This window comes from Scardinius erythrophthalmus (genome assembly GCF_964197995.2).
Source record: "Scardinius erythrophthalmus genome assembly, chromosome: 2".
In the NCBI taxonomy this organism is placed as follows: Eukaryota; Metazoa; Chordata; class Actinopteri; order Cypriniformes; family Leuciscidae; genus Scardinius; species Scardinius erythrophthalmus.
Genome location: NC_138222.1, coordinates 48,047,518 through 48,322,177, shown reverse-complemented (window position 1 = coordinate 48,322,177; position 274,660 = coordinate 48,047,518). Strand labels below are relative to the sequence as shown.

General features: G+C 37.9%; 18 protein-coding genes across 32 annotated transcripts; 9 read left to right on the top strand and 9 right to left on the bottom strand.

The window, feature by feature from the left end:
• The first annotated feature begins 1,749 nt into the window (after positions 1-1,749).
• On the top strand, positions 1,750-12,518 carry efs (embryonal Fyn-associated substrate). Its single transcript, XM_081392098.1, has 7 exons — positions 1,750-1,902; positions 3,141-4,559; positions 4,665-4,787; positions 7,184-8,107; positions 8,462-8,536; positions 9,575-9,826; positions 10,111-12,518. The coding sequence occupies exons 1-7, from the start codon at positions 1,891-1,893 to the stop codon at positions 10,291-10,293; spliced, it is 2,988 nt and encodes a 995-aa protein (XP_081248224.1). The 5' UTR covers positions 1,750-1,890; the 3' UTR covers positions 10,294-12,518.
• A 90-nt stretch (positions 12,519-12,608) lies between these two features.
• Positions 12,609-32,091, top strand: acin1b (apoptotic chromatin condensation inducer 1b). Its single transcript, XM_081392066.1, has 17 exons — positions 12,609-13,053; positions 14,026-14,091; positions 14,644-14,755; positions 15,212-15,285; positions 16,475-18,001; positions 18,277-18,332; positions 24,070-24,205; positions 26,641-26,686; positions 27,301-27,428; positions 27,672-27,827; positions 28,086-28,242; positions 28,328-28,473; positions 28,687-28,794; positions 29,375-29,482; positions 29,609-29,954; positions 30,056-30,153; positions 30,240-32,091. Exons 1-17 carry the CDS (start codon positions 12,916-12,918, stop codon positions 30,570-30,572), a joined length of 3,735 nt encoding a protein of 1,244 aa, XP_081248192.1. The 5' UTR covers positions 12,609-12,915; the 3' UTR covers positions 30,573-32,091.
• Positions 32,092-32,309: 218 nt separating this feature from the next.
• Positions 32,310-39,245, bottom strand: ajuba (ajuba LIM protein). The gene is made up of 8 exons (XM_081392282.1): positions 36,576-39,245; positions 35,471-35,572; positions 35,268-35,335; positions 34,638-34,700; positions 34,418-34,548; positions 33,257-33,308; positions 33,108-33,176; positions 32,310-32,991 (listed from the first exon to the last, which is right to left on the bottom strand). Exons 1-8 carry the CDS (start codon positions 38,050-38,052, stop codon positions 32,887-32,889), a joined length of 2,067 nt encoding a protein of 688 aa, XP_081248408.1. The 5' UTR covers positions 38,053-39,245; the 3' UTR covers positions 32,310-32,886.
• A 34-nt stretch (positions 39,246-39,279) lies between these two features.
• On the top strand, positions 39,280-41,868 carry mrpl52 (mitochondrial ribosomal protein L52). The gene is made up of 5 exons (XM_081392765.1): positions 39,280-40,721; positions 40,984-41,053; positions 41,316-41,383; positions 41,565-41,629; positions 41,708-41,868. The coding sequence occupies exons 1-5, from the start codon at positions 40,688-40,690 to the stop codon at positions 41,852-41,854; spliced, it is 384 nt and encodes a 127-aa protein (XP_081248891.1). The 5' UTR covers positions 39,280-40,687; the 3' UTR covers positions 41,855-41,868.
• Positions 41,869-46,869: 5,001 nt separating this feature from the next.
• Positions 46,870-62,185, bottom strand: mmp14a (matrix metallopeptidase 14a (membrane-inserted)). Its single transcript, XM_081392434.1, has 10 exons — positions 61,677-62,185; positions 55,367-55,515; positions 54,059-54,181; positions 52,348-52,655; positions 52,074-52,238; positions 51,330-51,472; positions 51,087-51,225; positions 50,392-50,542; positions 50,113-50,228; positions 46,870-48,408 (listed from the first exon to the last, which is right to left on the bottom strand). Exons 1-10 carry the CDS (start codon positions 61,776-61,778, stop codon positions 48,077-48,079), a joined length of 1,728 nt encoding a protein of 575 aa, XP_081248560.1. The 5' UTR covers positions 61,779-62,185; the 3' UTR covers positions 46,870-48,076.
• Positions 62,186-63,549: 1,364 nt separating this feature from the next.
• lrp10 (low density lipoprotein receptor-related protein 10) lies at positions 63,550-70,874 on the top strand. Its single transcript, XM_081392184.1, has 10 exons — positions 63,550-63,685; positions 64,291-64,482; positions 64,738-64,770; positions 65,273-65,411; positions 65,662-65,852; positions 65,946-66,418; positions 66,573-67,003; positions 67,817-68,011; positions 68,189-68,318; positions 68,884-70,874. Exons 2-10 carry the CDS (start codon positions 64,434-64,436, stop codon positions 69,490-69,492), a joined length of 2,250 nt encoding a protein of 749 aa, XP_081248310.1. The 5' UTR covers positions 63,550-63,685; positions 64,291-64,433; the 3' UTR covers positions 69,493-70,874.
• Positions 70,875-71,807: 933 nt separating this feature from the next.
• cirop (ciliated left-right organizer metallopeptidase) lies at positions 71,808-80,404 on the top strand. Of its 2 annotated transcripts, none has more exons than XM_081392446.1 (14): positions 71,808-71,977; positions 74,365-74,458; positions 74,720-74,771; positions 74,847-74,996; positions 75,073-75,198; positions 75,306-75,390; positions 76,845-76,990; positions 78,348-78,531; positions 78,676-78,742; positions 78,943-79,039; positions 79,152-79,256; positions 79,395-79,526; positions 79,672-79,796; positions 79,941-80,404. In XM_081392446.1, the coding sequence occupies exons 1-14, from the start codon at positions 71,845-71,847 to the stop codon at positions 80,167-80,169; spliced, it is 1,725 nt and encodes a 574-aa protein (XP_081248572.1). In that variant the 5' UTR covers positions 71,808-71,844; the 3' UTR covers positions 80,170-80,404. The 2 variants fall into 2 exon arrangements, with proteins under 2 accessions (XP_081248572.1, XP_081248573.1); XM_081392447.1 differs by lacking the exon at positions 71,808-71,977 and adding an exon at positions 73,197-73,258.
• LOC308706749 (uncharacterized protein) lies at positions 77,724-85,924 on the bottom strand. Of its 3 annotated transcripts, XR_014032082.1 has the most exons (10): positions 85,823-85,924; positions 85,047-85,201; positions 84,635-84,883; positions 84,218-84,460; positions 83,964-84,047; positions 83,266-83,729; positions 83,060-83,158; positions 82,834-82,912; positions 78,962-79,159; positions 77,902-78,515 (listed from the first exon to the last, which is right to left on the bottom strand). XR_014032082.1 is itself a non-coding variant. In XM_081392570.1 (9 exons), exons 2-8 carry the CDS (start codon positions 85,111-85,113, stop codon positions 82,835-82,837), a joined length of 1,284 nt encoding a protein of 427 aa, XP_081248696.1. In that variant the 5' UTR covers positions 85,114-85,201; positions 85,823-85,924; the 3' UTR covers positions 77,724-79,159; position 82,834. The 3 variants fall into 3 exon arrangements, 2 of the variants coding, with proteins under 2 accessions (XP_081248696.1, XP_081248697.1); XM_081392570.1 differs by having other exon boundaries at positions 77,724-79,159; XM_081392571.1 differs by lacking the exons at positions 77,902-78,515; positions 78,962-79,159 and adding an exon at positions 82,623-82,725.
• A 1,469-nt stretch (positions 85,925-87,393) lies between these two features.
• Positions 87,394-92,672, bottom strand: LOC308706687 (E3 ubiquitin-protein ligase TRIM21). The gene is made up of 7 exons (XM_081392475.1): positions 92,592-92,672; positions 91,733-92,292; positions 91,561-91,656; positions 89,587-89,820; positions 89,368-89,515; positions 88,464-88,490; positions 87,394-87,995 (listed from the first exon to the last, which is right to left on the bottom strand). Exons 2-7 carry the CDS (start codon positions 92,288-92,290, stop codon positions 87,421-87,423), a joined length of 1,638 nt encoding a protein of 545 aa, XP_081248601.1. The 5' UTR covers positions 92,291-92,292; positions 92,592-92,672; the 3' UTR covers positions 87,394-87,420.
• A 375-nt stretch (positions 92,673-93,047) lies between these two features.
• Positions 93,048-100,602, bottom strand: gmpr2 (guanosine monophosphate reductase 2). 2 transcript variants are annotated; one of them, XM_081392629.1, is made up of 10 exons: positions 100,285-100,602; positions 98,700-98,826; positions 98,409-98,528; positions 97,904-97,987; positions 97,641-97,814; positions 97,464-97,545; positions 97,269-97,375; positions 97,084-97,126; positions 94,640-94,799; positions 93,048-94,444 (listed from the first exon to the last, which is right to left on the bottom strand). In XM_081392629.1, exons 2-10 carry the CDS (start codon positions 98,784-98,786, stop codon positions 94,255-94,257), a joined length of 1,047 nt encoding a protein of 348 aa, XP_081248755.1. In that variant the 5' UTR covers positions 98,787-98,826; positions 100,285-100,602; the 3' UTR covers positions 93,048-94,254. The 2 variants fall into 2 exon arrangements, with proteins under 2 accessions (XP_081248755.1, XP_081248754.1); XM_081392628.1 differs by lacking the exon at positions 100,285-100,602 and adding an exon at positions 99,226-99,668.
• nedd8 (NEDD8 ubiquitin like modifier) lies at positions 99,290-100,494 on the top strand. Its single transcript, XM_081392827.1, has 4 exons — positions 99,290-99,825; positions 100,024-100,071; positions 100,188-100,270; positions 100,354-100,494. The coding sequence occupies exons 1-4, from the start codon at positions 99,808-99,810 to the stop codon at positions 100,472-100,474; spliced, it is 270 nt and encodes an 89-aa protein (XP_081248953.1). The 5' UTR covers positions 99,290-99,807; the 3' UTR covers positions 100,475-100,494.
• A 969-nt stretch (positions 100,603-101,571) lies between the features above and the next one.
• slc7a8a (solute carrier family 7 member 8a) lies at positions 101,572-120,930 on the bottom strand. Its single transcript, XM_081392502.1, has 11 exons — positions 120,062-120,930; positions 114,704-114,908; positions 113,483-113,634; positions 109,421-109,546; positions 108,212-108,365; positions 107,738-107,861; positions 107,304-107,407; positions 106,683-106,779; positions 106,281-106,430; positions 104,565-104,742; positions 101,572-104,214 (listed from the first exon to the last, which is right to left on the bottom strand). Exons 1-11 carry the CDS (start codon positions 120,204-120,206, stop codon positions 104,057-104,059), a joined length of 1,593 nt encoding a protein of 530 aa, XP_081248628.1. The 5' UTR covers positions 120,207-120,930; the 3' UTR covers positions 101,572-104,056.
• An 8,388-nt stretch (positions 120,931-129,318) lies between these two features.
• Positions 129,319-209,786, top strand: svep1 (sushi, von Willebrand factor type A, EGF and pentraxin domain containing 1). 4 transcript variants are annotated; one of them, XM_081392010.1, is made up of 49 exons: positions 129,319-131,705; positions 150,422-150,677; positions 152,323-152,499; positions 164,842-165,000; positions 165,147-165,326; positions 170,053-170,232; positions 171,610-171,804; positions 173,850-173,968; positions 174,064-174,193; positions 174,476-174,583; positions 177,019-177,150; positions 178,320-178,511; positions 178,699-178,820; positions 178,926-179,031; positions 179,963-180,160; positions 183,447-183,680; positions 183,894-184,055; positions 184,198-184,359; positions 184,492-184,653; positions 185,314-185,402; positions 186,125-186,224; positions 186,531-186,644; positions 187,822-187,935; positions 188,053-188,254; positions 188,357-188,514; positions 189,056-189,254; positions 189,461-189,636; positions 189,765-189,889; positions 190,015-190,138; positions 190,337-190,507; positions 190,817-190,990; positions 191,189-191,308; positions 191,562-191,738; positions 193,852-193,936; positions 194,108-194,299; positions 194,465-194,632; positions 195,293-195,965; positions 196,098-198,814; positions 198,908-199,136; positions 199,250-199,405; positions 199,652-199,715; positions 199,881-200,054; positions 200,181-200,357; positions 200,795-200,989; positions 202,672-202,842; positions 204,151-204,246; positions 204,630-204,725; positions 206,608-206,701; positions 209,454-209,786. In XM_081392010.1, exons 1-49 carry the CDS (start codon positions 131,193-131,195, stop codon positions 209,527-209,529), a joined length of 10,893 nt encoding a protein of 3,630 aa, XP_081248136.1. In that variant the 5' UTR covers positions 129,319-131,192; the 3' UTR covers positions 209,530-209,786. The 4 variants fall into 4 exon arrangements, with proteins under 4 accessions (XP_081248136.1, XP_081248138.1, XP_081248137.1 ...); XM_081392012.1 differs by lacking the exon at positions 209,454-209,786 and adding an exon at positions 207,512-207,957 and having other exon boundaries at positions 186,128-186,224; XM_081392011.1 differs by lacking the exon at positions 209,454-209,786 and adding an exon at positions 207,512-207,957.
• Positions 207,804-211,584, bottom strand: txnb (thioredoxin b; the record flags this gene model as incomplete). Of its 2 annotated transcripts, XM_081392794.1 has the most annotated exons (5): positions 211,459-211,584; positions 210,007-210,111; positions 209,395-209,460; positions 208,462-208,527; positions 207,804-208,352 (listed from the first exon to the last, which is right to left on the bottom strand). In XM_081392794.1, exons 1-5 carry the CDS (start codon positions 211,480-211,482, stop codon positions 208,290-208,292), a joined length of 324 nt encoding a protein of 107 aa, XP_081248920.1. In that variant the 5' UTR covers positions 211,483-211,584. The 2 variants fall into 2 exon arrangements, with proteins under 2 accessions (XP_081248920.1, XP_081248919.1); XM_081392793.1 differs by lacking the exon at positions 207,804-208,352 and having other exon boundaries at positions 208,378-208,527; positions 211,459-211,531.
• A 1,912-nt stretch (positions 211,585-213,496) lies between these two features.
• Positions 213,497-221,532, bottom strand: ptgr1.2 (prostaglandin reductase 1, tandem duplicate 2; the record flags this gene model as incomplete). Its single annotated transcript, XM_081392615.1, is given in 8 exon segments — positions 213,497-213,708; positions 213,841-213,959; positions 214,864-214,969; positions 215,444-215,717; positions 215,935-216,117; positions 221,128-221,187; positions 221,307-221,412; positions 221,415-221,532. Coding segments are annotated over 8 exon segments (1,077 nt in total). The 3' UTR covers positions 213,497-213,597.
• Positions 221,533-222,681: 1,149 nt separating this feature from the next.
• Positions 222,682-227,382, bottom strand: ptgr1.1 (prostaglandin reductase 1, tandem duplicate 1). Of its 2 annotated transcripts, none has more exons than XM_081392665.1 (9): positions 227,282-227,382; positions 226,551-226,672; positions 226,431-226,476; positions 226,184-226,243; positions 225,334-225,501; positions 224,461-224,734; positions 224,209-224,314; positions 223,315-223,433; positions 222,682-223,225 (listed from the first exon to the last, which is right to left on the bottom strand). In XM_081392665.1, the coding sequence occupies exons 2-9, from the start codon at positions 226,654-226,656 to the stop codon at positions 223,115-223,117; spliced, it is 990 nt and encodes a 329-aa protein (XP_081248791.1). In that variant the 5' UTR covers positions 226,657-226,672; positions 227,282-227,382; the 3' UTR covers positions 222,682-223,114. The 2 variants fall into 2 exon arrangements, with proteins under 2 accessions (XP_081248791.1, XP_081248792.1); XM_081392666.1 differs by having other exon boundaries at positions 222,824-223,225; positions 226,824-227,330.
• A 31-nt stretch (positions 227,383-227,413) lies between these two features.
• Positions 227,414-233,269, top strand: haus3 (HAUS augmin-like complex, subunit 3). 6 transcript variants are annotated; one of them, XM_081392307.1, is made up of 6 exons: positions 227,417-227,669; positions 227,957-228,039; positions 229,203-230,213; positions 230,949-231,403; positions 231,500-231,737; positions 232,405-233,269. In XM_081392307.1, the coding sequence occupies exons 3-6, from the start codon at positions 229,248-229,250 to the stop codon at positions 232,615-232,617; spliced, it is 1,872 nt and encodes a 623-aa protein (XP_081248433.1). In that variant the 5' UTR covers positions 227,417-227,669; positions 227,957-228,039; positions 229,203-229,247; the 3' UTR covers positions 232,618-233,269. The 6 variants fall into 6 exon arrangements, with proteins under 6 accessions (XP_081248436.1, XP_081248433.1, XP_081248431.1 ...); XM_081392305.1 differs by having other exon boundaries at positions 231,500-231,785; positions 232,405-233,064; XM_081392309.1 differs by having other exon boundaries at positions 231,500-231,861; positions 232,405-232,973.
• Positions 233,270-233,299: 30 nt separating this feature from the next.
• On the top strand, positions 233,300-273,733 carry poln (polymerase (DNA directed) nu; the record flags this gene model as incomplete). The annotated part of the gene is made up of 25 exons (XM_081389905.1): positions 233,300-233,414; positions 233,540-233,621; positions 233,832-234,637; positions 234,969-235,090; positions 237,346-237,867; positions 238,414-238,577; positions 238,799-238,911; positions 241,199-241,344; positions 241,469-241,537; positions 241,644-241,704; positions 242,827-242,891; positions 243,297-243,380; positions 243,570-243,662; positions 244,669-244,779; positions 245,075-245,140; positions 256,766-256,823; positions 257,922-257,999; positions 262,668-262,779; positions 263,833-263,915; positions 266,425-266,556; positions 269,827-269,937; positions 270,017-270,092; positions 272,714-272,781; positions 273,206-273,267; positions 273,641-273,733. The coding sequence occupies 25 exons, from the start codon at positions 233,300-233,302 to the stop codon at positions 273,731-273,733; spliced, it is 3,492 nt and encodes a 1,163-aa protein (XP_081246031.1).
• Positions 273,734-274,660: the final 927 nt, after the last annotated feature.

The following is a 274,660-nucleotide window of genomic DNA, read 5'->3' as shown; positions in this document are numbered from 1 at the left end:
TCAGCCTATTGTTGAATCACAGCATGTATGCTGATGCCCAGCCACTAAAGGCAAACTCAAATACATAATATAACAACAAAAATGTGACTAAAAAAATAAATTGTGGCATCAGTGGCTTATCTTTTTCATGGCTAGTACACATTAATATGAATTTTATAATGCATTTCCTTTACTATTTTTATTTAGAGGTAATGAAATACCAGCTTGTGCAGAACACTTTGTTGGACAGAAGCCTCCTGAGGAATCTATGAGGAAATTCCTAAGATGTCTAGTTAGAAAGAGATTTATACTCGTTTAATATGAATATGGTCGTAAGCTTAGCCTACATTAGAGACGCAGCTGCAACCTTCAGAAGCAACATTTTAAAATGTCCATAAGTGGACAAAAATAACAAGACCATAGATAGATAGATAGATAGATAGATAGATAGATAGATAGATAGATAGATAGATAGATAGATAGATAGATAGATAGATAGATAGATAGATAGATAGATAGATAGATAGATAGATAGATAGATAGATAGATAGATAGATGGTCTTCCACTAGAGGGCGTGACGCACTGTAGCACTCGCTGTCGGGCACAACGAGGGGGGAGCGACCATATGCGCTCAACTGTAATTCAAAACCAAGAAGGCCAGGGTAGGGCGAAGCCTGGCGGAGCGAGACGTGTATCCCTAAAGAAAGAAAAGAAAAACAACAGCCGTGCATTTTAGCCTTGTGAGAAGATATGATTTGCGAGGTTTGACTCTATTTGTGTATTTCCAAATGCTATTTCCAGACATATGAACGGTAAGACGAGCATTGCTCATTAAGTTAACATTTACATTGGGTAAAACGCCGCTTGTTTGCGTCTTTGTGACTGAAATAAACGCATCATGTATTTTGAAAGAACGCTATTCATATGCTTAATGCCTTCGGCACTGGTTTATGCGGGGAATGGGAGCTTTTCCTTGTTTTCTTTATTTTATTTCTCCGTTCTTTTAGACCTCTGTTTGTCTCATTGGGGTTCTACTGCATGAAAGAAACCTTGAGATGTCTTGGATGGAAAACGAAACGTGGCTTAGTTCTGTGATTTTTTTTTTTCTCTGATGCAGCCTAGTGCATTTTAAAAGACTTGAAATAGGGTTGGAAAGCATGAATATAATTCGTCTTTTTTTTATTTCGTTAAAACAATAGGCCAGTGTCTTTGCGTTTAGGCTGTTGTGCCACATCTGCTGAAGTGATTTTATTTATTTATTTCATTCCTTTAAATTGAGAATTAGAAGTATGGTAATCCTAATAAACATATAGTATATGTAAAACTTTAATGAACAAATAGAGAACATATGTCTCATCCTATATTAACCCATGATTACTAATTTATAATGTCATATAGCCTCTTAATCATCCATCTAATTGTGATGGGCATATTTAAATACCAAATTGCAGCTCTACTTAAAAAATGTTAACTACCAAATTCCCATGAAATAAGATCTTTATCTGTCTGAACTCCTCTAGTGGAGCCCCGCAACTGGTCTGACTAGTTTCAACCATTCCAGCTGACTGTTTCTTAAGGGTTTAACAAATTAAATTCTGTATTACTACTATATTATTATGATTTAACAATAAAATGTTTGTTTTGATCCTCCAGGTTCATATGTGCAGCAACTGTCAAGATGTGATGAAAGTCACAGACTGCAAGGGACAACGATCATGGTTTTGAGAAATTGATCTTTCTGGAAATAAAGGCCATCGTATTTACCACCACTGCACAGCTCAGGTTAATGGAAAACCAGATCTGCAAAACATGCAGATGAGTCACACAGTGCACATGTAAATGGGATACATCTTCTGTGGAGAGCCCATGTGGAATTGACATCCAAAAACTGTGGAGAACCAGCTTCAATCATGTCCCTTTCGGTAAGTGTGTAAGTTGCCACTGTAAAGGTCTTTGCTGTCCCATCCGTAATATTCATATCCATGGCTAGTATGGAGGAGGGGGAACCGGAGCTCAGCTTGCCTCAGAGCACCACATCCCCTGGGGGGAATGAAAGAATGAAAGGGAAATTTAGAGGTATAGACTGGGGTGACAAAAGGACCTAAAACGGGGGACAGATGTTGAGCCCCTCCCCCAAGAGTCTTCCTTATTATCATCAACTCAGCGCCTCTTTCCCTTAATCACTAATTCTCTCTCTCCCATAATCACAGACCTCTGCCCTTACTTATGCATTCTCTCTATCAATATTGATTTACCCATGAAGGCAGTAGCGTTGTGTTCTGAATACAAAAGACCTTAAGGCCAACCCATTACATTCATAACGTCACTCTAACTGTACAGCTTATATGTGCTGCCCTTATTCAGATGCTTTTAAAGGAGCAGTTCTTCTGTAGGTTTTATGTATGCCAAGAATTTAGGTCAGCAATTTCATTGCTATGTACTACTTAGTCTAAGCTATATTTGTATAACAGCGTTTTTTTTTAATGTTTGTGTCAACTGTGAGACTCATTTGTTGCCGTGATGATGTGCTAGTTATGTTTAAGTAAATGGGAAAACAAATTGATTTATGCCCACTGGATTCCTGTTACACAAGTGTGGAAGTGGCCAGATTAGATCCTCTATGTGTTGTATCCTTTTTTTTCTTCTTTTTTTTACTTCCCTTACTAACACAATGGGGCTCTAATGCTACAGAAGTAGAGTCAGCTGAAGGCTAAAATAAATTCATTTTAACTGAGTACATCGAATTTAAACAAAAATTGAATTACATTGTTGCTGGCAGTCTAGTGAAATCTAGCGTTTCTACTGCACTATCGCTGTCCTTCCTCATTCCCATCAGAGGACCATGTAAATGCCTTTCTTCTCTCTTTCTCTCTTCTTTTTTTTAAGCAGAATTTTATTATGTTTTGCTGCTTTTGTTGCATTTGCATTTAAGCCTTTAAAAGACACTTTTATTCAAAGCAACTTATAACAGAAGAGCATAAGCAATATTTGTCACAGAGCCAAAAATATTCATAGAGTACAATGTCAGGTTTATTAGAAAGCTAGACTAGGCAACAAGCAAGTGCTCCAGAGGTGATTTATGTCTTGGTATGTTTTATTTAAAGCCTTTGGATCCCCCTCCTCCTCCTAATATTGTCTTGTTTTTTTTATTTTCTTGTAGACGGTGCTCGCAAAGGCTCTTTTTGACAATGCCGCTGAAAGTCCTGAGGAGTTGGCATTCCGCAAAGGTGATATCTTGATGGTTCTGGACCAGGAGCAGGACGGCGGACCAGGGTGGTGGCTTTGCTCTTTACATGGCCGCCAAGGCATTGCCCCTGCCAACCGATTACGCCTCCTCCAAACTGCTCCTACTCCCGCTTTGAGTGCAGGTACAGATCCCCGACGGGCTCCTAGTGTGGACTCTGTCCATCTATCGTCTAGCCAGCAATGCAGGGTAAATGGATTGAGCGCTGAAGATTCAGATGGGGTGTATCTCTCACCACCCAGCTTAGCTGAAGGAGTGTACCAGAGCCCTGGGGCTTCTCCGTCTCCAATCAGGTCTGAAGAGCTACGTCACTCTGATGCAGGAAGACCCCGATCGCATTCTAGCTCTGGAACCAGGCCTCGTCCGGACTGGGGGGATGTGGGTGTGGCGGGACGACCCCGCTCACCCTCACTTAGAGGACGGGGTGGTGAGTCAGGGACCCTCTACCAGACACCCACCTCGCCTGCACCACTGGCGGCACAACACAGATCACAAGGTGCACTGGCATCAGACTCAGTGTACCTGACTCCAAGTGCTGTTCCCAGGTCTGCAGCAGAAACAGCAGAGGAGGCAAGATATTTAAGTCCACGAGACGCAGGGGCTGGGCATTCTGATGGATGCTATTTGGTGCCTAGACCAGCTGTCACTGTGTTGACCAGGGAGAATTTGTATCAGACGCCTACAAGTGGTACCCCAGTGGCAGGACAGTGCGTACCGGGAATGACTTCAAGACTTGCGGATGGGATTGCACCCAAAAGCAGCTTGACTTCTTCCATTAGTCCTTCTCAGAATAAGACTGGCCAGGATGCCCCAGGAATGTACCAAACCCCAACCCCGCCTGGGGGAGCCATATCAAGGACCCCTCAATCTGAGCGCAAACAGCCTGCTGGAACTGTAGGAGTGTCTGGTGCCTCAATACCAGGCCAAAATCTTAAGCAAACACCTCCTTCTGCCCGAGGATCCCAGAAGGGTACTACTTCAACTCCTCCTGCTGGTCGAGGAAAACTGGCCCAGGGTGTCCTCAGAGATTCCCCTCTACTCGCCAGGATGGTAAAGTCCGGAGTACCAGGGTCCCCAAACCTTGGCCGCAAACCCCCTCCTCCAGCACCTCCTGTTAGAAGTGTAACCAGGAAGGATTCGCCACAGTCTAACTCAGTTCCACCCATTAAACCTGTTCTTCAGGCTCAACCTGCACCCCCACTGACAAATATGTTGGAGGCAGAGAGACATGGAAGTAAAAAGGGACACACGCAAGCAGAAGAGATGAAGAAGGTCAGTGAAATGGTGACCAAGAGGGAGAGTGCAAGTTCTCAGGATGAGAAACTCAGTGAGGAGGTGAGATAAATGAGAACTTGTTTTGAAGTAGGAAAGCAATTGTAGTTCTGCAGAAATGGTAGAGGTCGCCAATGAGATTTTGAATGCTTATCCTTGTTTCTTCAGGTATATGATACACCACCCACTAATAGGTGGCAACATCCAGTTTCTGCTATGCCTTCTGAGGAGGAAGATGGGATCTATAACACACCTCGCGCTCTACCCCTACACACTGACCAGGCTTCTGAGGTAAGAAATCAAACACAAAAGGAAATGTTAGGGACTCTCTGGAATCAAGAGTTGATTCTGCTTTTGTCCATACAGTGAAAATGAAGGTGGGTCGAGTTCCAAAAAGAGTCAAGAAGCACCATAAAAGTAGTCCAAACTAGAGATGTGACGGTTATAATATTCTCCCACCGGTTAATCGACTTGTGACAACACCAGTAATATCAGTTTCATGGGGGGTGGGGTGGGGGGTAATTTTCTTTGACTGACCCCATTTGAAAGTTGAGACTTTGTTTGATATTAAATATTACCTGCTCAGTCCTGTCTGTCAGCGTGTTGTCAGTGTCCTCTACTTTTCACTGCTTGAGAACATGGGTTGAATCCGAAAGTTTAAAAATAAAACTAATTCAAAATCAAAATATGAATAAAACTAAATAACACTCTATTGCACCAATCACGTAACTGAAAACTATGAAAGCCATGTGACCGGCCAACCGGTAAAAAAAAATACATTAAAGAAATTATTCCCTCTGATTTTCTGTTTCATTAATAAAGTTTGACTACTCGCAGCAGTCTCGCATGCGTTTAGAGCTCTAATAGGCAGGACTTAAGGCTGCATTTATTTGATAAAAAATACAGTCAAAACATTAATACTATGAAATATTATTACAATTTAAAATAACTGTTTTCTATTTTAATATATTTAAAATTTAAATGTATTTATGTGATGGCAAAGCTGAATTTTCAGTAGCCATTACTCCAGTATTCAGTGTCACATAATCCTTCAGAAATCATTCTAATATGCTGATTTGCTGCTCAAGAAGCCTTTCTTATCATCATCACAGTTGAAATTGGTTGTGCTGCTTAATAATTTTGAGGAATCCTTCATAAAAAAAAATTCTGAATTTTTTGAAGAACAGCATTTATTTGAAATAGAAATTTTCTGTTATGAAATAGCATTATGAATGTATTTACTGTCATTTTCGATCAATTGAATTTAATTGCAGAATAAAAATATTATTATTATTTTTTTTTAATCTTGCTAACCCAAACATTTTGAACGGTATTGTACATTAATGTAAATAAGACTTGAGCTTCAGTGCAGGGGACTATTTTCATTGTAAGGGTGAGTAAATAATGACAGATTATTATTTGCTGAAAATTAATCTACTTTTAAATATAAGAGGTTTTGCACATTTATGTATCTCTATATTTTTGCTGCACATTGCACTTCTTGCACTATAGTCTATTTGTGGCCTCTGTCTGTATGATAAATTGTTGTGAGCTTTGTGTAGCCTATATTTTGAGGTGTGCGGATCTTCGTTTTTTTTTCATTACATTTACACATAATCTCTCCTCTTGCTGTTTTTACCTCACTGTTTTTCTTGTTTCTCATTTCTCTCACTCCTCTCCTATTTCTTTGTTTTTAAAACCACACCTTTATTTCTGCTATGAGCTAATCCCATCTAATACTTTTTGTCTTGTTCACACAAGTCACAGCTGCCTGTTGGCCTAGGCTGATCAGCCAGACCCATGTGGCTCTCTTCAGCCCTCCACCCACAATCTTTCTATCCTCTATCCATTTTTCCTATTAATCCCTACTGAATGCTCAGCAGTGGATTTTTGTGCTTTACACAGAGAATCAACTGTAAATACAAATATAGCAACCATATAATTATGTCTTTTGTTAACGGATTTTTGTTCTTAATAAATAGATGTTGTTAGTCAGTGTCAAAATGGAACCTTTCACATGGCAAATTAGTCTTACAGAGGCTCGAGTTACATATTGATAGCGGCGACACACAAGAGACACTCCAAGGTCATTAAACTGTACACTGTTAGATAACATATATACTAAAGGCTGGAATACACAACACAAATTTTGCCCAGTTTTTTTGTGCTGATTGACGTCTGGAGGAGTCGACATTAGCTGCTGAAAGTCAGAGTCAGTCTACAGATTATGGGCAGCCAGCTGATAGATTTCACAGAAAATCGCGTAGTGTATGAAGGGCACATATACTGTGATTTAACTTCACACTATAATTCGGTCCAGTTGGAGGATACCAGACATGTTTGATATTTTAAGCTGGTTTTGAAACTCGAAATGACTTGATAGTCTGTTAGTGTGTGATCCTCAGTCATTTAGTGAATGATGCCCAGCTATTCTCTGTAATCATTTACAAAGTCTGCAAGTGTATGATGCCTAGTGTTTTAAAATCTGTTAAAAAAATCTGTGTAGTGTATTCCAGCCTTAAGTTGATCAGTAGCCAATACTTTGTGTTCCCACACAACAGTTAAAGAAACGGCATGATTACTGCATTAAGGCACAATGGCATTTATGATCACTATAGTGCTTAAGTGAAGGGAGTTTGTGATCCAAAATCGGTTGTAACAATGTTGTCGTCTCTCAATTCTTTCAGATTTATGATGTTCCCACTCTGGCCCTGAATACCTCTTCTGACCATCAGCAGCAAACCTACAATATTCTGGGATCAGCTGCTGTGGTTGGAGATGCAGAGGATGAGGATGTGTACAGTGTTCCCAGTCTTCCTGGTTTACCCATGGAGGCGAGCGAGGGATTAACTGCAGAAACCGCTGGAAATGGACGTAGCTATTCGATTTCCAGTCCAAGAAAGCAAGACTTAACCTCTGAAGATGTGTCAGAACCTGACGGAGGCATCTACGACATGCCTGCCCTCACTCTGGAAATCCCAACACGGCGTTTGTCTGTATCAAGCACCGGCTCCGGGGACATCCAGTGGAAGGCTTCTCTCTCTGCTCTCGTTCAATCCGCTCTGACCTCCACCTCTCTCACCACCACCCCCTCCCGAGACCTCGCCACGGCATTGGCTGAGATCCTTTCCGTCTGGAAGGCTGGCCATGTTGGTGATGTTCCTCCAGTTCTCCAGCAGCTTTGGTCCCGTCTCTCTGACCTGCTTCCTGCCCTCTCTGTGTGCGGTACGGCCCCTCCAGCTGATGGTCTACTCACGATGGTCCGCTGCGCTCTTGAAGACTCCGGTTCCCTTTTACAGAGTCAAGCGCGACCTCGTCTACCTTCTCAGGAGTCTCTGTCCCGGAGACCTCTACCTGCTTTGCCGGTGGCGGAGGTCAAACCGATCTCAGGGGACATGGGTTCACGGAAGGGCAGCTGGATCCAGGAACGACCACTGCCGCCTCCGCCACCCACAGCTTTCCCATTGCCCTCGGCACCAGTTCCTTTAGCCCCTACTGTGGGAAGGATGGAGGATGAGGAACAAGGGAATGAGTATGCAGGAATCGGTCTAACTCCTACTCCGCTGCCTTCATATCCTGTAGGTGATAGTGTGGGATACGTCAAACTGCAGGTTAGACACCTGTTTTATAGAGAAATTGTAGAGTACGTATGGATATAATGCTGGAGACAAATGTCCAAACACTGATGTTATTGCTCCAAATTTTATTCAACAAGTAAGTATGAGCACAAGTGCTCATCAGGCAGAGGGTTTCAAAAATTGCACTCGTCAAATACAATTTGGAACAATAACATCAGTTAACTTTTTCTCTCAATTTATCTTTCTGTCTTGTTCATTCAGTCAGACATTTACTTCTCTTTCACTCTGTTCATGTGTTGGTGCCTGTAGTCGCCTTTGTTGAAACATTTCTGTGGTCTGCAGTTCTCTTTTTGCAGACATTTAAAAAAAAATGTTGTTCTGAATTAGGGGAAGCCAGAGCCGCAACCAGACATCCTTACAGAGCACAGTTCTTCACAGCTTATCACCACAACTGATAATAAAGTAAGTTTTTGATTTTCTCAGTTCACAGTTATGCCCCCTACACACACACACACACACACACACACACACACACACACACACACACACACACACACACACACACACACACACACACACACACACACACACTAAGGTTCAGTCATACAGAAGGTGTTTTTGCATCCTGGCTATTATTTTGTCAGTGGATTATACATTTCGGAGTGACATCTTTGTCTGTTGCAATACATTTAGCTGTTTTTTGTATCTTTCACCAAGAGGATTGCATTTTAAACACTCAAAGAGCCACTGTAGAGAAATTGTGACACTATAATAATACTTAAAAGTATACCTAAAAACAGAATCTCAATATGCACTTTCATTCAAAAGTTTGTTGTCAGTAAGATATTAATTAGGGTTTTTTTTAAATTGTATTAATTTTATTCACCAAGGATGTGTTCAATTAATCAAAAAGGACAATATTGTTACTAAAAATAATCAAAGAATCCTGAAAAAGTGTATCAGTTTCTTCACAAAAGTATTTGGCAGCACAACTGTGATAATAATTAGAAAAATATTACTTGAGCACCAAATCAGCATTTTAGAATGATTTCTGAAGGATCATGTGACTGAAGACTGAAGATTTTTAACAGCTACTTCTCCAAAGGGATAAATTACATTTGAAAATATATTCAAATAGAAAACTGTTATTTTAAATTGTATTAATGTTTCACAATATTACTGTTTTTACTGTATTTTGTATCAAATAAGCGCTCCCTTGGTGAGCATACATAAGTTCTTTTAAAAATCTTAGACTTAAAAATTCAACACCCAACCGAACCCTTTCATAGATAAGCTACTCTGAATGATTTTCAACTAGGCCTAATGAAACTTTACAGAGTCGAAGAGGACTGTTCTGAGATTAACATACTTGCAACTGTGCTGTAGGCCTCTAAATATGCATTTTTAGATATTTTATAGGGCGCTAGTATCTGTTCTGTATCTTTATATACAGTATATTGTGTGTATAAATGAATGATCTTATTCTCTATTTCTCTACAGTTGACTCCTTCACCTCAAGTCTCTCTGACTCTGGAAGATTCAGAGCTGCTCTCCTTCTATTCCTCCCAAAGTCTCTCTCATCTTTCTTGCCTGGCCGATGCCATCGACTCCCTGTTCACAAGTGTCCAAGGGAACCAACCACCCCGAGTCTTTGTTTCCAGGGGAAAAAGTCTCATCGTGACTGCACACAAACTTGTCTTTATTGGAGACACACTTGCACGGCTTCTCAGCTCTTCAGACCTCAGAGCAAAGGTTAGAACATGGATACTCTGGTTAGAAATGTTATTAGAGCTTTTGTTTATATGTTATTGTACAAATTCTTGATTACAAGTGAATGTACTTAATTATTCATGCCGCGACAAGTCAAATTGTGAGTCATGGTTGATAACCCAAGGGCAATAGTCAACAAGAACAGTCCGGGAAATGAACAAGCTGTTGGTAAACATGTTGACTGGTCAGTTTCCAGCAATGTGCTAATTATAAACAGGTGACATTATTTAAACACATTTACACACAATTGCTATTTGTCTCCTCAGGTCACCACTTCCAGTGGACGCCTCTGCCAAGCTCTAAAGGCCGTTGTCGTGGCGACCAAGGGTGCAGCCCAGAATTATCCTTCAGTCCCTGCTACGCAAGAAATGGTGGACAGAGTAGCTGATCTATCCCAGCATGCAGCTGGGTTCTCTGGGCTTTTGCAGCGATTAGCCGAGATATCTTGATGTTATTTGTGCGGGATTTAACTTTTATTATTTTTCACAGTGGAATGCCTTATTATTTTTGTTATTTTTATAAATATATATTTCACAATTGATTGCGTTTGAGGAGGTATCAAAAGCGTGTCACTGCTTGTATCGGTTCAACTATGAAAAATGGTGATCAGACAGTTTGTGAGTATGTGTTGGAGTGTATCTGCTTGCATGTGGAGATTTTTGACACTTTAGATGGGTGTTTCTTTTTTTCCCCCTTTTTTTTGTGGTGCCAAGCACACTTAAAACGTTTTAATAACTTATTGATGGATGTTTTTGTTTGAAGATGTTTGCAACCTCAGGCACATTTTAATAGCTTTATTTTGTCCCCTTAACCATATTGATATCAATGAGGTAAAAGTGATTTTCGCTATTTAAGGGTGCTCTTGTAAACTGGTTTAATTATTCAGTTTGTGTGTAAATGTGAAGTGGCCTTGGTGTTATAGAGATTGAAGTGACTAATTTGACAGCCCAGGAGGTTTCAGTTGTGTTGCAAATGTAACTAAAACAGATAAAGTTAAACTAGTTTCCGAAGTTGAACAAGAAGGAATGCTTGATTATAAACAGACATGAAGAACAATACTTTTTGGGTGAGAGATTTAATGTTTAATTGAATTTTTGGGAGAGATGTTAGATAGTGTTTTCCCACAATACTGATTCAGAGATAAACCTGTCTGTCAGGTCCACTCAACCTCTTTTTCACACTCTTTGTTTCCCGTAATTCTCACACTCCCACAGTCAGTTTCTGCACATGCTCACAAAGGCAGCTTAAGGGTGAAGCAGTATGAGCAACAGCTCTTGCACAACTAATATTATACAGGGTTTTTGTTTTTTTAAATATGCTATGCAGCATTTCTGAGCAATATTATCTATTCGCTTCCAGAGTGGCAGTCGAAATGCTGGTGCTTACAATAATTCATTTGTGAACAGGCTTAGTTCTAATGAGACTGAGCTTTGTGTATTTTACCCATTTAAGAGTGCTTACACAGGTTGAAACATGCACCTGTTTCCCTCCTGTCTTGAAAAATCAAGTCTGTGTCATAAATGTACTCTCGTGTTTACAAGACGCCCTCATAGTCTGTACCTCAGAGTCCATGCCTCCATCTGTTAATTCATCCTTCTGCTCTCCGCTCCTTCCCCCATCTCTGTCTGTAAATGCCCACGTCTCATCATTTTATATTCAGGATTTACATGTTGGCCACCGGTATAATGCTATCAGTGTTATTCTTGCTGTTTGACTTTAGGTTGACTGATTTATTTGGCTCATTATGACTTCACAGTGATCAACATGGAATAAAACTTGCAATTAAATGAATCAGCCATAAAATGTCGTAATTTAAATCTCAAGTAGCCTTCTATATATTTCTGCCTTTAAAAAAAAGTGGCCTTTTTAGTTTTTACATATTTTGTCAGGCCTATCACAATGGATGCAGTGGACTTGGTGTTAAAAGTGTTGAAAAGTCCAATTGAGTGGATTCAGTTTTGAGGGTTTTTTAGATTGTTTACCCTGGTGTTGGTGTGTTAGTAGTTGACTCAAAGTGCCATCTGGTGGGCTTTATCAGTATTACTATATACAACCTACTTGGAAAAGTAAAAAAAAAGAAAAGGAAAAAAAGAACCTCACCTCAACAGGTACTTCAAAATATACTTTTAAACATTTTCTGGTAGATGGACAAAACTACAGATTTTTTTTTTCTTTTGAAGGAACTCTTCTATCCTTCTGTACAAAATATCTATGTATTATGTATATATAAGCACTGCAATTATCCAGTAGTCCTCAACAAGCAAGCTTTCCTCTGAAAAGGCTCACATATCTTGTTTGTCCTAAGTTCTTAAATTAAGTGCTTATAGTAATGCTTAGATTTGATGGCCCTATATAGTTCTATTTATTTGGTTTTGTTAATCAAATGTCTTCTGCATGGCTTTAAGTTGCTTATTAAAGAAATATATGCACATGTAACCAGGGATGTTTCACGCAACTTTGCATTAATAATTCAAAGTCTGCTTTAAGAATGTGATTTTTCTTTATTTGGTACCAGAATGTATTTTTGACATGCATATTTTGTGCTTCTTTATACTATGTTAATGTTTTGACATTATGTTTGTAAGACACGCTCCACAGGTACTTTGCATAGAGAGAGTCTTTGGTACTTGTCAAATGGTGAGATTCTTCAAAATACATTTTTGTTACTGAACACAGACAGTTGTGGTTATTTCAATTGTTTTGTCCTGTGTCATGGTTTGCTTGTTTAAAATGTGTCACTGATAACCAGCCTTCTGGTCTAGCTAGTCTCGCAGCCTGGTCAAGTGGTTTCCAAGCCAATAAACCCAGACGCTTCTTGTAGTAGCTTTACTTATGAAGGACACAGGGGTCACAACATTAAATGACTACCTTGCAATGTCAAACTGTTGCTGTATTGTAATATTCTGGATGCATATTGCAAGGAACAGCTAAAAGCATCGTTTATGCCCGTTCTTTGAGTGTATGCACGTGTTTTTATATTTGCCCGGCTCTCTCTTCCGGAGATCAGCGAGCGGTGACGCGCAGTATGCTCGTGCACGGCCCCAGAAGTTCGAGCGCTCGGGTGAAGCAAAATGGCGGAAAGCGAGGATGTTACGTTAGACGGCAAACCGCTTCATTCGCTTCGTGTGGCGGATTTAAAAACCGCCTTGGAGCAAAGAGGACTCGCCAAAAGTGGACAGAAAAATGCACTTATTAAAAGGCTGAAAGGGGTGAGTTTGGTTAAAGTGCGGGCTTTTAATACCGTGCGCTTACTGTCAAGTTGAGCTGAAGACGAGACCCGACAGGCAGGCCAAGTATCGGGTGCTTGGCGAGCGGGAATGTTTGTCGAGTGCATATGGAGTTTGGATCGTTTACCGCTTCGCACGGCAGTTTTTTTTCCCTATAATTTTGCAGTTATAACACGTAATTTATATAATACATTCATACGGATGTTTTCTAAACAGTCTGGGTCATGACAAGCCGAGGTCTCAGAGTTGACATCGTGCCCGCGCGTCGGATGTTTGTAGTTGGGGGCGCGCTTGTCAGTCTCATGTGATGGATGTGCGTGGACACTTGCACAACATTTATGAACATGAGTGACCATTTGTTTCTAGTTACTAGGTGAAAACAAAAATGCTAAACACGCTCATTAATTCAGTTTGGGCGATTCCCATGGACTATTTCTATGTAAATGACAACCGTAATTTGGTTTTAAATACGGCGTTTTAGGAGAATATTTCACACTTCTTTCCCTCGTTCAAAATCGCATTAACGTGAGAGACTTTTTCTTTCAGTCCCTGTTTTCCATCGACAATTAGCGTAACGACCGGTAAACTGTCAGATTAACGAAGTCATCCGCTAAGTATGCGCTAACGTAGTGAATAATTTGAAAGGCTAATGCCACTCCCACCCGTAATATAAACACTTCATTCAGCGATCCTAAACACTCACTTGAATCAAGTCGCAAGCGGTCATGTGGTGCTGGTCGGGTGAGTGAGAGATTTATGGGAGCTGTCTGTCGGAGCTTTTCTTTATATGAACACTATTAAATAGGTTTGTATCTCAAGCAACACGCTTGATCAGATTTAAGAACCTAAACAGAGCGTTTGCCATAAAAAAAACCTGTTTATTTGTTTCTTGGGTGTGCTTGAAATATTTTCTATAGCTGTATTTTAAATGTGCAATCTGCTGTGTTTGTGAAGGCTATTATGTTGGAGAATCTCCAACGAACATCAACCCATCACATTGGTCTTCAGCCCAACTCTCAGGTAAGAGATCTTTTTTTACCCTTTTTTTTCTCATTTCCATTATTGATATATTTGTCTGAATTATCAACATGATCAAATCTTTGCTAAAAACACAATATACTACATGCCACCTTCTTTTTGAGTGATAGTTCATACTTTTTAGTAAGTTTTGTTTACATGTGCCTGTTTGCAGTGAAATATTTAATTATTTTTATAAAGTAAACTTTAGAATAACTTTTATACTGTATCTAATATTAATATGATATAATCAATAGGAACATTTTCTGGTCTGAAGCAACTTGGGTTTACTTGATTAGCCATTAAAAAAAGAAAAGAAAAAAGACATTATATTGCGAGATATAGAGTGACCAGTGATCTTTTATATGCATTCTTGAAAGAAATCTGTTATGAAAAATAAAAAAAACTGTTAGAATTTCTTCATAAATAACATACACCAAATTGCATATTTTTTGTTCAGGTTTGGCCTCTTAAAAAAATCTGGAGCTTCTTGGCTCCAGCAGTTGTAAATGAGATGACCTTGATTGGAGTGTGCTTTCTCTTTATGTATTTCAGATTGGGGAGGAGATGAGTCAGAACAGCTTTATAAAGCAGTACCTGGCAAAACAGCAGGAGCTCCTCCGACAGAGACTGGAGAGAGAAGCCCGGGAGGCCACCGAGGCAGATGGTAAGCAGACCCACACGTACATATACACACAGGTTATAACACTGACTTGACTACACCATCTGTGCAGGCATTCTCAACAAACAGTAATGCATAATGTTTAAAGTCTCATACACTCATTTAGTATTTCCTGTGATGAGCCTGCCATGCTAATACTGATGCACCAGTGTTTGTCTGGGTGTACGTGAGTTAACTTGACTTCTCACACTTGCAGTGTGCTCTGAGGAAATACTAGGGGGTTTTCAGTGCCATTAAAACAGTCATACTCTTTGTTTGCTGCTTATTAGATTACGTTTTCTTCACCTGTACGTTATTGTTGCTGTGCACTCATAGCTTTCATAGGGACTTTCACTTAAGCTTATGCTCGCATTTTATTTTCAGACTCTTTAGTTTGTAAGATACTTTTTTCCCCTCCTTCAGTAAGCTAAATTCACGACCTTTGCAATACGCTGCTTTCAGAGAAACAGAGTCCTGCTGGCCCTGAGGAGGATGACCACATGTCGAAGGGTAGCACGTCCTTTCTCCCAGAGAAGGTAAGAAGCTAGTCTTTGTATGAAAGTGCCTTAAAATGCTTGCACAAAGTAAACCTTTATTTGGTGTAGTACATTTGTGCCTGCTATCAGATTTATTTGATCAGCAAATACACAAACTGATTTTTTTGTGGTATATAATTTACTAGGGCCAGATACTGGCTCAGATTTTTCAATTTGATTCGTAAGATCTAGATTTGATTTGATTCTAGTTATATTTTAGTTACAATGTCAAAAGGCCTGTTTGAATTCATTCCAACATTCATTTGAAATCATTATATGACCGCTATAGTGCAATTTATGCTTTTTTGACTGTAACTCATCATTTATGATCACTTTATTCACTATATACACAACCATTTGATTGTTTTTAAGATTTTTTTTTGTGTGTGTGTAAGAAATGTTATAGATTTATTCAGCAAGTATGCATTAAATTGATCAAAAAAGACAGACATAATGTTACAAATGATTTCTATTGTAATAAATGCTGATTCTTTAAGCTTCCTATTCATCAAAAAAAATCAAGAAAAATATGTATCATGTTTTCCACACAAATATATAGTTTTTAAATGCTTCCTGAGCACCACGTCAGAATATTAGAATGATTTGTGAAGGATCATGTGACAATTCATCTTGACCATCACAGGAATAAATAACATTTTAATTTGTACTAATATTTCACAGTGTTACTTTTTTGATATTTTTGATCAAATAAACACAGCCTTGTTAAGCATAAAAGAGAAAAACATCTAAAGATAAAACCTTACCAACCCTAAACCTTTGAACAGCACTGTACATTTGCATATTTTAAAATATTTTCAAGTCATTTCAATAGAGAGAGAAGTGCAGCACAGAGAGCTGTCCATTAAAAAACGTTGCCTGCTATGACAACATTGGTTTTCTATGAGAGCAGTCAGAATTAATAGCCCACACATGCACTCAGGTAAAAGCGGTAGTCTTACATACTCATGTTGTGCTTCCAATGATGAGCCTGCCATGCTAATACTGATGCACCAGAGTTTGACTCTGTCTCTCTGGGTGTAAGTGAGTTCAACTGAATCTCTCACACTTGCAGTGTGCTCTGAGGGAAAAGTAGGCAGCTTTCATTTACTGTCAAGTAATCGTATTCGTTTTGCTTATTGTGTAAATTGTGCCTATGTATGTTTAATATTTAATTTACAATGTTTTCCAGCATCACATCGGAAGCATTCATCTGTCTGTAAATCAGGCGGGTGGAGGAGGGTTGCCGCAGGACCCCGGGTTAATGGGATCACACAGGTTGGATACAGGCCCTGTTCCTGTATCTCAAGAATCACCTGACACTAAAGCTGGGAGGATCTGGCATCCTTCGTTCCTCCCTGGCCATGAAGAGGTCGCAACACCCTCCCCTCCACGAGCAGTTGCCTCCTTGTCTGTGCGCGTGGTTGGACAACCAGAGCGTCAAGGCCTGCCAATCATGATGCCCCGTTCCCAAGAGAGAGAGGGAACAGCGCCAGTTGAAGCAGGTCCTGCCCATTCAGTGTTGCAGCTCAGCCGTTCTGCAGGGGCAGCAGCTTGTTCTCAAGTTGATAGCAATGATGATGATGAGGATGATGATGATGATGACAGTGGCGATGATGATGAATGGGGTCCTTCCTCACATGGGAAAAAGGACCAACGGGCTCCTCCGGTACACCCTCCAGCTGCAGCTGCAGCCCCCCAAAGATCCCGTCGAAAGCTTCAGCCCCCACAACACATCCCTCCCCAGCCTCAACCAGTCCACCAGCCTCCTCTGCAGCTCCGTCAACCCACTCCTCCCCCATCACCACCTCCAGAGTTGTCTTTCCCGCTACCTGACACTCCCAAACAGAGCCCACATGACCAAGATGAGCCAGCCGGCATAGCAGAAGATGCTGCTCCAGGGGCAGGAATGGTCTCTCCTCCATCCCTCAAAAGACAAGAGTCCAGCTCCAGTTCTAGATCCAGCAGCCCAGAACCCCCATCCACACGGAGACCTGGTCCCCTTAGCTTGCTGGTCCGAAAAATGGAGTCTGAGGGTGTGTTTGGTGCACAGAAGGTAGGGATGGAGGGAGAAGGAGAAATGGAAGTTGAAGAGCAGGAGGGTGGTGAACCAGCAGCACAAGACTCAGCTCAGCAGCTTCTCGGGTCAGAGATGTCCATGTCAGTACCCACAATGACCCCTGCTCAACATGATGCCCAAGATCCTGAGTTGGAGAAAGAGAAAGATGAGGAAAAAAGAAGTGAGGAGAAAGAAAATAAGAAAGTAGATGAGACCTCTGCACCATTCCGTTTGACATCACCCACAACTTTCCCACCTAGGAGAAAACCAATTTTCTCAGAGGTCCCACCACCTGAGTCACTTAAGTCACCCTCCAAACCTCAGGTGTCAGTCCTCATCACAGGGCCGAAGTGCTCTGAAGACATTGCCATGGAGATAGAGGCCTCTACAGCAATGGCTGAATCAAAACATAAGGTGGTCAAACAAATGCAGGTTCTGGAGAAAGAGGCTCCTAAACAGTCACTTAAACCAGCTACACACGCTACTAAAGGAGGAGAAATGGATAAAACAAGAGAAAGTTCACTGAGAGAAAAATCTCCTGGACGACGCGCATCAACGTCAAGTCAGTCATCATCATCTGACACAGATTCAGAATCATCATCCTCTCGTTCTTCAAGCTCTCCTTCACAGGAAAAGTCTAGCCCACCCAGCCGAAAGAAGGTGAGTAATTGTCCTATTTACACATCAGACCTATGGTTTTTAATTTTGTTGGTTAATTCTGCCTTTGGTGTGTTTTGATGATGAACCTGCCATGCTAATACTGATGCACCAGTCTGACTTGTGTCTCTGGGTGTACATGAGTTCAGCACAACTTCTCACACTCATAGTGTGATCTGAAGACAAACACAAAGGATATTTGTTCAAACAATCAATAGAAAAGTACATAATGGAATGAATTCACTGTAAGTATGATCTTTGATGATATTGTCTTCTAGGATGAGAAAGAGAAAAGAAGAGATGTTGAAGAAAAAAAGAAGGCTCAGTCTTTCAGGTCAGCAAAGTATTTCATTGACACACTACATTGCCTTGTACAGGTAAAAAAAAAATCATATTATTTATTAATGAGCTTTAAACAATAAAATGAAACCATTAAGATGCATTCTCAGACACAATATAATTTTTTTTTATCTTTCTGACCCTGCTGTATCTCTTTTTTGAAGTACTTACAGAATATAATGTTAAAATTACTCCTTTTTTTGAGGTATGCACAACATATTTATTCTCCATGTAATTTTTATTTTATTTTTTTAATCAATCAAGCTAAAATAACTAAAAAAATGCACAGAAATTCACTGGTCAAACAGTGGGAAGTTCTTGTCATTCAAGTTACAAGCATTCTTTATTGTCTTTCACGTCTTTCAATTATCTCATAACCATTGTCTTCCCTTTGACCTCTTTGGAATCGGAGAGATTTGTCTTAATGCAGGACCACCCACCATGTGTGAGCTCAGAAATGCATGAGCTCAAACTCTTCCGTCTGTTGTCATGCATAGTTTAGTGAGATTGCTACATCCAGCAGATGGGAGTCCCTCATGTCATCATTTACTCACCCTCATGTTGTTTCAAACCCGTAAGATTTTGTTTATCTTCGAAACACAAATAAAGAAATTTTAAATGAAATCTGAGAGATTTCTGTCCCTCAATTGACAGTCTATGCAACTGACACTAAGTTTATAAAGAGATCGTATGTAAAACTATCCAAATGAATTGAGTGGTTTAGTCCAAATTTCCAAAGAGACTCGATCGCTTTATGATGAACAGATTGTTTTTAGGCTTTTACTCGCATATAAACATTGATCAGTGAACCGTACTTGCCTGACGCATGAGAACAAACCTCTTTAAATCTCAAACGTGCTGTGTAACACACAAGAATGAACCTCATTGGTTCTCGCACATCTCTCAGCTTTTGTTTACCATATCTGATATGTGTTTTGTTGAATGTTTATATGTGAATAAAAGCCTAAATTCAATCTGTTCATCATATAATGTGATAGTGTCTCTTCAGAAAATTTGGTCTAAACCGCTCAATTCATGGATTAGTTTTACGACCTCTTTATTAACATTTTCAGAGTGTCAAAGTGGTAGTTGCTTGGACTGTCAATGGAGGGACAGAAAGCTCTCAGATTTAATTAAAATATCTTCATTTGTGTTTCAAACACGAACAAAAGTCTGACTGGTTTGGAATGACATGAGGGTGAGTAAATGATGACAGAACTTTAATTTTTGGGTGGACTAATAACCCTTTAATGCTATATTGAGTAATGTGTTGGATCATTTTAATAATGCAGTGAGGAGAGCTGTGATATTTTATGAAGAAAATACTGAATAATGGTTATTGTTGTGTGTAGTTTTCTAAGGAGGACTACAATAGTTTATTCAGACAAATAATTAATAAAATAAATAAAATCTTTTTTGAAGTACTTACAGAATGTAACGTTAAAATTACTCCATGTTTTTTGAGGTATGCACAACATATTTATTCTCTATGTAATAATAATATTAGGGCTGTCAAACGATTAATCGCGATTAATCGCATCCAAAATAAAAGTTTGTTTTTACATAATACATGTCTGTGTACGGAGTATAATTATTTTCTATATATAAATACACACACATGCATGTATATATTTAAGAAATATTTGCATGTATATACTGTGTATATATATTTATATTATATATAATTTATATTATATATAAATATTTTATATATAAATAACACATTTTCTTAAATATATATGTGCATGTGTGTGTATTTATATATAGAAAATAATTATACTCCGTACACAGACATGTATTATGTAAAAACAAACTTTTATTTTGGATGCGATTAATCGCGATTAATCGTTTGACAGCCCTAAATAATTTTTTTTTTTTTTTTAATCCATCGAGCTCAAATAACTAAAACATTTACAGAAATTTACTGGTCAAACAGTGGGAAATGAAACCAAAAACATCCTAATAAACTTCTCGTTGTATACATACTATAAATGGGGGGGTTGTATTACAAGAGTTCTACAGTGACACTAGAAAGGTAGACATTTCTGTACTTCATCAAAAAGTGCTAGAACTAAATAGAGAGAACCTGATAAAAAACAATGTATTATGTATTAAGCAAAATGATCTGAGAGTGTAAAAGTATGTGAATCTTTGCTTTCAGTATCTAGTGTAACCTCTTTTTTAGCAGCAGAATGGCAACCACACGTTTCCAGTGTGGATCAGTCCTGCACATAATCAGTTTGGAGGAAATTTAGCCAGTTCTTCTATACAACACTGCTTAACTCTGATGTTGTTGGACTTCCATGCATGAATTACTTAAATGTCTTCCTATTTTATCTAAATAGGAAATCTATTTTTACCCAGTATGCTGGACCTAAAACCATTTAGAAATAGCTTTGCAACCTTTTCCAACTAAGCAAGCATCAACTTTTTTTAAACGATACTCTTGGATAATTTTGGTCAATAAAAAAGTTGAAAATGCTAACATTTGTGTATTAATTGTTTAACTGGATTCTCTATTTATCTAGTTGGATGAAGAATAGTATGAAAATTAAAGTAAAATGTATGCATAAATAAATAAATCTTAAAGGGATAGTTCTCAAAAACAATTTAAATTCTGTCATTTTACCTTAATCTCATGTGGTTAAAAATCTATGATTTTCGTTCTTCTGTGGAACATTAAAGAATAAATTTCTGTGTATTTTCGGGTTGGTTACCAGCAGTCTTCAAAATATCATCGTTTGAGCTCTACAGAAGAAAGTAAGTCACACAGGGTTTGGTTTTGAACCAAATGAGCCTGATGACTTTTTTTGTCAACTATCCCTTTAAGGGTTCACAAACGTAATCTTTCTGTTACTTCTAGTCATTGGCTAGAAACGTACTATACAAATATATATTGTTTAAAGCTTGTTCAAGCAGTAGTTAATCTGACTGTTTTAATGTGAAACGTAAGAGCGGTTGCATTTTTAATCAGGCGTTCTATGTGACAGCCTATCAACCGGCGTGGCCTTGGAGGAGGGGTCCTGCTTGTACTCCTCACACTTCCCCCAGCGCTGCTCAATATGGCTGCTCTGTGAGCGCCGCCGTGACTATACCGACGCATTGCACAAGAGAGAGAAAAAAAACACAGCTTTGCAGCGCGTACGCTTCTCACATTTCTTCCTACGCATCCGTGACCGGCAGAACCGGCATAGAATCGGTCGTCGCGGTCCAGGTTACAGCCTGACATTATGCTGTCGGACGGCAACAAAAACGGGTAAGGGTTTAGACGAGAGAGAGAGTGGGAGAGGTGGTTTCTAGAAATACCCTACGGCGCTAGGTTGGTACATCGTTGAGGTGATAGATATTTATATTATGGTCATAATCGATCGAGCGATTGTCTTTGTACGGTGGACCCTGTACTATCTTTAGTTAAATGTGAAACTAAACGTCGTTTTATCTTTAGTGCTGTCTCGAAATGCGGGCTTGGCTGTGTTTTAAAACCCAGTGAGCTGCCTACCAATATAACGTTAGCATTTTTGGCGTCGTCATGATCGAATTGAATTAGATCCCGCATATGATGTCCAAAAATGCTTATATGGTATCTCTTTGGGGTTTTAAACGCAGACGTTTTCGTCATGATGTTGGGGGAAGGGGTTCTTGTTCAGGCACTTGGGTTCTTTAAAGGATGTGGGCAATTCTCTGGCATTTTTAATCACTAGAGATGCATGTAGTGTTTAATTAGTAATGGAGATACCCGTGTCCACGATGGCCTGTATGAAAGGGATTTCAGCATCTCATTTTATGAATAAAACAATGTTAACTCGGCTTGCATTTCACTCAAATCCATTTAACAGCGTAGCTATTTATGTAAGCAATTAGGTGTAGTGTAAGTGTTGCTTGGCGCTTGATATCGTGGGTAGGAAACACGAAGAATGATCCATAGTTAAAATTATTATGCCTAAAGTTAAGTGATCCAAATATTGCCACATATATCTATCTGTGTATTGGGTTTCAACTATTTTGCTTGAAGGACAGCAAATCCTAAGCATGGTGTTCACATGCTAGTTATTGAAAGTCTTCCGGAGGAAAAGGGGATGAGCCCTAGTGACCGATTCTGTAAATGAATATTATTTTTAGTCAGTCTGAATAGATTATTATTCGTTAAATGTTACTAAGTGTCTTACTGCATGGAAAATGAACTCTGGGGCCACTGTAGTTCCGTTTGAGGCGGTCTTTCAGGTTTTCCTCTTGGTCCTTGCCAGCTTTGCATTCATGTGTAAATGCTAAGTATTCTAAGCGCTTGGCTTTTTTGTCTACGGGGGATCTAGCTACCCGTCCCCCTTCCCCTCAGCATGTGTTGACTGCTTTAATACAAAGGCAAAGGGTTGTGCTCAGAGAACCCAGAGGCAGTTTTTCCCTCCTCGGAGCAAATGGCATCAGGGCTCTGTTGTCTCTGGAGACCACGGTGCCAAGGTGTGCTGCACAGGTGTATGTTTGTGTGTGTGAGAGAGGGATTGGTTATCTATAGAACAATGAATGCGATTGAATCCCCTGTAGGAATTAGAATGTCAGGAGCCGGTTAATCTGTTCCCCTGCCAGTGCTTTGTTTGCGAAGGTTTAAATTTGTTATATCAAAAGTGTTGCATATGATAGTCAAATCTGAACACTTTCGCATGTGCTTAAACGGTTTTATTGTTGTGAGAGCTAATGGTGGCTCGTGAATGTCATCAGAAGTACACTATTCAAAAGTTTGAGGCTGGTAAGATTATTATTTTTTTTTAAATGTTATTGAGAGAAGTCTCTTATGCACACCAAGGCTGCATTTATTATATTAAAAATACAGTAAAACAGCAATAATACTGTGGAATATTACCAAAAAAAAAAAACTATTTTCGGCATCGTTACTCCAGTCTTAAGTGTCGCATTATTCTTCTGAAATCATTCTAATATGCTGATTTGCTGCTCAGGAAACATTTCTTATTATTATCAATGTTGAAAACAGTTGTGCTGCTTAATATTGTTGTGGAAACCGTGAGGAACCCTCAGTAATGACTTTGATGAAGCCCTGGGAAGTTTTCACTGGTCGTGCACACTTATGTGGTGGAAAGTTCAAGGGCAACAAAGCAGATTATTTCTAACCTCAAGCAACCGTTCACTTGATTTTTATTAGAACTTGTATTAACAAGGTGAGTGGACTGTGTATGCAAAGCATTACAATTTTAATGCACCAATGAAATGGTTATAAATGTACTGAGATTCGTATGCATTGTATTACATACTAGTGGTTTCATGAATCAGATTTTTTTTTTTTATATATCAGACTCACCGCTGCACGCATGTTACATCAATTTTATACTTGAATTTAATTTATATACTTAAATTTAGCTTCCCTTTAATTAATCTGTTTCCAGTTGTATTTCCTCTCTAGCTGTACAACAATTCAGTAGTACAGATAACTCATAATTCACACCAATTTAATTTGTGTATTTATTTAAATGTGTATACGGGTCTTGGTTAATGACAATATGGAAGTGTTTTATTGGTATTTCCCTCCCATTGTTTGCAAGTTTTCTGACTGTGGTTGAAATGTCTTGTATGTGTGTGTGTAATGCTGGATGTGAGAGTCATTTAGCCAGGCAGTTATTTATAGGTGGAGTGACCCAGATCAAGCAGCCTCAGCCCCCTTACCCCTTACTCTCTTTCTGTCTTTCTGTCTCTCTTTCTCTTGTTCACTGACTCTCTTTCTCTAGGGAGGTGAAGCAGGAAGCTCTCTCTGAGCCTGCAGGCCAAGTTGCTATGGAGCTGGAGGGCCGCTCGCATTCAGAGAGTGCCATGCAACCGTCTGACCAACAGGGGGCAGAATCAAGCGACTCCCACCCCGAGGAGGTAAGAAGGCACACAGAACGAAGACCCAGTGGAAACTATAACCCTGAAATATGACATGGGAATAACTGAAGTTTGTGAGGCAGTTCTAGCTGAGCCTTTTGAAGCCAAAGTGATCTCAAATTGTCATCTTTCTTCAGATTCAGTTCAGGATTGGATATTAGATTACTGTTACCATTGTTTCATTTAACTCAGTAGCAGCAGCTGTAGCAATGTCTGGGGGATGTGGATGGCTAATAATGTGTGAAATTAGAAACAGAGTAGGTCATTGCGTGTGTGAGAGGGAATGAATCAGTGCTAATTTTAGATGGGTGTTTTACATTTTTGTGTTAAATATAAATCTTTTTGTAGCCTAAAAGATTTTTAGATGGGTTGGAGTGGTCAACTAGTTGTCCATTGACCAAATAGTTGATTGAGGTCAGCAATTTTCACTTATTTTACAGTCAGTATTTTTAGAAGTGGTACTTTAGAGAAGTTTAGAGATGCTTTTTGCAATCTCCATCTGATAATCCTCTTTTGAAAAGTTACATCTCTATATTAATCACTTTTTATAAGACAATCCCCTTTTTCATATATTGTGCCATAAGTGTCTATGTAAATAGTGTACAGTGTGTATATTTGAGTTGTAGGGAGCAGATGATAGACCCTGGCAACATGTAGTTAGAGATGTAGGCTCTCTCTGTCTTCTCTCCCTTTTTTTTCCTGCTATTTCTATCTCTCTGCCACTCTGTCTTTTGCTCTTGTTCCCTTTCTCTTTTTATCTCTGGATCTGGTAGTATGACTGTTTTGTGGTTTAAAATCCCATTGATTGCTTTGTTGTGAAGGTGCCCTCCCCTCTTCCATTGCTCATACTGGTACCTGCATACTGCCACCACCTCTTCTCCTCTACCACCTCCATCACCTGCCCCGCTATGCCCAAGCGTCTCGGCTGTACCTGAGCTAGGCCCCCAGAGTCGCCACTGCACACTTAGCCTGACGGAACCGGCCGGTCACACTACCTCGTCATACAAAACTGATGTGGCCTCCTGATGGAACTGCTTAAGAGAAGCCAAAATAGCTGGTGAGATGGAGGCGTCAGTCGTATTTGTGGAAAACAAAGAACGCTGCTCACCAACAAAGACATTTTTCAAAGTGTGAATGCTAACCAAACACAAACATCAGATGGACTTCTGTCATCATGATGGGGACAGTCTTGACGCCTCCTGCTATTTTCGCTCACACTTTAGTACTTGAATGAACTGATATCTGCACAGACTCTACACAAACACCTGCTGCTTCTCACATGCCTGTGGACTGATCTCAGAGAGTCGAGCAGTCTGAGATAATGAAGCGATGCTTATGGACTAATCACTGGATTTACTACCAACTCTTTTTCCTGTCATTATTCAGTTTGTCAACAGCCATGCAGCACTAATACAAATGGACTTGCTGGGATATTTCAAAGAACTTTATGCTCCAGTCTGACAAAAATGACCTTTCCAGAAAATTCTCAGATAAACTTGTGGACAGCATGAGATCCTTTGCAAAACGTTGAAAAAGGAAACCATCTTTACCAATGTGTCACAGGTGTTTTTGTGGCACACCATGTGTACAAAGGACTTTCAGTTTATGCAGATGATAAAATGCTGTGACAGATTGCTACCAGAATTTTGGCTTGTCAAACATCATGTGACTCTCGTTGGTTTGTAATGAGGATGCTATCACCACAGCCAGTGAGGACACCGGGAGTTTTTGCCATGCTTCCGTTGCTTCCTCCTGAACACTCAACAACTTAAAAGACTTTCAAAGACCATTGGGATCACAAATCCCACCACGAGAGAGAAAAAAAACAAAAAAACAGCCATTGAAACAAAAAGTTCAGTTCCTGTCAGCCGGCCAATCAGCACACTCAATTGTGATCGTATCTCGCCCTCACATCTCAGCCTCCTCTGATTGGACCTTTGTTGCCTAGATACAGTGCACACTGCTGTGCGGTTGGGCCATAGCCAAGCCAGAGAGGAATCAGGTGTCAATGGTACCAGGAAAACCCTTTTTCCCAAGATGTATTTGTTTTTAAATAACTTAAAGTGGAAAGAAGGTTTTTTTGCTTTGTTAATGATGAGGTTAGAGGGTGTTGGTAATCCTAAAAATTGTTTACAGCACATATGGGAAAGTAGGGAAATTTAATCAAGCATTTGTTAGCTAAAGTTATGTTAAAGTAAAAACTAAAGCTATAGCAATGTAGGGGACTTTTAAATCCAGAAACAGTTTATAATAATGGTGGGATTCTCAAAGCAACTGTACGTTATTGGTGTAACTGATAGCTGTGCATCTGTTCTTCCCCCTCTCCTTTCTCTCATTCCCCTCCTTTTCCCAATGTCTCTTTTGTCCGTTGTGTCTGTCTCTTCCTCCACACATCCACTGGGATCTTGTTTCTCCTCCTCTCTATTTCATTTCAGAGCTCCACTGCAAAATCGTTTGCTGCCCGAAAGATCTCACTGAGCAGTAAGTGTCTTCAAAATGTTCCTTTCTCTTACCCCTTGTCTACTGACAGGTTGTTGCAGCCCATTCTGTGCATTTCTCTCCTAAGAAAAGTAATAATTGCTTCTGCCCTGCCTATTTAAACCTGCTGATCTAGAACCTTAACCAGTAACAGGGGTGGGATGCTGTCCTCACCAAGTACAGTTTTTAAAACAACAACTCTGGCTAGAGTGATGCAAATTAAATTACGTTGCTCCAAAAATCGTCTGTCCACTTTGAAAGCAGTGCATTGCAACATCATGTGCTGCTGTGCATTGTGTTCAAATAAACCCTGTTCCAATTGTTGAGCTGCAAAGTTAACAATTTTTCTCTTTTTTATCTGAAATGTTTCTATGTTCAAATAACTGAATTGTTTGCCAAATTGATTGCCATAATTGCATCTGTTAAATGTTAATTTAACTTCTATTACATTAAAGCCTGTTCTTACATGCTTAAAGAAGCTAAGTAGTAAATTGCAGTACTATTCAAGTGAAAAGAGGGATTACAGAGTCATTTAGGAATTATGTTTCGGCTATGCTCCTTTACCAGTCATTTACAGCTGGATCTGCAGTTTTGTGATGAATTTTTCTTGGCACTAGGTAAAACGGAGGTTGCATCTTCTGAGTCAGAGCCTGTGGGCGGAGCCAGCAGGAAGAGAAGGTGGGGATCTAGTACAGCAGTCACTGCCAAAAAGCCGTCAATCAGCATCACCACTGAATCGCTGAAGGTAAATCATCCAAGACCACTCCCACATGACCTTAGCAGACCTTTTTGACAGCCTTGCTGCTTGAATAAAGTCAACGTTATAGGGTCAATGTTGCGGTATTCTCAAGTTTTATTTGATGAAAAGCTTAAATGTATAGACCATGTATAGTCTGGACAGAATTTAACTGAATGGTTATCAGTTCTGTGCTTTAATTGTACTGCATAAAAGTATTTTTACATGACTTCAAAATTGTCATCTTTACAGACACTGATTCCAGACATCAAGCCCCTACAGGAGGCGGTGGTCGAACTGCACCCAGATGAGAGCCGTCTCTCTGTGGATGAGGACTCATCCGGGCCTCGTGAGCGAGAGGAGCCAGAAGAGGATCAGGGTCTCAAGATCAGACGCACAGTGACACAGGTGAGCACAGGCTTGTGACGGGTAGCTGACAAAACAAATGTTAAGGTTTCACTTAGTAGGAATAGTATAGGAGGAACACCAGTGCTGAAGACTGCGGCATGATACTGCAGAATTAACTTTAGTAATTTTAAAGCGTTAAGTGACTTAAGGAGTGAATGTTTTTTATAGGAAAGCATTTTGTCATCGTCTTTAAAAGTTCATGTTTTGTCACTGCCATTCAGTGAACTTTTTTTCTTGTCCCTTTAAACTTTGGTTCAGATTGTTCTGTCTGAGGGACATGAGAATGGGCAGAAAGAAATGGAGGAGGATGACGACGAAGAGCCGAAATGGACAGGAGGAGAGAAGGAAATACATAGGAAACAGGAGAGCTCCCCTGATGCTAGCATAGAAGCACAGGAAGCTGATTCCAAGAAAGGTAATTCCTTAATTTTCTACTGTTATTCTCACATATCCTTGTTTTTTTACAAGCAAGATTATAATTGTTTTTATTTTCCTCTCAGTCACTCCCAATGATTCTTTGGTGCGGCGCTCCATCAGTCAGCAGAAATCAGGAGTGTCCATAACTATTGATGATCCCATAAGGACGGGTCGCCAGCTGTCTCCTCCTCGTGGAAAAACCTCCAAAATCATACACGTTTGCAACCTGGTAAGCACCAGATGACGTTGTTCATTTCACTGCTCAGTGTCTCACTGTAATGTAGGGATGTCTCAAAGAAAATATTTTAAGAGTGTGTGAATAGTGCCACTGAACTCGTATGAGGAACATTATACTTCAGGGTCAGATTTCTTTTGTGTTGTGGTGGAGACACTAAAAGTTTTGCTGATCTTTTGACCCCTGCTCTTAACTGTTTCTCTCTAGGTGCGACCTTTCACCTTAGGGCAGCTGAAGGAGTTGTTAAATCGGACTGGTACATTGGTGGAGGAGGGTTTCTGGATCGATAAGATCAAATCTCACTGCTATGTCACAGTAAGATTACTATTTATTATTATTATTAAAGCTTATTATTATTATTATTATTATTACACTACCATTCAAAAGATTTTTTGGGACATCAAAGATTAAATTTTAAAGATTTAAATTATGAAAAATATATTTCAAATAAATGCTTTTTTGAATCAAAGAATCCTAAAAAAATGTCTGTTTCCACAAAAATAATAAGCAGGAAAATGTTTTTAACGTTGATAATAAGAAATATTTCTTGAACACCAAATCAGCATATTATAATAATTTCTGAAGGATCATGTGACACTGAAGACGAGCAAAATTCAGCTTTGCATCACAGGAATAAACTTTTCAATAAAATACATTTTCAAATATATAAAATATAACTATTTTAATTTGTAATATTTCACAATATTATAATTTTTTTTTTTCCCAAATAAATCCTTAGTAAGCATTAGGGACAAAATCATTTAAAAAAATCTTACTGACACCAAACTTTTGAATGGTAGTGGATTTGTTTTATTCTGTATTATTTTTTTATTTTTTTTTTGCCCCCTGATGCATTAGTTTATTTTAACCTTCCTTCTGTCATGTTCTACCTCAGTACTCCACTATAGAGGAAGCAGCGGCCACTCGAGAAGCACTGCACGGTGTGAAATGGCCTGCGAGTAATCCCAAAGTACTACGGGTGGATTTTTGCGAGCAGGATGAGGTCGGAACAGTTTGGCACATCTCTTGCTTTTATTGCTGTCACCATTCTCTTGTCATAATTTATTAATTCTCAAGTTATTAATCAAACTTTGTATGCTTCTCATTTTGTGATTTCTTCGGTGTCTAGTTGGACTTCCATAAAGGTAACGTGTCCAGTGACCGTGTAAGTCATGACCCTCAAGCCTCAGGCCGCCCTGCCGCACATCCGCCACTCCCACCTCCAAACCACGAAAAAGAGAAGGACCGAGAAAGAGAGCGAGATGGAGGGGCTACAGCTGTGAGAGACCAGTGGGCCGAGAGAGAAAGAGCGATGGAGAGGAGAGAGAGGACTCGTTCTGAGCGGGAGTGGGACCGGGATAAAGTGAAGGATTTCGGCAAGGAAGACCGAAACGACAAAACGAGAAGGTCTCGATCACGAGACCGAAGACGCAGAGAGAGAGGCAAGAGCAAAGAGAAGAGAGTGGAAAAGAAAGGTGAGGGAAACTAAATCTGGTCAAATGTTTACTGATCTCATCTCTCTCCCCCCCCCCCCCCCCCCCCCTTGACTTATTTTGATATCTTCTCCATTTTCCAGAGAAACCAGAAGAACCTCCTGTAAAACTTCTTGATGACCTGTTCCACAAAACTAAAGCAGCTCCCTGTATATACTGGTTACCCCTCACAGATGAACAGGTCAGCATGACTTCCTCTAATCACATACAAACCTCAAGATCCACCCCCCACCCCCCTCCTCAATTTAAGTCTTTGCTTATTTCCAGGCAACACAGAGAGCCCTGGAGCGTGCTGAGCGCAAAAAGGAGCGAGAGAAGAGGAGGCAGGAACTCCAGGAGGAAGAGGACAAAAAACGAGAAGAATGGAGGGGGAGAGCAAAAGGCCGTGACAGAGAGGGAGGGAACACAGGAGGAGCAGGTGTTGTGAGACGTTCAACTGAGGGAGAGAGAGACAGAGGGAAGGAAAGAGAGAGAGAAAGAGGCAGAGAGGCAGAACAGAGGAGAGATGGCCACAGAGGCCGCGGTAGCGACTCCAAACCTGCAGGGGGCAGCAGACGCTCACAGAGCCGTAGCAGCACCTCCAGAGACAGACGCCACTGAGTGCACAAGTGTGTTTGAGCGAGTGGATAAGTGTGAGGGGGATTTGTAAGATCAGAGTCATCAGCATGATGACAGGCTCTAAGGACGATAAATGCCGGTCTTTTTCACTCATTAAAGGTATAGTCCTGACAGAAATGAAAGTTTTGTCATTTACTCACCCTCACGCTCTTCCAAGCCTGTATGACTTTCCTCTGCAGAAAAGATATTTTAAATGTTTCAGCTGGTTTTGTCTATCCAATAGAGTCAAAAACATTGAACCAACCCTACTGACTTTTATTGTATGGACAAAACGTCTTTCTTTTTCTTTTTTACTCCAAAATTCAAAGTATTTCTTGTTCTGTTCCACACACAGGTTTGGAACAACACTGATGGTCAGCAAATAACTGAGTTTTCATTTTAAGTGAACTGTTCCACTAACACTTCAGTCACTCAACACTGTTTTAGGTGAAACAACTTTTTTTTTTTTTTGTCTTCCCAAAAATCTCAAATGAATCAGGACTAATACTAATGAAGGGTCTGGTGAATGTTTATTTTTTAAACTAATTAGGCTTGTGTATGTGTTTGTGTATCAGTGTGCTGTTTAAAGCTCACAAACACCAAAGTCAAGAGACGATCAATCATATTTTCCTTCTCTCCACCCCGCAGTCCTCGCTTGTATTTTTATTTATAGTTTAACTAGAGCCACTTTAGGCTAGAAGGTTGTTAAATCAGTGCATAATTATGGGACTTGAAATATGTATCCAGATTCGATTAATATATTTCCAAATGGATGGAAGAAAAAGTCCCCTGTCCAGATGTTTCAGCCACTATTGTGAGTTAACAGAGCCAGTCCTGCTGTCGACGCTGATCTCGTAAGATCTGATTTATTAAAGTAACTACTGATGTCCAATCCTATGAACCACACTGTAGATTCATTTGTTAGATTCTCATCTCCACCTTCGTCTGTTCTCTTCTTTCCCTGGTCTTATGAAGTTGTGTACTGTTCATCTCTGAATCAGACAAGGTAAAAATTTAACCTTTGTAGAGAAAATAGCAAGAGGCCTTTTAATATTATTTTAATGTTTTAGTTTTGAAGATAAATTGCGAAATATTCTCTTTTTGGATTATTTTCTTTATGAATGTGCAGAATGTATAAAGAATAATAAAAAACGGAAGGAAATTTTTTTGGGGGATGTGTATTGAAGTTTTTTTCATTGATGCCAAGAATAATGGTGGCAATAACCAGCAGCAGTTGGAGAGGATACTGCACTATAAATGGCTAAAGTCAGCAGTGACATTTACAGGTCCAGGTGTGGAAAATATATTTTCTAAAAATGATGTTCAGATATTTTCATTACAGCTTGTCAACTGATTTTTCCAGACTTCAGAAATCCATTCTGTAGCAAATTAGGGTTTTTTTTTTCTAGTTTTGCTCTAAAATATTGTTCCTATAGAACATTGTAAATATTGTTGCCTATATATTGTTCTTTTGCTTGTTTTCACAGGCTTAAAATTGAATACAAAACGGTGTGAAACGTCAGTCTTTTGAGTCATTTCTACACTAAACAAATCTAATCATTCAGACCAATAGCATTCAATTGAGAAATTACCCAGAAAGCTTTAGAAAAGAAAGAAAACTCAGTGATGAGTGACTAAAAAAATCATCTATCCATAGCCTTTTCATTAATCCCATTAATAATGGTCATCAGTGTTTTAATTCTCTGATTTTTGGATGTGTGAATTGCACAAGAAAACAACACTCACTCATTCATACACAGATATTTATTAATTAAAACAGATACAGGAATGTTTTTAACCTTTTGCAATCATTTATTAAAAAAAAATTCTCTTAATAGGTAAACATGTTTAAGTGCAAAATCTTTGCTAGTGATATTAAATATAAAAAAAAATGTTAAGCAAAAAAATCCCTTGTTCTTCCCCTACAGCAAACAGTAGATATGGGAGTAAAACAGTGTTCTGTGATATTTCAACTCCCTCTAGTAATGAAGCAGGCGATAATCTTTTAAACTCCGAGAACTTGTATAGAAATATTTTGTTCAGCAGGATTCAGTTGCTGCATTTCCCAGCCACTAGGGGGTGATATAGTTTTTACCAGTGCTGGTATTTGCATTTGAAATGTACTATGACCTCATGTCTCAGCAAGAGTGTTTTCTCCCCTCTCACTATCTTCAAAAATAGAGTTGCCATAGAAGAGACACACATTAGAAAGGCAACGATTTACAGTGGACACTAGTGTGCATATGAGAGTACAAAGTAGTTTATGTTGGTCAGGCACATTAGTTCTCATTTCAGTGTGTGTCGTGAGGGGAAAAGGTTATGTGTGACACACCCTGGTCATGTGGCAAGAGTGGCAGAGGAGGTGGGAATCCAGAGGGAAGCACTGAGATCCAAGCTCATCGGACAGCTGCTTCCCACACTCCTGAAGAAGAGGAAGACAGGATTACAAGCCTGTGCGATAACATGTAGATACGCTCTTATCTGACGCAACAAAATGACGACAATCGGCTTATCCAAACTACTTTCCAAAATACCTACCTCACAGTGATAGCACTCAAAGTGATAATCTTTGTTCATTGACACCACCCTGAGGATCTCCTCACTGCCCTGAAAAACACACACACACAAAATCAAGATCTTGAACATTCTCCTGAAAGCATCTGTGAAACGACTGGGGAATTATTTACCTCAGCAGGTAATATGGGTTGTAAACAGGCAGCGCATTTGGGAGCAAATGTCCTGAGGAACAGAAGAGAGGGAAAAAAAATGTAATCCACATTAACAGCTTGTAAATGCAAATGTCTTGGAGGTGCCCAGTGATGATGGAACATTCAGACACCGCGACACTATGGGAATTAATAGCTGACTAGTGTGACAGTCTTTTGCTTAACTTTTCACAAAATATCTGCTTATTAAAATCAACTGGCAACTGCTATGCTATCTTTTAAATTCAATTTGATTGTTATTATTTCACACACAAAAAAATGATTAACAGATTATTTTTAATCGGAGCAACATTTGTAAAACAAACTTTATTCGACCAAAAATACAGTAAAAACAGGAATATTGTGAAATATTATTACAATTTAAAATAACACTTTTCTGTTTGAAAATATTTTGTAATTTAATTTATTCCTGTGATGTCAAAGCTGAATTTTCAGCATCATGACTTCATCATGACAGTCTTCAGTGTCACATGATCCTTCAGAAATCATTCTAATATGCTGATATCAAGTAACATTTCCTATTTTTATCACAGGAAAAGGTTGTGCTGCTTAAAATTGTAGAAACTGATACATTTTTTAGGATTCTTTGATGAATAGAAAATGTAAAAACGATATTTTTTGTTAAATATTTTTTTGTAACAATTTAAAAGTTACTTTTAATCAATTTAATGTGTCCTTTCTGAATAAAAGTATTAATTTCTTTAAAAGAATGGTACAGGGAATTGGATCAACATGGTCCTTTTCAATTTTTTTTTTCTTCAGTAAATAGAAAAACAATTTATGGTATGTAATGCATTAATCTTCAACACTTAATACACCAATCTTTTAAAAGAGATAAAGGGCATTGTATATATATATATATATATATATATATATATATATATAATTTTATTTATTTTTTTTACTTTGTACATGTTGTATGTGGTTCTGCCACACTTTTAAAAATTTGATTAAAAAATAAAACAAAATAATTAAATATTTTTAAGCAATGTTCATCTCACGACTACACCTCAACAGCAACAAATCTGTAAAAAAAGGGTTTCGGAGCAGTTGTTAATGTTAGACAAAATTGCAAATAGTTTTGTTGTCATGTCATTTGTAACACTGTTCAGCCTAACAGACCTGTTGTAGTCAGAGACGCAGTAGACGTTGTTGAGGTAGTCCACTGTGAATGGCACTCCGTCCAAAGCCTTCGAGCAGACCGTACAGCGGAAACATCCTGGGTGATAAGAGTTCCCTAGAGCCTGCAGAATCTGAGTTACACACACAAACAGAGAGCTGTGAACACACACCCTACACAACCTTCAAACGCTGACACTGACCTCACGCAAAAAACACAAACCTGCTCCAAGATGAGGTGACCACAAACACTGCACTTCTCAGCTGCATCCTGGAAGCCTGAGAACTAATGGACACCAGGGAAAGATTAGGAAAATTATTATTATAACAGAAAAATATTTTTTAAAGCAATACTGAATACAAAAGAGTGTACAACATTTTAAATAACAACAACAATACATGTAAAAAAATATATTCTAAATATCATCATCATCATTATTATTGTTTAAATTATTAAATAAATTAGATATATTTGATATACATTTTAATATATTTTTTTAAACAACCTATCTTTTTAAAGTAAAACATAAATTAAAGACTTAAAAAAGAAGGAAATATTAAATTATAACATTTTAAAATATATTGGTGGATATTTTTTCACAAAAACCAGAGCATACTTCCACATCTCATTAGGAAATACCCATTAATATATTTTTGTATCTTCTTCTCTATCCGGAATACCCATTGTTTTATCTTCTTTTTTTCTTTCTTTTTTTGAGTGGCAGATGTCCTTTTGGATAATATTTTTTTTTTCATATATTATTTTTACACACACAAACACAAAATTTTAGAACAACTTCAACCCCTAAACACTGGCTAAAATGAATATGAGAATTAGCACATGAATTCTTACCATGTAATCCTCTTTACAGTAAACCGAGCCACTGACATTGTAAAAGTCCTTGTTTCGGAGAGTTCGCCCTACAAGTAAAAACAAGATAAGAGAGATGTTCAGACCATAATGAGAGATACTGACCCAAATGAAGAGGTACTGAAATACTGGCCTTGGTTTTGACTCAGTGTTACACTACTGATTCCTGGGGACTGATAACTCACCACAGGAAACGCATATGAAGCAGCGGGTGTGATACAGGCTGTCCAGAGCCTGGCAAGCATTATCTGCACCATATACGCCTTTACCACACTTCACACACGTACCTGAAAGCAAGAATACAACCACAAACACTGTTTGAGTACACTATAAACAGATGCATCACAACACAACTCTATTTAGGACAATGAGGTCATCATCCAATCATAACCAATTACATAAAACACGGTGGCAGAGCTGTCTGGACTCAAAAATACACGTCTCCGCATTCTTCCCCCATAATACCAGCCAGTGGGTTTGTTTCTTGTAGTAACAGTACACACACACACACACACACCGATAAATCTGACCTGAGCTCCACGACCCCTTCATTACTTGGGAAAAAAAGGCTAATAGGCTGTTGGATACAGGAATTAGATATTGTAATGTGTCGGAATGAGGTAATGTCTTAAACTTTATACAGGTGCTTTTCAGACAACAGGGAGGTTTCCTCGTCGCAACAAAGCACTACACACACATAAGGCACAAACACACACCCTACCCTCACAATTAAATGTGTGAGAGAGCCTTCCCTCAGGACTCAAATACCTGAGCTAAACAAGCACACGCCAGCACACGCTAGTGCACGCTAACACACATGAACACACCCTCGCTCAAACTGTGGCTGGTCGAAAGCTGAGAGCGCTTATACACACACACAGCCTCTGTCCTACTGTATTACTCACAGCTCTTTGGTATGACCAGCGTACCACAGGGCCTGTAATTTAGGGTCATGCATAATCACTATGCTCGTTCTAGGCGGATATTTTTGACTTTGGAGTCTGTTCAGAATACTATGTAGCCTTGGGTGGAGGGGTTATACATTCGCTCGGTGACTTGCAAGTTAATTATTATGGTTAGTTAGAGAAACGGGCTGAAAAAGGAGGGCTAGTATGTATTTTTGAAGTTTCATGTCTTGCTTTTTGCTTCAGAGAATGTTTGCAGGTTTTAGCAGGTCTGAAGCAGTTTTCATCTCACCACATCACACACACACTCACACAGTCGATTGCCAGAGAGGTACATCATTAGTCATAAACAAACTAGCCAAATTGGATGAGTAAGTGATCTCACCAAAGTACTCCTGTCTGTCCGCAGATATCGACGATTCCCTTCCAGCTGACTGTTCTTCCAGGGATTTCCCTGGAACTCCGGCCGTGGCTGGGGTAGATGCGGAGCTGGCTAGAATGGTGGTAGACACAGGTTGTTCTTTTAACGTCAGACCCCCAAGTAGCGCTTCTCCCTCCAGGGCAGCATCTCTCAATATCAGGCGGGTGAGCTCCTGCTGGTAGCGGGTTCCTGGCAAGTCGGAGTGTCGTGCCCTCTCGCCCACATCGTCGCCTCTTGATCCCCGCTGGTCAATGGGACCCCATTCTGGTTCTGCTCGGTGGAAGGTTGCAGTGTGTGTGCTCAGTGCAGGCGGATATGAGTGACGGCTGTCGTGCGCACTTCCTCCCGACACTGTTTCCCTCCAAATCTCCACAGGGGGCACTCCAGTTTTCCCTGATGCCAGTACAGAGTACACCTGACCCGAGGTGGCGCCACCGAGTTGGGTCGAGGAGAGCTGCAGCTGCTGGCCGGGCCCAGGTGTATGGCGGGTGTCGTAGCCCAAACTGATGCCACTCGTCCGGTTACTGCTGCACCGACTTCCCATGGGACTCCCGCCGCCGCCGCCGCCCCCTCCGCTTGCGGTACTGCTCGCAAAACTGGACCGAGGGCTCGCCAACACGGACTCCTGCAAGCTGAAAGAAGAGCAGGGGCTCAACGCTGGTGCAGGGGGGAAGTAGAAACCCCCTACGCCACTGTCATGGGTCCTCTGCGGTGGATGAGAGAGGGAAGCCGGGCGTCCGCTGTCCCAGGGTTCGCCACCCGAACTCAAACGCTTGTAGAACAGAGCTTCCTGCAGGGACAAGCGCTTATGACGCTCTAAGTCGTGGAGGAAGCTGGGCTCCATGGCAGACGAACGGGGGTACGGGTACGGAGGTGGTACAGACGACAGCGGAGGCGGCTGAGCGAGAAGCTGTTGGCGGCGAACAAGCTGCTGGAGCTCCAGAGAATAACGGCGCTGCTTCAAGGCCTCACGAGAATTTGGGCTGTACGCCCCCAGCGGGTCACCTTCGCATCTGGGCGAGTCGCCTCGTCTCAGCTGGTCACACATACTGCGGCCCTCGGCCGTTTCAGGCAAGTAGCACGATGCTCGCTGCTGGGGCGACCGGCGCCGGAGAGGGGCGAGAGTAGAAGGGTGATGTTCGATCCCAGGCCCACAGTCCTCAGGTACCGCAGCCGAGGTGGTATTTGAGGGTGTGATTCTCTGAGAAGTGCCCAGTTTGCCAGGTCTTCCGGCTGACTGTCCACACACCTCTACGGAGGCGTGAGGGAACTGAGACGTGCTCACGGGTGCATTGATCTGTGTCGCGGTTCCATTATTGGCATTGTTGCTATTACTGTTGTTATTTGCGTTGGCCAAGTCATTTTTCTTTTTGCTGAATTTGACACTTCCAGAGTCACTCAGTTTGAGCTTTTGCTTCAGTTTGCTGCCAAGTCGATCCATTGTGTTTTAATATAAGCTCAACTACAATATAAAATATGAAGTACGAATTGAACTTCTCTTAGATGCCACCTGAAAACGACTACAGTTTAAATAGTATTCTACATAAATACAGTGAAATACAGTGTGGACACAAGCACAATTCAAGTGATTCAACAGCAGATGAGATAACAGACCAAAAGATATGAGACAACAATAACAACAACAAAAAAACAAATCCACATAAAAACGAAATGTTAAAAACTAATACTTTCTGATGAGCTACAAAAATAAATATTTAACTTTGAAGATAAATAAAAAACACTATGACATTTTCTGCAGGCTACATGTCGTACTAGTTAGACTTGAAAACAAGCAGTTTGTTTCCAAACTGTTTGCTTGTGATGAATTTGCTGGACATGCGTGTGAACAGAAGCATGTTGATCCATTTGATTGCGATCCTTTTTTTGCAGCTACTTGTGGCCTTGTCTTCGGCAGTGAGCAAATGAACGTGTGGGAACTACCGTCAGGCTTCAAAGAGTCTTTAATTCTCGTCCCAGACTCGCGCAGAACTGGTCCATTCAAACGACGAGTCTCACAGTCACATCCGCAATACTGTTGTCGGAACCACTCGCAAGTCTGGTAATTACCACTTGGATTTTGTCTCTGTGGGTTTATCCTAAACGGCACTGCCGGTTGTTTTTAAAAAAAGAACAATAGAGTTTAAATGCTGAATAAATTTCCAGCGCGTTAAACACACAGGTTATGGGATACACCACGGCCCCTTCCTGTCTCAACTAGCGGCTTTAAAAAAGGCAAGTTGAAAACGTTTATCTGTGCGGATAAATGAGTCGTCCGTATCCGCGAACTCAAAAGCGTTTATTCCTCAGCCAAAAAAGTACAAGGCACATCAAAGCCTCTTGTTGTCCCGCAGAATTTGTCCAGTCCAGTTTGAAAGAAAATGACCATTATTCCCCAAAAGTGGAAGTCTTCAAAAGCGCGTAACAATACGGAAAAAAGCTGCAGCGAGTCGAAGAGAAGATCGCGTATCGCTCAACCAAACATATTCGCATAGATAAACACACACTGCGCAGCCTACGCCGGAAAACTGTGCTAAAATGTTCAACGTAGAGTTTCTTTCTTTCCAAATTTTTTTCCTTCCTCCCCCTTTCTTCTTCCTCTGTGGCTTTTTTTCCCGACCGGAACACCTTTCCCCCGGGCAGCGCATGAATAGCATCCCACTATTTCGTCACACAGACCAACTTCTTTAAACAGACTGTGCCCATTGGTTCAGCCTCTGTTTGGACTTACACAAACAACCTTGACATAATCGCACACTTTTTTTTTTAAATCTCTTAAATGAAAAAGACACATAGCCTACATCACGCTAGTCTAAGGGGAAAGAACGCGTGGTTTAATTAGTAGATATAATTAAGTGAACTATCTGTAGGCAAAATTAGACAAACTCAAAAATAAAGGTAAATGCAGCCGTGAGTCAAATTGTTTACTTTTTTGTTTAGAACACCGTAAGATGTTTTTATTACACATAATGTGGCTTCACGTGACGAAAATTCGAATAAGTGGCGTTTATTATATTTAAAACAATGTTTAAATAAACGAAAACCTAAAAACGTGTAAATGGCTCGAAGACCTTACATATTTTCTGTGTCATTTTTCCAACCCTAAGGCCTAATTGGTCGTGTCGTGCCTTTCGTCTGTGGAATGTGCGGAGGGATACCTCGAAGTTCCCTGGGACAGCGTGAGTCGGTTGCGTGTGTGCTTTTCGCGAGCGCAACAATGTAACTGCTTTTCTTTTCTTCCCTCGCGGAAAATGCCTCTCACTGCTCCATAGTTACCGAGAGGCATAAATTCCGGTGACAACTGACCTGCAGTCGTATGGTTACTGTATTCAACCCCACAGAGACCCTAAAAAGACCCAGTGCTGTTCTTTTGTTTAAAACCTCGTTTTTTCCCTACCCCGGAGCTCCCTCCTCCCATTCTGGTCTTGTCTGCAGCTTCTCCTGCGGTTTTGTGGGAGCGCGCACGAGCTCGCGCGCACTGTGGCGAGTGTGGACTTGTCTGGGAGCGCGCGCGGGAATGTTTCAGCGCTTACTCAGCACTGCTCGAGCCAGAGGAATGAAGGGGATCGGCGGTGCTGAAAGACGATTTAATATTTAAGCGGAAGGTGTAAAGGCCGTTCTTCAGAGGCGCCTCTGTGTCGTGTTTTTACAAGATGTTTTGTCACCTTAACTGTATAATGAATGAAAACATACCAGTCACTTATTCAAATCAATGTGTGAATGAGTCAAGCAATTCAATTCTATAGACTATTTAAAATCTATTCTAAACACCACACATGTTCTCGAACATTTGTATTGTATACATGAAAATACACTATAAACTCCTGGTAGCCACAAAATTTCCCAGATTACACGTTGTAACACGTTTTATGTTAGCTTATCTGTTGTTTTGAGATCGAGTTGTGATTAGAAAGGCTGAAAATAAACTGCAGATTATTCAACAGGTGAATCAGGCAAGTCTGTGTTGTATTTAATGAAACCACAGCATCATCTACTGGTAGAAATAAGTCACGCCACCTTACACCATTGCAGAGTCTTTGTTTTGTCCCTCTTGCTCACCGTAGTTGTTATAATCCAAAATGGCAGTATCCTTGAGGACGGTTTGTACCGCAGGTGAGACAGTCTGTTAGTTAAGTTATAGCTTCTTCTTTTTTTTTTACGTGTCATGCCTTTTGCCAAATTTCTGCATTATGTTTTGGGTTCATGAATTATATCTGAACGTTATTCTTTTAAAACCAAGCTTTCAGCCTGTGTGTTAATAAATGTCCATGGTAGTACACTGTGTCACAATGTAACAACTGATGAGTGAACAGTAATATTTTTAAAACTGTAAATTCTTATTAATGGGTCATTTTTATTTTCACATCATTTACAGTGTCGAGGCAGTCAATACGCTCATTTTCATCGACGTGTGTGAGCCATGCAGGAAAGAAGTGGAGACTGGAGTGAGTTTCCTATGAAGTTTGACTATAACAAATTGTATTTAAAAAGGGCAACGACAGATAAGGATATTTAAACTGATATGAAATCCAGTTTAAGCAAACGAACCATTTCTACAAAAACAATGTGACTTAATACCTGCTGAAAAAAAAAAAGATAAAATCACAATGTTTGCATACATTACATTCTATTATGGTTAATCTTGATACCAGTGTTTTGGTTTGTTCAAATACATTCTCCATTGCCCTGCTCCCTTTTTGTCTTCAGAAACGGTTTAGCACGTGGCGGATCAGAGTATGGACCGATAACAGATCTACCTGACTGGTCATTTGCAGGTGAACTTTATTTTATGTTTTCTTGACAGCCAAAAGCAACAATGTGGTGTTAAGCACAGACGTATTGTGCTTGTCAATTCTATTGTATGCATCAGTTGTAAGGTGTTTGTCAAACAGTAAATCTAGGAATGTAAATATGAGCTCTGACAAGGATTTGTATCGTTTGTTATGTGATTTTCAGATGGAAGGCCTGCACCACCACTGAAAGGACAGATCCGCAGACAAAAGCAAAGAGAGGAGTTTGCTGTAAGACTCTTTTTTTATTTCTGTTGATTTTTTATTACAGAAACAAACTTTGATGTTTACATTTGTGTCTCTGTTTAGAGAAGAGCAGTGTATCTCAATGCAGAGGTGGATGAAGGGATGAAGCGATGGTGTGAGAGGAAGGAAGCCGAGAAACAGAAAGAAGAGCATGTGAAATCCTTATTGCTGAAACCTAAGGGAAATTTATTATTAAAAAACAAAAAATAAAGATACATGGGGACAAAAAAAGCTTGTGCGTGATTTCTGTTTCTAAAGCTAAACACACCAACACACTAAAAGAATTCATATTTTCTGTTATAGTGATGGGAAGAAGGAAAAAAAAAACAATCTTTGTTTTGTATTATAAAGGTGGTCATGCATTATTTTGTTGGAGGACAGTACATTGTATAGGCAGGGGTTAAGCAGATGCTTTATTATTTCCAGTACACTTACTGCAGGGATAACATCTGATTGTTTTGCTCAAGGGTGCAGTTATGATAGCTTACAGGTCATAAACCTACAAACATTTGGACTGGATTGGATAAAGCCTACTGAATTTATGTTTTGCATAATCTTTTGATCTGGCCTGTAGTGAATATTCATTGTGCCTTTATTTGAATTTCTTTAAAAAATATATATTTTATGACTTTATTATTATATACTTACAAAGGAGAAGGTATTCAAACTTTTTTTTACAGATACTGAACATTCAAATATTTTTACTCACATGCACAACTAAAAGGCAATTAATGCAGTTTATCCCTGTTTGATTTAAGCTGAAAGTGTTTGAGATGGCTGTGAAATAGGGAAAGTTATCCCTAATATGAGTTGTGAAAGTCTGTTCCCACTGATCTTTATTCTGTGAAGTACAAAACTGGAAAAACAATACTTAGACACTGCATTGCATATAATACATTGATGCTATATTTTGTTATAACATTTCTATTTTATTATATATTTAAAATGCATTTTTTTTTCTGTCATGGCAATCATGATCCTTCAGAAAACATTGCTTATTATTATCAGTATTGAAAACAGTTGTGAGCTTAATTATTTGTGGGAATATGGATATTTTTAAGGATTATTTGATGAATAGGTTCAAAAGAACAGAATTTATTTGAGATGTAAAACTTTTGTAACAGTATACATTTCAAAACTATCACTTTTGATCATCCTTGCTGATTTTTTTTTTTTATTCACATTTCACAAAAGTTTTTTTTTACTTTTTTACTTTTTTTTTTACCCCAAAAACCTTAGATTGGTAGTGTATTTTATTTTGAAAAAAAGCTTTTACATTATACTAAAACTAAATCTGCATAACATCTTACAGTTAAAAACAGACTTTTTTAAAAAAAATATGCCATATAGACATAATCTCTCGCTCCACTAGGCTGCAGTGTTTCTCCATGCCTCTCTGATGATCTTCTGGCAGCCATTTTTCTCTAACCTTGTCTCTAAAAGTTTCTGCACATAATGCAGGCTGTAATATTCTCTTTTTCAGCTTCCTGCTTTTTAGTATATATATATATATATATATATATATATATATATATATATATATATATATATATATATATATATATATATATATATATATATATATATATATATATAATATTCCTAATCTTTTGTGGTTATCTGTTTTTTTTTTTTTTCACAGACTAACATCGAGATGAGACCATTGCCATTCCATCTCCTGCCTGAGAAAGTAATTAAGGGTGTTGCTATAGTGACTCTATTTTATATTAGCCGCAAAATGCCATTTCGCTTTTCAGAGAACCTCTGAATCTTGAAAATCGATTAGTACGGCTGTGAAATATATTGTAATCATTCTCTGTACAGTAGCTTTTGTCTTAAACATTAATTTGTACTTCTATCTATTTTTAATACTTAGGTCTTCGGAAGGAATCTATATGGAACTCCAAAATGACTGTTGACTCTCTCTCTCTCTCTCTCTCTCTCTCTCTCTCTCTCTCTCTCTCTCTCTCTCTCTCTCTCTCTCTCTCTCTCTCTCTCTCTCTCTCTCTCTCTCTCTCTCTCTCTCTTCCAGAGACATACACACACACACACACACACACACACATACACCGGTCTTCCTGCTGATTTCAGCAGCCTCTCTCCATAATTATGGCTCCAGTTGCTGAACTGCAGATTTTTTCCTCTGGAGTTTTACTGGACCCTGGATCAGATTCAACCATTTTTGTCAGCACTATGAAACCATTTTGTTTAAGCTGATAAAAACAACAGAAACCCAAGGTTTCTCTCACTCAGCTGAATACTTCTGAACCACAGTTATGATTACATATATTTTATGTACATAGCTTTAAGTTTTATGGAACCAATATCCTCCTGTCTCCTGGTCTGTTTAATTTATTCCTTGAACAATAATAAATATTATTGTTCAAGGCATTGAGACAAATAAAGATGTGTTTTTATGTACTTATCTTTCACATATTGTTTGATTTCCACCAACAGATTTTTTTTTTCCTTTGTTCATTTCCCCGCCTTTCTCTCTCTCTCTCTGTTGCTCTCTCATGTTGTTTTGGTTTTCCACAGAATGAGATCCAGATGTTTTATGAAGTGCAGGAGGAGAGAGAGCAGAGGACAGGAAGGGTAGGAAAGGGACGAAAGATGAGGTGAATGTGCAGTCCTTTAACATACATACAGGAAAAGACAAAAAAATGACTGTGGACTGTGAAAGCAGACAAGAAACATTAGAGTATGGAGCAAAAGTGTGTGATGATGGCAGATTGAGGGGCTCGAGGTATATGTATGTATGTTGGAGGGCTTCCTGACAGGATATGACACAGCTAAGGTTACAGTATGTGTTTGGCCAAGGGTTTTGGATATAGCAATACACTTCCTACTCGTATAAGGGAGCGATAAAAAGATTTTTACCTTGATATTGCTTTATTTTCTTCACACAACATATCTCATATTTCATAGCAAGCATAACCCAACACTCTTTTCTTCTTGGTAAATAAGTTACTAACTTTTTGGGGAAAAAATTGTCAACTATTTTCAGACAGCAAATAGTGAAATCGTTTATTATTTCACTATTTGTCTACATCATATTTTTAAACATCATGTAATTCATATTTTTATACTGAATTTTCAAATTAAAAGTTTGGGACTGGGTAAAACAATCTACGGAGCCTCTAAAGGGATGTGGTGGTGAAAAAATTTGGGATGGGAGAAAAAATATTTTTCTAATCTTTTGCGTTCCCTAAACATGCAGTGTATATATATATATATAAGAAAAAAAAAATTAAGTTTTAATAAAAATGAAAAGTGCTCAGAGCTGAAGACACCCAATGGGGAAAATCTACAAAATTCTTCATGGTGGATTTTAATATACAAAGAAGTAATAGTTTCTATTAATAGAATACCACCCTCTTATTACCCTCTTATGAAACTTCCCAAAATATTTATTAAACAAACATGCGAGGGGTAGGGGATAGTGCAACCGAACTGTCTGTGTAATTCTTTTTTTTTCTTCCTTTTTTCTGTGGCTGCTGATTCAGGCCTATTTAGGACTTATTTCGTGTTATGGTTGGTTGCTTTTCCAGTATATGCAACTTTGAACTATAGCAATGGGGTTCTATAAGCCACCTGCTTTCCTGCTCCTCTCCCGCAGGAACACATTTACACAGTCTAAATTGCAAGCAACTGTCCAGGCCACGTCCTGTTCGCCAGCTCAGCGTGTATGTGGGCGTTTGTGTACTTTTTCCCTGGCCATCCGAGCACCAAGCTCACCAAACATGACTAGAGCTCTTCCACACCACCATAACGAGAGCCAGACTTCCTGTCCTCAGCTCATTTGTCCATCCAATAAACAGATGATAGTTTCAGTAAAAATTATAGGCCTATAAGTAATATAAAGAAAAATTACAGGCTTATGCATGTTTTAAAAATCTACTTGTGGAACATTAATAATAATATTAATAATGGCAGCCACAATTTCTAGAAAATCTAAACCGGATGTTTTTTTTTTGTACTTTTCACCAGTAGTGGATAGTGTGCCAGAGAGAGAGAAGAAATAGAAGAGTAATTTAACAAGTCAGTTCATGTAATTTATATCATGCTGAACTGGCATTTTTAGTCATCTGACTAATTTACCTATTCAAAAAGAATGCAAAAAGTAACACAGAGCGAAGAGGGATTAAAAGATGAGGGGAGAAATAGATTTGAAAGGGAGGGGACAGGAAAAACAGCACAGAGATGTTTGTGGTGGGCCGTTCATTAAAAAACGCCTCATAAAAGAGAACAATTTTGCTGTGTGGAGAAACGGGGAGGGAGGGAAGCAGGAGGGGGAGAACCGGAAATGGCAGAGCGCTGTTTTTTCTGACTTTGTCAGCTGGAACAGTTTTAAAACACTTTGAAGAAAAGCATACACTCCTCCTTCACTACAAAGTACAGTCATATGTCTCTCTAGTCTGGTCCCTTGTTCTCTCAGATATGAGGATATGTGCAAACACTCATCAGTTTTCTGTCCAAAACAAAGATAGATAGATGATGATAGATAGATAGATAGATAGATAGATAGATAGATAGATAGATAGATAGATAGATAGATAGATAGATAGATAGATAGATAGATAGATAGATAGATAGATAGATAGATAGATAGATAGATAGATAGATAGGTGGATAGATAGATACATAGATAGATAGATAGACAGACAGACAGACAGTTAAGATAGATAGATAGACAGTTAAGATAGATAGATAGACAGTTAAGATAGACAGACAGACAGACAGACAGTTAAGATAGATAGATAGACAGTTAAGATAGATAGATAGACAGATAGACAGACAGACAGACAGTTAAGATAGACAGACAGACAGTTAAGATAGATAGATAGACAGTTAAGATAGACAGACAGACAGACAGACAGACAGTTAAGATAGATAGATAGACAGTTAAGATAGATAGATAGACAGATAGATAGATAGATAGATAGATAGATAGACAGACAGACAGACAGACAGACAGACAGACAGACAGATAGATAGATAGATAGATAGATAGATAGATAGATAGATAGATAGATAGATAGATAGATAGATAGATAGATAGATAGATAGATAGATAGATAGATAGATAGATAGATAGATAGATAGATAGATAGATAGATAGATAGATAGATAGATAGATAGATAGATAATCCATGGAACTTTTCAGTACATTTGGAACTCACTCATGAGAGAATTGTATTTCTTAAGGTCCAGGAAAGAGAGAATAACGTTAAAAAAAGGAACTTTATTTAATTTTCATTTCCAAGTACAAAAAGTATGAAACAGGCAAAAATGTCATTCCTTTACATTTACACTATATCACTATCATTATAAATATCATTACCATTATCATTGTTAAAACTAATTCAGAAATGTCTAATAAATGATGTATTCAGCCCTGTTACAGAAAACCCATAGCACCATTACTGTTCATAAATAATTATTTATTTGCTTCTGGAAGGTGGAGAGCGGGAAAAATGTCTCTCCTCCAGCCTCTTCTATTATAGAAACCTGACTAATTTGAAATAAGTCACATTCTGCCTGTGTCCAGCAGGACTTGAAATGACAATTTAAAATAGGCAAGACTACACTAGGAGAACAATAATAACAATAACCATAGTCATAATAACAATGCCAATCATTAATGACGTACTTAAACATAGTAAATACCAAATGCATTGCAATAACAATAGCATTTTGAGTTGAAACAGATGGACAGCTCTGCTCTAGAAGTGTATTTAAAACTGGCCTACTGCAGAAGCTGCTGGGCTTCTCTCTCCCTGAACTTTGACCTTTAACCTTTGACCTTTCACGTACAGCAGGTCTCTACAGTCGAGCCATACTTTGTGCAAATATCTTTGTGGTGAATAAAAGGTGCAAGGAAGGTCAATTATGATAGTCCTTCCATTCTATTAATTCAATGGCAAAGGCACTTCATGGGGATGCAGGAGGTTTTCACTGGATTAGCAATGTAAAAAGCAAAATCTGAATTAATGAAGCATGTCAAAGTGAGATCAATTAGTGTAAAGAACATGTCAATCAAACAGCCGGCCGGCTGGAGTCAAGTTCGGATCTGGAGAGGGAGATTTTCAGAGAGGATAAAGGAGGGATTATATACTGAAGAGAAGACTGAAGGAACAAAAGTGCATTTCACTGAGTGATAAACCGTAACCATGTAAGAGATGGAGGAGGGCTTGTGTCTGTCTCTCTTATCTCCCACTCCATTTCGGATTTCTTATTAATGGCAGAGAAGTACATGTAAATAGAAAAACATACAATACACATCCCTTTTCATCTCTCCCTGCCTGCAGACCTGTAAACCAAACTTTACTGTCTGACATTCATTTTCACTCCATCCTAATACAATCTTTCCAAATGTCATCTACTTGTATCCCTCTTACACTTCTCTTCCCATGCCTTTCATGTTCATCTCTAAACCTTATCGAGCAGAGAGCGGTGACAGTAGAGGAGGCGTCGAGGGGTGCCATAGTGGTGGAAGAACAGCAGAGCCCCCAAAGTGACAAGCACACAGGCCAAAAGAAAGAGCGGGATGACGATGGTCGCGGCTCTTCCCATGCCTCCGCCTTCTGACTCGTCCACCTCAATGATAAGCACTTCCTCGTCTGTGCCGACCCTATTCATGGGATCCTCCCCTTCACAGCCCATCCAGTTAGTCAGGACAGATTTGGGGAAGCCTGGCTCCACCTTCAGTTGATGATTGTTAAACTTCCAGTACTTATTGGCTTTGTAGAAGTAGGTGTGGGCTGAAAAATTGTGGAAAAAGCTGATTCAGTAAAAGTGGCTCTTAAATTCTAAATCTCTATCTCTATTGCATTTTTGTATTGCGATATATTGTGACACAACATATTGTTACACCCCTAATATATATATAAATTAAAAAATTAACACGATTTATATATATATTAGGGGTGTAACAATATGTCGTGTCACAATATATTGCAATATAAAAATGCAACAATATGTATCGTGGATAGTTCACCCAAAATAAAAATTAAGTTTTTAGAGTTTTAGTGTCAGTACTACATTAATCTACTATGTATATTGTTGAATATAATGTATAATAATGCAATGGGGGAATATTTGTGGGTCCTAATGATGCCAAATGTTTTATGTTACCAGTAAAAAGTGGCCTACATTATTTTAAATATATCTAGTCAGTCATAGAGTGCAAGCCTATTCATTTACACCCACAATGTAATATAAAATTACCATTTTAATCAACAGCACATTTTTTGTTAACCTTTTATCATATGTCGTGGAGTATCGCAATAATATCGTATTGTTAGTTCAGTATTGTGATATGTATCGAAAAACAGTTATTTTAAATTGCAAAAATATTTCAGAATATTGCTGTTTTTACTAGGGTTGTCGGTACTGAAATAAAAAAAATTTGAAAAAAAAAATGTGGCTATACCAGCAGTTCTGCTGTACCAGTAGTAAACGAGTACCGGGCATATTTGGTACCCACTGATAGGCGGTTGCTTTCAAACGCTCCCGTGTGTATCTGTGTAAGCACTCTGTGAAGAGTGTCAAAGGTTTCTATTTACAACTGTTTTTGAAGGACTGATCATTGTAGCCAATCACAGACATATCTGTTGAGTGTGTGAACGCAATGGCCAATCAGAGGTGATTAAGTTAGTCAGAATCCACTCAAAACACTGAAGTTTTCGCAGGAGCGGTGTTCTCAGTGAGCAGGCGCTGAAGTGATTGATGGCTTCAGCTCTTTGCTCGCTTTCTGTTTATAACTCATATACACTTGAATAGAAGTTTTGTTTTTCATGCTGCTCAGTACACTGCAAAATTTCCGGATTTACAACTGTATTTAAATGCGTGATTGAATCCGAAACAGCAATGATTGACAGTGATATAACCACAGCAACAGACGGGATAAAAATATGATACTGTATGCCAAAATAGATGCTCTTAAGAGTGTAAGTGCAAACAGACCTGCTACTTGCTCTATGTGTATTTGTTTCTTTGTCCTTCATTTTATTACTAATTATTCACTTGACCTTTTTATATACAATGTTCACATTTGAAGGCTACATGTTTACTTATAATTATTATCATAATAAATAATAATAAATTCATTAATTTAATTAATATTTTTATTTCAAAATAGATAAATAAAATAGTAAAAGAGTTCGAACTGTTTTTGCTACGGTACCAAAATTTGGTACAGACAACCATGAAATTTGACTGGTATTGGTATCTACTACTGCAATATTGGTACCGTGACAACCATAGTTTTTACTGCAATTTTGATCAAATAAATGCATCCTTTGTTGGCATAGTCTTTTTTCAAAAATATAAAACAATCTTGACCCCAAACTTTTGCATTATATATATATTATTATTATTTTTTTTTTTTGAAGGATAGTGAATATATACGATATATACAATATGAATATATAGTGAACGATAGTGGAGAACTAAAGCTTCTGTACCTCCATCCTCGCTCATGAAGGCCCCTTTGATATTATCTGGTACTCCTTGCCAAACAGTGATGGGTTTGGGGTAGTCTGAATCCACAGATCTGCTTTCCTCATTGAAACGGTAATATCTGAGAAAACAGAAAAGGCATGAATGGGGAAGAAAAACAATAAAAGAAAGGGAGAAGTTCACAAAAAAAAGAAGAGGAAATATTTTTCTCCATATGACATGAAATCACATGGTTTTACAATCAGACACTGAGTAAGATATGGTGAGTGACACTGGAAACTTACTTGGTTCCTCTGAAGAAGTAAGTGTTGCCAGTGGGTGTGTAGAAAACAGCTGCGTCCAGCTTGTCTCTTGGTAGGCCAGTGCCAAGTTCCTTGAAAGTTTTTGGATAACCTTCCTCCATTTTAGCCTCATTGAAAACCCAGTACTTATCACCTAGTGAGAGGATAATTTGAGACACCTATTAGAACCAGAGATGCAATGTCTAGATACCTTTATTTATATAGCGCTTTATACAATACAAATTATTTCAGTGATAACAGGAAATGATGCATTTAGGCTGAAGTAGTTTCAGTTTCGATGTGAAGATCATCAGATATTAAATTAGCTCATTTCATCTATAAAGCAGTTCTGCAAAACATGATATCATTGTTCAGCCCAGTTCAGTTCTCATTCAACAGCACCAGTACATTCAGATCAATAATATTGTTGAGTATTAAGTGTCCTCAACTATGTAAGCCAGAGGTGACATTGGCAAGGAACCCAAACTCCATCAGGTGACAGAATGGAGAAAAAAAATCTTGTGAGAAACCAGGCTCAGTCGGGGCCGGGGGGCCAGTTCTCCTCTGGCCAACGAACGAACACGGTGTCATTATGATTCAGGCTGCATCACAAGTCAGAATTCAGATCGGGATCGGTAGCATTAAAATACTTTGTCTACAACGAAAGGCAAAATGATAAAGAAGACAGACAGACGCACCTTTGAAGAAAACGAATTTTCCATCAGAACGTTCGTAGGCTGCGTTGATAGAGGGAGGCAGTCCCTTCCAGAAGTGTCCAATGGGCATGGGATACCCCTGCTGAGGTTTACCATCACGCATTCTCCAGAACCACTTTTCCTGTGAAGTAGAGGGGGTGTAAATATAAAAATAAAAAATAAAAAAGTACTCACAAAATACATGCAATGTCCACACAAAACAGTTTCATTTGCATTCTGTTGTACCTTGAACACGAACATCTCTCCCCTGAGGAAAGCAATGGTGTCAAAGTGTCCCTCACATATGTTGGGGCCAAAGGATGGGCGATCTGGCCTGGGAGTGGGGGGCCGGGGTGCCGGGGGGTGGGGCTTTTCACCAGACCGAGCACCTGCCGAAAGACACATGTCATGTCTGTTTTTAATTTGGTTTTACATTCATGTTTCCTGTCATGTCATGTGATTCCCTGCTCCCCTCATGTGATCTGGTCATGTGGTTCCTTTGTTTCATGTATTATGTTTTCTTTAGGTTTGTTTGACTTGAAGCGGCACTGCACAGACTGATCAGTGTATGATATCAAAGTATGGCGAGAGTGATTAGAGAGCAGATGCTCTATATGCTTTTGATTCGCTCTCACGGTACTTTGATGTCATACACCGATCGGTCTGCGCAGCGCCGCTTCATGTCAAACACACTTACTGATTACTCTCAGGTGTATCTTTTTAGTCATTAGTCTTTGTGTATTTATAGCCCTCAAGTTTCCATTTTCTCTTGACTAGTTTTTTTCTATGTAACCTGTGGTTGATGAGTTTGGTCAAGCCTGTTTATGCCACGCTCTAGTCTGTTCAAGTCAAATGCTCATGTTTATGTCATGTCTTAGTTCTGCTTGTTTTGTATCCGGTTTTTCGTTTGTCAATAAAACTGCACATGTAAAATCCTTATAAAAATTTTAAGTAAATAAAAATAAATATATGCATGCAATGCAAACTGACTGCCATATATCTGCTGGATCCCCCGTCTGTCATCATCGGGCAGCACAAAGTTCTCAGTGTCCATCCACTGGTAAAACGGAGCCATGATGGCAGAGGGATCGCCTGAGTGTTCCAAACCAAGAGCATGACCTAATTCATGCACTGCCACCAGAAACACATCATTACCTGAAAGAGAGGCAGAACAATGATACTCTAAATGTAAAATAACACGGACTTCACATGCACACATTACGCATGACAGAAACATTTTCACATTCTCTCATCCTTTGCTCACCTCCCTGGTCAACATTGCCTGTCGTCCAAGGCTCTGCTGCGTCAAAATGGGTATCACCTCCGATACCTTGACCAGGGAAGTACGCGTGGGCCAGGAAACCTCCCTCGCCGTCGAATGGGGTGCTGTCTCCGTGATAGCCTTCCGCGAAGGAAAGCATGATATCTGCAAACTTGTCCACCTTGCCACTGATTTGACTGTATGGGATTTCACGGAACTTGAGTGGTATCACGGCCTCCCAGACCTTGAAGGCCTTCCTGATGGCCTCATGTGTGGCAGTCTCACCAACTTTAGGAGTGTAGTTCTGGATACTGGGTGAAGAAAACATTTGTGCTTAAAGGAGAACTCCGGTCAATTTTAACATTGAGCTAATTTTTTTGTAAATTTGGAGTGCTGTCAATACAGAGAACAACGACAAAAATCGGTGTTGCCTACACTGTGTTATCCTCTTTTTAAAATTTGCACCCTGATGACTTAAATGGGGCAAGTTTTAAACCTGCTTTTAGCCTCTTAACATCCTTGATGTGTCATTACAAGTGCCAAGCCATGTGAGTGATTCCTTCAGAGTGAACACGGTGAATCTGACTGCAGTAGATGTGAAAGATATTAATAAAAATGATGTTAATTCAGCCAGCGCACATACCTGTATTTACTTCCTGTTTTTGGTCGAAGTCCACAGTAGTCGATTGTCGAGTTCACGCGTGTGATCATAGGTAACTAAGCAACTCGACAATCGACTACTGTGGACTTCGACCGAAAACAGGATGTAAATACAGGTATGTGCGCTGGCTGAATTAACATCACTTTTATACATATCTTTCACATCTACTGCAGTCAGATTCACCCGTGTTCACTTTGAAGGAATCACTCACATGGCTGGGCACTTGTAATGACACATCAAGGATGTTAAGAGGCTAAAAGCAGGTTTAAAACTTGCCCCATTTAAGTCATCAGGGTGCAAATTTTAAAAAGAGGATAACACGGTGTAGGCAACACCGATTTTTGTCGTTGTTCTCTGTACTGACAGCACTCCAAATTTACAAAAAAATAGCTCAATGTTAAAACTGACCGGAGTTCTCCTTTAATTGCTAAATCTGAGTGTTCCTTTAAGGAAGGAAGGAATGAAACTGGTCATTTTTAAATAAATACGTAAAGTCTGGTAACTATTTCCACTTCTGAAAAAGAAGAAGTAGACTAATAATGTTTTGAAGAAGTTAGTCATCATTTACGTGTTCTGAATGTTTATTCTTGCATTGGAATGCAAAATCTAAATGCAATCCAGCTTGCTCCATCCAGAATACTATCTGAATACAAAAATGCATGTTAATGGCAGGTGTATCCACCTTATTTAGCAATTTTGAGAGCTATTTTCTGTAAATGCATGAGACTTCAGATACATTACCTGCTATAGGTAAATAACTAGAAGAATAACTAAGTGCAGTATATGGTAAAACTATCTGAGCTACAAACCAGTGTTTATGATTATGATTAGAAATTAAAATAATATGATAACAAATATCAGTTTGCAATATCAAGCAGCACAACGGACTGTTTTTGTACAGCTAAAATAGCTGGAAGAGGGTGACACCGGAAGCCTCGCACATTCAAGTTACAAATGGCTGCGTCTGCTCTTACATTAAAATGAAGGTGGATAGAGTGCCATTAAATATTACTATTATTAATTTTCCTTAGGCTGTCAATTACAGTTCCATACCTGAATGTGACCTCTCTTTTGTCCCATTTTAGGCCCTGGATGACATAGCGCTTCTTTCGTAGGTTGCTCTTCAGTTCAGAGCCGAATTTATCTGGAACACCGCACCTCGGCCGCTGCATCGCCCTAACAACATCATGTTAATGCAAGACATAAAGTCACTCAATCAAGAAAACTGACAGCAAATCAGATGTTTAATTCTCTTTCAGGTCATCCTTTTGTGGACAAAGATTGTCAGTCATTAGCATAAATAATTTAACTACTGAGTAACATATTGCACATTATCTTTAAATGGTCACAATTAACCAGTGGTGGACAGTAATGAGGTTAAATTTTAGAGTACTTTTATTTTGGTAAACTTTTTCGAACTGAAGAAATCACCACCCGATATCCAAACCAAGATGCGATAACGATTCATGAATGAGACGATTCTTTCCAGTGAAACTGCTGAATTTGTTCACAAATCGCATTCTTGAATTGGACTAATCAAATTGCAGCTGTGCTTGAGTTAACAACTTGAACAGTGCAAAAAGCAAGCTACTAATAGTTAATACATTTAGTATGTCACTGTAAATTAAAATACTTCTTAGGTCATGACTGTCAGTTATTTGTGAACTAAATGTGCTATGAAAGTGTATTGGTATAATAATAGGTATAATAAGCTTTGGTTATAAAATAAAAAGTTAGCTTATTCTCAGATCAACATACACGTTAAATGTCTGAACTGATTTTTCTTATTATTGCTGACAAATGACTAGTGCTGGCTAAAATAAATAATCAATGTGGTTCATTGATCAGTGCTTTTTGTTTTTAATAATTAAGTTAAGTATTAAAGGGATAGTTCACCCAAAAATGAAAATTCTGTCATCATTTACTCTCCCTCAAGTTGTTCCAAACCTGTATGACTTTCTTTCTTCTGCTGAACACAAAATAAGATATTTTGAAGAAGGTTGGTAATTAAACAGTTGCTGGTCCCCATTGACTTCCATAGTAGGAAAAAAAAAATACTATGGATGTCAATGGGGACCAGCAACTGTTTAATTACCAACCTTCTTTAAAATATCTTATTTTGTGTTTAGCAGAAGAAAGAAAGTCATACAGGTTTGGAACAACTTGAGGGAGAGTAAATGATGACAGAATTTTCATTTTTGGGTGAACTATCCCTTTAAATGACTTTTGTACTTTTCAGGTAATACTGAAAATGAGTACTTATACTAGTAATATTTTATTAGGGTATATACTTTTATAAGTACTTCATCTGTACCACTGTAATTAACAAAATAGAGATGTACGAGACTGGGCATGACTTACGATAGTGTAGCTGGATCCATAGTGCCGCTGACAGTGAGGCCATAGAATTTCTGCATGGCGGATATGGCGGAGGTGATGGATTTAGGAGAGCGGATTGCCTGAGCCCGAACATCGCCAGGAGGAAGATACCCATACTGCTGGAGCCATGCCTGAGAGAGAATGAATGTCACATTAACACACAACACACATAACTACTCTTCTTAATTATAATAAACCAAATTCAACGTGAATAAAAGACACACACACACGCACAAAAAAGTTTCTCTGGAAAACATCACAACTTCTGTCAGAGCATGAAATAGCACAGGTGTCATGGCTGTGACCTCAGTGAATTAAAGGTTGGGCTGAATGTTTTTGAAGTGTCCTCACTGTTCCAAATGTCTCAGTGCAGCACCACATCCACATGACATGCTGTCTGAATTTAAAAAATCTAATTGTACATAAACCTGCCAAAGTCCACAAACATCAGTGATGAACCGCAGTGCAAGCACAAAGATGTGTGTGTGCTTATGACCTGGTTAAACTTTTGTGAGTAAAAGAGTGTGTATGGATGCTCAACCATTTTAAAGGCTTTAACTATGTGTTGTAACTGTAAGTAGCAGTGTGTCAGAGACTTTATGACCACAATATAACTTGTCCAAAATATCCAATAAATATCCAACCTAGTTATACTTTGGGGGATATATTTGCTGAAGAAAAGCAAATAACTTTTATTATTTAAAAATGCTAAATGTTTTCTTTTAGGGGTGGGATTAGGGCTAGCCACACTTGGGTAAAGACAGACTGACTTTGAATTAAAACTGTTCTTTTGTTTTCTGGCTTACTGAAATTAACACTGAGAACACGAAAAGAGAGAAAAAGGAAAACTACCAATAAAATCTAAATATATCTTATAATGTACAGCTAAACAAACGACAATGGTAATGTAATTATGTAGCTTCAAAGAACAGAGCTTCATGTGCTTATGACTTGCGCTCAAAGGAAAAAATGTTGGTATATGTTCACTGTAAAAAAGCAAAAACCCACATGATAAACTGGTATTCTGAATACTGAAGGGACGTGTCCCCCTCATGTCTAGTAGTTATGGCTCTGATTATAGCTGTGCAGGTGGTTGTAGACTAATGCGCTGATCTGGGCTGTTAACAAAGGTTACAGGTTTAGGAGTGACTGTCTGTTAGACTAACTGGGTAAATGTCTCATTTTAAGGATCAGACAGCCAGTGTCTCCAGTCCAACCACAAAGAGTGTCAGCAAAAATTACAAGCATTTTTCAGTAATCCTTGTGACCTCAGACTGCCTCCCTTTCTTATTTTCTTTCTTTCTTTCTTTCTTTTCTAAGTATAAGCAGTATCTGTATCGGCTACAAAAAGAATTGAGAAAAAGGAAGACGAGCATGATGGCATAGAGACCGTTCAGATTTACTATGGTTGAAATTAAGGCATAATTATGTTCATAAAGCTAATTATACTGTAAAAAACAACAACAACATATTTTCCAGTTCTGGGGCCTTTTGATTCACATACACTTACGAAATGTGAATTACTTGGAACTAAATATTAACTTATGTTGGTCTATGTGCAACGTTCTAAAACTATATCCCAAATGTCTTTGCATTTTAGGGTTATTGTGACTTTAGAATAGCCTGGCAAGCCAAACCTACATCAAGATGTTAGGTCTGGCAACTCACCATAGACACGGCTCAATCCGAGGGGCGGGATAAACGGCTGTCTTTCAAATTCCCTCTGCACACAATAGGACAGCGCTTCAACCAACCAGAGCGTTTTCCCAACAGCGGAGCTGACGTTAGTTGATACATTCAACTTTTGCCATATCTGGCCGGCAAAACTACGAACACATCTTCCTTTTTCTAAGAATGACTTAAGTGCCGTTCTTTGCTCTTTTCTCAAAGAAAAACTTAACTCCAGAGTCGCGGACAAAGCCGATTCGAAAGATGTTCACCAGCAGCAGCCGTCATTCTTTGTTTTCAAGTAGCAGGGAACTGTCGCAACTCTGTCGTCATTATGTTAAGCCCGCCCCGCCTACTCTATACACGACGTGATTGGCCTGACCCAATTTAGGTTTTTGCAGCTCGAAAGTCAATGGAGAGTTGCTAGACTGCCCTGGCTGCAAAATACATTTTGCTGCCGCTAGGGTGCGTCTAGATTTCTAGGCTACCTTTAGAAAGCATAGTTCACTTCACATACAATATTAAACTGAAAATTAGTTGAGCAAGAAATCTGTAGTCGTCTCAATGAATTTATTGGCTTAGTGAATAAACCAGTTCAAATTGACTAAACAAAGTATCGTAACAATTTTAAGACAAAAGCTTGGATAAAAATCTGTGTATGTTGTTCAATTCTATGGCACTTACTCCATTAGACTCTTTAAAATGGCCGAAACACCTCAACAAACCTGTATGTTAGCATATAACACTACAGTGATTAAGAAACCACATCCAGAGAGCAACTTCACTAAATCAGTGATTGCTTTCACACGAGTTCCTTCACATTGTAGATTTTCCAATGGGACTGGTCTACACTGACCATTTTGGTCGAGGAAGTGTATAAGTGGATAGGGCACTATAGTGTAGTGTTAACCTGGTCACTCTTTCTCCATTTTTCTTTCTCAGTCCGTCATTCAATTCCTCCTTCTTTATGAGTGCTTTCTGTGTGTGGTGCCTCCGCTGTGGTGACGCGCCCCGTTTTTGTAAAAACACTAACTCACGAGGATGAAAATGTTTCCCTTTCTCTCTTACTCCCTCTGAAGGCCACTCTTCTCCCTCCTGAAAAGCCTCAGGTCTCCTCTTAATGCAGCCAGCAATCCCAGCATGCTCCGCTGCCCTGGAACTCCCAGTGGTGGGTGTCAAAGCTTCTATTTAGAACACCTCTGCCGTTCCCGACTGAGGAAGAGCGAGTCACTGTGTGGCCATGCGTCAGGTATTACCATGCAGACAGCTAGCCTTTATTGAGTTTACTGAGTCTCGGGCTGTCTGGGTAAGCTTTATGTACTAATTACGCTGCCATTATACACAGATCTGGGAACAGAGTTCAACAGTAACCATTAACTCACACATGATAGTGACTGGCATATACAGAAGACATGAGGTTATGTGTAATCACATGCTATGACATCACTGCCAGACATGCTACAGCAAAAATTAAATCTATTGTGCTTTTTCAACTTTCTTTAGTGTGTAATGTTGACATTTGAGCATGAAAAAGGTCTGCAAAGTTACGAAGCACAAAGTCATTCCAAAGGGAGTTATTCTCTATATCAGTACGCACTGTTTCTGAACTCCCTGAAACGCCTCCATTGTAGTCTTGGGTTTTCTTCCGGGAACGATCACATCACATAATTCCTCATTTAAATAATTCCCATCCAAGGCATGGGCAAAAAAACACGCTCAAAGCGGTTGACCAATCACAACACAGTGGTTCAGCCGTCCAATCAGAGTAGAGTACATTGCGCTTTCCGGAAGAAGGGGCTTAGAGAAATGAACTAAACTGAGCATTACTGACACACTGGGAAGATGGTGCTGTAAAAATAATAATTCAATAAACATTCAAGCATTAAAAACTATTCTCGTACAGCCCAAAAACAAAATCAAGACTTCGTAAACATGGCCTCTTTAAAACTCTGAAATGGAGCCAGTGTGAGAAGTGCTTTCTAAGACGGCACTTTCTGGAAAACAATTTCATCAGTTTTAGTGTTGCGACATTCCAAATGTTGTTTTGCTAGAATGTGTGCACAGATTTAACCCTAATCTCTGATTTTTATAGTTTCTCTGCAGAAAATATTGCTGTCAGACTTTCCAGGCTCAGAGGGGGGAAAAAAGCAGCATTTATGATTTTAACAGCTGATCTGCTGCTCCTAAGGCATTAAAGAGCGAGAAAAACAAGTTGGAGAGAAAAAAACAAAACCTAAGTGAGGTCCTAGAGATTTTTTTAAAAATTAGAAATATAAAAACAAAGGGTAGAAGAAAAAGAAAGGAGAAGAAAAAAAGGAGGCCAGAGGTGAGTCTGAATGCACGACAGAAGGACTGAGTCAGTCGTTCCTCCTTGTCTGTGCCAATGGAAAAAACTGAAAGTTTTTCAGGCATTAGTGCCTGTGTCTCACTCCGCATCTTCACGTGGAGGATCAGATCACTGACCCATTTACTGAGCAGCTGAACTAATTCTGACACAGGATATTAATCACAATCCAAAAAAGAATCCAAACTCAAAAATATCTTTCAGTTCCTATTAATTTGAGTTCACAGAAAAAAAATTACAACCAATGTCTAATTCCAGCAGTTACAGATTCATGACATTATCATCCATAATACACATATATATTTATATACTGCAGAACTACATTGTTTTTCCATGTAAACAAAACAAGAATCAAAAAGAGAAATTGTGGTCTTACTGAATGAAATCTCAACATATGATTTGTTTTCTTCTAAACACTTTTTCAAGCCTCTTTAAGTGATGAAGGTCTGAAAGATTCAGCTGAGTTTCAACAGATGCTTTGCATCTGTAATACTACTTAAACAAATACATCATCCCTCGTCTATGGTCTGGAGGGGGGGGGGGCAATACCCAGCTGTTTTCCATAAGGAATATGGCTGAATTTCTTCCCTTTTTCGCCGTTTTAGTACAGTATTCAAAACAAAAGCACCTGTAACAACAGAAAAAGTGCAGCGCAAAGTCATAATAACCTAATGTAAAGCATTTAGTTCATTAGAAGTAAAGTTCAGAATTCTTAGGGAAAAAACTGCATATATTAAGGAAAAATGGCTGTACAACTTAGGAAAACCAAAAAACTTATAACTTAAGAAATATTGTAAACGTCAACCAAAAGTCTAAAGAATGATGGCAGTTTCACAAGCAATGGGCATCTGGGATTTGACCTTCTGCGTGACCTTACTCTCTGATCACGTGACTCTCACATGAGGAGACTGTTATTGTCTTTGAAAACCTTCGAAGGCTTTCGGTGGAATCTGGAGTGCTGAATGTTTTTCACACTAGCCTTGAGTACATCTCTCAACCATCTCAGAAATGTAAAGGAGTGCGAGAGAAAGGAATGAAGGGATGGAAATAGACAGTTATTAAAATGTCTTTAAGTGTTAGTTCACCCAAAAATTTAAATTCTGTAATTAATTACTCTCATATCGTTCCAAAGTTTTCGTTCATCTTATTACTATCTTTTTAATAAAATCTGAGTGAATTCTGTCCCTCCGTTGACAGTCTATATGCAACTACCACTTTGATGCTTCAAAATGTTCATAAAGACATCGTAATCCATATGAATTAAGTAGTTTAGTCCAAATTTTCTGAAAAGACACAATCGCTTTATATGATGAACGGATTAAATTTAGGCTTTTATTCATATAAACATTCATTAACACACACATCCGTTAAGATAAAAGCCTAAAATTAATCTGTTCATCATATAAAGCGATTGTGTCTCTTCTGAAAATGGTAGTTGCTAAAACTGTCAATGGAGAGTAGCTACAGACCTGGCTCAGATTTATTTAAAAATATCTTCATTATAGTGTTCCGATGATGAACGAAAGTCGGAACAACATGAGGGTGAGTAAATGATGGCAGAATGAAAAATTTTGGGTGAACTAACCCTTCAAATCCTCTCTCTGATCTTGTTTTCTTTATTTTAGACCGTTCAGATTTCCTGGCCTGCATCTGTGACAGAGATGCCAAAACGTCCTGAAAAACAGTCATTCGTTCTCTTCCCCCTCACAGTTATGTGTCTACCAGACATAGGCCTATTTCTGAAACAAACATTAGGATGGCTCTGGGGTGTATAAACAAATTGATATATCTAATGATATATCTACCTGTTAGCGTTATTTTTTCTGTCAAAGCAAATAGAAAGAAGAAATGTGAATTTATAGATGCAGTAGGCTACAGAAACCACAGAATTGCGACACTTTAATAACTAACCCTCTCTAGGAGCCCTGGAGCCTCTGACTCACTCCTGTTTTTGTTCTACCTTGATATTTGGTGATCCGAAAAGACAGAGTTTTTCATCTGAAACAGATGAACCAAGCTTCATCTGACTCCTCATTTGTATTCAACTGTGAATTATGAGGTACATGAATACACTTCATGAAGGAAATATCTGAGTGTATCTGTGTCCAACAATACAGGCTTAATAGAGAGATAGTGGAAAGACACACAAACAGACCGCTGGCAGCTCCCCACAATGCAGTTTTATATCATTTTGGGGGCATTGGGTCCCCACAATGTTGGTTAATTCTGCACACACACACACAATACACAATAATAGAACAACACTGGTTGTGCATTTACCTCTGGTCTGACTTCTTTGTCACTGGTCCCGCTTTGCACCAGAAATACGCTTGCGAGAGCGAGCGGCAGTAGCCGCGGTAACGTCTGGAGTTTCGGTAACATTCCTCAGTGCGCGAGAGAGAGTACTGGGCTCGGGACACAAAAATGCTTTAGGCTCCGTTCTTAAAGTTTTCTCCTCTAAGTTTTCCCCAGTAGATTTCCCTAAATCAGACCATTCCAACAGTGAAAACGTTTCCTTAAAACTCTGCCTGGTAGTTTTTCCGAAGTAGCTACAAAAAATAATAAAAACCGACTTATGCCTAGCCTATAAAGTATGTAGGCTAATCATAATTATTGAAAACTTTTCCAAAAGTAAAGCTGGACCATACGCTTTCCAGTCGAAGAGAGAAGACTATCTTCAGATGTGATTTTTTTTTTTTTTTAAATCTTAGATCTGCGCTACATTCTCATCTTGCACTGGAGTTTTCTTTTGTCCTCCGCTGATCTCTCTCTCCACAGGCGGCTTCACTGTCAGATTGGAGGAGATGGTCCTCGCTGCAGAACACAAAATCCAGGGGGAGGAGTTAGATCCAGATCCAACTCCTCCTACCTTACATATACCTAAACCTACCCATCTCCACCCCCTGATCCCTAAACCCACCCCTAAACCTACCCATCTCCAACCCTTTATTCCCTAAACCCACCCCAAAACCTACCAATCTCCACCCCCTATATCTGGATCCAACTCCGCCCCCTGGATCTCGTGTGCTGCATTACGGTAGGCCTACTACTGGAGAGGAGACGTGGTTGTTTCTTACGTCCCCTGCGGTAATCTGCCTGCACTACAGACTCAGAGCTTCTAACTGGGAGGGGTTAAAAGAGAATCGACGCTGCAGATGTGCATTTTTCCCAGTGTGCTAATTATTCAATGACTTTCCGGGGGTTGAATTTTTAAAGGAATTCTCTCCGAATTTCAACCGTCTTTTGCCGCCTCTAGAACAGATAGCAAAAGTTAAAATAAGTTTTTAACAAAACACGTATTGTGCTATTTGTGATAGTGATAGGCTAAATGTAATAGAGTAAAGTATGAAAAAAAAAACCAAGCCCAACAATGTCTGAGCTGATGGATCTGTAGGCTACCACATTCTCCCCCCATAAATTGTTTTATGAGACATCGACAGTCTCTTTTAAAGTTTTAGATACACTAGCCTACTGGGCTACAAGACAAACTAGTGGATCTTAAAAACCTTTAAATGCTTGAAATTAGTTTTGTGGACACCAGGCCTACGTTGTGCCCAAGCCTATTCGTTTTCCTATTCTACAAAACAAAAAAAGATTTGTTTATACTAAAAATATTTGTATACTTAAAAATATTAATACTGTTATTAGATTAAATAAAAATGATATTTGAACATTTCTTTATTGAGTGTGTTGAATCAAATATTGAAGAAAAAACGCTCGGATAAAACTACACGGATTAAAAAAAATGAGGAAAAAATACAAAAACTTAAAATGCTTTTTTACTCATAGAGGACAATTTAAGATCTTACAGACGTTACTGGCAAACTGGGACACCTAGTTTTTAAATAAAACAATAACATTTAATTGTAAATAATAAAAATATGATTTATAATACTAATAATATTAACAATATTAGATTGACAAGATTCCACTGGATGCAGAAATACATGGTTTATTATAATTATTATTATAGTGAATACTTTAATATTATAAAATGATGAAAACAGTATGAGTAGGTGTGTTCAAACTTTCAACAGGTAGTGTGTGGCCTACTTAAAAAACAGTACCAATGTGGAGACTAGCAGTGTATTACAACAATCCATGGCAATGCTGAAAATAAAGCGCTAAATTATGACATCTAGTGTTGAAAGGCGAACATTACAAGCAGAAAGCAGCGTGCACATAGCGTCACTGAAACGTAGTTGGGTGGTGTATCGTCTCTCCCACCTACGAAACAGAACTTACGGAAGTGACTGAGAACGAATGTCAACAAGAGAGAAGAAGAAAAGGTACGGTAAAGATAAAGTCACAAAACAATACTATACGAAAGAACGCATAGAATCTAATTTCGAATAGTTTATAGTGAGGTATCAGGTCTTAATAGTGTCCTAATGTAAAGTAAAGTAAGTAGCAGGAAGCCAGCTAGCGTTAGCAAAAATCAGACGAGAAAAGCTGGTTAGAAGTCGGAAACGAAACTTTCGGAACAATCAGTCAGTTTAGACGCTGGTCGTCTTACTTTTTTACGGGCGAAATGTAAGCAAATGCCCTGAATTATATGTTCTGACTATATGTATGAAGTGTCACTGAATAGTTTGAATGTTTCGTTTATGAACATTAAACGGCTACTCTGCCCAACGCCGAGTTGCGTCACTGCTGGGAAGAGAGCGAGACAGGAAGTCTGTGCGAAAGACATTCTGTGCGATTTTTTGTTGTTGTCAATTACCGATTATTTTAATTCGACTTTTGACTTTTGTCGAGGTTATGCCATCGAGTTGAGTTTCTGATTGAAGCGGTTGTTTTTGAACGCTAATGCTGGTCAGGCACTGAGCTTCAGTTGACAGTGTTGTCTTTGTCTGAAATGGTTAGTTTATGGTGTTTATTTTTGTCTTTACAGCTAAACACTTCCAACAGGACGCATTGGTGATGGTGCCGCTTTTAAGTGTGGCGAGCTGATGGATCTACCGACCACATTTTTGCCATAAATAGTTATTTTTTATTTATTTTTTATTAACGTCAACGAGTCATTGGCTTTTTAGAATGTCTATTTCTCACAGCCTTTGCGTCTTAGGTCTTTTGTTTTTATCAGGTAAGATATCATGATTTTGTCCTTGACTGTGTATCATGCAGATATGATACAAACTCTTATTATATAAATCTGAAGCAGACTTTTCATGTTGATTGAAATACTGACCTTGACTTAACCAAAGGTTACTATGGTGACTTTACGGTCAAGCAAGGTAACATAAACATAAGATTGATTGTATTTACAACATGATAAATGGCAATAAACCACATTTAGTATTCTTTGTCTTATATGTGATTTGTATTTTTTCTCCCACAGTTCCTTGCACTCTGGAGCTGGTCTTGAGTGCCGGTAAGGAAGAGCTTGACATCTCTTTGTTTGTTTCTCAGCCTGAATGCTTATTTTAATTCACACCCAGGCAACATTCCTGACTAAAATAGTCATCGAGAAGGGGAAGTCAAAAACTAAAACATTAGAGAATAAAGGGATAGTTCACCTAAAAATAAAAATTCTGTCATCATTTACTCCCCATCAAGTTGTTCCAAAGCTGTGTGAATTTCTTTCTTCTGCTGAACACAAAAGAAGATATTTTGAAGAATGTCGGTAACCAAATGGGGTCCCCTTATTATTATTTGTCCGTACTATGGAAGTCAGTGGGGTCCATCAACGGTTTGGTTACGCACATTCTTCAAAATGTCTTCTTTTGTGTTCAGCAGAAGAAAGAAATTTGCAAAGAAATGGTTCTCAGATAACTCCAGTAAATCACAGATCGGCTATCGTGATTTCACATAGAAATTTAGGGCTAGAGCACAATAAAATGTAAAGATATTTTTGCTTTAACTGTCTGTTTCAGCTCGTTGTGATCATTCACCCAAAATACTACAACAAAGACAAGGAGAGATTCATAACTCTGCCCACCATTCCTGGTCTTCCCGTCCACTCAACTGCAGTTGGTTGATAACCTCAAAAGTTGGGGAGCGTGTCATCATCAGGTACTAATAATATTTTATTGAACCTTTTTTTTTGGATCGTTGGAAATAAATATTAAAGCTTCTATGCATATATGAACAATATGAATGTGAAAAGTGAAAGTCAGCCTAATGATGAGCATATCTAAGTTTACAAATATGTTAACAAATGGCTTTTGTTGTTAACAAGGTGAGAGATTGCTTTGATCCTTACACAGTAAATGGTACATTTTTTAATTACCTGCCATTTCATTTGTGTCCATCTCTTTTGAAGTTTTTCCCAGTTTAATATGAGATGTGGACGGGAATGGGTGTCTGTGGTTCCACTCACTGGCAGCCCTTTCAAACTCTGCGGTTACCAACTTCCAGCACCATTTGAGATGACAGGGGGAAACATTACAGTGACGCACCACTTCCTCTCTCATTTCTACCCAGTAACAGGGTTCCGTCTTTCATATATTAAAGGTAGGGAACACATTGAAGGGAAATTTTCACAGTTCCTGCCCTGTCACTGAACCTGTTTAACAGGGTTCATTTGTCTTTCTCCCACCTCTGCAGACTCAGGTCCCTGTTTTAAAGGCGAGTTTGAATGTTACAGTGAACGTTGTCTCCCGGCATCGTGGCGCTGTAACGGACGAGTTGAATGCCTTGGTGTGGGTGATGAACTTGGCTCTGACGAGGATGGATGTGACGATGTTAGCCCTGAACCACCCATAGATGACGTAAATCACCTCCTTCCAGCTGAAACCAGCACCTTGGTGATCCCATTATCCAGCACAGATGTACCGCCACCGAAAATCCCTGATTTTGCCTTGCTGCCCCAAGGAGGGCCATGTGGGGGATATTTGAGTGCATTTTATGGGTCGTTTACTCCCCCTTTACAAACGGGACAACCGTTGCTGTGTGTCTGGACAGTTGATCCTCAGGATTCACGACCACTCAAATTAGAGCTTCAACAACTGGAACTGGGTCCCCGAGACATCATCAAAATCACAGACCAGCGCCACGGCTCAGGCAACGTCATTAAAACAGTGAGTTTTACTCTTTGTCTGTGAGTTGATGTTGCTTGTGATTGATCAATGCAGATTAATCTATTTCAATCTTGTTTCTTTAAACTGTTATACCACTTCAAACTTTGATGATATGGATAATAAGTCTTACATCCCCTCTCATTGACAATTACAGATCAACTCCGTGTCCAATAGCAAAGCAGTAGAGGTTGAATCCCACACCGGCTTGCTTTCCCTGATATACCGTATGGAGCCTTCATTTGAAGGGCGTGGCTTTAATGCGACCTATCGCATCTCGGATTACTGCCTTCCTTGGGAGGAGCTTTGTGGGGGATCACTGGGAGGCTGTTACAACCCAAAGCAGCGTTGTGATGGGCACTGGGACTGTCCTGAAACAGGCCTGGATGAGGAAGGATGCTGGGGCTGTCAAGCTGGGCACTTCCTCTGTGGGATGGGAGGACTTAAGAAAGCAAGCCGCTCGCAGGACCGACCGGTCTGTTACTCGATTCATGAGCGCTGCAACTACCAGCTCAACTGTGCAGATGGAACTGATGAAAGAGAATGTACCATCTGCCAACCTGGGACCTTTCACTGCGACAGTGACAGGTTTGTATGTGTTCATAAACGAGTATACGCCACTGTTTAAATGTTTGAGGTCAGTAAGATTTTAGAAGTATTTTTAGTGAAGACTCTTACGATCAAGGCTGCATTTTTTATATAAAAATACAGTACAAAAAACAGCAATTTGAAACGTCATTACAAAAAAAAAAAAAAAAACGTATCTATTTGAATATATTTTAAAATGTAGTTTATTCCTGTCATGGAAAAGCTAAATTTTAAGCAGCCATTCTTAAATCTCATATGACCCTTCAGAAATCATTCTAATATGCTGATTTGATGTTCAAGAAATATTTCTTATTATTATCATTGCTGAAAACAGCATTTATTTGAAATAGTGATAACACTTTACAATAAGGTTCATTAGTTAAATACATTAGTTTGCATGAAGTAATAATAAACTGCACTTATACAGCATTTATTAATCGTTGTTAATCACTACATTTACTAATACTTTATTAAAATCTTGTTAACATTAGTTAATGCACTGTGAACTAACATAAACAAACAATGAACAGCTGTATTTTTATGAACTAATGTTAACAAAGATGAACAAATACAGTATGCTCATGGTTAGTTCATGTTAGTTAATACATTAACTAGTGTTACCAAAATAGTTTTTTTGTAACAAAGTAAAACTCTTTACTCTCACTTTGGAACAGTTAATTTAATTCGTCCTTTCTGAATGGAAATATTAATTTCTCACTGACCCCAAATGTTTTAATGGTGGTGTATATATTTTGCCCACCACATGATTGGCTCTTGCGTTTAAAATCTGCCAATGTTTAATTGTTTGAGCAGGTGTGTGTTTGAGAGCTGGCGTTGTGACGGACAGGTGGACTGCAAGGATGGCACCGATGAGCTTAACTGCACTGTGACCCTGCCCCGAAAGGTCATAACCGCAGCTACCGTTGGAAGCCTAGTTTGCGGACTTCTGCTAGTCATTGCAATGGGCTGCACCTGCAAGCTGTACTCACTACGGACTCGAGAGTACAGGTAAAACCATCTAAACCAGATAATAACTACAAAAATGAACATAATTTTCCAAATATAATAATTTTACAATGTCATTGATTTTCTTTTGTTTTCTGAGAAAGATCAGGACATCATTATGTGAAATATTATGTTATAATAGTGACAATATTTCTGTATACTCTTCTCTTGCCTTCTCAGCATGTTCGCACCAATCAGTCGTCAGGAGGCTGAAATGATCCAGCAGCAGGCCCCGCCCTCTTATGGTCAGCTGATTGCTCAGGGAATCATTCCACCAGTGGAAGACTTCCCTACTGAGAACCCCAATGAGGTTAGAGCTCTTGTTACTGTTTTAATACATCAATTTTATGAGAAATACGCAGTGCATCAATAATGAAAATTAAGAAATGATTAATGTAACAAAAGATGGCAATTACATGCTGTTATTTCGAACTTTCTATTCATTAGAGTCCTGGAAAAAATGTATCACGGGTTCCACAAAAATATTAAGCAGCACAACTGTTTTCAACATTGTGAATAAAAAAGTGTTACTTGAGCACCAAATCAGCATATTACAATCATTTCTGAAGGATCATGTGACACTGAAGACTGGCTGCTAAAATACATCTTTGCCATCACAGGAATAAATTATATTTTAAAATACATTAAAATAGAGAACAGATATTTTAAATTGTAATAATATTTCACAATATTACCGTTTTACTGTATTTCTGATCAAATAAATGCAGCCTGGGTGAGCATAAGAGACACAAAAACGTTTTTAAAACCTTACCGATCCCAAACTTTGGAATGGTAGTGTATTTAGTCTAGTGTAGAAAAAAATTTGGTTTGGTTTTTCAATTTTGCATGTTTTTGTTTCCACAATCTTTTTTCAGACGGTCTCACTCTCTCTGAGAGGAATACTACAGCTCCTCAGGCAAGACAATGCTTCCTCTCTACGGCGAAGACGCAGGCCCCGGTTCGTCCGCAGAGCTGTGCGACGCCTACGAAGATGGGGCTTACTTCCCCGGCCCGCACCCAGGCCAACACAGACCACAGCCTCTTCCTCCCAACAGACAGAAGCCGCTAATACTAGCACTGAGCCCAATCAGTCAAGTCCTGGAGTCTCCTCAGTGGCTACAGAGGCTGCCAGTCAGTCCTTGCCTCAAAAACTGTGTTTATCCCAACAGACAGAAACACAGCTGCAAGCGGAGGCTCCTCCACCTCCTTCTCCCCCACCTCCATTTTCTGTCCATCCAATTGAAGACCCTGAAACACAACAGACCGCACCCATCATCACTATCCCCCCGAGCAGCCCTTCCCTAGCATCTCTCTTCCACTCGCTGGGGCGGAGCATTTCCCGTTTCAGATCCTCCCCGTCCCCTACTTCTCTTCCTCTTTCCGCATCCCCCTCTTTTTCCTGTTCTTCTTCAGAAGATGAAGTGCTGCTGATCCCTCTCTCTGATGACACAATCTCTGATGATGATATCCCCATGCTGACATGAGCGACTCGTACTTTCTTTTCCCTTCCTGATCTGTCTCTCAGTTCACCATGTTCTCGCTCTCCCTGCCTTCCTCCTTTCAGCACGTAAGCGTCACCATGTTTGCTTCTTGTGCTGGCTTGGTGCCTTAACTTGTATTTGAGCATCTGTTTTCCTGACTTAAAAGAAAAAGTATTGAATTAATGTGTGTCAAAAATATTTTGACAAGCGACTGCGTGTGTACAGATGTGTGTTGGTTGTGCACTTATCTAAATGTTTGAGTATGATGGAAGAGCATTTGCACAAAGAATCTCCCCCATCTGGCTTATGATAATGTTCCTCTGTGTGATCCTTTGCCGCAATGTTGGTTAAAAAGATTGATTTTAGTTAGAATTGCTTTTTTTTTAATCTGCAGACATGGTTGTGTGATGTACATACATGTGAGTTTACCTCATAATGCTACAGGCCACATTTTATTGTGTGTTCCTCAGAAGTGCCTTTGATTGAGCTTCCTGTACATCACTAGACAGTATGTGACTGCGTATGTGCTTGCACGTAGGGCCAAACACACTTGCACAAAAGTTTACACATAGATATAGAAATCACCCTCGCTATGTATATGGTAGTGCATGGCAACTGTGGCAATAACTTAATAATAAAGACTTGTGTGTTGTGAGTGAGTGATAGTGTGTCTGTGTGTGTGTGTGTATGAAAGAGAGTGAACTAGCTGAAAGTGGGAAGCCACTCAGTAGAGACAATCCTTCTTGGAGGTTTCACTTGCACCTCCACATGCACCACCAACCTGAATGACATCACCATATCACAATAACTTGAATATGTCTTTCAAAGTGAAAAGTTTAGATTTCATACTTTTCTGGCTCAGTGGACAATAAATGGGTGACCAGTCGTAGTGCCATATCTATAGTCACTTGATTTCAGCTGCTGTTAAGATCTGTCAGTTCACTCCTTCTTTTACCCTGTCAATGTTGTTTTTACTCTGTATTTTTAATGCCGAGATGTTGAACTCTCATCTGCTGAATGGTGACTAGAAAGACGTGGGTGGGAATTATCTTTGATGAACTGATGATATTAGGATGAATTTCACTGTATATATTTGCTAAACCAGCTGGAAAATCTACAAAGAATAAAATTATTTGCACTTTTATTCTTCCTTGTGTGATTTGATTTGCCAACTCTAATGTTGCGGTTTAGTTTCTTGTGTGTTTGTGAAAATTGCTGGGAATGTAAAAGACTTTATTTGCACAATTTAAAGCTGAATGGATATTGCAAGGTAAAAAGACAGTTCATGCTGTCAACATAGATCTAAAAAAAATCTAGAATGCAAGTGTTACAGTTGAGGAATGTGACTTTCCCTTTTAAGGGAATATAAAGCATTAGTTCTACTGAAACTATGAGAGGTGATTGTCTTATTTGCACTTCAAAGCCTGCATTGCCTCAGTTTCTTTACATCCTGAGGAGGAGGAGGATCTTTCTGCTCAGAAGAGAAGGAAACAAACAGATATGCAAGTTTCCTTGCTCACCATCTCCAAATACAAGCTAAAGGACTGATGCTGGTAAGAAATCTATTGATTCAATATGTTTCTGTGCGAAGGAAAACGTTTCTATTTGTTTTAATGTTAAAAATTTGGGGTCAGTAATAATAATAATGAAAAATAAAAAAATCTAATAAATGCTATTCTTGTATTTTCATCATAAAGTCATGTTTCCACGTTCCATGTTTCCAACTGTTTCCAACAGGATCAGGTGACACTGAAGTCTGGAGTAATGGCTGCTGAAAATTCAGCTTTGCCATCACAGGATTAAATAAAATTTTTAAATGTATTAAAATAGAAATTAGTTATTTTAATTGTAATATTTCAATTTCTCTTCTTGGTGATCATAAGAGACTTCATCCAGAAACCATTCAAAATCTTACAGACCCCAAAATTTTGAACGGTAAATTACTTTCTGAAGATAATTTGTGTTCTTGTTTGTGTTAAGAATTATTGCAGTACTTATTTTATAAAAAAATACCACGGAAAATCACGGTGAAATTTAAGAAAGTCAGTCCAACTTTTTATAATTTTTCTGTTTTTTTTTTCTTTTTCTTTGTCTTTTATGATAAACTACTAGATAATGCGTTTTGCGCCTTGTGTTCATATTGGCATATTACTGTTGCCATGGTTTCCATGTACTTGGGGGAAGTGCATCTTTGACCAAGTTCAGAGATCAATCAAAGTCGTGTCCCCGCCCACTGGTCAAAACGCCTCTGCTCATTGGCCCTTGCGTGAAACCGCAATCAACATACCAGTCACTGCATCAGAGGAGAATCTAGCGCCCCAGAGACCTAAAAGAGCAGAGAAACAATCCGAATCCATGGCGGTTCCACAACCAATCAGGATCAAGGTCTGGATCCCCTCAGAAAGCCCCGCCCTCTCAGACTGGGAGAGAGAGAGAATAATGACCGCAGTCGATGAGGCTGTGAGCGAAGTTTCCAGTTTACTGTCAGGTGAGCAGTGTTGGGAGTAACTCATCACGTACGTAATCAGATTACTTTTTCAAGTAACTAGTAAAGTAACGCATTATTTTTTTAACTTACTATGGCAAAATATATTATGATAGTATAAATTGTAGCCATAATATACTGCCAGTTAGTGTAGCAGGTTGATTCACATTTGAATGCGAATCCGCAAACTTTCATGTCCAAACGTTTGGACATGAGAGGTTGCGGATTCGCATTCAAATTAGGCTACATTAAAATGCAATGGTCTCGTTTCAAAAGCATTGGTCAATATGCTTGCGTCGACTTCACTGTAGCCTATATGTGCCCTGCTTCCTTTCCGTGAGTTCTGACCATAGACTGTAAAAAAAGATGGACGACGCCCCTTCGCTCTCTTCCATTGATGAGAACTGAAGCCGCCAGAGTCCCGATATGGCGCTGACATATTGGAACTTGAGTCTGCGCAGTAGCGATTTCGGGACCAGACCTGCGCAGTAGTGAGCAGGAAGTAAAGCCGCAAAAACAACGCTCCGCCCTCACTCTCGCAGGGAAAGTGCATTCTGCACACTTTTTAAAAAATTGATTGCAGTACGACAAGAGGCTTGTTAAAATAAAGTAAATACAATCTCCTCAGTCCTCCGAAGATCACGAAAAAAATGTCCGTTGGTGCTTCAGTGACTACTTCGCTCAGAGAACCTGTCAATCACAGCTGTCAATCATGACGTTACACCCCCGCATCACGTAACTAACTAAAAACCAACTTATTTTTGAAACAGACACTTGAACTTACATCAGCGTGATAAAAACGACAGCAAATGAAAGAAACCACCTTTGGAAAAAAGATATTTCAAGTGTAATTTAATTGTTTAGTTGGTCTCGCGTCCCATTGAATAACACGGGGAGGCGGGGCTTATGACCTATACTAGGACCAGCCACCGGGGGGCGATCGAGACGTTTTGGCTTCACTTTTCAGGGCTTGTGCGGCACGCTGGTTCTGACCGAAAAATGGAAAATATCAAGCGCTTCCGTTTCAGAGTCCCTGTTTCATGTTTGTTAGCCCAGGACATTTTACAAATCCAGACCAAACGATGTTCTACGGCCATGTCCGGAATAAAAAGTAGCCTATCCATGTCACACAGTAAGATTTAGGATTTTGACCATATAGGCTACCTCGCAGTCACAGACCGTATCAACGTCAGTGAGCTATACTTATTGTATTTCGCCACAGGGTGTCACTGTGGCCTCAACCCTTCGCCTTCGCTTACTCTGAGCTCGATTGCTATGTCTGAGGTAAGCCACGCCCTCCTCATTACCCTACGCAGGAAGAAATGTAGGAAGAAATAAATGAAGAAATAAATAAATGTAGAAATACATAAATGTATAAATAAATAAATGTAAAAATAAATAAATGTATAAATAAATAAATGTAGAAATGAATAAATGTATAAATAAATAAAAGAATAAATAAATAAATATGGAAAAAATATATATACATAAATAAGGAAATAAATGTATAAATAATTATTTATTTTCGTTTTTTTGCTTTTCTATGTATATTTATTTATATATTTATTTATTTATTTATTCTTTTTTACATTTATTTGTATATTTATTTATGTATTTTTTTTTTTTTATATTGGCAGCTTTGGAATTCCATACTCCTGTCCCCATGTTGAGAGAAATAAAGTGAGGTGTTATGTGCGCTGTTCAGACATGATGGTTGTTTTAGTTCTAGACTAAACGTGAACATGCATTTACTCATCTCACTTGCACGAAAACATTCAGTATTCCTCAAAATGAATAAAAACAGTAAAATGCAATTTCAGAATTTTACGCAAAACTTTTATAATTAACTATAGGCCTATTAAATTACACAAATATACTTTATGTATTTATGTATTAGCCAATATCTTTGCTGCTGACCTTCAATTATCTAATTCAACCATACTTTCCTTCTCCTGTATCCTATTGTTCTTTAATCTAGAATGGAAAAACAGCTGAAAGGTTTGTTTGAGCTGCCGCCTTCTACTGTACAGCCATAAATATGCATTTCCTTCTGCCTGAGGCTTATTCATTTCACTTTTGGTGTGAAAGGGCCTTAACATTTGCCAAAAATATAACTTTTCTTGTTGTTATCAAAAAACAAACAAGCAAGCCCAGCCCAGGTTAACGCAAAAGTAATGTAACGCATTACTTTTCATAAAAAGTAACTAATGCAATTAGTTCGTTTTTTTGGGAGTAATGCAGCATTGTAATGCATTACTTTTAAAAGGAACTTTCCCCAACACTGCAGGTGAGTAGTTGTTTTATGTCAAGTACTGAAAAGTCAAATATTGAGAGATTTTCTTCCCAATCCTTTCCTCTTTTGCAACATTTTTGTGGATGTTTGTTCATAGTGAGACGAGTTCCAGATAGTCTGTTGCTGAACAGAGACATAAACAAATACTGCAAATTCATCTGGAGAAACAGTAGCACTGTTAACCACATGAAGTATGTTTCATTCATTCATTCATTCATTCATTCATTCATTTTAGACCCTTAGGTCCATATCACAAAGTAAAAGAAAAGAAAGAAAAGAATAACATACAGACACACTTTTTACTCTTCTTCTCTGACTCTCTTACTGAACTGCTCTGTCATTGTTTTTTTCTGTGCTAGTAGTGTTTGTAGAAGCACTTGCTCAATTGACTTTTCATCTTTACTGATTTTCAAAATGTATTTTAATAAGTCAACCAGTGTCATTCTCCTCAGATGTGGCAGAGCCAAAGAGAACTACAGATTCGAGAGCTGCTTCTGCGTGAATGTGAGTCTCGTTTCATACATACTACTACTACTCAAAATATTGCACTTATTATTATTCAGTCTTGCCTGCTTACAGATCCCAGATGAGCACCTAAATGGCTGTGCTGTTTATCCACATCCTGAGCATCCCGTCCCGACAGTGCTGAGGCCAGAGGGGGCGGGAGTTCCTGACACTGACTTCCTGCTCTATGTGTTCACTCACAGCACAGATAAATGCAGAGCAGAGGTAGACACTATGACTCTACTGAGATTAATGCAGGTTGTCATAAAGTGACTGTAACATTTTTACCTGCCTGTCTCAGTCTAGTATACTGGCTTACGCTGCTCACTGTCAGGCAGATTCAGAGGGGCGTCCTCTGGCTGGGACTATGGTCATCTGTAGAGAGCCGCTCAGTACGGAAAGATACACACATGAGCGCTATGTGCAGGTGACAGTGAGTGTGTGTTTGAGAAGAGAAGGTGAACTGCAGTTATAGTACAGTAGGAAACATTGAGAGTACAACACTCATTATTTGTAATCTTTGTTTTGGTCCAGACTGTGATCCATGAGCTTTTCCACGTGTTGGGATTCAGCAAAGAGCTCTTCAGCCGATGGAAGGATTGTTCTCTCTCCTCTCAGGGTAACTATGGAAGCTTGTTTCCGCCTCAGAATAAAAAAATAATTGTAAAAAGTCACAATTTACATCTCGCAATTCTGACTTTATTTCTTGCAATTGCGTGATAAAAACTTGCAACTGCGAGTTATAAACTCGCAATTCTGAGAAAAAAGTCTTTATATCTCGCAATTCTGACTTCTTTTCTCAGAATTGTTAGGCCTAAACTCACAATAGTAAGTTATAAAGTTTTATACCATGGGCTGTTTAAATACTCGATTCTGATTGGCTGGAAGGTGTGCAGTAAAACCGTTTAATGCACAGGTAGTTCCAGTCAGTTTGATTACAGTTCAAAATTAATCCGCTACATTGGTAACCATAGTAACGTTAACCCAGTTACACTTGCAAGCAGAGCGAGAGATGCATATGAAAACATTTATTTAGGTAGGCTAAATGGATGATTGTTGCATATCGTTTAATTTGTATGGTGAATATGGCAATTTTGAGAAATGGGCCCAGGCACAAGATGAAATAGAAGACCTGGAGAAGACGTTGAATGACAAAAAGCGGCACAAAGAATTAACAATAAATGACATGATTAGTTCAAATAAAGATTGCCTTGTCACTGTCAGTGTTGCCTTTCATTCATAAATAATTTTAATAAATCCATTAAAGAATCATTAAGTTAGCTATATGCTTAAGCATCGAGGGGACGTTAGCTGCTAGACTTCAAAGAAGAGACGCACACAGGTAACTCGCGCACGCATCTCTCTCTCTCTCTCTCTCTCTCTCTCTCTCTCTCTCTCTCTCTCTCTGTTCCTTCTCTTTCAGTTCTCTGTCTCTCTCTTTTAATAATGAATTTAAATAAATGTGATAATTCATTCAAATAAAAGCAATCCGATGGCTCTACTTTATTTAAAGCGGACAGAGTGCTGGAACTAACGAGCCGTAACTTAAGAAAATAACCGTCATTTTTACACGTCTGTTAAAAAATGACACTGTAAACATCAGTTACAGCTTTACCTTGTTTTAAATTGGCAAATAACCAAGGTATAAGCGGGATAATCCACGGCTAGCCATGCATTAAAGGATTTTAATGCACTTCGTAGAGGCAACCACCCTCCGCTTCGCCTCTACGTCGTGCATTAAAATCCTTTAATGCATGGCTAGCCGTGGATTATCCCTTACATAAACTAGCTATTGCAAGAAAAGAAGTTAGAATTGCGAGTTATTAAGTCAGAATTGCAAGTTTATATCTCGCAATTGTGAGGGAAAAAATCTAAATTGTGAGATAAAAAGTAGCAATTATCTTTTAAAATGTTTTTTTTTTTTTTTTTTTTTTTTCATTTAACAGAGTAACATAGCTTAATTTTTCTAAATTGTCTTTATGTAACTGAATAAATATCTTTTAGAGTTATGGTGTTTATTGTAGCCCTGTTGTGCAGTTGCTGGTAATTTTTGTCATTGTGTGTATTATGAAGCTGGCATAGACTGCTGGCCTTATGGTCAGGTGATCAGCACAGATGAGACGGGGCAGGTTAGACTCTATTCTCCTACTGTGATCAGAGCAATGCAGACACATCTCAACTCTACCCACGCTGACCTTGGAGCTCCATTAGAGAACAAGGTACCCACCACGTACAAAACGCTACTGTGGCAGTGACATGATACCGTGATGTTATCACCTTGATACCACAATTACCACATACTTTCAAAAGTTTGAGGTCAGTCATTTTTTGTATTAAGCAAAATTAATTAATAATTTAGCAAGGATGCATTAAATTAATAAAAAGTGGCATTAAAGACTTACATTGTTACAAAAACACTATATTTCAAATAAATAATGTTCTTTTGTGCTTTCTATTCATCATAGCATAACAATTATTGATAAAAAAAAACAATTAACAACATTGATAAAAATAAGAAATGTTTCTTGAGCACCAAATTAGCTTCTTAGGATGATTTCACATGTGACACTGAAGACTGGAGTAATGCCAATGGAAGTTTTTTACATCACTGAATACATTTTTTAATAATTTTGACTTTTTCCCCCTCAGAATTGCAAGATATAAAGTTGCAATTGCAAGACAATTTCAAAATTGTGAGCTGACTTTTTCCCCTCAGAATTGGACTTTATAACTCAAAAATTGCAGTTTATATCTCACAATTCTGAGAAAAAAGTCTGGACTGCAGGGTATATAATTGAAATTTTGACTTGTTCCTTGCAATTGCGAGTTTATATCTCACAGCTCTGACATTTCTCGCAATTGATTGCGAGTTAATATCTCACAATTGCAAGTTTATATCTCACAATTCTGAGGAAAAAAAGTCGCAATTACCTTTTGAATTTTTTTTTTATTCCATGGTGAAAACAAGCTCCCCTAAATGGCTGCTAAAAGATCAATTTAAAATATATTGAAATAGAAAACAATTATTTTAAATATATTTCACAATATTACTGTTCTTACTGTATTTTGTTCAAATAAATGTAGCCTTGGTGAGCATCAAAAGACTCCTTTCAAAAACATTAACAAATTACACAGCCATCATTTTTAATAATAGTATAAATCATGGCACTACAATAATACTGTAGTAATGGTACAGTCTTAAAACAATGGAAGTGCTATGTTTCCATTTCCAAAAATCCATGGTAGTAACACAATACATTTGGTGATTTGATACACAGTGATTTGATTACATTTTTGTTAGTGACTTCAAACATTAACCTAGAAACTTTGTTAAATTTGAGGGTACTGAAATTGAAGTACAAACAAAATGATGTAATGTCAATGTAAAGACAGTGTCTATTTTTCTTTTTTACTGAGTGCAAATTGCTAAACTGGTTGGCTATTTACACTTTGAATAGTATCTATTACTGTTTGCACTTAGTGTAATAGCATCTAACTCTCTTAAAGTAAATAGCTGCTGCCTAATGTAAAACACAGATGATACACTCAGTCACTTCCTCTGTCTCTTCCTCTCAGGATGTTGGTTCAGACGGTCTCTCATCACACTGGGAGGCCCGTGTGCTTCAGGGCTCCATCATGGCAGCTTCACTGGTGGAGCCGTCTCTGATTCGCATCGATCCCATCACACTCGCTGCCCTCCAGGATACAGGCTGGTATTCAGTGAACTTTAGCCGAGCTCAGAGCCTGGTGTGGGGAGAGGGTAAGACATCCGCTATTAAAACTAGTTTGGTGGTTTACATACATAAAGAGACATATCATGCACTTGTCGATGCTGGAGTCAAACCTCAAACTTGCCTGTTCACTGTTTTACCACTCTTGATGTGTGTTTCTGTGTGTGTTTTAGGTGAAGGCAGTCAGTTCGGGTCCCTCTCTACCTGTCACAATTCTTCAACTTTCTTTTGCACAGACAAGTAATCAAACAAATAAAGCCTCTTTGAATAATCAGTTATTTTGACACTGATTTAAAGGAAGAGTACTATATTTTGCATGTTTGAATGGTGAGCTTATTAAAAAGTAAAGAGGTTGAAATGGCTTTTCTGAAGTTGGTAAAACTAATTATTTAAAAGAGTATTGAATGTGATGCATAAACTGTCCACTGTCTTCCTCCCAGTGCATTGGGTTGTCATTACCTTCACTTCCACAAGGGGGAGTGTCTCACTGATCCGTACCTGGATGGCTGCTACATTTTCAAACCCCTGGCAAATGCTGTGAGTCTTTGTTAAGAGTTCTTTTTCTCTTTTACCGGTCCCTCACATTGTTGTCTCCTTAACAAAACTTCCCACATGATTATCACTCTGTAATGCCACTTTTCTTCATCAGAGTGAATGCTGGAACAAGGAGAATGAGAGGAGTGGAATGAATGAAGAAAGTGGAGAGATATATGGCTCAGACAGCCGCTGTTTCATATCCAACCTCACCAGACTGGTACCACATGTTCTCACATTTATGTATAAACATATTTATGAATGTTTAAATATGGCAAAGCTACAGTTTTCAGATATTTAGACCCACTAGTAAAGACTGTTTTAACTTTTAAATATTATTTTCCCCTTGCTTTTTTAGAATCATTCATCCTCATCCCGTGCGTCAGTGGCAGGCCACTGTTACAGACACAGATGCACTGGAGGAAACAATTATCAAATTCAAGTAAAGGATTCTGATTGGTTGGATTGTCCAGCAGGCAAGAGTGTTGAGGTTTGTGAGAAACTCATTGGTTATCTCTGAAAACATTAAGTAAAACTAATTTGAATCCTGCAGGTTAGCTAATGACTGAATCATTTAACACTTGTTTCACATCACTGGGCTATTTGTTATAATTTTCTGTCTCTAAATTTTATAGGTATCTGGTTATCAGGGATTCATTTTCTGCCCAGACAACAGATTATGTAAATATTCTGATTTAGCTCCTCCTACATCAAGGCAAACGGCAGATAACCTTCTTAACATTAGCGCATCCATTGAGAGGTTAGTCTAATCCTTTTTTTTTTTTTGATTTTCTAATGTGATTTACCTTCATCACAATATGCTAGCTGTTACATAATTCAAAGTATAGTGTATTCTATGTCAGTTGAGTCTCTCTTGGAGTAATATATCTTTTCTGTATCGTAGTGATCATGACGTGAAGGAGAAAGACGCCACTCCTCATCCCAACCTCGTGCCTCTCTCCTCAGTCACAGTGTCTAAGCCAGAGATCATCGTGGACGCAGTGCTGAGCATCATGGCTGCTTTCTCTCTACTGTCTGCTGCAGCGCTCATCTACAGGAAGTGTTCATCAGCCAGGGTCAGAGTACATGATGCCAATGAGCCTCCATACAGGTCACAGTTTCCTCTCACATAATGCATCAGAAGGAACTGATGGTAGAACCAAACATGGACAATAAACCAACAATGGCGACTAAACGTTTTTTTAATGGCAGCAACAGGAATTCAGAAAACGAAAAACTGAAACATGTATATGGTTAAATCTCTTGCTTTAAATGTTTGTTAAATTTATTAAAACATTTTATGCAGATAATTAACATACATAAACCTATTTTGTAATATATTCATATAATAAAATATTTTTTATGGCGAAGATGGAGTTGTGACGTGATAAGTGGATTTTAAAATGGTCAAACTTTCCTTACATCAGGGAAAGGTTCTTTATTTAAAATGTACAATGTTTTCTGGACTAAAGTAGCTTTTCTACATGTCTATTCAATGTATGTCATTATTATTTTTAGGTGTACTTACAAAAGTCACTGAACAGTAACATGTTTCTTAGAATTTATTTAGTCAACAAGATTACAATAGTTTTCAAATTATGCAGTTAAAATATTAAGTAAATAGAGAGCAAAATAAAAAAGCTAAATTCAAAAAGTGATTTAAATGGTGTGAAACATCTGTGCAAAAAAATTATAATTTCCAAACCAGTTTCTCAAACATTCCTTCTGTCTGCCGACTCTACCTGCTTCGACCATTATTTGGAAACATTTATTCTATAATAATAATATATTATTTTTTCCACTAACAAACAGCAATGCGTGTAAAATGTCACAGAGCCAGGGCTTTCAGATAACATACAGATGTTTAACAAAATAGTTTATGCATATTAAGATGGAATACAAGAAAATTATATAAGATGGACATTTTTTTTATCTTTAGGCAGGGTTGCTGCACACTCCTTAAAGTAAAATTTAAGGATATTTTAAGACCTCTTTAAGGCCTGAAGAAATAAAAATGTATACTGTACATTAGGGGTGTGCAATATTGACAAAAAATATATATCGATTTTTTTCGACACAACTGTGTTGTGGTGCTGGTACCATGGCTGGTTTAGGAATGTTGTTGACAGCAGATTCACAAAGATATTCATATTATTCATATTCTATGCGATGGTAAGTTCACAGCAGTGACAGAAAGTAAAAAAAATGTATTAAGGGGCAATATTTTCCACCTTAAATTGATTTCCAGGGGCATTTTTTCTAAACTTATTAGACATATGCATCACCTTTTATATCAAATTCAAACATTCAAATTAAATTATATTAGAATAATAACACAGTATATTAACAATCGCATAAATAAAGCTATGATATTGTTTTTTTTTAAATTCAATATTTAAATATGAATTTAAAATTTTTATTTAAAGGGTACTTTAAATATGAAACTAAAACCGCCAGTAGGTGGCAGCAAGTCACTGTCTTAAGTGAGTTGAGGGAGTAATTCATTCAACCGATTTGTTCAAACGGCTGATTCATTCAGGAAAGAAGCAATTGATTGAATCTTTAACTACACCTATTAGTTAAAAACGTGGATTCATTCAGTAAAATATAAAAAATTATCGCTGTCAGTTGCATGGAGACTCAGTTCAGCAACGGGTTCATTTTGAAATGTTCGTCGGTGAAATAAAGGGAAAACAAATAATATTGATAATATTATGTCTAAAATGTAACAACATTAACGTATTGTTTATTTAACTGTGTAAAAAACTTGCACATCGTTAAAACAATAATTACAATATCATCATAGACAATTATACATATCGCACACCCCTACGCACATAAAAAATGAACTTACAATTGAACTAACATTAACCCATTTTCTTCTCCTTCTCTCCTCCTTTCGCGAGACTGACATAATATGGGGGCGCGGACGGGTATAGATATATACACTAGACGTCGCCTTGGCTACTGCAGTTCATTGGAACGCAACCGTAGCCAAGAGACATCTAGTGTATATATCTATACCCGTCCGCGCCCTCAGATCATTTGGACGCGGCTGTGTTCAAGAGATAACAACGATATAAATACTGTTTGTTTTCTCACACAAACCGCTCGTTTCGTGTCTTAGGCCATCAATGTGTACTTACGATGGGGAATTGTTTAATTTGGACGATGGGGAATTGTTTTAATTTGGACTTTGTGAATGCTTTTTGAGACAGTATCCATAGACCTGCATGAAATGACTGACAGACAAGAACGGTTTGACCTAAAAATATCAAAATTGAAACTACTGCGGAAAAAAAGACACCTGAGGTAAGCTAAAACATACCAAAATTTATGTTCAAAGTGAACTATCCCTTTAAGACCTCTCGTAAGTAAAAATAAGACTTTCAATTAAAAATTAAATTTTAAATTGAACAAAAAAAATCGAATTTAAGACTTTTTAAGGATCCACAGGAACCCTGTTAGGATTATGATACTAGTTACAGCTACTAAACTGTACTTCTGTGATTATATATATATAAAAAAACTTAATATATTGATGAGATTATTGGTTGAAAAGAAAGATTAATGATTTGTTCTTTAAGCTTGAAAGAACTTGCAAAGCAGTGCTTTTATCCTTTTTTGTAAAGGGTACATCCTGTAGATCCAAGAGGATGAAAGGATTAAAGCAGCTCAGGAAGTGTCATCTGTGAAAGATCAGATGATTAACATAATATTTAGAACATGTATAGATATCAAGTAAACTGGTATCAACATTGTGATATCAGATAAATGTATTAAAATGTGTTGTTTACATCAGCGATGACTCTCAGCGGAGTAATTCAGATCAGTGCAGAGCTCAGTCTTGTCTGCTTCCTCTTTCTCTTTATTTTTCTAATTAAAAAGGTAATAAGATCAAAAACATGCATCAATATAATATAATATAAATGTTTTTACCCTGCAACCCTACATAAGATAATTGGTTTGGGAGATGGATGGATAACAGTTGTTTTATAATTAATAATATATTTTAAGACTCACTTTGCACATTTTCATTTTAGAGCATTTGATTTCTTCATTTTTCTTCATTGTGTTCTGGGTCACCTGCTGCACAAGCTTGTGCATCATCACCTTCTTTGCCTGTGATGAGAGAGAAAAGACAGATGCGATACGTCATCCAGTATGCTTTAAGATTTATAATTGGCTTTTGCTGTTGATCTGAATAAAAGATAACTTATTTTCATTACCTTTTTCTTTTCCCTCTTATCTTCAACAGGAACAGTGTTGTGAGTCTTGTGGTCTTCATCATTACAGGACAGACACACAGACGAATGATCATCTCTACAGAACAACTCCTCCAGAGGTCTGTCATGTTTCTGGATTATTTTAGGATTAATATTCACCACAAGGTCAATCATCACGACCTGCTTTATCTTTAGGACTCTCCCATGAGGCTCCACTTTAGGCTCACAGTAAAAGCTCTGACACATCAGGATTTCAGACTGCTGCTCAAAATCTCTAAGATCTGCTCTATTTTTGAAATTTTCTTTACAGCATGGACATCTGTTATCGTGACTGCTTTCCCAGCATTCCTTCAGACAGGCCTTACAGAAGCTGTGTCCACATGGTGTTGTCACAGGATCAGTGGACAGCTCCAGACAAATGAAGCACTGAAGGTTTTCATTCAGGGCACTGCTTGAGAAAGCCATTTCTGAAAAAGAAAAAACAATACTTCAAAAAAAAAAAAAAAAAATCCCAAAATATGCCACTTTATATAAACAAAAAGGTTACAGTTCAAAGTTTTAAAAAGGTGCAAATTTATCCATAATTGCTCAAATATGTATTGAAAATAACAATATACATTATTTATGCTAAATATTAGCATCTTTGTATTTAAAATAGATATTTATGAGGGGGATAGAAGATCCTGCTATTACTAACTCACTTGAAGGTTTGTACAGAGTCTCTTCTGGGACGTCTGTTTTTAAAGGTTGTGAATATGCTGTCATTATCGGTTCCCTCTTGTAACCTTTAAAAAAAAAAATACAAAACAGAATTTTAAAGGCTTAATAAATAGACACATCTCATGGACATTAAAATATCACATATACTTTACTTTTGTTACTCGTCAAACTAAGCATGTTGCTAGCTTAAATTTCATATTATGAAAATGCATTGGAAAAACAAATATATGTATACCTGTGTTTTTCTCAAAGAGTTGCACAATCTCTCCAAGAGCTGTGTTGCATTTTAGATCAGGACATTTGTTGAATGTTTCTTTACAATATGGGCAGGTGCAGACCTGACTGTTGTCCCAGCACTTCTCAAGGCAGGTCTTACAGAAGTTGTGTCCACATGGAGTGGTGACTGGATCATTGAATACATCCAGACAGATGCAACACTGAAGCTCTTCAGATAACAGACCACTGGCGCATAACTGGGCTGAAAGCAGAATAAATATATTAACTTCAGGAAGTCCTCACTTTTGAAGTGCACATCATTGGTTCTGATTTTAGTAAATATTTTGTACAATAAGTTTTGTGCAAATGCAATTTTGTGAACATTTCTGAAACACGATTTCTAATAAATGATTTTAGCTTTAAAATATACCCCTACCTGTGGTGTATTTCTCAAAGAGATGCACAATTTCTCTAAGAACTGTGTTGTTCTTTAGATCAGGTCTTTTGTTGAATGTTTCTTTACAATATGGGCATTTGTAATCCTGACTGTTGTCCCAGCATGCTTTCAGACAGGTCTTGCAAAAGTTGTGTCCACATGGAGTGGTGACTGGATCATTGAGCACATCCAGACACACTGGACACTTACGCTCCTCTGTCAGAAAACACCCGCTGCAGAGACCCATAACTGGAAAAAATGGGGAAATTACTTGAATGTTTATAATCCTAACATTCATTAAAATAGTCAACAAAACACTAAGTAATACTTAACATATCAGTCCTGTGCATTCAAACACCATTTCATTACTGAGTGATTGCATAATGTATACGTTCAGACCAGGAAGACTTACATGGAGGCAAATCGATACTTTCTCTTCTATGATGTCTGCAATATGGTGGTGTTAAGTGTTCTGCCATTTCTTATAGGCCTGCAATCCACCAGCTTTTCCAACCGGGTGTCACAGCAAAATTCACCTTATTTCATAATATATGTCATCAGGCCTTCCTGTAATGATTGAAGTTATATCTCTTTTACAAACGTCATACGGCCCAATAACACATCAACAAGTAATAATATATAAACATATAAATGACAAATCGATTTCAAATTAGATTTAGACATAAATAAACAAGAAATAAATAGGCCTAAACAAACCGTAAGATGGCTGCCCTTCAAACTGCGCCAATTAAGCATAAAAATAGTGAGTAAAAAAACGTTACAAGTATCCATGCAGTCGGCTATTTTCTTTCATTTTGTTCTCGATAAAATTTGGCAACTGTGCTATAAAAAGTATTGGGTGTTAAGCTACCGTGCGAGTGCAACTAAGTTACAGAAGAAGTTTCTGAACTCTCAACCTTGAATTACAGCTGATTAACAGAATACCCAAATACTCCTGGTTCCGTTTTGCTGAATTAAAAATGTATCTGGAAGGAATCTGTGAAAAATCATGGCTATTTGGCGTAGGCTTCTGGTTTGAGTTCGCACATACACATCTGAAAAATCAAACGCAGGTAAATTATTGGTTACGCCACTGTTAAATGTCGTAATACATTGTAGGCTATTGTAAATTAAAGCATTTTAATTAACATTAAATCACTGTTCAGGTAAATCGCTTTCATCACATACCTCTGATTATCTGTCTTTAGTAAACTTTAGCCCTCTGAAAAATAAAATAAGCGAAGAAATATGTCCTCCTCGTTTGTATGAATAGTTTCACTTTCTCCATGTAAAGTGTAATTGTACGCCCTAGCGGAGGGATACCACAATGCTGAAAACAAAGCTCACTAATGAAAAAAAAAAAAAAAAAAAGACTGTTACAAACACAATAATTAGAGCAAATCACATACCAATATAGAACTGTCATTTGTATCCTTAGATATTATATTAACACAAATTTTCTATTTCACACTTTTTCTATTTATTTATTTTTTCATTTGAAATGTAAATTGTTCATTCATTTTAATTGCCAGTTGTGATGATCAGAGGAGCTAAGTTTTTACCTTTTCTATTAAAACATGGGATGAAGAGTTTCTTAGTGAAAGAGTAGATCTGAGACCTGGATTCCACACCATAAAAGGAGGCCATAATCCACAAACACACCCACCTTCCAGGGCTTAACTGTCAGAGACAGAAAAACAAGATAATCATTCATTGACAATCATTCATAGTCTTTATGGTTCCTCAGCCACACAATTCAGAAACCAGTCTCAGGAAATGGTGTGACGATCCCCATTTAAGCAGATGCTATGACCACTCCTAAATCCCACTCAGTTTTCCCCTTTACCAACACCTCACAGTAAAATCTCCCAGAGGAGAAACCCTCTTTTGTCAGGACAAGGATAGAAATCAAACCTCTTGTCATTGTGTGTGGGATGTCTTGCTTTTAGTCTCCATGTCTCGTCTCAGACAGGATGAGGTTTGGATGAGCTGTATCAGGACCCAGAATCACATCCAATTGAAAGAGAATCCAGAATATATGAATCACAGCTTCAGAATTAAAAAATGTTGATGAGTTAAATATTCAAAACAAAGTTGCTTGACAGAGTTCAGCATTTGAATTTAATCACATTGTTGTTAAGATTTTTTTTATATTTCTATATTGTCCTATTAATCTAATATTTTACTTCCATTCTTGGAAAGCGAAAATGCATGTTACATTTGAACATTAAAGTGCTTTGCTTTAAATGTTAAATCATCTGGTCATTTTTAACAACAAGAATACATTTCTGAGGAAAAGTGTTTAGCTGCTGCACAAATCTTTATTATAAACATGAGCTGACACAGCGTTAAGATACTTACATTGATTTACCTTTAATCCAGCACCGACTGTGAACTAATCAAAGTGTTTAAGTGTCTTCAGTTTGAAAAAAGTGTCAGTATCAAAAGTAAATGTTGCTCAAAAAGACGTTTCCTGGTTGTTTTAATACCCTGACGTGATTGGACAAACAATAGGGTCCTGAAATGGTGGTGTTATCTATTCAGTCTCAGTATCAGACAAAACATCAAAATAATAGAGATAATGGTGTGATTTGTGTGTGTGTGTGTGTGTGTGTGTGTGAATTACTGTCATGATTCAATACGATTCATCAATAAAACAATTTTAAAATTCATCTTTATTTGAGTTGTTACTGTAATGTTAGAAACATGATTGTGAAAAGAAATGTTCTGCAAGCAAAAAATACTTTAATTATTTTATTACAAATGACAATTGTTGTAATTGTTTTCTACAAATGGTTATCATTGACTAAAATCCACTTATTGTTGCTGACAGGTGAGATGATCAGTGGGGCGGAATTTGTATCTCCATTATTAAAGCCTGGGCTGAAGTAAGGATAGAGTTTCTCTGTAAAAGACTGCTTGGTGAAAGAGTAGATATGAGATCTGGACTCCACATCATAAAAGGAGACCAGACCCTCCTCATAATCCACAAACACACCCACCTTATGGGGCTTCACTCTCAGGGAGAGAGACACAGACAGACAGTCACAGGCCTTGTACTCGCTTCCATTCCTCAACCATAGAGTCCAGAGTCCATTCTTTGGACTCAGAGTGATTATTCCCTTCCTGATAACAGACTCCCTCGCCACACCTAAGTCCCACTCAGTTTTTCCTTCTACTTGCACCTCAAAATAAAATTTCCCAGAGGAGAATCCCTCCTTCCCCAGGACACTGGGACATTTATCAAACCTCCATGGATTGTCTGGGACAATCTGTCGTGTTTCTCCATATCCAACTTGTTTGTCATCTTCAGACAAGAGGAGTTTTGGGTGTGCAGTGTCAGGATCCATAGTCACATTCACTGAGAGAGAGATCAGAACATGTACTTAGCAGACTTTTAACATACTTGTGTAGTACGGGATAAACAATACAACCATAGTATATGGGTATTGCATTAACTTTTTCTTTTTGTTATTGTCCCATTAAAACTTCCTGGAAATGTTTTACAATGTGTGTTCATCACTTATATTAGCTACTTTTCAAATGCCCTTTATGTATAGATTGTATTGTTTTACACTTGTCCCAGACTTTCAATCTCAAAATATTATTTATTACTTTTAGTAAAAAAAAAAATCACGTGATGTATGTATATCAAATGCTGGACATTGTTTGTAGACACATTAAACTAGTGAGAAAAGTGAGATTCTTTTTCAAAAAGTTCACACAGTCCAAAGTACACATAGTTGAGGAAACACCCATACATCTATAAATGTGTAAATGTTTGTGTATGAATGTTTAAACGTAGGGAAATGGCACAGATGACTTGTACCTGTAAACTTCTCAATCCTCCTCAGCTCTGTGGAAACAATTTATACATTTGATTAGTATTCTTTTTTTTATTTTATTTTTTATTATACATAAGGTGAACACAGAACACAACAACAGAACACAAAAACAACAATAAAACAGCAGTAATAATAACAGCAAGAAAAAAAAGAGAGAAAAAAAAAGCAGCAACGTCAAAAAATAATAGTCATAGTAGAAGTATTTAAATAGTGATAGCATGTATAATAATAATGATAATAATATTTTGTGGTGACGGTAACAGTAATATCAGTGATAACAATAACAGTAATAATACAATAATGAGGATACTAAGGATGGTGATAAGTTGTGTTGACGCCAATAGTAATATCAATAATAATAATAATAATAATAATATATACCATTGATAATAGTGATAATAACAGTATTGGTACTCATACTAACACACAAAAAAGAGATGATGATATTGATAAAATCAATAATAATAATAATAACAACAACATTTATATCAATAATAATAGCAACAGTAATAACAGTAATAATAGTAATACTAAATATGGCGATGATGATAATATTTTGTATTGACAGTACAATTGCAATAGTTATATCAATAATAATATAATAACAATAATAACAACAACAACAATAGTAATAATAAAAAAAACAATAATAATAATAGTAATGCTAATGATAGTAATGCCAAAGATGGCGATGATGATAACACTTTGCGATTGGCGACAGTGATATCAATAATAGTTAAAGTAGTAGTATTCTTTAAAGAACGTTAATAAGTTGTAGAACTGTTGCCAGTCTTAGCTTTTAAGCATAATTAAATGAAAATCATTCAAAATAAAAATGCTAGAAAAACCAAGCAGTTTTTATTCTAATCATCACAGAGAGAAGCTCACCAGCTCCTGTAATCTTCACCATTGCACCATTGAGAAATTCTTGATGCTTTGATAGAGCTCTCCTCAGAGCGTCCTCCCTCAGATTAGTGTCAGTACTGATCCCAGACCAGATCTTGGTGTCTAACGGGCTGCACAGGGATGGATAAGTCTACAGCAGGAGAGAAGCATGTTGAGTGTTGTGTCCTGTGATGTGCTGTGAGCAGAGAGACAGACACTGACCTGTAGGAGGTGCAGGTGATCTTCAGTGTGTGAGAGCTGCTCCAGCTCAGAGTCTCTTCTCTTCAGCTCAGTGATCTCCTGCTCCAGCTCTTTAATGAGCTCTTCAGCCTGCTTCTCTTCTGCTTTCTGCTTCTGCTCCATCACCTCCAGCAGCTCAGACTGACAGCTCTCAATGGAGCGGAGCAGATCCGCAAACAGCTCAACACAGTCCGCTTTCTCTTTTTCAGAGCTTTGCTAAATAAAGGGCAATGTACAGTCAAGTCTTATGACGTGGATACCAAGCAGATAAATAATGATGTGGATGTGACATGAATTATTGATTTGAATTAAAAGGTAATTCTCACAGGTAATTTTTGTTGCAACTGATAAATGAGATGCAAGAGAATACACTAGACAGACAGACAGATATAGATAGATGTTGTAACTATTCTTATCTCTATGTTTATTTACAACAAACATTTTTTATCACAGCTCTTATTTTCACTTTTAATAAAATGCTACCGTTTTCACTTTTCTACTGTCCAGTGACAATTCGGAAAACGCCTATACAGTAACAATCATAACTTGAACAGAAATTTTTTCCATCATGCATTTTTCCTTTCCACTGCACTGCTTTTTCATGGTTTAAACACGCGCTAGGGTAGACGGACGTGTTTGACAGTTGCCCAAAGCTGATCTTAAGGTAAACAGCGTATTCTTATTTCAGGGTTGTTATTTAAGCAGACAGTTTGCCTTGTGCATTCAGTATAACAGCAAGGTTTCAACTGAACTATGCATATGCATTTTATACACTTACATTACATTCTTGGTCCGTTCATGCAATAAATGCACGTTCTTAAAAGAGCGAGGTTAGCATATTTCAACCGCTCATGGTATGACCTATTTTAGTAGTGATGGCCAAATGACACTTTAAAATCAGTCAGAGATACAAGTAAATATGAAGATACATAGGCTATTCATTCATGAAGATTAATTAAACTCATAGCACGCAAATATTTCTGTTCGTTTTTGCTTGTGTGACAGTTAGTAAAAGAAAGATACTGCAATTTTCTGTGGTTACCCCCTAGGCCTTACTCTACAGCAATAAACAGACTGGGACAATACTATTCAGAGTTTTGAGGGCAGTCCTAATTCTCATTTTATTATTTCTTGCAGAGGAAAAAGCTAAATACACCACTCTATGCCAGCTAAGCTGGAAGCTTCGTGGGCCAGAATACACAATTACATTTTAAGGCTTACCCTGTCTTAGTTCAATATATGAGCTGTCTCTAAGAAAATCAGTTGTCTTTTTCTGAGAGTAGTGGTCTGTGGCTGGCTTCCGCTTGCTGCTGTCTCTCTATCTACTATCTACAACTCTGCTAGAGAGCTCAAAAAGGCCCCATTTTATAATCACTAATGATTCAAAATATCTCTACATTTGCGAACATGTTGCCTCTACTTGCATCCACATATTTCCTGCGTGCGTTAATTGTTACATTACTTGCTTCAATGCTTGGTTTTACCTGCCTCAGTGCTTTCCTGTTTGCGTCAATGGCATTAACAATTCACACATTTTTTATTGTACATTTGATCAGTTTTCTACCTTTCTAGACATTTAACTCCTAACTGTTGTTACACACAACAATGCTCCGGTTCCCCAGACCCAATTTTCACCCACACACATAATGCAATACACGTCATTTTTACAGGATGTGGTCTATACATGTGTGCACACTCACATTATGTTTTTGTCCCCTTATGAAAACTTCATGGCCCCTAGAAATTTTCCAAGATCTGTAATTATCTTCTTTTTATTATATCTTTTCTTATCATTTAGATCTTTATATATGTTTAGAAGAGAGCACTCCATTTCTCTTGAAAATGAACTGCTAAAATGTATACTTTGAATGCAGTTTATGTACATAATTAAATAGATCAATCAATGTTGTGTTTCGATCACATTAAAACTTTGCATGACCATGCAACAAGACTTACCTTGCTGAGCTGTACCAAGCATTTGATATCTTCAATTTTCTTCATTCTGCTCTGAATCATCAAATGAACCTCAGCCTGCCTCCTCCCAAACTGAGACTGTGGACAGAAATGAAGCGGGTTTTTTAGGCAAAGTCATTAAAGTACAAATTAATATAGATTAAGCGTCTCTCACCTTCCGTTCTTCACTCTCCTCCTCTACAGTAACAGTGTTGTGGGTTTTGTGGTCTTTTATCGTACACGACTTGCACACACACATCTGATCATCTCTGCAGAACAGCTCCAAGGGACTCTCATGCTTTGGGCAAATATAATTATCCAGATTCTCCACAGGGTTGATAAGTTTGTGTTTCTTCAGTTTTGCTACGGTGTTATGAGGCTCTAGGTGTGTTTTACAGAAAGATCCTTCGCAATGCAGGCAAGACTTTAAAGCTCCTCTCTTTATTTTTGTGCAGGCATCACATGGTATTACTCCAGGTTGGACGGGACTTTCTACCCTTTTCAGTTGTTCAATGAGATCTCTGAACTCTCTGTTGATGTCAAGATCTGGTCTCAAGTGAAAGTCCTTCTTGCAAAGAGGGCACCGAGTCTCCAAACTGCTGTTCCAGTGTTGAGTGATACATTCCATGCAGAAGTTGTGTCCACACGGAATGGTTGCAGGGTCGGTGAAGAAATCCTGACATATTGAACACAGGCACTGCTCTGCAGCCTGGGAACTGCTGGAAGAAGCCATCACTGGAGGGAGACGAAAATAATGATTGTACAAAGGATATAAATACACACTTAGGATATAACATAACTCTGCCTGCCCCTCCCTTTTAAGCAAATTTAACCTGTCAAACCGGTTTTGAGACAGGATGTGAGATGCAGCATATAGTTTAATTGACATTACACAAAAGATTTGCATTACAAACAAATTAAATTTGAAAATGCAACATTTGCACCATCATTCATACATTAAAATAAATCATCAAAAGCATCAATTAACAAGCACAAAAAATACATTTCACTGGCAAATTAGAAGCTTTGCTTACCTCTGAGTTGGTGTGCCCTCGGTGCAGCTGTGGTGTACTGCAAATGGAAGGAGTGTACATTGCCACCTGTTCCTCCTTGTGGAGAACATTGTACGTCACCTTCTTTTATAATCATAACTCCTCCCATGCAATTATGTTGTAACTTACTTTACTCTGGTGTATTGTGCAGTAGCATACTATCATTTTAAGGCTGACTGATGTTCTCAGTAAGATGCACACTGAGAGAGTAAATCACAGGGAAATCTTTTAAATAATCTGTATGTAATATGTTCTGCATGAGTTTTAAATGTAATAAAAGAAGGGCGGCAGCATGTTTACATTCAGCTTGAAAAACAGATCAAGGGCTTTACAGACACAAACACAATTATGTGTATTCAAACTGTAAACAAATATTTTCTTATGCTCAAGATATTTAACATACTGTACCTACAAAGCAAAGAACACATAACAAGATACGATTATCCAATTTATTTATTTTCACAATACAATACAGGAATGTTAACTCCCGAACATCTGAAATAATTTGATCTGGAGTTATTTTAAGTGAAATATATAAGAAAAAAAGATCAATATCAATATGGATTAAATTAAACCGTCCACTTATCAGCCAAATGGGACCATCTAGCTCTAGTTAAGTGGGGAAATGGGTTTCATTTCTTTCACATTCATTCTAATCTGCTCCATCAGCAAATTTACTGTAATGGAATATCAATAAAATAAACAGTAAAACAAAAAGACAAAAATTAAATTATTAAGCTCAATTAACTGTTATGTAGAAAAGATTTGAGTCTGTAGTATATCTAACGATCAAACCAGGTTAAAATGCATAAAATCACGCCAATACTATGACAAAAACTGATTAAGACTTTGAAAGATTATGTAATACCGCTGTATTTGCAACATACAAACACAGGAGAACTGTTAAAAGGGTAAAAAAATATTTGGTCTTCAAATATATGCTATATAATAGAATGGAAGTACATAACGGATGTCTTTAGCATATTGTATAACAGACCGCTAATACTGTAATAATCTATTAAAGGATTTGAGTTGGTCCAGGGAGAATAGAATATCAAATCAGAAAATCCCAGAATTATAAGACATTAGGCATAGACAGTTAGATTCACAAAGCCTGAATTATTTGGATAAAATATAAGGCTCTAATAGAGTATCTTGTCTAAGATTATTTAGACAAATTACTTGAAAATGAACTCAAGATTTCGGATTATGACCTAAAACACTAACTGCACAAAACATACACTATCATTACAGTGTCCTTGAATACTTCAAAAATTCTAAACTTCTAATTTCAAACTTAGAAGTTTCCAAAGACTGATTAATCAAAAAAAAAAAATGAAAGGCAATGTTGTGGCCAATACAGCATCTGGTGAATTCAAAAGCTGACGTGTGAACCCAAAAATACACATTAAATGCTAAATGACAATGTAAGGTATATGTGTGTATGTGTGTGTGTGTGTGTGTGTGTGTGTGTGTGTGTGTGTGTGTGTGTGTGTGTGTGTGTGTGTGTGTGTGTGTGTGTGTGTGTGTGTGTGAGAGAGAGAACAAGCATATGTGTGCATGACTGTGGAGAGAATAAAATGACCTTTGCATGGATTTGGCATACTTTGGCCCAATATGGACCTGGTTAAACCTTAGAACCGGCTTAATTATCATTACCAAACACTGTGTTGAGTTGTTGGGTCACCCTAATGAAGGTGGTACGGCGACTCAGCTCTTTCAGCTTAGCAGCACCCACGTACGTGCAGGTGGAACGAACTCCACCCAGCACATCTCTCACCGTCACCTCCACGGGCCCTTTGTAAGGCACTTCAACCGTTTTACCCTCCGATGCCCTGAAAACACAATAATGACAGCCAATCTTAATCAACTCAAGAGTTGTGTAGATGGTCTGAAAATCTTTTTAAACCAGAATACATGGTTTTAAATCTTCGCTTTCATACATGATAATTATTTACCAAGTAACATGAGTGTACCGCAATGTACAAACCACTAGATAAATTAATCAACAAGCTCCAGCATGTGCTTACCTATACTCTGCTACACCTCCTGCATGCCTCTTCATGGCCGTGTCTGAGCTCATGCCATAGAACAGTTTGTACTTTGTGCCGTTTTTCTCTATGGTTTCGCCCCCGCTCTCAGAATGGCCAGCAAGCATTCCTCCCAGCATCACAAAGTCAGCCCCCGCCCCTGTCACACATTTTAGCCAAACAAACACAGGCCTAAAATGACACTGGTTGAAACTGGAAGAGAAACATTATTTTCCTATGTGTATTCAGTCAATACCATTGCTTATACACGATTAAATTAGTTCATTTAGCATGAGGTACAGAGATTACCTTGCATAACTTTGTGAAAGATACATTTTGTTTTGCTTTTGAAAACAGTCTGCAGTTTTTGTCCCTTGAAGGGAGGATGTGTTGAAAGGAAGGATATTTTTTATCATTCACAGTATACAGTATGTTCTTTATGTTTAGGTTTTAGCTTTTGTTTTTATATACAGTTTTTTTTATGTGTATACATAACTGTGAAAATCAATATTTTTGGAAATTGTATGAAAACTGTGAAAATCAATATTTTGGGAAATTGTATGAAATCTTATTGTATGTTGTTTTCTTTCTCTCTCTCACATATTTCAATTCTAATCTGCTTTCTATAGCCATATACTGTGAAAAAAGAAGTACTGAAAAAATGGACCTCAATGGAGTCAGATAAAATGTTTCCAATTAAAAAACCTTTACATGCATAAGGTAGCATATTATGGGATGTTGAGAAAGACCAAGGTGGAAAAAGATGAAATGGGTGTGGTAAAAAAAAAAGTAGGAGGTCTTATTGGTAATCTGTTCATTTGCTTATGAAATACATTTTTGATGTCTTTGTTCAATGATAAATGAATATGTATGATTGTGCTGAATAAATACTCTATATTTTAGAGCTCACATTTGTAGCTCTCTGAAATACACTCTGGTAGTAAGAGAGACTGTCCTAGATCACGTTCACAGACAAATAAATCTTGTTTGATTTTTACCACTGAGAGACCTGACTTTATTTAACGGATGAATTTCCACCACTTCACCAACAGCTGAAAACGTGGCCTTCACAGGTACTAAGGCAACAAGGAATGTCCGAGTCCAATGTTCAAACTAGAAGTATTCCACTGGTGATTGTTTTCGGGCGACACAGTTGACCCTCAGGTTTTGAATGGTCGTATATACAAATTATTTTAATGCACACCAGAAATGTGTATTATAGTTGAATTGAGTTCATGTCATAAATAATACATTTGTAACATTCACATTGTTATTGAACTAAACTGAATCAACAGTGAACAAAATTGAGGTGAATGATGATACTACTGTCTTTTTTGAGCTGCTTTACAGCTGATGTTGTATTAGTTTCATAATTGAAGAACTATGAAACATTTATACTGTTATTTTCTTGTTTAATACTGTTAAGTTGCTTTGCAACAATCTGCATACTGTAGAATCTGTAAAACGTACTATATAAATAAAGGTGACTTGACCTGATGTGATTATCCTGCTTACACCATGATTACTAGCCAGCATGGATAAGATAAAGCTGTCATAAATGTTTGCAGCACAAAATTTGAATGAACAGATTAAAAATAACACTATTCTTTGTTAGTTATTTTATCAATGGGTCATTTAGATTTAGAATTCTGAAGTGAAATAATGTAGATTACATTTATTTGAATGAAGTCGAGAAAGAGATTTTGCGTGTGAATTACTTGCGTCTCTATATACTGTGAGCTTTATCACTATGATGGTCAATTTAAATCATTCTGTTGACTAAAAGTAACACTGCACCTACATGTCTACTTACTCTCAGAGTGTCAGTACAGTATTAGTAGAGTCACTGGTAGGGTTAGAATAAGTTGACATGTACTTACAAAGCTACTTTAGTCAGTAGAATGTCTGTTGGAGGACCATCACAATAAAGAGTTAGCAGATATTAAGCAGACAGTCTACTAATAGTCTAATGAGAGCGTTACTTACAGTCAACAGAATGTTCAGAAGGGACCATCAAACTAAAGTATTACCAAATATCAATATAAAATATAATGTAACTTTTTATATATTTTTTAGATAAAATATAGTGTATAGAGAAATAATAGTGTCTGTGCTCCTGAATGTTTCATTGTGTACACAATCTCTTTCCTAAATATAAAGTCTCTGCCTCAATAAAAAAATGCTGTTAGTTTTTCTGTGACTGAGTACAGGCAATTTGGCTTATCGTTGTGGGAAAATGTGCTTCTCTTGGTTTGTGGTGGCTTTGAATTCCATGGGGAATCGGATGTTTTTAGATGCAAGTCAGATGTCCAGATATTGGATATGTATCTGATTTAAAACCACATTTGGAAGTGGCCCAGAAGAGATACAAAAAAATCTGATATTGTGCGGATTTTTGTCTTGTGTGCAACAATATCTGATCTGTGTTAAAGCCCAAGACTCACCAAATGCCTTGGAGACGTCACCTGGGCAGGTACATCCTCCATCCTACAGAAAGACAAAAACAGATGAGTCCCACATATATACATGATCAAAGACTCTTTTTACACAAAGCATGCAAGTAGCATGGTGGGACTGTTACTATTCATTTCTACTGAGAGAAGTTTGCTCTCTAACACAAGAGTCTCACAGATATGATGTGTCCACTCAGGCCGTGTGCAGCGTCAGCGCACTCAATGACTGCACTCAGCTGAGGATAACCCACGCCGGTCTTCTTACGAGTGGTGCACACAGAACCTAAACACATGAAAATATTTGTGAAATTGGTGTAATGTGAGTTGGAACACCATCTGACACTTTGTCAATGATTGATTGATGACGTCACCTGGTCCAATGCCCACTTTGATGATGTCAGCACCAGCAAGAATCAGCTCTTCAACCATCTCTCCTGTGACCACATTGCCAGCCTACAAAACACACATGGATTTCAAAATATTAAGATGATTGCTAATGAGATAATGCAAACAAAATGTTTAAATGTTGACGTTGAAAGGTAACCGACCATGATCGTGTGCGTAGGGAACATCTGCCTCACGTCTTTCACAAAGTTGACAAAGTGTTCGGAGTAGCCATTGGCTACATCCACACAAATGTACTGAATTTGAGGTACAGCAGCCATAATGGCCCCCAATCTCTCAAAATCCCCCTCACTCGTCCCTGTGCTGACGGCTACACTCTGGAGACAGAAAGAAAGAGGAAGTGTGTCTGAGCCAGATCATCTAAATATCAACAATCTAGATCAAATCTAGCAAAGATGCTGCTCACCTGTAAGCATTCTGGGTGCTTGGCAGCAAACTCCTTCCAGTCATCCACAGAGTAATGCTTATGTATGGCTGTAAAGAGAGTAAACTGCAACAAAAACAAAAAGAAAAAAGAATGATTTCAACTATTAATATATAATGTATATAATATATAAAACACCTTCTGTCTGTTAAATGGACAAAAGGGTATAAAAATAATAAAAACCTAAATTATAGCTATCAACACTTCACGAAAATATTCTTTGTCCTCTTAGAAAACTAATAATTCATTTCAAACATCTGTTTTTCTTGCATCTAACCAAAACTAGGTGCAGGATACATGAAAAAAAATTGTCCACATGGTCACATAATTGCTCTATTTTGACCACTGGACTCCACATCAAGTCATGCTGACATAAAATATAGACCAGTGATATTGCGTTTGTGATCATTTTTCTGTTCTGTAACATTTTTTATATTATGAAAGTATTTGTTTAGGCTGTTCAGCTGTGTGAAGAGTTCATTCATACTTGATGTAAGGCTAAAGCCATTTCAAAAGTCCCCACGGTGTCCATGTTGGCGGCGATGATGGGAATCCCACGATAACTGCCCTTCGAGTTTCTGAAGGTAAAACTGCGCATGAGATCCACCTGGAACAGAAGAGAGTGTGGAAAAAAGTATTGAAAGAGAACCCAAAATGTAGTTAACATTGCACTGCATGTGTGATTGCAATGAAACTTTAAATAAACTGAGGCCAGACTAAACCTAATACTCAAAATGTCTCCTTTAATGCAAATGAAAATGTGTCAAGAATGACTAACCTCACTGCGAGATTTGAGAGTGCTTCTTTTGGGTCGAAGCAGCACGTCCTTGAAGTCGAGCTTGATATCATTTTCAATTCGTGGCATGGCTGCTGAAGAGGATGGCCTTGAGACTGTATCTCACTGTCTGTAACAACACAAGAGAAGAGAAAGAAAAACATTCCCACTACAGTTATGGGAGTTGCAGGGGTTGAGAAGGGAAGGGGGAGGGTGATGCACTGTGAGACAGAAAATATCCTTTTTTATATAAATATCTTAAACTCTTTGTAATATCAAATAGTTATTCCATTTGAGACAGGAGAGTTAACCAATGCATCATAAACTAATCTAATTAAATGACCCTTAAATGTATCACATCTGGTTATGTGTTCTGCACATGTCTAGTCTAACTGTCAGGCAACCAGTCCTAGGCCATAAGAGCATAACTTCTATGTCACCTTGACACTATGTTTTGCTGTTTATTACAAACAAATATAAATGCGTCCTAATTCATATACTTTATTTGCCAAATAAATTATTATCCTACCTATAATTGGAGACGTGCACCTCTTGTAGTAACGTTATAAATGAGAGAATGAAACCGGTTTCCGGGTTGGAGACGGTTATGTTAGGAGGACGGATATTTACGGCTGTCAGCGCGTGTAGTCTCTGTGCTGACGGCTCCCGCGTGAATTCAAGTTCAAACCTTCCGCAAAAAACTACAAGAAACGTTTGCTTCGCAGCTTACCGTCGCAATAAATGTCGCACTCTCTATAAAATTTTCCGGATACGCAGTTTAGATTCAACTAAAATATTGTGTTATTTAGTGTTAGTTCAGTAAGCTGTGTGATAAATGTAAATAAGCTAAATTTAAGTAATAAAATCTAAAACAATTAGTTAATTTTATAAATTCTAAATCGTCTTTATTCTCATCATAGCGCCTCGGAACTGTTCGTACATACACTAGAGTGGTAGGAAGTATTTTTCAGTAACACAGGAACTTCGAGTACGGTGGTGGAGAGAAATTGTGGGAATAACTGATTGTAGAAATCTGAACTTCATCTACCGTCAGTTAATTATATTTGCATCCATTTTCCCTGCATGAATTTCTAGAACAAGAGAAGCCACAATGCTAATTAAAGTCAAGGTAAGAATTTATGATATAGATGCATTTCTTTCAGCACAGTAATTGTCCAGTTCGCTAGTAGCTAATTGATTTATTCCATTAAATATAGTAAGGCGCTGTGAATCCGACAAACGGCCATTTATTAAAAAGTGCATCAGACCAATCAGAGGGAAATCTAATGTCTAAATAAATAACTAATCGTATGCATTGTTTTTAAAGACGCTCACTGGCAAAGAAATCGAGATTGACATCGAGCCCACAGACAAGGTAACGTTACAATATAAAACACTTGAACGATGAACGCTTAGCTGTGTGTTAACACGCAGTCATTTATAGTTTAAACTGTAAACGACCATTTGATTTGATGTGTCCATCCTGTTCAGGTGGAGAGAATAAAAGAGAGAGTAGAGGAGAAAGAGGGAATCCCACCCCAGCAACAGAGACTCATCTACAGTGGAAAACAGATGTAAGGCATTTTACTCGCACGCTCATCCTGCTCCGGTACATTTCTTTCTCATTATTCTAAACCCTCCATCTTTTCCACCTCAGGAATGATGAGAAAACGGCAGCGGATTACAAGATCCAGGGTGGCTCTGTGCTGCATCTGGTTCTTGCTCTACGAGGTGGCCATCTCCACCAGCATCCCAGCAGCCTCCTTCTAACTATGTAACCGCCAATCCAGCCTTGACCACCTTAGATATCCAGTGTACTCGCACATGTCACTAGAAACCATCTGGACTGACGAGTGGTAGCCACTATAATCTTTGTTTGTTGGAACATTCATCAGCTTCTCCTGTTAATGCCACTCCCCCTTAATTTGTTAAGAGCATGACTGTGCTCTTGTTAAGTTTACAAGTGTTAGAAATCAAGGTAAAACTGATGTATCAGTTTGTCAATAAAAATTGATGCAACCATTTAAGCATGTTGTAAGAATGTTTGTTTATTCTTTCATCGTTCAAAGGTTTTACAGTTTTTCCTTAATCACTTAAGCTCAATTCTTGAATTCGAATTTCAGATCTTTAAGCAAATTGCGTAAGTGTGCTCATTTCTTGCTATTAGTAAAATAACTAATTGCACATGGCTTTTCAGTGAAATTGTCAAATTCTTCATAACTAATAAACATCACATGTGAGCCATCACATGCAAAATTATCCATTCAGTTCTCAAAATCCTTTAGACGTACATGTATATTCCATAAATATCTATGACATGGAATGTTTTCTGTATACATGAATCAATTTGCTACAAAAAAAAGTACTGTATACATAAAAATTGCCATATTTTTTTTCTGTGTATTTCGGTATTGGCCTTTTCTAATAAATTTTTACCTGTTGTTGAAATCTATGTAAAAAGTGCCGTTTGGCAAACATTTCCAGGGTTGACTGCCAAGAAACATCTAAACATTTTGACTAGTACGGCTAATATGAAATGTATGAAATAAAAAATGTTTCATTTTGGCCAATTTACTCACACAATTACTAGGTTTTTGAAGCATAAATGAAATGTTTTGGGTGAGTTACTCCATTTTTCAGACTTGGAATAAAGTTGTGACAATTGCACAGTTTAGATAATAATTAGCCAAAGTGATTGAGAAAAACTGTAATATGAACCCATGTGCTGAATCAATACATCACCAGCAAACGGAGTTGAAAATCCTTTTAAATTCTTACAGATGTGACAGCGTTGAATCATAATCTGCCTACAGGTGGCAGTGCTGCACGGTTTTTTTTTTTTTTTTTTTAGCCAAGAAAAGCACAAGTCTTCCTTGGTTCAGCATATAGATTTATTCATCTTGTAATACACACTTTTCAAACAAATACAAAACCTACAGTAAACAAGAAGACTCTGGTACAAACCGTTCACCCCCAGTTATGTGTAAGCGGCAATTTGAACGTGATGATTTATTTATTTTAAATCGTTTTAGACTGTACATATCTTAATATAATCTATAAAAGTCATTGTCTTGTTGATTTATATAGTTGTGACAAGGACATTCAAAATATTGACATCAATCATTTGTTACTGATGGTGACAATCAAATACCTACGTGAAAATGAACAGAAATCATTTTGCATGGCTTTTGGTATCGCATGTATGATTTGAATGTGTGTGTGTGGATACGAAATATTTCTATTTCAGCACAATCAAAGTCGCATGTTCCATATAAAATATACATTGTGTTTATCACACAGCAGGCAGTGCTGGATACTGAGGCACAGCTCAGGAGCAGCATTACTAGAACCAAAGACGCTCGATACATACAATGATCAAAGTTTGCGCAGTCAGTCTTTGATTCATTGATGATAATGACAGGTATCGCCGCCGCTTGACTAGGACAGTGGAACCAAAGGCAGTGTTTATTGTGTAAGTGCGAAGGTTATAGATTTGATACTATAGTCTCTAAGGAATGTGGGGGGTTAAGCTCATGCAAAATGGATGTGCTATGACTTACACTGTGATCTATATATTATATTGCTTTTTATACAGCACCTATACATTACAGATCTGCAAAAAAAATCTAAAAAACTAAAACAAAAATACAACAAAGAACAACTGGCACTTTCCATAGTCTTCACAAGTGGGTATAGGTGTGACATCAACACAGAGGCACAATGAACAGACCCTGTGACCACTAAAAAGCCTTGTATGTTTGTATGGACAAGTGGCATACATACATACTGAACACTTTAATCATGTATTCTTGAACTGAGCATGTCATTTACTTACACATTTTAATGTTTAATTTATTTTTAAAAGAAAATGAATTATCTTTAAGGCTTGTTTCATTTTGGTGTGTAGTTTAATTATTTAGTATATTAATGTAATCATTCAGACTATATAATAAATCATAGGTTTATTATCATATATAGCTTGATTGATTGATTCTAGTCCCTCGTATTGCACCTACATTAACATCTACACAATTATGATATATTGTGCATTACATCACTGATTTAACAAGCTCTTCTGACATAACTGATTTCAAGTTTTTGAATATTCACATAATAAATGACAGAACCAAAACTATAGAACTAGTACATTCTCACAGGCTTTCAGCTACGTCACAAACACTAGATATGCGCCACTTTTTTTTTCTCTCCATATAACCAACCCTCTCTGTCATTTTGAATCTGCATCTGTGTATAAACTTTTGTAATAATTAAACTGTGGGAAAGTGAATTTATGACTGTGGCTGTAAATCCAATGTCATTGTGAGCCGTATTATCTAAAGTCCACACGGAATGAATATACTGCTGCAACACTTGGGCCTCTTTAAGTTTCATAAAACACCTTTTATCTTCAAAAATATCAGAAAGCAAAATACTCTTTAACAGCGATAATAACTTTATACAGTTTACATAAAAGTTAAGGTAAATTAAAGAGCTTGAATTGTATCAGGACCAGAGTAACCTGGAAGAAAACTACTCTGAACCACAACAATTGGTTCTTAAATATATGCCTTAAAAATATGATGATTAAAAAAAAAAGGTCCCAGAGCTTTCCTTTAGGAAAGAGAAAAGAATACTAATAATTGTATAATAACAACGGAATATGATTAGAATAAGACAATCAAAAATATCAATATATAAAAAAAGAAATGCTTCTGAGTGTTTTGGTTTGATGAAATACACTTAAAAATGAGAAAATGTCAAATTAAAATACAGCTTTGGCTTATAAAAAAACTATTTTCTGTTATGACAGAGACCTGAACTGAAAAAAAGAAAAATAAAGAGGGGGTAAGAATTAGAACATTAGAATGTACTCAGTAATAAATAAATAAATACAATTAACCCTGCCCTATCAGGGTAAGCCGTGATGTAGTTTGGCATTTTTATCATAAACTGTAATTTACAGAATGGAATTCTGATTCCCTGTGTTTCCCATAGAAAAGAATGTTTTGAAAAGTTCTTTAAAAATGCAGACCCTTTAGGGCTTTATGTAATCTCTCATTTTAGTGTTTTAATTCTTTTGCACAGTCGATGGAGTAGAAAGCGGCTGCTGAGAGACTAGCAACTAGAGAGAATGTAGAACATTTTCTAAGACCACTACAGCAGAACCACATGACCTGTGGAGCAGCTAGTCTTTGTTCATTTCTCTCTCCTGAGCTTAGCCACTTGCACTCCAGTGCAACCCCCTCTTTATGAAAAGGCAAAATATAGTGGTATGTGAAAAAAATCTGAGTTTGATTTCCAGTGTCTATCTGAATAAGTCTCACGTATGTGAGAGAATGAGTGTGTCTCCATGTGTCTGTTTAGCAGTCAGCTGATTTCGGTGTCTCCTCATCTCCTGCTGACAGTGGAACCGACTGTTCCTTCATTTCGATCTCATCTCCAGGCTCTTCGTTTTTCTTCTCTTCCTCCATTGGGTAGACCACTACACAAAACTTCTGACCTAGGTATGTCATCTTGTCTGAGAACATAAAGAGAATAATTCTTTCTTACTAAAAGCGTAACTGTGAATCCTGTCCAGACTCTTGCAATCAATATCCCACATTGAGTAATGTGTCGATTTGTACTGTTAAAATTTATATACCATATGCCATATTATGCCATATGCCATAGTAAGTATTAATTTCTTTACCAAACTTTTGATTAGTAGTGTAAATATATAATATAATATAATATAATATAATATAATATAATATAATATAATATAATATAATATAATATAATATAATATAATATAATATAATATAATATAATATAATATAATATAATCATCATTAAGCCCCACATATCTGTGAACTTTATTCCACTTACCAACAAATGTATTGAAACACTGGGGCTTGTTTTCCCAGTACACGCCCAAGAAATAGACAGGGACACCAGTAAGCATGATGGCCAAGCCAATGCCACACACCACAGGCTCCGAGTACAGAGAGAAGATCAGCAGGAAGGCCCAGAACAGCAGGTAGATGACAGGCCACACCAGACTGATCTGTGAGTTGGAGAAGTAAGGTTAGCAGCCAGAAGTAAAAATGTATCTTAAGTTTTCAGCTTCTATGGGAGGTATGTAGGGAGTACTTAGGACCGGACAAGCACATCTAGTCCAGGCGTTTTAAGCCAAAATGGGGGTCAACCGTGAACAAATTGCAACAGAATCAAACTCAACTGATTTTGTATCCTCCATATGTCCCGAGTAAGGAAAAAAAAGCCCCGAAGAATCCCATTAGGGGAAAGTTCCGAAAAAGACCCAAATATATCCTATCTCACGTGAATAGGGTAAAAGATTTAACCTTTAGATATCACCATGAAAATTACTGAGTTGATTACTTGCATCAAGACAAACAAAAAATGTATTCCAAGTTTTTTTAAATTGTTTGTTAACATGGACAAACGGTGCATAATCTAATTACAGATGTGCTAATTTGCATAAATACCACAACAGGTCTAAACATTGGGTATAGCCAGGTGAAAATGTCTTGTTGAATCTTGTTGACAAATAACAGTAAAATACTTAATATTAAGGTCTGAATGGAACCCATTTAGGCTAACCATGAGCATTAATACATAGAGGCAGGAAGAAGTACTTTAAACCAGGCTTTATTAATTATTATTGCAGATATGGGGTTTGTGGATGGGTCCGTGGGACTGTTTCTGGGGATTTACTTATTATTTAACTTACCTTTTGTCTTCTGCATTCTCCTTACCATTGTCTCCTGTTCTTCCCTCAGACTCGTCCCCCAGAAACAGTCCCACGGACTCAGACCCAAACCACCTCTCTTAATAATGAATAAAGGCTGGTTTCTAAAGTACTTCTTCCTGCCTCTATGTATTAATGTTCATGGTTAGCCTAAATGGGTTCCTTTCAGACCTTAACATTAAGTATTTTACTGTTATTTGTCAACAAGATTCAACAAGACATTTTCATCTGGCTATACCCAATGTTTAGATCTGTAGTGGTATTTATACAAATTAGCACATCTGTAATTAGATTATGCACCGTTTGTCCATGTTAACAAACAATTTAAAAAAACTTGTAATACATTTTTTGTTTGTCTTGATTTAAGTAATCAACTCAGTCATTTTCATGGTGATATCTAAAGGTTAAATCTTTTACCCTATTCACGTAAGAAAAAGAATGAATAGGCGTATGAATAGGATATATTTGGGTCTTTTTCTGAACTTTCCCCTAATGGGATTCTTCGGGGCTTTTTTTTTCCTTACTCAGGACATATGGAGGATACAAAATCAGTTGAGTTTGATTCTGTTGCAATTTGTTCAACCTTTTTTCCTAAAACGCCTGGACTAATCATGATTCAAAGGTTATAGCAAAATATAAATACATTTGCTGAACAGAATACTGGATATATAACAGATGGCAAATTACCAGTAAAAAGTCAACTACTACCGAGATCATTGATTTTTTTTTCATACTGTAAGGTAATGTTTTTTAATAATTTAATTAGCATAAAATACTTCTGTTCAACATAACATAAAATTTAACACTGGGTTTCAGTAATTCTTGGGACTTACTTTAATTGGCCGGTGCATATCTGGTTGTTTAATCCGAAGCACAATCTGCCCGGCAACAGTGACACCATAGAAGAGGTAGTTTATGAAACCCACATAGTTTATGAGTGTGTACATGTCACTGGTGCACAGCATCAGAATTGTTGAGATGCACTGCGGGAAAGCAAGAGAGAGATTTTTGGTATATGTATAAGAACTGTCTGATATCATATCACATTATCATAAAGACCATTCATACTGGGACTACAGAAGAATGCAGGCCATAAAATCAACAAAAGAACAAGTCAGTTTTAAATTCAGCAACTGTCCAGCAGAATTAAATGATGTGCAACAAATATAAGAGTGAGTTATAAAGATGCACTTAAAGAGAGAGAGAGGTATATATACTGTATATATGATACTCACAGTGAAGAGCAGAGCTGGAATTGGGGTGCAGCGCTTCACATGAATCATAGCTAACAGACTAGGGAGATGGCCTTCACGTGCACCCGCGAAGAACAACCTAAACAACATGAGGACAATCCAGGAATACTGTTTTTTACAATGCCATTATATTCAGTAGAGGGGAATATGTGAAGACACAGACAGACAGAACGATAGACAGAACGATACAATGAACAAACGATAGATAGATAGATAGATAGATAGATAGATAGATAGATAGATAGATAGATAGATAGATAGATAGATAGATAGATAGATAGATAGATAGATAGATAGATAGATAGATAGATAGATAGATAGATAGATAGATAGATAGATAGATAGATACAAAGATACATGGATAGATAGATAGATAGATAGATAGATAGATAGATAGATAGATAGATAGATAGATAGATAGATAGATAGATAGATAGATAGATAGATAGATAGATAGATAGATAGATAGATAGATAGATAGATAGATAGATAGATAGATAGATAGATAGATAGACAGATAGATAGACAGATAGATGAGTCTTGTGTATAAATGATGGATGGATGGATGGATGGATGGATGGATGGATGGAGGGAGGGACTGACCGAGAGGAGGTGAAGAGGGAGCCGTTGACCCCCCCAAATGTGGACAAGGCCACAGAGATGGGCATGATCCATGACATCACTCCTAACAGCTTCTCACCAAACGTCTGGGAGAGAGCAACAGAGTGGTGAAGGAGAGAAAGGAGAGACAAGCAGAGGAAAAGAGGACGTTGATCGAAAACATGCATTATCATGTCCATAAAATCTGTGCTGTTTCATTAAAGAAAGTCTTTAGAACTGAATGCAGAAGATTCTGGAGTCTGATATATCTATTTGAATGGTACACAGGCAGGCATCAAGAGCTCAATCCAAGTATCATTTAAAGAACTTTAAATATTGATACTTGGTTAGATATGTCAAAGAATCTCCTCCATAAAGCAAAACAATCAGTCTGTTTGCAGTCCTGAAATGTCGGACGGCTATGAATGAACACTCACCACAGCTACAGCATTAGAAGCCAGCAGCTCCTGAGGGCTCATGGCAGTGACGTAGGCAATGTTAGCAAAAACATACACAAAAGTCACGAGGGGAATGGAGATGAAGATAGCACGGGGGAGGTTTCTGTGTGGAAAAATATAAAAACAAGAAAGAGGGAAAGAAGTGTTCAGTCAGAAGTAGTACATTGCATTATTTTAGCCAACCAACTACATATACTACTTTTCAGTCAGTCTGAGGCAGATTCCAGTTGCCTCCTCAGAGCATTGTGTAAAATTATGCAGTGATTCTTTTGGCTCTTTATACTTGTGCAGTTTGACATATTGCAGACCATTCGGACTATTGATCCTTTATGTGGTTGTTTGCTGGATATTATAAATGTACATTTAATTTACACTAATAACAATTAATACTAATTAAATACTGAGAACACAGTATTGAATTACTGTGAGCTCTTTAGATGAAAACTGGCTTACACATAGGGGTCGACGAGTTCCTCTGTGACATAATTGAGGAAATTCCAGCCACCGTAGGCGAAGGACCCCTGTAGAAATGCCAGAGCAATCAGACCAACATCATAGTCTTGAAACGGCTCGAAAGCATTGGCCGGCTCCAACCAGTAATATTCGCCTGGAGAAGGGAAAAAAGTGTACAATAGTTATCAAACATCAAAGGGAAAATTGTTATGAAATGCCTCTTGTTTATTAGCTAGTTAGTTAACCTTTAGCAAATGCTTTCACTCAAAGCAGCTTAAAGTACAGTAATCGCAAACACAGCTTCTTTTGAGCAACTGATGGTAAAGTTCCCTGGTCAAGGACCAAAATGGCATTGTGATCTTAATAACAAACAGTAGTAAGTTTATGAAAATCCAGCTAAACCCAGCTGGATTGAGTTGGTAGAACCCTTGTGAAACTGGTAGACCATCTTGGACAAAAATAATATGATTTTTCCAGCAAGGGGCATTAGATCCAATTGGCTACAATCTTTGGCAGATTCCCACCAGCTAGTAATCCACCAAAGACAGCCTGAACCAGTTAGAGACCAGCTACCATGTTCCAAAATACAACTACCACCGTAAACTGGTTTTGACTGGATTTCCTGAACCTACAGTCTTTTTGCTCCCTAAGCCATAGTATTAATACCACAATTCTAGGGTCAGGTCTTTGGGTCACATGTTCTCTCTAAACTCTCTTTGAGAGCATACATGACCCTGAAGACCTCACATTAAAGAGCAGCCAATGCCAACAAACCCAAATCCAGTCTTTTTTAAATCTTCTGCATGATGGAATCACATCTGTCACTCTCATATTATCAGGTCAGTGTCTGAGCTAACAGGCCGTCGGCAGTGTGATCATTATTTAATCCTCTCTGACTCAGCAGCTGTGAAAACTGCATTATCTGTGTTATTCTTTATTAGAGGGTCTGAACCCAGTGACTTCTGCTGAGACAACAAGGCAAAGAGAGGAAGTGCTGTGCTTTCAGTTTTTCTGAAGATTTTACGTAGCTACTAGAGAAGCGCACAGGAGGACGGGGAGTCACGCATGCAGACTTCTACAAATGCATGGACAAGAACAAACACTGCACGTAGCCCCACACACACACACACAGCTTTATTTAGCACAGACCTCCTTGAATAACCAATAATACATAGCATGCACACACATACATAGACATATGGTACTCACCCTTGCAGATTTGCACAAAACCCATGATGATGATGAGAATGAGGGCCAGAAGTTTCCCTGCAGTGAAGACATCCTGTACCCGTGTTGCCCAGCGCACGCTGGCACAATTCACCCAAGTCAGCAGCACTGAAACACACAGACATTGAGGTTACAGGGCTGGTTACACACAATACACACACTATGAGCCGTTAGTGAGATTAATGGCTCCCTGCTGTTTGAACAGTCTAGTATGCCAAAGGATTATAAAATAATGCTTTCAGATATGAGGAATTAATCAGACACACAAATGACAAGCTCTAAATAGGCCTTCAGGTGAACCTATTCTATACATATAAACATTTGAATGTGCTGCAACATCTGAAACAGATAGGCAGGTGAAATTAGGTTTAAAAAGTCAGCACAGACGAATTATAATAGGATATGATATTTTGCCTTTATATTTGTTGATCTGTCAGATGTTTTTATTCAAAGCAACTCAGTATGGATATTCTCTATTCGAATCTAATGTGGCATTGCCAGCAAAATGCTACAGGAAAATTTCAAGCATTGACAGGCCGTGATATTTTTTTTTTTGACCTCATATGATTTGAAAGATTACATGGGATATTTGTACTTTTAAGCAATCATTTGACAGACTGGAGAATTATTTAAATGAACAACAAAAAGCTACAAGATTTTTAAAAAAAATAACACTGTAACCAGTTAGAGCATGTGAAACAAATTTTTTTATACATTCATATACATTTTAACTTAGAAAACCAATGTTGAAAAAGTCAATGTGCTAAATAACGCTCATAGTCACATGCACACAGTTGTCTGATGGCATGTGACAGACATATTTGGTCATAAAATCAGAGGGACATGCAAGTAAACTTTGAGTCTTGACTCATGCACTTTTGAGAACTTGCAAGACATGCAAAAATGCCGCCTCGTGATGTGCACTTCGGGGCTCAGCTTTATCCCGTTTCATTCAAATACTATGTGTACTTGTAGACAAGCAGCAAATCAAATCACTCACCTCAACAGACGGTTAAATTAAAGAGCAATTACATATAAAACTAGTGTGAACTGGGTGTGATTTGAGAATGTCGATGTGCAGTGGCCAAACTCAGCAAGAGTTCTTGGCACTCATTTAGAATGAAACTACTTAGAGGTGCAGCAGCATAGTCACAACAATAAAATGCAAGTCAAGTGATATTAGGCGGGGTAAGGTATTTTGTTACACAAAATCCATGGTAATTACTATTTGGGGCGAAATCAAATAGTCCGACAGTGCAAGCTGACATCCTGTCAAATAATTTGAAGAGAAAGCAGTAAAAACCAAACACAACATGTCTTAAAATGTCTTATCTCTGTGTAGAAAAGGGAACTGCCTCGCTGTACAGAGCAATGACATGTTTCTAACTCAGCCCAGTCGTTTCTAAGGACGTCTTAGAGGGTGGTGTTTGTGAAACTACTTTGGAATGGAAAAATAAGCAGGTAGTGAAATCTACATAGTACACCATGCTAATGCAAGAATGCAGAAAACATTACTATGACAACAGGAATCTTACTACAATAAGCTGATTACAGTGGCGGTCACGCACACAGAGGTCAGTTACTCATTTAACATTCCATTTTATCTCCTTGATATCTTAAGACTTTATGCAAGTAGAATCATGTGCTAAACTATTTTTTTTTCTAACATTCAACAGTCTGTTAAACATGGGATCTGTTCTAAAACGTGGTGGATTCTGTTTTGCGCTTTACTGCTTGCATAGGCAGCATAATTAATTAAAATGGAGCAAATGCAATTTTAGTTTTTTCTGATTTAACCTATTCAGTAATTTACAAAATTGTATAAATTATATTAATAAATCAACAATTTTCTCACGTATCACTTTTTTTCTTTAAAGTCCCCGTGAACCGGAAGTTGCAAACGACTTTTCTCCAGTGTTATGACGTATTTCCCAGTGAAAAGGAATATTGAACAGAGGGCAGGGTTTTACTCTAGCGCTCCTCCTCTCCATCTCTGCTCATAGCAGACTAACGGTTTGAGGGGAGTGGTTAAGCGTTGCCCAAACCAATTCCTCAAACCTACGTCATCAGAGAAGGTCCTCCAATGCAGAGGGGAGGGGCATTTTCAGATTTTGATTAAAGATTACCATGGTAAAAAAAATTTTTTTTAAATATTTTCTTGCACGGATTAATTGTTCACCACAAGACTAGTAATATGCGCTAACAAAGTAAATAGGGTCAATTTTGATTTCATGGGGACTTTAAGTTTTCACAATACAGTAAGTCCCAATTTGCATACTTTCAATGCATGCACTATTCTATGCAATTTTATAGTATAAATGGTGTTAGTGTGTTTACACAGAAAAGTGCAGAAAAGAAAAAGTGCGCTTAAAATAACCCGATGATCACCGAAAAAAAACAAATGTTTGAAATGTTGGTCACTTAATACAATCAACTGTCGTAACTTTCCTAAATTAGCAGAAGGCTATCAGACTCTGATGCTGGATGACCAAATAACAGTAGATGGTAGAGTACATAGTGCACAGAGTAAGTGCATAGTGTATAGTACGCAACTTGGGACATAACTAATACCTTATGAGATTGTCTTTTCTGAAAAATGTACATGCAATGCTGCCAGTATTTGGCCATGAGAAGGTATCTTAAATGGCAGCAGTTATTCTGACAACCGTTTGGCAACAAATTAGGTTCTGAAACAGAGCCATGCACACTCTTACAAACAAACTTTTCTCAGAATTGCTGTAGTGGTTTTAGAAGAAAAGACATAAAGGGTACAAAAGAGTTGAGTACAAGAACAGGGACATCATTTAAAACTGTGCCATAGTGTCCACTTTTGCCCTTTCACTTACTTCCTGCAGATCTCTAAACAAAACAAAAGCAAAGCTAAAGAAGAAGCAAAAAAAAGCTTTAGAGCTGCTTGAGAACATCTGTTTAGTTAAAAAAACAACCCTCAACTTCAGCTAATCAGAACATTTTGGTCTTGATACAGTCAAATTTTAGAGTATTAAAAGCACACAATGAATGCTGGCTCAGCTCTGTAACCCTGCGAAATGTTCAAAGAGCTAGTACTGGTTACAGTTAAGTAGCTAATTCTGGGTCAGATTTTTTCCATAAAAAGAAAAAAAATTATCTAATTATTAAACTAAATCACTATTAAGGTTGCATTTAAACTGAAACTTTACAGTTGCAATATCAAAACAAGTTGAGATATCACCTAATATCTTCTCTTCTTGACCTCTCTCTTTTTTCTTAGGGTCTCTGTTGTTTGCCTGTCTACATACAGCTTGCAGTATTTGTAGCTCCAGCGTGAAGTTTGCAGAAAGCCCACGCTCAAGGCTTCTTGACGCCATGAAAAATATCATTCCATCCATCTTCACATATCCCTCTCTTTTTTACTCTCATCCTTTTCTGTCTTCCACACATTTTCCCACAACCTTTTTGTTCTTTCTCCCAGGGTATGACCCCTTGGTCTTCTTCAATCACACATCAGTCCCAAAACACTGTCTCTCTAGATCTGGCCTTCAAGGTTCTTTCACTTGAGCGTGATTTGCCCTTACGGTCAAACATAAAAGGCTGTAATGAAGTATCCATTCCCAGCAACAATTTGTGCATGCTCAGAGAAAAATGTCTAAAATATACAAGTGTTCAGAAGTGAATCACAAGCAGATGTGGAAACAGTGATTGTGTAAGTTGTTATAGCATCTGTGAGGTAAACAGCATAAAACAGTCTACAATGTATGTAAAATATATACAGTTTTTTTTTTTCATCTTATGAGGAGTGTTCAAAACATTCAGATAACCTTAAAATAGTTTTGTGCCTGTCTGCTGGAGGAGACTTTACAACTCAACTCTTGCATTGTCAATACAAGATCTTGTCATCCTGGAATATGGCCATGATATGTCTGCAACTTTTTTTTTTTTGGTTGGGCATATATATGGGGAGGACTTGTAACAATATCAATGGTCATCTAAATATGCATGATGACAGTAGCAAAAATCCCTAAACGATAAGACAATGATATCTCTGTTTTTCCTTCTGGTACTCACACAAGCAGATGGCAGCAAGCAGACGCAGACCACTCTCTGGGGGGAAGCAGGTGGGGAACAGAGGCTGCAGGACGTAGTTGGAGAAGGTAAGAGCGATAACTGCCTGGTTAGTAGGATAGATCACCAACACAGCAATCCACAACCGCAGAAACCTGTAGCATACAAACGTTCAAAAAAGTTATAATGCTTCCAACAAAAAGTGCTCAATAGATGGTAATACCGTGGTATTTTGATAACTATATTTCATCTCCAAAAACACAAAGTATCATGTCAATACCATAGTTCCTTTTAGCTAGTGATACGCATTGTGTTATTTGCATATAACAGTCTTTATTCTAAGGATGGACTCAATTTGTGTATACAAGATCATTTATTGCCATCATTTGTTTGGAGTGAGATAGAGGCATGAGGGAATGACCAGCTAATGGTTGTTCTCTGGCAGTATTATTCATTAGAGCAGTCACTGTGCTAAGCAAAGGTTGTTAAAATGCAAGCAAAGCCAGTGCTAAAAGATTTGATTGACTGCTGCTGAGTACCTATTGGTGGATTAAGAAATGTTAAATCACAGCTACAACTACTTCACCAGACAGCAGCAATGTGTTATTATAACTTTAACTGAATACTAAACATTTTACTGTTTAATGTTATTTTTTAGTATTATTTTTCTTTATTCATTTTCATAATAATTTCATAATGTATTTTGTGAGGTCAGAGTATGTTGTACGTGTGCTGACGTGCAATGCAACATTCACTGAGCAGAGATGTACCACTGATGATGATACTTCAAATGTGTACAATTGGCATGTTCTTTACAAGGAAAGGAATGTTTCAACTGATGCAAATGTACCACAAATGTATACACAGAAGGATAGTTTCTTAATATGGAAAGTGGATTGTACCATGTGACCACACAATCAAGGGTAATGGTGTTTACTGTCACAGTAGACTGTTGACATGAGATTACAGGTGTTTTGACAGAAAAAAAAAAATAGGATTCCTGTGGAGCGAGAAATGTTGTTATTCCATTATTTTCTTCTGGTTTGTTGAATTGCTGACTTACAGGGACACCGAGATACATTCATGTTAAAACATCCCACCACACTAAGTTCTGCATTACCAATAATTAAGTCATCTACTTTTAGAAATAATATGGATTTTCATTGATAAGCAGTCTATTCTCTGGAAGTATTTTTAAAACCAATGTGTGGCTGAAAACCTCACCCTGCCAGTCCTCCGAAGATGTCCTTGACATAAGAGTAGTCGCCTCCAGATTTGGGGATTGTGACGCCCAGCTCAGCGTAGCAGAGTGCTCCAATCGCTGTTATAACGCCTGTGACGATCCATACGATGAGAGCCAGGCCCACTGAACTGGCATTTTCCAACACTCCCTTTGGACTGACAAAGATTCCAGAGCCGATGATGTTACCTGCAAAAGAGAAAACAGAGAGGTTGGGTATTAGAATTGTGAATTAATGTAGAAAGCAGAACAGAAAAAGAGAAGGATTGTGTGTGAAAAAGGAGGTGGAGCTGTCACAACAATGCATCATATAAGCCTTCAATCAATGTCTGAATGAATCTACTAAAGTGCTCCAATTTAAAATGAAATTAAGGAAACAGACTTTATCCTGAGTAAAGGATTTAAAGAGATTTTAGATTTAATTAAGAAAAAGCAGGACAGATTCAAACGGAAATTAAAATGTCAGTGTGGCAGAAAAAGAAGAACCGAGAGAGAGAAAGCAGGTGGTGAGAGCAATTCACATTTGCTAAGTTAGTATTCAGCATGACTAATGGAGTGAGTACACACAGCAAATATATGGGGGAGTGTGTATTTGCCATTTGCCATCCATGCAGTATAGTGCACCACTGTGTGATACAGGTCTATGTGTGTTTGTGATTCACATATTGGCCCAAAAAAAGTATTTGGACATTTATGTTACACATGTAAAATGTCTGAATTTCGTTGTATTCAATACAAAAATATCAAACCAGGTGTGAATTTTTCTCAAATCTAATTTTACTTATCTAAGCCATTGTTGCAATTATTTGTAACCATGGTTGATTTTAGCACACGTATTAGGTCATGTCCCCATTAATTCAGACAATACCAACGAACCCATCCATAACTCGTAAACCACCATTTTTACAACAAAGATGTTAAGATCTCAAAAACCCAGAGGGATGTCAAATCTAACCAAGCTGGATCAAGGCTCCTCCATGGAGGAAGACACTTGTGTGATTTAGGCAAACTGGACAAAGGTTAAAGGCTTTCTGAAGCAGAAAATGCTGAACTAGTATGTGATCTTGTACAAGTGGGAGGCAGATTGTGGAGTGACTACCAGTTCTGCACATGTAAATGTGGTTTATTCTTTTATCTTCTCTGATTGTGCTTCATATCTGGACTTTTGACACAAACTGATGCATATGCAAATTCAGGTAAACAATGCTTGAGCCGGAGTTTCTGCCCAATTACATCTGTTCCCATCAGTAAGTCAACTAGTCCAGATTTTCCTGTCAGATTGTCACTGCAATTATGTTCTGTGAATAACTTTGGATACAAATGTCTGTACAACATTGCCACTGTAAACACTGTTCTCCCACTTCACTCCTCTCCCTAAATCTCTGCTTTGAAAAAGTCCTGTCAAGATATGATTATCACAAACTTCAGCATGTCCCATGACCTCAAAGTACAAGTTACACAACTTCATACAATCAAAGGTATCTTTTAGTATTGCCAAAGCATGTAGGGATTGATCTGGTTTCAGCCAGCTTGTGTATGAATTGACTATAAGGAAACCAGCAGGGAATTATGAACATCAACAGGTTTTACGCTGTAAGATACTGATAGATTATTGCGCACAGACTGAGAGGTCTTGCTGACTACAGAGGAAAAAATCCAGATGGATTTCCTTTTCATACTGCATCCTCTTGCTTCCCTTTTGTGTGTTCACAGCACAAACATCACAGACAACACAGCAGCAATCCCTGATTTAACATTCTAGTTTGTCAATCTACACACATTTATCTAATCTGTGCTAATCTTTGTCAAACACATAGATGGAAAGGCTACAGAAAAGTCCCGCCTTTCAATTCAAAGCCAGTTAGCTTTTAGATAAGGCATTGTCTGTTTTTTTTTTACTGCATTGCACATTAGCTGTACAACATTTGTAGAGTGATTAAAAAAAAGAGGGAAATTTTTGATAGGATTGTTGTCAGAATTGACACATTAAGATGCAACCACATTTACTTTTGTTTGACTAATTTTTGCTGGCAAAATACAGTGGTTTCAATAGGAACCCACGCAATCTGCACAATTTCGCATGGGGCTGAAATATTTCCCCACACAGATTTGCGAATGGTTTCACGTTGGTCACGCGAGTTTGTTCATTCGTTGCAAACAGAACGTTTAAAAGTGACTTCTTTGTGAGCTGTGCTTATTGCTACACTATTCACAATAGACAATGGACTTTTTTTGCCCATTACATTTTGTTAATGTGACCACACCTTTATTCAGGATTTAGGTCTAACACCATTTAAGTAGATAGATAGCACCTATTGCCAACATCGAATACAGCTGCACAGGGTGGTGCCAAAGTGGCCGCAGTGAACTGACTTACCTCAAAGTCAGTTCACTCTTTGCTATCAGCCTATCATGTCAGTCATTGTGCAAAGACATGACTCATTTATTGCTCAGTGATATTAAATTCACTTGTACTTCTATTTATTACTGCTATATGTTTGCTGAGGCGAATCTCTTTAAACTGTCCTATTGATTTTCTTTCATGCCTCCATTGATCAAATGGTTTCTGTGGGTCTGTAGCCTTGATAACCAGATGTTTCCCTTTTACAAATTCACATAAATAAATCAGAGTTTGGGTTAATGAAGCATGCCATGTACACAAAACAATGTCTCCTTTCATCAAATAAAATGGGTTCAACTGTTATGCAGCCCAGACTTTTTGTACAATCAAAGTGGATAGATTTACAAAAAGTTTCTAAAATTAGGCTAAATGTTTAACATGTTTCTTTTTTTATGACCATTAAAAAACCATACTAAAAACACAGGTTTAGCTTTCAGCTAATGAAGGTCTATGGATATTTACCTCTTGCAGTTTTCAGTTCTACATCAATACATACATCATACATTTTCACTTGAATTTTAATCATCTTACTGGAGTATTAACCAATCACTAAATTTTAATACATGACTGTATCAGATCAAAAACCTGTCTGAGAAAGAATAATGGAATGCAATTAAATATTGAGCTGCTAACTGGTTACATCTATTTTGGCTCACATCAAACTTTGAAATACTTTGTAGCCAGCTTAATATATGATGTTCTTCAATCAATCCATGAGCATCTCTTGATAACATCTGAGGCCAGTTTTTGCTTTTTATCTGCATCATCTTACTATCTCCTTCTATTGTAAATGCACATTCAGATGATCTGTCAGCCTTTACTCTACTAAAACTAGGTTCCTGGCACCCGTTTCCATTCTAACAATCCCTACTGATTACCAGAGACCATAATCCAAAAATTCAACATAAAAAAAATGGAGCTACGCAAGTCAAAACCACAGAAAGTTCACTTTCAGGTCCATGCTTCATTTCCAGCTCACAAAGGGTTCCAGAAAAGGGGTTGATAAAGATGAGAGTGGCAGAAGTTATAAAGTATTCTGATAAATCTAATGAAGTTCAAAGGCTTGAGGAAAGCTTTGAGCGATCCGAAGCGACAATCACCTGATAATAATGTTCACGTGAGGCAACTGAGAGCATGTGAATGTGTGACCTGACCTGATCAAGGTTGCTGAAGAGGATTATCATATAGCTGCAGTTAAAATGTGGGCTGGGATTATCTTGGGTGTGTTTTACTTTTCCTTAACTCTCATTATTACATTAAATATAATTTTAAAGCTTAATGCTGCCTAAAGCAATAAATGAAAACCACCCTGTGAAATATTCAATAAACTGACAAAGGTTAAGTCACGTTTCCTCTCTTCACTTCCTCTTATATTTGCTGTGTCTCTGCTATCTACTCGAAGTCCTTTTGCCCTGATTTCTTTCTTTATAAAACCAGAAGTGAAAATAATAGACAAAAAAGACCAAAACACCAGTTTAACTTGGTCAAGGCACGTGCATTTTTTATTCTTGCTTAGCTTATGTATTTTAAACTATTGTGAAAAAAACCACGAGCGCATGGCTGCTTTGCAGTTTGCTAGACGGATACATTTTTGTTTGCTAGACCAAAATAATCGACTGATACAGTTTCCAAATCTGCTGACAGCCTTGTTAATAGATAATGCACATTTTCTATTTTCCAATAGTTATTATTTAGTAGTAAATATTTAGGTAAAATAATTGCTGTAAAATTGATTATTTTACAGATCATTATCATCACAACGATAACTAAATAATCTTTAGACAACAACAATTAAAACATAATGTGAATGAATATTTTATAACAACAACAACATTGTTTATAAACCATTACTCATCTTAAATAGGCCTATAGGCCAAAACGATATTGGTTTATCTCTAAAATCAACATTATATCATATCGACCATTAGAAAAACCCTTTACGGACCACTAATCAACAGAACAACAGACATAAGCGTATATAACCAGGGGCGTTTCCTCCGAGGAGGCAAGGGAAGCAGTGCCTCCTCAAAAAATTAGATGAAAAATAAAACAACACAAATATTACAAAATGTTACATTAAAAAGTGCATAAATCACTAGTTTTTCGAAAGCAACACTGTCAAACAGCAACACCCACAGGTAAAGTTACAGCAGGAGTCCGAGTCTCTCTTGCCTCCCCTGAGCCCATTGAGTTTTAACAGACCCCCAAAGCATGCTGTGGGTTTGGTGAGAGGTAATTGAGAATGAATTGTGGTGAGAGGAGGCACTGCCAGGCCTTCACCATGCTGATTGGATATGGTTGGATATGATTGGTTTGTGCGATAAATCTTGCTCTTGTTTTCGTGCGCGTTCACGAAACGGTTTGATTGATTGAAAAAAATGATGTCGTTTAATGGGAATTAAAAAGTAAGTAGCCTAAACAACTCAGCCATTTAGATACACCGCTTTATGTCATGTCAAAATCAAACTTGAAATGGACTGAAAACATGAAGACTGTAGGTATATTTTAGTGAGCAATCAGCTTTGGTGAAATGAAAGGTAAGCTGTCTGTGATCAGTGTTTACCGAGCTTGATAAGTGATGAAAATAAGTTGACTATTAAATAGAACAGCTGAACATCAGTTCACAAATAAAATATATTGTTTTAATTGTGCCTTTAGTTATCATTCTGGAAAAAATGCAAACATAAAAAAAGACTTTGTCTCCTCATTTCAGAACACCACCACACGCCACTGTAATCATATATTTTCATATATAGTAGGCACACATATTTTTAACTATTTTTGTTTTTCCAGATTTAAATGACCTCTTTTTCCATTTCATAGGACTGAGACTCTCATTCAGCATTATCCAATCAAGCTGTGCACCGTGCACGACTGACCATGCATCCGTTTAAAACACATCCACCCACATGACAATACATAGAAACATATTAACACTCACCGACAATAATGCCACAGGCACTGACGAGACCAATCTCCTTTTTCAACGCCACCGATGACTCTCCCGCTGCTTTGCCGGCGTCTGCTGCTCCATCCTCACCGGTGCTCGGCGCTGCGCTCCCTCTTTGTCTCGGTCCATCCGTCATGTTGGTAATGATCAGTCCTCGATGTTGAGCGGTGATGCTAGAGCAGCGCTTGACGTGTACCGCTGGTCAGATCTCAGATAGCGAATATAGACATAAACAGCCTGAATACTATCTCGAGCAAAATATGCTACTATGATCACTTTATCTATATTTTCTTATCTACCTGAGATTGCTCTAAATCATGTGTCAGGATTTATTGCGTAGTGGCAAAGTAACAAGGAGCAAGATGGGCTACTGCAGTAAAGGTCAATCAAATAACGTTACAATCAAAAAGAAGGCACTGTCAGTGTCATTAAAACGGTAAAACGTCCTTTCCGAGCGTCAAAAATGAACACAATATCGGGCGTGACAAAAACTACAGTAATCCTCCACTCGCAACTATCATGTGTCCGTTCGTTGAGTCCGTGATGAAGCTTATCCAGGGTGTAATCTGTCGTTTTAAAAACACCGCGCCAAAGAGGCCGAAAAACAATTCACAGTTTTCTCCTTTTATTTCCTGTAAGTTACCTATAAAATGCCGGTTGCTTCCTCGTTCTTAATACAAGAAGTACATCGGACTAAACGGCTTTGGATAGATGAGTGTCGGCGCGCTGGCAAGCCAATTCGCGTCTCCAGCGATGTCCAAAGCACCAGCGGTCCAAGCGCCTCCTCAGCCTGTAGTATTTACTCCATATGTCAAACCGCCTCCATAAGTACCGTCTCGCCTTCTCCCCTCCCCTCCCCTTCCCTTCCTCCCACGTCGCGTCACAGCTCTTGTTTTTTAAGTCTACTGCACGCCTCCCTCATGAACCCCTGACAAGCTGTTGAATATCACGGTAAGAAATATGAACTTCCTGAACCTACCAATATATGATTTCATTGTTACCCTATCGCTTCATTGTAAACCTCTCAGTGTTTAAAAAAAGCCTGCTGAAAATATTGCACAATTATATTTATAGGCTAGGCTACTGCTTTCTCACGTTATTTTTTTTGTACAAATGCTATTTTAGTGTATTTACACGTTTCAACAAGATTTTCAAACGTTTTAGTACAGAAGTTAGAAAGTGCCCGTAGCCTACTTTCACCACCTGCCACAAAACAGACCCGGCCTACAGATCAAGTCGCGTTTGCCTGGATATGTAACCATAGCAACGGCAAGAGCGCAGTGCATAATATGTCTGCAAAACATTCCACGTATTGACACAAAAACAAAAAGTAACAAAAAAATAAATAAAAAAAGAATTATATTTATGTGTGTGTGTGTGTGTGTGTGTGTGTGTGTGTGTGTGTGTGTGTGTGTGTGTGTGTATCCTGGCAAACCCTAAATTATGGGGACAAAATTTCCCCACAAAGATGGCAATATCCAGAATTTTGGTCTCCATGAGGGAAACAGCTTAAAAATAATAGCTAAGTAATGATTTTTGAAAATGAAGAAATGCAGAACGTTTTAGATAGATTTTAGATAGAATATACAGTTCATCAAAATCATTATGTCTATAGAAAGTTCCCATTAAACATGAAAACACACACAAATTACGTGTGTATTAATAGATTAATAACATGAATAATATAATATAAAACCCCCTAATAATATATAATATAACCTATAGGCCTATAAAACCCCAGTGGATAAGCAGTTTGGAGAATGGATGGATAATTAATAAAAAGATTCCATTTAAACAGTCAGTCAACCCCAAAAATCACTTTATAATTCACACACTGCATATAATTATATAAATGCCTAGTGCCTGCCAGGGTGCATGTATGTATGAATGATTAATCAAGCCAACACTATACCACATAGTTATCTTCATGTCCTCTTTTCAATGAAAGGACTGCATTCATTGTCACAAACTAAGGGTTGGTACTGAATGAACTGTACCTTCTCACCAGTTTTAGACAGGCCTCAATGTCATGTCTAATGATCATCTAGAGCAAATTCATGCCAGCTTAATACATAACCAAGCAAATATTTATTAGTGATTACAATGCTTATTTCTCAACAGAAAACGAGTCATAAGATCAAAACACTAAAACGTGCAGCGAATCTGTGCTGCCTTCAAAATCGACCAGACACCTTAATAGACAGGATGTCTCTTGTTGCCTGATTATCTCCATTTACTGCCAATGAAGGCAATGTTTTCAGCATCCATAAAGAAACGAACATTTTAGTCCTGTATATGAATTGTCTTAGTTGGTCAAAGTGCATTTCTTTGAGATATATACAGAGTGTAACAGTGGTCATAAATTTTGTTCACTCTCAAGCAATCAAGAGATATTGACAGAAAAACAAGAGCAGTTGAGATAAATGGGACGTTTTTGCCAATGTAACTCATCATTCATTATTGTGTGAATCAAAGTGGACAAGAAGACGCTAGGACTGTGTTGGCACAGCTGTGCTGGCATAGATAAATGGGCTATAGCTTGATATCTTAATGGCTCTCATACGCGCACACACTCACAGCTTCACACACACGTGTACACAGAGCCACACGCGGCCCTCATGATGGTCTCTTTTTTCATTCATTTGCTCAGTGAGAGGAAGCAGGGCATTGGGTCAAACTCAACCGTTAAATAACATCTTACAAACACCGGTCAGCTGTGTCGTACAAGGGTGCAGCTATCAAAGCAGCTTTCACAGACCAGCTCAATATGACATTTGTTTTGATAATGAGATGAAATTCATTTGGCCATGTTCAGCATTCATTCTTTAAGTTTGACACAGACTGTTTACTCCTATCTCTTCATCTCTAACTCATGCAATGAAGCTCACTGAATGTGACGAGGAGAGTTGTTTTCACAACAGTACATCACAGTAGTTTCTAACTGACATTATATCATGTTTTCCTTCTTGTTTTAAGCTGAAACCTGTTTAAAGAAAAAATGTTTTTAAACTATTTGCAAATGAGGTGACAAATACTGAAGACAAATGAAATAGACATACAAATATTCTGAATGTCATGCATGACTTTAATGCTTTTGCTTCTTTTGTCCCCATAAATTATACCTGCCATAAAAAACAAAGAAAATATTTTATTAACCATCTGAAAGTAGTTAATGGTGTTGTCTAAAAGAATTCAGAAATGTCCTTCAATCTACACTTGTGTGAACTGGTCTGTACATACTGTGTGAATGTATGTTTGAATGCACTAATCTCATCTGGACTGACCCAATCTCCTCCTTTAAATCAGCGAGACAGTGGACAGATAACCATGTCAAATCCACATGAGTGATTGGCACGTTCAGCACAAGGCCTGAGGAAGAAACACACAGCCATTTCGATTGAGACTTTCCTGTCTTATCAGTTTGCTATATGATATGTGAATGAAGAGTGCAAAATGCTCAAGGGCACACAACTACAAGTTATAATGTGTGGAGGGAGAAGAGGGCTGGGGAATTATGCGACACATTTCAGACTGAAACATACAAACTAAAGAGACTAAGAAGAAAAAGCAGAGGAAGATCACTGCTGGACAGAACAGAGTTTAAACTCCAGTTGATTGTCAAATGTCAGCAACTTTTAGCCTTCAACACACTGATACAGGGGCTTATATTGATATGGCCACTATTACCCTTTGTCTCTCCGTCTCCGTCTTGTCAAATACTGCACACAAATTCTTTCTCAGTGATAAGGAGGCACTAGAAACCACTGTGATTTGCAGCGAGATTAGGTTAATTAATACCCAGAGATTATAGTTCTGTTAATTCAGAGATAATTCAAAACACCATGCAGGATATTGATATTGCCCAAGACTGACATCTTTAGATCAATAGATATGGCAAGTGACATCTCATTTTCCTGGCTTATATTAAACTAGTAAATCACTAAAGTGAAGACCCAAAAGTGAAGTGTTTCTATTTTACATTTTTCTAATGCAAAAAAAAAGTTTTTATTATAAAATATATAACCGTGTTATATTAGTATTATTAATATAGGATTATAGAATTTTTAATAAATCGCATTAAACTTACTGTATTTCAGTTAATTGCCCAGGCAACATTTCTAATTTTCATTTAGCCTAAGTTTTTCATCTAATATTTACATTTTATTTTATTTAAGCTTTATTTTTAATAGTTTTAGCTTTACTTAAGAATAACATCACTAATATATATGAATGAAATATAATAAAAAATATAATCTGAATTTCATATTTGAGAATTTTCAAAAGAGCAGGCAACACCTTCTGTACAAAGCAGTTTACATGCTCAATGTCACACAGTTACTTATTAGACTGGCGACCTAGAAGTATATTTCTGATTAATTTGAACTAATAATTAACTTTTTAAAACCCTAAAACGTTATTTATTTTGAGGTCAAAATCCAATAAAACCCACTTTCAAAATGGTCTCAGATATCTGGGTCCTACTTCAGGAATGAAATAACAGCTGCTAAAGTACTTCAGAAATTAAGCTAAATTATGATTGACAGCAAAGACCAGTCTTTCCTGTATATTGTTTCTGAGCCTAAACTGATGGCAGGCAAGACAGAGTTGTTGACCTCAGGGCAGCAGGCCTTGCTGTTGAGTCATGCTCTGCCACACATACCACATTTGGACACCTTATTTACCACAACACAAAAAGGAGTGTTACGCAACATGGATGAAGTTCCCTGTGATAGAGTGAGGGAATAGAGGAAATGAAAACAGGACAGATGGTACTGCATGTCTGCACTTGCATAAGGTACATGTGCACATGGCCATGTATGTTTGTTTACGTGTACATGTGTCATATATGTTTGTGGGAGTACTGAGAATTATGAACTTCATTATGGATTTACATTTGTTAACTGCAATTTCTGAAATGAAATCAAATGGGGAATGTGCTTTTTATTATAAGTGAGAGAAAGAGAAGAAAAAAAGAAAGAGAGAGGCATGTAGTGAGGGGACTCCAGTATTTCTAGGAAGCGCAATTTGATACGTCTGTTTACCAAATACAGAGAGCACATGTGACCCGGAGTAGTATATCCAAGAACATGGATATTTATCCAATAACGGAACACATACTCTGAGGAATAAAACTATACAGTACATAAAAATATGTTTGTGTCACATTCAGTTTTACATCATACATGCTTTGTCTGTCTTATTGCCATAAGTGAAAATGTTCTTTTTATTGTGTCTTTAATTCATTTGCAAATGTTTGTGTGCAAACACATTTTATTTGAATGAACACAATTAAAGATATTTCGCCCTAATGTCGTTCCAAACTATTCCTCTATGTTTTTTTTTCTTTTGTTCTTACGGTCAGTGGAGTTCAGTGTTCTTTCTACATGCTTCAAAATAAATTATTTTGTGTCACACAGAAAAATAGAAATATACAGGATTGAAACAACATGACCCTGGTGAAAAAAATAATAAAAAATGCTATACTAGTATAATACTTAGCTATACTTTGTACAAAATACTATTGTATACTATAATGTATTTTCAAAGTATACTTTCCATGCATTGTTACAATAATCATTTCCAGCACACAGTTAAAATAAACCTAAAATATATTTTTAATAAAGTGCAAATGAATACAATTTTCACTCCAAGTATATTTTTCTAAAATATATTTTTAGATCTTATCTGCACACATGTATTTTGGATTTGTGTGTTTCAACACACTGGCTTTGCATCCTTCCCACTATGTTTCTTTGTGATAGACAGTGTATTAACATATTTGTGGAGTAATAGGCTGCCTTTTGTTAATAATCAAAGGTAGGCATTTCGGTGATCAATCAAAGTGGTTTGGCATCTGTGTTTTCATCATCAGCACAATAGCAGAGTGTTAATTACATTTAACCATCATTGTGGAACTGATCGTCACACTCTTTCATCATCTGATAATGATATTATGAAAGCTTTTGCCATGCTTGTCACGTCTTACTTTTGAGTTTTTAATACAACTTTTTTAGTTTGTATTTAATCCACCCAAATGTGAAAATTCTGTCATCATTTACTCACCTCCATCTTGTTCCAAACCTGTATGACTTTCTTTCTTCTGTCGAATATAAAAGAAGATTATTTGAGAAATGTATCAGCGTTTTTTTTCTCCCCATAGTGCAAGTCAATGTTTGGTTAAAAAATGTTTTCAGAATATCTTCTTTTGTCTTTTGCATAATAAAGAAAGTTACACGTTTTGAACAACATGAGGTTGAGTAAATGATGACAGAACTTTAATTATTAAATGAACTATCACTTTAAATTCTGCTTTCCTGTCATATTTGTTTGCTTTTCTGGAATACTGCTTTTCTCTTTCTCCCTATTTGCCAGTTCGGTCTCTCCCCCTCTATACAGTGCTCTCTGTTTTCACTCATCTCCTCACGCTCTCCTCAGCGTGATCATGTTTTTGGAACTCTGGTTCAATCCAGTCTCCTGTTTCCCCCCTTTTTCTCTCCTCTAAGGCTCTGTTTTTCATTCCTACACTGTTGTCCCATCTGAGACATCCACTTTTGCTCCCCTGTGGTCTTTTGGTTTTTGCACGTATGTGAGATTTTTTTAGTCTGGAAATGAACAAATTACTCTGTCATGGAACAAGACAGAGCTGTGTTGTGGTGGGTATGCTGTATAGTGTACGTGTTTAGTAAATTTGTGTCAGCTTGTCTTTAAAACGCTAGAGCAAGGGAAAATAGCTTTCATTTCTCCTCTCTCTTCATAAGTGTGGGGGAGGAACAACATGTTTCCCTATACCATATTTCTTGGAATGACCAAATCCTTTCCTCAGAATTGCAGCTGTAAAGAGCTTCACATTTCTCACATGTAGCATGGTTTGCTTCCCTGCATGCAATATTATTTTATGTTAACATAGCCTAACTGGATAAATGCAGCTTTTTCTTTTGCATATGTTACAATCTCACGTCATGATTGTATTATGATGTCACAGCATGGCGTGGTCCATCATTCAGCCGCAGAGCTCATGAATTATTCATATTCACGTCAGAGACTGTGCTAAAAATATCTCTGAGAACCTGCACTACCACACCGACCGTTACATCTTTATGGTGGGCACGGCTGCTTGTGGACAGACACACAATGGGTACAAGTCCTTTTTAACCCCCTAAATGCCATTTTTACAATAATCACAACAAAAATACTTCATTTGAAAAGAAACATGTCTGAAAACACTGATTTCAGAATGTCAAGAGTTGTTGTGTTCTGGGCTAATGCTGGCCGCTGTACTTCCTGTGCACTGTAAAAAAAAAAAAAAAATCCTATTTAGTTTAAGCAGGCAGAAAATTATTAAAAATAAGGAAACACAAATAAAGTTTCCTTAAGTTATAGGCCCTAATGTGTTATTTAAAAAAAAGCCTTTAAACACAGTCATGAATTGCTAACGGCTTGCTGGCTGCACGAGGGGAGGGATATTATCATTCTAGAGAGCATCTGTGTAGTGCTAGTGGTGCTCACTGCAGAGCCAAATGATGTCCGGCTCCCCCTCTCTGGATGTAATGTGTGGAACTTGACCTAGTTCAGCTCCACCTCTGTGAATGGCTGGAGCTTGACCTAATTAGGTTCAGGAATAGGATTATGGTAGGGCTGGACCTTCAAGCTCCACCCCTACACAGAGGGGGAGCTGGATGTCAAGCTTCATCCATTGGCTCTGCAGTGAGTAAACTCTTGGTTAGCAGCATGGCCCCATCATCAGCCTCTGCTGGTGAAAGCTGTAACTACAACATTTGAGTTTAAACAGCATTTTTCCCAATTGAGCATGTAAAACTTAAATAAAATTGTTTGCATGAAACATTTTAATGGAAAATATTTTATTTTGGGGGTTCTTAAAAGCATGAAATAAAATAAAAAAATAAAAAAACGTGTGTTTTGTCATTATTTAGATGCACATTGGGATAAACATGGCCTTAAAGCTAACAAACATGACAAAAGGCTACACAACTTCAATTTTAATTCCATGGGGTCAGAATATCAGATAATGGCACATGCATCTTTTCACCAATAGATGGAGCCAGTAGGCTAAATAGAAACTCTATTGGAGTTGCTATGATACCTTTACATTTTGTGGGCATCACAACAGGGACAGAAATTATTATAGCAACCATTTTAAGTTCTGCCAATTATGTCTCTAACTCACATACCCAGCAATTACTCTGTATAGTCTGGCTCCAATAACTGTTGATGCCAGGCATCTCTGGCTAGCATGGCAACAAAAAGTCTAAAAGGTGTCCATTTTCAGTGAAACAACTAATGCATAAATAACCTAACCTAAAGCATGTATAGCTCTGGGGTAACAAAACACTGCAACATTAGCAATTTCTCTTGGATTACTACTTGTATGTATGTGTTTGAGTAAATTAAAGTCATTAGTCATTTAGAGCATTTGTTTGCAGAAAATGACAACTGCTCAAAATAAAAAAAGATGCCATGTTTTTAGACCTCAAATAATGCAAAGAAAACAAATGTATATTCATTTTTAAACAACACATACTAATGTTTTAACTTCAGAAGAGTTAACAAATCAATATTCGGTGGGTTAACCCTGATTTCCAATCACAGCTTTCATGCGTCTTGGCATGTTCTCTATCAGTCTTTCACATTGCTGTAGCCTGTTGGGGGACTTTATTCCACTCCTGGCACAAAAATCAAGCAGCTTTGCTTGGTTTGATGGCTTGTGACCTTCCATTTCATTTCACATTTCAGAGGTTTTCAATGGGGTTCAGGTTTAAAGTTTGGGCTGGCTATGTCAGTCTTGATCAGGTAGTCCTCCATCCACACACCTTTATTGGCCTAACTGTGTGGCATGGATCATTGTCCTGCAGGAAAAAACAATCCTTTGAGTTGGGGAACAGAGAAGAAGTAAGTAAGTTTTCTAACAGGATAACCTTGTACGTGGCTTGAGTCACGCGTCCTTTACAAAGACATATCTGCCTGATTCTGATCTTCTCTGATGAGTCCAGATTTCTGCGTTTGCCCAACACCTGATCCTGTAATGGTTAAACTGAGACATGGAGAGGCCTACATCCCACAGTGTCTCATTCTCACTGTGAAATTTGTTGGAGGATTGGTGATGATCTGGGGGTTCAGTAAGGAATCAGGCAGATCCATTTTGTGAGCCACGTCCAAGGTTATCCTGGAAGAAAAATAGTTTCCAAATTCTGCTCTGAATTTTTTTTTTTTTTTTTATTATTATTCTGCTCTGACAGTGTTCCCCAACTAGAAAGATTGGTTTTGCAAAATAGTTTCACTGGCTATTATGACAAACACTGGATTTCTCAACAGTCCACAACTGGATAACAAGTAGCCTACCATTTATTAACCTGTAGAGGGCCCTATTCTACAATTTTTAAGTTTTTTACATAAGACACTTTGCTTTGCCAAGTAGTTAATAAGAAAAAGGGCTTTTTGCAACTCTTCAACTCTGTTCAAATTAGATTAATCAAAACAAGCATATAGATATCATTCTTGGGATCTGTATATTTAAATATGGACCAACAAAGTGCTTAACACTAATGTTATAAGTAATGAAGTGTTTGTCTCATCTTGACATATCCCCCTCTGGTTTGGATAAATGTCAAGAATGTGTCACCACCACATCACTTTTGCCAAACAGATGAAAGACAGAAGGAAAAGGACACTAATTACCAACCAGGGGGGATTTACGGTGCATGATAACTAGCAATGTGTGTGTGTACAGTATATCATGCTGGCATACAGGAAGAATACAATAATAAAAATAAAAAAATGAATAAGTATATAATGTATGTGTCCCTTTAAGCCCGAAGCACCAGTTGCTTGGACACAAGCAAGCCAAACACCACTATCCTCTTTTGCTCTCAGGCACAAAGTTCACAGTTGACTTTATAGACTACACTTAATACTCAGCATGTTGTTTCAGTCAAGAATCAGTAGCTGTCTGTGCTATAATCCCACAATTCTGCAAATCCATGTATGTTTTGTCCTGTAATATCAATGACAGCTGGGATTCTTCACACATGGTCATTTGTATTAATTTAACAAGTTTTAGCCTGGCTCAAAATGCTCTCTTATACAGCAAGACTGTGGCCGGTCCACCTAAAACTGCGATAAGCATTGAGTCTTTGTTTTGGTTACAGATAAAAATCACAAAAGAGAGTAGGAATGAATAAAAGAGACAGAGAGGGGGGGTTAGATCCTATACTTGATATTTCTCTCCCCTCAAGACCACCAAGAGAAAACAAGAGGAAGTAATAAAGTCTGGAGGCTCTGCTTACAAAACACTTGCATGACATGCGGACTCTTAATATAATGTTACTTGAATTTAAAACCTGTTAACAGCTTTTCTGTTTGTCAAATGAATTGCATTGCTTTTGTATCCATTACATACTTGTTTTGTCTACAGCTCCCATCATTTATTCTCATTAGCAGATGCTCTTGGTATCTGCCTGGTGTTAGGTGAGAGTTGTTCGTCCTAGAGCAGATGAGTGCCAGACATATGGATTTGATCAACAGGCCCCGTGCTAATGTTTTCTTTGGGCATGTTGACAGGCCGATAGACAAACGTCTCTCTCTCTCTCTCTCCCTCACACACACTTATTCCCTCACAAAGGCATTGGCTGACGGACAGTCTAGAGCGCTCCAATGACACACAACCAAACCCAAGCACTCCAGGACAAGCAGAGGGAAAAAAGGAAGAGAGAAGGGGAGAACAAGTAAGGAACAAGAAAGAGAACGGGACGAGAAGAAAAAGAGAGAGACACTCACGCCTCTGACTGCCCATTTTTTCCTCCGCCGCTGCTCTCTCCCTCTTCCTTCTCACTCCTTCTCTTAGTCTCACACCAGCACACACACACCCTCTCTCGTTCTCACCAAACTTTTTTTCACTGTCTCGCTCTTCTTAAATGATTTTGAGAGAGAGGGGAGACACATTTGGAGGTTGTCTGAAATTCAGGAGCTCCACAGATGCCTGAGACCCACGGAGAATTAGGAGACTTACTCTGCTTGGAAAAGATACAAAAGAAGAGAAACAACAGGAGGACTGCAACAAACTTGCACCACTTAACCACTACTGGACACTGGTGTTTGTGGCGTTATCATGGTGACGCTAAAACTTACATTGACTTTAAGATTCACCTTACTGCTCCTGTTCTGGTTAAGCTGTACCAGTTGGCTAAGCCAGGCTCAGCAGCCGTCCCTACAGGCTTTACGTCAAGCGGCCAAACCCCGGCAAAATCTCTCTGAGAGTGCAGAGAGCAAAGTAGAACGTCTCGGCCAGGTTTTCCGAAGGAACGTGCGTCTTCTTCGGGAGCGGGGAGGTTGTCTGGATCTGGTCTTCCTCGTGGACGAGTCGTCCAGCGTGGGAGCTTCCAACTTTGGGAGCGAGCTGCGATTTGTGCGGAAGCTGCTGTCAGATTTTCCAGTGGCGCCTGAGGCAACACGTGTAGCGCTGGTGACATTTAGCTCTAAGAGCCATGTGGTTACAAGAGTGGACTATGTGTCTGCACCCAAAGCCCACCAGCACAAATGCTCGCTCTTCAGCAAAGAGATCCCCTCCATCACCTACAGAGGAGGTGGCACATACACCAGGGGGGCTTTCCAGCGTGCAGCGGTAAGATCAGCTGTGTAATCACATTGTTTGAGTCTATGGATGTGAATATATAAAAGAGGAAATAAAGTAATTGGGGGGGGGGGGGGGGGGGTTGAGCTGAAAGAATCATTAACAGTAAATGTACCATCCAGATTGAGTTGAATGTTCAGGCTTTGATTTATGCTGAATATATTCCATATTCTTCCATTGCTCTTTAATGTTCTTCAACAAATGGATGATTATAGATAGCTATTGAATCTAAATCACTGAAGCACGTTTAGCAGAAAAAGAACTGCAAAGTCTAAATGATAAATGGACAACACAAAAGTCTTCATTCCTGATAAGGTACCTCCAGATGTCATCTCTAAGTTAACACCACATGGTTTCCTGTGCACTCTAATCTGGGAAAGATAACCACAGTGAGCATCTATCTATTCAGGTCTGTCTAGAACAGTAGGTCACACATTTTCATTCAGTTAAAAAAAACAAAAAAACAAAAACAAACAAACAATGAAAATGCCAGGTTGATTTGTCCCCTGTAAACTTTCCCTGAAGACTTTGGGATATAGTGAAAGACAGGTTTAATGGTTTTAAGATGGAACCATTTGAGAACTTCAGGATCCAAGTGAAAGGAAAAGATAGTAGCAATGGTGACTCATATCAAACAAATTATTTTTTATTTTAACTCAGTCTCACTTAAAGGAGAACTCCGGTCAATTTTAACATTGAGCTCATTTTTTTGTAAATTTGGAGTGCTGTCAGTACAGAGAACAACGACAAAAATCGGTGTTGCCTACACCATTTTATCCTCTTTTTAAAATTTGCACCCTGTTGACTTCAATGGGGCAAGTTTTAAACTAGCTTTTAGCCTCTTAACATCCTTGATGTGTCATTACAAGTGCCAGAGCCGGTTCTAGACATTAGGAGGCCCTAGGCATAATTCATGTTGGAGGCCCCCCACCCCCAATAAAAAAACACTTGAAACAAATATGATTCCTAACCTTTTTATTTATACAACATTTAATTTTAAAAGCAGTATATTTTTACTTACACAGTACATAAGTTTGGACACATTACTATTTTTAATGTTTTTGAAAGAAGTCTCTTATGCTCATCAAGCCTGGATTTATTTGATCAAAAATACAGAAAAATAATATAGTGAAATATTATTAAAATTTAAAATAATGATTTTCTATTTTACTATACTTTATATTTCTGTGATGCAAAGCTGAATTTAGTGCCACGTGATCATTCTGATTTATTATCAAATGTTAGAAATGGTGCTTAATATTTATTTTATAACCTGTCTGTGATACTTTTTTTCAGGATTTTTGATTATTAAAGAGTTGTTTTAAAAAAGTCTTCACTATCACTTTTTATATATTTAACACATCCTTGCTGAATATTCCTGTTTTTTTTTTTCTTCTGTATTTTTGATCAAATAAATGCAGGCTTGTAGAGCATAATAATAAACTTCTTTCAAAAACATTAAAAATAGTAATGGGTCCAGACTTTTACCGGTACTGTACATATTGATCAAACTTTATCTACGGTAATCTCTTTTTTGTTTAATGAAGATGTTATTGTTGTTGTTGTTATTTTGCTGTTTTATTCAATTTATTCACAGTTCCAGAATCCCACTTCAGTAGATGAGCATAAGTGCTTTTATATTGCATTGCTACCTTAAATATGCTATACACAAATCAAGTGGAAGAGAAAGACACGATCGCTACTGAGCAGAAAAAAATATATAAAGTGAAATTATTGGCGTAATGTCAGGAATCTAATCATCAGCAGAATTTAGAAGATAGACCCATAGATATGAGATCCTTTAGACTATTTGAAACATTTAAAAATGTTGTAGTGTGTTGGCTTTTTAACTTAGAATACAGACGTCTTGTCTTTTAATTTTGTAGCTTTTTTACTAGTCAGCTCCCGACGCGATGTTATTCATTGTACGCGCAAATTCAAAGCGTCGCGTCTGGGCACGTTAATGACGCTCGCGCTCTTTTAAACTTGTAGTAAAGCGGTGAATGATTTTTCCAGAAATGACGCTGATCTACAGTACAAGTTTATATTTAGAATACATTGCAATCACTCCAAAATAGATGACGACAACTCTCACACCTGCATTATTAGCTGTGCTTCTTTGTGTGCTTATTAGGCTTTAGCCTCGCAGCATCTGATGGATGAAGCCGGCACACATTAATTGGTTTAACTGCAGTAATGTAACAGTCTATGGTTAAGATAAACATCGTCACTATTTTTAGTGAATTAATAAATATTGAAATAAATTGTAGATAGGACATTTGTACTTTTTTTTTTTTTTTTTTGTCCCTCTGTCTGGGCCCCATCCCGCCAATCGGGCCCTAGGCACGTGCCTAGTTTGCCTTTGCGTTAATCCGGCTCTGACAAGTGCCAAGCCATGTGAGTGATTCCTTCAGAGTGAACACGGTGAATCTGACTGCAGTAGATGTGAAAGATATTAATAAAAATGATGTTATTTCAGCCAGCGCACATGTATTTTCTTCCTGTTTTCGGTCGAAGTCCAAAGTAGTCGATTGTCGAGTTCACGCGCGTGATCATAGGTAACTAAACCTATGCGTGTGAACCCGACAATCGATTACTATGGACTTCGACCGAAAACAGGATGTAAATACAGGTATGTGCGCTGGCTGAAATAACATCATTTTTATTAATATCTTTCACATCTACTGCAGTCAGATTCACCCGTGATCACTTTGAAGGAATCACTCACATGGCTGGGCACTTGTAATGACACATCAAGGATGTTAAGAGGCTAAAAGTAGGTTTAGTACTTGCCCCATTGAAGTCAACAGGGTGCAAATTTTAAAAAGAGGATAACACGGTGTAGGCAACACCGATTTTTGTCGTTGTTCTCTGTATTGACAGCACTCCAAATTTAAAAAAAAATGAGCTCAATGTTAAAATTGACCGGAGTTCTCCTTTAACAGCAATGCTATAAATTGCAGCAAAATGATTTATTGCCTCATCTTGCAGCCTACTGTGGCTTCTACTCCCTTTTTCCGTTACAAATGATTATGACGTCCGTGTTTTCAGACATTTTTCTTGTCCTGAATGACATTTGTGGTTTGAAAAATGGTTTCGCTAACCCAGATCTGCAAATGTATTAAGTTGTTATGGAAGCACAGCAGGAAAGTCCTTTTGTTCATATGCAATTAATTTACATTGCAGTCAAATCCATTCAGTCTAAATGGTGTGGAGGTCTGGAAGCTTTTACCAGACACATTTTCAATCTTTCAGAGGTGAGGTCAAAGGCCTTATCCACAGTTCTACTGCCCAGCCGAAGAGCACAGAAAGGCCATCTCTCTCTGATCAGATTTGCCTTTAAGCAAGAACATCCTCAATTGCCAAGCCTCTAATTCATTTACTCTACTTGATTTGGAGAATGAAATGTTGGGTTTGCTCTTAATGCATTTTAATTTGCTATGGCTGATGATGGATAAAGGCTGCATTGTGTAGTCTAACAAACCCAACATGCTAATAAACAGCAGGTTGGGTAACCAATTAGCCTGATAAACTGAGGAAGCAAACAGGATGAAACTTTAAGAAATGGAATTTTTAACATTTAACAATGAAGGTACACAATAAAATTTGCCAAAACACACTTTGAATGTTGGTTTGACAAAACATTTAGACAGATAGAGAAAGAGAGAGCGCAACAGTAGCTAGCTAGATAGAACCAACAATTCCACAATACAATATGGCAATCTTTCTGTCCTTATATCATTTCTCTTAGGTTCCCCTCACACTCCTGCTGCTTCTCCCTCTAACCTCAGTGTTTGTTTGCACTTAGTGGGCATTCTGGGTTGCCAGATCCCCAACTCCTTTCCATTTGCCAAACCAGAGCAGAACTAGCTCCCTATAAAACATATTTCTCTCTTTCTACTGTCCTTTTGAATGTTTGCAAATGCTTTTAGTGCTTTCCAAATTCTTTGCCTGCTTTTCTGATCAGCCTCCATAGGGAGTCATTACATCGAAGTCCTTGACCAAATGGATTCGAAATTTCCTATTTCTGATGAATGCTTGACTCCAGTAGGATTCTTCCCTTTCCCAGCATGGATTCTATTTAGAAGGGGAAGTCTATGGGAATTCTACAAGCACATTGTACATACATAGTAATTTTTCTCATTCTGACTATTCATGACAATTTATCTAGTAGTATGAAGGTGAGAAGGGGGGTGCTATTTTTGTGTTATTGTTAGCATACGTCCATCCCATTTCATCACTACAGGACTCTTCCTCCTTCAATCCCTCATCAGAAATTCCAGAGAATGTTTCTTTAAAGTGCCATTGACCCCTCTGACCTGGTTTTTGAAGCACATGGTAGCAGGAGTGTTTCTGTCATCGAGTCTAGACAGATCAGCGTATCAAAATATCTCATATTGTGTCTGCAAAAACATCTGTCAGCAAGCCTCAGAATGTGTTGTGCAAAAATCAGGGACATAAAAGCAAAGAAACACGAAAGAGCTGGGACAGATGTCAAAGGACACAAATGTAATATTTGGTGTTGAAACAAATGACTGGAAATTCAATATAAATGCATTGCAGGTACAATCATTTTTCTCTATATTAATTTAAGGTGAATATCTACTTGCATGGAGAAGATCAGTTTTTTTCCCTTTTTTTTCTCAGAGATGGAGAGAGGGAGACGAGAGCCTCTTTTTGGCCTTGCTTGCAGTAAAGAAAGTCTGGCACTTCCTAAGGCTGTATTTGTGTTATTAATTAAGACTGATTAGGGAGATCCTTATGAGAGACAGCCTGTACTCCACGAACCCTGATAAAACTGCCAGGAATGCCTTTAAACCAGCCTGAGAGCCACAGATTTGTCTGCAGACAACCAGATAAGAGCCATTCGGTCTTTAACTGTCTGAAGAGGCAACATGTTTTACAATGAATCAGTCCTAGTTAAGGGCTGAACGGCAACTCTGAGTTGTGTTGAAGGAAAAGATTGCTTGTAATAGCTTTGCATTCTTTACAGTACCTTAAAGGGGATATATGTCCAATTTAGAAACCCTTGTTATTAGCAACACTGGTGGTGTTAAGTGAACTGGAGCAAGCAACTTGTGCTCCAAATCGTGCTCACGCTCATGAACATGCAACATGCTGAACATAATTCGATGCCCTGATATATTCACAGCAAAGTTCTTTTTATTTTTTTTTTGCTTAGAAGTAAAACAGCAACAGAACAGCAATATACTGTCAAAGAACATCTAGATGCCGTCCACGCTGCTGAGAATGACGTTTAGATGAATATGTTAATATGTGCTGCGCACGTTCCTCTCGATAACAAAATAAACACAACAAAAATGACAGCAGTGAGAAAGCAGCAGTTAAGAAAGCATCTGATCACAGTGATGTGGATATGTTTGCACCAGCTCTGTAATTCACCGGCATCATGGCAACAGAGGAGGAAGGCTAATTAAAATGACACAGTTATGATAGTTTGATTATAAAGTATAGTTGAGACTATAGACTACATAGATCTGGCTATGTTGGACTATAGTTTGAATTAATCACTTTTCTTTGAATGTGTGGGGTTCATAATAACATTCCCTGTAATGTTAATGTTTAAAGAGAGAGAGTACACCGCATATGTCTTCCATAGGTCTTTATTTTATTTCATGATGGGGTTAATGCATGAAACATCTTTAAATCAGTGTTGGTGCAAATGCATAAGACCCTGCTTAATTTATAGTGAGTAATGCTCAAACAGGCATGTTGTTTTAGCGATCCTACAGGAGGGGGCGCCCACGGAAGACAGGTGAGGGCGTGGAGTAGAAGGAGAAGAACAGTGTTTTGTAGTGTTGTGAGCAAACGCAGAGTTTTTGTGTACCTCTAATAAATGCCCTCGTAATGTAGGCAGTGAACAAGATTAAACGAACCCATAAAATGATGCACGTCTGAAAATTCATTCTTTTCGACATGCAACACATGACATATTGACATTATAGTACACAGAATAGCACTTTAGGCATTAACCTGAACATTTTATTAAGATTCATTTCATGTGTCATAGAACAGAAGAGAGTGCACGTAAACGTCACATCCTTTTGATTTTCCCAGCAAAAATGTCCCTGTAGTGTTTGTGTTCCCTGAAATTTTCCTGTCTGTAATTTTAATTAAAAAACTGTTTCCTTTTGAGTTATTCTTGTTATGCACTTCATTATATACAGCCAGCCATGACAGAACACCAAAACGAAAACAGTAGAAGTTTTTTTGCGCCGTTTTTTCTTTTTTTCCCTTTCTCTCTCTGTCACCATGGACTTACCTACAGTTCTGTTGGTGTGCCTGGATCAGAAGGACCGCTTCCCTGGAGTCTCACACCGGGGAGTTTTTGGAATTGACGTGCCAAACGCACTAACCTGACCGCTCGCTCTGCATCTTCTACATCTCCAGCCTCAGCGAGTGGCCCAGGTCACGCCTCCCAGGGAGCCGTCCTTGTGAGGACTTTGCCGCATTCATAGAGTGGGTGCTGGTGAACGAAGAGTAGGCCTTCACTATCGGCCATGCGGAGGATGACACCAGCCCCACTCTATACTCAGAACCCAGTCAGCCGGACTGAGCGGATGCCTGTGCCCACCACAGACACAGAGCTAGAGCCTACCGCAGACAACAAGCCAGAGGGCCCATCTGAGCCATTCCCTGCCCCCGAGCCTAAGCCCAAAGACATGTCTGAGGTAAGCGAGCCGGCAACAATACCCGCCCCCGAGGGAGTTCTGGTAGAATTCGAGGGCATGAAATGGAGCCCCGCCCACACTCTGCTGCCACTGGCCTCTGTTGACTTTGCTCTAGACTTGGTAGAAATGATTCCCCTGAATCTGCCTTCCCTGCTGGTTCCCCCCAGCCCTGTTTCTCCTGTTCTCCCCACTGGTCCTGCCCCGCTCATAGTTTCCTACTGTATGCCCCTGCTGGTTCCGACCAGCTTGAATTCTACAGAGATGCCACCGTTGGCTTCTGTCAGTCCCTCAGCTCATCTCTGCAGTGTTGCGGATCCACCTCAGTTCTTTCGGTCCCCAGATCCATCTAGGTATGTGGATTCCCTGTCTCCACCTCTAGTCACAGAGTCCCGGACTCCACCTTGGTCCTCTGACCCATCACCTTCACCTTGCCTCCATGCTCCCTCATCTCCACTGTGGCCCGTCATCCCACCAGTTCCTGCCGGGCTCCCTAATCCCCCGTCTCCGCCTTGGTCAGGCATCACCCTGTTCCACCATGGGAATCCTGGCTTCCAGTTACACCTCTGCCCTTCATCCCTTCAGCTCCACTGGGTTCTGCCTTCCCTCCGGCTCCACCATTGTCCCGTCACAACGGCACCACAGCGGTATTCTGGATCCCTGCCTCTGCCTTGGTCCCATGAACAGTCAGCTCCACCTTGGCACGCTAAACCTGCGGTGCCACCCTGGCTCAGTGTCTCCTCAGCTCCGTCTGGAACTTTACCGTAGCCAGCTCCATCGCAGGAGATTGCATCCCTGGTCCCTCATCCCAGGTCTTCACCATGGCTCATCCCTCCTGTGACTCTGCCATGGAACATCTCGCTGGCTGTGGTCTGGGTCCCGGACTGGCTACTCCTGCTTCTGGCTCCCCCCATTTTCCACTCCCCCATGGACTGTTTAGCCTGCCCCTGACTGTTTTTGGCCCTCTTCTGTTCCTCGTCCTCTTCAGGAACCTCCGTCCTCCCTCTTCAGTTAGACTTCCTGTTATTTGTTTCCTTTTGAGTCATGTGCTTTATTATATATTACATTACATTACATTATATACAGCCACCTGTGACAGTCTCGAGTCCTTCACATAAAATTAGTCGAATACAGGCTTATATAGACAACCTAGGAAGTCGGGGACTTTCCTACTATGGAAGTCAATGGGGTCCATCAGTCGTTTGGTTACAGACTTTCTTCAAAATATCTTCTTTTGTGTTCAGCAGAAGAAAGAAAGTCATACAGGTTTGGAACAACTTGAGGGAGAGTAAATGATGACAGAATTTTCAGTTTTGGGTGAACTATCCCTTTAAGTCACAAATTCTATATGTTGTATATGTATATTGATTTTTGACACCAATTATATCAGACACATGATAAACAAGTATTTAAACAAAAAAAAAATCTTAAAAAAGGGATGGACCTACAAAGAGAGACAGCATGAGAAAAGAGAGAAAGAGTCTTATTGTCTGGGACACATATGTGATGGTAAAAATGTAATGAATGCAACATGATGGCATGTGAAAACCTTCATCTGTTATTCATTCATCAGTTGTCCAGCATTTTGGATTACTGCAGGGAAGCAGGAACACTTATAGCTGGGTAAAATCACATCTCGTGTTATTGTTTCTTTGTCCACAGAAGGCAAAAATAACCAAAAAAAATTATATCACCAACTAATAAATTTTAAAAAATAAAATAATAATCCATCACTTCTATATGGGTTTATAACCATTTATATGGATGGACCTCCTCTGGTTCTTGAGTTGTTCTCATCCAGGGGTCTGGGGCCCACAAATAACTTATGAGCGGGCCTTAAGATGACTTAGAATTATTTAAAATCAGACAAAACAAGCATTAAAATAAGCTAAATCAAAAATAAATCTAAATATTATTTATTAATTTATACATATTTGGAATGACTGACTGGATATGTCGTATATTTAGTCATTTGTTCGTTTAGTTTAATTTTCAAAGTTTATTTTGTTTTTCATTATTTCCTGCTGTCTTTGTTCACTTTTCCCACCCCCAACAGTTACCATGGCATTTCATTTGATCATCACACCTTTTAGTTTTTTAGTTCATTATCACTGCATTCTTAAGTTCCTGTGTTTCCTTGGTTCATCGTCGGCTTTTGTTTGTGTGTTGAACACACTGTTACGTTGTGTTGGATATTCTTTTATTAAATACCATTGGATTGGAACCTGTGACTCATCTTTGTCTTTGGACTCTTTAAACTGTGACAATATATGAAGTAAAAAAAAAAAGTGTAATTTCTGGACATGGAAAAGTCATAAAGTATGCCAAGTTCTAAAATATTTGAATCGGGTAGAAAATGTAAAACATATTTTTAAAAATGTTTACCCTTAACATTTATCCAGTATATCACAAGCAACTGGAAAAGTCATGGGACCTGTATATTTTTGTGAACAATGGGGAGCCTTGGAGTCAAAAAGGTCAAGAACTACTGCTATAGAGACCTGATAATGTCCCTGCTCATTTGGTAACCAAACACTCTGTAGCTACTGAGACATTAAGACAGAACATAAATTATTTCACAGTAATACAACTTTTGGGACTATAACTGTCTTGCCTGCAGTTTTCACCTCACGGCAAACTTTTAGTCTGCCCTCAGATTATTCCCGCTATTAACCACAACTTTCAACTCTAGAAGTGCCCAATTCCACACCCTGAGATCTACACACGCAAATGCATTTTGGAACATTTATACACTGCAAAATGCTTCAACACAGTGATTAGTGGTAACTGGATGCTTGAGGAAGTCAAATATAGAGCAGTGGGGGTGTTCTCAGTCTGACTGCACCACCAGGAACACCAGCACAGTCTACAGCACTGCCAAGAAATGCATGATATTATTGAGAGAAAAAGAAAAGAAAATAATAGACTAAAGACAGAGTTGCTGTTTGTTTTAGCACTATTATTGGCCCCATGAGGTATTTTCTGTCACAATGCAAGAGGTCACATTTCTGCTCTGCAGCATGTGAAGATAAAAGCATGCTTTTTTCCACCAGCTGCATACATGCACCACCAAGGGAGCATAACATATGTGGAGGCCCACTTCATCAACCAGAATCACCTGCAACTCCCAGATGTTATTTTTATTTAAGGAGACCACTGTGGCTTTGGGAGTCATAAATGTCAACAGGTGATGTCTGACAATGTTTCAAATTAAGAGTGTGGATCCAGGAATTTTGCTTTCACAACATATAACATTCATAGGGTAGGGCCAGTGGTACATTTGTTGGCACAGGGTTCTGATTGAAATTTTTTTTTTAGATTGTTTTTGTTTTTAAATGCAGCCTTGGTGAGCAGAAGAGACTTCTTTTAAAAACATTAAAAATCTTACCGATCTAAAACTTTTGACCGGTAGTGTGTGTATATCTATCTATCTATCTATCTATCTATCTATCTATCTATCTATCTATCTATCTATCTATCTATCTATCTATCTATCTATCTATCTATCTATCTATCTATCTATCTATCTATCTATCTATCTATCTATCTATCTATCTATATATATATATATATATATATAATATATATATATATATATATAAATAGGACAAAGGACAAGGAGCTGATATTCTAAAAGACTGAAGTTTCATAAGCACTATTATAATTATTACTAAGACTATAAAGATTTTTTTAGCTCAGCTGTCCCGGAATGGAACGCAACAGGATTGTGGGATAGCAAACTATGAGATAGTGGGATAGCAAGAATGATACGTCTATGCTGTCTTCAAAAATCGATCAGATGAAGGTATCTCAGGAGACAGGATGTGACACGACCATTAGATTCTGAGTTTCAGGATGTGCCTTGTTGCCTTCCTACCTCCGTATGCTGCCTGCGTAGGCAGCATTTTTCAGCTTTCAGATGCAGCCTTAAATTGTAAAGGCAATATTACTCTTAAAGAATGCAAAAGTTTCAGAAACACTTTTATCTAAATTCCAGAGGCAGAACTTCTTAAAGGCACCTGTGGCCGGTTGCCGGTTGAAGTTAGTCATCAATTTGATTTGTTTACAATGGTTCATAACTTTTTTTAGTCAGTTACATTAAAACGTAGATTGGCCTAATTTGATATCATGAGGTACGATTGACTGCCCCTTGACTAACTGCTAGTGGGTCATACTAGATCTTAAGACACTGTCTTAACATAATGGCTATATTTATGCAACTGGCCCCTGATCCATGTTTGTGACCACACTGTGATATGAGGGATAGTAATTGGCAACTCTGTACAGGCTTTCCAGGAGTCTCACTTAAAATACCTTACAGCTAAGGCCACAGTTATGCCCTTTAGAGTTCAAAGCAAAAAAGAAAAAGATGAAAAAAATGGGGTTTTACCCAAAACACTCTAGGTAGCACTTAGTGTGTATTGTGTGTCTGCGACTGTGAACATTCACGCATGTGATTGTGTACATGTGTGTTAAGGGGGAGGGGAAGGACATACCACAGAGGAGAAGCCAAGGAAATGTTGAAATGGAAAACAGTTCATCCTGTCAACAGCAGCACACGGTCTGTTTTCTGAAAATAGATTTCTCCCTCTACCCACTGTGCTATTACTGCCTCGCTCACATTATTGACCTGTGCGCTTCCTAGACACGGGTGTGGAAGACATCTTACCTAGGTGCTGTTGTGAATTTCTAGATATTTCAGTGACTACATTCACAATGCTTTTGAAGATGAGACCCAATGCGAATGGTTTTAGGATGCATTACAACGTGCTGTATTTGGCATTGGTTGTTGCTAAAATTATGTAAAATTAGTTTGGCTCAGAAGTGTGAGTTTATGATTTGATTAATACTCTCTCGTGCAGTTTCTTTGGCACTTTGTTTCTTTTTTGATTTCAATAGTTAACATGCTTTTTTTTTATCAAAGATTCAACAACAACAAAAATTCTCTTTGTAGCTTCAGGTCTTCCCCATGTGCAGTAATGATCTAGCCTGGGTTTCCCCATGCTGCCTTGTGCTCAGCGCGATTTTATTCTCGCTGCTAGGCAGCCTGGATTCCATGGACCAGATTTTCGCCTCAGCGAGGGGACCAATCACAGAACGGGGAGGGAGCAGCAAGACGATGACGACGTCTATGCGACACACCGAAGCAGTTTGTTTATATCTTTGGATCCAATATGGCAGCAGACGCGAAGTTACCTTTCGATGCAGCCTTAGATAGTGTTCTAAGTAGTTTAGAACGCAAGTTTATTTCATCTTCTTCCTCGTCGAATTTCTGTCGCTCTACATACGTCATCTGGTATAATTGAAACGATTGGCTATGAGCTACGTACAGACGCATTTGATAGACATTTGTAGCGCCCAATAAACGGCTCTGGGCATTTGTAAACCACGCCTCAAATACGAGAAAATGAACATGTGGTTCCCAGACCACGTCTCAATGAGAAGAGGTCTGACGTTAGCCAGGCTAGTAATGATCATGAAGGGAAGGCAATTTTTATGAAGAAAACCTTTCACAATTATGCACAGTGGAGTTACATAATATCAAAATATGCACTGTTGTTATTCACAGGCAACTAATTGTAGTTATTGGTGATCTAAATTATAACATAAGCATTTTCTTCATCTAACCTCTTCTCTGGCAAGGCATTGGCAGCGTTTTTTTGATGGATGGATGGGTTACACTACTGGATGACTTCCATCAAAAACCATGAAGAACATTTTATGGACATTTTATTTTAGATAAAATTAATAATTTAAATATTTTGTTTTCTAAAAAGATTCTTCCTATTATGTTTATGTCAGTATACAGCATCTATTCAAAACTACATCAGTTCCACATCTTCTATAACTCAATCCACATATCAAAATGAACCAGATAAGTCTCAATCAAGATAAGTGATATCACTACTTCTCAACCAGGTGTTTTTAAATCAGATCCAGCTGGGGTGGATTGAGGAATGCTGACACTCTTCAGCTCTGGGCCCTCAAGGCTTTTTTTTTTTTTTTACTAAACCAAACGTTGGGGAAGCCCAGAACAGAGACAGGATCACTGTAATAGACAGAACAGATTAGAGTTTAACTGTCAGAGAACTCTCCTGCTCAGCCTCAGAGCAGAGAACGTCTGCAGCTCAAACCACAGCTCTGGTTTAGCAGAGAAAGGGACGCAGGAATGACAGTAGGTGAGGTAAACGGAAGACGGGGTTCAAAAGGATTTGAGGCAAGATATAGTCTACATGCACTTACACTTATACATTTGGTGGATATTTTTGTTTAAAGCAACTTAAAATGTCAAACATTTTTTAATGATTATCTGCATTCTCTGGGAATCAAACCCATGACCTTGCTGTTGCTAGCGACATGCTCATTTAGTGCATTTTTACATCTTAAATAAATGTGGTTCATAACTTGGCATCTAGGATAAGCACAAGGCATATAAAAATAAAAAATAATATCAACTGACAATGTCTGCGGTACTCCACAATAAAGCCAAGGCTTGTTTATTGGCTATCTTGTTAATTTAGCTGTTATTTCACCCCCTTGTGTTGGTCTCAAAAAACAAATTTAATCACACTGTGGTTTGATTAAGCAAATTACTCAAGTAAATAAGGCTAGATGAAATAGGTTTCCTTTAAACCACATTATTTAGTCCACTCCAAAGTAAAAACAAAAAAATGAAAGTAAAAAAAAAATCTACACATATCCTGGATCTCCTGTCACCAATTTTTGTTTTAGAATCATTTTGTCCAAATTGTTTTTATTTCACAGAGTTTTTCTCTTCTCCATAGACATCTATTTGGTGGCTTGTGGATATTGTGTCATTTATCTCTTTGTCATCTGGCAGACTAAGAGTCTGGTTATATTGATGAGGCTTGTTTGGTTTCACAAGCATTTACCCCCATCATTCAAATTTGCTTTCGATTACACGGAATGTCACAATACACTTCATAAAAAGCACTTCAAGATATTTTTTTGTCTCCATTTAAGGCACGAAGATCCAAAATAACAGAAATCTAATTTAACAGACCAACTCCAGACTCTTTTTGCTCTTGCCTAACTTTTTTCCTGCATGGACCAGAAAGACCAAATTTGCCATTGCATTATATGAAATATTGTCAAGGCCATCTTTCTTTTAAAAATTATTTCCTCTCTGTCTCAATGTCTTTAGCTTAATAAATTGTGTTTTGACAGGAACCAACTAACCATACTACAAAAACCCTGTGTCCCATTGTTTTATCCAGACCAATTATGCCCCCTTCATTCAAACTCCATCCATCCACGCACACTTACACATTTTATTCAATTCACTTCACAGACAGAGAGAACTGTAATAAGGACCTAGGGACTTCTGGCAGTCAGTAAATGTATCAGCCTACCCCATCCATTAGTTTAACACTCTCTGTTCCTGTCCTTCTAAATGAGGTGTAGCTGGCCAAGTGTGTCTGACATGTTGAGGAAATGAAATCAATTGTAATCACTCAAGGAGAACTAAAGGAGAACATACTAGTGCACAGTGGGAGGCATATAAATTTCAGGCATGCATTGGCAGTCTCCCATGTGCAAAATCAAACTGTGGTTTATATCTAGGGTTTCAACAGCTCAGATTTGCAGAGCAAAATGTTTACCCTCAAATGTTTTTTTACAGGATTTATTGCAGACTTGTGGAAAAATATCTAGTAATTGCACAGTGAGCGGTTTCTTCTGTTTAGGACTATGGCTTGAAATGGTTGGGTCCATCTAGTGGGCTTGTTTTTGCTTTGTAGGTTCATGTTGCTGGTATTCTCTTTGCCACTGGAACCATAACATGTCAAAACACCTCAGACCTCCAACCAAGCAAATAAATGCACTCAGGTCACATGTTTACTCTATTCTGGAATGCTTCAAATGGAGATATACCTCCTCAACAACCCTATTCAAAATAAAGAGACATTTTTATTTTTATTTTCTGCAGTATTACACTGATTTCAGCGATCTGCAGTAACACTCACAGCTATGGGAAACATCCCTGCATTTAGTTATTAACATTGTGTCTTTTTAGAGATTACAGACCTAAGATCAGCTTTATAACATGGTAAGGTATCTGCAAGGTTTTGAAATAGAATACCCTGTGTGATGATCATGGTCCACTAAGCATGCCCATTAACCAAATACAGGAACTGGACAGAGGATTATGTCTACATTAGCAGTTGTAAAAGACTCACTGATCAAAGAAAGTGAGATCCTGTGCAGACATGTCGACCCCAACATGGAAATTAATGACCAGGTGCACTATATACTATATTATATAAAAATGTCTGACAGTGACACCTGAAATAGTGCACTATTTCAGACACAGCTCAGGATTCTGTAGGTCACAAGATAAATTCATAGATCTACAAATATATTTAATATCTTGCTGATCTAGTGGTCACATAGTGATGTACACTACTGTTCAAAAGTTTGGGGCTGGTTTTTAAAAAGATTTTTTTAATGTTGTTGAAAGAAGTATCTTGTGCTTATTTGATCAAAAATGCAGTAATATTGTGAGGGACAAAATAGTGATATTGACCAAAAACAATAATATTGTGAAATATTATTACAATACATTTCAATTTTAATATATTTATAATGTAGCTTATTCCTGTATTTGATCATTTACTGTACGCATCCTTGCTGAATAAAGTATTAGCCTAATTTCTTTCAAAACATAGGCTATATCAAAAGTAAAAAGTCTCACAGAAAGTCTCTGGACTTTCTCTTATCACTGACAGCAGAGACTCATAGGCTGCTGGGGTTCCTCTTCTAAAACATATACACATGTTTGTACTTAGATCACGCTAAGTAAGCCAACATTATACAGTGTGCCATTTTTAAAGATATCCATATGACAAAGCAGGATTAATGTTGTATATTAATCATACTTGCTAAAAAAAACACATATTCAGACATGCATTCAAACACACAGCTGAGGCTTGATCTTTGACTATACATTTAGTAGTAAAATTATTATTATTAATTATATAATCAATAATTATTAATATTATTATTATTATACATACAGCATAATGTCTGGTCCACACTGCAGCTTTTTCTACCCGAGGACTGTTTGTCTAGACAAGAAAAGCTGTCTGACTGACATGTTAAGTACGTTTTATGTTCACATGCTATTTAAGGCGAGATATAGAATATACTACAAATTAGACCGGTATGAAAAAAAGACCGTAATCGCAGAAAACAATTGTAGAGAACTAGCCTAGAAATCTAGACGCAACCTAGCGGCAGCAAAATTTATTTTGCAGCCAGGGCAGTCTAGCAACTCTCCATTGACTTTCGGAGCTGTAAAAACCTAAATTGGGTCAGGCCAATCACGTCGTGTATAGAGTAGGCGGGGCGGCCTTAACATAATGACGACAGAGTTGCGACGGTTCCCTGGCTGCTACTTGAAAACAAAGAATGTCTTCTGCTGTTGGAGAACAGTCTTTCGAATCGGCTTTGGCCGCGACTCTGGAGGACTTGGAGTTAAGTTTTTCTTTGAGAAAAGAGCAAAGAACGGCACTTAAGTCATTCTTAAAAAAAGGAAGATGTGTTCGTAGTTTTGCCGGCCAGATTCAAAAGTTGAATCTATCAACTAACGTTAGCTCCGCTGTTGGGAAAACGCTCTGGTTGGTTGAAGTGCTGTCCTATTGCGTGCAGAGGGAATTTGAAAGACAGCCGTTTATCCCGCCCCTCAGATTGAGCCGTGTCTAAGGTGAGTTGCCAGACCTAACATCTTGATGTAGGTTTGGCTTGCCAGGCTAGTAGAGAACACCAAAAATAGCTGAATATGATTTTGCCTGTTCAAAGTGCTTGTTGTATCAACCTGGTACCCTGTAAACACAACTTTGTGCCCAGATGGTCTGATAAAAAACCTAAAAAAACCTGTGTTCTTACTCCCAGAAGTTGTGTAAAGTCAACCTTAACATCAAAGCTTAACAGACTGAGCAAATACTTTCCAGCAACATGCGTGAGACGGTCAGCAACAGACTGTGTAATATCTGAGGCTAAGACTACTTTACACGTGACCCTCAGTTCTTACAAAGTGTCTTAGGATGCCATTCGGCCTAAACTCAAATGAATAGCATTTGTAAGCTATTAAAAAAAATTGAGTAGAGAAAATTTGTCACTAGGAGTGAAACAAACAGCTGTTTATATACTCAAAATGCTGTGATTGCCAAAATAACTTGTAAACATTGTTTTGTCACAAACTACCTTTTAACTGAGCTAATGAGATTAGCCACTAATGTAAGCGGTTAACAACTACTGCTTTGATGAGGGACAAGATGTGTCGGTGTGTTTGTGTATAAAAATCACGTGGGTTTATAATGTAGGAGTGACTAAAGTAGTGTGTAATTCTGTGGGTGCAAACACAGTATATGTGGTTGCTAATAAGTTTGTCAAATTACACATCTCTGTGCGCCAGTAGCTGTTTTCTTTCTCCTATTTCTGTGATCTCCGACAGTTCTGTCTATCCTCCTCTAATGATGTGCAGACATGTTTGTGTACCATGACCACCTCTGACTCATATCTAAAACCCCTTATGCCTTCAGCTTCTTTGAGCTGCCACCCCATAAACGGCCACAATCACACCCTGTTTTAGACCATGGACCTACACCCTTGGGGCCTGACCACAGTGACATCACTGTGGTGACAATCGGCAGCATCTGTATATTTGTGTCTGGGTCTGTGTGTGTTAGAGAGAGAGAAAGACAGTCAAAAAAAGCACTGATGCATGGGGATTCCAGATTTGAGGTGTGTGCTCGTATCCTTTCCCTATGTGTGTGTAATTGGATGTAAGTCAGGCTCCAGGCTTTGTAATTGTTGCTGTCTGAAATGCTTGAACTGCAGCCAATTAGACAATAAAGAGCAAAGCTGCTCCGTTTTCAAGCAGTCTTTGAATTGGCCTTGTCTATTGACTTTCACAAGCCCCTCTTCGCTCTCTGTCTGAAGCAACATGACAGTAAATTGCGCTCCACTTAGAGCACCCGTGGAGAAAATGAAGAGATTTTCTCTCTTGAGAAAAGAGCTTCACTTTTGTTACATAAACTGACCAGTTTGAGTCGTAATTCTGCACAAGTTTGCAGGTAGTTCGGTATATGAAATGTCCTCATTCCTTTACTGTATATCCACGGGACTCGCATGTGGCACTGATATCTGTCTCTCATTAGCAATTGTGACCTATACTTCATACCACAGTCATGTTAAAAAACATGAATGTATTCACTCATCCATAAACATTATTGCCCATAAACATTATTAGATCCATCGGCATGACGAAAAGTTCCATTCCGCTTATTCACTGCGTCATCAATCTACGACTTTGTTATTGTAAGAGGTTAGCGCGGCGGGAAAAAAAGTACATATTGTAGCTTTAAGGAAAAGTTGAACAAAAAAAGAGTAACACATTTTGATGCCTGCAATCGCATGAGTCACATAGACAGTTAGAATGACAAATGAAATGTATCATAAAAGTACCATAAAGTATACTATACACCTTATGTATTATGTTCTTATGAAGCCATACAGCGCGCAGCTTTGCATGAGGAAAGAACTGAAAGTCGTTTTATGCTAAAAATCTTTATATTCACACAAGTTCTCTTTGGGCCGTTCATGCCGAGTATGCCATTCAACTCACTGAGAATATCGGTCTGTTCTCATATCATAAGTCATATTCCTTCAATATTTTGACCATTTGTAACTCAATCATGAAATTAAAGTGTGTTTGAATAAATGACGTGTCTATATGTCATCTATAATTTTTTATCAAAATAAAGTGAAAATTATAAATCATAGGTATCATGATTATGATACCTATGATCATAGGTATCAAGCTATGATTTATCATATAAATCATAGCTTGGAATAATTTGTATTAATGTGTGTTTTAATATAATTGAGAATATGCTACACTGGGAACCACTTTGAGACATTTCAAAATGAATTTAGACACAGAGGTTTAACTCAGTCAGTTAATACTTATTTCACTTTCTGTCTTTTCACTCACAGCAAATCCTGAGGCAGTCACGGGATAACGCCACGAAGGTGATCTTCCTCATCACTGACGGTTACTCAAACGGCGGAGACCCGCGGCCTGTGGCGACAGCGTTGAGGGAGAGAGGCGTGGAGATTTTCACACTGGGCATTTGGCAGGGAAACATCCGCGAGCTGCACGACATGGCCTCACATCCCAAAGATCAGCACTGCTACTTAGTGCACAACTTTGCTGAATTTGAAGCGTTGGCTCGACGCGCACTTCATGAAGGTGAGTATTCAGAATGGATTGGACCCTTTTCACAGACTGTGACGACGCGTTTTAACGGTTATCAGCATCGTAACCTGCAAAGTTTTAATATTATTATTATTTTTTAAATGTATGTACATTCATAACTCTATACTTAGTATTATATTAGCCTACCTTACCTTTGCATAGAATTACAAAAAAAAAAAAAAAATATATATATATATATATATATATATATATATATATATATATATATATATATATATATATATATAATACAGCGGATGTGAGAGTGACGTAAATTTGACGTATTTCTCACTTATGAAAACACTATCGTTGAGTTTTTCTTTTACTATTTGAGCTAAAAATGTTGACACATCGTCATTATTAACCTTGGGTAAACAAAGTTTTATAGGTTATCTTGTTTCACAATAGATGGGTTTCTCAGAAGCGGAAGTAGTCATGGGTAAACATCTAACGTATAGCGGTGAATTAGAGAATTACATTATTTGTCTGTGTTCCCATTTGCTCAAATATTTACACTAAAGGAGTGTACAGGTTTCTGCAACTTTGTATTAATATTTAATGAGGTAAACATTTTATTTTATTAACGGTTTTGTTGTTACACAACATTTTAGCACCTCTGGCACAACTATCAAAAGTGGAGCTGAAACACCTGCCAAAATTAAAAATGTACATCATAAAGAAGAGCTTTAACAGGAGTTTTAAAAGGTGTTAACCAACTATAAAGTAGCCTACTCTGTTGTGATATTTTATATACAATCTTTAAATAAATCTAATCTTTAATAATATTTACCATATTAACCATAGTTTTCACTAAATACTAGTCATCATGGCATGACAAATCAGTATGGCGTCATATTCAAAACTTTCTTTGGATGTCAGTGGTGACTAATACCAATCTGTTGTAGTAATATAGTAGCTGTGATATTTAAACAGAAACTATGGTTACCATGGCAAATGTTTGTAAAGTCAAATTGAAGGCCAATTTATCACATTTTTCCTGAGCCTGACAAATATGAGCCCTTGTTAATCACAGTGTAAAAGAAAACTGGTACGAAAATAATTCTGTGTTATTATTTCCTTTGGCTGTCTGGCTATAGCAGATTCTTCTTATCACAGAGCTCTGAGCTCAGTCAGCCACATGAACTCAAAAGACCCCTTTCTTCACAATGATATCACCCACCTACGCTGAACCCAGAGAGATATAAAACAAAGAGCCCTTCTGGATCACAAAAGATCACTCGTTAGCTTTGGGCAAGGGAAGGCCCGACTAAAGCTGGCGCATCGTTTGTTCTCACCTCCCGTTGAGATATCATGTCTGTCGTATCCTTTGTCCAAGATTGTGCAGACTCCTCCAGCTGCATAGCCTGTCTGTCTATGCCAACATCTGGAGCAGTGCATTTGTTTGTATTTAGGGAGACAAAATGCGCCTGCCAAAGTGAAGGTTTTTATAGTTAGTAATGCAGAAGATGCCAATACTGAAACACAAGCTCACTTTTCCAGAGCAGCTTGGACTTCAGTTAGACTGGTAGGATTGGATGAATTGTGAGGCCAAAATGATTTTTTTGAGCTAATAAATTATTATTTTTTTGCTTCAGAGAACAGTCCAAAGTCTGATATTCAATGCCATTTTCTCTTCCAGATCTACCAACTGGAAGTTATATTCAGGAAGATCCAGCCCAGTGTTCATCATTGTGTGAAGAGGAAAAGAACTGTTGTGACATAATGGCCAGCTGTAAATGCGGTACACACACAGGACAGTACGACTGTGTGTGTGAGAGGGGATACTACGGAAAAGGACTTCAACATGAGTGCACAGGTAAGGGTTGTGAGTGTAACCTGTATGCAAAGTTTGGGTTTTCCATTTCAGTTTAAAAGCTTTGAAGAAATGGATTGAGTTCCTAGAGACAAGTCCAGTTTATTACTCAATAAATTTGCTTAGGGATGTATAAGGCTGAAAATTGAATTGAATGCCAATTCCTCTCCTGAAATGAAGTAAAAGAAACACTTCCACCAAATATCCATAGTGACAGAGAAAACAGCATACAAATAGATGGGACAATGAAGCGTGATGCCAAAGTGGTGCTTTAGCTCCCTTTTTGCTTTCATAACAAAACCATAAACATGATTTAAAACATTCACAATCACCTCTTTGTGCACTGCAGTATACCACATAATATGCTATGTCAACACTTTTTTGCAGTTTACCTAACTTCATCTTAATCTGGCATTCCTACTTTTTGCCCACCTCATAAAATTGCTTGAAGAAAAAGCAATGCTTCATTTAAATTAAGATCTATTTTTGTTTACGCTCATGAAGTGCGGTCCTATTAAAGCTATCTTTCATGCTGTGGTAAAAATGAGCTCATATTGAGACAGTTCTAAAATAATCAAACTGACTAATTAAACTGAGGAATGAGGTGGCAGGAGAGTGTTAGATGTACAAACACGGGGTGAACTGCAGATTTTATGTGATGAAGGGCTGACCTTTCAACAGATGTTTCTATTGCTCGTTTGCTTTCCCACTTTGTCACTTTGTAGCGGTATTTCATTCTCTGTCTCAGCAGAGACACTCAATCCCCATGAGATGTCATGTGTAAATGCCTTGAAGTCTATTATAAATCTTATTTTTAAGTCTTTATATTAAACAGGCATAACTCAATGAATCTGGTCTTTTGAGAAATAGTTTTGGAATAGTGAGAATTTTTGCTCATAAATGTCTTTGACTAAAAGTGTTCTTACTGTAGTTGATTAGGTTTATCAAAGCTATTATAGCTTAATCAACCCATCTCACCACAAACTAGTTTTGCAATGCTGTAAATAATAATTACAAAAAAATTATTGTCTGCCAGACTGCACAGAATAATGCTGCCAACTCTTTAATCTGCGGTGCTGTTAGAGTAATTGGGGCCAGATTCATTAAACATTCTTAAGAATAAAATTCTGTGTAACTGCTATTTTCTTATTATTTTCTTAAATTAGGGGAAAAAAATTAAGAATACTTGAATTTCCAAAACTTCTTAACAGATTTCTTAAATGTTGTTATTTTTTTTTTCTTTTATCTTTTTTCTGAATTCAACTTCTTGAAAAGGATCTTCTGAAAAGAGCAAACAGATGTAACGCAAATGAATGCAACAGACCACTCCATATCGAGAGAGACTTTTTAAAGAGTTGGTTCATCCAAAAATGAAAATTCTGTCATTAATTACTCACCCTAATGTCGTTCCAAACCCGTAAGACTTTCGTTCATCTTCGGGAACACAAATGAAGATCTTTTTAATGAAATTTGAGAGCTTTCTGTACCTCTATTGACAGCCTAGAAGCATAATTTACCACTTTATTTACAAAATATTAATCTCCAACACCTGTTCGCGAGAGCACCACGGCACATGCATGTTGTGCTGACGTGAGAGTTGACGGTGATGTGTGAACGCACATAAGTCCTTATTCTGCTATATTGCCCACTGCACTTTCTCCCATTAATTTAAATGAATAAAAATTCATTCATAGAATTTTTATTACCATGTTTCTTGTTGTATTTGTATTTGTGCACTGGAAGCTTCAGTACCAAGAAAAATTCCTTGTGTGCGCAAGCACACTTGGCAATAAAGCGCTTTCTGATTCTGATTCATAGTAATATGAGTGCACCGTCTTTGTATATCTAAAGTCTTTGGTACTGACCAAAGCAGACCTGAAGATCAGCTATACTTCTCCTTTGTCCTATTATTTTGGATGTGATAACAATAGCCATAAACTCAATTGTGAATTGCAATCACATGTTGTCAGGGCAATAGCATTTCTCACAATTAACTTCTGTCTGGCTGTTGATTAGCAGCAGAATGCTTTAATTAATGACTGAATACAAACTCATAGCAGGCCAGAAAGGGTTGGCTCTCTCTATGGAAGCCACCGGAAAAACAAAATGAAGGCCAGGGTTTTTTTGTGTTGGATCTGGGTGCTGTTTAATAATGAATGCAATATATCATACCACAAAAAGCTGAAGGACAAAAAGCTGACCCTGGAAAGGTCATGTTTTTGAGTCACAGATATTAGCAGTATTTTTCCGGACGTGTTGTTTTGCTTCTGTGCAGAGAAAAGTTATTGCCTGGATCAAATTTGTTCCCACAGGTCAAGTTTTTAATCTTTAGTTGATCCGTAGGGATTTTAAGAAGAAAGATGCTCTGAGTATCATTAGAATTTACTGGAAAGCCTGCATTGTCTTGATAAACAGTGCTTAATAACAAGACTAAAGGCCATTTTATCTGAACTGACCTCTTGTCACTATTTCTTGAAAGTAAAACAGGATGAACGGATACAGAGAAAAGATGAATGACACCATTTGTAGAGATGTGTTGGGTTTTGTTTGACTCTAGCATTCCAGTAGTGCTATAATGACCTGACATTTTATCCAGTGTCACATTAAGGGTTAACCTAGCCCATGTAATTCATCACCAGACACCATAATGCATCTCAGCTGGTGTGTGACAAGGACCGGTTGTCAGATGTCAAAGGTCAAGGCTAGTTGAAGAAGAGACACTGTTTTATTTCCTTAAATAGGGGGCTCGTAAATATTTACCTTCAGCAGAACGCCCCAGATTCCACATGCAAGCCCCTAGATAAACATAAATCTATCCCGGTGGGAAAAAAAACTTTCAGAAAAGAGGAAAGTAGAAGGAATCTGGGAAATGTTGGCTAGGTACTGTGTAAGGAAATTTTGCAATCGTGTTTTTTGTGTTTGACCTCCTCCTGCTCCCTCTGTCTATTTCCTCCTCCCTTTTACCCCCCTGCAGCCTGTGACCAATAACACCCCCATATGGTCTCTAGAGTCAATAAAAATGTACTCTCGCTAGATTTAGTTTCTGTAAAGCTGAATGTGTTGTTTTTTCTGTTCATATGTATGCATATAATTGTGCATGCTTTTGTGCACACGTCACAGTCTTGCTCGCAATAACATGCATTTGGTTTTAAATCAAGAGACGCGTCGGTAGTTATGATATATTACATGGGGACATTGGAGGGCCGCAGTGAGACTGAAAACATTCATCAGACAAGGGGACAGGCAGACTTCCAGTAAACAACTCTACAGTCTATTACCTCTCCAAGTCTGAAATCGAATACGTCTCCAACTCTTGATTCTAGTATTTTCCAAGCACGAATCATGATCCTTCCAGCTCAACAGTCTTACACATCTCCAGGCTGAACATGGGCACAGGGGGGCTACTATATAGTTTTATAAATATATGATATTTTCAACTTGAAAGTACTTATGCATATAATGTAGATATTTTAATAAATTTATAATTGTTATATTTGTAAATAAATTAATAAAGCCAAATAAACTTAACTTCTCCCCAATCTTATTTGCGTAAGAAGTTGTCACGTGATGATGAATCTGCAGTAATTTCTCAATCCTTTATTTATTTTTTATTAATTCTTTTTTTTTTTTTGGCGGGCGGGGGGGGGGGGGGGTGCAATACAGCAATGCAGGTTTGAGAGGTAGCGCCTTGACAAATCTCGTGAGAATCACAAATTGCTTTATGGCACGATGTCACGTACATAAACAACACATGAAGCAGCCTCTGTGGAAGACACTAGCACGCATTTCAGACGTGAATCATGGCAGAGTCGACGAAGAAAACGCGGTTGGAAGAGTGCAGAGACGGCTCTGCGTGAGTGATATTTATGACAGTAACGTTAAATACAAGTACTCCACAGTGACTCTAGAGGTCGTTGTTTGAGAAAAATGTAAAGCATAGTGTGCCTTTAAAATTATACTAAACAAAACGACAAATGTTTACTTTAATGAGTCGTCACGGTTTAAGCTTACAGACCTCCGTACACTGTTCGCCCACAATGAATTCTGGAATTTCTAATGGTTTGATTCTCTCATGTCTGCACTCGATGCATGCTCGATATAAAGAACTGAGAAGCACAGTTTCATCCCTTTGTTGTAAATGTAGTGGCCATTGAGCTAGTCTGCACTGTGCACTGATGTTGTACTAATACTGTGTGCCCCTTCTTCTTCTTCTTCTTCTTCTTCCACTTTGTATCTCCTCCTTCTTTCCTCTTTCTCCATTTGTATCTCTGATCTCTTCCATACCACACACCAGACACAAGGAGAACATCCCATCTCACGAATGGATCAGTGCTCTCCCAGGCCTCATAATTTTCTTATTTCTCATTTTTCATGCCTCATCACTCTCTCACTATCCAAACCTCCATGCCACATGGCCATGTCTCTTCTTTTGTTTCATATCTTCTCCTCTCACCCCTCTGTCCATTTGTTATAATTTTTTCCTTCTTCCTTTCACAATAAAACTTTGTGCTGGTTTCCTACCTGTCTCGATATCTTAGAGCCAGCAATGAAGTCAGAAGAGATGCTGTAATGCATGTTTGGCTTCAGGGACTTTTTATTTCTGCTGTATTGCAGAGCCAACCTGGGCAAACAATCAGCAAACAATCTGGAAAAAGGTTTTAGTGTGGTTTTATCATTCCAAGCACTCTGTGTTCTATGAAGTGTGAAACTAATGACTTTGTCTTAAACCCCAACCACTTTTCTGCTCTTGAGTGTTTGTTCTAGATATATTAGTTATACTTGTCAGCCCTTTTCATTTCTTTCACAGTTTGATTTTGTCAATCCTTCTTTGTCAAGAAGTCATCCTTCTTAATCCTAGCTGGACTGGACTGTTTCATCAGCGTAGTTCGTATATCGTGCTAGACTTGGACTGCTGAGATCATGGCATCATCCAATTGGTAAATGCAAACTGCAACTACATTTTTAAATTTTCTGCGAGCGTTTGAAGCGAAATAGACAGGTATTCAGAGCTATGACTCCACTATGACTCTACTACCCCCTGTTTGAGCAGTAACGGTGTATTGCATTTCACGCATCGCCAGTGACGCTTGCATATGAAAGGTAGCGAGTCGATCGTTGCTCGCGTTGACTATGTAAAGGCCCTAACAGTTACAAGGACATTTTACTTGGGAATGTAGTAACAAGAAGAAATGTTTAAATTATGAGCCATTTTCCCTTTTCTTTTGGCAGTTTGTAATGTAACTGATTGTTACTGCTGGTTGCCAAGGTAACATAGAGTCTTAGACCTAAGTTAGCCTGGGGGTAAGGTGTCTAATTTTTTTGGTCTAAATTAAGTCAGTCTTTATTTTTGTGAAACAGTCTAACTTGCATTAGACTAGTCTATGAGCAAATTTTAGACTTGTCTAACACTATAGACCGGTCTAAAATAGCTTTGTGAAACCGGCCCCAAGAGGCAGGGTTTATTTAAATTTTAGGTTGGTGATGTCACTAACCTGGGAGGAATGTTGTGTAGTCCCTACCAGTCCTTAAAAAGCAATTTCTTTAAAATAAAAGATCTCCCTTTGCTTTGAACTTTGAGCGTCGTAACTTTGCAAATGTTGTTTATGCTCAAACAGCAACATTACACACTAACTAAAGCTAGAAAAGTGAAATCATAATCAACCACCCTTTTAACAATTTGAAATATGACACGTCCATAGCACAGGTGGTTTGGGACAGGTTATGTGCCTAAGTTTAATACTTAGAGGTTAGAGGTTTATTCAAATCAAACCTTAGTACTGAATGAGAAATAATGACGCTAATGTAATGCTAGAAGGATGCTAGATACTAGTGTGCCTGTCATTCATACAATGTTATAATTTGGTTTATTGTCAAATTATATTTCAGTTCTTTCTGGGATTTTGTCAAAAACTATAAATGGATGTTATTTTGCTAAGTGTGTGTTTGTGCTAGTCCTTGACTGATTAATTTATTATATAATTTAATTTAATTCTTAATGAGTGAGTCATTGAGTCATTCATTCAACCGAATTGTTTAAATGGCTGATTCATTCTGGAACAAAACAAGTGAACAAGACACACAACGGCTTTGTTTGGAACTATTTTTATTGGCAAAATAGAGCAAAAACAGACAATATTGGCAATATAGGCCCTGTTTCACAGACAGGGCTTAGATTAAGCCAGGGTTAGACCTTAGTTCAATTCAAGGCATATTTTATTTTATAAACCTGCCTTAGAAAAAAAACATTACTGGTGTGCATTGAGGTAAAACAATGGCAGTATGGCACTGACATGTTTTAAGATATGTCATTGCAAGTTGTTTACAGTTAAAACAGCTCAAACATGCATTTTAGTGCAGGACTAGCTTTAGCCTTGTCTGTGAAACCGGGGGATTGTGATCAATTACAATATTATCTTAGACAATATCGCACACCACTATATTATAAGCCTGAAATACAACAACTGTGTTCATAAAATTGACAGGTTTTACATTACTGTATATCTTTAAATGCATGACAAAAATGCACAATTACAAAAAATGCATGATTAATCTTCTAAAGTACTCCTGAAAAAATCATTTGAACCCAGTTACTTTTGAATTCCTTTTTCGGATAAAGGAGGATGGTTGCTCAACTCCTGGTGTGCTTTGCTCCAGGATGTCTTGGCCAAAAAGAGCAGATGCCTCTGGATCTCAAAGGACAAAGGTTCAGAGTCAATTGGGTTCACCTCAGTTTTTCAAACTAGATCAGATTAAAGTGAAGATTTTAATTTGTTCCTGAAGGTTTCTAAATGGGGTCTCTTGGTTATTGAGACATTGTGTTGTTATGCTAACCTCACGTCCGTTTTTCACTTTCAGTGGAAATGAGTAATGGTTAGATATTTGAAGTGACTGCCGGTCTGAGGTCAGTGGCTCCTATCTGGAGCAACTTAATGCCTCAGTGACAAATTAAGAATTCCTCAGCCTGCCACTGTGTGGTAAACTGTGTTGATTAATACCTTTGGAAAAAGGAGGCAAGTTTATAGGTTGTAGAAACTGTGTGATCTTGTAAAGTAACTTTTACTTTGGGTCATAAATAGACACTTGTGCATACAGGAGGCATGTGCATGACCATAAATTTGCTTGTTAGGAGCTGTGTGTGTGTGTGTGTTGACTGTAAACTGGCTGCAATTAGGGCCAACAGCAGGTGGGGGTGACATGGGATTTTGTGAAAAGAGTCAGTAGCTGAACCTAACGAACCTTGCAAGTGTTCTTCCCCCATCTTTCTATTTTTCTTCCTTTACTTCTTATTTCCCCCTTTACCCATGCCAATTACAGAGTAGCTCCAGTTATAAAAGTATCCAGTTATAAAAAGAGATTTACAGTATGGCCAAACAGTCCTATTTAATTCCGCTCTGATTCCATTCTTGAGAATGACCTGCGAGCGTCACACCGGACTGGGATGCTGTAATGGTTATTCTGCCCTCTATTTCGCCTTCACTGCCATTATAAATGTTTTATGATACCTGCTCTGGTTTTAAAGGCTTACTATGAAAGTACAACCCTATTTTCTCTCCTATTTCTTTCTTTATTTTTCTGTCAGTTTCCCCTCTTCACCTCTCCCAATGTCATGTCATTATTTCTTGCCTTTCTCCATAGGAGTGGCCTTTTAATTTGCCAATTGTGCCTTCTATGTTTGTAAATGTGTGTCTGTGAGCATGTGTAAGGTAGACAAAAAGAGTACAAAAGAGATCAGTAGTGAGTGTGTGTTGCATCCTTTTCCCCCTTCATCTCTGTCCATCAAAGCATGTGCTTTTAGGAGGCCCCTCTCAAGACCATGCTATAACTCTCTGTAGATAAGGGTCTTTGCTACTGAACCTCATACCCTTTGCCACAAGTTGAACTACACCAGAGAGAAGTTTTTCGGGAAGAGATTTACAGAAATGGGATTTAAAATGATATGAGAGTGAGTAAATGATGATGGAAGTTTCATTATTAGGTGAACTAATTTGTTAAAAGTTGACAAGAGTGACAACACATAAATACATAAAGATTACTGCTTTCCAGAATCCAGATCTGAGCACAGATGGTAACAGGAAGTCTTTTGTCACGACACAAAGCATAACATTGCATTTGAGGTTGACCTCATGTTCAAACCCTGAACAAAGGGGAAAGGATGAGATCCATATAAACATGCAGAGTGACATTTTTGTGGCTGAAAACAGGAGAATGTGGTGAACCGATGGTAGCATGAATGGTGACGTCATTAAGAACACTTACTTACTTACAATAGTTTATAAGGTGCATCTGTTGCATCCTGTGGTTTGCAGATGTGGATTATTGTTTATTACCGTAATCTTATGCCATACACACAGTCAATCAGGTAAAGACAGATCATTGTGTCCAATTTTTGCTGCTTATGAGAAGTGTAAGTTGTATATTCTGTATTGTTTTTACATCTGCACTGCATCTACGACCTGCTTTTAGAATACTGATGGACGTTTAGAATACATGATGCAGTTGTTTATTCTCTGTGCCACTAAGAGCAGACATGATTGAAGTTGTTCGGAATAATTCTAGTGTGGCCTGTAATATGGTTGAACTCTAAAATTACCCTGTGTCCACATTTTCTTTGATTCCCAAACATCTTTGTCCATGTTTTGGACATGTTGAATCATGACAAATGTCAGCCATATGGGCTACATCCATTTGGCTGTAGTTTTATTGTGCAAAATTCTATGTTTTATGCTACATAAAGCATTGCCATTGTCAGGAATGACATGTTGTTTCAGTTGGGTTTGACTTTTACAACATCACCAGAAACTCAAAATAAACCAAACTTCCTTGGCCACTCAACCCTCTGACATACTAAAGACACTAAACCTCCACCTTCCCCCTTCCTAGTTCACTCTCTCTTCTTACTCGCATCCTTTCTTTGGACTGTAAGTTCTTGTCCATCTGTTGGGTTGACATCCTCTTTCTCTCTTTCATTTTGGGTTTCTGGAAGGACGAGGGTTTTGATCTGATTGCCTCAGAGTTATGAGACATGCAGCCAGGAAAGAGCAGTCCAAATTACCACCAATACAGGACTTTGCCGCTGCACTTGTGAAGTTCTTATTTTAAACCTGTAAAACCTCATTAAAAAATATAGCTAAAGGTTCCAGGTCGCAACAAGTTTCTACCACATCATTATCAAAGACTAGCTTATCCTGACATAACCTGATATACAACAGAGCTACACATTCACTATTATACACATGCTAATGTTAGCTGTTGACTTTGGAATATTTTAAAAGGGACTAGTCATGGCCATTAGAGGATATTATAACATTTACACATATCATTTACATTACATTTATGAATTTAGCTTTTATCCAGAGTGACAGAGTGACCAGAGTGACAAAAGAGTAACACAAGCGATTTGTCACAGAGCCAACAATATTCAATGTGGACAATGCTAGGTTTATTAGAAAGTTAGATTAGGAAACAAGCTAGAGCAGAGGTGAAGTGTGTGTGTGTGTGTGTGTGTGTGTGTGTGTGTGTGTGTGTGTGTGTGTGTGTGTGTGTGTGTGTGTGTGTGTGTGTGTGTGTGTGTGTGTGTGTGTGTGCGTGCCAAGTGCCTTGGATTAAGGTTGTAGTGGTTAAGTTTCTGCAGAAAAGGTGCCTCTTCAGTTGCTTCATATCACAGAAATGATAGGCTAAGGTTTCATCAGGTAATTGTATAGGTGCATGTGTTTTAAACAATTGTGCTAACGGTTCAGACAGTAGCTTAATCTTTTATGAAAAGAGTTGCTTTTACTATAGGCCTTTATCACAGTCCGTGTGTCATCACATCTGGCTCCGATTAGGAGTGTAATAGAATTTCCGCCTGCATTATTGTCAATGGACGGACGCCAGTTTTGAGAAGAAAATTAAATGAATTGTCAGCTCTGCCAGTGTTGCCAGTCATAAGATTAACGAGCAGCACACAGCTTAATTTATTGCCAGAGGAATAATCAGACTGATTTAATTTTATTTTTAATGTTATTTTGTTTATTTTTGCATTATATTACAACCCATTATTGTCTACAGTATAATGTTATCCAGTCATTGCACTCAAACAAGGAGGATATGACTCGTTTACGATGATCAATCCAGTTATTTTTTAATAATGGAAATATTCCTTTATTTAAACAACTTCAATTTGATCTAATTATTCGTAAAGTAAGTGCCTGAAAAAATGTACCACATACAGGATGGCCTGCGCGCTACCATTTAAATCACGAAATATGTATATAACATATCAAATAACTGAGGTTGGTGTTTTTAAAAGTATTTGTGATGAATTTTACATAAAATCCCAACAACAGTCCCGTGCTACGGGCACAGCCATTGATACAGGCTGCAGCGGAAGTGTGATGTCAGACTGGATTTCAGTTTGGTTTGATTGGTGTAATTTAACAGACAATGTATAAATACTTTTGTCACTTTAGTGTATTTCATTTGACAAAATACAGCGTTACTTAGCTAGCTATTTGTAACATAAGCATAATGTCTATGAACACTTTCATTAAACCAGGTCAGTGTAAAATGTCTGGAAGAATGTATTCGTAAGCAATTCGACTTTCCAATGAAGATGTTTCTCCGCCCATCTCAATGACTTCATCAGCTGTTGGATTCTGGGGAATTCCAGCCATCAGACAGCTCTTAAAAGCAATCTGGATGAGTGACCAAATGTCTTAAATAGACGCATTAAAACATCAGGGCACGTGTGTAAAGGTGGTGAAATTTAATAACCAGTTGCTTAACATTTTTCTCAGCACTTTTTGAGAAAGGAAACCAATTATCTTTCCAGCTTTCTGATTTCCCCTTCTTATTCCATCCATCCATCTGTATGTCTGTTTCTCTCACTTAAGCACAGATGCACATTTTTTGATTGGTTTTGGTTGTATTCCTGTATTCCTGTCTTGCATTCTTTTTCGCCATCTGTCTGTTTACTTCTCTCTTCCTGTCTCAGTTTCACTGTCAATCTCTCAGTTCTTACATAAATTCCACCATCTGCTTGCCTGTTTGTGTCTTTGTGTTTGCTAGCTTTTCTTTCTCTCTGTCTTTTTGCCCTGTACCCAACTGCCTGTCCTTTGGGCCCAGTGTTTCAGAGCGGATGGCCACCCATCAACACCAGTTTATAGAACCCGTCTTCCCTCATCAAAACTCAGAATAGCACAGCATTGCAACTGTTTCAAAAGCAGCTGGGTGTTATTTGCATGAAAAATGACCAAAGTGAAATATTAGAAATGATGCCAAGGATACTGGGAGGAAACCTTATTTACTTTGCATATTGCATGTTATGTAACCAGTGAAACAAAACGGTGGTTGTCTGACTAGCCGCTCGAGCTGTCAGCTCAGTGATTGACGGGAGTCCGTTACTAATATCAACAACACCTGCAACGGGAAATTTGTTAAGCTAGATGTGGGTTTTGTTGCTTAATTGACCAGATAGTCTGTCAAGATGACTTCTGACAGTAGGTACCATTGGATGGAAGGAGACTGAGAGAGGAGAAAGAATGTGACTGATTTTTAAATGATGACCCATTACCTGAATTTAATCTCCAACTGGGGTCCAAACAAAGTGTTTTTTCTCCAACTTTGACTAATTTGAGATGTCTGGCTGACTGAACAGAGCAGCTATTGATAAAGAGTGTCTGGGTTGTTCCTCCCTCCACAAGTGAAATGTCTTTGATATTTTACATGTGCTTATGTGGGGAGGTTTTAGGTATTTCAGCCAAAATTGTTCCAGTGAAAAACACATCATTTACTTTTCTAAATAGTCTGAAAAATACTCTTGGAATTTAATGAATCCTGTCTTAACCTCCAAAACATACTGTATGTGTCATTTAAGAAATGGAAAGTTAGTGCTCGGGAGTCTTTCATTTCAGTAACATGTTATTCGACACCACATCTTATCACAAGGGTTTGTGTCTATTGTTTGACGAATCCATTGGGATGATTTAATTTGCTTGTGGCATGTATACCAAAAAAGGTCTATATAATGTGCCATAAATTAATTTCCAGAGGGATCACAGTTGCGGGAACAGTTTATTGCATCATTAAATATTTCAAACATTTTAAGTTACATTTTTAACATTGTCTTTTTGATCAGGGACTTGGTTCTATCCATTGGTTATTGATTTGGATGGTGGCAGATCTAAACATTTTGGTTAAACATTATGAGGTTAAAAAAAAGAAAAGAAAGATAAACATGGATGAATTGTTCACAATAAGATCAATAACATGCATTTAGAAAATGTGAATTTAGAAAGATGAATTTTCTTTTCATACCGACTTTAAGTCGTGTCTACCATTTTTTATTTCACTTTTTTTATTTCTCAGCTTGTCCTTCTGGCACATATAAACCTGAATCAGTTTCTGGAGGTGCGAGTACCTGCCTGCCCTGCCCAGACCCTCATCACACATCCAGACCTGGGAGTACAGATGTATCAGACTGTGTGTGTACGGAAGGCTACAGACCTCACAACAACACATGCCAAGGTGCTGATCTATCTGCATTATTATTTTTTTAACCATACATCTGCTATCATTGGTTTATAGATATGTCTGTATGTGTGCCCTTTCAAACACAAAATATAATCTTATTACTCTCCTACTCTCTTGTTCTCTATTCTTCCTTACTGCAGTGGTGGTCTGTCCAGTTCTCTCTCCTCCAGAGAATGGCTTCTTCATCCAGAATGTGTGTAATAATCAGTTTAACTCTGCATGTGGGGTGCGCTGTCTCACGGGCTTTGACCTGCAGGGAGATGGAATCAGACTTTGCCAGCCAGACGGGAGCTGGTCAGGAGTTCAGCCAAACTGCAGAGGTGAGAGAGGAGGGGTGGGCACACCTGAGACCAGTTGCATGAAACCTAGTAAGTTGTTTGATTGAAGGTATCCCTGAGGGAGAAAAAATCCCTGAGGGAAGGAATTTCTTTAAGAGCGTTGCAACAAAAGTCTTAACCGTTACCCTTAACTAAGTGTTTATACTAAGCATTTTGCGATAGTTTCTGGCAAAACATGGCAATGCAGAAGCGGTTGCTATAGTTATGAAATCTCAGACAATAAACAGAACATAACGGACCACTGACTTTTAGACAAGTTAAACATTTACTAAACTGTACAGCAGTACTTCAATATTTGAGTTATGGGGATTATTAAAGGGGGTCTGATGGATGACACAGAGCGTCCTAAAATTTGAGCACATTGTTTCTATGAGTGTACACACACTGACGGTGTCCAGCTACGACACATGAGGATGCTCAGAATCCTGCTGCGCCACTCACATAGTTTTCCAATAAATTACATTATATTTGTCCAACTCGTTGTTATTGTACTCAATCTTCAACGCCACTTTGCCTGTATGGTGATTTGATTCACTGATTTTGCTCTCTTGAACTTAAGCACGAAAAGTACAGAATGATGCATCCGGTGTTCGTGGTCCTAGCTGCGACTCGGCTAATCACCTAGGGCCTCATGTATCAATCTTGCGTACGCACAAAAACTTTGCGTACGCCAGGTTTCACGCTCACGATCGGATGTACTAACAGTGAAATTAACGCGAGAATGTGCGTTCCTCCATGCCAATTTCATGTCTGGCGTACGTACATTTCTCATTGTTTTTGTCCGTTGGCGACTCTTACAGCCAATGAAGTGAAGTTGCAAACATTACACAACGAATTGTTCTACAAGTCTATTGCACCACCAACCGTGGGAAGCATTGCTATTAATTTGCAATTTATTAAATAATTGACATATATTGTCACACAAGCCTTATGGGAATATTCTATCAATTATGCAATTAAGTAAGAACATATAAAAGCATATGCAAATTGATACAACCCTTAGTCTATAAATAAAATAAAATAAAATAAAATAAAATAAAATAAAATAAAATAAAATAAAATAAAATAAAATAAAATAAAATAAAATAAAATAAAATAAAATAAAATAAAATAAAATAAAATATATTATATATAAATAAAATTATATATAAAATAATATCACATATAATATAATATAATATTAATAAAAATATTAAATATTAATTAATATATATATAAAATATATAATATAATATATATAATATAATGTATAATAATATATTTAATATATAATAATATAATATATATATAAAATAATAATAATAATAATACCGCATTGACGGCATCAGCCAAACTCTCCCGCTCATATTTTTTCCTTTTGTTATTAATTACAAATTTCCAAATAAAATATATTTTCTCGTTTCTACCTCCGATAGTAGCACCTCCAATTCACTTTTGTGTAAAGTTTTGTTTCTTGCCGCATGCTTTAGCCATTTTCTTACTGCTTTCTTTTGTGGACTCATTACCATATTTAAATTGACTTAATTAAGGGAGGAGACTGGGTGAGGCGTTGTGCTCGTGCATGTGCGCTCAATTTTACGTAAATTGGGATGTACAAAGAGAATATGCGTGGGATCCTTCGTACACAGAGATTCATACATCTGTTTTTTTTTTGTGCGTACGCACATTTACAGCTTTGTCCGTACGCAATGTTTTAGTATGAATTCAACGCAAGTCTTTGTACATGAGGCCCCTGGTCCTGTGTGCTAATGAGCTTTACACAAAAACCAAACTGGACCAAGGACAAAAAAAAGCTGTTCTTTTAGAAGACGAGGGGAAACACCCAACCCAAGCCAGCCTCACATTGGAAGTGATGAAAAATATGAAAATGTTGTTGTTCCGTCAATTTTGTTTCTGACAATACACATTTCATGTTTGTTAAGTGCTTTGTAAGTTAAAAGTAAAATTTTAAAATTTACACGGAATTTAACTGAGAGCCAATGCAAATTTTGTAAAACAGGAGAAATATGTTCAGAGATGGAAGTTTTGGTAATGACTCGAGCTGCGGCATTTTGTACCAACTGTAATTTATGAAGAGATTTGGAAGGAAGCCCATAAAACAAAGCATTACAATAGTCGATTCATGATGTTACAAGAGCATGCACAAGCGTAGCAGTACTCTTGAGTGAAAGGACAGGACGAGCTTCAAAAGACTCAGTTCAAAGGAACAAAGCAAATATCTATTACCACAGAAGAAATATTTGACTTAGTTATTGTATTTTTTGATTTAAACTGTTTAAGTTGAACAAATTGAATGCTGTCCGTGAGATAGGAACGAAACCAGCTTAAAGACATACCAGTAATTCCAATAGATTCCAGCCTGCTCAAAAGTATAGGATGTGAAATGGTATCAAATGCTGCACTAAGATCAAGAAGTATAAGTATTGATAAAAGACCAGCATCAGCAGCTAGTAATAGATCATTAGAAATCTTTACAAGTGCAGTTTCAACACTGTGATGAGAACAAAACCCTGATTGAAACTACTCATATAAACTATTACAATAAAGATGTTCACGGAGCTGGAGAGCAACAATTTTTTCTAGGATTTTTGACAAAAACGTTAGATTCGAAATGGGATGAAAATTATCAAAATTCTTTGAGTCTGTCCCAGGTTTCTTAAGAATAGGTGTTATAACCGCAGTTTTAAGTAGTTAAGGGAAAATACTTAATGACAGCCTTGAGGTTCCTTAAGTGGACCTATAGGTTTTTTCTAGCAACCCATGTTTCACTAAAGCCAGGTGCACACTGTACAATTTTTAACATTCCTTTACAACTGTTGATTATCAGACTATGATCCTCCATGATCCCTGCTATAAGCCATGTCACACTGTGGGATCTCAGTTGTCATTAATGTCAGACTATCAAAACGCGTTAAAAACGGATGCACGCAAGAAGACTCGTCCGCCGTTTTACATCATCAATCCGTGACACGTGGTCATTAAAGGGATAGTTCACTTTGAAATTAAATTTTGGTATGTTTTAGCTTACCTCAAGGGCATCCAAGATGTAGGTGTCTTTTTTTCCACAGTAGTTTCAATTTTGATATTTTTAGGTCAAACCGTTCTTGTCTGTGAGTCGTATAATGCAGGTCTGTGGTCACTGTCTCAAAGAGCATGCACAGAGTCCAAATTAAACAATTCCCCATCGTAAGTACACACTGATAGCCTAAGACACGAAACGAGCGGTTTGTGTGAGAAAACGAACAGTATTTATATCGTTTTTACCTCTTGTACACTTTCCGGCGCTTGCGCAGACTAAGCCAGAACGCGCGTACACGTCACACACCAGGAAGCGCGCACACCCTCAGATCACTTGGAGAGGTAAAAACTATATAAATACTGTTCGTTTTCTCACACAAACCGCTCGTTTCGTGTCTTAGGCTATCAGTGTGTACTTACGATGGGGAATTGTTTATTTTGGACTCTGTGCATGCTCTTTGAGATAGTGACCATAGACCTGCATTATATGACTGACAGACAAGAACGGTTTGAACTAAAAATATCAAAATTGAAACTACTGCGGAAAAAAAGACACCTACATCTTGGATGCCCGTGAGGTAAGCTAAAACATACCAAAATTTTATTTCAAAGTGAACTATCCCTTTAATTGGCTGTGTGTGAACATATCAAACTAGAGATCAAAGACTATATTTTTGCCTAGGATCCGAGGAATCTTTTAGGATTCACAAAATTAATCTCAGATGGCCATATTGTGGCCACAAATCGTACAGTGTGAAACCGGCTTAAGGGTTCCCTTAACCTTTTAACTTAGGGTTTTCTTAATTTTAGGTCTTTCATGCAACCGAGCCCTGGATTTTATGACATCACCAGTGCTGTAAAGTGAAAATAAACTGATTTATTAATTGTTTTTCTTTTCTCTTCCTTTTCTTTCACTCATTCTTTTGTTCACTTACCCTTCCCCCACTCTTTAGTGCTATATTTGCCTCTAATTCCATCTAAGTGGAAAACATTGGTTTTATTGTCAGTTTATGTGTTACACAATTGATAGCTCAAAGGGCTTTGAGTCACCCCATATGTTTCAGCACCCCCAGAAACGGTAATATACTGCAGCCTGTGAGTATGTATGCGTGTGTGCAATGGGGCTCATAAAGCTATTTCTCTGCAGGTCTGCCTGCAGAGCTCTGAGTTCATGTGTGTTTAGATAGCTGGAAAGTAAACTCGAATGCTTTGCCAACTATGTTGAGTGCTTACACACTTCAACACACCGACAAATGAATACAATATGAATATGCACCTACACACACACACACACACACACACACACACACACACACACACAATCACATGCTCAGACAGATGTATGTATGCAAGTTGACCTGTCAAGAGTTCCCTCTATTGTGACCTCAGCCCTGAAATAACATTTGGGATGTTCTTTGTTTGGAAATAAATTACAGGCCTCAAAGTTCTAACCACAGACTTAGCTACCAGCCACCCTCTTCTTTTTCTTTCTTTTCTTCCTGTTTTCTCTTAAAATCTCTCTTCTTCTCTAGCCTGTCCATCTTTTCCATTTTTGTTTCTCCCTGGCTGTTCATTTTAGCTGTATTGTTCCATGGAATCATTTAAAGTTTGTTCACAGCAAAGTTTTAATAACATAGGACCAGACTTTCTGTGCGATGCTCTAACCCCTGTGTGTGGTATTTTCCCATAGTTCGCTCTTGCCCAGATCTCTCTCCTCCGCATCACGGGGTACTGAACTGCAGTGAGCGGACTGCCCCCTACAGGCTGGAGTGTTCGGTGCGCTGTGAACAGGGCTACAGGCTGCAGGGCAGAGCCAGACTCACCTGCCTGGCCAACTCACAGTGGAGTGGACCACAGCCCCGGTGTGCCGGTAAGATAGTAGATCTATGGGTGTAAAGACTTTTACATTGTTGCAATTTTTTTTTATTAATTTGTACTTCAAATAAAGTAGTGCTCTTTTGAACTCTCTATTCAAGAATCTTGGCGAAAAAAAGTATCACATTTTCCACAAAAATAATGAAAAAAGTTATAAACATTGATAGCAATAAAAAATGTTTCTTGAGCACCAAATTAGCATATCAGAATGATGAAGGAACACGTGGCACTGAAGACTGGAGTAATGACAGTTGAAAATTCATTTATTCCATCAGAGAGTAAATTACATTTTGTATTTTGATCAAATAAATGTAGCCTTAAAGCATAAGATACTTCTTACAAAAACAAAACAAAATCTTACTGACCACAAACTTTTGAATGATAGTGTAAATTACATACATTCATACATCAATTGTACATTGAAGCTGCTGTGTTTTATAAGTTAGTAAGTTCCAAAAATCAGGAGTTTGTGAGCATTTGGATGTTACAAATCTGTTTAACCTGTTTAAATTTTAGCTTGTGTAGAAATGATTTTGAAAACATGATATGAGCTGCGACCATACAAGCATTAACAAGAAAAAAAGGGTTGGGAGCTCGCAAAGCGCTAAAATTGCACCGTGTTCGACCCCCTACGCACGGCATAGGCATCAGTCCTACAAGAAGGCTCAAGCTTTGTTTTTATAACTATGGCTTTGATCTCTACAAGAAAGTCAATCAGTCTGATGTAACTGAATACATACTGTAATTGTGCCTTTTTGTGGGTGTTTCTTTGTCTCTCTCTCTCTGTCTCAGTGCTTTATCAGACATAAACGTACACACAGCTAAGCTATGGCAGCAACTTTGCTTGGTTTCCCATATAAAAGCTAATTACATTTGTAAGCATGGCCGGCCAAAATAATCTTTTATATATTTTATTTTAACTTCCATCCTGAGTAACTGTTTATGTATTTTGATCTGTCCCACATTCTACTGACTGTCAATCAGCATCACTTGGCTCTTCTCAGTTTCATCAATCTTTTGTAGATCGTTTGAACTGATACTCCAGCCTTTTGCCCATTTGAGTTGTTTTCCTGTTTTCACTGTAATTGTTTTACTCTGTTTCTCTCTGTGCTTATAAATCTCTCTTGCTTTGGCAGTACAGGGTGATCCTGATGTCAGATTGAAAATAATTTTTTTGTGCGAGTATGCGTGTGTTGAGTTTTTTTCCAAGAATGTCAAGCAGTGTGGTCAACAACCGCTCTTACATTTCCCTTTCTGGAGATATTTTTGCATGCTCTCTCTCATTCTCTTGCTCTCTCATTCTTTTGATTTATCTTTGTGGAAAATGTTTGTTCTTGTTTTACTGTGTCCCTCTTCTTTCTCTCTTTCTAAGAGGTGCGCTGTCCTCCGATTGTCACTTTGAAGCATATTCATCTGTCGCCCCCTACTTGTGGGGAGAATGAGGTCAGGACCGGAACATCGTGTCAGTTAACCTGTCCCCGTAGTTATCGTCTCCTTGGTGACTCTGAAGTCAAATGTCTGCCATCTGGAATCTGGAGTGACAATCTACATAAAGCAACCTGTACAGGTGATTTGTTTTCTGTTTGTGTTTATAAGGATGTGTATTGCATGACCCTGTCCATATACATGTATACATGTGTCTGAAAAAACCCTCTTTTATCCTAAATTAGTTCTGTAATTTGATATTTTGCAATGGGACAGATGTGCTGCCAGTGAAGCCAGGTGCAATAAATTTGTTGCTGCAAAATCTTTAAGATGATGAACAACAGAATAAGTGGACGATCATCAAAGAAAGTACACCAGTGTGTAAAACTAAAGGATTCCAAGATCATAAAACTCAAAAACTGCCCCTCCAAGCTGGAACTGAACAAAGCGTCAATTAGTTTTGGCTTTCACCCCTGAACCTCTATGATTTACTGATGAGAGGAGAGATTATGTTTGTGTATTTTTGTGAGCTTGTGGCTCATCAGTGTCTATAGAGATTAGTGCAGAACGGAAAAGACTGGGTGTTTTCGTCTGATCTAGGTTCTTTCTAGCGCTGACAAAAGATGAAGTATTTGTTTAGCTTGGAGGGTCAGCAGAGGCTGTGTGATTAATAAGCTCTTCTCCAACCTGGATGTGATAATAATTGACAGTTCAGTCAATAGCTCTCAACAGAGCAACACCAACAACTGCTCTTTGCTCATAGCCTCTACATGAATAGAGTCTAATTTGGAACGATGTTATGGTGAGGAAATTGTGACAGAACTTTCATTTTTTGTTCTTTTTTGGCCCAGTTACTGTAACAATGAAGTATTTGTTTTGCTTGGAGTGACAAAACACAGATAATGTGATTTAGTAAGTTCTACTCTTGAGCTGCATGTGATAATGAAACACCTCTATATAAGTCGTGTCACTTCAACACCACCAACTTGTCAACATGAATCTAGAGTCACATTATCATCAAATGGATAGTTCACTCCAAAAATATATCTAAACACCCTTAAAGATCTTTCATTTTACTTAAAGGGGGAATTCTCCGCTGGCAAGATGGGCTTTTAATAAAACTTGGTTGTCTATGCAATAGAAACGTGAATTTTTTTATAATATAATACAAAAATGTGAAAGTTTGATCAGTGGCTGGTTTCATAAACTGCTTAGATTAGTATTAAAAGTTAGTCATCTAAATTTTTTCTTCAAAACTGGTTCTAACTTTTTAAAATCAGTTACATAAAAAGGTAGATCAGTCTAAGTACAACTCATGCCCCTTGGTAACTGCTAGTTAGTCAAACTTCTTAAGACACAGTCTTAACAAAGTGGCTAAGTTTACGCAACTGGCCCCTGTAGTTTTAACCAAAGCCCTGGAGCTGTCAGAAGTCATGCCAAAGTACTTTTCATGCCAAAGTAACATGTTTTGTGTTATCCGACAGACTTTGGCTGACAAATAAACAAGGATATCTAGATGCAGATAACACGAAGAAAGAGTACACTTTGTTCATTTACATATACTTCCAACATTGTATCAAAAGCTGGTTCAAACTCAGCAAACTTATCCTTTTAAGAAGAAAAATTGTTTAAATGGATAGTTCACATTTCCAAACCTGTATGACCGACTTTCTTCTGCTGAACACAAAACAAGATACGTAGTTATGTAGACAAATGTTGGAAACCAAAACCTTTTGGTTACCATTGACTTTCATTCTATGGATGAACAAACAGAGGCATTTCTCAGAATATCTTCTTTTATGTTCCACAGAAGAAATTAAGTCACACAGGTTTGGAACAACATGAGGGTGAGTAAATGACAACAGACAGTCTGAACTATCCCTTTAAGATATCTAGACTTGTTTAAAACAATAAAGAAAAAAGTTTGTATTTCAATAACTAATGAAGAAAAAAATATCTTGCCGTTTACAAGGACATATAGTAAGCGGAGGCTGTCAAGCTCCAAAAGGGATGAAATCTTTTTACATTACAGATGTTTTACATAGAGCATAAGATTAAATATGAGATGGCTGGAGGTAATGAGTCACATCATTGTCATGTTTACATCAGTAATTGAATCAGTAATTGGTAATGGAGTTGACGCTATGGAGACTTTTGAGCCTGAACTGATTTTCTCCTCTTTTGTAGATATAGAGCCTCCATGGATTCAGTGCCCTGGTGATGTCATCACAGAGACAGATGAACATCAAAGGTCAGCTAACATCAGTTTGAGTGCACCCATGCTGAGAGACAATTCTGGAGATGAGGTGAGTTTTGCATTAGATTTATTTTCCCCCTTTCAAATTAAAAACACAGGTTTGTGCCTGTCGTTTTAAAATGAGGTCTTGCCTTTCTTCCTCAGGTTGTGGTGCAGGTGACCCCTGTTCTAAACCCTATGCAGCCTTTCCCTATAGGAACTGAGTTCATTACATACACAGCAACCGACCGCACAGGAAACAAGGCCAACTGCTCTTTCACTGTTACTGTAGTTGGTGAGGTTGGATTCCTTGTACAACAAATTTTTATTGACATGGTCATATTAAAAAGTATTATTATTTTGTAAAAACAAAACTACAACATAATTAATATATGATTTACTATATTCAATTTATTATTCTGACTATTATTCAATATTTACTATAAATATCTTGTTTTGTACAGTTCCTGTCTTGTAAAAAAAATTGTATACATAGTAGAATTTACAGAATAGAAGCAAAAAACAAGACATTTGTTTTTGCTATATTTAGGTCTATAAAAAATCTTTGTTTCCTTAGATACGGAACCACCTTTGATTGACAGGTGTCGATCTCCACCCACTGTTAAGGCCTCTGGGAGAAAAACTGCAGTATACTGGGAAGAACCTCAGTTTTCAGACAACTCAGGTACATATAAATTAATTTATAAGAGAGTGGGAAAAGAGAGAAAAAGTGTTTAAGTAGGAGAAAGGGTACTCTTGAATATTAAGTCATATGTTAAGTATTACTATTAGGTCACACTAAAATAATTTAACATGATCTTTTACTGTTTTAACAAATATAGACAGCAAAAAGAGGAACAATGTCAATTGTTAGGCCACACTTATCATGTATACAGTTTATTTTTGTGTTCAAATTAAATAGCAAACGGGTCCAGGGAAAAAATGTAGGCCTTTTTGGAAAGACCTTGAATCTGAGCGTTTGTGCGTGAGAAAATGAATCTTCAGGGATTGATGTGTGGTAAAATCATCACAGAGAGGATTCTCTTCAGAACACCTGTGGAGGTTGAACAGGGTTGAATTAACTTTTACAGTAGCTACAGAGAATGGAAATGGTTTGATCTATGAACATTTTGAGAACTCTGGAAGGAAATGTTTTCCTGCAAAAAGTATTTATTGATTTGGCTACATAAGCAGCGATAAGGATTGGAATCAGTCTTTTGGTCTCAGACAGGTGAAATGGCTTTAGTTTTATACTCTTACTGCAAATCCAGTGAACAAAGAAAGAAATGAGGTATATGATATGGTGATTATGATGTATGGAGATTATTGGGATAAAACAAGATAAGAAAACATAAGAGAAATAATTCATACACACAAAGGCATTTGTACAAATGCACAAGCCCTCCAAATACTGCAAGATAATTCATTTTGTTCTTAACCAGTTCAGACATGAATGCACACACACACACTTTTCCAGAGAGAAGTTCCAGGGCTATTCCAAACTGTCTGACAAATGTCTGGGTCTGGCGGGTTTTGGAGGGAGTTTTGTCTGCACTAAATATAAACCAGCGTCAGGGTGTGGGCATGGAAAAACAAAACATGCTGACGTTGGGGCAGCGTGGTGTGACGTCGACAAGCAGCCTCAGTGTGGTCACAAAACCTTATTTTAGTGGATAAATGTATGAAGGTTTCATTATAGTTATGGGTACTGATATGTGCATGCAAATAAGTGTGAGTGTATGTTTGTTTCTTTGAGTGTTTGAAGTATATGATCCTTGAAAGACTCTATTGTCTGACCGCAGTGTAGCACCCTTAGTTCTATGTCATTAAACATTCTAGCAATTACTCTCCTCTGGCACCAAGGCCTGTTATTCCAAGGCCTCATGAGGAGCTGTACAGTAGCGTATCACCCTTTGTAGGACTTTGTGGTTGACCAAAGCGAGTCCTTGTGGAGCTCCACATTGCTCCCTGTGGTAAATGTCTGTGAAAGTACCTGTTACATCATTGGCTATTGCCAGATTGCACAACTAAGGCAATGTCTGCGATATTGCAAACAGATTCAGACATACAGTATATACACTACATTGCCAAAAGTATGTGGACACCCACTTCTAATTAACAGGTTTAGCTGTTCTAATTCCAGTGAAGATAAATCTTAATGTTAAACATTATTGTGACTTTCTAAAGAATTGTGTGCTTCCAAATATGTTGCAATGGTTTGGGAAAGGCATTTTTCTGCTCCAGCATGATGATGCCCCAGTACACAAAGCAAAGTTCACAGAGAAACTGATTACTGAGTCTGGTGTTTAAGAACTTGTCTGGCCTGCACAAAGCCCAGAGCTGACCTCCACTGAACACCTTTGGGATGATTTGGACACCCTTGTGTCTGAATGGGAACAAACCCTGCTTCCATGTTCCAGCATCTAGCGGAAAGCCTTCCCAGAGGTCTGTAAGCTGTTATAGCTTCAAAGAGAGATACAGATGGTTTTGATATTAAATATACAAGGGCATGTTGATGTCCACTTACTTTTATATTAAAGGATATGTATTGTACACTACCATTCCAAACGTCTTGGGGTCAGTAAGATTTTTTAAAGAAGTCTCTTATGCTCACTAAGGCTGCATTTATTTGATCAAAAAGTACAGTGATATTGTGAAATATTATTACAATTTAAAATAACTTTTTTTCTATTTTAATATATTTTAAAATGCAATTTATCCCTGTGATGATTTTCAGCATCATTACTTCAATCGTCAGTGTCACATGACCCTTCAATAATTATTCTAATATGCTGATTTTGTGGTTAAAAAACATTTATTATTATCAATGTTGCTTAATATTTTTTGTGGAAACCATGATACATGTTTTTCAGATATATCATTATATTCTTTGATTATTAGAAAGTTCAAAAGAACGGCATTTATTTGAAATATATTTTTTGTACACCTTGACAGTATTTACTGTCACCTTTGATCAATTCAGCATCCTTGCTAAATAAAAGTATTAATTTCTTTTAAAAAAATCTTACTCACTCCAAACTTTTGAACTGTAGTGTATATTATAATGTGCTGCCTCCTTGTCTGTATTAAATTATTCATTTGTTTATTTTTCTTTCTCAGGAGCCTATCTGAATATCTCCAGTACTCACTCATCTGGTGATGTATTTCCTGTGGGAGAAACTTCAGTTTACTACATAGCCACTGACCCTTCCGGCAACAATCGAACTTGTGAGCTCATCATTACTGTACAAGGTATGTACAGGAAGGACTTTACATAAACTTTCTCATTGTTGACTAAGAAGTTCATTCCTCACAGCATGCTACAGTCTATTATTCTAGTTTGTTTTTCCCATACACAAAAGAAATATATTTGAAATATATTTTCAGAATATATTTTTGGAATATATGCAAATATTTGAAATTGGCCCAATAAATATATTTTAGTTAAATATATGTAAATATATTTTTTATTTTTTTGAAAATATATTTTAGTTAAATATGTGAATATATTTATATGTCAATATATTTACTAACAACATATATGTTCATATATGTTTTAACTTTTGCAAATTGTTTCATTCGAAGCTAAAGGATGAAATAAATAAAAATGTAAAAAATTAATTGAAAATGTGTTGTTTGTTTGTGAAAATGTTAACTTTTTAAATTTCAAAATATATTTTAAATGAAATACTTCAGGAAAAATGTCAATAAAACACAACAATAAATCTAATAATAATAATAATACATTTTATTTATTTGGCGCCTTTCTGGACACTCAAGGTCGCCTACAATAATTATAATAATTGCACTTAGTGTTAGGTACGTGCCACCTAATATGGCCTAATAGTCCTAGGAAAGCAACTATCTGTCATTTTACATTGCAGTCATTTAAATGCAAGTACAGTATTTATTATAGCTGTGTGTCATAATACAGTAGTGAAATATGGTAGCCTAATGTTGTGTATAGGGGAAAAGGTAGAGGAATTACTATGATCAAAATACATTTTCGACCCTTCTTTAGCAAGCTAAAAAAAATGTGACCATATATTTTGTCATATATTTTACATTACATGTTATAAATGTAAATATATTTCACACCTAACATCATATATTTTTGTTATATTTCAGAATAAATTTCAAAATGATAAATATAAGTGAACAACAATGCAAATATATTTCAATGTATTTGGAATATATGCCACATATATTTTTGACACTTTAAAATATATTTCAATATATTTTTTTTCTGTATGGGTTCATGCCAAGAGTTTTTTTTTAAAAGAAAGTGTACTCTGCTATAATCTGTCTTTGGATCTGTCTAGCCAGTTAAGCTAAGTGCTGTGAAGTTTTCCAGATTACACTGTTCCTTATTTAAATAAACTAGTTAATTCACTGGCACTGAAGGATGTTTCTAACCTCAGGTTCAACCTGTGAGAAGCCATTTGTGCCAGTGAATGCAGATTTCTCTTGTGCCAAGACGGAGGAAGGGATGAACTGCACTCTGATATGCAGACAGGGTTACAGTCTTGCCCAGGATGCTGTGCGCAGCTACTTTTGCGCCAATAATGGAATCTGGGAGCCGCCCCGCTCACCAGACAGACCTGATTGCTCTCGTGAGGATTGCTTCACTGTTACTCAACATTTGTCTTTCATTTTTGCTCTACTGTTCATAATTTCCTCTTTCCACACACAGATTCACACACATACTATCTTACACAGAGCACAAACAAAACTCTTGATTTCTATGCTTTGCTTTGAGTTTATTGTAAGCATTTTGCTCTATGTATCTCCTGTGTACAGTGAACAGAATTGCAAACAATGGCTTTAAGCCCTTTGAGATGCTGTTTAAAGCATCCCGCTGTGATGATATTGACTTGCTAAAGTCCTTCACGGGAGAGTTTTCAACTGTTCTTAAAGATATGGTGAGATCTGACTCATAGACATGCACATATACTTTAGCCACATGACATTTTATCTTGTTTACCCTCATTGTTTTTTTTTTTTTTACAATAATCATAATCCCACAGGTCCCTAACATCTGCGGTGGAGATGAGGTCTCCTGCAAACTGGAAATGGATTTACCTGGACAGTGCCTAGAGTATAACTACGACTATCCAAATGGATTTGCTATTGGTAAATAATGGCATGCTAATGTCAAATGATTTGATTCTTTTCGCCAGGCAATGTTGTTATTGTTAACTAAAACTATCAAAAATCCGTAATTTTGATAATTGAAATAAAGCTAAAATAAAATATAATATTAGATGAAAAACTTTAAACTTTAAAAACTTAAATGAAAATTAGAAATGTTGATTTGGAAACTACCTGAAATAAGTTCAAGTTGAAGAGTACTAAATAAATGGCTAAAACTAAAACAAAAGCTAAATAAAAAATGTACACAAAAAAAGCTAAGAAAATTGACAGAAGCATGTAACAAAATTACTACAATTTAAACTAGAATGAAAACTGAAAATGTAAAAATAAAACCTAAATCTAAATATTTATAAACACTACTAATAGTATGAACCAAGTTTTGACTGATTGTTAAAGTGCTTCTTTATCCTCAAAAAGAACCTCAACGGGGGCAATTTCTACTACCTGGTGATAAATTGATCCATTGGTGAGCCAAAGAGCTGAGCCTGCAAGCCTTACAAGCTGAAATGGACACAATATTGCTTTGGTAATTTCTCAAAAGCTGTTAATTTAAAGTGAGTTCATCATTATAACTAAACCAAAAATTTTCTGCTCGATGAAACAAAATTTTATTTCATATTTTGGGAATTGTCTGTAATGGTCACATGTTAGCAAGAAGTTATTTTAATATCTCTGATCCATGGAGCTTTAGTGTTTACATGCACAATCTTATGCTGATTATGCACCGATTAGCAAAAAAATATGTAGAACGGTTTAATGAAGATGATTTTAAACTGTTATCAGTATTTTGTTCCACATAATGTATAAACACTCTGTAGATTTATTTTTGTTAAGATTAAACTCTAAATCTTTCTTACATTTTTATATTATTTTGTTATAGATTAAATTTGCCATTTTTTCTTCTCCTCAGGTCCTGGAGGGTGGGGCAGTAATTGGGGCTCTCAGAATGGTCAGGACTATGCATATTTTGACACTGGTTTTGCTCCAGAGCACCACTTACAGCAAGATGGCTCATCACAGCATGGCTATCACATGAGGACCAAACGGCATCGGAAAATCACTGGCCCTACCAGAGAGCAGAAGATACAAATCTATTTCAACATCACAGGTAGAGAAATACCAACTTTTGGGCTAGTTAGGCCCTGTGTTGTTATTGCACCTGTTGATAATTAGGCTGCGTTTACACTGGCACAAAAAAAGCAGTTTTTTTTTTACTCGCATCTGACACAGATTAGAATTTGTTGCACACGTGTAAACACAAAAATCTGCACGAGATCCGGGTTTTTTTGCATGCGTTCTGAGCCACTTCCAAATGTGGTTTTAAATCACATACATATCCAATATCTGAACATCTGACCTATGTCTAAACATGACATGGGGCGACACGTTTGCCCACAAAGATAATAATGTCGCACTAAAACTCACACCTTTTTTGAGGTGGAAACTTTATACAGTTGTGATCGAAATTATTCAACCCCCATTGCAAAATCAGGTTAATTGGCAAAATGCACAGACTTTCAACTGTTTGAAATGAACAAATCAAACAAAAGTAATTGAACTAGCTTAACAAAACAAATGTTTTAAGTGGTTTCACCAAATTCAACTGAAAATGCAACTTTTAATGACTTCTGCAGTCTCAAAATTATGCAACCCCTTCATGGCAATTATTTTTAGTACTTAGTAGAACACCCTTTTGCTGCTATGACCTGCTGCAAACAAGATGTATTACCAGACACCAGCTTCTGGCAGCGTTTCTAAGGAATCTAAGCCCATTCTTCATGAGCAATGGCCTCCAGTTCAGTAATATTTTTGGGTTTGCATGCTGCAACCACCACCTTCAAATTCCACCAGAGATTTTCTGTGGCGTTCAAGTCAGGCCACTGTGATGGCCACTGTAGAATCTTCCAGGACTTATTTTGCAACCAAGCCTTGATGGAATTTGAGGTATACTTAAGGATCTGCAGGTTTCCAATGCCAGAGGATGCAAAGCAGCCCCAGAGCATCACAGAGTCACCGCCATGCTTAACTGTAGGCAGAGTGTTCTTTTCAGCATATGCTTCATGGTTCTTTAATTATTGTTCAGTAATTAAATATTCTACTCAAGTAAAAGTACTACTACTTCAAGATAAAGTAAAATTACCAGTCTAAAAATCTACTCAAGTAAAAAGTAACTAATTTAAAATGTAGTTACTTAAGTTACTGAGTTACTTTTTTAACAGCAGGGGTGGGGTGGGGGAGTCACCTGTGAAGGGCTGTGATGGTATGAGATTTTCATAGTATGCTAACGTCTCAGAAAATATTACGGTTTACGGTATTAATCTTTTTTTTTATTAAATAAATAAACGGTATTATTAAATTATGGTTATTACTATTATCATCAGTTAAAATGAAAACAGGTTTTCTTTTATTATAACAAACTTAAAACCATTTGTTTTTGTTTATTAAAATTTCAATAAAACATGTCTAATCAATTAAATTCAGTAACTGATAATGAATTAGATTAACAACTTATTTTTAACATTAATAATGTATTAATAAATAATGTAGTCCTATGAAATGTATTTTATTCATATAATGTTTCTTTTTATGATTTAATAAAAATATATTATCAAAAACACCGGGTATTATATACAGCAGTATTATTTTTTTAGCGGCGCAGCTCATTCACACAGTATGTAAATGTAAATTCCATTTTAATGACTGGATTCCGGGATTCCCTCTGCATCACGGCCTTAAGTTATAAAAGGGACACACCTTTATCTGCACGGAGGTATACTGTAATGTTCTATGTTTCCTCCTTTTGCAGCCACTTTGTGTCCACATTTTTCTGCAAATTGGATATCTATCATCGAGGACAACCACACGTTTTTCTACATCCAAAGTATTCCCATACTGGCCATGGTTCATAAGAATTCGACGGCGTTTCGCTTTCAGCTGGGTCTGCATCACCTTTTTTGCACATTTGTTCTCCCGCCCTTCAATCAATGCAGTAGTTTCTGGAGCGTGATTTCTTCCCCCTTGTATTATTATTTATTTTTTTATTTTTTTACTCAGTTACAGATATGATTTAAAATGTAGCGAAGTACAATACTTCAAACAAAACGTACTTAAGTAAAATTACAGATTTTAAAAACTACTTAAAGTAGAAGTACACAAAAAAACACTAGTAAATAAAAAAAAACCTAGTAAAAATGTACGTAACACTAGTAAATGTAATTCGTTACTTTCCACCTCTGCATACCGCTGATCCATAGGGACGAAAAACTCTAGTTTTGTTTCATCGCTCCAAAGAACAGAATTCCAAAACTTCTGTGGCTTATTTACATGATTTTGAGCACTTTTCTTGTTTATTTTTGGACCATTCTTTTGACTTAGCCATATTTCTAACATGCAGTCAAACGGGACACTCAACAAACCTAGCGAGTTCAGTTATTTAATGTGTTCTAGCGCAAGCATACCTGGTGCAACTAATGAAGCCCTTGATTAGTTGCATCAGGTGTGCTTGAGACAACACCTGTTTTGCAGATTTTTGCTGTTGTGAGGGATTTTATTCAGGGGGTTGAATGATTTTGAGACTGCAGAAGTCATTAAAAGTTGCATTTTCAGTTGAATGTGAGGAAACCACTTGAAACATTTGTTGTGTTGAGCTATTTCAATTACTTTTGTTTGTGTTCATTCCAAACAGCTGAAAGTCTGTACATTTTGCCAATAAACCTGATTTGTAATGGGGGTTGAATAATTTAGATTACAACTGTATATAGGTAAGAAACTGTGCACACATAGAAACATTCAGGAGCATAGAAACTGGTTTTCAACCTCTGCCCAGTGAATTTTACAAATAAAACAACTTCGCTACTGAAAGCTACATTGTTTCTCAGCAGCAACAGTGATAACTTTGCTAAATTGTAATTAAACACACATGCTTCATTATTACATAGAGACACTGTACAGACGCATACAGGTAATACACACTATCTCTTTCTCTCTCTCTCTCTCTCTCTCTCTGTCTCTCTCTCTCTCTCTCTCTCTCTCTCTCTCTCGTTAATTCATTTGAATAGATGTAATCTTACTCACTTAAGAATTCTAGATCTAACAAGCCATAGATAAAATAACAACTGAAAATTACCATTATTTTCCGGTCTATATCCGTTCAGTCAGATTTTGCACTGCTAACATCCATGACAGCTTTTAACTTCTCCATGTTGGCAAATAATCATGGTTCCACCCGATGAGAATTATATAAATAATTTTAGTACGACCATTCAGAACCCAAGGGATAAAACCATATGGTCAAAAGATCAGATCCTTGCATTAGGACTTGCAGTGTAAACGGAGCCTTAGTTTTACACCCAAATCCAGTTGCAACTTCTCCCAACACCATTCCTTTTTCCCAGCAAGCATCCCACTGCCCTTGTCGAGGAACGACTCGGCGGAAATGGTCAATCAAAAACGTTTACTGAGGGCTCTTGAGCTGCTGACCAATCGTCTTAAGCGGACACTGAGCAAGCAACCATTCTCTACCTTCCATGTGTCGTCAGAGATGATCGTAGCGGACCCCAAATCATTGGAAAGTAAAAAGGCTACACTGTACTGCCAGCCAGGGTCTGTTCTCAAAGGCAGGGTGTGTGGTGAGTTTGAAAATGAAATACACATTCAGCAGGGCACATCTGATATAGATTCAGTAGTGAAAAATATGACAAGCATTTAAAGCATTTTTGAAGATCTGTGAACGTCTGGAAAACATTTGCGGCAAACTGTTGCATTTTTTGTAAATTTGCCACAAATTAGCTGCAGTTTTACCACAACATTTTTTTGACCTTCCTGTTTGTTTTGACCCATAGTGCAATGCCCAGTAGGGACGTATTTCTCCCTGGAGTATGCTGAGTGTGAGAGCTGCTGGAGAGGGTCATATCAGGATGAGGAGGGGCAGATGGAGTGTAAGTCATGCCCAGATGGCTTCTCCACTCCTTACCTCCATTCACGCAGCCTGGCAGAGTGCAAAGGTAATCAGTCAGCAGTCTATATGTTTGTTCATAAATCTAATCACTATTCCATTGAAGGCTGAAGGCTGCTTATAAACAGGATCTCTAAGTGTGTCTCCATCTTTGTATGTGTGCATACCTGCATGTGTGTGCATGTTTCCAGCGCAGTGCCAGCCTGGCAGCTCGTCATTTACCGGGTTGGAGACGTGTGAGTCATGTCCTCTTGGCGAATTCCAGCCAGGTTTCGGTTCTCAGGTCTGTCTGTCCTGCCCTCCTGCCACGACCACTGTCAATAGAGGGGCTCTGGATGTCAATGAGTGTGGTGGTGAGATGTAACAATTGAATAAATACCTATGAATTACTTTAACATACAAGACTAAAAAAAAAATACTTATTTAGGGGAATAGTTCCATTTGCTTTCTGAATACATGGTTTCTCTTTCTCTCTGTCTTCCCAGTACCCTGTTCTGGGGGTCATTTCTCTCGTACGGGTCTGGTTCCATGTTACCCATGTCCCAGAGATTATTATCAGCCTGAGGAGGGCCGTTCCTATTGCCTCTCCTGCCCCTTTTACGGTACTACCACGATAACAGGAGCCAAAGCCATCCAACAGTGCTCCAGTATGTATCTTTTCCTTATTTCCCTACACTAATGTTTATAGTCGGTGATTGACATGTGTGGTCGGTCTCTTATGCTCACTAAGTCTGCATTTATTTGATCAAAGCAGTGCTCGAAGTGGGTACTGTAGCGTACCCTCACTTTTTCTTGCGTACCGACACTTCTCACATGTTGCCGGTACTTTGGCCACCCCTGCCCCCGGAAAACGATGTAAACCGAGGTGGAACAAAGAGATTATTATAGGTAGACTTGGTTGGTTAAAAGTTTTTTTTTTTTTTTTTTATCATAAAAAATGACACGCTTCACCTTTAATGTGTTGTAAGGTGTTGCTTGTGTAAGACAATGGTGTGCAGAGGGTTTCTTCATTCACCAGTGGAATATATGGCTCATTTTCAGGCTTTTGGGTAGGTGTGTGAACGATTTGCAATGAGAATCCAATGCACATAATGGAATCTGATTCTCTACACGCAGGGAAAAAGTGCATCAATGTGGAAAAGATGAGGATGATGAATGCCTTTGGAAAATGTTTTCCAGTTTTGACAGCAGAAATTCTCCTCTTTCACATCTTTTTTTTATGTCTGTGTTGTGCTTATTCTGTCTGTTTCATTTTCTCATTTCTGTCTCCTTGTACTTTTTCCCTCTTTTCTCTTGGTCTGACTCAGGCTTTGGCTCTAGTTTCCTGCCTAAAGAGGAAAGTGCAACTACAGCGCCAGAAGTGGTCGTGAGAAAGGATTATCAAGCCAGTAGCCAGGTGAGTCGTCTTTAGAGATGCGCGGATGGGCTATTGTTTCATCAGCAACCGCATCACAAAACTCATCATCCATCCGCCATCCATCCACACCAACGTTTTTGACCAATTTTCAAAACCGCACCCGCCCGCCATCCGCTGATTGGTGTATATTTTTCATTTGATTGGTTCAACTACCCGCCCGAATTTAATTAAAATATTATTTTTCGTCACGTCATCCGCCCGATCCGCGGTTTATCCGTGGAGTCCGCGGCTGTAACCGCCAACCGTGCATCTCTAGTCGTCTTCTCACTTTCACCCGTTAGTACCTGAATCTGGAAATCTTTTGAACTTTGAAATTAGTTCCTGCTGTGTTTGGATCACATGTAGTAAGCCTAAAATATATTTGGACACTTAATTCACACAAATAAATGTATGAATGCCATTGTTATGAATTCCAAATAACAAGTGTTTTATTTTAAAGAAAGATATCACAGACAAAACATTAAACAAAATCACTGGCTCATTTTTTAGAAGAACTGACATCATACAGCCATTATATAGTAGATGCTTTACTTAAAATAGTTAGTACTGAAGAAAGTTTTTGCATCATCTGTTTGATTTGCTATTTTATTATTTAATGCCGTGACATTCAGATGGATAGTGTTTATAACTTTTGGTTGATGTCACAGTACCCTCTGGGGGCTGGAGTAAAATAGCTGAAAATTTAGCTCTACTCTCTCCAGCAGAAGTTCCATGAATGTCTCCTCAATCCGTGTCAAAACCAAGGCACTTGTGAGGAAGTCGGGGTCGGATATGTATGCACCTGTCTTCCGGGATTCACAGGTTTGGCATGTTCTATAACCATAACTCACAAGTAAAAAACAGACATTGACAGTTGGCTTAAGGAAAACAACTTTTAATGTTTCCTTATGTACTATTTTCTCAAACTATCTGTTGTGCTATGTATGGCAATGTGTGTATTTAAGACAACTCAGTTGAGACTACAATCTTTTTTTTTTTTTTATAATTCAGCTGGTCTGGTATTACACTATTTAATTTTGATAGATTTACCTCAGCCTCTGTGGTTGATTTAATCACTGCCAATCACTGCCTACTTTTTTCCCATTTTCCTCATTCATTGCCTTATAGGAGCCAAGTGTGAGAGCGACATTGATGAATGTGATTCTGCTCCTTGTCAAAATGGCGGCTTGTGCAGAGATGGCATGGGAGAGTTCCAATGTCAGTGTCAGCCTGGGTTTGTAGGTATGAGAAAGCCCACTCACATAATCTGACAGCGCAGCTTCACACTGGGGAATCCCAAAAGAACCGCAAAAAACAAGTTCTACAAGTGAAATGTTTGAGGCAATTAAATCCCAAACCCAAAATTCCTCTCTGTTAAAGGTCCTGAAAGTTTCCTTTAGTCTCACTATTGTGATTGATTTAGCTGTCTCTGAATCTCTTGAGTCTGGCAGTGAAACTACACAAGCTCTCATTCTCAGAACCTTACAGCACTTTTCCATTCAGGCCATTGTCTCTCCTCTTTAAGACGTGGCCATGATTAAGCCTGTGGCTGCCCTAGATATGGAGAATTTGAATTGAAGTATTTTTGTTCTTTTCCGAATCTATGTATGTGTCTCGGGTGTTTGTCCAAGGTGGCAAAAGAATTGGGGAAAAAAAAGTACAAGGTTGAATCAAAACAAATATTATGAAATATGAGCTCAAACAGTGTGTAAGAAAAGTAACATTATTTAACATTAGCCAAGTTTCCATCCACATTTTGCACTGTTCTGTTATCTACAAAGTGGGGGGGGGAGTTTGCAAAATTTGCTGTCTCAAGCCTGTTTGCGTCCAATTGGCCTTTTACAGATAAAATAGTGTGCGTAATGATGTCATCCTTAAAAAAAATGATTTGTCATACAAGTTTTGGTGTATCGCAAATTAAATATGGTGTATCGCAAATTATCTACCTTTTGCGTCCTACATGTTCTCAAAAAATGGAGAGAGTATCATGTAATGTGACCATTAAAAATACTGATACAGTGAAAAATTATTTGAAGCATCAACATAGAATTTATGCACTGAATTCAAATAAACAAAGATTATGTCTGCACTGTCTCAATTTTATCGATAATTAGCATTTCTATCAGCCATATCTGTAAACGTTTTGATGCGTTAAAAATCCTTGGATGGAAACTTGGCTTGTGACAACAGCTGATAAAGACATCTCTTTTGTCTCCCTTGAGCTCATTGAGTTCTCAAAGTGGCCCAGCATGAATGTGAGGGTGTAACAGCAGAATACAGGAGAGGATGACCTGCCACATTAGCACAAAATAGTAATATAGATAATAGAAATAATAACGTATTGGTTGCTTGTTGATTGTCCCAAGTATCAGGTAAAATGGTGTTCCACATGTCTTTGTGTGTGTTTTGTCTCTGGAAGGCTTGCTGTGTGAGGCTGAGGTGAACGAATGCAGCTCTTCTCCATGTCAGAATGAAGGAGTCTGTGTGGATGAAGTGAATCACTTCACATGTAGCTGTCCAGATGGATTCACAGGTCAGCACTTCACCTCTGCCACACCCCTTCACTTGAATATCATTTCAAATATAATACATTAAATTGAATGCTCTTAAATTGTAGTGCAGTAATGGCTTTTTTGTCATTTACATCTAGGTCCACGTTGTGAGTTGGAAGTAAATGAGTGTGCTTCCAGCCCGTGCCAAAACGGAGGTGTTTGTAAAGACTTGGAGGGTGGGTATATCTGCACATGTCCTCATGGCTTCACTGGCGACAATTGTGAGGTTGACGTTGATGAGTGCTACAGCGCCCCCTGTCTGAATGGAGGTACATGTGTGGATGCTGTCAGTGATTTCAGGTTCGTGAGGAAACCTTTGTGGAAACTGTTCATGCATGTTTATAATGCAATCAACAACAGACATATGATAGATAACAGACTTTGTCTCGCATTTGCGATCAGGTGTGAATGTGTGAATGGATACAGAGGCAGACTGTGCCAGGTGGACGTAGACGACTGTGAACCGAATTTGTGTTTGAATGGTGCAACCTGCGTGGATGGAGTGGCTACTTTCACCTGCCGATGCCCTCCTGGGTTCAATGGAACCAGGTGTGAGACAGGTATTGAGGGAAAGAGATGAAAAAATCATGGAAATCATCATCATCATAGAGATAAGTTTTACAAAGGCTTGTTAGAGACAGAATAGTGTCACTTTAATTTAGATGCGTTCCCAGAAAAGTTTGGAAAATTCCCAGCAGCACTTAAAATGATCCAATAGGCTGTTCATTTTCACACCCTGTTATACAGAATAAATTTTTCATTTATGTTTTCAGATAAAGTTTGATGTACTGTGACAACAAACCATAACTCTCAGAACCAGACTTCCTCCCCAGTCTAAAAAGACTATTTATTAGAATTAAGCTGCAGAAACATTTGCTTTGAACTTCTGCATCTTTCCGACATCCCACAAATGAATACATTCATATATAATATATAATTTATAATTATATACGTTTATATACATTTGTTATATAATAGTTGGGGGTAAAACCTAATTGACATGAGTTAACCTCAGACACAAAAATTATATATACTTATTAAAAATGAATGTATAATACTGTATATCATCTGTTGTTGTTGTTGTTGTTATTGTCTAAACAGAACTGCCCTATTCCTTTGATCTGGAGTTTGAAGTTTCTGGTATCCATGGTTATGTGATGATGGACGGTCAGATGCCATCTCTTACACAGATCACATGTACATTCTGGATGAGGTCATCAGACACTGTTAATTATGGAACTCCCATCTCCTACGCTGTAGAGGGAAGTGACAATGCCTTCCTCCTCATCGACTATAATGGGTGAGAGCTGTGTTTTCTTTTGCATACCTCATTTGAATATGCGTATATGCTATGACCTGTTTAACATGTTTAAATTATGTAAGTTGGTCGTACCAACACCCAAACAAATATAAAAGCCAAACAAGGGTTTGGTTTTACTCTTGTTTAATCCTCACTCTCTTTCTTGCATTCTCATGTCTGTCTTCCCTTGTTTTTCTTACTTTCAGGTGGGTGTTGTATGTTAACGGAAAGGAGCGGATCACTGACTGCCCAGCAGTAAATGATGGCCTCTGGCACCACATTGGTGTATCATGGCGCAGCAAGGATGGTGATTGGAGAGTCTATATTGATGGGAGCCCATCAGATGGAGGGAAAGGATTATCAGTCGGCACTACCATACCAGGTTGACCTTAATACCTGATAAACATTTTAAACACACTGCCAGTTTATTAAAACACCTTTATTGCATTATGGTGCTTCAAAGAGTGTGTGCGTCCAGAAGATGAAATGTTTGCTCTATACATCAAACAGGAGGGGGCGCTCTGGTACTTGGACAGGATCAGGACCAGAGGGGGGATGGCTTCAACCCAGTAGAGTCCTTTGTGGGCACTGTTAGCCAACTTAATATATGGAACTATGTTTTAACACCACAGCAGGTAACACTTTATACACATTCCTTACTCTTCATGTTAACAGTGTACTGAGTTCACCAAGACCGAAAAAAAGTATTTTTCTGAACTGCTCTTAGATTAGAAACTAAGCATATTTCCACTATTCTCAGATCAGGTCTCTGGCCAGCAGCTGTCCACGTGATCTGCAGAAAGGGAATGTGTTTGCCTGGCCTGACTTCTTAGGAGGGGTCACAGGCCGAGTAAAGACAAGCAGCAAGAGCATTTTCTGCGCTGGTAAGAATGAAGTATTTTTCTGTTATTGTCGATCAACCTCTGCAGGTCTTGGTTGGTTTTCATACTACTACACAACAACAGGACTCACATTTTGTCTGATTTTTATCAAATGTATCCTGATGTGTAACTACCAAACACATATTAACCTAACCATGTGCCATTGTAACATTTGGTGTCATCTGTTTTGGTCTTTGTTAGACTGCCCCCTGGTGGAATCTTCTGTTTCTCAACTGCGCTCATCCAGTAAAGCTGTGAATCCAGGCTCTAAGGTGCAGTTCTCTTGCAGTCCCGGGTTCTATCTGGTGGGGGAGCCAGTGCAGCAGTGCTTAAACAGAGGCCAGTGGAGCCATGCAGAGCCAATATGTGAACGTGAGTGATGTGAATGCACAGATAAACAACAAAATACACAAAAGCTGTAGTTTTGAACATGTGTCACAGTTTAAACAGTCAATCACAGCCATGTTTACAACAATATACTTACACTGTACTGAGATACAATCGTACAACTTTTGTTTAAATTTTTTAAATGCAAATAAACACATGCCATAACACAAATAGACGCGTTTGTGTGCATACTCACATGTACTGCATACAAACACAATGTAGTATTAACGTTACTCATTACCCAGTACCAGAACTGTCATTAATCTGCACCAGGGCCTTTCTCTATATATGCAGGTGTGGAATGTGGTCCTCCCCCTGATCTGGAGCATGGCCAGTATCATGGAGAAGATTTCTATGCTGGGAGCTCAGTGCTTTATCAATGTAAACCAGGGTTCTATCTACTCGGAGAGAGTAAAATGCTGTGTACCAATAATGGAAAATGGATTAGCAACCCACCTGCCTGTCTGGGTAAGAGATACACAGCAAATATTTGAAAGAAGCAGATGGGCAGTGAATAGACAATAGGTCTATATCAGAGTTATCAAGAACTACTATGCACAGGTGCACATGGAACCTGAAATATCGTTTTACATACATACAGTCTTTCATTTATCATTTACACATTGCATTCCTTTGTTCTAATGTTGGTTTGTGCTTGTATTACAGATGTGGACGAATGTTCTCTGGGCTCTGAATGTGATGAACATGCTAGTTGCCAGAACACTGATGGCTCTCATATATGCACCTGCATACCTCCTTACAGTGGAGATGGAAGAAACTGCACAGGTAATACAATTTCATTATAAGTTGAACAATTTATATGGCCAAATTATTTTCCACTGGTAGCAGTCTCTTGATGAGTGCACTGCCAGTCCACTCATTTGATTCATTATTATTGCATTTTTGCATTTTGGACCTGTCTGCCAAATCGGACAACATATTGTCCACAACAAGTTTCTAAAATCACTAATGTATTTTTCTTAACAAATACATTCATAAACTGAAGACAATTATTTTTGTTTTTGTTTGTTTTCACAAGAGCCTGTAAAATGTAAAGATCCAGGTATTCCGGAGTTTGGGCACCGCGAGGGCAGTAATTTCATCATGGGCAGTGAGGTGGTCTTTTCCTGTAAGGAAGGCTATGAGTTGATTGGCTCATCCCGTCTTTCCTGCACAGAGGAAGGAATATGGAAGGAAGATGTCCCATACTGCAAAGGTAGGCCTATCTTTCAGATTTGTACACTGGTGCTACTGTTTGCCTATATACACTACCGTTCAAAAGTTTGGGGTCAATATGATTTTTTTTAAAGAAATTAATCATTTTATTCAGCAAAGTAGCATATAAATGAAAAAAAGTATCACAGTTTACACAAAAATATTAAACAGCACAACTGTTTTCAACACTGATAATAAAAGAAATGTTTCTTGAGCACCAAATCATCAGCATATAATGATTTTGGAGGATCATGTGACACTGAAGCCTGGAGTAAGGACTGCCAAAAATTCGGCTCTGCCATCACAGGAATGAATTAAATTTTAAATTATATTAAAATAGAAAAGAGTTATTTTAATTTGTAATAATATTTCACAACATTACTGTTTTTACTGTCATTTTTTACTGTACTTTAATCAATTAAATTCAGCCTTGGTGAGCATAAGCTTTTTTCAAAAACAAAACAAAAATCTTACAAAAATTTAAACAGTAGTGTAGCAAATAAGAAAACAAAGCTAGTACACAACACAATGATTTGAACATAATTCATGTTTTATTCTTTACTAGAATTAGAAGAGGCAAGCCATTGCAAATATTCCATTAATGTACTAATGTAATAGTAGTTAGATAATAGTATCTAATTAGAGCTTGTATTTGGATCCAAATGGTTGGAGCCTCCAATTTATATGTAAATGTTTGTGTAATCGTACCACGTACAATGCAGAGATACATTGTTTCTTAATCTTATTGCTGGGTTTGGGGTTGGGAAACTGACCTGATAGAAACATCCTGTGTATATATACAGTGCTGGCCAGAATTATTTGCACCCTTGGTAAATATGATCAAAGATGGTTGTAAAACATAAATCTGCATTGTTAATCCTTTTGATATTTTATTAAAAAAAATTAGCAAAAATCTAACCTCTCATTGAAGTAAAAGAATTGAAAGTGGGGTTTTTTTTCTCCAAAATATGTTTGGAACAATTATTTGCCCCCTTTTATTAAATACTTTTTGCAACCTCCTTTTTCCAAGATTACAGCTCTGAGTCTTCTCCTATAATGCCTGATGAGTTTGTAGAACACCTGACAAGAGCTCAGAGACCATTCCTCCATACAGAATCTCTCCAGATCCTTCAGATTCCCAGATCCATGTTGGTGCTTCTTCTCTTCAGTTCAGTCCACTCATTTTCTATAGGGTTCAGGTCAGGGACTGGGATGGCCATTGCAGATGCTTGGTTTTTTGCTCAGTGACCCATTTTTGTTTTGATTTTGTTTGTTTGTTTTTGGATCACAGTCCTGTTGGAGGATCCGAACATGGCCCGTTATATGATTTCTAGCACAGGCTGTCAGGTTTTGATTTTTTATCTGTTGGTATTTGATCGAATCCATAATGCCATGTATCTGAACAAGATGTCCAGGACCTCTGGCAGAAAATTAGGCCCACAGCATTAAGGATACAGCAGAGTATTTCATTTTACACATGGGGTACTTTTTATCCCTGTGTGCACCAAACCCATCTTAAGTGTTTGCTGCCAAAAAAGCTATTTTTTTGTTTCATCTTTTAATAAAAGGGGGCAAATAATTGTTCCCAATGTGTTTTGTAGAATTTTTTTTATTTCATAATGTGATTTTCCCCCCTCTTTCAATTATTTTACTTTAATAAAAAGGTTAGATTTTTGCATTTTTTTAGAATAAAATATCAAAAGGATAAACAATGCAGATTTATTTTTACAGCCATCTTTGATCATATTTACCAAGGGGGCACATAATTCTGACCAGCACTGTAGGTACCTTATCATATAAACAATTGTTCAGCTTTGTTCAGTCCATGTTACTGGAACAATTCAGTATTTTTGCATTGCCAGCACACTGAACGTTATTCTGAACCTTAGCCAGCAGCTTTTATGAGGCTTTTATGCCTGGTAACCTCAGATTACTGTATGTCACTCAAAGTTACATGCATTTTGCTTTGGCGGATTCCCGGTACTCTCCAGATGCATTGATTTTTTTCTTGACATAACGGAATTTAATGCAATGATGAAGACAATTTCTGTCTGAAGTCTGAAGTGCGTTTAAAACACTTAACATAATCTGCTTCTAATGACCTCCTCCCACAGCCCTTTCCTGTGCTCAACCCACTCTCCCAGAAAATGGAATCCTAAAAGGGGCAAACTTCACATACGGAAGCAAGGTGACTTTCAGGTATCACTGTCAGTGTTAGATGTAGAGTCGGTTTCTAGAGGTATTGTATAGCCACTTTTAAGAGACCTGTTTAAATATGAAAAAAATAAAAAATAAATTTTTAATAACATACTGGGAAAGGATGATATATTTGTGTGTAGCTAATCTTCGTATTTTTTTGCTCTGCTGCAGTTGTGAGAAGGGCTATGTCCCCCAAGAGCCAATAGAAAGCCAGTGTCAATCGGATATGAAGTGGAGCAGAGAGGCCCATGTTTGTAAGCCTGTAACCTGTGGTGATCCCCCAGTGGTGGATTATGCTGAGTATACCCTCAATGGGAAAGTCTTCCTCTCCACGCTAACCTACACCTGCATAGAGGGATACAGGTAAAGTCTGATACATTTTACACTGACTGCATGATAATTGTAGCAGGGACCATTCTGGAAAACGTTTTAGATGATATGGTTGGTTTATACACAATCTAGATAAAGAATGAATAGAGAATACACAGCCAGAGAATGTGTTGACTCACCATTTTTTTTTGTGTAAAGATTGCTGGGTGCCATGGAACTGAAGTGTGAGTCATCAGGAAAGTGGGCATTTCCTCCCCCCCTCTGTGCCAGAGTGGACTGTGGCAAACCTCCTCCTTTAAGGGACGCTGTGATTAAGGGAGACAACTTTACGCTGGGTAGCAGAATCATCTATATTTGCAAAGAGGGGTAACTTCATTCGTGTATACTTGTGTGCCAAAAGCTCTTAGTCGATTATATTTGTCTTAGGGGTTAAACGACTTCAGTTTTTTTTTAAGTCAACATTTATGTGATGAAAGTCGAGTTGACGTCTACTATTTGCCGATGACGAAATTAATGAACAAATAACCTGAACCTCAAGCTGAGACTCGAACGCGTGTTGCCTTGTGCACAGCTATGACACAGCGCTGCCCTTGTGGCTATTGCTCCTACATGACAGCTTATTTTTATCAGTTCTTTTGTCTTTGGGCCATTATATTTCTCACAGATTTCTGCTCATTCTAAATGAGATACAGATAAAGTAGAAAAGTAAAGATTACTTTTATATGAATACATTAGTGATAGAGCGATTGCATGCAAGTTAATTCTACCTGCCAGCTTCTCTAAAAAGAAGTAAATCACAGTGTTGACAATACATTTCTGTGCTACTGAATGTCTGTGTGTGCGATCTGCACGAGTTGATGTCAAACTTAAAGCGACATGGCAGAGCATTAAAGTCGACTAATCTGTGCAACCCCTAATTTGTCTGCGTTCAGCAAAAACAGATGTTTGATGCCCTGTAAAATACCATTTTCAATTACTGTAGGAATGATTTGATAACAATGATTTGTAAAATTTGTCTTATTGTAGTTACACCCTGCTTGGCATAGAAACTCAAGAATGCCTCCCAAGTGGCAACTGGACTCGTAATTCTGCCCAGTGTGTGCCTCTGTCTTGTGGGCCACCACCCCAAGTTGACCATGCCCTACCTGACACTGGACACCAGCTTTTTGGGGACACTGCTATCTATTTCTGCGATGATGGCTACACTGCTGGTAACAATACAAAACTGTTCTGCAATTCCCAAGGTGTTTGGGCACCCCCGGATGGCTTTGGCATTCCTCATTGCATTGCCAACTTCTGCCAGCGTCCCCCAGATTTACCTCATGCCATTCTGGACTCCATAAACAAACTGAAGTATGCTAGCAACACAGAGGTCAACTACAAGTGTGAGGAGGGCTTTGTTCTCAACACAACAGGAACCCTGAAGTGCTTGATAGGGGGAGAGTGGACACCCTCACCTTTGGACATTGGCTGTATGCCTGTCAGATGCTCAAAGCCAGACAGTATTGAGAAGGGCTATGTAAGTGGGAGCAATTACAGTTTTGGAGCGGTAATTGCTTACAGCTGTGACAAGGGGTATTTCATTCGAGGAGAGAAAAGGAGAATTTGTAAAGCCAATGGTGAGTGGGGAGGTGTCTTGCCCACATGCCAGCCTATTTCCTGTCCCAGCCCTACTCGCTTGGCAAATGGTTTTATCCAGGTAAATTCAATACTGTCTGGGATGCATGATATATATTTATTTAAACAAAACAAGAGAGAATTCTTATGTTAATGTAATTCTTGATTATTTCATATCCATTAATACACATATTTGATTTTTTTCTCTATGTAGGGCCAACTAAGAAAGAACGGCTATGTATACACCAGTAGAGTGACCTATGCTTGCAACGATGGTTATCGCCTAACTGGAAAAGCTGAACGTATATGCATGGCCAATAAGCAGTGGTCGAACAACAACCCTCCTGCTGTTTGTGTTCCTCTCACCTGCCCTACTCCACCTGATATAAAAAATGGCTATTATCACGGCTCCACCTTTGAAGTCGGCAGCAAGGTGGAATTTTTCTGCAACGAGGGATATGAACTCATTGGAGATTCAGTATGGACTTGTTTAAAGTCCGAAAATTGGGAAAAGAGCGTAACCCCAAGTTGTTCCCCAGTACGGTGCCCCGAACCACCTTTAGAGGAGAATCACCTTGTACTGCGTGGATTGGATTCTGACTCAGGCACTGTGGAGCTTTCTTGTGAGGAAGGTTATGTTCTCCATGGAGCACGAACTCTTCGTTGTACCCCATCCCAAGAGTGGAATGACTCTTTCCCTGTCTGCAAACAGGTGTTTTGTGGACCTCCCCCTGAGGTTGCCTTTGGTGACCCATCTGACACACTGTCCTACTTTGCTAGTGTGGTGACCTACTCTTGCATGGATGGCTTTACACTCCGGAAGGAAGCTTCTGTCCGTTGCCAGGCAGATGGGAACTGGAGTAAACCTTATCCTGAGTGCATTCCTATTGAATGCCCACAGCCTGAGGACATACCAAATGGAATTGTGGATGTTCAAGGACTAATGTATCTTAGTACTGCCATCTATAGCTGTAAGGCAGGGTATGACTTAGTAGGTAACAGCACTGTGCTTTGTGGTCAAAGTGGACTTTGGATAGGAGGTGTACCTGTATGTCACCCTGTTAAGTGTGCTGCACCCAAGGAGATTCCCAATGGTTCTGTTAGATACTCCAGGCTTCAGTTTAGCCAATCAGTTACATATTCCTGCCAAAGGGGGTACCGCTTACAAGGCCCAGAAACCCTCACCTGTCTAGAGAATGGACAGTGGCACCAGGAGGCTCCTACCTGTGTGCAGATTTACTGTTCTCCTCCAAAACCAATTGACAATGGCTTTGTAGAAGGACGGGACCGCAAGTTTGGGGTTACTATCTTCTATAGCTGCTTCCCAGGTTTTCTGCTAGTGGGTAATAATCATCTCACTTGTGAAGAACATGGCTGGTCAAGCTCTGAGCCAAAATGTACTCCTGCTGACTGCGGCCTGCCTCCGCATATTGATTTTGGTGACTACTTGAAGGTCAAAGAAGATGACGATGACACACTTACAAGCCAACATTTACCAGTAGACAACAGCTTTTTACATGGTTCGCTAGTTCGATATCACTGTCATGCTGGCTATGAAATTAATGGTGGTGTCATGTTGATGTGCCAAGAAGATGGCACGTGGAATGGAACCGCACCTGTGTGTGCTCCGGCACAGTGTGAGACTCCACCCAGCCCTGAATATGGATCAGTTATGGTATCAAATAGCCCACATGGCAGCCTCGCAGAGTACAGTTGCGAGGAGGGTTACGAGCTCAGTGGACAGACAATTCGACAGTGTATCTCTGGGCAGCAGTGGAGTGATGATGCTCCTCGCTGTTTGCCTATCTCATGTGGTAATCCTGGAGGCATTGCGAATGGTGAGGTGATTGGAAAATCCTTTCACGTCAGGATGCTTATTCATTATGAATGCCATAAAGGGTTTGTTCTTGAGGGTGTTAAAACTAGAACTTGTCGGGTTGATGGGAAATGGGACAACAAAGCTCCAACGTGTAGAGCAGTCTACTGTGGGCGCCCTGCTGTATCAAAGGAAGTTTTAGTAAGAGGAGACGACTATACGTTTGGTAAGAGGTTGTTGTTCAGCTGCAATCTTGGCTTCATCCTACAGGGGGCGCCGACAAGTGTTTGTTCGGCCAATGGCAGTTGGAGTGAGGCTCCTCCAAAGTGCCTTCCAGCCAACTGTGGTCAACCACCGGTAATTGAAAATGGCAGAGTAACAGGCACGGATTATGGCTTCAACGGTATGGTTAGGTATGCGTGTGACATTGGCTACGTCTTGACGGGAAATCCTACGCTAATATGCAGAGCTGATGGACTATGGGATGACCCTCCTCCGCGGTGCGACATAGTCACATGCGACCCACCTGAGGACATTAGCCATGGTTATCTGAATGGATCAAGCTTTAATTTTGAGGATGTCGTGGAGTATATTTGCTTTCCAGGCTATGAGGTATTTGGCAATCCGGTTTTACGATGTGCTGCCGAGGGTGTCTGGCTGGGGCAAGTTCCAGAATGCCGACCATGTGTCTGCAGTACCCCGGTTCTGAAGTACGGCACCATTCTCGGCCGAGACCACACCTGTGGTGCAAGCATCTGGTTCCGATGTGATGATGGCTATAAAATTCTTGGCCCCCCAGAGGCCATATGTGACAAGGGCGGAGTGTGGAGTCCAGGAGTACCCATCTGCACCCGAGGGAGATGTTCCAGCCCTCCCCCAGCTGTGCCTAATGCTGTCGTACAAGGCAGTGCTGCATACTCTATTGATACAGTCACCTACCGCTGCAGGCCAGGATATAATTTGAAAGGTTTTCCCCATCTTTCCTGTGGAAGGTTGGGTAGATGGGGAGAGCCTAACCTGAACTGTGAACCAGTTTCTTGTGGAGTGCCCCCTCTCATCCCAAATGCAGAGACTGCAGGAGTGGTGTTAACCTATGGCAGCAAAGCTCAGTACAGGTACTTTGACATAACATAAACATCCAATAAAAGCTAAATTGTACAAATAAAAATGCTAAGATGCATTCAACTTCATGTTTCCACTTTACACAGGTGTAAAGAAGGCTTTGAGTTAGCAACAAAGACAGACTCAATTACCTGTGAAAGTGATGGCACCTGGTCCAAACACAGCGTCAGATGTCGACTTTCACCCTGCAGGCTGCCTGCTAACCTCACCAATGTAGTTGTCACAGGCAAGCAGCTCACACCTGTAGGGGGCGCAATCATAATCTCCTGTAGACCAGGGTACTTTCTTGAGGGACCTGGATTATCTGAGTGTACAGTAAGTGATATGTTAAGATTATCATTCTGTGTAGACACTCCTTGCATCATTTGCTGATAAATTTGTCATTTTCAAATAATGTCTCAATGTTATTTTCCTTTTATTTCATCCAGATCTCTGGCAAATGGTCTCCATCTTTCTCTTCCAAGTCTTGTGTGCCTGTTATTTGTGAGAAGCCTCTCGCCATTCTTAATGGTTTGGTTGAGGGCAAGAGCTACAATTATGGAGATATTATCAGCCATACTTGTCTACCGGGATTTGAAATACAGGTACGTATTTATTTATTTATCAATCCATTTCTAAACTGCTTGACCTATGCAGGAGCCTATCCCATTGTCTCAGGCCGTAGGCAGAGAAACACCCTGGAAAGGGGATTAGTCCTTACTCCTTATATTATCGAATGCCATATTTCCCCCCAAAACATTGTCCCAATAAATGTGTTTATAATAGTGGTGAATAAGATTTAATAAGCCAAAAGCATGTATATATTTATATTCTTATTTCACATCATCCAGGGTGATTCTATTCAGATATGTCAAGGTGATAAAACCTGGAGTGGAATTCAGCCAGTGTGTGCTGGTAAGACGTTATCTTTAATAATTAACAAGATTTGGTAAGTTTTTCTTACCCGTTTATGCTTAAGAAAAAAAGTTGTTAATTAATAACAAGTTGTTAATAGTTATATTGTTATTGTTATTATTACACATTCATTCTACTTGATCTCTAAACTCATCTTTTGTCTAGCTGTATCATGTGGTCCTCCACCAGTGGTTCCCCATGCTGTTACTTTGTCCAGTGGTCAGACATACCAGAGTATTGTGAGTTACATGTGTCATTCAGGAATGACTTTGGTTGGTTCACAGAACCTCACTTGCCAAGCCAACAGAACATGGAGCTTACCTATACCAGTGTGTGAAGGTAAGAATAGATAAACAGTCACTCTTTAGCTTTAAGTGTTTAAAACACTTTCCGTGTTTCTCTATCTAACCTTTTTCCATTCTTTACTCTTCTTTTTTTCACAAATGCACATACATAAACTCACAGTTTCAGGAGGCTGTGAGAAGATAACAGATTTGTTGAATGGAAAAGTGCATGAGCACAACCTGTCAAACGGGCGTGCTCTTGAGTTCCACTGTGACAAAGGCTACACGCTGCAGGGAGAGTTTCTCGTCATGTGTGTGGGAAACGGCTCCTGGAGTTCACCCTTCCCAGTCTGTATACGTATGTCAAGTAATATGGTTTCAAATTCTCTGGCAATATTTAAAGGGAAGCTTTCTGGATGAGGGACTTGCATTTTTAAAAAGTACTCACAACCCCATTTATCCAGGTGTTAAATACACTGTTGTGAGTAGTATTTTCTGCTCACATAACTTCCATTGTAAGAAATTAAGGCTCAGTATAGATTGAATACAATGTCAGACATTTTTGGGAAAGTAATTTAACAACCAAGCCAGTATAAGACTTCTGTTAGACCTTCGTCAATGAGAGAATTGCAAAACACCTTACTTTCCACCAAGAAACATACAAACTAAATTTACATTTCTAAGAAGTTAAGATGTTACTTGCTGCATTATAGGTCTGCTTTTTTGTTTATCCAGCAAGGCTTTACAGTAATATATGACTCAAATCTTATCCCCCCCCCACACACATACACACAGCCAAACCCTGCCCCCCTCCTCCTGGCTGGACTGGAGCCAATGTCAACATTGCTCAGCCGGCTTTCCTGGTAGGCCAGACAATACCAGTCAGTTGTCCTAAAGGTCAGCGGTTCAAAGGTTACCAGAGAAAAGGTAACGGCACTTTAACTTGCAGGAGTGATCAGACCTGGACCCCCATCTCTGCAGTATGCGAGAGTGAGTACAAGCATTCATTATTTCCATCTTTACTGTATTTATTAGTTGCTTTGAATGAAAAAAAATGGCTTTATTATATGAATTTATTTTAATGTCCAAAAGCATTTTGCACCAAATGTTAGGGGAATTATTCAGCACAGGCAGAATATCTAAAATACTTTTCCAAGATATTTGGGCAATATTAAAATATATTTAAGCTTCTCTTTGGTGCACCTCACTATCCCATGATAAATCTGAATATGTTCAGCACGAAAATTTCTAAATCACATACTCTACTCACAATTTGCATATTAACAAAATCGATGGCAAATAGACTTCCGGATTTCATGAGCTGGAGATTTGTTATATTGTGATGGGTTAAGAAACTACGAACTTTGTCCCTAAGTACTTCCACTTCATGTAATCGTGCTGACTCAAGCACAGCTGCTGATTACATCAGATTGAGGAGTAAGATTTGACCAATAACCAATAACTCCTCATTCAGTTCCTCATTCAGGCTGCAGCATCACAATTAGTGCAAATTCATTTGTAATGAAAGAAAGAAAGAAAGAAAGAAAGAATTGTGGAAAGTTTTATTAGAGACATACAGTATATGGGTGCCAATTCTAATGGTGTTGAAGACAAATGATCTGTTCCAAACCCTAGTGAGCTGCTACAGAGGCAGCATTTTAAGGCATTTCAGGCATGCTCCTGATGCAAAAGCAGGTATCCTAATTATTCCTGAGATTCTTGTTTTGCCCAAACTCTAAGTCTCAGAATACATTATATTCAGTTCAGTGAAAAATAAATAAATCCAAGATGGCAGATGAGATGAGAGAAAAGTTGATTAAAAATAAATTGAATTAATCAACACTTTTCAGTATTGAGTGGAATATGTGTAGTTAAAAAAATATTCGTTTACCCAATATTTGTGTGGCTGTGTATTTTTATGATTATTACTAGAATGTTTTTCCATTAGCATACCAACATGCTCTATTAAAATCAATTTCAATAGCTCACTAGGTTTTGGAACATGGCTTACGTGTCACATTGATTGTAAGCTCTGCTTTTCTCATTGCATGGAATCTCTATCGTACTGTCTGTGTGTTTTTGGAAACTTTCACCTCTATTTTCCTCTATCCATGCTTCTGCATGCTATCATACAAAATAATACTAGTCAGTTTTCTCTCATAGTTAGTTAATGTTCCTTTGTTGTTTTGTATTATTTGTGTTATTTTGATCCTTGGGCAATTTGCATGCTAGCTCTGTAATATGACATGCATATATATGTGGTGGATTGTGTGCACATTTATAGTTGGTTATTGCCTGAATCTGAACATTATGTGTGTATATTCACTTTTCTCTCTGTGAGACACCTGTTGAACTTCACTTACTGCCTGTAGCATTACTATTATCAGATGTGAGAGGATACTATGATGTCATCTCTCAAATGTGCATTTCTCGTGCACCATCTTCTGTTTTGTGGATTTGTTTGTATGTCCCCCACACTAATTAACAACGCAAATACTCTCAAATACAACTACCTAAAAAGATTGAAATTAGAGAGCTCAAGAAAATGCCATTTCTTAACCATCCTTTAAAGACCCAGAAAGCTCTCTCTTTAGTTCTTCAATGGACTGCTCAGCCTGGCTGAGAATCTTCCTTTCTAACCTACTGGTCCGGTCCATTTTAATCACACACAGGGGTGTCCTGCGGCCCACCACTGTACGTGGCAAATGGGATAGTCCGTGGGGCAGTGTTCCAGTTTGGAGATGTGGTGGTGTACTCATGTTACGCAGGCTACACCATGGAGGGTTCTAGCAGGAGTGTGTGCTTGGAGAATGGCACTTGGACCCCACCTCCTACCTGCAAAGGTAGCACAAGGACTTGCCCTTAAATCCCACTTGGAGTTCTGCCTTCAGCCTTTTTCTGTATCTTTGCAAAATCCTGCCATTCCCTTTGATTGGTCTTGCACATTTACACATATAAACACGAGCACTGGGCAATTTGGACATCTTTATAGCTAATGACTATTAAGCAACACTGCTAGTCAATGGCTTGAGATTTACTAGCGCTATTTGTGCATTTTTGGTGTCAAAAGTCTCACTTATTTATTCAATTATTCTCACTCAATTATTCAAAAGAAACTCCAAAGTTCCATTCCCTTTCTGTACATTATTGCAAATAGCAATTATTTAGCAAATATTTAACTTGTTGATCTACACTACCATTTGAGGTTTGGGGGTGGTAAGATCATGTTCACCAAGGCAGCATTTATTTGATCAAAATACAGTAAAAAACAGGTATATTGTAAATATATTGTTACAATATAACTATTTAGAAGTCTTCCGTGTCACATGATCCGTCAGAAATCATTCTAATATGCTGATCTGGTGCTCAAGAAACATTTCTTATTATTATCAATGTTGAAAACGGTTGTACTGCTTAATTTTTGTGTGGAAACTGTGATACACAATAGAAAGTTCAAAAGAACAGCATTTGAAAAAAAAAATGTTGACCCCAAACATTTTAACGCTTCTTTTTAACGCCTTTCGATATAGTATAACCTCAAGCTCCTTATAAAATATTATTTTATAATAATTTTAATTGTCATTAAGTTATAGTACCTGACATCTATAATAACAATGTTCTCAATAGGTGCTGTGCAATGATATACAAGTATAGCTAACTGTTACTTTGTGTCATAGATGTTACTGTATTTTAGCATAGCTAGAATGCTAAATTGACAAATGCAGGGCCAGAATTTATTTTATAATAGCCATTGAACAACAGCGTTGTCTCACAGAGATTATAGAGATGGGCTTTGGTATGGATGTCACTCTTTTCAATAAGGCATGAATGATTCGGTGTATAAAGCTTTAATTTTTTTGCATGTTAATGTTTTAACCTTGTACTTTGCTGTAAGCCCTTCTGAGCCTCTCTTTTGTGAGCCTCTCTTTTGGTCTTGGAGTCTTTGGCTCGGATGGTTTGAGTACTTGCAGAAATGAACTCAGATCAGTGCAATTTCACACCGGTCTGAACATCTAACATCTAGTTCTTTGAATACTGCATGTCTTTTCGTAGCATTTTGGAATTCTGTAGGAAAGTGGCACTGTGTACAGTTTCTGCTTTTAAGATTGTGTCAGTTTCATCACTGTACCTATCATGTTGTGTTTGTGCAGCTGTGTGTTGGCTCCAGTGTCAGAATGGAGGTGTGTGCCAAAGACCAAACACTTGCTCCTGTCCAGAGGGATGGATGGGACGATTTTGTGAGGAGCGTAAGTACACACTCAAACATCCACAATAACAACAACTGCATACACAAACAGAGATGATTATTTCTACATGACAGTCCATTCATTTTGGCAACAGTTCATGAAACAGTAACATCGTGCATTACAGCAGCTTCTTAAAAAGCCTTGCTCATTACCAGTCATCCCACAAAACCAAGCTGCATTTCTCTCTGTGGCTTCACTACTTCTTTATCGGAAAGCCAGAATTGTTGGGTGTGGTGTGAATGTCAGTACATGCATGAATATATGGGAAGTAGAAAGTGAAAGAGAGGTTGGTTTTAAATAGTTAACTGAACTAATTCTGATCATTCCTGCCTTATCAACCCAGATGTCACACAATTTCATAAAGCATGTGCATTTTTTTGCAGCGATCTGCATCCTACCGTGTCTCAATGGAGGACGCTGTGTCGCTCCATACCAGTGTGAATGTCCAGCAGGATGGACGGGCACACGCTGCCACAGTGGTAAGAGTTTGTGTTTGTATGTGATGACTCATGATGGTCGTCGAGAAAACTAGTTAATTTATCACATAAATAATGATTAGTCGCAGAACTAGTTGACTAGTCAGTGCAATCATTTAGCAGACGCTTTCATCTGAAGTGACTTACAAATGAGTAGAACAAAAGAAGCAATCAAACAATAATAAAACAAAATCTACAAAACTGCGGAAGTAGAAATATCAATATTTTAGTCCTGACAATTTGAGACAAATTAAACAATGAGTGATAACCTCACAGTATTTAATTACAGCCAATTAATGGAGTCTAGAGAACATCTGCACATTTACCTCAAGCTACCTGTGATCTTGCCTGTTAGCATAAGTCTTAAGGCCAAATCACACAGCACAGAGAACAAACAAGTTGGCCGTTGAATTTAGAATTTTATGAAAAAATAATTGTCACACATATGTTCACACTGCCCCCCCTAACAGACACAGAAAAACGCTGATTGAACATGTCTAGTGGGGTGAAAACAAACCCGACCAACACCAACAGACAGTGACACTGATCCAATAAAACCCAACAAACCTGTTTGTCTGTGCGGTGTGAATTGGCATTTAGTTCAACTGTAAAAGAGGCTATTTAGGGAAATATCTCTTGCTGTTAACAAAAGACATTATGATAAACCGATTAAACGTAAGAGTTTAAATGTAGGGTGGAGTGCACTGATTATAGACAGAAGGACCTCATGGTGGGATGGGGCCGTGGCTCATTCTCCTGGGGTCATCCAGTGTCATGCTCATGTTGTTGCCAGGCAACACCAGTGACAACAGGTCCCTAATAGTGATATCCAGTAGATCCCAGGAGCTCAAGCAGTAAAACAAAACACAATTATTGAAAACGATTTGGGGCAGTTGACATGACATGTCGAGCAGTGACACTGGTGATATGCTATACTTAATTATTTTAAATAACAATTATTATAGTTGTTTTTATTAAACTTGTTATATGAACTCCCATTAATTGAGAGACTTCATTGAATATTTATATTTTTTATTAATAATGGTTCTCACCACATGACTATTTAAGTTAACTGCAAAAATCTAATTGGTCAATGAAAATTATTTAAAAAAGCATCTAAAAACATAAACTTTCTCTTTATATATACATTAAAAAACATTATATACATTACTGTCACATTAACGTCAAAGATGTTAATTTAAATGAAATAATCATGTTAATTCATGCTTATTCATCACATGAATGTAAATTAAGTTTAATGTATTATTTTAAATATTTAAACAGATTTTATTCGTCACCATTTAAGTCAGTATCTTTGTTTGTATAGTGAACTTTGAACTGTCTAATTGCTAAAACTGCTTCTTTTCTCTTATCATATTGATGTGTATTGATGCTTTTGCTTTCACAATACCATGAACATCTCCATAGTGAATGAACTCTAGAACTTTACAATGAAACTGCATCAGATTTATTGAGAACACCACCAGCAGAACTGTAATTGTGTGTTTTTAAGCTCCATTACCAAGATCAACAAACCTACTCGCTGAGCTGTTGATATGCATTAAAGCCAGCTGGGTCTTGCAGACTCGCCTGGAGAGCTTGCTTGCTCTCATTCTGCAGTTGTTGCTGGTCTGTCTCTTTGTGTTCTATCCGTGTTGATTTACATGATGTGGGTTTACAGTAAATGTCTGTCAGGACAATGGTCTCTAGGGCGAATAGGAATTCTGGGAACTCAATTTATACAAGTTCTATAAAGCCATGCATAATCCATTTTTGAACTGCACTACTTTGATGTTGTAGCAACACAGTTATAAAGTATAAATATATATATACTGGATTAGTGATGAATTATTGGTTAATAGGAGTATTTTGTCTGTGTTTTTAGCGGTGTGTTCCATGCCCTGTTTGAATGGAGGAAGGTGTATCCGACCCAACAGGTGTCATTGCAGTCAAGGATGGGGAGGATATGACTGCTCTAGGTAGGCCAAATATAAATAATATATGTGACATAAGCACATTGCATAGAGATTTTGACATTTACTGACCTACATTACATAAACCTAGACACATTGTAATGTAATGCATTTCCACTAACTGTACAAGGAACACGGAAACACTCGTCTGGGAGGTTCCCGTTGATTGTAAAAGACAAGTAAAGAAACGAGTAGGGAAATACAGATAAGAACCATCTTTGTCTATGTGTGTCTGTATGTGAATTTATGCCTCTGACACACCTAGTTTCATGATAGCCTATCTCTTACAATAAACGTACATTTCCCAAGGCACTGCAGTTGGTTTCAATCCATTCACTGAGTTGGCAAAGGAACCATTTCTTTTTTGATTTATTCTTTTAAGTAATTGCTCCTTTCCGATCTTTATTTCACTGATTCAGTGCCAATGTCAAGATTTTATTGAGCAAATACAGCCTCTGACTAGAGGACTGTTGATCTGACGGTTTTACTGTAAGTGTTTCCAGCCAATCGACAATACCCGCATCCCTCAGCTAATTAGATGCTGCAGTCGTCATAGCTGGTTAGAGTGCTTCCCAATTAGATGTATGTGACATTTGGTTAATCTAAGTAAAAAACTGAGCTTTTAAGACATTTTCAAGGTCCATCTGTTTGATATTTAAAAGCAGAATGCCTCAAACAAATATTATATACCCACGCTTAAGGAAGGTATCATAAATGTTTTAATTATTGATTTGGAGATTATGGTTATAATATTTAGGTCAAAACAGGGTTTAACGTTCTTCAGCTGATCTTTGATTATTAATTATTGTCTTTCAGAAAAAGAAAATCTGGATACTTTCATTTTTAATGTGCCACGCTACAAGAGTTAGAGTCTGAATGTGTTGGAACAAGATGGCTTAATGTCAGAAACTTGTACACAACTCATTATCTCTTTCCCTCCAAGAGTCCTAAGTGGTTTTGTAAATTAAAGCTGTATTTTTTCATGTAGAAAATGAAACAGTATTAAATATATGCTGCTGCTATATACATGAACTTGTATGATGTGTAAAAATGTTGATGTGATTGTCCAATGTACATGTATATAAACTATTCTTTTCATGTTTTTATTAAAACAGAAAACACAACTATATGAAAACCAACTGTAATTCTCATTACCACAGTTAATGATGAAGAAATCTCAATTAAACTTTCAGTTTGTTTTACTTGCCTGTCTCAAATCACTAAATAAACGTTTGACTTGGAAAATTTGACAATCCCAGCACAACACAAGAACTTTTAATTTCTTTTTATAGTTTTAATTTCATACAAAGCCAACATAAAATAAATTAGAGGCAACCATTGTAGAAGGCCAAAATATTTAACAAAAAAGTCTTTGTGGAAAGTATTACCACAGTTTTGGTATATCAAAAAAATAAAACACGATATAAATTTAACTGTCGTAGAATTAGAGGATGAGAATGTTGTTGTACTTGATTTAAACTTCTGAAATCAAGATCAGAAAACCTATTGTGTATTTAGCTTCAAATACACCTATTGTGTGTATTTAGTTAGTAACGGTTGGTTTGAGTTTTTGTTTATGCGTGGTCATTTTTCTTCATTTATGTATATTGATCTTCTCTTCCAGCTTAGATTGGTTTGATCCAGAAAAGTCATCAACCTGCAAAACAATTGTTGAATCCCAGTTAGGGGGAACAAACTGCCAAAATCTTATAAAAACAGATCCCCAAAAGAGACCTGGAAGAAAACCTCCAGAAATGATGTTTTACCTTCTGTCCATTCTTGTAGAAATGGAATGTTGGCATACATTTAATGTCACAGTAAGCGGCCACATCCTAGAACAGAGAAAAAAGGAGCGGAGGTCAGGTCTGAATAGGTTTATTTATTTATTGATGATAGCCATCTTTAATAGTGTCTTTTAATTTTGCTTTGCTAGTCTGGGCAGATCTTTAGGGATGAAATTACGTCCATGACTGTTGAAATTTAAAATCCTTGCAATGCTTAGGAAAATGCTTTGTTTCATATTCAAATCATCTTATTTGATATTTTCCGCCAATGGTAAATTCAGTCACAAAGAGGTCCACTGGATTGTGGGATGTGTGGATTGTTATCAGGATCTTCAAACACTCTGCTTGCATTTGCCACCCGTACCTTGCGATTTAAATGTCAGTCAGAAAGCATGACATTTTAACAAATCGCAAACATGTATAAAGGATTCAGCTTTATACACACACATCCTGTAATCTGCTTTGCAACACAGCATTGTAATAATAGCTAGTGTTTGTAACCATAACAACATGGGCAAACATAAGAATTGTTCCATTCTGGCAGTGTCTCAATCTACCTCTGATAAAACTGAATGACAGCCAATATCCTTTCTCAGCACTATCATGTGAATCAAATAACACACTATCAGCAAGTTGATCTGGAGAACAGCAACCAGCTGACGTGTGTGCTGGGATCTTCTAATGTGTTTGGGCCCTTTTATAAGGTCTGGCTGTATGTGAGTATCCAAATACACTAATACTACACCAGACATGCGTGTCAACTCGAGGAGGATAGTGAGTCAAGTATTCAAATGAAAGTAACACAGTAAAACCCAGATGGTGAATCTATGTAAAAGGGTGTTTTGCTCATTTGCCTCAACAGTCTGTAGGCTTTTGAGTGTATTCATCAGAGAAAAAAGACAGCAGGTGACTAACCTGTGCATCATCCACATCCACCTTTAGAAACACCACATTTTTGTTTTCTTCTTTTTCAGACAGCGCCTGTGGAGAAAAAAAAAGGCGGTAGTAAAAAGCAAACCACAAAGCTCTCAATCAAAGCACTTCCTTTGAGCTATAAAATGTTGTTGCTCCTGTTTCATCTGTGACATTTGCATATGCTTTCTTTTATTTCCTAAACCAGGTACAAATTAATGTGGATTGAATGAAAGTAAAAGTGAACAGCCGGTTAATGTTGTTGTGTAGTTTAACCATGCGGCTGAGGTTAGTTTTTTCTTGTGGTTGGTTCTCAAGTCCACCAGAATATCAAAATGAACTATGTATTGTCTTTAAAGAATAAATCGGCTCTTTTAAGGCTCTTTTTGTCTTTTATCCCTCTCTTCTTCCTTTATCAGGACTACCTCTCATTTGCATTCTGTGAATGATTCACACATTAATTCTTAAGGAAGCTTCCCCAGCGGTTGCCCCGACAACACAGCACAACAACAGAGCCACTCCTGATGTTTCCGGAAGCCTCTGTAGAATAAACATTAGAATCATGACAGCTCCAGATGTCACTCTGAATCTCGGATGCGGTGTATGAATGCTCACTTTAAAGAATGGAGCGATGTTCTGGCAGGGCCCACACCATGTGGCTGTGAAGTCCACCACCACCAACTTGTTCCCGGCATTTTTCAGAGCGTTGTCAAAAGCAGGCTGCAAAAAAGAGAGAGGGAGGAAAAGTTCATTTAATTTCTAAACAAACATGACACATTCCTTCCTGCTGAAGTTAATTAGAATGGAAGTTGAGTCAAAATGCTGTGGCTTAAGCAGGGTTATTGAGATTTTTACAAAAGAACCATAATTATGGGCTATGAGGAAACAGGAAGCATTTTACATTGCATCAGCTCATATCCTTTTCAATGAAATTACACTTAAGCAAAACAAGCAATTATCACTTTATGGTCAATTAATATTTAATCGAACCATTTATGTACACATGCAGCATGTGTATTGCATTACATTAATTCAAAATTCTTAACGGCTTTGTAAGATGCATCATAGAGCAATTTAAAGTAAATCATGTTTGAATTGCATCGTTCTTTTTAGTTGGATTTTCAATTAACCGGATAACAAAAAGTTCTGGATGATTCGTTCACGAATCTGACCGAATTGATTCGAGTTCTCATCCCAGTTCTGGAGTGAGTCAACTCACTGGCTGACTCACTACTCGATGAACCGAGAACATAGCTGTCTTATTCTCAACGAGTTAAGAACTGATAACAGAAATTAAACAAACGTGACAGTTGCGAAACCGAGCTGGTTCAACCTTAAACCAATGCACTTTCACTGTTTACGACGTCAGACCGCGTTCAATTCACTTTCGTCGGAGCAAGATGGCGGTGCACATTCTCAACTACAGAAAAGTACAGCAATGATTAACTTCTAGAAAATGAAGAACAAAATGTAGGCTTAGGTGTGTTGGCTTTTTTATGTTTTTTATTAATTTAGAAAGAAACTGTAAACTTTTCCGAATTGTTATATTACAATGCTATCGTATTTTTTGCAGGCAATTAGCTTATTTTGTTGTAAATAAAAATGTCTGATTATGTCACTGTTAAATAGGCTACCTTATAAGTATTGTGGTATTTTCTTACTGAAAGCCCCCAAAATCTCGAGTTTCCCACTGGTATTTGCGACTTGTGGTGGCATTATTGTGCGTTCAACTCGTAAATACGATCTTTCCGACAAACCGAAATAAAAGAGACTAACGTTACACCATGACGTAATTACGTGACTAATTCCGCTCTTTGAAACGAACCGTTCTGTTGCCACCCATCGGTTCCGCAAGCACAGTTTCGTAAAAAAAAAAACTAAAAAAAATGCGCTCGTCTGTTTTTTAGATAAATACTTAAAAATAAAAATAAAAGTTATTAATAACTTATTCGAATATATATATTTTTCCCCCATAGAAATCAAAAAGTAAAACATAAAGAACATACAGTCAAAATAATTACATTCAAAGTTAAGGAAACAGCTAAAACACTGGTATTATGTTCCTACCTTATCCTCAATGATGACAATCATTTTGATGTCTGTCTTCTAACGGACTACTGTACGCTCTGAAAGAAAGTCCTGCTTCGTTGACAACCAGAGTGGCAGCAGCGCCGTATAAAAACACTGTCAAGTAGCTCCACCTTCAAAGAGGACACCGATCCAATCATGGAATTCTGCGCTCCTACTACATCCCCGCCTACCGCTACACGCCCTACAAATGTATAATCAGTTGAAATAGTTCAGTAAATGCGATATATATGTGTAGGTTTTGCGCAGTTTGTGACATAAATATTTACATCACCTCTATAACGAGTAAAACTATTTATTTATTTTGAAGGAGAATCATTGATCCCGGTTTTTGTTATGAGCAAGTCAGAATGACTTGACAGATTCCGGGATTAGGCTACTGTACGCGCCATGATGTCACCGAGAGTAGTGGTGGACTGCTAAACTGTACAAAAACTGAACATCCAATACCTTTCACAACAGGTTTTATCACTGAGGAAATCATCATAAAGACAGTCGGACAGAACGCTGTTTAATCTTACTTCATGAGCAAATAGGTTAGGTAATAAAAACAGATCATGAGATTAGTCATGGGAGTAGTATTGTTCTTTGGAATTTTTTGTCACACTTCCTATGTTTCATTTGACAGAATCACTGTGACTATATGTGTAGGCGTACCCTCAAATCTTCTGCTTCTCTATAGCCTGTTAATAAGATGAACCTTAAGACAACATGTGCTTTATCTTGAAAGCACACATATGTGAGTAACACTATTTAATTTACTTCAGTCCTTAATAAATATTCCTTGAATTCATGTCCTGTTGATGTTCAACGTCCTCTAGTGGGTGTAACAGGCAATCAGCCTTTTATTATATTTTACTCAAAGTACTTTTCTGTGGAAAAAGGTAGCATTTGATGTCAGCCTATTATTGTGAACCATCAGTCCAATGCAAGACACTTTTGGATGTATCTAATAATGAGCAAACATGTTTTACTGTGGTTTTGTGTACTGATACACCTAAAATCATTAAATGTTTCTAAAGTCAACATGCAGTTTCGGGATGAGCCTCAACAAATGGGACATGTAAATGTATTGTCAAACTTTTTGGTTACACAGTTTAGTTATAACTAACCGTAACCAAAATATCTGTATGTTGGAGCTGTGGCCTGTAGCAGTTGACATGTTTTGAATCTGGCTTGCAACATTAAACCCAGAAATAATGGACATTATTAATCAGACAGTCAGACAGAGTATTTGTAAGAATACGCAAATATAAAGATGAAATCTGAGGCTTCACATGTAAACATATTGCAGTTATAGGCAGTTAATAGAACTTCTTGTAACATAATTTCTACTACAAAAAGCACTTAGTGGACAAGTTTAATTTGTAGGAAACTCAGAAGTGAAGACCAAGAGACTCGTTGTATCTTTAGCAGGATCCTTTATTGAGAACACGAGCTGTTGGTAGCTGCAGTCATCAAGTCTAACTAAGGCAGTGTATAGATTTTAGGAGGCAGTACTTAGAAATGGAGACAATAATCTGGCTAACGACCTTAAACAAAGCATGCAAATAAAGTATCCAGGTACAGGAACCCGCCCAAGACTCTAGAGAGTGTTATCAGTCCTAATCCAATCATCATAACTATTCAAAGAATGGGACGGGGGGTCTAAGAGCCATTAAAGACAAAGGGTGCGAGTCTCAGTAATCTGACTATCAAGAGCTTCTTGTAACATGAAGTGTACATAACATCACATGAAAGGGAAAGTACATTGTATTTAGCAGTTAAGGTAAAGATGATGACATCAGATGAATGATTTGGTTAAGCAAAGATTAGCAAGAAGTTCTTGATAGTCAGATTACTGAGACTCGCACCCTTTGTCTTTAATGGCTCTTAGACCCTCCCGTCCCATTCTTTGAATAGTTCATGTGATGTTATGTAAGGATGTATGATCAGCAGATCTTAAACAGATTCTTAAATGTGTAATTCCACAGTACCTTTTAGACACTATAGGTGTTAGATATGTGTCCACATATTTTCAAGATAGAGGCCTACAAATGTGTCACTGTATTTCATGTGTATATTAATAGGCAATTTTGTTCATTTGAAAAAGACAACCGATGCATGTCTAAGCATGCCTCAGACTTTAACAATAGCCTTCCCAAGTCCATCGCCCTTCAGCATCTTTATGAAGGCAGTCGGCATGTTTTCAAAGCCAACAGTGACCACTTCCTTCGTCTTCAGCTTGCCCTGCAATGAAACAGTTGAATGCGTCTACATTCCAATTCACTTTCTCATTAACAGGCTGGTACTAACTGTTATGTGCTGCGTATTAATGGCAATATTCAATGAACTTCAGGTCATGAGCTATAACCGATTTACCTCTTTCTTCCATTTAAGCATTCTCTTCACAGATTCTTCATCTTTGTGTCTCCAACTTCTGACCATAAAACCTTCTATTTTCAGTTGCCGTGTAATTATTTCATGGTGAGGATAAGGACCTATGAGAAAGAAATTCAATATTCTAATATTGCAAGGCATCCTGCATAGCTTGCATTTTTCATATTCTCTACTGTCCTCTAGTGGTTGTAATGTGTATAACTATTTAATACATTTTCTCTAGTTTGTTTTTTATTCTAATATTAAAATGTGACATTGAGCACTATGACTTAAGAGCCGGGGGGGGGGGGGGGGGGTGAACATTTTTGAACGAGATAAAAATGTCAAAAAATGTTTTATTTTGTTTAAAGTACCACCCTTCGGAAGCAACAGAAGATACTTATTTGTCTCCCGGAAGACAAATTAAGTACAATTTACCTTGATCTCCAAATTCAAAAAGTTGTAACCCCCCTGGCTCTAAATGCATTGTGTTTCCTTCTGGATTCTCAGTGAATGTTTGAACTTTTTTAATAGTTGTGTTTGAGTCCCTCAATTGTACTCCGTGTGAAAAGATGGACTTCAAACATGCAAAAGATGCTAGAAAAACTGAAAAATTTGCAGGATCTGAAGGATTTTTCTGTGGAACATTGGGCAGTTTAACTGCTCAGGACAAACAAGGGACTCAAGAACAACCATCACAAAAAAAGAAAAGAAACAAAAGTTGTGGAATCAAACTTTTGAACGGGGTCATTTTTATAAATTGAGCTATTTTTTTGCCTTGTGGACTACATGTAAACATCTTTTATGTAAAATATATTATTCATGTATACGTATATATACTGTATATGTGTGTGTGTGTGTGTAACTGTAACATAAAGCATTAAACACATTTCTTAGGCTATATTGAACTTTTTAAAACTTAATATGAAATGCGTGCCGAAAATGTGTTTAACAACTTGAATTTTCTGTTCATGCGTTAACTCCATCACCATGTCCCTTTAGTTTCTCCGTAAAAATGAGACTTACACATCTGAGGTTCTGTGTCATTGTACGTGGATATTGCGCCGCAGACAGCGATACGACCACCTGGCTTCATGTTTTTCAGTGCTGCAGTAAAGAAGGGCCCTCCCACCTGGAGAACATTACACACACAAACAGATCTCCTTCATTTAAAATGTGACCAGTTATGTTATTTATCTGAGAGCTTATAACATCTTAAGAATACTTGTTAATACACTGAACAAAATTATAAACGCAACACTTTTGTTTTTGCCCCCATTTTTCATGAGCTGAACTCAAAGATCTATGTACACAAAAGGCCTATTTCTCTCAAATACTGTTCACAAATCTGTCTAAATCTGTTAGTGAGCACTTCTCCTTTGCCGAGATAATCCATCCACCTCACAGGTGTGGCATATCAAGATGCTGATTAGGACAAGTGCTCACTAACAGAGATTTAGACAGATTTGTGAACAGTATTTGAGAGAAATAGGCCTTTTGTGTACATAGATCTTTGAGTTCAGCTCATGAAAAATGGGGGCAAAAACAAAAGTGTTGCGTTTTTAATTTTGTTCAGTGGCAAAAATACACATATAATGTTAATTACATTCTCAAAATAGCAGTCGTATCCTTCAGGTGAAGCTTTCTTCAGTGCTTCTTCCAGTGATGAGACAGTCTTGTAGTTGAAGGCCTGGTCAAAGCCCAGTTCCTTCAGGTATGCCACCTTGTCATCACCTCCTGCTGATCCCACAACCGTGCAGCCTTTGATCTTGCAGATTTGACCCACCATTGCACCCACAGCGCCTGCTGCTGCACTCACCACAACCGTCTCACCTGGCTGTAACTTACACACCTCTTCCAGGCCATACAGAGCAGTTAAACTAGAGGAAAAAGGGATGGGATTTAGACAAATAACTGATATTTTCATTCAAAGAACAAAAGAATTGCCTAATGATTGTGAAGGAAGTGTTGGTTTTGTGTATGTGTGCTTATTGCTATTGAGAATCAAAGAATTAAAAAAGAGAGCATGATTATGAAACCTTATTTTCTTTCAGTCTATATGTGTTACTGTCTTCATTTAAGTCACGATTAAATTACCCAGGCATCCCTAAGGAACCGAGGGCTAGGGACATTGGAATGTCACTGGGCCATTCGGATACCATCCGGGTCAAGATGGGCCCGGCTGGACCATTCGCTTTTGTTACAGTGTGTGTCCTCCACCCACAATCAGCAACCACGTAACATCCCTCAGGAAATGCTGGGTCCTTGCTCTTCAGTACCCTGAAAACCAAACAATGAGTTAAGATATTTATTCAATGATATGAATTGTTGTTTTTGTTCGTGAACAGACCTGTTTCCTCACTTGAATGCTTACTAGCATACTTGAACTTACTAATGCAGTATAACCCTAATATGCAAATTGAAGTCTAGTCTTATATGTAAACTGTGGGTTTCTTTGTTGCTCAAGATGTTTTTCCACTCGTCTAAGCGGAAGTGTCTTTAGCGGTTGATGCAACTGAAACCATATTGATGAGCGCTCTGAACAGCTTGAGGAACAGATCTAGATTCTGAACAATATTATATTATTGAACATTTTACGATTACTTTTCGTAATCAATTTTCTTTCCCTTTTCACAATGAACATGCTTTATTTTCTGAAAACATTCTGTATAACTGGACTGAATCTATGGTGTATCACTAACAAAAAGTGTAAATAAAATGTAACAATAGATTACAATACAAATGGTAAGATTTGTTGTTTTCCTTAAGTTGTATTACAAATTTATTAAATGTTTCATTTAGGTTACTGATTTTAGCATGTGAGGCATAGATGATGATATTTCAAAGAAGATTAAGCCAAGCAACCCAGGTGTCGGACATTAACTTTTGTATCCCGAACAGTGTCATGATCATGTGAAGGTATGGGTGATACTGTCAGGCTGATTGGATCATTTGAATGATAGTGTTATGCTGATTCTTGATTGAATCAAATCATCCCCTGGTGAAAAAAAAATATGTTAAGTATACTTGAAGCCAGACTAATTATTAGTATACTTCAAGTGTGTTAATGATTAGTTAACTTAAAGTGTGCTATTTTGAAACAACTAATTTTGTACTAAGTATATTTTAGTAGTAATTAAGTTGTAGTAAAGCATAACTTTAAATGTATTTAGTGTACTTTTGTGTACTAAATTGGAACAACTTTAAGTATATTTAGTATATTTTAAGTATATGCCTGTGTAGGGACTAGTTACATACTTGATTAGTGTATTAAAGTGTACTTTATTTGTGTTACAAGTACATTACAAATTAATTACAAGTGTCTTCGAAACATACAAGAAATATACCGTAAATTTATTAAAAATATATACTAAGTATACTTGCAGCCACACTAATTATAAGTATACTTCAAGTGTGTTAAGGATTAGTTAACTTTAAGTGTGCTATTTTGAAACAACTAATTTTGTACTAAGTATATTTTAGTTGTATTTAAATTGTAGTAAAGCATAACTTTAAGTCTATTTAGTGTACTTTTGTGTGCTAAATTGGAACAACTTTAAGTATATTTAGTATATTTTAAGTATATGCCTGTGTAGGGACTAGTTACATACTTGATTAGTGTATTAAAGTGTACTTTATTTGTGTTACAAGTACATTACAAATTAATTACAAGTGTCTTCGAAACATACAAGAAATATACCGTAAATTTATTAAAAATATATACTAAGTATACTTGCAGCCACACTAATTATAAGTATACTTCAAGTGTGTTAAGGATTAGTTAACTTTAAGTGTGCTATTTTGAAACAACTAATTTTGTACTAAGTATATTTTAGTTGTATTTAAATTGTAGTAAAGCATAACTTTAAGTCTATTTAGTGTACTTTTGTGTGCTAAATTGGAACAGCTTCAAGTATACTTAGTATACTTTAAGTATATGCCTGTGTAGGGACTATTTACATACTTGATAAGTGATAATAAAGTGTACTTTATCTGTGTTACAAGTACATTACAAAATCATTACGAGCAATATACAAGTCTATTATTTTTGAGTAAAAATGATTATTCTCCGTAATACCTTTGGCTTAATCCAAATACTACAAATAGCACACTTTGTCTTCAATAACAAATGCACATTAATAAACAAATATTACTTAGCTATACTTTGTACAATATACTTTAAAGCTATAGTAGGTAATGTTGGAGAGCTAGCAAGATTTGAAAGCGGCACCTCTTCTAAGCTCCACCCCCTCCCGTCAGTACTCCGTCCAAAGCTACGCCCCCACAAACATGAACGCGCATCCACAGTTGGAGTCAGCTGCAGGTCACAGAAAAGCAGAGTATTTTTGTCATGTTGGAATAAATATTTTGAAACGATAAATGCCTTTCCTTTACCATTTCAGCATAAACAAGCTATTACTTTTCTTACCTCCTTACATGCTAAATGAATAATGACAATGAATGTGGTATAACACTTTGTTTTATTTTTTTAAAAAACGAACAAGAGAGACCTAAGAGAAATACTTTTTTACAAAAGTATCTGTACTTTCGCTGCTTTTGATTGTCATAAACAATCTGTATTTACATATAATAAATAATAAATAAATATATCTAAGAAAAGGAGTGTCCAGGGATGGCTGACAGGTCAGGCTTTGCATGAGGCGTCGTCTGCTGTGGTGATCTACTCCTTTGGCAGTGATTTACCTTTAGGAAGAATATCACAATTACACATCTGACAATAATTACTGCATCTCAAAGACACACAAAGAATGACAACAAAACTTTGTTTCCATTTCACACAGTAACAAACATTTCTTCTCGTAGCTAACAAAACACATATGCCACATCACCACAGTTGTCCCGTTTATAAGCAATATTAACGTCATTTTATCACAATTATAATGCAGACACTTGCGACTATGGCTGTGCAATATGTTCAAAATGGCATGTCCTAAAAGTCAGATAAGCAGACCTGTAACGCAACTGGCTTACACCGACAGAGAAGCTAATGTTAGCATTGCTAGTTAGCACTAGCTACGTGGCCTAACGTAACATATATCATGGAAATAACAAATCCCCCCGAAGCAAAACAAATAATTACCTGTTCAGCAGAAAGAACGCAACCTCGGCATCGCTTTTCATCACTTTTGCTCCCTCAGTTGTCTCCACCATTCAAATGCTGCAATGTTGACGCAAGTTTGTTCTCTGGCTTTATCCAGTGCCTGTTTCGTTGCAGCCTTTTCTGCCTCCGATTTTCTTTTTTTTAGGCTTTTTATCAGGTCGAGCAGTTACCAGCAAAGCTGGCATTGGTAGATTTTGCTGCATTTTCTCTTCCATTGTGCCGCAAACTCCTGCTTACTCGGTGTAGTGAGCTGAATGTTTCCGAGAACGGTGACATGTGATGAGTGCACGCAGGGCAGCGCACGCAGTGGGGCTCGGGCACGAGACATGAAGGCATCTGATTGGTTCTTTACACTCGGACCGAGTGGCAGTGATTGGTCAGAGTTTTTACTGTCCTGCACCTGCTACAGAGGTCTGATTTTTTTTCATTCCTTTTTCTGAACACATAATGTTGACTACTCTCAGGATGGAAGGACCATTTCACCCAGTATAAAAAAAAGTGTTTCTGAACAGGATACCCTAGTGAGTGAACTTCCATTTTTGGCCATGCAATATAGCCAGTGTTTACTTGGCTGCATATTAAACGGCCACTTGTGACATCACAATCCAGTAGCTGCCACTTTCTGTACAGTAGAAAACACATTTTCTTGTGTGTTCCAATGGTGTGATTGTTGATGTAAAATTTGTAATGGATTTGTGTTTATTGTACATTGTGCCTATCTTTAACATTGTATAAACTTAAATTAAAAATCCTTAAATCACAATTACAAAAGTAGCCATTTGTACACTGCATACTCAAATCTATTTTAAGTAGATCAACAAAAGTATGTTTTCTTTAAATACACAAAAACTTAAAAGAACTTGTAGTGTACTTTTTAGAAATATGTTAAAAGTGTGCTTGTTTTTAGCATATTTCTTAAAAGTGTAATTAAGCATATATTTATTACCAATGTACTTATAGTGCACTTGTTAGAAATATATTGAAAGTATGCTTGATTTTAGCATATTTCTTAAAAATGTAATTAAGCATATATTTATTACCAATGTACTTATAGTGCACTTGTTAGAAATATATTGAAAGTATGCTTGATTTTAGCATATTTCTTAAAAATTTAATTAAGCATATATTTATTACCAATGTACTTATAGTGAACTTGTTAGAAATATATTAAAAGTATGCTTGTTTTTAGCATATTTCTTAAAAGTGTAATTAAGCATATATTTATTACCAATGTACTTATAGTGCACTTGTTAGAAATATGTTAAAAGTATGCTTGTTTTTAGCATATTTCTTAAAAGTGTAATTAAGCATATATTTATTACCAATGTACTTATAGTGCACTTGTTAGAAATATGTTAAAAGTATGCTTGCTTTTAAATATATTTTTAGAAAATATACTAAAGTACTATTATTTTAAAGTGTGTTAAAAGTTGTATTATAAAAATAGATAAAAAGCATGATGCTAATATACTTTTAAGATATTTAAAGATAGTATATTTTTTTTAAATATATTTGCAATGTACTATTGAAAAAGGGAATATATTTCAAATATAATAAAGTATACTTTTTTTTCACCAGGGTCCCTATGCTTTGTTTTGATTTATCTCCACCTCCAAAAGTCCCTCCTCCTTGTAATTAAGGCCCTGTTTACACGAGAACGTTCGCGGGTGAAAACGTAAAAATATTTTATCAGATGTGCTTTTCGTTTAGACGGCGACGGCGTTTTTGGGGCTTAAAAACGCAAAAAAGTGAAACCACCCTCCAGAGTGAAAATCTTAAAAACGCTCCACTGTCGCGTTTCCGTCTAAACGGTAAAACGCAAAAGTCTGCTAAACAGTGAAGGCACCGATCAGTGCTTCACATTGCCACCTAGCCGCCTTGAGTGCATACTACATTGAATTTCACACACTTTTGCGTCACCATATGCACGCAGATTCCCCCCCCCCCATAGCGCTCGTCTAAACGCAGAATAAAAAGTGAACACTTTTGCGTTTTCTCTTCAGATCGTTTCCGTGTAAACGTAGCCTAAATGTATAAAAACTATACTGTATAGAACTCAGTTAGACTTTGGTGACTGCAGCTACCGACAGCTCGTGTTCTCAATAAAGAATCCTGCTGAAGAAAGAACCAAGTCTCTTGGTCTTCGATTCTGAGTTTCCAACACTTACTTTGCCAGCTGAGTTCCAAACTGTACTTCCCCTTCTTTTTGCCACATTTTACTCAGAAATCTACAGAAACAGCAGGAGACATTTAGAAACATGAGCTAGACACATCACATACAGTAAGTAGCTAATTAAATAAAGAGGTGTTATATGTTCTAATAAGAAAGACTTTAGTGCACCTTTACCTCATATACGGATCAACACTTAAATAAATCGCCTCCACAAGCACATCTGAAGCAAAAGGATTATGATAAATCAGTGAGGCATCGAACAGGCAAAAAGACAAATATATGAATTATCTATACCTTCATCTTGAAGCTCTGGCAGAACTTCTTCTCTCAGTTCAAAGTTACTTTCCTTAGGAGAGCCCTCAAAGTGTTTTTTGAGGATCCATGTCTTTGCTTTAACCATGATTGTATGTCAAAAGCTGCACAGGGCACAGTCTTCAAACTGGAAGTTGCTCTAAGGGAGAACAGCACCTTCTTGTATTGCAGTGATGACAATGAACACTCTTATATACGAAATTAATACATTGACATGACATTGCAAATTCTTGTAACCTTTATACTGATATTAATGGGTGGGGTGCGTCTCACCTAAGTAGGCTACACCCAATATCGTTTACCATAAGCTTTCAATATTTAAAAAAACAAAATGTGTCCTTAAAATTGTAAACAATATTTCAGGAGAAAAGGTATCACCTCAGGTACCCCAGCACTGCAGATTTTCGACGTAATCAGGTGTGTTAGATAAAGGCAAGATGACCTCAACTGAGCATGTCATAAAATGTGTAGCCTATAGTGCTGAGGGGCCTTATGCAGATTAATTCTTGGTTTTAAATGTTCCAACTTCCAGGAGGATTGTAGTAAATTTCATTCAACAGACATTCAAACATTATGAATATTACTGAGTGTGTGGTAAACTTCAATGTTGGTTTGCGGATGAAAAGTTGTTTCATTTTCTGATTTGTTATCAGAAATATCAAATACAACTTTTTAATGCACAGTCTGCATGACTTTGAAATTACCTGATAACCATGATACTGTACATATCTACTATAACAAAGGCGTCGACGTCTGAATCAAATCAGTGTTGTTATTCCATATATACCATTAGGTCTGTCATTCTAAAATATATTTAAATGAATTCTTAATCAAACACATGCAACACAAAAGCTACTACAATTTTGCCATGATGAAATACTGTACATGAATCTTTCCTTTGACTCTTCTTTATGAACATTTACTAAGAACAACGATTCTTTCATCAATAGCCACAAGATGTCAGTGTTCACTAAAGTTTTAAAGGAGACGTACACATTTGTGTTGCATCATTGTACGTCAACTCCCAGTGGACGTAGTAAAAATACGCACTTATTTTAAATTAGAATTTTTAAGCTCATGTAGATCCTCTGCTTTTATATCAAAATAACGTTCTTATAAAACTTGTCTTTTTTAAAAACTTCCTTTAGAAAACTAAAAAGTTAGTAGTTGTCTCTGTTGTTGGAAACCTCGCCCCTTATAAACAGTTCAAAGGGAAGCCTGATCAGATTCTAAAGATAATGGTTAGTTGGACATATTGCCTTTATTGCAAAAAAAAAACGTGTAACCTAGTTTATCGAATTGCATGAGTGTCATTTAAAAAAAACAACTCACTCACTCACTCACTGTCCATCAGTTCATCTTGAATACTGGTAGATCATGATGACTCTGCACTTTTTTTTTGTGGCATAAAAATCTTTTATTTCTGCTTTGTGCATATCTGTCCTGGATGAAAATGTGACACTAATTTACAAAAATCAACTTTATTTGTAAAACAAAATAAAGGACACAACATTATTTATTTGAAAAGGGACAATGTACACTAATCAATATTCAGAACAAATGTAAGCGTACCCGAGTTAGCCACAGGCTAGTTTTCATCGGCAATGCAGAATCTATGCCTAAAATAACATGATTGTTGTTATATGAGCAAACCACTGAAGCACTTGACATCAGACTTTAATGACGGCTTTCCCAATGTTTTCCCCCTGCAGCATCCCCATGAATGCAGCAGGCATGTTTTCAAACCCAACAGTGACATGTTCCTTACACTTCAGCTTTCCCTGTAAACCGCCAAATCAAGAGAAGCTGCATCATTATCCAAATATGAATATTGAGATAAAGTTAGTATGAACCAAGCATGCGGATGTACCTCTTGCATCCAGGTCAACATTCGCTTTAGAGACTCCTCATTTTTATTTTCCCACCTGCTCACCAAGAATCCTTCCATTTTCAGCTGCTTAAAAATCATGTGCATGTGTGGATAAGGACCTAAAAAGGACATACACATTATCACAGCTGTAAATGAACAGGAGTCTATGTTTACCCAATTCTTCATGTCTAATTGTATGCTTCAGTAATGGTGACTAAACGTTTTATGCATTGCTAATAGGTACTGACTAGGTATAGTGTAAAGGTCATTCAAAGCACCCTCTTCTGAGCTGTGTTTGAAATCGTCCCCTATAACCTCATTCACTATTCCCTACATCACTCCACTAATATAGTTATATACTTGAAGGAGTGAATAAAAACGAGTGTGCTAATTCGGACACTGATTGCGCAAGAGGTTTAATAATCATTTGAAACTTATCAAACTGGCAACTCCAGTAGTATTGCACAGATTTATCTTGAAGAAACTAGCATGTATAAACCTTATTGATATAATTTAATAATCAATTAAAAATTTGATTTGTACCTGTATGAAATTAAGCTGTACCCACATTGGACCAGAGGTTTGGAAAATGGATGGATGGATGATTCACCTGTGAGCGGCATCTTCTGACGAGACGCGGGAATTCATTCAGAATGGCCTTCACAGTGCATTATGGGTATTCTCTGGCCGTTAAGTGTACATCAGTTGTACACTCGTTATTGCAGTGCATTGTGGGATTGAATTAGTGCACTCGATAACGTCCACTATGGTTTCGGACACCACTACAAATGGCTGTTCTCCAAATAGTGCCCTATTTAAAGGTATAAGGGTTGATTTCGTACACAGCCCAGGTTAACAGCACCATGAGAATCACACACATAAAGAGAATCAAACCTGTTTGTGGGGTGGTGTCATTGTACATCGATATTCCTCCACAAACAGCAATACGCCCAAAAGCCTTCATCTGCGGAATAGCAACACTCGAAAAAGGGCCGCCCACCTGGAAACCAAACCAAATCACTGAATAATCATGATTACGAAGATGTCTAAAAAGAAAATAATTGAAAAGGCCCACAAAAAGGTAGAGTTATTTGACAGTTAGTATTAGAAAATATATTAACCCTTTTAGAATCAGTCAGTTCTTACATTCTCAAAATAGCAGTCGTATCCTTCAGGTGAAGCTTTCTTCAGTGCTTCTTCCAGTGATGGGACAGTCTTGTAGTTAAAGGCCTGGTCAAAGCCCAGTTCCTTCAGGTATGCCACCTTATTATCACTTCCTGCAGATCCCACAACCTTGCAACCTTTAAGTTTGGCAATTTGACCGACTACAGAGCCCACCGCCCCTGCGGCTGCATTCACCAGTAAGGTTTCTCCTGGTTTAATGGCACAGACCTCCTCCAAACCGTAGAGTGCAGTCAGCCTGTGGCACACAGTTAATGTTATTTATTTATTATTGGTGCCATTCAGACCAGGAATGACAACTATATTAGCACCCACACCAGCCCAAACAGTATGCTTTTTACAAGGGTGGTCTGCCTCTTTAAATGCTTGAGCATTTTGATGTTGGTTAGGTTCTGATTGGCTGATGTTTCTTTCGTTCATAAACTGAAAAAAAAAGGTCTGAAAGTGATTTCTAAAACATCGTTCCTCTATGTCGTTATCTTTATAGCTGCGGTGTAGACTTCCCTATTCTCATACGCCTTCTTTTTGTGAGCAGCCAGAAAAGAACACAAATCATTTGCTATCGGCCAAAAAAACTTCTGAGAACATATGTTTAAAAGCGATCCAAAACGAATGACAGAGAACATGTGGGAAACAAATGTTTGTCGCATAAAGCCAGAAGTGAGTTACAAAAAACACATCTACTTTTCCCAGAACTCGGTAATGTCTACTCTTTGATGTGCTCAAATGAAACATCAGATAATGATTTTATCAATGTGGATTAAGCCTTTGACCTACCTTTCCAAGACCATTTGTAAAAGAAGCAATTGTGGGTTTGAAAGAAGCAGTGGTTCTTACCCTGGCATGCCAATGGCTCCAATGGCATGGGAGAGGGGGACATCTTGAGGCCAGTCAACTAAGATTTTGCTGAGATCACTCCCATCTGACACAGTATGTGTTCTCCAACCACATCGACCAACCACATGGCAGCCCACGGGAAATGAAGGATTATTACTTTGAATCACCCTATGGTCAAAATAGAAGAAAGAAGAGACTTTGATTGGAAAATTTATCTATCACATTAAGTAAATATTTTTTTGAAAGTGGTTTATAAATCACCAACTCCAATAAGTTTATAGTGAGCATGAAATGGAAGTTGCGATAAACGTATTGTGAAATAACTTGCAGAACAAGAAAAACTGTAAGGTGGGACTTGATTTTGTCTTTGTGACTCATGTGAGTGAGAGATTGTCCTGATATCGTTGCAAGAGAGAGGGGAAGTTACTTTCATTAAAGATTACGAGGGCACATTATTTAAAAAATAATGAGGTGCACAGATAAATTATTTATAAAAAACATTTCAATATTCCATAAAAATAAGAATGGTCTATTTTGAGTCTGTGACTTTAAAAAGGAGAGGCATTGCCCCATTTAAAAGAAACATTGTATAAACACAAACTGGTTTTAAATGGTCTCTTAAAAGTATGCAGTTTAAACAGTTATTACTTTAAACATCGTGCCAGTTCTTGATCTAACTATCTAATGGTCAGTGATGGTAAATGAGTTGCAGATGCATTTCTTTTCGAATGATAACCAGACGGTTGGAAAGATCCCATTTTACACTGACTTTACACTTTTGTAATCTCGATGAGAGGGATTGAACAGGATGAAGCCAACTGTTATTGAACTGAATAACTATTTCTCTTACTTGGCAACTTGAGTTCCGATCATCACATCTCCTGCTTGCATTCGAACACGACTGTATGGTCTAGAAGAAATTAAAAACATAAAATTGTATATTTAGGGTACATACATTTCACAAACATTTCACAGAAATCAAACAAGGAATGGTTTTCAAACAAGCAGGATCAGTATAACATTATTGCATGTATTCAGGCCCTTAAATGCAGATATTGGTGCACCTGCTTAAAGTATATTACAGCTTTCTAACTTACCGCATGTAAGGGTCCACACTAAGGAACAGTGCCTCCAGAAGAACCTCTGAAGTGCAAGAATAAATTATATTTAATAGAGCAAATATGAAAAATATAATGTGAAATTTAAAGAGCACAAACCTCCATCTCTGGGCTCAGAGAGCTTCTCTAGTTTCAGCTCAAAGTCGGTGTCTTTGGGAAAGCCCTCAAAGTGCTGCTTCAGAACCCAGGTTTTGGCTTGAGTCATGGCTCTTTGTTTGGAACTGTAAAAGCAAACAAAAATAATATTGCATACATAAGTTAACACATGCAAAGTGTAAAAAGAAAGTATGATATAAGTAACCGTAATAAAAGAAGTAATATAAGTGAACGACGCCTCGTGGTGCCATCCCAAACAGGCACAAAATCACTCACACTGAAATTTTCCTGGACTGTTCCCAGCTGGTGGAATGATCTGTCTATCTCAATTCGAGCCATTTTCAAAAAATGTCTAATGACACATTTTTTTCGTCAGCACCTGACCAATTAATACTAGCACTTACCGTTTCTATTATATTTGTTTTGTTTTTCTGATTAAAACAAAAAACCTTCTTTGTGTACTAGACTAACTGAGACTTGTTACAGCACTTGTACACTGTTGCCATCTTGCTGGTCTTATTCCTTCTATTGTTCTCCTCATTTGTAAGTCGCTTTTGATTGATTAAATGTAAATGTAAGTAACCATTCTTTTTATTTTCAAATAATTTACAATTGCATAATAGACTATACTGTGCTGAAGCATTCTTTAGTATTGGCTTAAGTGTTTTTAAAATTGTGTTACATTTTCAATATTCAGAAAACTTTCTTCTTGAAATAACCATAAGTATACATACCCGTTAATGTACACAAAGCTCTCTATTCTTCTACACTTCCTAGTGTTGCGCAGAGAACTTGTTTAAGGCCCTCCCACAGCCCAATCTCAATCATGTGACCTTGTGTATTAATCTGATTGGCCGATTAGATTTGTCAATCATCTTCAATGAAGATGCTTCTGATTTTTTCCTCTCAGTGAGTCAACATGTATATATTTTTAATACAGGTTTAAGCAGCATTGTAATATTATTCCAACATCAGTGGAAATAAATAAGCTTTTGAAATAATATAATGCGAGAAACCACTCACCCCCACGTGATGTGACGAAAGCAAGCGCGGGCATTTCGGAAGTGTGGCACGCCAGAAAGACTGCTGTACATCAAAACGCAAACTGTGCTGTTTTAAAAGGTAGGGATATTTTTAATTATATACTGCTTTGTGACATACATGTCAAAGTCCGTTTTAACTGATTTGTGGCAAATGTATTAGCGGTTGTACTCAGATAATTAGCAAGCAAGATAAAGAGCTCGGTTTAACGGCTCTTGATATTCAAAATATTGTTTGATATTCTGAAGCAACTTTGACTTTAGCTGTCTTTGAGGTATTGGTCATGACTCATGACCATAAACTGTAGGAAGAAAAAGAAAACGAAAACGTTTTGTGGAAACTGCTTTTTCAAAATCTGTTTTTCACAGAAGAACATTTCAGGCTAAGTTACCACAGCGACGTTACTGTTTATCAGTCACTTTCATCACGTCCCGCTGCAGCAGGCGTAACGGTATGTGGGTTTACTTGTCTATGCTGAAAGGCTCTAGATGAGAAACTAAAAATAAGTGCACTTTGGCTGATGAAACTTTGATTAAAAGCTGAGCAAAGCAACATGTTTGTTTATAACCTATAACCTGTTCACCTGAAATTGTTAAAGGAGTAGTTCACTTTAAAATGAAAATTCTGTCATCATTTACTCACCCTCATGTTGTTTCAAACCTGTATAAATTTCTTTCTTCTGTTGAGCACAAAGGAAGATATTTAGAAGAATATCAGTAACCAGGCAGTTTCTGGGTCCCATTGACTTCCATAGTAGGAAAAAAATATACTATGGAAGTCAATGGGACCCAGAAACTGTCTGGCTACTGATATTCTTCTAAATATCTTCCTTTGTGTTCAGCAGAAGAAAGAAATTCCTACAGGTTTGAAACAACATGAGGGTGAGTATATGATGACAGAATTTTCATTTTAAAGTGAACTATTCCTTTAAATTGAATTGTAACTTAGTTGTTTGGTCTTTGAATATAGCTTACACAGGTTGTTACAAGCGGTGTGAGACTATACAAATTCTGTTTCAGCAGTACTGGTAATTTTTTGTTTTGACTGTAAAAATTGTTTCAACTCAAAATATTTTTGTAACGTTACAGTTAGTTCTAAATAGCCTTAGGAATCCTTATTTGGATGGGTAGGTATATTAATGTGTGTGTGTGTGTGTGTGTGTGTGTGTGTAATAAATAAATTACTCCTTGATGTTAAATAATAAGAAATGTTTCTTGAGCACCAAATCATCATATTAAAATGATTTCTGAAGGATCAAGCTACACTGGAGACTGAAGTAATGATGCTAAAAATTAAGCTTTACCACTTTTTATTTATTAAAAAAAAAATATATATATATATAATTTTTTTTTTTAATTGTAATAATGTTTCCACAACATTACTGTTTTTACTATATTTCGATTAAAAAAAATACATAAGACAATTCTTTCAAAAACATTTGTAAAAATTGTACCGACCCCAAACTTTTGAACGGTAGGTTGTGTGTGTGTGTGTATGTTTTCCAGTTTGCACACCGTACAGTATTTTGCAGCACTCAACCCGGTCGGACCTCCTTTTGTGAATGCGTATAATAAGTCAGGCTTGCCATAAATGTCCTTTGACTATCTGCCTTAGGTTAACTGAATATCTGACGTGTGAGCCGAGTTCACATAAGCAGACATGCTGGATGGGGCTCAGTTCGTTGAGGCATTGTCACGGTTGGGTTACCCACGGGCGTCTGTGCTGAAAGGTTCTGAATTTGACTGGTTATTTGACACCGCACCAGAAAACCTGCACCTTTTACGTGTCGTCTGCAACCGCCTAAACCGCAGCAATGTTCTAACGCCAGAGGAATTGCAAGCATACAAGGCACTCCGGGAGTCTGGTAAGCCCATCTTGGATGAGGCGACTCTGGCTGAGCTGCTTAAAACCTGCTTGCCCGTGGATGGAGGTGTAGGGTCACAGGGCTGTTCTGCACTGGGTGGAGAGGGAAATGTAACCATTGAGGACCTCGAGACAGAACTTCAAGCTCTCCGTGAGGAAAAGCAGCTAAAACAACGCAGGCTCAACAAGCTGCAGATGCTAGCTACCAACTGGGGTGCGAACTCCTCTGCATCCCAAGCACTGCTGCAGGAAGGAGGCAATGTGGTAAAAGATGCCAACTCTGCCTTGGCAGCTGAAAACGCATGCACCAACTCAGCAGTAGAGAACTTGTCAAAGGAGACCACCAAACTGGCTGGCTTTTTCCAAACAAGCCCTCATTTCCTTAGGAGTAAAGATGGAGCCGTTCCTCAATCAGGAACCCCAGTACTCCCCTCTCAGTTGTCTCTAGAGCCGTTCCTCCAGCAACAGGAGCAATTCACCAAAGTGTTGGCTGCCTACACTCAGCGTCAGTTCTTTCAGGGCATCTCGGACATGATGGAGAGCTCCACATTCAATCGCTGCCAGCTGACAAATCTGAGCTGCTGCAGTGAGAATGAGGAAGAAGAGAATGACGGACTAGTGGAGCTCAGGAGGAAAGAGATGGCAGAACTCCAGTGGGCATATATAGTGGCACAGTACCAGCTGGTGAAAGAGAGGGCAGAGGAGCGTGGTGACAAAGCAGCAAAAGAGTGGCTCATCCAGCAAATGAACAGCAGCACAGAGGTAAACACGTTTTACTGCTGATATTTTTTTTTATGGCAAACTGTGTATTTCCTTTGGTCCTTTATTTTTCAAGACTAGTAAAGTTGAACAGAAGCAAAGACTTCATATACACCATGCAAAAGTTTGGGTCAGTAATTTTTTTTTTTTTTACTTTTAAGAAATTCAAGGATTGATGAAAAGTGACAGTAGAGACATTCATAATGTTACTAAAGATTTCTAATTCAAGTAAATGCTGTTCTTTTGAACTTTCTATTCATCAAAGAATCCTGAAAAAAATTAATCACTGTTTTAACAAAAATATAACAATAACAATGTTTTTAACATTGAACATATTAATAAATGTTTCGTTAGGACCAAATCAGCATATTAGATAATATTTCACAATATTACTGTTTTTACTGTATTTTTGGTCAAATAAATGCAGCCTTGATAGCATAAGAAACTTCTTTCAAAAACGTAAAACAAATCTTACCAACCTCAATCTTTTGAAAGGTAGTACATTGAGATTTAGTATTAGATCATAGCTGACATCCATTTTGTAGATGTGTGAAACAGCTTTTTAACCAACATGTTACCAAGCAAATTTGGTTGTAGATAAACGCACTGTGCTAGGAGAAGAAACTTGTGCATGTGACTTTTAAATAATGATACAGTTGAGGCATTATTTTCTGTCTCTTCTTGGAATGGGTATACCCATAAATGTTTCTAATTTTCATTCTTCCCTCCCTCTCGTAGTCTCTGTGCTACTCACGTGTGAGCAGGCTTGAGCCTGATCTACGCTCTGAGATCCTCTCAATTCAGTCTGAAATTCAGTCTCTAATGTTAGACCCAGTCCGCTCCGCATTACGAGACTGTGCCCGCCTCCTTAACATCCCCGTGGTGCGTGGTGACCTCACTCTTCAAGTAGCCAGGCAAAATTACTACAGCTCCAGACAGAGCGAAGTTCGCAACCAGCTTCTCAGTCAGAAGGCCTTCTTTGAACTTGTGCGTCTGGCCCAGGATGCTGAGCTCCTTAGGGGGAAGAGGGTGATGGAGCAGCTTGATGAAATGGTGAAGAGGCTGAAGGGGGCAGCAGAAGCTGCTAGTCAGAGAGAAAACACTCTGACACAACCTCACTTGACTCAAGTCCCCTACCTTGGTCCTAATGCTAAACAACAGATCATAAGCTCCAAAGACACAGCCTTTAGCAGGTAGTCAACCATGTGTGGAGAGAAGTTTAATTTACAGTTTTTTACAGTGTAATGCAGGTTGAGACTGTAAGACTATTTCCCGTGTTCTTCCTTCAGGTTGCTGCAGATGCTCGAGATGGGTAAGGCCTCCACGGAAAGAGAGGATCCATTCCAAACATACGGTAGGCTGGAAACAGCAGCCTCCAACCTACAGGAGAATCAGGTCAATGTACAAGAAGCTTTGGATGGGGCCAGACGAGAGCAAGCCTTTACTGGAGCTCGGTTAGAAAGTGACCAAGATGCGCTCGACCAAGTGGCTTACTCTGACATTGTGCAGCCTCTCCTGAGGCCGCAGGTATGTGCTACAGCCACATCTGCACTGGAGCTCTGCCCTCATGCACAGGTATGTCTTTCTTGTCTTTCCTTTTTCTCAACCTTACCGCCATTTTCTACATCATCCCTTGTGAATCCCAAGAAACGTGAGCAGATTCATTTGTCAACATTCATGACTTGTAAAAAGCATGCACCTCTCATCATTGTTTGGTGGTGGATTTTTCTCCATAGTCATTTTGTTTTGTTGCTGTTTTAAGACTTGGTGTTGGCTTCTGTATTCTTTCCTGTCACTGCGACACCTCACTGTCTGTGAAACACATTTTATTGGACTGTGATATTTGTTTTGTCCTCTGAGGACAGTTTTGTTCTGCTGACACCCTTAAAGCTTTTTAACAAAGTTAGTCCAGAATCACTTTTAGAGTTTTAAATGGACCTTAAATTTTAGTTTGTTTTATCTATTTTTATATTTTAACCTGGATTGGCCATGACATTTAATACAATTCAAAATCATTTTCAAAATTCAAAATACTATATTCAACACATATAATATTTAATTTCTCCTCTTCACTTCTCATTTTAATGATTACCTTATTAGCAGTGAATTAGATCAGTTTGTAGTTATGATCACGGTTCATTAGAAGTTTAAATCCTCTCCGTCTGACTTGTTCCAACCTACTCTCTCTGTTTAGGAGCTCACAATTGTTCTAGATGAGCTGGAGGTCAAGCAGAAGACCTTGTACACACTTCTTCAGGACATAGTTGGAGACTTGAAGGCCAAACGAGGGAGACTTGAACGCAGTGCCTCCCTGAGGAGAGAGAGGGAACTGTATGTCTATTTCCATCTGGACCCAAGACTGCTCAGTAGAGCAGTGAAAGATATAGAGGCTCGAGCAGGAATGTAGAATCAGATCTCCTTTGTCTTCACCAGCCAACATATACAGAGCAAAAATATGGCTGACTGAGAAAATAATGTTAGATGCAGATTAGGACATGGACTATTGTTTCTTCTATGTTGTCGAGCTCCATAGATCTTATGTTCTCATGTATTATTCTTTATTAATCTGCTAAAAGTTAATGTTCTTTAGGTATGTCAAATTTGTGTTCAATGCCTACATTTTCACATTAATTTGCTTTTGTACTTTTACAAATGAGCCACACCTTGTATAAATAATGGTGCTTGTATATGTTTGGTGATTAAACAGTTCTATCTCTGTGAATAAACATGTAATTTCAGTGTTCGAGCAAATATTTATTTTGTGTGTGTTTCAAACTTGAAAAAAATGCAGGTTTTTTTTTTTTGCTTCAACGCAGTTAAGAATTTGATATTAAAAAGACCACAAGAAAACACCAGTCGACTATGTATGTGTATTATCTTGTGATAGATATGAGTTGACTGACAGACATTGGAACAATGGATTTACACTCATATATTGTGTAGTGGAAGAGTATGACAGCAGTGTTGCTTCTGCACATTTGATCCCTTTACTGTCAGATTTCAATCCAGCACTCCTTCTTAAATTGCACTGCTATTTTTCTGCATATGTGACTACAGGGTTAAGACAGACTAGGAGAGCAGGAAATGAGATGGAGAACTACCTCTGCAGCAGTCTGAACGCAGCTCCTCTCTCTGCAGCTGCACAGAGCATCATAGCAGCCCTTCAGTTCCAGTATGTGCACAGAGCAGACAGAAGCAGAGCTAGTGAGTTAGAAACATTCCAACAATATTATTAACTTGAGACTAGTTATGGCCAATAGAAGTTTGTATTTTATTGGTTTGTTCACACTCAACTGTCTGTCTGAGGGAATCTTAATTCAAAATTACAGCCTTGAGTAGTAGAGGCTTCAGACTGTCTCAGCATCAGGGCAGAGATGACAGAAATCAAGAGATCTGCACAGGGAAAATCAGGTGAGTAGTAAGGGTTTTAGATGAGTTTTGTACATATATTGAGCCAACAATATTTTATATATTATTTTCATTACTGCAAATATAATGATTGTTCATTTGATTGTTTTGAACTTAAAATGCTGGTTGTCTTTGCCTTGAACAAATTAACATTGATAGTATTTATTCTCTGATCTTGTTGTCTATTGATTCATGTGTTCTTTGTCTCTTTAGAGACTTGGACTTAAACAATCTGGCAGAAGATTCAAACCGCTTCATGCTAAGGGATGAGACCAGTAATGAGAGGTTTGCACTCTACAATGCTGGTGATATTGTAAAGCCCAACACCCAGCCTCATATACCGGTAGCACAGGGAGAAAACAGTTTATGCTTGTTCCGAATTAATAGCATGGGGAGCCCTCAGGCTAGACCAGACATTATGACAGAAGCAGAGATCCAAAAACTGACCTTGGGTAAAAGGCCGTGGATTCAACCAGCAAGCCCCACTGAAAACGGCCCAGTAGGTTGTAATCAACATGAGGCTACCCCATTGAAGAAGATCAGCTTTAGCCAGCTTACATTGCCTACTAACAACTGTCATCCAGCATCCGAAGAAGAGTGCCAAAGGATTGATAATGTGAACAAGCAGAGTAAGAATGGACAGATAGACCAATTTTGGAGCTGTCGGTCAGGGTTGACAGAGAAAGATAACTGTGATTCTGTTTGTGAGGAAATCTCAAAAGAGGCCAGAGCTGACAAAGCTGTGTTCATACAAGTGCAGCATAATAGTTTTATATCTAATGCAGAGAAACCAATATATAAGTTTCAGGATCTGGAGATCAGCCATTGCCAGCAAGATAATCGAAACTCTGAATTGTCAGCTCCAGTGGAAAGTTGTGCATATGCTAAAAGATGTGGGAGCATCTCTGTCTTTGAATGTGAGCAAGACGCACCTGTTAGGCCAGGTGAAATACTGGACTCATTGAGGGAGAAAGAAGACAGCGACTCAGAAAGAAGAGAGATTACCAAGAGCAGAACTAGTAAGTACAGCGCTTGATGGACTTCTAGACAATACAAATTCATATTAAAAAAATACTTATTCTTTGTATTGTATATTCTCCCAGTGTTCCTGTTTTAACTAGGCTGAAAATATCTTCATTTGCAAACAAATTGTGAACCAGTTCTTGATCAAACCGATTTCAGAGTGTTATCAAGATAATTATAAATAATTTGTGGATTGATGGTTAAAATTGTTTTAGATGGTGTATAGCTCATTGCAGGACATCAACCTTCCATAAATACAAGCTAATGATACAACAAACAGACACTACCCACTGGACAGAAATTAGCTTCTTTTTATCGTACATGCAGGTTCTCCCAAGCCAGATGAGAATACAATCCTGATGCCTGTTGAAGAGAGAACTGGAAAGATGGAGTCCACAGTACACCCCACCAGTGGTGGTGTGCAGCAGAGCATCCAGCCCCACTCTCAGGTAATGCACATACTCACTCCAGAGTAGAGAGAAGAGACCCCCCCCCCCCACACACACACACACACACACAATATCAGTTCATATTTTTTTTGTCCTGACCTTTCTAAGCTGCAAAGAACTTTTCATCTACGAGGTGTATTCTGTGTGAGACTCTAAAGTGATAAGAAAATGCAGCACAGGTAAAAAGTGCTCTTTTAGGGATCAGTTAACATGTAAATGTTTGAGCATGAGGATCTCTCTCTACTCAGAAGGCTCAGAGTGGCCCATTAGCAGTGCTGCAATGAGGGAATGAAGATAAAGCATCAATATTGTAAGTTTCCTTTGTACAGAGCAGAAAAAACGAAAACTTCACTGGAGTTATAAACAGTGTTGGGTAAGTTACTTTAAAAAAGTAATTAGTTATAGTTACTAGTTACTTCTCACAAAAACTGAGTTAGTAACTGATTTACATCATTACAAAAGTAATTAATTACCAGGGAAAGTAACTATTGCGTTACTTAAAAAAAAAAAAAAAAAAAAAAAGTTTAAATATGTGAAATAACTTGGATACCCCCAATATTAAATATGTTAAATGAATGAAATGGACACTAAATAGAATAAGTTATTATTATAAAACAATGTATACTAATCTACACTATTTTAATGTTGCTGTGGGACAATATGAGAGACACCTATTATCTTAAATATTAAAATATTATAATTACTATAGTGGAACAACAAAACACAATAGATGGTTTAGAACTTTTAATATTTATTGCACAGACCACAACTGGCCAACAAATAAGTCTAAAAATAAATAATGTACCAAAAATAAATAAATAGTAATAAAAATATACATATTTAAAATGATAAAACACACACCTTTACAACTGGTAAACATACATAGCCTACTTGAAGGATTTTCTTCCTCACAAAAGTAAACAGTTTAACAAAAAGTGCTCTCAATGTAATACTGAACAATGTACCAACATAAATAATAATAATAAAATATAATATTTTGGGGTTTTATTTTTATAACCTACAGAGAACGTCATCATCAGAGGTTATTTAAGCCAAATTATAGTCGTGTTTGCTGCACGTGTTCACAACCAGTCAAACAAAGATGTTTTCTTTGAACGTTCCCGGCAGGTTATTTTGGAGTCTTATTTTATTTCCATGTAAACTAATTAAAACGTTGCAAATTATACCAATATGCTACAGAGATTATTCTAATGATGAAATGTGTAATTTATTTATAAACAAACTATATTATGCTCTGACACATTCGGTCTCTCGCGCTCTGTTGAGCGTGTTCGCAGCTTTCGCCTCGCTTTTATCCAGTCCGGCGCCTCATAACACACACACACACACACACACACACACACACACACACACACACACACACACACACACACACACACTCACCAGAGAAAAAACTTTGCAGGTCCAATGGCTGAGAGAGAGCCTACTCGGATGAAAACCACTTCAGTGAGCTCAATTATAGTAACGCCACATTTTATCGTCAGTAACGGAGGAAACAGTAATTAGTTTACTGGAAAAAAAGAACGCTGTTAGTAACGCCGTTTATTTATAACGCAGTTATTCTCATCACTGGTTATAAAGTACAAAGCATCAGAGTGATGAACTGACAATAAACTAGCATACACGCACATACAATGTTGTATTACAATCCAAAGGACAGCATTCTTTCACCTGCTCACAGACTTATCTAGACAGAGATATGTTCTATAAAGGATAAACATTAAAAAGCCCCTATTATCTGCGGATCAATTATCAAGTGTGCAAGAATGTTTTGATCCTGAGTGCTTGTAGCTTTTTTTAAACTTCTTTCAAGGTGAAACAGCCTACTAATGAATAATGGAAATATCTTACTGCAGATGTCTGTTACATAAAGAATCACAGGGGTCGTTTAGAGGTTGAGAAGTGCCAAACAAAGACTTGTCCTTGCAGTGATACAAGTGTGGGGGAATCAGCCTGAAAACTGCTTTAGAGAGCTTTACTAGTGACAGCCTGGGAACTGTGTGTGCATATTCTCTTTTTGAAGATTTTTTTAAGCTGATTTGTCTGGCACTGACATCCACACTCTGAAATAGAGGGTTGCGTGTGGATGGCTGTCTGCTGCAGATTTAAGCTTTTTGGTGTTATGAAATTGACTTTATTTGCATTGCTTTTGTTACATATTCTCTTCACATGTGAATAAGAGAGTGTGAACTCAAATGTCCTCCTCTGCCTGCATTTGTTTTCTTGACATACAGGCTGGTGAGGGAAAATCTTTTCCAAAGCATATTAGAAAATGGGAAACCCCTGGACCCTTACAGGAAGCTCCTAAGATCACTTCATCCCAGGAGTTGTGTGATAAGACACTTAGAAACCCAACATTCTGCCATGCAAAAGTAAAGGGCTCAGTGCAGCCCTTAAAACCAAAAGCTCCACAGTCTGGTGTCAAGAGGCAGAGACGTCCCCTCAGACCCCAGAAAGAATCTAAGAGGCAAGGATGCAATAAACCGAATAACTTCAAACTCCCCAAGCCCTCCGATCCAAGTCTGTCAGGATCCAAAATAAGCTATCAAATGTCTTCAGAAACAGATATAAAAGAAGATGGAATCACAGCAACGTCTAGAGGGGCTTTTAGTTTGATTTCTGATCCCAGGGTGTGTGACACAGGCCGTCTCTCACAAGAGGATAGAGAATGTATGTTAGAGGAGGTTGGAAAAGCGAAAGAATTAGTTGTCACCATGGTATACCAAGATGGCACCATACAACTGGACCCAGAACAGGTGTGTTTACAGATTTATTCGATGATATTCATCTAAATAAGTTTGGAGAAGGAAAGCATTGATTGTGGGCTTTAGTCATTTTTAAAAAGAAATGAATGCTTAATTTCAGCAAGGATGTATTAAATTGATCAAAAGTTACAGTAAACACATTTATAATGTTGCAAAACATTACTAATTTCAAATCTTTTTTTTTTTTAATCTTTAAAAATATGTATCACCATTTCCATGGAAATATTAAGCATTACAACTGTTTTCAACATTTATAATAAGAAATATTTCTTCAGCACCAATTCAGGAGTAATGGCTGCTGAAAATTCAGCTTTGCCATCACAGAAATAAATTATAATATCAGTCATTTTAAATTGTAATAATATTTAAAAATATTACTTTTCAATCAATGTATTTGTCAAAAACATGCAGCCTTAGTTTCAGAACTCATAAAAAAAAATCGACTCATACAAGGCACATTGAAATTCTTTCAAATTTGTACGAGTGGTAATGTATGTGAGCATTAATGGCTTGGTGTTTTCAATGTCTCTTCTAAAGAGGCTGTGCCCTGCAGTGTGTGGCCTGCTGGTTTTGCTGAAGACTGATTTGGACTCAGAGGGACTACAGGACAGGCCACCAGAGAGGGTGCTATACCTCAGACTAGAGCAGACACCAGCCTGGGCCCAACAAGACTTTATACAAAAGCAGGATGCCTTCACCAGGTGTGCTTGTATTTTTTGGAGAGGAAATGAGAAAAAGACAGAGAGTGTTAGTCTAATCTCCTTACTATCCCTGCTTTTTTCTGTCAGAGATTTCTGTATACTGTTACATGTGTAATGTGGTCACTGTGTAGGGGAGCACATGTGGATATGATATATAGAGATGCTGTAGAATGGTAGGTGGTGTTCAGTGTGTGTTTCTCTTTATTTGTTTGTGTCCATAGAGAGCTGCTGCTGCGAATGATGTGTGGCTCAAAGCTGTTTGTGTGCTTTAAAGCTAAAGACCTGCTTCGCACAGCATTGAGACACTTTAGCAGAGACCTGAGCTGGAAACAAGGTGACACATATGAAGGTCCTTTATCTCTGACTAAACAGTTACGATGTTATTTAGAGTAGGATTCAAATTCTGAGACAAAATTTTAATCAATAAATAAAAAACTAGAAGTAAACAGTGGGTACTTAAGACATCAAAAAGTTTAGTGAAAATTTTAAATATTGTTCTATTATGTTCTATAATTCTGTATTATATTCTAACATAACCTTTTTAGAAGGTTAGATTTTCTTGAAACACACAAGATGCTCTTAAAATCATTCTGTGTCAGCTTGAGTGCTGCTGTCATTAAGGCAACAGGCATACATTCCAGATACTAGAAAATTCTGAAATTCATACTTTTATAATAATAATAACAATAATCTTTATTTTCTATAGAGCCTTTAAAAGTTAAATCTCTAAGTGCTTCACAAAAATAAGAAAAAATAAGAGAAATACAACAATATAAAAGAAAAGCATTCATAAAAGAGAAGTACATTCAAAATATACAACACAAATATAAAATGTTATCAAAAAAGTTTCATAAGTAAATTGTATAGAAAAAAGATATAGTTAAAGTAATCAAATAAAAGCTACCCTAAAAAAGTACGTTTTGAAACACTCCGCTTGCCTAATCTCAGAGGGCAGAGTTCCATAGTTTTGGAGCAAATGAAGAGAAAGCCCTATCACCCATAGATCTTAAACAAGTTGGCGGGACAGTTAAAAGACCAGCTTCGTTATTTTCTTTATTAATTATTATTATTATTATTATTATTATTATTTTATTATTGTTTATTTTTATTTTTTTTATTGGTAAAGAGGCATCTGTAAGATTGTAAAAAATTGTAAAAAATTATCTTGCAATAAAACTTACTTGACAAAAAAAAAAAAAAGACCAGCTTCGAAAGAGCGGAGATGTTCTGACAAATATTGAGGAGCCAGACCATGCAAAGCCTTATAAGTAAGCATGAGAATTTTTAAATCAACATGAAACCTGACAGGGAGCCAGTGTAAGTACTCGAAAATAGGAGTGATGTGATTCCTATTCCTGGTCCTAGTCAGGATTCTGGTAGCAGAATTTTGAATAATCTCTAATTTGTTTAGAGTAGCTTTTGAAACTTTTAGCGTAGCTTTTTATGCTGATATGATAATGATCATATGCTGATATGATTTTAAAGGGGACCTATTATGCAAAATCGCTTTAAGATGTTTGAACACAATTTTTGAGATGTGTGTACACAACCAGCCTATAATGGTAAAAATCCTCCCAGTCCTTTTTTTATAATCCCCATAAATCATAAACTGTCTCTCCAAGCAAGGTGTTCCAGATTTACGTAAGAGTAGGGGGAAGCCTTAGCCTTGACTAGTGATGATCTGTTATCACCAGTTAATGTTTTATATATTTGAGCAAATCATTTTACGCCAGACTGCTTCACAAATGAGGGTCAGCTGTTGCATTTAAAGGGACACACACAAACATGTTTTTGCTCACACTCAAACAGTTTCAAAAAGTTGTACTAAATTAACTCTGTTCTGCACCGATGGCTCTAGCCGGACGTCTTTTTCTTTTTTTTATTGCCGATTCTGTGTGTTGAAGCGCCGTTGGCCCATCAGTGAGAGAGAGAACTCTGATTTGCTGTTCAGCGTAGTGAATGAGTCGGTGCACGAGAATAAAAGCTAAAGTGATGAAAGCGTGTAAAGTCAAGACGGCACAGACATTTTATAATGTTTTATAATTTTAGGTCATCTTACTTGAGCATTCCAATGCAGGAATATTTTCATAGTAACATAAGCCGAGTGGAATGAAGAAAGTGAACAACATGATTGATATTCAAAATTGCAAGCAAAGCAAGCGCAGCTTTGTATATCTGCAGCCCTAGTTTCGGTTTACACTTTTGAATGACGAAAATCGACTATTGATACCTGCTGATATAGACAGTTATTTCCTTACACACAGGTGCAGAACGCACATGCTAGTTGACAGTCGCCAGTTGTCCTTTTGGTGTGTTCAAGCGCAGCTTTTTGGCCAAGATGCAGCCGACGCAAAGTGACAACACAGTCTGCTTTTGTCGCCACTAGTTCTTTGACGTCGACTTGGTGTGTCCTGAAATATTTTCAATAGTGCTCTCACTAATTAATGGAATTTTGAACCCCACTGTATATTCACAAAAGTTGGAAATACTGTTTAAATTGAGATATTACCATTAGATAAAGACTTTTAATACATCTAATAATGTTTTAAAAGAATTTGGGAACAGTGGTATTGTGGGTAATATTTGAGTAAGTTGTGACTTTGATTTCTGATTCTGTGCAGTGTTGCGGTGTCAAGTCATGGATCCTCAGATTGCTGCGTGGTTGTTAGATCCCGGCAACTCTGCTACCTGCTTTCAGACCCTGCTTTCCAAACACTACACACATCCTGTTCCGCCCACACTGCAACCTGTGCTTGGGCAAGCCAAGGTCAGGATATACACTTGATTCAATAAATGGTGGTCAGGAAAGGCCCCAGCAGGTGTATTTGAATTTTGACTTGGTAACGACACTTTTACTGGTGACATTGCCCCTCTTCTTACTGATTCATCAGGTGACTCAAGCGATTTCAAATTTGTCTCTTCTACACAAGCTAATGGTGGAACTACATAACAAGCTTCAGGTAATTGAACCTGAATCTTTTCTAAATAAAGCAAACTGTACTCTGTTTCTCAGTTTTTTTCTCTTACTCACAATTTTCCGCCCCCTATCTGTCTGTTTCTCTATAGACTCAGGGGCTGTGGCAGCTCTATTCTGGCGTAGAACAAAAGATGATTCCAGTTCTGGCAGGTCAGAGCAAACCGATTCTAGAGATAAAAAGTGAATGATTTAACTTGCAGAATCTCATTATACTGCATATCTGTGATCTATTCATTTTATGATATAATGAGTTTGTTTCCATTTTTATGGAATATCACTGTATATGGCTGCTTTAAAGTCCCCCTGTTGTCAATAATTTTATCCCTTAAAATCGTCATGAAATTTAAATTTATCCTATTTACTTTGTTAGCGCACATTACTAGTCTTGTGGTGAGTAAAAACCTGCAACTTCCATTTACGGGGACTTGTGAAAATTTCTTCATGCCTTAAAATAGCTTGAATGTTACTCCACACCCTTGCTTCATTTATTTTACGGGACCATAAAGATGCAAATTAGTCTCTGCCTCCACTCAATCATACCAGATCGGACTACCTGATCCACTCGCTCAGCTTGACTGTAGTAAACGCTGCATAATGGCAAGTGGAAATTCTGGTTTAATTCAGCAATACATGTTTGAACCAGAAACTGATTCAGAAGTGGAAGAGTGAATTACACAGGGTCGTCTACAAGTCAATGTATCAGAATAGTAATGCGTTTGTTTTATGCATCACTCTACAACATCTGACACATAACGGTAACTGATATGATTAGTCTTTGGCTTGACTATATTATCAAACAGCTAATAATGTTTTGTTAATGTTACACAAACCATGTTCCCGTTCGCCATCTCAGAGTTAGACAGCTGCCTTCTAAAAGCATCCTTAGAAATGCTTTGAACATTATATAAAGTCAGTGGAGAAAAGCCCCACATGTTGACGGGATTTGTGATGGTAGGAAACAAGACCGGTGTTGTGCCAAATTTCAACTGCCTGCCAAATTATTGCTCGCCTCGTTGAAGTCACTACCTGATATCCTGAACCTCTCCCCCACAACTAATCCTACACCTACCAGTACCAATACTAGGGGGGTAATAATTTGGCGTGGGTCAGAATTCGGCACAACACTGGTTTCAAACGCAGTTTTTGAGACAATGAATTTGCACATGGATAAGAAAAGAAAAACTTGATTTTCACCACAGTGGGTATTTTGCATTTACAATGGAGCCCATCATTTTAAGGTGCTGCTTTAACACTATTCTTGCTCCCTCTCAGCAATGGAGAGCTATAAAATGCATGTGGACAAGGAGGCCTTGAAAAAGACTTCAGAGATGTTGGGGGTAAGAGTTTGTGTATGTGATTCTTTGAAACAACTGTAAACTGATTTTCTCAGGCCTATCTGCCCTGAGGGGCAATGGAAGGTCTGTTATATGTAGTTAATATTAATGAGTAGATGTCTCACTGCTCAAAAAGAAAATTATCAATTAACTTCTCACATATATTGTTTTCTCTAGTGCTTTGTCTATATTAATTTCATACACTTCTACACTTTTTACAATTCCTATTCTATCATTCTTCTTCATTCCTCTCTCATCCTTCCCCAGTTTTCTCAGAAGAAAAAAAGGGATGAATAAAACACTACTGAGTTATTCTTTGTTAGGGGTTTTACTTTATCTTCTGTTTTTGAAAGTGTCAGAATGTAAAGCTTCTCACTTCTAATTAGGGTCTTTTGTGCTCTCTCTCAGTCTAAGCTGAAGCAGTTAGAGCAGGAGGCCCACCATGCTGCAGGTCAAAAGTTCTTGGTGTCCAGCAGTGCTCAGCTCAGACTGGTCAGTGTTTTTGAATGGCTTTGCTAAACTTGAATATGTCTATGTGTCCCAAAATATCTGTTAAGTAGGTCACTAGGTTTTGAAATAAGGTCTTGAGCCCGGTCAGTTCATCTTGTTCTGTCTTTGGTCTGTTGATACAGTAGATGAGTGTATAGTATAAATGTGTAAACAAACCTCTCCTCCTTTCAGATCCTCTTCGAGAAGCTGCGTTTACATGAACTTTGTGAGAATAAGAAGCTTCCCAAAACAATCAAACAACAGCAGTCAACATCAGAAATAGCTGTGAGCACACATTTAATGTCCTTATAAATGCACATAAACATGAGTCATGGTCTCATAGATGTTATTGTTTATATTTAATTATTTTCTGCACCAATTTTAATGCTTAGGTCCAGATTTACTAAATGCTGGGGACACACTTAATGACTAGCTGAAACATTCTAAGACTGAACTGAACACACTTAAAGACTGTTTCCAATGACGAGTCGTAAGCATCAAATTACATTCATAATCGGCCTTACACTCGTTAAGTGTGTCCCCGGCTAAACAGGGCAAATTAGTGTGAGAGCGCAATTCCAAAAAGGTGCCAATGGGAAAGCGAACAAAGTTATGTGCGTGATCTACTGACTACGCGCAAATTAAAGAATACAGATGCATCCAGATCATTTCCACAATGACCAACGCAATCTACCAGTTAGCGTCTGGTTTAAGACGCTTTTTGGGCGGTAAATAATGGCGCAAACATAAGTAAATTGGCGAGCGGAAACCTTAGTAAATCACCTTGCATGATTAATTTAAATGCTCTCCTCCCAAAAATGTTGCGTCTGAAATGGAAACTCCTACAAATGCATATGCAATAAGGTCAGCCACAAAAACAACTCTGTCCACGCCTTTTCAGCGCAAACTTTTCACTGCGTGTCTTTAGTAAATCCTGACAGTAGTTTTTTAACGGCAATAGAGGGTTTGTGCTGGCGCAAGCTGTTAGTAAATCTGGCTATTAGTTTGCAGGTTTTAATGATTAACAGCACATATAAAATTCTCGGATTACATTTTAGATTAAATTAAATTAAATTTTAGATGCGTAGCATAAGTCAAATGGCTCATAGGCTACAGAAGATTTTTTCTTCTAACGTTTTAGATGTTTTTTTTCCTCTAGGTCTCCTCAGGTCTCTGCCAATGCACACGATGTCTGATTCTTTGGCTAAAATTAAAAGAGGAGTCTTATCTATTTTGTATAATTTAGCATAATTGCCCCTTTTTTAATGTTTTTTTCTGCACTCTATTATAGTTATTACAACTACAGAAGCTGCATCCACTGCCCAAAATCATACTGGAATACAGGCAGATTCACAAAATCAAGACTGCATTTGTGGATGGCATTTTGTCTTGTACGAGGAAGGTGAGACATTTCACATGTAGACTAGAAATCAAACCATATCAGATTTGATTTTAAAACAGTGTGCTGTTGTTTTTCTTATGTCCAACCGACAGTATAAATGTTTATTATTAATTTAATATTTAATATTTTCTTTTATTTTATTTTATCCAATGTTTTCCATGTTTCTATCTGTATAGTATTTATATGTTCTCTATAAATAAATGACTTGACCTGACACAGCTAATAGATTGTCATTGTTTACAAAACAATTCGTTTTTCTTTCAATTTCAAATTATTTTATTTCTCTGCTTCTCAGACATTCATTTCTTCCACATGGAATCAGACCAGTACAGTGAGTGGCAGATTGTCTGCCAAACATCCTGTGAGTGCTTCTCTTTTATCCTTTTAACTCTCTATACTATTGAGCATCCTCCCTTTTTCTCTCCTTCACTTTCCTATTAATTATTAAAAATATTCCTGGGCCTGGGTAACAATAGCCGCGTTTCCACTGTCGGGCCAGGGCCGGGCCGTGCTAGTGCGTGCCAGGGCCAGTCGCGTTTCCACTGTCACTTCCGGGGCTTGATCGGGGCTTACTCTGGGCCAACAGCCAGGATTTCTGGCCCGTCGAATACCTTGGGCCAAAGCGGGCCAGCTCGGGCTAGAGGAGTGGTTACCAACAGAGGAGGAGTTTACCGTTGGGAGACGGCAGCGCCGGATGATTCTGTCAGCATTAAAGACTTAAAAATAAAATAATTTAAATCGCGTTCATGTTTGAATGCCTTCTGTTTGGGATGCAAAAGACTATGCGCGCTAGCCGTTACCATAGTAAACATAGTAAACGCTTGAAGATACGCATAGTAAAAAAACAGTGAACGCTTGAAGAAATCAGACCAATCATAAAGGCTATCATGTTTTTATTTGATCTGTCAGTAGCCTACGTCTCGTCTCTTTAAACCGGACTATCAAAAAATGAAGTAACTTTTTTTTTCGGGAGCTTCCTCTGTTTCTCTGACTGAAAATATCTGTATGGGAGTCGAGAGAGTGCTAAAGCTCCTCAGGTCGTATGGCATATATTTGTAGAAATTATAATTTTTTCTAAATGTGATGTAAATATGTCCTGTAGCCTAACTAAGTTACCAGATAAAGAAACAGACGCGACTGAAAAAGTAAGTGTGTCGTCTTTCTTTTGTGAAATAGACCTACATAATTTATTTACATAAATTAATTCATTATGATCAATGTATCACTTTTTTATTGTAAACCTGTGGTAAAACATCGATGCTTGGGTTTTAAATATTCAAGTAACTGTTAACTGCTAAACAAACAAACAAACAAAAAAAGCCAGCAAACGGCCGCTTTTATCGTGTTTGTTTTCAGCGCTGTTTCCAGTGATTTCTGATTAGTTTTCTGATAAAACTTCCATTTGTTGGTGAAATGATGGGTTAGTGTGACGTTGTCCCAGAGAGGCGTGTTACGGGCGTGTTTTAGTGAAGCGCTGTGGAGCTTCTGGCCCGACAGTGGAAACGCATGCCCGAGGCTATTAGCCCGGCACGGCCCGTTTAAAGCCCTGGCCCGGCCCTAGCCCGACAGTGGAAACGCGGCTAAAATAAGATCTGACACAACCCTTTGCTGCCCTATTATATTGTACTATTCTGTCTCTCTCTCCTCTCTTTCTCTGTTGTGACAGTTCGATAGCTATCTCTAGATTTGTCTCAGGGTCCAGCGTACACTTGATGTGGAATTTACACTGTTGCAACACTACACACGCAGAGAGAACATTGTCCTCTAACAATATCTGCTTCCTCTAGGCACATTTTTAATCCATCAATCAAGCCATTCATTCTTTCTTTAGAATAATTGAACTTGTCATTATTTTTGACTTCAAGAAATCCCTCACACCATACGCTTGTCACGTATGTTTATAAATGATCTGTGTCTCCTTCACACTGAATTCAGTCAAGTCACCTCTGGAGGTTTGTTCATCTGAGTATTATACTGTAACCTGTGCATTTAATTTCTGTTGATGAGCTAGCATATAAATGGACTAGCTTCATTAGCTGTTAGGACGACTTGAGAAAAAACATCAGCCATAAATTGCAGTCTAGGGAAGATTGAGAGCATCCTAAGAAAGTACCAGTTCATACAGTATGATGCTGATGATGTCCACCACCCTGAATACCCTTTTTGAGACACTTTTGCCTTTCATACTTTTCATGCAATCTGGATTTAAGGATTAGAATCAAATTTTTTCAATGCTGATTTTTGAGTCCATGTCTGTGTATTTTCTGAGAGCTTCAAATGTTACATTTTAGTAAAGCTTTGTATGTTTTTCAATTTCACATAAATGCTGTTCTTTTGAACTTTTCTATTCATCAAAGAAGAAAAAAAATAATCATGGCTTCCACAAAAATATTATGCAGCACAACTGTTTTCAACGTAATATAAGAATAATAATGAATAAGAATAAAAAATTTGACCGACCATGTGATGCTAAAGACTGGAGTAATGACTGCTGAATGACTGCTGCTTTGCCATCACTGGAATACATTGCATTTTAAAATGTATTGAAATAGAATAGCCATTGAAACTTGGACTGTTAGGGATTGACAAAGTCATGTCCAATCAATAAGGTTGTGCATTTTTTCTAATGTTTGTGTGTAACTTTCTAACTTCTAATGTAAGTGATGCATGGTTTTCCTCTAGTCATTTGAAGTTGGCTACACCAAAGCATCACAGGGATGTGTAATATGTGTTCCATGCCCCCCCCCCCCACACACACACACACACACACACACACGCACTCTCTCTCTCTCTCTCTCTCTCTCTCTCTCTCTCTCTCTCTCTCTCTCTCACACACACACACACACACACACGCCTTGAGAATATTCTTGTACTCAGCACAGTACTGTCATCTCTCTTCACTGACTGCATTATGCATCAGGGAGATCTTTCTGAAGTGCCCTGCCAGCATTAGGCCTACATCAACACTTGGCATCAAGTTTGATGAACGTCATGTCTACATTAATTCATGGAAAACCAAACCACTGAGTCCATGGCCTTTAAATGATGGAGATAGAGAGTTTGTAATATACAGTATCTCTCTGTTAAAAATTCACCCTATCTATTTTCTAAATGCATGTTATTGATCTTATTGTAAATGATTCATCCATGGATGTTTTCTTTTTCTTTCTTTTGTTTTTTTTTTAACTTGTAATTATCAAATCAAAATATAACTTGATCTTCCGGTGAAATGACAACATTTTCACCTTAAATGTTCACATTTTTGATAATCTGTTATACTCTGATGTATGTCACAATACAGAATTAAACAGAGGTCTTCAATACTGCTCCTGGGAACCCAGCAAAGTTCCTGCAAAGTTTATTTCCAATCTGCTTCAGCATACCTGCCTGTGTATTATCTTGATTAGCTGCTTTAGGAATGTTTGATAAGGGTTAGAAATAAACTATGCTGGACTGTAGGTCCCCAGGAGCAGGGTTGATAATCTCTGGAATAAAATAATAAATAAATGTTTAATTAAATGAAAGTAAGGACAGATACATGTTGGTGCATCACATGCGTGGAATAGAAAAAAATATTGTTACAGAATTTTAGCTATATTAACTATAATGACAATGTACGTGGGTCTAATCTTAATTTTTCCTTTTTATCATTATTATTATTATTATTATTATTCCGGCGATCCACTGACCTTGTGTTAATGTGTTTGTACAGTTAGGTCCTGTTAATTGTTACTGGACTTTGATATAGCTAAAGATCAATGAACTACTAATTAACATTACATATTTATTTAGTACTCAAACATCTCCAGTTGGTAAATGATTATACATATATACATCTTTTTCCTTCCCCAACTAATTAATCTTTTCATTTGTGTAGGTGTAAGACCAAATACCAATTGCATATGAAGCAGCTGCTAAGTTGCATAATAATTTTTTTAGCTTTAAAAACTTAAGCTGAAAAATCCACCCACTTGGTTTTGACAGACTTTAAGGTCCCCTGTATAGTGATCTTCACACTCGGAAATGTGCAACCTCAACTGTCTACTGTATGTACTGTATTTGATGAGTCACAGAAAAAAACATCAGAAAAATGGGTCACACGTCACAGGTGTGTTTATGCATGTGTGTGTAATATTTACTTGAACAGCAATGCATTTGATTCTTTCCACATTTGTTTTCCAGGGGAGCGTGCAAAAGGGATTCTCAACAAAGCCTAACTGACTGCCCTAACAAAGCACTTATACTGTTTATTCACTTCAAACAAGTGCTCAATCACTGAGCATCGAGCTGAAACAAAAACATCGTACAGCAAACCAGACTCTACAAACCAAAGTAACCCATTAAGAGTCAATGAGATGCACATCTATGTTATTATTTTCACAGTGCCTGGTTTGATGAGCTCTAAAACAACAACCGGCACTGTTAATTGCGTTTCTGCATGGAGCTCAGTTTCTGTGTTTATTAAGCTTTTGCCACACAACACAAACAGTAGCAGATGAGTAACGGCAGTGCATTCGGCATGTGCTAATGAGAGATAGAGAGCGTGAGGGACATCTTACTGTGGTGTCTGTTGTCTCACAGGCTTTAGAAACATCTGTGCCTCAAAGCATCAACACATTAGTCGTGCTGCGGTTTTTCTAAAGATGGGCCACAGGGAGGAATAGTTATATTTCAGTAATTTGCCAAAGACTGCGGCAAATCACTTTGAAGACCTCAAAATGATGACTCACATGTGTAAGACTTTGAGGATAATTTAGTCCCTGTCTATGGTGTTTCAAGGCTATTAGCAGGTTATTGAGTTAGTTTCCACTATAAGCAAGCCATTGCAAAATATTTGCAGTAGCTTATGGTGTGTGTATATTGTACAGTGCATGAGTGTGTGTTCGAGGCCTCTACTGTATCAGAAACAGCAGAGGCAGCATGTTTCGGCGTTGTCATGCCGACAGGGTGCCATTGTGGGATGGCAATGGATCTCGTCCATTGTCTGGGTGATTGAAGGGTTTGTTACCACGGAAACTGCTTGGAAACATAGTACAGTAGGGGGTAATTTCACTTGAAATGTGACTGAAATAAAATGGTGTTACTCAGACAAATCCCTAACCTAAAATAATTTATATCCTTGTGAAAGGATGTGAGATATAGTGTTTTATACTCTGTGAAGGTCTGGTTGGTGAATTCTGTGCTTACATTGCTCAATTAATTAATTTATCATCTTTAACCTCTGAATCAATATAGCAGATTCTCCAGCCATTACTGGCCAGCTGTTAACACCCCACCTCATGCCTCCAACAGCAAATGTGTGCACGCACAGACTCTCACTGCATAGCTTTTCTTTCAGCTTCAACCCCCTGTTGTGTCAGTTAATGAGCATCCAACACCCCTGTGTGTAATAATGATGTTTTGTGTGGGCGTTGGTGTGTACTGCGGTAAAGATGAGGTAGATGCAATGATGCAAAGCCTCCAGCAGATGGCAGCAGCCTTGAGCTATAGAACCATTGAACCTTGTGCTTGCTAGCTGAGAAATATTCTTTCCAACTATTCTATTCTTCAGCAGATGTCTTTACAGTGCAAGCAGCTGAAATAGCTTAGATGTAGAAATTCTATTCTTTCACTTGTGTCATTGTTTCTAACTTTCATCTTTGCTCATTTCTGAGCAGTTTTGGGGCCTTATATTGCAGAACTTCTCGTTATTGCCTTGTTGGGATGAATTGCTGACGTTTTATTCTTCATTCATTCAAATCACTTTCGATAAAAGCATCTGTGAAATGTGGCATGCTCATCATGTTTTTGGATTGGGATGCTGTGAGACTGACAGCCTTTGTCTTGTGCTTTTATAATAAATACTGTACGATAATGTTAATTTTGGTTAATGCAACAGCAAATATGAAATTTAATTTTTGATGAGAAATACTTTTACAGCATTTGTTCATCTCGGGTTGATAACAATAGGTTAATAAGTTAATTATTCAATTGATAGTATGCACATCTACATAGTCCAAAAGTACTATTCATTAAAGATTCCTGAAAAAATGTATCATAATATCCACAACAATAATAAGCAGCACAACCGTTTTCATCATTGATGATAATAATGTTTCTTAATCATCGCAGCATATTAGAAGGATTTCTAAAGGATCATGTGACACTGGTACCTGGAGTAAATATATTAAAATAGATAAGTTCATTTCAGTTCTATTAATATTTACCAATATTACTGTTTTTACTGTATTTTTGATCAAATAAAGACAGCCCCAACTGTACAGAATATTTGTAAAATAACCTAAATACTTTAAAAATGTTAGCTAATGATACATAATACATGGACTAATTTTAATATTTGAGAGGTGTTAACGCATTTTAAAACTTACTGCAACATTTTGCATTTAAACCAATCAACTGTCCCTGGGAAAATTACTGTTTTGACTGAACATTGCATCAGGGAAGAGGTGTGAGACTGTTTCTTCCACTCAGCAAACACGTTCACAGGACAGTTACAAATTTTCATGGACGCTCAACATACATAAATTCAGGCCTCCCCATCTGATAGTTACACTCAAACACACACTTTCTCTCCTGCTTCCTCAACCATTCTCATAATTAAAGAGACCCTGACTCAACTGCTGCAGGGAACTGAAGGGCGACGTCTGTGTGAGTGATGCATATTGATTGTGTGTGTGTGTGTGTGTGTGTGTGTGTGTGTGTGTGTGTGTGTGTGTGTGTGTGTGTGTGTGTGTGTGTGTGTGTGTGTGTGTGTGTGTCAGCAGTAACAGAAGGAGCTGACCCAAGCTGCATGTTGTTGTTTTTTTTGTTTGTTTTTTGCCTTGTCATCTGTCTTTGTAACCAGGGTGATGCCAACAGTGTTACCCAACCCCACATTGGAAATGGACTCAGTATGTCGCCCTGTAATTCAAAACCACTGTGATGATTGACAGAGAGAGAGAGAGAGAGAGTGAAAATCTGAGGATGGATGTAAAATCTGTCTAATCAGGCAGATGCGACAGACAGTGAGTGTACATGCATGTGTTTGCAGTGAGCGATAGACTATTACCACCTCTGCATACCGTGAGAGAGCGAGAGTCCTTGTCTTATTGACTATCGCTGTATGTGTGTGTTAACACTGGTGCAGCATATGTTGAGGAGGGGAGAGGCCTGCAGGGTGGAGACCAGCCTTCTGTCACCCTGGCAACGCTCTTGCAGTGCCAGCACTCTGTGTGTGTGAGAGATGAGGGTTTAAATAAGGGAAGTCCTATGCTGGGGGTGATATTGAAACAGAGAAGAGCAGTGGGTGGGTTTGTTGCACCACTGAGGCTGTGCGTATTGCAGCACGCTCTGCAGGTTGCTCGTATCGTGTAGTGTATCAACTCTGAGGGTTGGGCCGATTGCTCCCTGCTGTCAGAACTATTAGTATCACGCCCCCAGTGATGCTTGTTCGTCAAGCTGAGCAGGCAGAACTGACAGATCAGCCAACCCTTCGCTCATACTTTCTCAGAGATAGACCCTACTCGAACATAGTGTATTTTGAAAGATTTTCTGCACGTAATCTATTGTATCTTGTATATTTGTTTATTCTTTTTTCTTTTTCGTTATTTGATCATGCTTTCAGCTATCAAGAGTGTAGCTCTCAGCTTACTTTTAGCCAATTTTGATGCTTTAAAGCTTGACATTTAAATCATAGTCAGAAAAATATATTTTTTAAATGGAAACGTTTATTGAACATGTTTTAAGTATAATATTTGATGTGATTGATAATTTGAAGGTTTTCTTGGCTCAGATAGTATGATATAGAAGAATACTCGAGCAGAAAAAAAACACCTTGATCTTGTAATGTATAGCAGACTACTTGAATATAATGCATATAACTTTTTAGTTGTCACTCCAAATCTCTAAACAATGTCTTAAGATTATGTATTATGATCAAAGCTCTTTAGTTTTTATTGTGGGTTGCAAAACAAAGCAATGCAATATAATGATGATTGAGAGTACAAAATAGTGTTCCTTAAAAGCCTGACGAAGCTTAATACTCACATTCTGAAAAAAAAACATTATATATGGATTATCAAGTAAACCTGAGTTGCTTCAGTCCAGTAAGTGTTTTATCTTGAAATATTACTAACAATATATATTTGCTTCATAAAAACGGTAAATATTTCACAGCAAAAAGACACATGAACCATGGCCTGAAATATTTTTTTATTGAATATTCTAAAAGGCTTTTACTTGATAAAGTCTAAACTCTCAATCAGATGACAGAGGGTATGTACAGTAGTAGATTTTGTACAGCAATTTTTGATCATGTTGATAATTTAGAGGGCTTAGAAATCTGTGCATATGATACAGTTGGCATTATAGGGTTAAAAAATTAAAATCCTTTCCATGGAATTCCTCAAATTTTTCCCACAAACTATTTCAGTCCATTTATACACAGAAACGCATAAATGCACATAAATATTCTGAAGGACATAAAGGACTTCCTTAAAGTTGTCATGAAACAGAAATTGTGATTGTCTTTTCCTCTGTATTGTGACGTATATCCGACTGAAGCGGCTTATTGAACAAGAAAAAATTTAAGACTGGACTTGATTTTGTCCATCGGGAATTGATCGAATCGTTGTCGCTTGCTAATTGCTAATTCCATGTGAGTGACAGGTTACTGGGAGGGAGTGAATGGTTGTCCTGCTCACGTGCTGGTGCGCACATCATTAGAAAAGAGATGAGAGGGCGGATGAGAGATGAAAAGAGGGAGGGGAATGTTTTTGATAAGAGAATGAGGGTAATTTTAAGAAAATAATCATTTGCCCGGATAAATCTCATAATAAACACTACTAGTCTGGGTATCACCAGACCAAGCTCAATCTTTTAAGATTGAACGTTAGTCTGGGGAGTCTGCTCTGTATTTTCTACTGCACAAGAGGCGTGATCAACGGGCATAGTTCAAATGACTCTGTACGCAATTGGATAGTCCTTCAACCAATCAGACCAACGATCTCCAGGCAGGAAACGTGTCAACAAACGTGTTGGTTTGGAGCATTGATCAGCGGTTTGCAGAAGCAGCAATGGCATAGAGCGATTTTTCCAGGTTGTGCAAAAAATCATGAAAGTGAGTGGTATTTACACCCACTCGAGCGATTTGTTTGCTAAACTAAAGAAGCCATTGAGCATCGTCGAGAGGAATTGGATTGGATTAAACCCTCCAATAGTGCAGCAGGTGGATAAGACAGTTTGTGATTGGTCCCCGCAAATTTGTAACGGAATCTGTCTGGGTTTACCCTGTCTAAAACACTACAGTATTCCATAAAAAAATTAAATTGTCCATTTTAATATTATGGTGACTTTAAGGATTGCTTTAGAGCGTTCATAAATTTTGCTGTTTGATGTGACAACTGCAACACCCCCCATGCACACACACACACACACACACACACACACACACACACACACACACACACTCTGTTTTACTCTTCATTTAACCCCCATCCCCTACCCTTTTCTGGTTCTCTACTTCTTTTTGCCCTGTCTCTCTCTATTGAATAATTGATCAGCTGAGCTATGGATGAGCAGTGGTGTGTGCTTCAGTCTGAATTCCGCTACCTTAGCAAAATCGCCTGCCATGAGAGTGAAGAATGTGTGTAAGGGAGCAAGAGAATTGAACAGAGAGTGAGAATGTGGGACGAAAGAATCAGGGTTACAGAGAATAAATCGTACATGGAAGATTGCTCTCAAGCCTTGACTTTCAAAAATGTGTCTTCAGTGCAAGTGTGTATGTATGTGTTAATGTGCCCTTGTGTGTGTTTGTGTGAGAAAAGAATGGTAAGCAGAATTTTTTTTTGTCCAGATTAAGCCGGATTAAAGTCAGATTGAAGCACTGAGTCCAGCCTGATCCTCAGATCAATACCACTGCTCCTTCCTCTTGCGCTTTCCTCCATCTCTGTCTTGTTTAGCTCGTTCTCTGGGGCCGGTTGCATAAACCGCTAAGACTAGTCTTACGAGTTAGACATCACATTTTTTTCTTTAAGACTGTTCATAGCTTTTTTTAAGTCGGTTACATAAAAACGTAGATTAACCTAATTTGGTACCGAAAAGTAAGATTGGCTGCCCCAGACTAACTGATAGTGGGTCACACTAGAACTTTAGACACTGTCTTAACATAATGGTTATGTTTATGCAACCAGCCCCTGTTTCTCTTTTTCTCCCAATCTTTGAGTTTATGCATCCAATCAGTGTTTTTCATTGTTTTAGTGTCTATATGTTCAGACGATAGTTATACTGAATTGTCACAAATAAATGAGGAATAAAACCTAATAATTGAAAATAACAACAAATAGATTTGTATACAGTAGATAAAGTAGATTCAGTAGATCAGTCTGATACTCAAAACATTGTTTTATTTTATGCAAATGACAGATTGACCATGATTATCCATATTACATGGCTACATACCAAATAAATAAATACATAAATAAATAAATAAATGGACAAAAACATTAAATTGATTGGTTAATTATTAATCTTTATACAAAATAATTTGACTCTGTAATGCTACAGTTGTCCAATTAGATTCAGGTATTTCAGAGAGCCATGTAGTTGTAATATTACTAATAATTATAAGAAAGAAAGGAATGATCTCTCCCCCTTTCTCTCTCTCGTGTGCAGAGACACTATACCTCTCTCTATCTACCTTCTATCTGTATTATATTACTGTCGATCAATAGAGCTACTCAAATAGAAGCAGAGAGCCTCAGCTGCTATTAAAAGCTCTCCCTCTCTCCCAGACTACCTGCATCTATCACACCCAGACAACAGATTTACTGCACACCTGAGATCAGCTCATATCATTCCTACACACATGCTAAAAACCGCAGCACAATGCTGATCTTAGGATGGGATCGTATCACAAATACTGCAGTTCTAATAGAGATGTAGACATGGGGCAGTCAATCATGTGAGGGTAAGAATGCTGATCTAGCACTATGTTCCTGTTCACATTTTACATTCAGAATAAAGACAATCAATTGATCAGCACAGATATTTTAAGATGTTTGATGCAGGAAGAATTTTGAATGACTTTCAGGAATGCAAATACTTCAAATTCAAGACACGCATGACTGCACGTTTAAACTGAGAGGGAGCTGTTTTGTGTTTGTATGAGAAAGATGGGAGAGTGTGCGTGACTGGCCTTGAAGCTGTATATCTCTTCCCTCTTGGCATTTGTAGATTTACCACTGAAATAAAGCACTGGGAGTAAAGAAGAACGGACCTTCCCACCAGCACTCTCCTTTCATTTAGACAAAAACTGATGCAAACCTTTTACCTGCAGACTCTCTCACACACATTTGGGCATCCCATCATTTCCCTTTGGCATGTTCTTTCTCTGTGCATCATTGTCTCTTGTCTCTCACACACAAACACTTGAGTGCTGAGCAGCTCTTTTCCTAGATCCTGAGAGCTTAATTTGTTCTTTAAAGATGAGGAAAAGTAGGACTAATGATGGTTTTACTACCGACAACTCATGCCACCCCTCTGCTTTAAGATCAAAAGGCCAGGGGTCTGTTTCAGATCCAGAGACAGCAGACCGTCTGTCAGCCAAACAGTTTAGATCTCATGTTCAAAAAGCTATCATGACTTTACCAGATTAATACTTTATTCTCTTCATCTCATTAGTGTCTTTTATCCCTCAGTAGACTGATAGAGGGCAAAGCATATTTAACATTCCTTCCCAGGGACAGTTTGAAATTAATTTAAAACCCCAGTAAGAGACGGATCTCACTCATTTACTGATTGGAAAGACACCGCTGCATCGTGCCATAGCAGCCCCGTTTGGCATTTTGTAAGCGCTGTGAAGTCTGCATATTTGTTAAAGCCAGGGCTAAATTTATCCTACTCTTTGTGTTTTGGTATTGAATGTGAAAGGCGCTGTTATGTGCTTTTCAGGGTGACTGAATCAGACGATTTTACATGGATAATAACTGATTTTTTCCTCCTCCTGTAGAATTTTCAAGCTCTTCCGAAGCAGCCACTGCAGATCTCTAAGAAACAGTACGTCCAAGGTAAAGTATGTGTGTAATTAGAAACTCACATGCGTATGCACGTTTACATTTTTACAAAAAATATATATTTTAAATAGATGTTATTCTTTTGGACGTTCTATTCATGAAATGATCCTGGAAATTTTTTATCATGGTTTCCACAAAAATATTAAGCAGAACAACTGTTTTCAGCATTTATAACAATAAGAAATGTTTCTTGAGCACCACATTAAATCATTTTAAATAATATCTGAAGGATGTCAGACACTGAAGACGGGTGTCTATAGTTGTATATCTGTCATGGGCTACTCGAGTCTTGATCTGGAGTAAAATTTGGGCATCTTAATCTAATTTCAACTGCGATTCACTACTTTTTTTTATTGGGCAGTGTTGACAGTTGTCACTTAAATAACCCCAATTAGGGTCTACACAAGGCTTTTGTAAGAGAAAGGGTCTTCTGTTGATAGAGTATGAATACAAAAACAATTTTTAATCTTATGCTCTCATTTCAAATACAAATATATGCCTATAGAGCTTTCTTTAGGCTATATACACATTCTCCTCAAAACATTGGATTCATCCGCGCTGTGCCCTGCCGAGGCACAACCCACATAAAGTTGAAAATTCCGCGAATAACTGCGATTGCAGATTTCGAACAGAGATCTTCTCAAAGAGGAAAAACTACGGATTGCAGCTTTAAGTAAATTAAAAATACAAAAAACTAAAATCAGTCATTTTAAATGCTAAGTAAATTTAGTTGCCACAGCATTATAATGCACAGTATGAAAGCAATAGATATTCATTTTGGGATTTGCTAAAAACAGTGTTATTCAGTTAGTGGTGTTTTTAACAATTACACAGCTTTAGATGATGGAAAAAGTCACCTAAATGTAAATCTAAGAGAAATCATATAACCTTATAACTATGCGTGTACTATATCAAGCATCCCTGATTACATTGCTTTGTGATTTTAGAGCTTAAATTGTATTTATAATGTTTCAGTCACAAGGTTTTAAACAAAAATACTGTGATACAATACCATATATTGTGTTAAGAAGTCTGACTCATTTGTATTATGTGTTTTAACTGATGATTTTATTGTTATTGTTGTGTGTATAGGAAAGAACCCTGATGTAGTGACTGTGCACCCACGTGCCATGTTCATTCCACGAGAGGGTTGGACATTCCTCTCTGCAGGTGAGTGTCTCTGAAAAGCCAAACTTCTCTTTTCGAAACCTCTTGTTGATGTTTTATTTAGTTTGTAAAGGTTTGTGATGTGAAGTGCACAACAATAATGGTGTTTTTAGGACAAGCACTTGTGCGTCTGGGTATGTGTTTGTTTGTTCTGACAGCACTGAGTGTGTGTGAGGTGTGTCAGTGTGTTGTTACATAACTGTGTCATGGCAAGGACAACGTAACCTGCAGTAGAAGAGGCCAGCCTTCAAACCCCATGGCAATAGCGTACTCACAACCTTTGAAACAGCCTGTTCTGGCCCACAATCTCATCTTTTGGCCGGACAACAAAGTTATTACAAACCCCTTAAACTCTGTGTGTATGAGAGGGAAATAGGGACACAGGGATGTGATGTGAGATCACTTAATTGGCGTTTGTCTCTTTGATATTTTTAAGTCTCAGGAGGACTCATTCATTTTATGTGTTTGCTGACATATGCATATTTGGTGTGTATGTGTGTGTGTTTGCGCGGGGGCTGGTTCAGTAGCAGTGTGAGTTCCTGTCCCTGTGGTGGCCTTGTCACATCCAATCGTACGATGTGTACGGCTGTTTCCAGAAGGAGAACAGAGAGGCTAGAATGAGGACAAAGTCATCCCTCGTTCCCCCCTTGTCTGGTGGCCTCTTTAGAACAGAATGAACAGAACCCTCTATTTTATCCCCTGCATCTCTCCTGAACTCTCCACTGAGCCTTCAGATCAGATATAATAATACTTCACTTTATCCTTTCATATCAGGTACTTTTCAACTAAAACCATCATTCCCAAAAGGCCTTGCAACCTTTTTCTTAACTGCTCCATCAGTCAATACCACCTTTCAATAAATGTTTTACTGGAAGCCCTCTTTCCGCTTACTGAGGAGAGAGGTGCATCAAACAACAAACTAGATAGAGCCACAGCATTTTTGAGGGGGCTTTTTTTCCGGGGGTTTTTTTAGCATGAAGACAGTAGTGAGAGGAGATTGTACTGGCGAGATAAAGAGGAGAGGATGGATTCAAATCTGAATCTACCATATAAGAACCAAAGCTTAACTGTCGTAAACATTTTTACATTTGTTTAATTATTACATTTGAGCTTGTATAATATAGAAACAAAGGGTAGCTTAGACTTGTCTTTATACATTCATATATTTGTTGGTTGTATTCAGTGTTTTTATTTTTAAATAAAACTACTAAAATTAGAAATGTTGCCTTTGCAAGTAATGAAATAAAATAAGTTTGAAGTGCTGTGTTGTTGAAGTGCAAAAATTACTAAAACTGAAATAAAAATAAATTATTCAAACAAAATCAAAATTACAAAAAATTAAATAAAGCTAAAATAAAAATAAAAGCTATTTAAATAAATAGTATATAAATATTACTATTTATATACTATACTATAATAGCTATTTAGTTTTTTTCTGTTTAGCTCAGACCAGATCAATTGCATGTCTTGTCAAATCAATCATACAGGGAGCTTGCATCTTTGTGAACAGGGAAACACATCTATCTGGTAACTGAGCACACTGCTTATGAAGTCATTGATTTTTTATGTCTATGTTTAGACCACCTTTTAATTTATAAATCAATGTGGGACTATTTTTGCATTAAGACCTGACTCGTCTTAACAGAACCACTGCTCTTCAATGTGCTATCTAATAGATCTTAATTTAGCTGGCTCGGAGTAAAGGGCATTTGCTCTTATGCTTAGATATTTAGTTTTGGACCATAGTCAACATCTGGCACTAAAAGGAAAGGACATAAGAAAACTATGAATATTGGTGTTTGCTAATAGTGATGACTTTTGCTCCTACTTAAGGTTAGGGCTCTTCAAAACACCAAATTAGCAAGCTATATCTAGGGACCAGAATATCATAGACACCTGAGACCAGTAAGTAACCACCCAGAACATCTTTAAGGCGGAGTCACATTAGCGAAATTTTGTATACATTTTGTGGGCAGAGAATGGTCCGTTGTTAATAGTGTAGCAATGCATGAAGCAGCTTTAAGCGTGACCAATCATGTGAACGTCCAATGGGAACTTTTCTGCCATCACACAAAACTCTTGTTCGTGTGGATTCCTATTGAAATGGCTGAATATTGTTCACAAAATGTCGCTGATCTTAACACACAACCTTACCATCATGATGGAAAATTTTGCACAGGCTAGCTCCACTCACATTTTCTTCTGAATTCTAGTTTGTTCCATGGTTTATAAGTGAGGTTTTAATTAGAAATGCACAAGATCAAACGGCAATTCTAAATCAGTAAGTCAATATATTTGCCTATGGAGTTGTTCACTTCATATGTTACATACACATGCTAATCATCATTCTGGGAACTGAATTAAAAAGATATGCTGACACAAGGACATTGGCATTTCGTTAGCCTCATAGCACAATTGCCTAAGTCATTTTTTGTTTCTTCTGGTTTTCCAAAGACATTGAAATATGACTTAGGCAATTATGCTATGAGGCTAACGATTTAATAAACTGCTAATAAAAATGGAAAACTAGTACAGGAATAGATTTAATCTGACAAACTTCCCTAAGTAGCTCTAAATGGAATTCAGTTATGGTGATTTGCATCTATACTTTAGGCCTATTAGATTAATCTTTACTTTGTTCTTTGTTATTTTGTTTCTAGCCATCATACCACTGGAAAAGATTGACTGTGGCTCATTTATAGGGGTGGTTGATTATGATTTCACTTTAGTGTGTTATGTTGCTGTTTGAGCATAAACAACATCTGCAAAGTTACAATGCTCAAAGTTCAAAGCAAAGGGAGATATTTGCTTTTAAAGGAATCCCTTTTTAAGGACTACAACAAATGGCTGGTAGGGACCACACGATATTCCTCCAGGGTTAGTGACATCACCAACCCTAAAATTTACACAAACCCCGCCCCAGAACACGATTTATAGATTATCAAGACAGAATAGGCTAATCAATGACTAGAAGATAACTACACATCAGCTACATAAATTCATCAACTAACCATTCAGAAACGTCCTGTTGCATTCTACATGTTGTCACTTCTTGAGTCTCGTGTCCATCATTGTCTAAATCCGGTTTGAATATAAAAGGCTAAAAGTTTTAGAAATTTTCAGTGCATGTCTGTGTGAGTGCAAGCTGTTGAAGCTCCGCCCTCTGTGGCGGGAGCAGCAGCTCATTTGCATTTAAAGGAACAGACACAAAACCGTGCGTTTTTGCTCACCCTCAAAAATTAACAATTTTAACATGCTATATAAAAATATCTGTGGGGTATTCTGAGCTAAAACTTCACATACACACTCTGGGGACATCAGAGATTTATTTTAAATCTTGTGAAAAGGGCATTATACCACCCCTTTAAAGAAGCTCATTTAGGACAAAGTTTAATGTAGTTTTATCCAAAGTTGCCATCTGGTCCTCATTGAAGCATCAAACTGTCTTAAAAGATTAATGTTGTCGTATTTAGCTTTAAAAAACCACTCTTCAAATGTCTCAATGGTTGAAGTTTAAACTGTCATTTAATTTCATAATATTCACTTTATTGTTCTTTCCATCGAAAGACAAAAGATACACATACTGCCTCAAGCCTGGTTAGTCAGGATTTCAGGTTTAATTAATGAGGCTTTATTAGACTCAATTTATAAAGAAAGGACTATGAAATATGAACTGACATTATGTCATGCCATTTGACTCTGTCACGTATCAATAGCAGAGGAAATGACAGATAATCTTCACTGGCTCTTTGACTGACACTGTGTCCCACGGCTTGGCCGCATGCTGCTCTTTCATAATTAGATTCACACTGTTCATTTACTCATTATCCATTAATGTTCTGTTATCGTACATGGGGAAACACATAAACAAATTGATTTGTCTTAATTTTTTTAAATGAAATGCATCCAAACTGCAGAGCTCAATCTTCATTGTCCGTTCGACCGCTCAGTTGATGGACAATTTAGATCAGATTAACTTTCACTTGAGCTGCTGCTTCTGCCAAAGATGAGCCGTCTCTCCCTCCTTCCCAGAAAATGTTGTTACACGCACACCAACACATCAGTAAAGGAAAATAACAACCAAATAATTCTTTCTCTTCTCAGAATCTCTCTCACCCTTTTTATCTTAATAAATAAAGCCCAGCACACTCTCAAATGACTTGATATAACAGTTTAAATTCAACATAATCAAACACTAATACACGGCACATAGTTTATTTTATAGTACAAAAACAGGATATGGCACTGTGTTGGGTGCCAGTGTTGGTGTGGATGAAGGTGAGTCAGTGCTGCTCTGGCAGTCACTTCAGTATAAACACAAACACACACACACACACACACACACACACTCTCTCTCTCTCTCTCTCTCTCTCTCTCTCTCTCTCTCACACTCTCTCTCTCTCACACACTCTCTCACTCTCACTCTCTCTCTCTCACTCTCTCTCTCCTCCCTTAACTTATCCTTACTTATCCTCTCTCATATTCTCTTTTATCTGACGGAGAAGCTGATAGGTGCATTACCGTTCCTACTGACACTTATGGGAGAGATGCCAACACACACCATTCGCTGCTAACTTCTCCCCCTTTATCTTGTTATTAGGAAGGAGAGTTATAAAAAATGTTGTGTGGTGTAGTATATTTGGAGGTCATTATGTGTCAGTGTGTTTTTAGATTTCTGTCAGGTGGAGTTGCGTCTCTTGGCTCACCTGTCAGCTGACCCACAGTTACTGAGAATCTTTCAGAAACCTGAGGCAGACGCATTCACTATGCTGGCGGCCCAATGGTGGGTACACACACCGTAAGAGTGTCACACCATATACACACACAGTATGACTGTCACCATCCCAACACTTATACAGAACACATATTTGCTTTTATTTTTATCATTTTGATCTGTACATATTTGTTTTTAGAGACACATATACACTAAAATGTTTTAGGGTCAGTAAGAAAAATGTATCAGCATCAAATGGTGTACACATAAATATTAAGCAGTTTTCAGCATTGACGATAATTATAAGAAATGTTTCTTAAGCACCAAATCTGATGGATCATGTGACAGTGAAAACTGGAGTAATGGCTGCTGAAAATTCAGCTTTGCCATCACAGGAATAAATGACATTTTAAAATATTAAAATAGAAACCCATTGTATTTTAAACTGTAATACAATATTACTGTTTTGAAGCAATCTATATTATACTGATGTCTTTTATATTTTAATGAAAGTGCTAGGTAATTTTTTTTAATTGTGTTGATGCTAACAAATGAAAAGATATTAGTCCCAGAGAGTAAAGTAAAAAGTGTTTAAAGAATGCTAGATGTTCCATTTGTCACACACATGAAGGGTAATAAACAGGCTGTGAAGAGGGCAAAGAGTCCTGCAGTACCAGTCTGTGTTTTTCACCCTGCGGCTGTGTGCAGTGAACCAGACAGAGAGATGAGAGCTGATCATTCTGATGCTCACATCTCCACAGTTACCATAGCACACGGAGACAGGCCTGTCAAGACAAAGTGTGATGTGATTGCTGACATGAGCCCAGTATGTGTGTGAGGATGGTTTCGTGCCCCCACTCTGTAACTTACTTTCTAATGACCCCAGATCATCCCAGTATTTCTGTTTACATGTTCCTTCTTTTATGTTTGTGTGTTGCTTGCCACAAAGAGCCAAGATTTTGATATCATAAAGTCTAAGTGCTGACCTAACACTAGCCGCTTCTCTAATGCAGTAAGACATCTGCTGGCAGCCTTTGATTCCCTGTCACAAACACTGATGCCTCCAGCATACCAGCACTGCTGGCACTTTCATTACATAAATGTCTATGTCTCTGTCTTTAGGAAGGGTGTGAGCGAGGACACAGTGAGTTTGGAGGACAGAGAGCATGCCAAGCGTATCGTCTACTCTGTGGTTTATGGAGCTGGTGAGAACCATGTTACCCATAATGCATGTACGCTGTCCCCTCAATCTAGAGAAATAACAGAACATTTCAATATTCATCCTTTATTTTACATTGGAACTCTAGCCTTAAAAAGTGCTGTAAGGAATTCGTTTTTTTGCTAACTTTGACCACGCAATCTTTCTCTCCAGTGGCTGTTTCAAGCAGTCTTGTGAAGTCCTGCTTGCTGCCATCTTTGCTCATGGCGACTCCCTTGAGCTGTAAATGCCATGTTACTAATTACTGTTGAGCTGCAAGAAAACACCCCGACAGCACTGAAAGAACGTGCACAGTCCCAAGTTGGAGTAAAACACAAAAAATACTTATCTGTATTTGAATATCATCCTGACAGGAATGATTGTGGCATAGGCAAAGCAGAGATACATACGAAAGAGAAAAGTTGTGACCCAGACTGCAGGGCTTTGCTCTATAAGTCAAGTGCAGAGAGCTTATTGTTCATAGTGGTTGCTAGCAGAGATCTCCCAGAATCTGGCTTCCATGACTACAGCCTGAAAAGAATCTTATTATGTGTTTGTGGAGGAGAGAGAGGGACTGAAGGAGGGTGTCACTGTTCTACTTTACTTTAACTGGGTCAGCTAGAACCTATCTCTGCTTGTTTTTTCTCATTTATATTTTTCAGTCCAGTGTCTCAAAAGTGGCTCACTAAAAAGTGTTTGTGAGCGTTAAGTTGCTGAATAAGCCATTTATTTCACTCTTAAAAAGACACAAAGCTTGATGCGACAGAGCGAAACATGTTCATTTCTACCATACTGTCATCTCAGGAAAACTGAGAAATAGAAACAGCATGAGGAAGGCAATATTGAGTGACTGAGTGCTGGTAGAAAGTGAGAGAGAAGAGGGGTGAGAGCGCCACAGTGTCAGCATATGTTGATAATCTTGCAGAAAGCAATGGATTGCCATGGTTACAGAATACTAAAAGGAGGTGTAGCATGGAAGATAATCAAAAACAAACACACACACTCATAGGTGAGGGGGAGGGGTGGACACACACACACACAATTGGGTCAGACTATAAGAGGCTAACTATTGAGTATCCCAGAGAGAAGGATGATTTAGAGGTGGAGAGGTTGGAGTAATTAGGCAAAAGGAGGAGCACCAGAGAGCAAATGATCTCAACCAGTGATAATGCAGACACACACTCTTCATTACTTCTGCGTACCTCTTGCCATCTTCATCTCCCTGCTCACATGCTTGATATATTCACTCTCCATCTCTGTCTATAAATAATCTCAATTACAGGCAGACTGAAGGTCAGATGAAAATGAGCCTGAGTCTCTCTTGTGTATGAACTCTGTCCTATGTTATTCAACAGGTCACTTTGCGTAAAGCAAGTTGCATGTCATGCGGCTAATTGTTACTGTAGTTGGACTGATGTCAAATTCTTTGAATTTTGATGGTTGGAGTAATGCAAGTAGCTACCCGATGTCTAATGCTACAGTGTTTCTTAGGTTTTTATTAGTGCTGCTTTCTAAGCTTCACTGTTATTATCAACACTATAATTAGGGTTAGAGATCTGAACCAATCATTAGACTTTAGTATTGAACTATGGCACACAGCTTACTTGTCCTGTGGACATGATAATGCCTTAAATTGTGTGCCGTAATGAAGAAAGGTCGGCTGAATGACCATGACTTAGAATTTTTGCCTGATGGATAATAAAATGGGGTAAAAAAAAAAAAACTTTTGCTGTTCAAAAGTTTGGGGTCAGTAAGATTTTTTTGTGTTTTTGGAGGTGGATTTTGCTCACCAATGCTGCATTTATTTGATTAAAAACGGAAAAAAAAATCATATTGTAAAATATTAATACAATTTTATATAACTTGTCTATTTGAATATATTTAGAAAATGAATTTAGTACTGTGATGGCAAAGCTGCATCATTCAGTGTCACATGATCCTTCAGAAATTATTCTGATATGCTGATTTGGTGCTCAAGAAACATTTCTTATTATTATTATCAGTGTTGGAAACTGTCGGCTGCTTAATATTTTTGTGGAAACAGTGATGCATTCTTTCAGGGTTCTTTGATGAATAGAAAGTTTAAAAGAACAATTTATTTGAAATATAAATCTTTTATAACACTATAAATGTATTTTTTTCTTTTCAATATACCGGTAATGTGTCCTTGCTAAATAAAAGTATTCATTTATTAAAAAAAAAAAATCTTAATGACCCCAAACTTTTGAACTGCATTGTACATGTTAAATCACATATTACGCAATATCAGAAGTTATAGTTAGTGGTCAAACTTAGTGCTCTCATGTTTTTATCACATTTTTTGTCATGGTAGTTGTTGCCATAGCAACATTGGGAGAATGGATTTAGCCTTTTTCTAACCAACAATTCTGTGCCTCACCTAATTTTGTCTTTTTTTGTCTCACCTTGAACTGTTTTAAGCTTGGAATATTTCTGTTCTCATGCTGTTGTCCACTGACACTCTCTCCCTCTTTCTCGCACACAACCATCGCACACAGGAAGAGAGCGGTTATCAAGTATTCTGGGTGTGAGTGCAGAGGAGGCCAGCCGTTTTCAGGACTCTTTCCTACAGACGTACAGAGAGGTGCCGGCCTTCATCCAGCACATCATCCAGCACTGCCACGAACACGGTGTGTGTGATAAATGGAGAGTAGAAACTAGGCAGCACAGCAGCTAACGCTCACTTATAAAACTCACTGTGTTTAGAGCTGCCGTTAGGACTCACTTTTACTGATATTACACACATCATGGTTTTTACACCACTGTGTGAACTTCACACAAAGTCGCTCACACTCATTCTTTCACTTCTCTTACTGCGTCTCACAGTTACGTTTGCTGCTGCCATTTATATTCTATCTACGTTCTCCTCAGTGTTGCTTTAACAAGATCCAGCAGGCAGGTTACTGGCCATATTTACTATTATTATCAAATTTGAAATGTAAATTTAGTTTGGTGTGCTGTATTGGCATGATAAATGATCATACATTGTATGCCAATGCAGAAGATAAATTAATGAAAAGATACCATAGTAATGGCATATATAAGCTTGCTACATCTTCGTCAGGCATTATCATATTGAGTCTGATAAACAGAGTTATCTTACTACTGTGATGTACAGTGCTTTGTGTTTACTTTATATAAACTGGTTAGTAGTAAAAACCAATGGGTATATTTTAACTGGCAATGGAGTGGAAAATTATTGTCCTTGAAAGAGATCTTCTCCATGTCAGCTGAAATCTAAAGGGGACATGAATATTATGCGAACTAAGAGAGAAAGCATTCCCTCTTATCAATGAAAAATTACTGAGACTTTACCTTTGACATTAGACATTACCTTTGCTATCAAACATTTCATAGATTTCACTGTATTGCATTGTATTCAATCAGAAAATCAGTCAGATACAATCCAAAAAATATATATTTATTGTCAGTGTTCCTGTTCTAATAGCTGATGATCTCGTTTAGTGCATTCTGTAAATTCACATATAGGTTATAAAATGAGTGTTCAGAGTTACTCATCAAACAGGCACCTCAGAATGTGAAACTGAAGGTCCAGGACTGCAAGTTCCAGCCAAGTGCGCTCATTACACGATCAATACTGGAGATATTGACATTCCTGCACAGCAACAGAACACCTGCTATCATTTTGCTGGGAAATTTATCAGGTTTTGAGGGGGAAGAAAGATATTCAAGAAAATGAAATTGAGAAGGGAAAAAAGCCTGAGCTTTCTCTCTCAGTAATCCGTTCTAGAACAGGGTGTTCCAGTAGGAGTCTGATAGTGTCTAATCTTCCATTCAGGGAGACTTTATGTGCTGTCTTTTGATTTGGAGAGTTGATTTTATGTAGTTTAATGTGAAAGAGACCAGACTGATACAGGATCTTTCTCAGAGGTGAAAAGTAGAATTACTTATTACCTGCTGATGCATGCTTTGATGGAGGGCCTGAACTACAGTGACCCCAAAAGGTATTTGGAAACTTAATGGGATAGTTCATCCAAAAATTAGTATGTCATCATTTACTCACACCCATGTTGTTCCAAACCTGTATCTTACTTATATGAAACTATTAAAGATATTTTGAGGAATTACAATTTTTTTTTTTTTTTTTTTTTTTCATATGATGGAAATCAGTGGTCACCAAAATAGTCTGGTTACCAACATTATTCAAAATATCTTTTGTGTCTCGTACGATGACAGAATTTTCATTTTGGGCAGACTGTCCCTTTAAGTTACACAAAAACGTATGCGTGTCATTTCATGAACAAAATATCAAATTAAATTACTTTTTTTTTTTTAAAGAAATAACATAAACTCACTTATAATGCAATAACTTTTACAAAAAGAGGTTTGGACAATTTCTGCTTGACAAATAGTATGGTGATTAATCTGACCTGCTAGGACGCCTGCCTGAATTTGAGGGTAGTTGATGTCATACATCCCCTGAAATGGTCACAGTTGGTTAGAACTGCAAATACGGTTTTATTGTATATTGGTTTTATATTTTATGTAATGCAATGAAATAAAATGAAGTGTCTTAAAGGGATGGTTCACCCAATAATGAAAGTTCTGTTGAAACTTGCGTCGTTCCAAACCTGTGACTGACTGACTTCTGTGGAACCCAAAATATATATATATTTTTTAAATATTATTTTATATATATTTTTTGCCAATATAATACTTTCTCTTTTTTTTTGGACCCCACTGAATTTTCTTTGTATTGACAAAAATAGTTAAATTCACAAAATTGTCTTTTGTGTTATGTAAGCCCCTTTCACACAGCGCTTTGAACCCGGGAAATTGCCGGCAAATTGCCAGAGTGCCTTCTGTGTGAACGCAAACACGACCCAGGATTGATGCCGGGATCGATGCCGGGTTGGGGACCTAGTAACATTGCCGTGTTCAGTCCCGGAACGCGCGCTGTGTGAACAAAAGCTATAATAATGCCGTGTCGTAGTGATGACGCTGAAGTCGGTATCGTTAGCCAGCTGTGAAACGGTACGTAATACGCAAGTTTATGATCGAATCAGAGAAATGCACAAGCATGGTTTCTCGAGAGAGAAATCGCAGCTCATAAGCAAACTTAAGACACTGCTGAGACATTAAAGTCACATCAATGTCACGTGTCTTCACAGGATTTTTACGGGTTGTGTGTGAACGCACTCTCTGATTCCGGAAAATCACTGGCAGTGTGAATGAACCAAAATCAAACGAACCCGGGTCAAATCCCGTGTCTCTTTGTCTGTGTATTTTCCGGAATCTCTGTGTGAAAGGGGCTATAGACACAGGTTTTGGAATTATGTTGGGGGTGAGTAAATTTTGACACTTTTTTTTTTTTTTTTTTTTGGGTGAACTATCCCTTTAAGTGTCCAAATATATGCGGCCACTGTATGTTATTTCAGCACACAAACTTGGAAATGTGACATGAACGGGTGATGACTTACTGTCATACACTTCGATGAGGATACGCCAGACAAACATTTCACATTTGACAAAACACACAGAAACAACACACGTGCTCATAATCCTCAATAGCAGAGAAACACAGTAGCACATTCCAGTGATGTCTCATTAGTGTTGTCAGTACATATGATGTGCCCACACTGAGCCACACACATTCCTGGACACTTACACATATACATGCAGTGGTCTCTCTTTGTGTCCCATAACTCCTGGCGTCTCTGTGCTTCTGGGAAAAAGATTTTCCAAATGAGTCCACCAGCTGACCTCACTCTTTTCCATCAGGGGTTTATGCGTAAAGCTTTTGACCTATTGTCTGCCTTACCCCGGAATGCACTGGCATGAGTGATTCGTAAAGAGTCTGTGTGAATGAGTGACTGAGTATAATAAGGTTGAAAGTGTGTATAAGTTGCTGTGTATGTTCTTTCTTATTGATGCCTTAGGATTTGTGAAGTCCATAATGGGAAGGCGCCGTTCCCTCCCTCACATTCACTCTGCTGACTGGAGCCTTCGAAACCAAGCAGAGAGACAGGCTGTCAACTTTGTACTACAGGGTATTGTGTGTTTCTACTTGTGTTTGTAATGTGTGTGTGGCATTTGTGATTGTCACAATGACTGTGTGTGATTCTTCAGGCTCAGCTGCAGACCTAGCCAAAATGGCCATGATCAAAATCTGCTCTCAAGTGTCTTCTGCCTCTTACACTGCCAGGTACATCCATCCGTTCATCCATCCAGTTTTCCACTCCCTCTTATAATCCCATGTGTTAATACTACATTTTGTGTTTGGGAAATGTGGTAACATTTTACATTCAGGTTCAATTAGTTAAATGGATTGTTCCCACTAAATACTGCCATCATTTACTCACCATCATGTTGTTCCAGACCTGTATGACTCTCTTCTGTGGAACATAAAAGAAGATACTTTGAAGAATGTTGGTAACCAAACTGCTTTGGTGACCACTGACCTCTGTTGTGTGAACGAGTAAACACTGAGAAATGCTGTTTCTTTTATCTTCCACAGAAGAAAGTCAGTCATACAGGTTTAGAAAGACACGAAGATGTCAATAATGGCAGAATTTTCTCTTTTTTTGTGAACTATCCCTTAAATGCATTAGGCATCATTCACTAACAATGAACAGTACTTTTGCAGAATTTATTAGTCTAGGTTTATGCTAATTTAGACATGCTAATACATTTTTAAAAAAGTTTATAAATTATTTACAGGGCTTAAAGTATTCCGGCACCGTGCCGGATCTCCGGCGTGCGGCCGTGAGGGAGAAAAAAAATTAAAAAATTTTGAAACTTGCATGCGGTTCAATATTTTCGAGTCAATTGATTTCACCTACCAATCATATGAAAGGAACGCAGCTCTTGCTAACGTTGCAAGCCTATCAGAAGCAGAGCAGGGCGGGGCCTGGCAACACAGTGTGGTTGAGATTTATACGTCACGTTAGCGTTGTCGGGGAAAGGAGCGCTAGTTCATGAAGCTTGGGGATGATGTCCTACCCACGGGCGTAATTTCCTATGGGGACACTTTCCAAAATCCCATTGTCCCCCCCACCCCCACTCAAATTAGTTTGTTATGATGTTTAACCGCACGCCGTCATTGCCACAGAGGAGCAGGACCGAGCCTGTGTAAAATAGCTCACTGAATGTTCTAATGAGCAAGTAGCGGTTGCAGCACAGACAGCGATGAAACGGCAGAAACTACAACAGGTGACTTTAATGTCATCATGGATGAAAAGAAAGAAAGGAGATGTGAGTTGGTTCAGTAAATTAGTTCAGGTCAGGATAATCATATTTTCTGTACACCTGTTGATAACTGAGCTAACGTTAACATACACTGCTGCTTGGTAACTTCAGACTTGGCTAAATTTTTAATTTTAATATTTAATTAAATATTCTGTGTAGCTTACAAAAAAAAACAAAAAAACATTCTGTGTAGGCCTACCATGAAAACGAGTCCACTTTAAACCGCAGCATTTTCTGTCAGCAATGTATGACAAGTAGCCTAGTGCTGTCATAAACGCATGCGATTCATTTGTCCAGCTTTAATGTTAAAATATTTATCGCAGCGTCCGTTCTTTCTGTCATCCTTTGGATTATATGATCATGCTCCTTCACGCAAATGTTTTAAACTATCAATGCGCGAGAAGACAAAAGAGAACGCGCTGTCAGTGAATGAATGTCCTCCTGAAACACACACACAGAGAAAGACGCGCGCCAGTATCGCAGTCGACAGTGCGCCATTGAGTTCTCTTTCGCGCTTGTACGAACCATAACACACATTTATGCCAAAATGACAGTTTTGTCGAGTATCTTCACAAGAACAGTCAAATGAGTTAAATACAATCTTAAATAGTTCGTAAAGAGTAGAGAATGAGATGCCTGAGATCCTGCCAGCAGCGGCGGGTATTAAAGTGACAGCAATTCTCTCTGTTAGTAAAGTTGCTATCCAAAGAACAATGGGAAAATTACTAACTGCTCAACGCTTAAGGATTAATCTATTTTTCATTATATATATATATACATATATAATTTATGCAGTGCGGACTGTTTTATAAACGTATTCAATTTCTATATAATTCACATCGGTTAGACAGGTAAGGTACAGGTAAATATGACATTTATTATGGGTTTAAGTGATGATTGTTTTAAGTTTAGGCTACTTAAATTAAAAGTTATTATTTTTTAAGCCTAATTTCAAATTTTGGAAAAATAAATTTTCATCGAGACATAAGTAGCTATATCAGTGATACTGGTCTTCATTCATAAAAATATGCCATTAACATGCTTGAAAATAAATGGTGCTAATGAAGCCCAAGCCACCCCCCCCCCCCCGGCCCCCGCCCTCCGCCTCCCAAAAAAATGTCAGGCTCAGGATTTTTTTTCACTTTAACCCCTGTATTTATATATTTTATTATTTCTTCTCCACAGATATCTTTACTTTCTCTTTCTGCATATCCCTTGATATTCTTTGTCTTTCTCTCTTAGCCTCTCTGTGTGAATCACTCAACTTGCAGTGCAGCTCTATATTACAGTCATTTATCTTTGTTAGCATCTCTCTATCCCTCCCTCTTCATTCTATCTCTTCACCCCTCCCTCCAAGTCTCTTTCGATTCCTCTCAGTGAGTATTATGAGATATGTCTGCAGTAGATGGCATCCAGACCAATGTAGAGCAATAAGATTACTGAACCTTTTAATGTAATATTGGCGTCACATTCCAGAAACTAAACGCATCATGGTTTAGTGGTCATGGTCTGGTCATTACATCCCCACGTTGAGATTGATAGTTCTGTTCTAGTTTCTGTGTGTCTTGATCTTTTTAGGCTGGTAGCTCAAATCCATGATGAGCTGCTGTTTGAAGTGGAGATCTCACAATTGGAACAGTTTGCTGGTGAGGGAAACCTCACATGACCTGTTATATGAACATGAAAGGAATATTCTGGGTGAAATACAAGTTAATTTCAACTAGTTCTGTGTAAATTATCTCTGAATTATTTTCTGTGGTAATCAGTCTTATTTTAATAATATTTCTATATTATTATAGTTTTTATTAATAATTTGATTTAGCTTTTTTAAATATTTTTATTTTAGTTTAATTTGTAGTTCAGTTAGTTAGTTAGTTAGGTAGTTAGTTCAATCAGTTAGTTTAACAAAAATGTTTTAATAATTTTAGTTAGCTCTAATAACTATGGTGGTAATTGACATTAAGCTGCAAATGCTGTCAAAAGAGCATAACTAGTATTTTACCCAGAATATTGGTTTAGAGACAAAAAGTGATTTCCATTCAAAATTGTGAATCTTATGTTGGTGAACAGTGCTGGTGAAGACGACCATGGAATCTCTTCAGCACATTGCCGATTTGGAAGTGAATATCTCTGTAAGTGAACATCCACACAGCTTTATTTAAAAGACAATCATTTATCTTAGTATGAAGATGAGCTTCTGGATGTAGAGAACATGCTGTGATCTATTCAGAGTCTTCCTTGTTGCTTCAGAAGCATTTTATTGCTCTAATAGAAGCCTTAATTATATCAGAAAGACTATCAAACAGATTTGTCCACTACAAAGGTGATTTGCTGTGTCACAGCGTTTGATTGGTAACCTAATTAAGCTGAATTACATTTCCAGATGGCCTTCCATCCTACAGCCTGACTTTAATTTACTATAAAACTAGCGTAAACGATGCAGCAGATGTAGGTCAATAGATATAGATGATCTAGTGATGGCAGTTCATTTCTTTCTATTCTCAGGTGCCCCTCAAAGTCTCACTGTCCACAGGACGGTCATGGGGCTCAATGTGCGAGATGAACCTCCCCTGCACCACTACAGCTACTTCTGTCTGAGTCTCCCGCTCTTCCTCGCCATCCCGTTACTATGGTAACCGAGCTGCTGCAGTTCCCAATTCTTGTTTCTTGCTGATGTATCCGAGGGCAACGGTAGGAGCAGGCTGGATCGTACCAGTTTCTATTTTGGGGGGCTTCCCTTCATTTAATTTTTAGCCTTTCACTGTTATTCTGTTGTTGTTCTCTCTGTTCAGAGGCTTATATCTCTTTGCATGAGAATATAAGTAGCTAATAAATCTTTGTTCTTTGTTCATTTTCAATGTTTGTGCATCTTATATTCAATAAATCTGTCAACTCACATATTCAGTGAATAAATAAACATGAGCCTCTGTCCAGAACAGGCTTCATTTCAGCTGTATTACTGGCAGTGCTATCTGTTTCTCAGCTGCTATGATGGAACGTCTGTCTCAGAATGAATATTAATAAACTCAGTCCTCATTTAGTGAGTCTCGCTCACTCCATTTTAAACCTGTTAATCTTATCTCTTCCGTTTCCACGGCACCTCACAACTCGTTTAGCAGCACCCACTGGCCTTTCTCACATGTACACAGTCCACACACACACTGACCCAGATTTTCAGTGTCCGTCTGTGGCGTCAGATCTTAATGCCCCTTATCAATACAAACACACCCTTGAAAAATGTTCCAGTCTCTGTGCTTGTTGCTGTTGTGTTTTTAAAGGCTATAAGTTACCCTCTCTTAATGTCATATCACTGAAAGCCTGTCTTAAAGGTCTGGCACTGAGAGTATTTTACCATGCTAGGTCACGATCTGTTTGTTCTTTCTCAAAATCATTAATTAATGCTCAGTACTCACTGAGAATTGGCATAGAAGATCCTTTAGAATGTGTAATGGGGGTCAATAATGAGATCATGTTTTGCACAAATTATTTGAGCCTTGCGTGTTACTTATGACTATGAACTGTTTC

Coding starts and splice junctions, on each gene's coding strand:
- haus3 (XM_081392305.1), top strand. CDS start 229,248: ATGCTGGATGGGGCTCAGTTCGTTGAGGCATTGTCACGGTTGGGTTAC. Junction 230,214..230,948: donor AAATGAACAGCAGCACAGAG/GTAAACACGTTT, acceptor TCCCTCTCGTAG/TCTCTGTGCTACTCACGTGT. Junction 231,404..231,499: donor AAAGACACAGCCTTTAGCAG/GTAGTCAACCAT, acceptor TTCTTCCTTCAG/GTTGCTGCAGATGCTCGAGA.
- slc7a8a (XM_081392502.1), bottom strand. CDS start 120,206: ATGACGGATGGACCGAGACAAAGAGGGAGCGCAGCGCCGAGCACCGGT. Junction 114,909..120,061: donor TGCCTGTGGCATTATTGTCG/GTGAGTGTTAAT, acceptor TCTCTTTTGCAG/GTAACATCATCGGCTCTGGA. Junction 107,862..108,211: donor GAACTCGTCGACCCCTATGT/GTAAGCCAGTTT, acceptor TTTTCCACACAG/AAACCTCCCCCGTGCTATCT.
- efs (XM_081392098.1), top strand. Junction 8,108..8,461: donor TGGGATACGTCAAACTGCAG/GTTAGACACCTG, acceptor GTTCTGAATTAG/GGGAAGCCAGAGCCGCAACC. Junction 9,827..10,110: donor CTTCAGACCTCAGAGCAAAG/GTTAGAACATGG, acceptor TTGTCTCCTCAG/GTCACCACTTCCAGTGGACG.
- LOC308706749 (XM_081392570.1), bottom strand. CDS start 85,113: ATGGCAGAACACTTAACACCACCATATTGCAGACATCATAGAAGAGAA. Junction 84,461..84,634: donor CTTTGAGAAATACACCACAG/GTAGGGGTATAT, acceptor TTCTGCTTTCAG/CCCAGTTATGCGCCAGTGGT. Junction 82,913..83,059: donor CTAAAATGAAAATGTGCAAA/GTGAGTCTTAAA, acceptor CTTTTTAATTAG/AAAAATAAAGAGAAAGAGGA.
- gmpr2 (XM_081392629.1), bottom strand. CDS start 98,786: ATGCCACGAATTGAAAATGATATCAAGCTCGACTTCAAGGACGTGCTG. Junction 97,988..98,408: donor TGGCTTTAGCCTTACATCAA/GTATGAATGAAC, acceptor TTTTTGTTGCAG/TTTACTCTCTTTACAGCCAT. Junction 97,127..97,268: donor TGAGTGGACACATCATATCT/GTGAGACTCTTG, acceptor GTCTTTCTGTAG/GATGGAGGATGTACCTGCCC.
- lrp10 (XM_081392184.1), top strand. CDS start 64,434: ATGTCTATTTCTCACAGCCTTTGCGTCTTAGGTCTTTTGTTTTTATCA. Junction 66,419..66,572: donor CAGGCAACGTCATTAAAACA/GTGAGTTTTACT, acceptor TGACAATTACAG/ATCAACTCCGTGTCCAATAG. Junction 68,319..68,883: donor CTACTGAGAACCCCAATGAG/GTTAGAGCTCTT, acceptor ATCTTTTTTCAG/ACGGTCTCACTCTCTCTGAG.
- cirop (XM_081392446.1), top strand. CDS start 71,845: ATGGCGGTTCCACAACCAATCAGGATCAAGGTCTGGATCCCCTCAGAA. Junction 74,997..75,072: donor CAGATAAATGCAGAGCAGAG/GTAGACACTATG, acceptor TGCCTGTCTCAG/TCTAGTATACTGGCTTACGC. Junction 79,797..79,940: donor ATTAGCGCATCCATTGAGAG/GTTAGTCTAATC, acceptor TCTGTATCGTAG/TGATCATGACGTGAAGGAGA.
- svep1 (XM_081392010.1), top strand. CDS start 131,193: ATGGTGACGCTAAAACTTACATTGACTTTAAGATTCACCTTACTGCTC. Junction 190,139..190,336: donor CAAGAGCATTTTCTGCGCTG/GTAAGAATGAAG, acceptor GGTCTTTGTTAG/ACTGCCCCCTGGTGGAATCT. Junction 200,358..200,794: donor ACCCTTCCCAGTCTGTATAC/GTATGTCAAGTA, acceptor ACATACACACAG/CCAAACCCTGCCCCCCTCCT.
- LOC308706687 (XM_081392475.1), bottom strand. CDS start 92,290: ATGGCTTCTTCCAGCAGTTCCCAGGCTGCAGAGCAGTGCCTGTGTTCA. Junction 91,657..91,732: donor AGGAGAGTGAAGAACGGAAG/GTGAGAGACGCT, acceptor TTCTGTCCACAG/TCTCAGTTTGGGAGGAGGCA. Junction 88,491..89,367: donor GGTGAAGATTACAGGAGCTG/GTGAGCTTCTCT, acceptor TTGTTTCCACAG/AGCTGAGGAGGATTGAGAAG.
- nedd8 (XM_081392827.1), top strand. Junction 100,072..100,187: donor ACATCGAGCCCACAGACAAG/GTAACGTTACAA, acceptor CATCCTGTTCAG/GTGGAGAGAATAAAAGAGAG. Junction 100,271..100,353: donor ATCTACAGTGGAAAACAGAT/GTAAGGCATTTT, acceptor TTTCCACCTCAG/GAATGATGAGAAAACGGCAG.
- mmp14a (XM_081392434.1), bottom strand. CDS start 61,778: ATGTTACCGAAACTCCAGACGTTACCGCGGCTACTGCCGCTCGCTCTC. Junction 50,543..51,086: donor AAAATTCGTTTTCTTCAAAG/GTGCGTCTGTCT, acceptor TCCTCTCACTAG/GTGATAAGTACTGGGTTTTC. Junction 48,409..50,112: donor CTTCATGAGCGAGGATGGAG/GTACAGAAGCTT, acceptor ACAATTTTTCAG/CCCACACCTACTTCTACAAA.
- ajuba (XM_081392282.1), bottom strand. CDS start 38,052: ATGGATCGACTTGGCAGCAAACTGAAGCAAAAGCTCAAACTGAGTGAC. Junction 34,549..34,637: donor GTCACCTCATCTTGGAGCAG/GTTTGTGTTTTT, acceptor TGTGTAACTCAG/ATTCTGCAGGCTCTAGGGAA. Junction 33,309..34,417: donor TGCGTCTCTGACTACAACAG/GTCTGTTAGGCT, acceptor TCTGTTCCTCAG/GACATTTGCTCCCAAATGCG.
- acin1b (XM_081392066.1), top strand. CDS start 12,916: ATGGCGGAAAGCGAGGATGTTACGTTAGACGGCAAACCGCTTCATTCG. Junction 15,286..16,474: donor CGTCCTTTCTCCCAGAGAAG/GTAAGAAGCTAG, acceptor AATGTTTTCCAG/CATCACATCGGAAGCATTCA. Junction 30,154..30,239: donor TACCCCTCACAGATGAACAG/GTCAGCATGACT, acceptor GCTTATTTCCAG/GCAACACAGAGAGCCCTGGA.
- mrpl52 (XM_081392765.1), top strand. CDS start 40,688: ATGGCAGTATCCTTGAGGACGGTTTGTACCGCAG. Junction 40,722..40,983: donor GAGGACGGTTTGTACCGCAG/GTGAGACAGTCT, acceptor CATCATTTACAG/TGTCGAGGCAGTCAATACGC. Junction 41,384..41,564: donor ACCTGACTGGTCATTTGCAG/GTGAACTTTATT, acceptor TGTGATTTTCAG/ATGGAAGGCCTGCACCACCA.
- ptgr1.1 (XM_081392665.1), bottom strand. CDS start 226,656: ATGACTCAAGCCAAAACCTGGGTTCTGAAGCAGCACTTTGAGGGCTTT. Junction 226,477..226,550: donor CTCTGAGCCCAGAGATGGAG/GTTTGTGCTCTT, acceptor CTTGCACTTCAG/AGGTTCTTCTGGAGGCACTG. Junction 223,434..224,208: donor TGACACCACCCCACAAACAG/GTTTGATTCTCT, acceptor TGTCCTTTTTAG/GTCCTTATCCACACATGCAC.